The following is a 230,585-nucleotide window of genomic DNA, read 5'->3' as shown; positions in this document are numbered from 1 at the left end:
GCTAGACCGACCATACGCACGCGTATTGTCATGCGCATTAGTGTCATAGTCATACAATTATTGTTGATGCGTATCGTCAGGACCGACGGTACGCACTGACGGTCGGTCAAGCTCTGCAACCAGCCTCAGTGTTCAAATAAGTCCAAGAAAGGACATAAAGTGTATTACAGTTAATATAATAAATTTATATAACAGAACAACTGGCAAGTAGATAAATCAAGGATGTCTTATAAATTTAAATACACGTGCTAATCTCAATAACTGCGTCCGATTTGAAAATATTTTTCACTGTTAGATAGTCCATTTATCGAGGAAGAACACCATAATATGTATAGGATATAAATATTAAGTATGTCATCACGCTAAGAAGAATAGGAGCGGACTGCGGAGCAATGCAGGTAAAATTACGGAGCACAATTACTAGTGTCTTAATAAATCCATAAAATTACTTATTATTGGAGACCTACTTCGTTGAGGTATGTATGGAGTCAAAATACACGGTAGATATCCGATGATAATTTTCCGTTACTTTATATCTATGCTGACAAATTACGAATGGAAAACTTTATGAGCAGTTAAATCCATCGTCATAAAATAACAATGAAACAATGCAATGCAATTTTTTGTTTTGAAGACAATCGAAATAATATCTAACCCCCCTTTGTTTTCAACATGTTTAATCAAATTGAATATAAATTATAAACATTGAAGTGTACTTTAAGTTAAAATTTTGTTACTTTACGAAAAATATGGGGTAAATATCCGCCTCCTTGGTGCAGTGGTTGAGGCGTGAGCACAGCACCGAGGAGTCCTGGGTTAGATTCCCGGTAGAGACGACGAAAATAAAAATATCTCGGTCTGGCAGGACTTAGAAGCCTGATCACCTACTTGTGCCTGAAGAAAACCGATCAATGAAACAGATGTAGGTAGGTACATAATGAATCTGCCCCTTACCCCACTAAGGGACATGGGACTTCACACACAAGTAAATATATTAAAGATAAATACAAAAATATGCCTATATTATCTAGATTCTTTGAAATATGCAAATAAGGTATCACCTGAGTATCCATGACTAACTTAGTTCTCATTTACATTAAGTTACATTAAAATAAGTAGTTCGATACCGTCTGCATGTACTTGCATATAGATCGTCGTTCGTAATAATTAAATCAGATGGCCACATTGGGTCATGTATAATGATCAGAGACTCGGTCACGACCCCTTCGATTGACTGACCTTTGCTATAACATTCTCATTTTATTCAGCGAAGCACAAATTTTACGCAATACTCCGTTCCCTGACCCTGTGAGTGATAGGCACACTATTTCAATCCTTTTTTGTTTCAGATATTTGATAAGGTCGCCCAGTATACGCGTTGTCATAAGTAGATTATTATTAATTATGCAATAAATAAGTGCGAAAAAAATTCTTACAAAATTTTGTTTGATTAATGAATAAAATCGCAAAAGGTAGCGAAAACTTACGAGTTAAAACTGTTACCTTGTAGGAATTGTAGAGACTCACTCTGACTGACTCACTAAACTGCGAAAACGCGTTATCAAACCTGAAAACATTGTCATCAAGAACATTTAGACGATCTAAGAAACCGGTGCAGATGTTCAATGATAATTATGCTAAGGTTAGCTCAATTATTGTCATACTTGTCCTGTGACAATCGCTACGTGGGTTGACTATTAGTACCTACTGCGTACGTTGTTTTGTTATTTATATTTGCTAATTAAATATTTCTTTATATATAGGCACTAACAAGGTGGTTAATAGTTGTGGTACTAATGGTATAAAGTGATGAAGTTAGGAAGTTTATAAAGAAATTATCAACCGAATCATTGAATCGATTTTGAAAATTCTTTCACATGTTTTAAGCCACATTCATTATTTTTATAGTCGAGTCTCTGCTCTGCAACGTAGCAACAGTTAAAAAATCACACGAATTGTACCTTATATTTGAAATTATGTAATGTAAAACATGCAGATGACTAATCAATAATGTGATTCAATTAATGATTGATTAATTAAATTCTTATATTGATGCGACCGGAATGTTCGTTCATCTCGAATATAATATTCTGTAGATCGTATAATATTGAACAGACCATCATTATAAATAGGCTCTATTATTTCCCTCTTATCACTAGTAAATTATACTTGTAGGTATCAAACGGTTTAGGAATTATTCTTTATCTCCAAATATAATCGCAATGGTATGTATCACTCTGTGGCAGGTATGCGCTATGTATGTAGGTTGTAGCATGCTTACATACATGACACGCTGTTTGATCCCGTATTTCTACAAACAATTATTTTCTCACGACGCAGATTTGAATCACAAAACAATAGACGCTGCCGTTTGGCAATTGTCTTTTTTATTGAATAAGCTTAATCCACAAAGAGGCAATCAGTGTATTATGATATTAACTTTTTATAGAAATTATAAAAGAATTTCTATTATTCATTGAGGATATCCTTCTATCTATAGTAATTATTATTGACATTTTAGCTTTTATACGGTACTTACTAGAAGTTATCATTATACCATACTAGCTGCTACGCGCGGTTTCAGCCCCGTGGCTCCTCTCCTGTTGATCGTAGCGTCATGATATATAGCCTATCTATAGCCTTCCTCGATACCTAAATGAGCTAGTTAACTAACACTGAAAGAATTTTTCAAATCGGACCAGTAATTCCCGAGATTAGCGCGTTCAAACAAACAAACAAACTATTCAGCTTTATAATATTAGTATCTACTATCTAGATTATAACGAATGGAAAATTTTTACTTTATTTATTGGGTTGGTTATTATTTATTAGGTACACAGTGACTGTCCTTGAAATTTTTAATACTAGGTGTATGATTTTAATGAAATAAAATTTAAACTAATCTAACCTTTAATGAATTACTGTATGGTCATTGGTCACAGTATGGTTTTCCTTTCGATAACTCAATATTAGCTTTACCAAAACTCAACTAGGCATAGGTACTGTGTTTATTTTACGTGAAGTCTTTCATGCGAAATCTTAAATGATAATTTGGGTAAAGAGAAAATGAATATAGTAATTGCTTTTCTATAATATCTGTTTACCATGCCAATAAAATAAACAACTCCGCGTAGTAGGTACTGAGATGTTCATAAACATTATTTAATATACTTATATAGAGGATTAATTAAAGCCATACAGCTGGACTAGGTATATCTTTATTAAAATGTACGTATTAACTATTGCAAATTGTATCGTGTATAGGTAGTTGTTGTAGTTATTTATTTGACTTAATAAATATTTAATACAAACAGTCTATAAGTTTTTTATTAGTTAAGTCATTAATTACTTAGCCGATGATTATATTATGGGATTAAAAAAATATATGGATAGAATATTATCAGTACACATTTAATAGCAAATAGGTTAGAATCAGCGCTGACCTCATTTTTTTACATGTAATCATTTAATAATCTATATGATATCAATGCTTTTTTCATCCACGTAGAGCTTACTGTTGGTCATAGGTACATACCTACATTGTACCTATAAAGCACTATTGCGTAATGATTTTGGCGCGATACCCTTTGGCATAGATGATAGAATAAATAATGTGAACAGAAAAGTGTTTGTCTTTGGATTCAATTTTACTGGTACAGATACAAAAATACTGCATATACCATAACGTGGTACGACCATTAGCATACAATCCTCACTGCTTAACAATGTTTGTTTTATCGTCGGCTACTTAATATTCTTTTAATTAAGTACATTGATCATTTTAAACTAAACAGTGTACAAGTATTTAAAATCGTGTGGATCCTTTTTTTACAAATTCTTTTTATTAGTCGTAAACATAGAGCAATCCGTGTTTATTATTTAAAAATAAACGATGTATATTAGGAAGATATTAGGTAGAATCTTATATTAATTATTGTAGACATTCCCTTCAATATCTAAGAAGCTACTCAAAATATGCAACTCACGAAACCTACTATAAATAACTGTTAAGTCGACCTTGTGTCTGAAAATTTTTAGCAAAGTTCAAAAATAGTGGGCTCAAAGAAGCATAATACTTTATTATCCATTTAATCTTTATTTAATCTCACGTTTAACGATGTTATTATTTAACTACTTATTTATAAATTATATTTGCATTGAGTAAAATAACAGTTTGATTTTTTACTGAGAAGACATTACGAACCGGAGATCCGCGTCTTTCGCGTTAGATCCGTTTGCTTTATACGAACTTTTCGTTGAATATAATTATAAACATAACTACATACCTACATGAAACACGTTATATTTAATATAAAAGTGAAGTCCCATGTCCCCTAGTGGGTCAAGGGGCAGATGCATTAGGTATACATCTGTTTCACTGATCGATTTTCTTTAGAGACAAGTAGGTGATCAGCCTTCTGTGTCCTGCCAGACCGAGACTTTTTTTTTTTCTTCGTCTCCACCGGGAATCGAACCCAGGACCTCTCGATGTTACGCTCACGCGTCAACCACTATATCAAGGAGGTGGACATATTTAATATACCGATTAAGTACAAAATATTTAATATACTTTGTACTTAATCGGTATAAGGAGTATTGTTAACGTTTTTATATGATTTCGTATTATGCAATTTATTTGGTGTTACTCAAAGTTTATATTATACGCAAAAATCCAAATGTTATCTTATAATCTAAAATCTCATTGACTCACAATTAGTTATGGTTGGTGGTAAATGTTATGAAAGTTATTATGAGGGCACCCACGCTTTATCTAAAAATGGTCTATTAAATGTTATGGGTTTTAAGTTTTAACATAATATTAGGCAATTGTTATATTTTGTCCCACTAATTTATAAAAATATTTATAAAAAGCAAACAGCGACTCGCTTGATGATAAACCGCGTTCACCACCCCCTATGAAAATTACAGAAATAGTCTTTGATAATGCGTTGCCCGCTTTTAAAAGGCATAAGGGATAGGAAATCGATTTTGGATAGGAAAACAGAACAAACCCGAGTATCATTAATAATCGATGACGATCTAAAATATGTAGGTGTCTACTCAAGGATAATAAAAATTAATTGAAAAAAAATTAGGACATTCTTTCACTTTATAGGTACCTACCACTGTCTGGGAGAGATAGCTTTAAGCTTTTTTTAATTTTTCATTCCTTAATTGATTTAAATTTATGATGAATATACATTTAAAATGTGCCGTATTATTAAAATTGTTAATATGCTCATAGATATATAAGTCTGCTCTACTCATGGATGTGTAAGGACGACGCGTCCAAGTAAATTATGAATTGCATAAATGTATTCAGTTTAATTGCTGTGTATTGAGATCATCAGCTATTTGAGATCAGAAGCAATCGATATTATGATGTTATAAGCTGTTATCCCTGAAAGTAATACAATCTCTTCCTCAAATAATATCGAAAATGACAAATAAAAAACAGCTTTTTATGGAAGTGATTGTTTCCTTTTGAACGTAATTGCTCTAATAAGCTTTGTCATGAAACTTTTAAGTTTTGCGGAAGTTTTATTATAAAAGTATATAGTTTCGCAAAAAGTTTTGGGCTTTTATTCATTTTCTTTGAAAAATGAATAGTAAAGTATTGCCGTCTTTTACGAAAAATATTTCATGATAAGATCACGTTATAAGTGATATGTATTTCAATGTTAAAATTAATGCTGTAATTGTTTATGAACATCCCGATTGCGTTTTCGCTGGGATCTAGCGTATAATTTTCAAAAGAGTTCAGGGCCAATAGCTGCTACACAAACATCAAATTGTATCGAATTCGTGAGGCTAAACTCGTAATGACTCACTTAAATCCAAAGGCCGTGATGTTACGGAGAAACATTAAGAAGCTACATGAATATTTATACTTTTTAGTACCGTTAAAAAGCAAATGAGATCATTTCGATAAGGTTCAATATTTACCTTATCTAAGGGGCTGTCCATTAATCACGTGAGGCTCCAAAGGGGGGGGAGGGGTCCATCAAAACATCACGAAATATCACAAGGGGGAGGGGGGGTAAAGTAATATATCACGTGTGTGTGTATGTTTCGACAAAGCGGCGTTACATTTTTAGTCAAACGCGTACAACTTTTTCGCATATCTTTCATTATTTTTATGTCATTCAAAAACAAACTGCAATCTTTCTGTCTACCTCTAAACGTTTATTATAGTAGTCTTTAATTTACTATATTAAAATTAGATGATACTTATACCAGTATTTTTTTATAAATAAAAAATTGATTCTTTGTAGGTACGAAAAAATACACGTGATATAGGGGGGAGGGGGGAGGGGTAGTCTTAAACCTCACCACGTATCACCAAGGGGGAGGGGGGGTCAAAAAATACCAAAAAAAACATCACGTGATTAATGGATGGCCCCTAACTATTTTACCGTACTTTTAATATAAATAGTCGATATAAGTTTCCTATACGTATATTATGAGGTCTTTTAAATTTTCTTCTAATAATTGTCATTAAAGTTTAGTTCTTACAATATGTAAAGAGTACGGAGTAGTCTCGTTACAAATTTTCTCTATTACTAATATGCAATTACATTTGCTAAGAATTGAACATGAAAAAACATTAGTTCTTTCTTTTTTTTTTGCATCCCGAATAATATAATATTCTAGAAATATTTCACTGAATTTGTCGGCTTCGGGGTCGATCTTTTTTTATTGCTACAATCATAATTTACTCTACGTAGTTGATATTATTTTTAACTCTAACTATATATATGTTTATATTGTATATTATCTATAAGAAAAAGATACACTAACCTCAACCATTTAATTACCTTACCTGTGTATATAGACTATAGTTAACTTATGATACATTGTTTCTGTAAGATTATCTCAACCCTTACTTGCCTACGTCAACCTTTATGCGAAATGTTGAATTTCTAGAGCAATGAGCTAATCAGTGAGTCAGTTCCTTCTTTAACTATTAGTACCTACCTAAAGTATATAAGTAGGAACTAGGATACGAGATATGCATATGTTACCGGAAATGTATGAAATCAAGGAATTGTATACAATTCCTAGGAAATGTGTACAATTCCGATACCATTTAGGAAATGTATAAAATATTGTTTAAAAAACTATTTAATGTATGCATATCCTAGGAAATGTATAATCTTCCTAGGAATTGTATACAATTCCTATATCGTATTAAGAAATGTGTAAAGTAAATGCTTTCTGTTATAAAACACGTTGTTATTTTTTTTTTATAGCTCTTATTGATACAATCGGGTAACAGTCATACCGTAAAATTGTAATAATATTATGTTCATATTATTATCTTCGTTCGTTCGATCTTCGTCGACGGGCTCCTATTTCTGTGTAGTTTTTTTTTTAACAAACCTAACCTAACCTAACCTAACGGCTAACCTAACCTAAACCTAACCTAACTTTGAGGGCGAATATCTCGGCTATTTTTGATTTTAGAGAAAAGTTGTTATGCTTATATAAGCGTAATCTTTACGATAAAACAATAATAAATAGGTGTTATAATGACACCAACTCCATCAAAAATTTTTTAAGTCCTGCGCCCCCTTTGCTTAAGTCCAACCCTTGCCTGCGACATATCAATATCTTAAATGTTTTACATTTCCGATAGCTTTTTAGGAAATGTATAGATTTCCTAGGAAATGTGTATAAAATAATTTATTTCACACATTTCCGTACGATTTTAGGAATTGTATACATTTCCTAGGAATTGTATACAATGACGGATTACATACATTTCCTGTAACACATACACTAAAATATTTAAAATTTTTGTTATTGAGTACATATACATTTTTTGTTAGTATTTTTCCTAGTTTGGATGCAAACAAATAATACCGATAAGGATGCCTTTATTTTACAATTTATTATAAAATACCTAGAACTTATTGTTTATGATAAAAAATATCAATATATCTTCATTATGATAGCTTTGCGTGAATAAACATTCAGTATCAACGACTACAACTGTGTAATATATTAAGATGATCGATTCACTTGAAACCTATTAATCTTTCCTTGCATTAATTAAAAGGTAGAGTAACAGATATATTATGTTGTCACTTTTTCATATAAAAGCTGCCAAGTGCGTATTGGTGTACGTATTGTTGAGGGTTCCTCTTTTATTACAATAATACAAATAGCTGCGAAGCTACCTGTACGTTTTTTTTAATGCAATAAATATCTATTAAATACACTTGTTTTTTAATGTTCAATGTCAAGATTAAATCTCAACTCTCACATTCATTCATCTCTTGCATTTGAAATGCAATCTCTTCCGATTTCAAATCCATTCCGATTTATAACTTTTATTAAATAAATTAATGATAGTTACTAAAATATTTTACTTTAATTATTAAAGAAGAAATAGTTATTATAATGTTTTTTTTGGATTATTTTATTTTATCCGGTTTATCTGTAAGATAAAGACATGCTTGACGATCGACAGGCTTTTGATCCTGTACGGTGGATCACTAAAGTTTATCTTATTGTTGAGCTCTACATTTCACACACTCACGTTGCGTTGTATATAGGTTCTACTTGTACTTCGAGCTTCAATCATGAAGATTAAATAAATATAATATTATACGTACGAAGCTTTGTACATTTCAAATAAACTTCTTATAACAATATCTAAAATTACGAAGATGACCAAATACTTATCTCGCACTTTCATGTAATACGTGTAACTACCCGAAGTTTATTAAATCACAGTGTTACAAAATGCCCTACTGCAAATATTATTATACTAATAGTACATTGTTTGCGTGAGAATATCGCTCATCAACGCGATAATAATGAATTAGTATTTAAGTTTGACAAGCATTGTATAATTTCGATATAAGGTCACTGTCGTATATCATCGGCTCGTGCCATTTTAAACCTAAAATCTTTATTTACTCAAACGGTTAATCATCGTAGGTTATAATATTATGTTCATTTTCATACGTAAGTAGATATATAATAAAAGTAATCGAAGGAAGAATTTGGTATTAAAAATTGTAAATGAATATTGATCATGTAAAGTGATTTTAATAATCATTAATTTTCCATAATGTCTCTGTTTATATACATACCATACCATGCTTAAATATACGTAAACGTAAGGTTACTCTAACTGTATTCATATGTTTGAGATTCACTAATTTGAAAATTACAGTCTGAACTTTTAATAAAGTTTCCTAATGCAAGGGAAGTTTAAGAAAATAGAAGGCAATGAAAACAATTCTGTGGGTTTCACAGCATAAATAGTTTTAATATACAATTTTACTTTCATTAATGCCTATGCTGCTGTTATATACTTAATAGTTAGGTACCTATTATGTTATTTTTTTCTTTTTTAAACTTACCCACTGATAATTGGTAGTTGTCAGTCCGTTATTTACAAATTTTACGAAAATATGCAATTTCATTATTATTAACATCATAATTTATTTTTGTACTAGACAAAAAATAAGAAATTACAAGGCTCATTCTTCAAATTAGGTTCATTGCTATCAGTGGTAATTTAATAGTCAATATATTATTATAACATATCACTAACTTATCGGTAGTCGCGAAAATTCTTTTAAATTATAGTGAGTTTAATTTCGTCCCGATTAACTTCAGGTTTGAACCTAAATAAACCCACGATAGAACAACGCATTAAATTCAACACCAAACACTTGAACGAGCGTAACGAATTTATACACGCGATTGAGCATTCAGTTCCATTCAACTCCTACCACCAGGGACTGCCACTGTAATGCATGTTTGCTGAAGATTTAGATGCTGCTTAATTATATAGTGTTATCGTTGACCAGAGGTCAGATTTTGTTGGTGTGTGAGCGTCGCGCCGTCCCCACACCATCACGTGCGCATCCCCGCTACGTTCACTATAAAAGTCATCGTCAAAACCTGCTGCGTGCTATTACAAAAGTGCCTGTGTGTGTCCCGCCGTCATATTTACTTTATCAAATTACAAGGTAAGTTTACAATTAAGGATAGTGAGGGATGAATCGGGAAGCGAGGATGACTTGCATGCAAGGGGATAACGAAAGAAATAGAGCAGACATTATCATTCAGGAGCTTTTACGGTCAAAGATTCGATATAGCTTAACGTGATGAAAATAATTGCAATTAAGTATATAGTTTTAATTTAGAATTAACTGATTATATATTTTTTATATTCATAATATTAATATTTTAAAATACATTATGATGAATATTTTTAGGATTTTCATTTGCGCTTTTTAAATTTAAAAATACATAATATAGACTGCGAAAAGCACTTAGAAAATAAGTTCAAAGCGACAGTTTCGATTATAGTCCTAATATGTTGTGGTTGTTTGTGCAGATTAAAATGAAAATCGTACGTGTATGTATGTCAAGCCGAATTGCGCCACTGTATTGCTGAAATAATAAAGCCCTTTTCTTGGTGGTTTCCATAATATTCATACGATGCATGTCTTTATAGTCGTAGACGTTCGTAATTTGCTATTTGATCTCAACTTTATTTATATTTTATTCAATATATTTTCATAGGAGTAGAACATAAGTAATATTCGAACTTTGTAAATTTAATATAATGAATTGATTAATTAAATTAATAATGTTATTATCAATATTTAAATGTATAATTTATATTTAAATTAAATGTAGGTATAACATTATCTGTCTTTACATTTTTACGTCTTTGAAATTTGTTTCAGTAGTTAATATTAAATCAAAGTCAAATTTCATAATATTTCGAAGGTCCATTGATCTTATACCCGATGTATACTTTCAAATACCTATATGACATAAAATTAAGTAATGTAGCGTTTTTGAACTGAGAAACCGGTTGTAGATTGATAGAATAAAATAATTTTGATTGACCTTGGCTCTTAAAATTAATTCAGTTATTAAAAGACATATTTCTATGATAAAACATCATTTTTATAAGTTTATGATTTGCGTGAGAATAATGTAGGATTTCTTTATTTTATGTAGGTAATAAAAAATATAAATAATAAAAGTTACACGAATACTTATTTCCATGTGGTTAAAAATAGAAAAGCCGGTTGTGATATTAATGATTTTTCTCATTTTTGAAAGTCATTGAACTGGTTAATCTTCTTCTTTGCATTCATTTCATACAACTTGCAGTTTTTCCTTTTGTTTTTATTACCTACAACTTTTTAATATTAAACAATACTTAAATAATATTATGTATCTAATCGTACAAACTTTACCCATAATCTTCTTTCAAAATAAATTCATCAAATCATCAATGTTCATCATCATCAATGGCACTTGAATTTATGATTACCATAAAAAAATTAAATCTATTCTAAGTATGTCTATTTCTTTATGTCATAATATGATATGAAGAAATATTAAATTTTGTTGTTTTGTATTATTTTGAATAATTTATCGGTTCCTAGCAACCATTGACCTCACCTACGTTGACTTGGACCTCTTTCGTTCAATCCAGAACCACTTTCAAATGCTTTTTATATCAATATAAACAATTACAATTTATTTCAATCTACTCCTTTTCAAACATGTCCATTCACCATTGTAGTGAATATAAATAACTAAAATGCACTTTACAAACTATCAACAAGTATTAAATGTTATTTTTCATGGATTTTGCTAAATTTATTAAACATCAGATAAACAAAATATGAAAAAAAGTTATTGCTACTAACGATATCGTTAATTTTACGCAGATATCAATTTAGGGTCATCTGATTAGATTCTTTTGAATTCGCATGAAGTTCTCAAAGCTACAATTACGTTCTAATTTCTGATTAATTAAAAATTTGTTCTTGTTTTACGATTCAAACTAGAAACAGATTAATCTAGTTTGATTATACATTGCTACTTTATATTTCATTTTAACCCGGGAAAATGGCATGTTATTTCAATGTAACAAAAATCGTTCGTGACTGCCATGTAGGTATATCTACCACCGCAGAACTCTGGACTTTAATTTTTTATCTGAAAGCTCGGTATAATTTGTGCAACGCAATTTTAAGCTCTCATAGAAAAACATTTAAACACGTGAATGAACATTCCAAAAATGTGGACCGTTCGTTTTGAAATATGATAAACAAAAACAGAAGAAAAATATACAAGTTACAAGCGCTAGTTTTAACCTAAATGTTTTTCTCATTTGTATCTGATACATTAGGCATACACCAGGTCAAACGTTAAGCAATGGTTCAAGGGTACTACGAAACATTATAAATGAGCACATTATTTCTATTCTATTCTTATTGTATAATCTGTGGAATTTGTTTGGCGACCCGCTATTGTGCCAGAGCTTTATAATAGACGTAGAGATGCGTATGATTCTTCATTCAAAGCGACCTTGTAATTACAATGGTAATAATGCGACTTGATTGTATGTACTTAGGCTGGGAATTTAAAAGCACGAATTACATTATTTTTAACAGCTCTGTGAGATTTTCGAAATATTTGTAGCGCTAATTATTATGTTTATGACTGTTTACTTTATAAAATATACACATGAAGCGGTATCGTAGATGATTTAATATTTATTTATTTATTTATTAAACATTAAATTTATATTTTTTACTTAGTGCTGATAGTATAGATAATTATTTGCACTTCCTTAATTATACTCAAGGTACTTCATTGATGAGCCAGTATAATAAAAATAAAAAGGTAGCTTCATATAAGTATATCATTCCAGTTTTTTTTATATATTATTATTCAAATGAACTGCGATATATTTCAAGAAAAAACATCTAATTTTTATTTCATTAATCTAAAATATAACAGTTATTATCAATAGATACACGTAAAGTATTTTCTTATAACAAGACATGAACTACTTATATTATTTCTTATTTATTTTATATCGGATACATTATATAAAAGCTTATTTATTATAATGACATATTCCTTAACATTTTGTTAAGTTTATTCTTATTTATTTTAATTGAAAGGTTCACAATTATTGTAACAATTACTTTATAAATTTATCAAATCAAAACATGAGCGCGTTGATGTCGTTTATGCGCGTGAGACGTCTATCGGTATTTATTTCTGAAGCAATCACATGCTGATCAAAGATCTTTAGAAGTCGAGTCAATCATGTGGATAGAACATTACAGTCATTAGATATTAGTGTCATAATGACTTAGACCAAGGATTGGGATTATTTAGCAACCCAAAAGCTTTGTTTCGTAATACATGCCGATGAAATAATACGTTGCGATAATATTTGATAGATGTCATCATAAATTGTGTCACGAGGCTTTGTTTGTTTAAAAACATAACACACATATTAATAGTATTGGCAATCTAGCGTTATATTTGGTATAACAAGGGTGGCGTTGGAGCTGAATGCTTAATATATTAGAGACTGTATGAAATTTGTTTAAACTTGGCGTATTATTGTAATATGTATTAAGTATTATGCATTATGTTCAAGTATTAGTACTTATAAGGCTTTTTATGCTTAGTGTTCATTCTTGTTTGAAGCTATAAACCTATTTTTTCATAGTTTATGCGTTCGATAAGTTGTTCCGCTTTTTCTACGGAATATACGGACTTCCGCCTTTATTTTTATTATGCTATAACATTATCTATGTCTATATATACATTTGTATCAGCTTTATTCCTTACACGATAAAATTTACAATAAAAATATAAGAAAAAAAAAATCATTTTTAATCTAGCGTTTTCAGAATTTTTTTATGAGCTTAGGCATACTAATTTGACACCTACATAAGTACAATATTTCCGTCACTGTAGAGCTTTTTTTCTTAGAGCATTAAATGGTTTAATGCTCTAAGCTTTTATAAGTGAATAATAAAAGTCTCGTCCGTTAATAAAGCGGATCACTTCATTGCCCGCAAATAAATTTTCTACAGGCTATTAGCCTCATATAATATGTGGTTATAATAATGTGATGTATGTACATAATAGATATATAATATTATGACATGTGCTTATTCACGAGCACCGCAGCAGCCACTAATAACAGAATCATAGAAAATTGAATTCACGAGTTTTTAGCGTCAGGTAACAAGTTGCATGCTGCATGAGCCAAATGACAAGGTGTTTCACCAGTCGCCTATCACGAGTCCTCGTGTATCTGTACAACGATCACCATTAACAAGTTCCCATGTTTTTTGCTGTTTTGCAACAATTCAACACCATTTCATATATCATTTGATTGCAGTTGCTGACACGGTTTCTATTGTTTTTGTTGGTTTTGGTTGTTGGTGTAGTTTTTGTGGGATAACTTCAGTAATACGATAACTGTTAAATATTAATAGCATTTATTGTTGTTTAATTCATATATCTTCAAAATTAATTGAAATATATATAAATAAATTAGACAAATGAAACGGTCTCTCTTCGAATTAAAATAGCGATTATAGTAATTTAACTTTTTTGTCGACAAAGATAAAACGAACAATAAAACTATGATATTTAATTTTTGTAATAATATGATAGTGCTAAATGGGAATTTAAAGATAATTAGTACTTATTTGACGGATTTTCTTGCGTATATATGTTACGTTGGATGGTCATAAAAGTTTCTCTTGATGATGAGCACATAGTATCGTATACGCAAATGACGGGTCAACTATGACCAGAATATAAATTAGGGGTTTGCTAAATCATTGTCTTTTTTTCTATAAACTAACTGTATTCAAATATTTAAGGATAGTTAGTATAAGTTCCTTAAACACCATGCTTGCCACGTATCAAAGAGCGATGAATTGCTATTGCATTATACAATTGGATTAAATTGATTTGGATTAAATAATAAGACGCTTTATGCAAATGACTGATATATTTAGGTTTATGAGCCAGTTGCGATAACATTATTAAACATGACCTGCTACAACAGACATGATACAAAACAAGTGGCATCTGTTGAAATAGTCTTTTTGCTCTGTACAAGTTGTATTGAAAGTGGGACGTTCTTAAACAATACGTGTAATACATGTCGTACTTCTTGTATAATTGTATTCCCTTCTGATTCTGATTACATCGATACATAGTGTGATAATTTAAAAATTGTTATTTGGTGACTAAACCTACTATTTAATGAGATAGATAACACTTACTATAGGATTGCTTAAGACCTCCTTGATTAGAACCCGTACAGGGGATGTGAATGTTAAAAATGTAATTCATTAAGAAGATCCATTTGGCAAGGTTTATTGAGTGTACAGAGCAGCTCACGATGCCGCAGGATCGTGATCGAGTCTGACGGATGGCCGGCCTCGAGCCGCTTGCAAAATCCCGTGGAAATGCATTGTGCCTGAGCCTCGCTTGAATCCACGATTTGTGCAATAGACTCGTAAATACAATGATGTGCTCCGGTAATGGTCATCTTGACATTATCGTGTGGTATTTCGATATATTCTCGTATTTGTTTATAAGTATTGGAAGCATTCTGCGGCAAATGTGAATTATTATCGGCTCATAACCTCAGCAACTGTAGTAACATTGATGATATTGTTTCTCGAACAGACAATGTACCTATATGAATCCCTATGACGTACCTACTCATTATCAAAGCATATCAAGTATTTATCTAACAAGTTGCTCAGAATACCTGGCAACCGGTATCTCATGCATATTGTTTGCATACGATACAAACAACACATCAGATCGATTTTGAATCGTAAATGATGTCGTTTAGACGATACTTAGTGTATTAATACCATTTATAGCACAAGAAGAATATTGGAATTAATCAATAAGTTTACTCCAAACCGATCGACCCTTACCTGTCACGATGACGTGATCTTGCTTTATCTATGGTTAGATTGGTAATTAACTGCTTAGTACAATTACCTACATACATTAAGAGTCGTTTAGCGTGTCAAGGTTACCATATACCATCTGACTCCTTCGCAATCCGCCTGACAACACCTGTTTCCGGGTGTTTGATCACGCCATTTGTGCTCGTAAGATGATACCATGAAGTCTATATTAGCATACGTGGATTGCATCGTTCCACGTTAGTCAATGGATTATACTCGTACTCGTTGACGTTTACGGAGCAAGGCTTCATGCCTAACGAACATCGTTCGTTAAAATACAATAAGCAAAGTGAAAAGAGAGAATCATTGATTGCTTACTTATGTCACGCGGCTTGTGACACGGTTAAACTTTACGCCTGTTTATAAATTAGGTCGAAGTGTTTCGTTATTATGTTTGTAGTCAAGCTGTGTCGCCTGAAGCGACTCCGGGGCGTGGACCGGCCGGCCACTTACGTAATGATAACAACGCGGCGCCACTTCATCAACGTCTTAACAAATAAAACGACGCTATCTTCATCTTAAGATACGAGTTGAGGGCTTTATAAATTATAGCGCAGGAATGTGAGAAGAATACAATTCTTTACCATGCAATTCACACATGGATGCTAAAATTAGCTGCCGATTATTTCATTACAGAATATTAATTTGCATGATAATAGTAGGTACAATTGTTTACTCTATGGGTTTTATTTTATTATCGATGAATTCTCCTAGTTAATCATTGAATTCAATGTGATAAGTAAATTCATATACATATTTAAAAAAAATATATAACCAATCAGATACAAATGTGTGTAATGTCCTAAAATTGATACGTGTTTACTCAGTAGAGTGAATTCTTTTTTTTTACTGCTCTAGAATGTTCCCTTGTAAAAACTGGTAGCCCTTCATCACGCTGCACAAATTTACAAGCCTATTAAGATTTGATTAGTTTACCAGAGTTTCGTCAGCAAATACTAGATCTAAAAGTCAACCGTGAGGCTAGCTCGATAGCTCATCACTACGATACTGACGGCCTATTAAATATCTATTAACCTCGTTGGCATTTAAACACCGTCTTCAGGTATCAGCATATTTATATAGATATAATTAAAAAAGATCTCATTACGCTTACGTAACAAATTCTTCGAAGACTGAACCAGTCTCGTATCTGTTTATAGTAATTATAGGAATGGATTATCGGGCGTGGTCTTGTAGTGGTGACGGAGATTCTTTCGTAGATGTAACGTCAACTATTATAAGTTGTGTTCGTTTTACTACGTTCTTGACCTTTAACATACGTTAATTTCTACGACAAATATTATTGTTATTCAAACGCATACCTGAAGTTTAGAGTATATTAGTGGTAATCTATTGAACCTTAAGAATTTTATATAATTAAATAACAGAGTTTATTTTAGAAATAATATTTTTTATTATAGGCATGTTATTTTCGTAGAGATAGAGCTTAGCAAGTCCGTTTATATAAGCACTTAAATTACTACACACTTAATTGTAATTTCGACTTTAGTGCCTGCATTTTTACAGTATATAATAATAAAAACATCGATTGTTCCAGATGCAGGCGTGGTTGGTTGTGGCATGTGCCGCAGCGTTGGCCGCTTTGGCAGCTGCCCAGAAGCCTGGCCGCTTCCTCTCCCTACCAGTGCCCGACAAATGCGCGAGCAGTGAGTAACTTCAATATTTTAAGGATTGTAGATGACAGCGATTACGACGATTATTATCTATAATCTATATGTATAGTAGTAATTGCTACAGACACCAGCCTCAAGCAATGTTGTAATTCTACGTTCTAATTGTATAGAGATTAGGTATCTACTTCATTTAAACAGGTCCATATTTGAAAGGACTGAAAATCGTGTTCAAACTATGTCAATTACTCTTTACTCTTAATTCTTTATTCTCTACTTACTCTTAATTACTTACTTAGTGACTCTTAATTTCTTTATTGGCTATTGTTCTAACCATTTCGTTTAGCGGAAGACTTGTTTGTACTTACTACCGAAAGAATGATATTGATATAAGCATGTATTTTAATTTTTACAATATTTATATTAAATTAAATTAATTAATATTTAACTTGTAACAATTCTCAATGACTTCAACATCTACTGCAACAAACATACAAGTTTTACGATCACTAAATGTTTGCTATCTTTAGGTCTTTTACGATTGAAATACACATACAAAGGGCCATTAGCCCATTATGAAGCGAAGTTGTTTACGCTTGCTTACTAGGTGAAAATCATTACACAATGGTTACGAGAGTGAAAATGAATGAATCATGTAATGAGAATAATATAACCGGTTTGTAAATGTTAAGGTTGCACATGGTATTCGTGAAGTGTGATCCGATTTGCAACGGCACTAAAGATGTCCATATTCTGACACCATGAAGATTCTTGATTGATTTTTATTTTTCTCACCGCAAAACATTTATGTAATGAACAAGATAAGATTAATATTATTAAGCTTTATCATAATCATAATCTTACTTATTTTAAAAATTTGCAAGTTTAAATAGACAGACGAGAAGATAAATGTAGAGATCTGAATGTTATTGTAGAGATTATATCTCAAACGAAAAAAATATCCGACTGATTTACCTGAATTGTGGTTAGCGGTTAGCCTAGAGAGATATATAAGTAAATTTAATAATTATTTTTTTCTAATATACCTACATTGAAGTAAAAAGTGAGCCGCAACATCAGGCACATAAAGTGAAATTAAATGTCTGGTTACAAAAAAGTATTAGAGCACCCTCGTCGCAGTAAAATAAGAAGCAGTGGGAAGTATTGATATATAATTATAATATTGATATATAATATCTATATAATTTAAAATCTTCATATATGTGTGTAGTCATCAAGATTGCGTGTAGGTACTCGACTATGAATAAGATAAACATTGTCGTCAGTCTTAGGTTTACGGAACTAGGTATCTAGATGCATGCGGATGATGCGTGCATAGACTTTCTAATTAACATTATAATGTGACAAAGGTATCTAATAAATGCAAGGGCAATAAATTAATTACGTTTAAGTCCTACCACAGAATAAATAGGATATATTTTCGCACCAAGTATGGTTAAGACCCATATTTCATTCATATTATGCGGTGCAAAAGTCAAGTAAATTATACACGGGAAATTGTGTTCACTGAACTTCACGGTGACTGATTGTCAAGGAAAGTGTTTTAGAAATTCATGTTATATCGTAAACCATAACAAATACGTATTGTTCAATCATGGAAGACAAATTTGCTTCCACGCTTCCTAGAGAAAATTGTTTTTTTTATTATGTAAATAGTTAATGAAGTACGTCATTGTAGAAATGTTGTTAAATTAGAAATAGCAAATATTTGTTCGTTCTTTTTACTATTTTGATGTTAAGATAGTTACTTAGCTGTTGATTAAGTCAATTATTACAATATTTAGTAGAGATATATCCCGTAGATTTCTGATAATAACTGAATATTCCCATCTAAATCTTATACGTATGTAGTTAAATTATAAACTTGCTGTATGCCATCTAAAGTTTAACATTTTCAACCTTCAATTTAATTGTAAGCGTGTTTTATCGATGGTTATTTCGTCAGTTCTCTAAAGGTAAGGTAAAGGTTGTAAATCATCAATAGTACAAAGGCTTTCAAAATAACTATCAGTTAGGCATCTATCATTATGCCAACTGCGCTTCGAAACCTTTAGAATTTATTTCGATAAAACATACATATAAATGAGCTGCTGAACTTGTTTAAAATAAATGCATTTCATGAGTCTTATTTTATTATTATTGCTCTATCTTTACAGCTTTACAAATGAATAAGATATTTTATTTAAATAATTAAAGGTAAACTATAAAACAATACCCGCCTCCCGGTACAGTGGTTGACGCGTGAACGTAGAACCGAGGGGTCCTGGGTTCGATTCCCGGTGGAAACGAAGAAAAAAATGTCTCGGTCTGGCAGGACACTAGCTGGTGCTAGCGGACATGGGACTTCACTTTTATAAAACAATTGGATTACTCATACAGACGATATCACATTTAGGAACAAACTCGGTGTATTTCATAAATCATCGGCATTTTTCGTTTCAAAATTCTTTATATTCGCAATAAATATGTACTTGACCAATGCTCATTTCGTATGTATCCAAATATTGTTTAAAGAAACAATGCTAGGTAGCTGTCAGGCTCCGTGAGAAAACTACAAAGTATTTGTATATTTCCATTGTGAATGTGCTTGTGAATGTGCTTGATCAGCATACAATCACAGTTCACACATCTGTCTGTCGGCGCGGCAAGGTCCCCTCATTCGCAATAATCGTCCAACACGCAGAACTCAGAAGTAACCGACTAATAACCCATTACAATCAAACAATATTGCAATATGTCTTCGTATGTACTTCCTTCGATGTTCAAATTGATTGTTATAATACTATCAATTTAAATGGTGCCATAAATTGCTTGAAATTCAATAAAATTTGCCTATTTATGGATAGTGATATTTACTCAATTCAAAAAACGCTATTCAAATGGCATCATCGGCAGTTAGAGAGATTTATACGTAGGTAGTATTTTTATAAATCTACACGCCCACTCATTGAATTTATTGTGTTTTTTATGAAACAATATGAACTAGATATTCTTGTGATAGAGCTATTTGCAGAGCACAATAAATTGAAAGTTACGTAAGTTGTCAGCAACTCACCGACAAGCTCTACCGTGGGATTTTCACGTCACTTTTTGCCAATATTCATTAGAATATGAATGAGCTTCTTATGATTGGTTTATGTATTAACTATGTGATAACATAGAGGATACCTTATCTCGTAATCTCGTGAATCTTCTCAAATAATAAAACCGCCCATCTTCATTTTCTAAATTTACCTAAATATCAAAACTTAATAAATATTCATAAATTATCATTCTATTTAAATACAAAAAAAATATTTATAAATTGTTATACGTATACGACACAATGAAATGTTATATGCTTATAAACTGCATCATTATCAATATAATAATGTTGTTTTCAACGTTTGACTTTTATGAGTCGTATATTTTAATAAAAATTAGCGCCATCTCGTTGGTGTTTAGATATAAAAAGTACATCCGGCTGAGAACCTTGGCCTGGTTGGGAGTTAGAAGCAAATAACGGACGATCCGTGCGCCCCGACCGGATCAGAGATGGCACGCGTCGCATCATCTCAATTCGAGATGGATTATACCTATTTAAGCAGTATGACATTATTTCTTCTTCTTTCCAATTAACTTTAAATATAGGCATCACCATGGTGATAGGCATGCTCTAAGGTAACTATGAAATGGTAAATTCAAAGGAAAACAGACAAAAAGTGGGTCAATCAGTAAAACGTACATTAAAAATCATCTCTTCATCTCAGAAGGCACGAATCATTATTTTTCATAAGAAGGTTTCACTTTCATAAAATTATAGGACCAAACAAAAAAGAACATTAATTTTATAGGTATTGTTAAAAAAACGTTCGGAACTCTCACTGCGGTAGTCACGCTGGACTAGGTATATTTTTTATTTTCCTTAGATTATTTCATATCACACAGTTTAATAGGTCTGTAAATAAATACCCACATATTAACTTACCTGTGGAAATATTTCTGAAATCGATTCTCAAAAAAACGGTCACTAGAAGTCATTGGATCAACAAAAAGTTTCTGATTACCACCTCAACGCACGTAGTACCGGGTATTTTGGTGCGATAATGCATGTCCAGACGCTATTACAAAATACGGAAAGGTCGGACGGACCGTTGATTATGTAAAGTCGAGTTCCTCCGAAGTATTTCAACACATTGGTCACAGTTTAGCATGATTATTGAATTCGGCCACAAAACTTCAATGTCATGACCGTGGTTGTGCTTCGGTCGCTCAGTGGGTACATGACCTGCTATCTGAGGGTCGACACTTAGCGCAATGCTATACGTTCATCTTTGCTTCTAGCTGTTAAATTGTTATTCAGTTATTTATTTATGCCATTGCTTCTCACTTGCGTGAGGTCACGTCGTTGTGTAACCTTGTCAATGCATTTCCAAGTCAGTTGCGATCGCATCGTATGATGATAGCTGTAAGTCTTGGCGTATGCAATAATCAACATCGTCCTGCGTCCACAATAAATATGCTACATTATTTTCCATTCAGGTGCATAGTTCACGAAATATTATAATCCTCCACAGTACCTACAAATAAAAACATTTTTTTTATTTTCGATCAGCAAGAAAATAAGGTCATTCTTTGCATTCGAAGCATTACATTTTCATAACAATAATATTTTTTTACAGGACCAAAGGAGTTCACTTACCGTGGACACAACTACTTCTACAGCGGCCATGTTCCAGCCCTCGCCAACAGGAAGGTAGATTGGTTGGACGCGCGTAACATCTGCCGCGAATACTGCATGGACCTCGTCTCCATGGAAACCCAGGAAGAAAACAATCTGATCTTCAAACTGATTCAGCAAAGTAAGAACTTATTAAGAAATATTAAATGACCTTATAGTTAAATTATTCAAAAAATATAACATCTTAATTGCAAGTTAAGATAGTTGCAAATTGCAATGTTTAACTGTGAGTTGCAAAAGCCGTTCAAGGAATTTTGTTTACAAATTATTACCAAAGTTTACAAATCTTATTCCAAATACAGCAAGTAAATAGAAGCGGTTGAAGTTGTTACGAATGCATGCATAATTAATGACTTCTTATTACAGATGATGTACCGTACATTTGGACATCGGGCCGTTTGTGCGACTTCAAAGGCTGCGAATCGCGTAGAGATCTTGAACCTAAGAACCTCTTAGGATGGTTCTGGTCTGCCAACAGAGAAAGGATATCACCCACAAACCAGGTTTGTTGTTTTGATATAACAAATAAATATTCATTTCTGTTAGATTTCTTATTTCGTATTTACAAATAAAATAACTCTAATCTAATACAGAGTGATCTATCTATCAACTTCAAAATAAGGAAAAATAAACAATTTTCTAGATTTACTAAAAGTTCTCTAGAATGTATCTCTATAAAAAGAGCACCAAAACCAGATTCCTGATCAATATATATTTTCAGATCCCTAACGGCTGGGGATACAACCCATGGTCCCAGACTGGACACAAGAAATCGCGTCAACCTGACAACGCCGAGTATGACATCAACGGCACCACCGAATCCTGCCTCAGCATCCTCAACAACGTGTACAACGATGGTATCGCCTGGCACGACGTTGCCTGCTATCACGAGAAACCCTTCGTTTGCGAGGACTCCGAGGAGCTCCTCAATTACGTAGGAAGCACCAACCCTGGCATTCGCCTGTGATTCTCTCTAAAAAGCACCACTTTACATTCTAGCAAAATCCGTTCGATTAAATCAACCTAGCTCTTTTTTCTAACACCTCTATTTAAACAGCTAACATCCATTTATCCATATATTCAGGAAAAGCACAGTATTTATTCAAGCACTCGCCATAATGTTGAAAAATTGCGATCTCTTCCGCACGCACTGCCCTTACCATCGTACAAAATTTGTACAGAATAGTATAAGGAAATAAGTTTAAAAATAGTGTAAGTTTTAAAACGTAAGGGAAAATTTATATTTGTATATAAAATAAAAAAAAATCGATTAAGTTATGTTTTATTTATCCCAATTCCTCATCCCATTATCCTGTGTGATGAACGCTTCCAAAATGAAGAAAAGCATTTTTATTCGTAGATGTTTTTGTCATATTTCCGACTGCTCAAATCCGTCAGCAAATTAACTGCGAAGCCCGTGTCCAAACTCCAATAATGGGAAATTAGATACATTATTCATACTTCACTGATCGAATTTCTTGAGGGACTACACTCACGCCTCACGCGTTAACCACTGTACCAAGGAAGCAGTTGGTAGTTGGTGGTTGGTTGGTAACCTTGATAATTGATATACTTATCTTCATATCCTATAAAGTTTCTACAAAATCTGTCAAGAAAGAAGAGCAATATATCAATACACTAAATGTATCTAGGTACATAAGTACTTATATAAATTTAAAGACTTATTATTTTTAATTGATCGCAAGACCCATAAAGATACGATTCACTCATTCTAAAATAATAAGAAAAATCAGCGGTCATTCGATACGATCGATCGATCATTATCCAAGGAAAGATATTATAGTGTGTATTCAATGTGCTTATTTATGAGAATACGTTATGAACAAGTGCCGCCATCTATGGCTGGATTCGTTACTTATTTTTTATTTTTACTAAAGTCCTGCTTACCGCGATTTTATCTGCGTAAATTAGTCTTCTCTTTAAATCCTCATGTTCCTGTGGGAATATCAGTATAAAAAGTAGCTCCTTGTTATATCCACTGTCACTGAAAATCCAGTTAAAACAGGTCCAGCTGTTCCTTAGATTGGCGAGAACACACAGACAGAAAAAAATTGTAAAAAATTGCTGTTGTAGTATCTGTATTACAAAGCAATTATTTTAATACTAGCTTTCCGCCCGCAGCTTCGCCCGCGCAGTCAAAGAAAAACCCGCATAGTTCCCGTGAGATATTCCGGGATAAATATATCCTATTTCCCGGGGTAAAAAGTAGCCTATGTCCTTTCTCGTGTATCAAAATATCTCTATACCAAATTTCATGCAAATTGGTTCAGTAGTTAAGGCGTGATTGAGTAACAGACAGACAGACAGACAGAGTTACTTTCGCATTTATAATATTAGTATGGATTACAAACATGATTAGTGGTATAAATTTCGTTACAATTCGTAAAAAAATTATCGAAAGCATAGCAATAAGTACCTACAATACTTTTATTCGTTGCAATGATTCGTTGATATTTTTTTAAATTGTCTCTCTGGTTGCGAAATCAAAGGTCTCACTCACGAACTTTTAAACCTAAAAAAATATATTTTACATGGATATTTTGTTACAGTTCCGATAGGTTCCCTTGTACATCCTTAGTTTTTAAAAATTCCTTATCAAATGGAAGCTACCACACTCCACAGACACTATCTTCATACACAAAGAATATACTTATAATACCTATGAAAAAAAATTAATTCATCGATGTGCTTAGAAGTTATTTAAAGAAACCACAACGATAATGCATCAAGTGCTGCCATCTATTGCGGGATTCCTTATTACTTTGACAAAATACACCAATAAATTAATTTTTTATTGGTCTGTGTTATAAAGAGTCAGAATTTGTTTGATATATCACAATCAACCATGTTTTATGAATTTATATTTTTTGGTTTTTATGGCATTCAAATGCTTTATAAATATAAATTTATAAAGAATAGAAAAAATTCGATCACGAGGCGGGACTCGAACCCGCATCCTTCGCGCCATTCCGGGGCGGATGCCTAACCAACTCAGCCACTCGTGACCCGCCCGAGTAATCGAATTTATTCTATCCTTTCAGTTTTATGTGTCTTAAGGGACACACCGCGCGCCATCTATTGAAATGATTTAACAACCATCTCAACCAATATGAAGCACTTTTCAGTGAATACAATATTGTAACGATGGAACACGACCTTTTCATGAATTTATATTTTTTGGTTTTTATGGCATTCAAATGCTTTATAAATATAAATTTATAAAGAATAGAAAAAATTCGATCACGAGGCGGGACTCGAACCCGCATCCTTCGCGCCATTCCGGGGCGGATGCCTAACCAACTCAGCCACTCGTGACCCGCCCGAGTAATCGAATTTATTCTATCCTTTCAGTTTTATGTGTCTTAAGGGACACACCGCGCGCCATCTATTGAAATGATTTAACAACCATCTCAACCAATATGAAGCACTTTTCAGTGAATACAATATTGTAACGATAGAACACGACCTTTTCATGAATTTATATTTTTTGGTTTTTATGGCATTCAAATGCTTTATAAATATAAATTTATAAAGAATAGAAAAAATTATTCTTTATAAATTTATATTTATAAAGCATTTGAATGCCATAAAAACCAAAAAATATAAATTCATGAAAAGGTCGTGTTCCATCGTTACAATATTGTATTCACTGAAAAGTGCTTCATATTGGTTGAGATGGTTGTTAAATCATTTCAATAGATGGCGCGCGGTGTGTCCCTTAAGACACATAAAACTGAAAGGATAGAATAAATTCGATTACTCGGGCGGGTCACGAGTGGCTGAGTTGGTTAGGCATCCGCCCCGCAATGGCGCGAAGGATGCGGGTTCGAGTCCCGCCTCGTGATCGAATTTTTTCTATTCTTTATAAATTTATATTTATAAAGCATTTGAATGCCATAAAAACCAAAAAATATAAATTCATGAAAAGGTCGTGTTCCATCGTTACAATATTGTATTCACTGAAAAGTGCTTCATATTGGTTGAGATGGTTGTTAAATCATTTCAATAGATGGCGCGCGGTGTGTCCCTTAAGACACATAAAACTGAAAGGATAGAATAAATTCGATTACTCGGGCGGGTCACGAGTGGCTGAGTTGGTTAGGCATCCGCCCCGGAATGGCGCGAAGGATGCGGGTTCGAGTCCCGCCTCGTGATCGAATTTTTTCTATTCTTTATAAATTTATATTTATAAAGCATTTGAATGCCATAAAAACCAAAAAATATAAATTCATGAAAAGGTCGTGTTCCATCGTTACAATATTGTATTCACTGAAAAGTGCTTCATATTGGTTGAGATGGTTGTTAAATCATTTCAATAGATGGCGCGCGGTGTGTCCCTTAAGACACATAAAACTGAAAGGATAGAATAAATTCGATTACTCGGGCGGGTCACGAGTGGCTGAGTTGGTTAGGCATCCGCCCCGGAATGGCGCGAAGGATGCGGGTTCGAGTCCCGCCTCGTGATCGAATTTTTTCTATTCTTTATAAATTTATATTTATAAAGCATTTGAATGCCATAAAAACCAAAAAATATAAATTCATGAAAAGGTCGTGTTCCATCGTTACAATATTGTATTCACTGAAAAGTGCTTCATATTGGTTGAGATGGTTGTTAAATCATTTCAATAGATGGCGCGCGGTGTGTCCCTTAAGACACATAAAACTGAAAGGATAGAATAAATTCGATTACTCGGGCGGGTCACGAGTGGCTGAGTTGGTTAGGCATCCGCCCCGGAATGGCGCGAAGGATGCGGGTTCGAGTCCCGCCTCGTGATCGAATTTTTTCTATTCTTTATAAATTTATAACCATGTTTTATTTTATTTAAAACCCATTATATCATACCCAACACAGGAAATGATGATGATAATAATACATAATAAATAATATAACTAGTACCACAGACTAATAATAATATATACTACGTATACAAATAGTGCCCTCTTTCTAGTTTAAGGTTTAAAAAAATGAGAGAGAATGAACTCTTAGTTTTATCAGTTTTATTGACGACATTTTATTTACATAATTTACTATATTATTTTGTATATATATTTTGATAATTTTATAACATAAGAAAAATAATGAGTCTCCGAGTGCATTTCGTTAAAATTAAGTTAATGTTTTCAAGAGCTTTGAAAAGAGCATTCATACTTGAAAAGATGTTTACACCCAGTATGTACCGACCACGAAATGAAAAAACTTGAGACTGTGAGGAACTAAGGTATTCACTCTTCAAAAAATAATGCTCACATGAGTCACAGCAAGAAATACCACAGAGCAAGTAATATAAAATACGTTTTAAACTTTCACGCCTGAGAATCATGATGGGCAATGAAGATGGAACTAAAACTATCTACTCAATTTAATGTCTCATATTTTATTATGGTTTCATTAGTTTTTTAATCAACTTATATGTAACTAGCTGTGCCTCGCGGTTTTACCCGCATTGCTCCACTCCTGTTGGTCATAGCGTGATGATATATAGCCAATCTTGATAAATGGGCTATCTAACACCGACAGAATTTTTCAAATTGGATCAGTAGTTCCTGAGATTAGCGCGTTCAAACAAACAAACGAGCTCTATAGCTATAATATGCATTAATAGTAAAAATTAATGCAGGTAATAGATAAGGTGCTAAGTAAATAAAGAGAAATCATTTTTTTATATTCTAAGCACTGTTCCGGATACGCGGTACTTACTGCGTAACTATTCAGTGTTTCATGAAAACAAAATTTGCTCTTTGATCACAAATATCGTGATTGATATCATTAGATGAAATTTGTGGAAAATTATTACAATGATGCTACCTATTCATTGATTAATTCGTAACTGATTTCTTTACACCCTATTGTTTCAGACCGATTCTTAATAATTTAGGTAGAAACTAATAGATGGCGCTTATATAAAATCTTAAGTCATTATAATTTATAGGAATGTGATAGGAATATATTTAACAGTACGGGTATTTTCTTTCAAGAATAAAAGGAAATAAGATTACATAATTAATATCTTACCAACTTTGAATGTAATATATATATATTTTGCTAATCTATGAAAGTTCACATAAATGTGATCATACCGTGCGAAGAAGGTTGCATGAAGCACTGAAAAAATAGTAATAGTTGGTACGTGACGGTCTTTTTTAACCGACTTAAAAAAAAGGAGGAGGTTATCAATTCGGACGGTATATTTTTTTTTTCACGATGTAGCCCTGATACACGATCAAGCATAACTTTAACACTAAAAAACTTAATACATACCTTTGATTGACTGATCTACCTATCAATATCAACGCGCAACCCAAACTGACCGTTCGGGCTGAATTTTGGTATGCCACTAAGATAGGCATCCGCTTAAAAAGGATTTTGGAAAATATTACCCACAAAGGCATAAGGGATGAAAGTGATCCATGAAAATTTATTTAGAACACGCGGTCACAACCCACAGTAGGTATTACGTGACACGCAAAGAGATTCATACAAACACTACGTAGTGACACGGTCGAAGCGTATGGTCGAAGCTGCGGACTATAGGTAATAAAATATAGGTATTATGGCAATACTGATTACATATTATTATAAAAAATTGCATTTTGTATTTGATTAATTATTAACAGATTTAGGAGGAGGAATGAATTTGTTAGCTGAGAAATTTTCTACGACGCGGACTGTCGTATTTTTTATTTATTAAGAACATTAAATTACTGTCTTTTTTCTTGACTATAGATACTTGAAAAACGCGCGCGTTAACTATAGACTCTTAGATTCTATTCATTTGTCTTAATTGATCAATTTCCAGCATGTATAAAAAAAACAAGTTAAAGCTGACATCGTTATTTTAAATGAAAAATGTGGGTAGATAGACGTTTTATGTAATTTTAAAAGAGTAAGTTCAGAGTTTGTTGCTGGCTCTTCTGTGGAGAAACAGCTTTCGCAACCGGTGGTAAATATTAAGTTATGTATTATGACGATTCAAAGCGCTTCTAAAGGATCTAGTCGAATTAATAAATGTTATATTCTAGGAGGTAGCAACGTTGACAAGTGAGCATTTTAGTATAGTTGGTTCTTTGATATGCTGTTCCTCTTGCTATTTCGGTTACAGTCCGGGCTGTCTGGCTGGCCGCAGTGGTTGCGTTTAATAGTGCGCATCTTATCTGCACAGGAAAAAATCCTTAATTTAAAGTCATTTTTTAACGCGTAATTTTTAATATTTTGCCTTTAGATAGATCCATTAGACATACATTTTTTATTGAAAGACGTTTTTTTCGTTGTTAAATAGGTGCCAGACGCAATTTTTATTTCAAAATAATTAAAATATCATCGAAATAAGTGAAATTCCATCAACATGAGTCCCAGTGAAGGATAAGTAATCCCTGTGTTACTTATACTATATAATTAAGTTAAATGAATATCATTTAACTATTTACAGTTTTTTTGCAACAATCTACCATATCGCCTCCTTTTTCCCAACGAACCTCAAATAGGACGTTAATGTAAACTTGATAAAAACCAAATTTCATCAAGAAATTAAAGACTTTTTAACGGATTTTAAACGCGATTTATTCATTGTATTATTTTCCCAAGTCTTTAATTTCAAAATATATAATACTCGCGTAAAATCAAACACTAGAAAATACAAATATCATCAAATTCATATTTATACCCAAAAGTGTAATAAATATGAAACCATCTAATAAAAATATTAGTTTACTAATTATTCAATATAAGTATTAAAAAAGGATAATATAATATAAATAATAAAGTTATTACTTACCTTTTAAGCGGACTCATGTTGATGTAATTTCACTTATTTCGATGACATTTTAGTTATTTTGAAATAAAAATTGCGTATGGCACCTATTTTACAACGAAAAAAACGTCTTGCAATAAAAAAATTATGTCTGATGGATCTATCTAAAGGCAAAAGATTAAAAATTACGCGTTAAAAAATGACTTTAAATTAAGGATATTTTCCTGTGCAGATAAGATGCGCACTAATAAACGCAACCACTGCGGCCAGCCAGACAGCCCGGACTCTAACCGAAATAGCAAGAGAAACAGTATATCAAAAACCCAACTATACTAAAATGACTTTTTTTTAAACGTTGCTAGCTCCCGTACTATTAGTGTGGGTTTGAGTTGAGAAAACTTGAGTCGTAAGATTATTAAATCATAATACCTACTGTGCAAAGCTTTTACGATACCATCATTGTATGTAGAGATGTTTACACAATCCTTACATCTTCTCTGTTTAACATGTTATCCTTGGAAATTCAACATAGAAACATATACCAGCTCTCCGCCCGCGGCTTCGCCCGCTTTGTCTAAATCCTTATACTAAAATCTTCCTCTTATCTATTAAAACCGAATCAAATCCGTTGCGTTGTTTGAAGACGACATAGGGAAAGAGAAAGCGATTTAGTTTTATTCTGAGTATGTAGTGGTATTAAAAATTCTTTTTTACTGTATTTAGAAAGACCTGCATAAAAATACAGTATATATGTAAAAAATCTTGAAACTTTTCGTGTAGTATTTGCGACACCAGTCTTTCACGGATAGTTTTAAAAACAGTTTTTTCAGGATAGAATCAGGAACTTCTCCTATCGTTGGGCTGTTTACATCTATCTAGACGATAGGCTGATACATAGATAGTATATCTAACTTTCAAATCTAACAAGTATTCAGATACGTATTGCTGTAGAGTCGTAACTCGTAACCCCCTCAGAACACGGAGTTTTCGGTCCTAATTATGAGAATACTTTTGAAGATTATTTACCACTTAGATGAATTAAAGATAACATAATGGATAATAAATATGTATCAATATTTATAAGTCATACTTTCGTAACTAAGCACATCAATAACACACTGTATTGTATGTAATTTAATGTGCTAGAGTTTCATTATATTATGTACTAGCTTCCGCCCGCGACTCCGTCCGCGCGGATGTCGGTCTTCGCGTGGATGGTTATTTCTCCATTTTGAGTACCTCTGTCAATAACATCTTATAAATATCTATTGGACCCAATTCCCAAATACGGCTAGGCCTATACGCAACGTGTGTTCGCGGTTCTACGGAACAACGTCTATGGATAAAACTGAAAAATTAAGATTAATTTTTTTCTACGTATTTTTCCAGGATAAAAAGTATCCTATTTTACGCCCAGGATAATAAGGTATAATTATACCAAGTTTCATCGAAATCGAACCGCTAGTTTTCACGTGATGCCTTCACATACAGACAGACAGACAGACAGACAGACAGACAGACAGACAAAAATTTTTTTAATCACATATTTGGGTTTGGTATCGATCCAGTATACTCCCCCTGCTATTTATTTTTTCAATATTTTCAATGTACAGAATTGACCCTTCTACAGATTTATTATATGTATAGATAATATCATGTATTGATTCTTTCAGTACAGTTCAACATATTATAATATTTTCAAAAAAACAAAAACAAAGTTTCTGAATACGTGTTTCGATTTTTTGCCTTACTCCCCGTGGTTGCCTGGCAGAGATCACTGCTTAGTGATAAGGCCGCCAATTATTGTGCTTCATGTTTCTGTTACCATAATTATTAAATGTATAAATAAAAATGATTGAGAAAAATCTTTTAAGTGAGAAAATTCAAAATATAGCCTGAAAAGTAACAATTTCCAATTTTAATTTAAAATGCATCGTCTTTCAAAAGCACTAAGTATATATTAGGAAGACTCAAGACTATAGACCTAATGTGTGTTGTTTTCAATATTACTTCAAGATAATAGGCCATATTACATACCGGTTAATATCCATACCTACCAGACACCCGCTCCTTACAAATTATCACAAGTGTAATGAGTTTACAATACAGTGTATACAGTAATTATTATGTTGTTTGTTAAGGAGAAAACAATTGTTATTAGAGCGTCTAGTTTTTCGTCTTTCCTACAAGGCGTTGTTAATGAGACAGGCTCTGGTTCCGAGTTTATGTAGTTTATAATTAACTAATTCGAGTTGACATATTATAAGCAATGTTAATGACTAAAGCATAATGGGAATTGCCGCTTGTTGTATGACACATATTGCTTGCTTACATTAATTAATAATAGAAATGGATACTTAGTCTATCTATGTATTTTGCATGTAAGAATATCATAAAATTATGGTATTTAAACGCCTTCTTATGCGGAATCAATCTCACAGTCGCCTTTCGATTAGGTCGGTAATTAACAATAACCAGCACATACATTATTTGTTTTGTTCGCAATCCGCGAGTGATAATTAGCCAATTAGTATAATCTGGGATGTTTTGAAGGCGTTCTATTATGTGGTCGTCGATGAAACATGAGTTGAAACAGTAGCTGTGTGAATATGTAGGAATAGTTGGCGGGTAGCGAGGCCATCGTGTAGGTTTGAGTCGTGACGGTCACGCAAAGGTTAAAGACTGGTGGCGTGTGTAGTGCGTGCAAGTCCGGGGTGCGACGTCGGGTTAGGCATGCAGCAATCATGATTTGCTTGTTATTTGAAGTGACAAGTGGCGACTCTCCCGACGGCTCCGGGGACCGGGCACGCGTACGGAATGCAGCGGCGCGCCGCGGGGTGCGGGAAGGGGCCGTTGCTGCCGCGGCGATGTTCGCTGCTGCCCGCCAGTCAGCCGCGCGCCACCCGACACGAGTGTTGTACGAGCAGCGCGCGACACCATCTCCGCCCGCACGCAGGTAAGTTTTGCACGCGACCTTCACGTTATTTACCTCCATCATTACACTCTTTGTTTAGCTAGAAAGCGCTGCGCTCCGCCGTTTCGAATATAACACTTGGGTACCATGAGACGGCCGTTGATATGCACCGACATGATCTTCTCCGATATCGTCCATCCAGCAAAGACCTCGCCGCCTATCTGATCTAGCCGCTCGGTGTATGGCGAATGAGAATCCCTAAATACTTGCCGGTCAACGCTTCTGCGGCTTTATCAGTGTTACATATTTATTATTTGTCGGCGTACGGTGAGGTCAGCAAGCGCGCGCGGCGAAGTGCGCCTTATCGCGAGAGCCATAGGGTCGCGGACTCACTTCGATGACAGCGCAAATGCGACCGACCTCGGGATCTGCTCCGTCTTTGCTTTGCTCTTGCGTCGATGTTATTTAGTAGGTACGGGTATATAAAGATACGGACATGCTTGCGCATCTCGTTTATTTACTAGATTTATCTTCGTAGGCCGCGTCCAACGTAATACCGGCAATTCCATAGCGCGCATTTAATCAGAATTACTTGTTTTGCTCTTGCGTATCTTTTTTCGCACTTTAGAACTCTTATTTTTTATATCAGAAATATAACAATGATGGTACAATTAGCCAGTAATGTGGTAGTCGTGATTTACCTATATAAGCTGTTAATTCTTAGGCATGTCCAAGCTGGTTGTTACAATGACGTCGACGTCAACACCGCGTGACTTCAACAACCGACGTTCTTATTCTGAAACATTATTCAACAAAGATCGCAAAATATAGTTTGAAAATTACGCTTACGAAACGAACGAACCACGGTGTAGAGTTGCCGAGGGATCCGGCACTCGTCCGGTGTTGTCTTCGCCAGCAAAGTGTTTTGCGTGTTATGAAATTGGCACACGCGATCCTCGCCCTTATGGAACATATGGCACGCCCTAAAATTGTTCGCCACGGTAATGGTACTTAGTATACCCTAGACGCATCGTTGAAACTGCTCACGGCCTCGTTATATTCAATTTACGCTAAAATAGCACCTAAACGTGGTGACGGTAGGCATAATACCGCGTGCTCGGGGGACCGCACTAACAGTGTTTCAATGCCGTAGCAGGGTCGAGATCCCCGACGCACAAGAGAGTGAAAGTCGGGGGTGGGTGACGGTAGGGTGGTGGCACTCCCCGCAGGAGTGGTCGACCCGGGACTTCCAAGGATTTGCTAAATCTGCTGCTTTCACGTTGAGGCCGTCGCAAAGTAAATTAACCATCCGAGTCGCTATGTATTAACGTAATATAAAACGAACAACTTTTTAACGTGTCCTTTCATCGAATTTGAAATAAAATAACGAAAGAATTTTCATTCAAAATTCTGCTATCGAACATAGCATTATCGTGCATTTGAGAGCTGAAACGGCTAATTAGTACATCTCATAGGCGCTAGGTATGAGACGGTCAGAGCCATGTTTCATGTCAGCGCACAGTCAAGTTCTCGTGATCATGCCAATGCCAGTTTCAGGTCCGCCCCTGACACACCTATTAAATTATCTTATTAATTCTTTGCTTGCACGAATTCAACAGATCAATAAATGTTAACGGTTATTAGATCTTGGGATCTATATTACAATGATATACCTAGGTAGTAAGTACTAAATCAGTTTTGTTCTCATAAAGCCATCTTCCATTTTTGTAGAGTAACGAATTCCGCGTTCAAGACTATGAAAACTATACATAAGTTATACCTAAGTACTATGGAAATAAAAAGAATTCAAACACAAATCCGGCAAGAATTTGCTTAAATTATTAATTAACAAGCTCTATATAATTAGCTCTATAAAATATAAAAAGTTTAAAGCTTAGGCAATAATGCCTAGAGAAAAAGTAATTACATGTACCTACCTATAAAACTTATACATCTGTGATCTGCAAATACAATAATTTATATTCCAATGTAGTGTTTATTGATGAAATCTTATACGTATTGATTATGGGGACTATGAATCAAGTACCTATGTATAATGTAGGTATATCTAACAATGAAAAATAATTCAGAAATCACTATTCGCTAAATGTAGATAAAAAAATTCGAATACGGCAGCGCAACCAACTTGCTCATTATTTATATTTGTGAGGCAAGTTATTAAACGTAAAATCGACAGGAATTTTTGCCGCTATTACCATCTCGTGGGATTTTTTCCAGGCGGAAGATACGAAACCGAACAAGGACGTAACCGTCATTACGTAAATCGTCTCGCCAGGCGATAACTGAGAAAAACTGAAGCGGCGACAGAAAAGATTTTTCTAACTTTTAAAATATTATGTTTTCTATGATAAAACATTACTGCTATTTAGCGTGGGTAATAAGCTATGTCGATGGTTTAAAAAGCAATAGATGATTATTAATGTAAATTTCGTTTAATTACTAGTCTAATCAAAGAGAAAAATTCGCTAAAAATCTAATCAAAATCGCAGTTAGGTACCTATGTTTCTTCATTCTTGTTTAGCCTAAATGTTGCCTTGGTTCTGTGAAATTGTGAATAGATGCTGTAGTCAGTTGGTTACTTTCATGAATGTGTATATAATTAATTATTACAATATTATCCTTATACATATTTATTTGATTATAGCGATTAATAGTGATTAATGTTCATTACATTTCATTACAATGTTTCGATAAAAACAATTGAATAAAATTGTTATATTTATGCTTCTTTCTAAGTAAACCTAACACCTATTAATGTGGACAAAACGTTTAATGTTAATGGTTATTGTCATTTATGTATCGTAATTAAATATCATACAATGTAGATGTAATAAATGATAAATTAAATCACGTATTCCATTAAAAATATTACAATATGTTAGTACAATAAAGTCATACAAGATGAATCTTGATATTGTTTGAATTCACAGTAGATACAGTCCATATCTAATCGGTCGATGGATAGCACTTAAAATGGCAAATATAGCGGCAACAGGGCCTACGTATGTTGATAATTGTCGCCAATAGTCACTGCTTCGTGGAAGCGATTCCTTGAATGTTGGCGTGATGCGAGAATGGCTGGCTGAAAAGTTTTGCACGAAGTCTGAAATTACGTATTAAATTGTGGTGGAAATAATAAATACGTAGAAAAGCTTGAATAAATACAGTTCAGAAAATCGATGATGCGAGTTTTTTCCAATTTTCTAAACATAATATGATTTTAATTTTAGCTCCTTAATCTAAATTTTTATCATATTCAAATGTAAAAACATGGTTTCAAGCTTAATTACATTTATAAAGTAAAGCGTTTTTTACATTACTGATATATTAATTAAGCACAAAACACACTTACACATTCATATCTATTACATATCAATTAGGCGGTCGTTACATCTTTTTTCGTCCTTTAAACAACAAACGAGAAAAAAAGGGAATGCGTAATCTTTAAATACATATATGATTACTATACTCTGTACATAGTCACCTGTGTAATGTGTTAGACGGTGGTTGAATAATTCGCATATGCCCTGGTAACATCGCCATCAGACGCCGGCAGCTGCAATGCAGCTGTCGCCAGCTCTTGTTCGTTTTACTGCAAGCCACTGAATCCTACACTAGCTATATTATCTGCGGCACGTTCAATGTCCTCGATATATCCTACTACATGTGGCATTGTCTTAATTTGCTACGATTAGGCCGCGCGTTGTTTGTTAAAACCCAACACGACGTACGTTTTTGTATTCTCATTTCTCAACGCAGTACAGTAGTGGTCTAGTACGAAATTGGATATGCATTGAAGATTGAAACGTAAACGATTCGTAATACTTGTTGCTTGTTGCCGAGGTGTTGTGCACTTTGATATATTTACATAATGAACCGTGTGAGCTAAATAACATTGCAGATGAAAATTTAGAGATCTGATGCAACTATTTAAGAGTATAGACAAATTATTATTATTTTCATGCTCTATATTAATTAATATACACATATTTTGTTATAATAAGGGTCATTATTTTTTTAGAATTAGAAGTTTTTTTTCAAGATTAAACAAAAGGCATTTTACAGAAAAACACCTCTAAAAATCGAATTAGCGTGACGTATTATATAATTTGCAACGGCAACAACTGTGTGGGTTCCCTCCCTTGTCAGGTTCGTTCATTGCGTTTGCAATTTTTTACGGTACCTAACCCAAAGAATACTCAATATAAAATGATCATCCTTTCGTAAACTAAAATATTAAACCAATTTTAGCCTATTTATATTTAAGAGGTAGTATTGAGCATTTCAGCGTCTCTTTGATACAATTACGTTACGAACGGAGGCGTTTATGATGAGGCCGAGGAAACAAAGTCCAATGTTTTATAATACTTTAAGTACAAACGTATCTCTAAATTTTATCTATTTGCTATGAATTTATCTTGTATGAATGAATGTTATAACACGCGTTATTAGAATTTCTAATGTCGATTAAAGCTATGTTAATGCGCGTCAAGAAATAAGCTTCCTTGACTCATTAAAATTTTAAATGTGACATCTGCTGTATCATTGTTAGCATGGATCTGTAGCTATGTGTCAGGCTACTGCGATTCATATATGGCAACCTTAGCAGGTGGTATTGCATCTATGCAGTACCAAAGCAAATAGCAATCTTGCCAGATGCTATGAATGCAAGTTACCTATATACTTTGTCCTTATAACAAGGAATGTACAATATTATCATCATGAGAGCGGTGGTATATTTTTTTTGTATTCTTATGCAAACTTCTACGCATTATACTAATGTCCAAATTTGATTCGTATGTGGAATAGAAGCTTCATAAGCCTCAAACTTTTGGCGCGAGTATTCGAGCTAAACTACCTCGTCTCGACAAAACTACACCCAGCTTTTTCACGTATTTCTTTTATAGAAAATTTATTAATTTGTATACTTACCAAGCTACAATGATATATTACGAAATAGTTATCTGAGAAGCGAAATTATTTTACTTTGTCTAGCCCAAATACTGTTACATAAAAAATAAAAAAAACATTTGAATTTGGAATCTGTCACTTAGATCAATAATTTTCAGTGTGTTTAAAGTTAGAAAAGTTAGAACTTTCGCGCCAATCGGTGTTAAAGATTTTTGCGTACTGGAAGAGGGTGATAAAGAGAATTAAATGGCTGTAATAGTATAATTAACATAATGTAGCCATGGAGCCTATTTTAACTTTTGTCGAATTTAGTCGAATAAAATGGTGTCCGAAAGCAAAAGATGTTATCTCGACGGCTATGGTATTTTAAAGGATGACTTAGAAGTTACAGACTGTATCAGACGCACTCTTTATTTAAAAATGAATAGGGTGTTAAAATCAAAACAAGCTTTCATGCGGTACGCAGAAGAAATTTTTTAAGAAGCAGAATGACCGAGTTTATGCTCTAAGTTCTACAGAAGCTTCCTAATTAGACAATAGCGTACAATGTGGATTGTGGACATTGCCGTCTTCAGTTATGGTCTTGTGGAGGTATAACAATAATTATGAAATAGTATTTTTTTATTTCAATTGCGAACTGTAAAGCGAAATTTTACTCGATGAACCTACCTGTCACATTATACCTATTATTGGTTTTTAAAATTAAAACTTATTAATTATTACATAAAATGTAGACGCATTAAAATACAACAACTGACCTCTACCTACATAACGTTCAAATAGTAATTAGTATTTGGTACAATGTTTTAAATCAATTTATGTACGATTTATAGCTAGGTATACAAAAAATATAGGTAACTCCGTGTGTTATTTTTTCGTTATATAAAAGCATAAACCGATAAGTTGTAATGGTCAGTTGGTATTTTCCACCTCAAAGGCTCATTCCAATTTCCACTAACAGTGTACGTGGCCCGATATAATAGTAAATAGTTTTCATATAAGAGTCTTTACAGTGGAGAATGTTTTAAGGTCTTCTCTTTTAGAAACGTGCATCATTTCAGCGAAGTAGATTGTAGTACATTTTTAAGTCCTTTAAGAGCTTTTGAATTTACAACTGTTATTTTAAGCCGGGTTTTAATTATTCGAAATATTTTGTCCTCTATAATGGATCCGACTTTGAAGTCTTTATCCTTTAAACACTCGACTTTATATGTCGTATGAATGTGTGTTTTTTAAATGCACCTGTGAAACTGCTGGGCGCTGGCATTTAATTCAAAAATTTACTATTGAGTATTAACTAACAACAATAAGCAATAGAATGCATTCCTTATCATATTTGTAATGGTGACTGGTGAGTAAGATTTAAGAACGTTCTTGTCGTGGTTATATCGTAACAATATCACAATTATCTTGTACTTTATCGTCGCCACACATGTAAGATTAATCACGTCTTAATCTGTAAGAACTTACAGCGACGTCATACACCACACATCGTAATAATCTTTAGGAATATTATCTGGTATATACTGAGTGTCCATAACACCAGATGCCACGTGAATCTTCGTATTGATTGAACTGTTATCTATCACACATATATGTTCACATATAAAGAGTCTATTTACATAATGTATGACAGCATAATAAGGGTTGAAATGCACTTATGCAAACAAAAGGGTATTATGACGTAGTATTAATAAATGATAAGCAAGAACACTTGAAGCTTTCAAATTAACTCTAGAAGTCTATAAAAAAGTGATAGAATTATTTTGCGAGGCTGGCATCAAATAAGTTTATCGCGTTTGCAATATCCTCCAATTCAAGGGGAAAAGTCTAGAAATGTCTTCTCTAATGCTGGGATAAAATGTGAAATGTAGATAAAGGTCGAATTCTTCGCGTGTAGGCTGGATCGACCTCCCGTGTCATCCTCGGGGGCGGAGGGCGACGGGCGCTACCTTCCTGCTATCCTTCTACATATAGAAGAAAATGTTGTGTTGGAAATGCGATTACTTTTTAATGCCTCTAAACAAAAATAACATGATTACTTTAAAAGATTAAATGTAGAGTTTGTGGTAAAGAAGTAGAGTCTTTTTATAATAGCTGTTATTTCGTTATTAAACAGTGTTGGGCCGCATAACTAAGGAAGACTATTTACACAGGACTGATAAAAATCTTCTAGATATTTTGATAATTACGAGTGCTATGATAAAATTCAAGATTTAAATCGTCTCTCCCTTTCGTTGCTAACGTAATACAGTTAACAGTCTGCTCGTTCATATACTAGGACGTAAGTTCGTCTTAAAACAATAGATATGGCATTCACGCATTCTCTTCGTGTTTCGGACAAATACTGTTGACTACAAGATGCCTAACGCTGTATTGCCACCGCCGCAAGTCAACCGAGATAACGTTATCAACGGATAGCCTTGCTCAGGGGATTCTGAAGCCACATAGGATAACCTATTACCGCTCACACGTACGCCTCTTTATTACAGCTTGTTTACTTACATCCCTTGTATACTGGGACGCACGACTCGTATGTTACTGGCAACATCCCAATTTGAATTTCATGTCAAAAAACTCGAGCCAATGTACGTTAAAACTGCTTAAAGATACTTCTATAAACTGTTATTAATAAACACTAAGATAAGTTGATATCATTGAGCATTCGAGTCTGAAGCAACTGTACGTTCACTTTTTAATAAAAGCAGGATACTTTTATGTCGAATATAATAGCGTCGGTCGTCCCTATCTGCGTCACTGAAACGAAAAGAGGTCGGCCGTGTTCGCGCCAGCCATCGCCCGGCCAACAAAGAGCGGCATGCGGTGCCAGTGCTATATTCAACAACATAATCCATGTGCAGATACCTACAGATAGACGCTCGTGTGCTTTGTAGGCGGCACGTAATGTATGCGTGGTCGCTTTCGGTCGACACCAAATCCATATGTCGTTTGTAGCGTGGACGGGCGACGCACTGTATAATATAGATACAGTGACCTCGCTGATCAAGCGCTGCAACACCTAATGTGACCTACGTGTGACTATACATTTTTGTATATAGAGAATCTAGATGTCATTCTAAATGAATAGAATCAATATTCTTGAATACTACGTACCTAATGGTTTATATCGTTTCTACGTTTACGGGTGCAGTAAATATAGCATGTATTTATCGATATTATTAAAATTGCAATGTATAAAAGAAGCACGTGAAGCATAATAATATGTAAGTAGGTATGTTGGATTTTTAATTGTTTTTTTTTAGTACAGTATATTGTATATTTGGTAAGATTGTAAAGTATTGAAGAACTATTTGCTTTGTACTTTCATGTTCAGATGTACCAAAGGCCATTTTAATATCACTGTGAAGAAACAAGAGTTAGCCAACAGCCTTATGTTGGTAGTTCGTGTTGCTGCGTTAACAGCATGTACTATAGATATTTGCTTGCAACTGTTATTTAGAGCAAACGCGTTAGAGGTGGCAAAGTGCTTGTGTGAGGTGACCGCGAGGCCACACACCACCTGACACGATAGCAGCTGGCGGCCGGCTGCTTGCGCTTGCACACATTGAAACTTGTTTTGAAACAGTCCACTTTAATATGGCAGGCCACCGGCGTTATAAAAATCTCACCAAGCTACAAGATCCTACGATATCATATACCATCAAAATCGACAATAAAGTATACAGAATTTTACGCTGTACAGTGACTTCGGTAAGCACCTTCGATCTCTTGAAATGTTATGCCGGAGAACATTGTAAAGTGGCTGTCCTTTGCTACGTCCGCGATCGTATTTTTCCGATGTTACGAGTAAGCAACGCTCGGCAGTTGAGTAGCTGTCGGTATATAGCTATCAGTAGTATATAGATAGAGTATGTATATACGGACGCGTAGGTAGCGGCAGCGGTCGCACTCGCCGCATGCTTGTAACAACCGACATCGTCGCACGAGGCACGACCCTGATAATTTGCTGCGCTTATGTTACTTCAACGGCTTCTTACGACACGATACAGTCCCTTTACCTAGCTACGCTACCTTTCAGCTGTCTTTTGTACACGCAGGTATACTGCATAGATTTTTAGCCAATAATGCTCATATGAGGACCTTTCGTGTTATGCAATCTATTTAACATTACAAGAACATAAGATAATATATTTCGTGAAAATGTATTCTGTACCTTACTTAGAATAGAGTAGCTATATTTGAATAAAATATTTGTTAAAAATATGTAGTTATTAATAAATATTATGTAAATTGTTTATAGTATACCTATATAGCAAATAATATACAACTATATAAAAGTAAGTGCTCTACTAATTACATATTTCACTAAGACTAAGGAAAGAAGTGATTATCTTAATTATATATGTATGTAGGCGGAAAACAATAACAACTGAAGGATACTGCTGCATTGATTTCGTCGAATCATAAGTCACCGATCAAGCAAGCCGCGTGACTGCGGTCATATAAAGTGTTGATCAGAATGCGTCCATGACATCCGAATGGGCGAACAGCACCTCTGATATCTGGTGCTTTGATAAGAGCCATTATCTCCGGGCGTGTTGCGCTCGGCTGTTGTGTTGGCTAGCTGGCGGCGGTGTCGGAGTCTCGCAGTTGCCGTCAGCCGCACATGTTGCGGAACGTGCGGGTGCGGGGTGCGCGGGACGGGAGACCCAGGGACGGCCGCGGCGTCAGCACACCGGCTCAGCCCGGCACGCACACACGCGCGCTGCCGACACGACGCCCGCGCCCGAGAAGCGTCATTGCGCCTTATCGTAGCCATCTTTAAATGAGCACGCTGCACGCCACCCGATCGACGGTTGGTATGAATTCCATTTGAACGCTGTTGCTATGATGGCCGTCGAACTGGACTCCTTTCATTGTTCGATCTCGATACGACGCGCGCGACTCACTGATTAGTGGCCACCGTCTTCAAGGTTACAATAATTACCAGTCGGACCGGTGACATCGTAAACGAGACTCCGTCTCAACACTATACTAACCTCACCCATATTTATGATAATTCGTCGTTATAAAGACCTTGGCAGACATCAGTTCTATACATGCAACCCAATAGACTCAATAGCAAGTATTGGGAAAGCCTATGCTACGAAATTGTCTTAATAATGCGTCATAAAATCATAATATTATGTACTGATATATTATGATTATAACATTGTCTTGTTTTATGTGTTTACTATGATAGGTACATAATATATTCAAGTGGCCAGTAAACTATCATGTACTGACTCTTGGATGTTCTCGAACTACCATTTGCAGAGAGTATTGATCTCAATAGGGAGGCGTGGGTTGGCATCCCATCGCTAGTCTCCACAATGAGGACGGCTCAAACGGCGGTACCGTAAATACCAGGCTAGAGGCTGTCGGGCGGGCGATAAAGGGAAACTGCCTACGTAGCCGGCCCCTAGCGGGTGTTCGGCTCGGTTGGAAGCGGAGTGTTGTCGCGGCTATATATAGCTTGTGTTGGCGAAGCTGAGAACTGCGACCGCACCCGCCGCCGCCGTCGCCGCCGCACCGCGCCGACGACACCGCCCGACGAAAGGTCAATTGGCGCGCAAATTATTTGCGTCGCAAAATCCGCAACGTCCGCGTCGTCGCTGCAACACCGCCTCTACTGATAGCTAACATGTTATTACCAGATACCTCTGAATAATAATGTTCAAGCTATTTCCTGTTGTTCGCCTATACCGAGCGGATCGTTCGTGTTTTATACAAAGTACGGTTATAAAAGGTGTAATCATTCGTATTGATAGGTAGTGGCCCAGTGGGTAAACCATCACACCTACCGACCTAATATTGAAAGTTGAAACGTAGTTAAGACTTTTAATTTAGATATAGGTAATCTTATAATAAGAATAATAATGGTTTTAATTTCAACAATGCACATTGCACAAGATATTTTCTGAATCATGCATACACAATAGCAACTGTGTATATGTTAGGCATGATATGTGCAGTTATATGCAGACGGATGGACTTATATTAAAGTATGAAGTACCCAAAGTGGTGACTGGTATGACAGGCCATGCCAGTTCTACTTATACGCGACTGTGGTTAGTCACGCTCGGAATGCCAGCGCCGACTCAACCTCCTACAAGAACAGTGAGCATGACGCCATCTCTTAAGCCACACATCTATAACACGAATACGTACATAGCAGTTGTTTATTTCGTGTTTCATCCAGACCCAACACCCTGCTTTTGCAGGAAAATACGCGATAGAATAGCTATTGCTACATTAGGTACATTCTATATGTTGTAAGATGTGATCAACGTGTATACAATATCTGCTGAGCATCTACTTACGCAGTTAGTATTTAGTAATCTGTGATTCTATCGCTTATACATCATAAGTAATAAGGAAAAAAGCTTTTTCTCAGAGGGAAAACCTACGACGTTAATCGCAATACGTCACACGTACTCACAGTAAAACAAAGTTCAACCTTTATTATGAAAAATCTTTACCAATATGATTTATATGAGATGTACAACGTAATACTAGTAGATACGCTATAATAATACTCATAGGTAATAAATACGCAAAAATTTAAAAACCTAATCTGCCCACAGAACTTGCATATTTTAATGTTAAGTCCTATTAATTACAGTTAATATTCTTGTATTTAATATGTATTGCTTGTAAAGTTAACAAATCCGTCATGTACGAAGATTTCCATATTAATACAATTAAGTGCTCATAAGGTACTATTTGCGTGCCCTTTAAACCGTGCGAGCAATAATGCATAATATAATAATTAATTGCGGACATATCGTCAGCTCAGCTCATAAATACATTGCTCCTTTACTTCATCCACATAACATACTTTGTCCATATATTAGACGTAGTGGATAATTTTAGTAGGTACCTAGGTAGTGTGTTTATGAATGTTTTGTCATTTAGGTAACTTTTTTTACTAATGAAAAATGATTTATAATACCTAGGTACTACTACACAAAATAGAGCTTTTAAAGAAATCTTTCACAATACATAATTAATTAGTGTTGCTTACATTTACATTACATTAATTATGTACTTAATGCAAATTGTGTTGAGTGTCAAGACGTTTTTATATATTGAATATTCTATATAAAAATAAAATGTGTTTATATAAAGTTTTCACGATTTCGGTGGGTCAAACACATCATAGCAGTAACTCAAGCACAGACCGGCCCCGGCCCTGGTGCGGCTGTACGAGCGCCAAACAAATGAAAGCAAAAGTTTACTCGCGTCCTCTATAACTCCAAATGACTTGATATGCCCGATGTTCCGCGCAATGGGGGAGTCGAACTTGAAAGAGACGAGAGTGAAAGGAATGTTGGCTGTTATTTTATATAGCCGATATGATAACCGATAACGCTTTGGTGCAATATACAACTTAATGACGTTGCGTGTTGTTTTTTGATTCAGTTTATGCCGATTTTAAGGTTTAACTTTTATAGACAAGTACCTTTATAAAGTATACGTGGATTTGCAATGTTGAAGAAGAGCTATGAAATAAAATCAAGAAGGAATTTAATCACTCATACATGGAAATTTGAAATCCTAACTTTTATTTCAATACATTCTGCGTGTGGTCGTAAAGTCTACATAGCAGACACCCATTGCAAACATTCACTTGCTGCTAAATGAGCCAACTATTTTTACATTCATTGTGACAAATAAACACGCGGTCATCACCCGCAACGGGCGCGCTGGGATGCCGCGTATGGTATAGGTAGGTAGAAGTCCGTGGTTACCGACATCCCTGCATCCCCAGCGCCGGCTGTGCCGCTATAAATACACAGCAGGTGTGGTGGACGAGCGCGGGCGCGGGGCGCGCGGGGCATCCGCCTCAGCAGCGCTCCAAACTGCTCGCAGCGGCCAACGGACCTTAGCGACGCCATATCGATTGCGAGGGCTCCCCCTGCGACGCGCCGCCGCTCCATTGTGCTCCGGTTGAGATGCCTTCTCCGGCCGTTTCCTGTCGAGTTGTCTGCATGGTCGTTCCTCCCGCGGCCCGCGCGCCGCACCCCGCGCCCCGACCTCTTCGTCGTCCCATCAGGACGTCCGCCAGCTGCTTCAACTGAGTGCTTCACACGACTCGTTCTCGATATATAAGTACCTCACCCTGCCACTTGCATGCGTTGCAATCATAATACCTACCTTGTGTATTATGATTGCTGTTGTTTTAAAAGCGAGGGCTAACTTTTAGCCGATTACTATAATCCTCTAGAAGTTAGGGTCAATTCCAGGAAATCGACACTATAAATTTTCGTTTTATTTACTTATACAACACTTAGTTATCTACCTACTATTCTGTAAATTTTCAATCAAAAAATCTTACTGAGGTTAATACCTATACCGTTTTCGTAATTAAATTATGTCAGGTACCTACGTCAGGTATAAGGAATAGAATAAGTATTACGTGATTTTACGTTTTTGTATTTATTGAACCTAAGCTTGGACCTGTGGACCTAAGTATCGGACAGTAGACTAAAAATAAGCTCTACAAAAAAAAGTTTTTATTTTACTTCGTAACAAATAACAATAATCCTATGGCCTACAGAGAAGGTTGTTTTTTCAAATTAGTTTAAACTAATCTTAGGTTCTAGTTCAATGCACCTAAACTGGAATAGCAACATATATATTTCATGGTCTCTAAAATAAAGCTCGACCGTATGTTATGTACCAGCTTATGTGATGAAGTAGGGTTTTATGTCTCTAGCCACGGCGGCCCACGAACATCTTTAGAATCGCTCGTTGTGACGTAACAGATAGAGAAGTTAATAAACAAAAACATTTTCATATTCATAAAGTAAGTAGGTAGGTACTTGAGGATTTACACAAGAGCTTATAACGCCAACGTCCAACATTCTTAGGTAGAAAATGCTTTTCGTAGAAACCATAACATGTCAGAGCTCAAGATATAGGAATTCATTAAAAAATAGCAGCTAACTACATCGAATTTGAAACAAAATTATTTACCAACATCAAAAGAATATAACCATTTACTAATTAGGTACTATAGCAATTTTTTGTAGGTGTTGCTTATCAGAGTCCTATCACACGTTTCGTAAAGAATGTATGGAATACTTGCTTTCCTTTTTTCCTTTCTTTTGTAGATAGATAATATAAATATAGGTAACTAATTGTTTAAAAAGAATCATGTTGCGTGCTTATATTATTTTTTTTTAACACTTTCTTTTGATAAATAGACATACCACACTCCATACAATACTTTTATCAAATAAATATATCTGTAATATTTATCTATTTATTGGTAGCTGCATGTGTTTGATTTTGGTTCATATAATAATATAATTTGTTCCTCCAGTCATTTTTAATCAATACTGTATCTATATGGAATAAACTTTCAACTTCAATTTCATTTCTTGAACTGTTCAATCGTGGGTGGTTCAATTATTTTATGTATATAGGTATAGTAGAGCCATTTTAATAGGCAACATTTGACAGTTCAACAAAATTCAACAACGTAACCTAGTAACGACGACATAGAATAACATGATAATTCGTTTTGTTAGAACTGCACATTTGCTTAACTTTTTTCAATAACGATTACATATTTTTAATAATAATGACCGATACAAGTAATTTTAAGATTTCATTTTACTGATAAACCATCCTAAACATAATAAACAATTTCTGAATTGAAGAACTGACGTCGCTACAATTTTGTGTCAATAAACCTTTTTTCTTTTTAAATACTAGAGACGTTACTCTAAAAATCGAAATCTGACATCTAGAATCGAATGCATTGATTACTTGTGAATAAAAATCATAGTACGAGATCCGGCTGCAGGATTAGTGCGTTCATCGGTTTTTTGCTGAAAACCGAATTGTTATGTATATTTATAATTAGGAGAATATATATCGACTAGGTTGCCAGTCAAAATTTGGCCGCAAGCATGTTTAATTCAAATTTTTCTAATCGATTTTTGGGAAAAAAATTCGTTCACATTTTTTTTTGAATAAAATGTAGTCTACATCACGGCAAATGATATAAAGATTCAAAAAAATCACGGTTGCCGCTTTTCACCTGGCCGCAACATCTTGGCAGCCTGGTGCAAACAGGTATGATTTCGATTCATTTTTACGTTCATAACGTACATTTATGAATCATATATCAAATTAAAGCTAATTTTTTTCTATTTATTATCATATATGGTTGCCTAATTAAATCCAGCCGCAAATAAGGGTTGCCGGCTGTTAAAAAATTATAAATATTTACGCCTATTAGTACACCGACGCATTCGCGTGCGGCAGCGAAACAACTAGAAAAAGAGAGGATCGGCTGTTAATTATATTAAATCAATATTACTTTTTAAATTTGTCATTTTGAAAAGGACGACATATTTTCTTTCACTCAACCTTAAATATTCAACATCTTTAACAGCCGGCAACCCTTATTTGCGGCCGGATTTAATTAGGCAACCATATATGATAATAAATAGAAAAAAATAAGCTTTAATTTGATATATGATTCATAAATGTACGTTATGAACGTAAAAATGAATCGAAATCATACCTGTTTGCACCAGGCTGCCAAGATGTTGCGGCCAGGTGAAAAGCGGCAACCGTGATTTTTTTGAATCTTTATATCATTTGCCGTGATGTAGACTACATTTTATTCAAAAAAAAAATGTGAACGAATTTTTTTCCCAAAAATCGATTAGAAAAATTTTAATTAAACATGCTTGCGGCCAAATTTTGACTGGCAACCTAGTCGATATATATTCTCCTAATTATAAATATACATAAAAAGAATGCGTCGGTGTACTAATAGGCGTAAATATTTATAATTTTTAACAGCCGGCAACCCTTATTTGCGGCCGGATTTAATTAGGCAACCATATATGATAATAAATAGAAAAAAAATTAGCTTTAATTTGATATATGATTCATAAATGTACGTTATGAACGTAAAAATGAATCGAAATCATACCTGTTTGCACCAGGCTGCCAAGATGTTGCGGCCAGGTGAAAAGCGGCAACCGTGATTTTTTTGAATCTTTATATCATTTGCCGTGATGTAGACTACATTTTATTCAAAAAAAAATGTGAACGAATTTTTTTCCCAAAAATCGATTAGAAAAATTTGAATTAAACATGCTTGCGGCCAAATTTTGACTGGCAACCTAGTCGATATATATTCTCCTAATTATAAATATACATAACAATTCGGTTTTCAGCAAAAAACCGATGAACGCACTAATCCTGCAGCCGGATCTTAGACTATCATCATAAATTAATAAATTCGATTGACAAATGTTTCAAATCCGTATCGATTAATACACTTTAATCGATGTTTTTAAGCAGGTTACCTCTCTTCGAAGATAAAATTGATAGACGTCAAATGTTGCCTATTAAATTGGCTCGACTATAGTTACTTATATTTATTATTTTAATTAATTTATGGTATGGATTATTAACTTTTTGTCTAAAAATGTCATATCGCTAAAACATCATACAGCGACATATTGTTTGATAGGTAATGTTTGCAATTTTTTTCAAATTACTTTGAAGGTAAATTAATTATTATCATTATAATTTTCATAAATATATTATATCATTATAATCTTTAGTAGTATGGAATCGTTTTCACATAATAGTATTCTTTATTGAGAGCTAAATTGTTTTACGCAATGATTGTTTTTATAATTTACGTGTTAATGACCCGGGCTTATGTCATAACATTGGCAATGTCACGGTAACATATTTTGCAATGTATCATAAATTCATAACCTCGATATCATAGGCGCGATTTTAATTGCTTGCCGGATCGTGGTATTAATACGCTAATCAGACCGAGTGGATGTCGCTCGTCGCACTGGTTTCCCCAACCTCGCCCAGTATTGCGGAGGATGAAAAACGTTGAAGCATCATGTCGAGTGACGGACCCTCCGCACCCGTCCCGCACCCACGCGCCCTCGGGGCCGACCGCCAGCCGCCACCGGCGCTTGCCGGTCGCCTGCCTGCCGGTCGCCTCATTCTGCCGGCGACGGTCTCGCGCTCCGTACACTGTCGTGCAGCGTAGCGCTCCTCCCGCGCTGCACCGCCCCGCGACCCCTCGCCTCTCCCGCGCGCCCCGGTCTCACGTCTCGGAACGTTTAACCGACTTCGACCATTGTTTTGTTGCAGCGGAGTATGCTACAACAGATGTCCTTGCCGCCGAGCGCGCAAGCTGGCGAGGTCGCGACTCTCGTGCGCTCCCTAGAAGGCCGAATGTTAGGTGATGCCTCATCGGAGGCCTCTTCGGACGCCGCTGAAGACATTGAACTGCCGGATTGTAAAATAAAGAGGAATTATAGCTGCACTAAATGCAAATTTTATACGCAAAACCCACGCGCGTATCTCTTGCATTCGCGGGACGTTCACTTTGAAAGAATTAAGATTTACGAATGTCCGTATTGTATTTATGCTTCTCGTCATAATCAAAAATTGATAAGACACGTAAAAATGGTTCACGAGATGACTTCTCATATGAAATCGGAATCTGATATAAACAACTCTGTATCCCCTGAGAAACCGGAGCTAAAAGTCGAAAACATGGAAGATTTACTCGAAGAGATAGAGGAAATAGATGACATACAAATAGATGTCGAGGACTGCAACGATGAATCAGTCGATCGCAACCATTACGTTGAAGAACATAACATGGCTAGTAATACCAAGAAGGAATCAAAAACAAACAACAAATTCTATACGTGCCAAAAATGTAGTTACGTTACACATATAAAGACAAGATATACTAAACATGTTAAATATCATTCTTTGCCAATGATAAAGTGTACTGTGTGTGATTTCCGAACTCCTTATAAGTGGAACTTAGACCGTCACATGAAGAACCACGGTGGCGGCGGGAGCTTCCACTGCACGGTGTGCAACTTCACAACCGATATCAGACAAAGTATGACTGTTCACGAGATAAATCATCACTCGCCACATGCGGGAATAGCGAGGTCAAACTGCCGCCGCAATCGGGTGGGCGGTAGTGACCTGACGATCGGAGCGGATGATATAGACGAGGATTCGTTGATTATGAAGGAGGAAGAGAGTTGCGACTCGCAGTCGTCGCCGTGTGCGTCGGTAAGTGTCGGATTTAATGCAGAAGCCCGTTCCGTGAGGCCGCAGCGGCGGTGACGTCACACACTGTTATCAACGCAGTACTGTGGTGTGATTACGCTGCTGGACTCCGCTCGGCTCTCGCGCACTCTTGCATCATGCTTTCGTGTGTGCATGTTGTCTCCGCTTGTGTGACATGCATGAATAGATTTTTTTTTATCATAGACGAACTCCTCCTAATCAGATAATTTCTGTTATGGCTTCTTTTTACATTTTACTTTAAGCGAAAGTTTTCAATGATAGTTAATCATTATTGCGCTAGTATTGATTGTAAAATAAAGGAGTATAATGAACAATTTTATTAAATTTGTTGTACCTACTCGTATTATTACTACCGCATTAATTATGATAAAAAATCATCTGATTGACGTTTATTTCTTTAAGAAATTAGTAATGAGGAATTATTATGAATGCTACATTCACAATTGAAATATTGTAATTTATTAATAATTTAAATAATATTTTACGGTAATATAATTACCGTATCCATTATTATAAGTTTATAATTAGATAAACATTTGTTTAGAAAAAAGTTGTAGCAAGTATAAAAAATTGTTTATTTATTTTTTAATATAGTAGATAGGTAACCAAAGATAAAACCCTTTAAGACATATTTTTCTAAAAACTTAACCCGTAGTTTAGTTGCGTAATTTCAACTTTTGTTTGTCTCGGCTTATTTTGTACAGTAAATAAACACATTCATTTTTCTACGTTATATACTTATAATTATTAATTTTTTTATCATAATGAATAATGATCTTATTTCATACTTTTTTATTATGTGCATAGATTTTATCCATATCAAATAAAAAAACAGTTTATTTACTCTAATTCAGTAAATTTATATTTTATAACCATTACGATTTGAAATAAAACCGTATTATATCTAAGTATTTTATATTACATCTATTATTATAGTGATGAACTGAAATAAATATTTTTTTTAGAATTGATTTAATATTTAACTATTATATTGAAATGATTATTAAGCACGGTAAGCACGCTTATCTAAATTTATATTTTCTCTCTTTACAGGACATGGGTATACAATATATAGGGAAAGAAATGATCAATTGCAATAGTGATTCAAATGAAGGCACGACATCAGACATTTTAAAAGAAAACATGCAGCTGCCACAACATTCCCCAACCCAAACAACTTCTGACGATACCAAGAAACAATGCAAGAAGATCCCCAGGCCTATACCGCAGCTTATACCTCTGAGTGCTTCCACTCCTAACAAGTCTCAAACAGGTGAACCACCTGCAAAGAAGTTTAAAGAATCAGTTAGTCCGGAGGCCATAGAAAATAACAGTAAAGATAATACAGGAATTGATATAACCTTAACTCCTGTTAATAGCTTGCCGGGCAAAGAAGCTACCAGCCGTAAAAAGAATGAGTCATTTTTTGACAAATTAAAAGAAAGACTTTTAACGGAAACAGGAGAAAAAGGCTCACTAATATGTAAAAATTGCGGATTTGAAAGCAAATGCCTATCTGAACATTCTGTCCATGAAAAAACTTGCACAGTACAGTCAAATAGGTCTTCAAGTAATACTTTACTTCAAAGCCTGAGTTCTACACGTTGCCAGAATTGTAGACATAGGTGTAAGTCTAGCGCAGATTTAATCAATCATTTAAAAACGTGTGGAAGTGTAAAAGGGGGCGACGAGAAAAATTTAGAAGCGCATAATCAGGATAGTAATGAAGCCGCTTCATCCTCTCTTGAGAAAGAAGTTGAACCCCATCCAATGGAAAATGTCGTATTTGTTTGGAATAATATTGATACTGATACAAATAAATTCGATACGCCTCTTGGCATTAATATCAATGATGATTGTACACTTCCAGAAAATAAACATCTTGACCCTGATCTTATCGATGATAATGAAACTATGAATTTATCACCTAGCCAAGCAGTTGGTAAGAAAGTTTTTAAGTGTCCACACTGTATGTTTTGGGCAGCCACTGCCTCAAGATTCCATGTTCATATAGTTGCACATCTAAATAGAAAACCTTTCGAATGTTCCTTATGCAAATATAAATCAAACTGGCGATGGGATATAACCAAACATATAAAATTAAAATCAGCTAGGGATCCAGACCATGCTGAAGCTAAAGTACTCATGACAGATGAAACAGGAAGACGTAATTATAGCAAATATAATAAATTTTTAGCAATGCCCGTTCTTAATGATAAAGGAGAAAACGAATTTCATTACGTCGATCCGCATACGCCTATGGATACTACCATAGACGAAGATACACTACAAGACATCAGTGATAACATGAATTCTCCATATGAAATGCAACCACTTAATTTACAAACACAGCAAAATCAATATAGATATGATGCTGAGAACTTAAATGCAAGTCTAAAGAAACCTAAAAAAACTATTTGGAAGTGTAAAAAATGCAATTACAAGTGAGTAAAAATTATTTTATTCTTTTACTGTATAGCAAGCAGATCATTTACTAATATTATAATTTAAGACTAATATTATAACGAAAAACCTTAAGTTTTTGTTGTTTGCGATTTGACACATTACTATTAGTAAGCTACGTATTTAGATAGTATTTACTATTTACCAAGTACTTAAGTAGTCTTAGAAAACTCATAAAATATATTTAAATTTCAGAGATTCGTCGAAAGAAGCCTTACTGGAACATGTACGCGAACATTCTAGACCCGAAGATAGTGCTGGAGATTTAAAGTCCCAGCAAAAGAAAGCGGAAATTGCCATAGACCCAGCTGACTTGGCTTACAGATGTGGGCATTGCAATCAACTATCTAATTGGAAACACGTCATACAAGTGAGTGGTTCATTCTTCAAATTTTTTATTTTTATTTTTTATTTTGAAGTTTTCATTGTATATTCATCGGGAACTAATATACAAATATTAACTATTGTACATTCCATTAAAAGTTCTCATAGAGCCCGTAATAATAGGTAAAACCGCTGAAAAACATTACGAATCCAATGCAAACACTCCATTTGTTCAGAAAATAATGCATTTTTCATCACGTTAGCGCTTGGAAGCTTTTGTTCTCCTTTATTTCACTCGTATGCTTTACAAAATTTGAATCGTGATCGAGTAAACATAATATTAAAATGTACAAATTGTGATATTTGATAATGTATTAGTAATTTATTCATTATCATTTTCAGAGACACTGTCGATTGAAACACGACGGGATTATCAACGTCATAACTACATTGAAACCGAAACCAGACCCTAACGCAGCGGCTAACGAAATCAGCAGTGACAAATGTTCAAAATGTCCCTTTACAACTACCGACAAAAACTTGCTTGCGGCACATTTACAGCATCATCAACCATCGCCTCAATCGATATTTAAATGCTATTTTTGTCCTTATTTCGTGAAAGATGAGCAAGAACTCATACAACATTTGGTATTGCACGGTGTGAATGACCCTGAAGAATATATTTCAAAGGCTTTAGGAAGTAAATCTCCACTACCTGATCCATTGAACTCTCAGTTAAATTTTAATATTTCATCGACTGCTAAAAGGCACAAATGTTCCGAATGTCCATATGAAACAAATAGTAAATCTCAATTTATGTATCACGAACAATTCCACCGCTACCCAACAGATACTGCATACAAATGTACTGAATGTAATTACAGTGTTTCCAAGAGACATTTACTCCATCAACATTTACGAGTTCATGGAATAGTCTCTAAAAAAGGTGAATCGGATATAGAGCTTGAGACAACGTCATCTAGTTCAATACATAACGAAGCAGAACAATCTAATGATACTGACGACATCCCTTATGTCTGGGTATCAGCCAAAGATGAATTTCACAAAATGTACAAGTGTCGTTACTGTTCGTACGTCAATGCTCAAAGGTGTAAAATACCAAATCACGAACAAATTCATTTTATTGTTTTCGAAAACAGCGATATTACCGTATATAAGTGTTTGGAATGTAAATTTACCTGTGATAATAAAACTAGATTAGCTGATCATTCTAAATCTCATGGAGAAATATATGGTCGTATTTATTGTCCAGTTGATATCGATATACCAGATGAAGAGCAAATGGCTAAATTACGTAAGGTGCTTGAAAAGGAAAAAAGCAATAATCCAGATGATGTTCCACGTGACGATGCAGTTACAGGGGAAAATAAGGAAATTAAAACGATGTACTTCTGTCAAAAATGTCCCGCTAGATATTTTTCAGATAATGAACTCCGAATTCACGATAAGTTCCATGATTCAACGTTTCCGTATAAATGCAAGACCTGTGAATTTTCTGTACCTCAAGAAAGTGAACTCGAAGTTCATAACTCTGTGCACACGGATGAATATAATACCAAATCCAAAATGCTCAAATTTATGCACAAGTTGCACCCAGCCCATAAGGAACCTCGTATTCAATTTCTACATTGTCAAGTTTCATCAGAAGGCACATGGGTAGTCTCAAATCCTAGTAAAAACTTTGAGTACCCAGAAAGTACAAAAAAATCTGGAGAAAACAAACACACTCCTAAACAATACTTCTGTAAGGAATGCCCAGCAAAATTCTTTAAAACTTCTGCATTAAACTACCACGTGAGTTTACACGGAGGAGAAGGGGACCATAAATGTAAAAAGTGTAGTTATACAGTAAAAAATATTGGGAACCTCGCAAAACATGAACTCTTGCACGAAAATGAAGGTAAAACTGCATGTGACTATGAATCTGGCGATGATATGGATTACAAAAATATACCATTGTCCGGAACAGACTTATTCCAACGAAAAACTGAGGCCCAGAAACGAGTGCTTACGGATAAAGATAAATTAGTTAAACCAAATGATCACTTTCCACCTGTATTACAAGCCGACCCACAATTTGGATATTTAATGCATGGTAATCCAGAATTTATCTATCCAACATATCTGAAAAATGGGAGACAAAAAGAAAAAAGGTACAAGTGCCACAAATGTCCTTCAGCATTCGAAAAGCGTGAACAATACAAAATTCACTTATCACTGCATGGTTCAAAACAACGATACAAATGTGAGCTATGTGATTATTCGGTAAAATACTATGCAAATTATGTACAACACATGCGAAAACATCAAATGAACGATGAAGCACAGGCGGAAAGAAAAAAGGGTACAAGTGGATCAACGGAAACCGAAAGCGACGTGCTGGAGGGAAAACAAGATAACAAAGAAGAAAACATCAAATTAGCCATAAAAACTATGCCAAAAAGGCCTAAAAGTGATTTTCAACAATTTTCAATTAGTGATCAACAAACACTTCGTTTACTGCAGCGAAAACGTTCTATTAACAGTAGTGAGATAATTGCTAATGATCCATCACCCACGAAAGATCGAAAAATACATATGTGTTTATTGTGTCCTTACACTAATCAACGGCAAGATGCTCTCCATAATCATTACAAAAGACACGACGAAACAGAAGTTTATGTAGGCGGGGGGAATAATAAATGTTCGTTTTGTGATTTGGTTGTAATACAATCACATTTCCTCAGAGAACATTTGAAAACTCATTTTCATTATATGAAGAATTTGGTACCAGAAAGCTATATTGCTAACGAAGATGTAAGCTTCACTATAAACAAATTAGATGAAGAAGATGAAGATCAGACCGAAATAAAAATTGATTTACACCATAAAAGAATGCCATGTAATGGGGAAAAAACTTTAGTCAGAATTCAAACTGGTGAACTGATGGGAGAATCATAATGTGTAATAAATTATTATAAATTTTATATGATAGGGTAGAATTATATTAAACGTTAATTTGTTTTTAGTATGTATAATACTAGTAATATCACTTATCCTTTATCTATTAATCTCAAAAAGTGATATATATGTCGATTTATACTATTCGCCAAAGTGTAGCTTGCCATCTTAGGAAATAGAATAGACAAAACATGAGACAGATTATAATATTTTAAAGTTTCATAAACTTAATTAAAAAAAGTACTAGGGCCAGTAAATATTTTCCGTAGTTTTAATAAAACTTTTACTATGGATAAATTATGCAAAGTATTAAAATTATATAGTAAATATTTGTAGGAATTTTCTAATGTCGACGATTTCATAAATCTTTATCATTCAAGTTATTTTATCATTTTTAAATAACTACAAGATTTGTAAATTGACGAAGGAACAAGGTCAGCTTAGTTCCCAAAACAATGCCATTTCAATCTGATAATAAGATTTAAGTAATTGTTATGACTGGTACATAAGTATGTAAATATTTTATTTAACTTAAATTAAGTGTACAAAGATTTTATTTTACCGGTAATTTGTTAGTCAAAATAAATTGAAAAAAATCTAGAATACACATAAATCTATAACGGTGCACCGTGCATTTACATCAAATGAACATAGAGCTAGAGCATGAGCATTCTTTTGTGATCTTTTAGTGTTAAAGAAGACTCGTATTCAGTGTTGTTCAGTAGTAGAACATTGCATAGAATCTTTATGAACACGGAAAGAATGCTCTATGCCTGTTTACACTAAAAGAATATGACATAGTGGGGTTACAATGAGCATTCGCTCGTTTGATGTAATTGCAACATAAGAATAAGAAAATATTATGTTGAAAATCAGACTAAAGCCAATTTTTAAAGTTCAGCATTTATTTTTATTTTCATATTTCATTCTTATGACAGTATAATATATTAATATTAATGTTTACTTTAAAATTTAAATGCAGACAATAAGAAATAACCAAATTGTTATTAGTCTCTATATTGAGTATATCACTACTTAAAACTATTTTACTTAATATTATGTATAAATCATAGTTTAAGATGTTATAAGAAAAACTAAAATAATGTTAATTTTAACTAGAATTATAATTTAGTCCTAAAGGACACATTCCCGTTGTCATAAACGAAAATTGACAAAATAAATATGTGATTACGGACAATCTAGTTTCAATCATCCTAAAATGTAAAATTGTGCCCAATGAATAAGAAATCAAAAAAATAAAAAGGAAAATTGACTTAAAGCATTTAATTTATTATACTAAGGATTCCTTATCTACTAAACACGATTTCATTGTCAATGACAGTAGAAAGGTCACACAATCATGGGAATTAATAAAATAGGTAGTAGAATGAATATCCTGATACATGTGTACCATTTGAAGGGATACAGCAAGTATACCATTAAAAGCAGTCTTAACAGAACTTCCAGCGATTACCACACTCATTGCATAGCACAAAGGTGGTCATAGGTTCATCAGAACTCCTGGTTTGTAGCTGATTATATGTGCAGTTCTTCTTTTTGCATTTTCCACATTTTAACATTTCGGTCTTAGTACCCTGTACAGTAGCGAGTTGAGCATCATCAATTGCCTCTTTAATGAATTTCTCCCTTAGTTTCTTCATCTCATCACTGGCCATTTCTTCAGGGGTCATTTTGGCCAAACGAGCAGCAGAAATCACCCCATTCAAGTAGTTAGTTCTTAGCGTAGGATTTTTAGGATCTTTCAAGTTGGCCACCCGGGATCGTACTCTGTTTTTATATCTCATATCTGTGTTCTTAAATTCAGCATAAATACATTCTTCCAGCTCTTCAGCAAGTTCCTCTGGAGTGGCACACGAGTTAGAAGTATTTCCATCAACTTTCAAAGCCTGTGTAAGAAGTTCTCGGCATTTTAACCTCACCGCATCAGTTGTATTTGATTGTGGTGGGAATGAAGCCGGCAGTTTTTTCTCCTTTTCTTTATCATCCTTTTTATCCTTGTCTTTGCTTGAATCTTTTTTTGATTTGGAGTTTGATGAACTTCCGGACTCTTTGGACGGTGTGCTGGGAGACAAAAACTTTTTCCAATTTTTAATAAGAGTTTTGCATAGAGATATTACTTCTTCATCCTTGCTGGACTTACGCAAAGCATTAACTGTCATACCTATTCGCGTTTTGGTCAAAACATCCAAATTTATAGCCATTGTTTGCAATGATTTCAGTAGCTCTAATGCTTCTTCCTGACCCTAGAACAAAAGACGATATATCTAAGTGAAATTGACTTAAATTTAGACGATGTTCGGAATGAAAGCCATTAGAAATTGGACGTAGTTAAGCAGAAAGGACTCAATCCACAATAAATGACTTTGGAGATAATTGCGTTTGAAGTTTCTGATGTAATTTCTCTAACATTAAGTTACATTTTACAGTTTTTTTCTCGTTATTATCAAGAAGATATTGTGTGTTATTTAATTGTTCATCAATATAGTAATATATTTTGATTATATGTTAAGATATTAAGTAAAGTGTGGGTTGAGTCCTTACAATTAAACTTAAGTTTACAAAGACAGGTATTTTTTCTAACTTTCTCAGAAAGGACTCAAAACTAACCATCGACTAAAAAATAAGTTATAAAACAAAAAAAAAACAAGTGTTTTTGTCAAGAAGTTACATATTTATTGACCTCAATCATAAAACTAACGGAATCAGGTATAAACGCCATAAATAAGAATAAAATATAGAAAGAACAGCGAAATAATCAGCGTGTATCAATTTCTGTCATCATCTAAGTTAAAATCAAGAGTTGGCCCGTATCCATCAACATCTTCGTTGATAGAGCTACTTCCCTTAAGGGTACCTATTATACATATAACTCGTGACAGTCTTGAGGTATTAAATTAAATAATAAAGAGAACTATTTTGATATTCCTATTTTGTCCTCCGCAACAATCGCTACATAAAACTAAATTCTCCACGCCATCCCTCAGATCATTCTTAATAAAATTAATAAGGCACGAGCCAACTTCTTGTAACGTACACAACAACAACAGTAACGGGATAAGCAGCTTCAGCTTCGGGGTGAAAAGCTTGAGGATCAGAACTTTGACACGTTTTAATTATTTCACCAACCGTTATGTCGTTATGAACAGCATTTGTAACAATGGGTGGGTTTTCATTGTGTATTATTTGTGTGGTTCTGTCAGATCTAGTTGGATTATCGTGTACTATAGCAACATGATTTTCAAAGAAACCCTCTGTTATAGTTTCATTCTCCGACCTGTCACTCTCGGGGATTGCGATACCCTTTTTTTGCTTTACATATGAGTGCGATGCATCAGTTTCTGCTCCACTGTCAGGTACATAATCAGAGTCTGTATAGTCGTCATAGTCTCAGTCTTCTTTAAGGTTACTACATTTACTAATTCCATTACTTTGGCGTCTTTTTGCGAACTCATCATACTCATGCCTAACTGTAAAGAAATCTTCGTTTAGGGTTTCCAACAGCTCTAATGTACTCGGTGACATTGGCGGAATTGGTGAATTATTGTTTTCAGCTTTTTCCGTGTAGTAAGAGGAGTAAGCGGAGAATATACTGGGGCAGCTGGAGATTCAACACCTGGCAAGAACAATCAAAATAGATCATTAGAGTCATAGCAGTCATTGGTATCTTAGTCAGCTTATTTTCTTGCGTGTTTGAATAAAGAAGAATACAAAATAGAAGTCACTATTTCTGACTTACATGTCGTAATTATGGCTTTTTGCGTAGTCAGAAGCGGAGTCAGTGGAGAGTATGCAGACGCAGCTGGAGATTCCACATCTAGTTGCTTAAGAATTTAATTAATATTCTCCATAAATTACTTCAATTTACAATAACATTCTATGCAGGGAAGTGATATAGCTAATGCTAATGAAATTGTGGGATCAGGTGAGTACCTGATCCCACAATTTCATTAGGTTTAATTACCGCCAGACTCATTGAAGGGCACAAAGGATTACTTTCATCTTGAAATTCGTCATCTGAAGATATTAAAATAGAAAAGACCATTGATATCTGTATTAATTTAGGCCTCTAATTGGGCGAAAAATTTAGGCGTCATCTGAAGATATTAAAATAGAAAAGACCATTGATATCTGTATTAATTTAGGCCTCTAATTCATTTCTTGGACAATTTATTTCAATTACCTACCTTGGCAATTTATGTCTTTGGACGAATCAGCTTCAAGTTCTGACGGAGCCCCAGATATATATTTTCCATCTACAAATTGAGAATGATCATAGTAGAAGTATTAAATTAGTAAATAGGATTATTAGTACTCCAAGGGTTATTAGTGCGCATAAGCTTAGTAGGTGCAATTTTATTATATATTATCAGAATAAAAATAATGTAATAAAACCAAAACGAAAGCAAAAACAAAATAAGAGTGTTTAGTACAGCAAAATTCCACAAGCATTGAATCCTGCCCTGCCCGCCTTGCTCAATCATGCTTTATTGATTGCAAAATAATAGTAATAACAAAAGTTTAATATTATCACGAACATCGCAAACCAAAAAGTTGTAGGTACACATCAAGCTCTTTGCAGGCGGCTGCACCGTCGTTTTCGCAGCAGAGATCTCTTCCATATCTTCTTCTCTGTTCATCGTAATAAGTTAGTTACATCAGATTGTTAGAACCAGTTTAAGTAACGAATATAATAAAAAAGTGACAAGGAATCTTATGTAGCCTTATACGACAAAGCAAAATTAATTATTTGAGGTTAGAAATAAACCTGGTGAAAAAGAAATAGGTACTTACCATCTGTTAAGTCAGATTTATCGGTAACCTTATGTTCCAAGGCATTCAACAAAATTCGATCAATTCGTCGCATCTTAATTTTCATTTTTTGTTCACATACATAAACGAAATAAAAATAACACACGCGTCACGTCACACAGGCAGATTTCGAGAAACTGGCAGAGTTGCCAAAATTTTGCAATATTTAGTAGACAATATTTGTTTTCAAACTTGTTACAATATTTAAGCCTGTTGCCTTATTTAAAAAAAAAGTAATTTGAAACCTTCCAACTAAAATAGAAATTGATGAAATATTACTTAAACCAAAACAATAAAATAACACAAGTATTTTAAGTTGTTTCAATTAATTTAAATGTAAATTTTTGTTACCTACATTTATTTCTTACAAACGACTCATTCTGCTTGAGCCGTCGATGGTAAGTGCGCAGTTGATCAAAAACTGTTTTTCTAAAATATCTTAAGTGTTTTGAGTCGTTTCTGGCAAACAAAAAAATATATATTATATCAGTAAACTTATATCACAGAAACGACCCAACCTGTTTGAATCGTTTTAGGTATTTGATAAAATGTTATTTCCAATCAAAATTAATTCTTAATAAGGATCCAAACTGTTTGAGATTATTCTGGTTTATCGACTTTAAGAACATACTCACAGAAAGGTCATTACTCAGAAACAATTCAAGTGGTCTGAGTTAGTTCAGCAAATACGTTTTGTATGCTCTTCATACTGTGGGTTGAGTTGGCATAGTCAGAAAAACTAGTTTACATTAACATTAAAAAAATAGGGATTTTACTAAATGATAGATTCATCTCTCAGGAGTATGATGGCATACATAACTCAATTTTGGCCAAAGTGTGGATTGAGTCCTTTCTGCTTAACTACGTCCAATTATGCGGGATATATTATCATCACATGTAATGAATTCTTCAACTGTCTCTTTAAAGGTTTATCTTTATTTGGAGTAAATAAATGGTATTGTCGGCACAATTATTACACCGCGTTATTGCTATGTGTAGCTGTGAACCTACCGTTCCGTCATCCGAAGTCATTTTAGTTAATTTCTTTTGTATTTTCATTACATCTTCTTGGACACTCATTTTGCTTATATTTTGCCGAAATCAACTTCCCGCCTAATTCAGCAAACAATTTACGAAAAATATTGATAAATCGTCCACCATACCCGTCGAGCATAGACTAAAGAGATTGACATTTAATATATTTTAACAGTTTGGAAATCTAGCATTTTAGAAATGAAACTTCTATGAAGTCTATGGTGCAGCCATAAAATCAATGTTATTTTTTTATTCTTTTAATTTATTTAATTAACTTACTTTGGTTCATATTAACTTCTATTATATTTAGCCTTTATTTAGCGTTTCATCATTTCAATAAAGACAACTAGTGACATCTATCGTACAGTGGATGATATTTGACGGTTACAAAAAGAAATATTATAAGTATTTCGGTTGAGATAATTTCAATCCCCTAGGGCCCTATACTTCATCCATGGCTATGCCCATGACTCTTATTATAACAGTTTGTATGTTCTGTTTATATGGAAATTTCTTATTTGAATATTCTTTTGCAATCAAGGTACAAGTCCGAGACGGGCCGCAGACCGCAAACTGCAACAGCAAACTGCAAGCGACACCACTTGTTTCTATGAACATCTATGAAATTGATTCCAAGCGCGGCGACACTGCTGCCTGCAGACGCAATCATAGATGTTCATAGAAACAAGTGTTGTCGCTTGCAGTTTGCTGTTGCAGTTTGCAGTCTGCGGCCCGTCTCGGAATAGTCCGAGATGGGCCGCAGACCGCAAACTGCATCAGCAAACTGCAAGCGACACCACTAATCGCTCATTTGCGACAAGAAGGTGTTAACGAGCATAATATGTATCGTTATGGAATAATGACACAGTAGGATCCGGCGCATCGCGCTCTACTTGCTGGTAAAACGCGATATTTCTAGCTCCAAAAATGACCGAGGAATGAGGGAAAAGGTCGGCGACTATCGGTTTAGCGACATCTCTTTAGGCTCTTGAATTTAATGCAAGAACGGTTCATGTCAGTTGTTGCTACTCCCTTGAGAAGGAAACTGATGCCCGATTGCGGTAAAAACGTAACAGCTTATTGTGTCACGGTTTTGCTGAAAGGTAAGTACAGCTTTTTGTTTTTTTAGTGATTTATATTTGCAACTATAACGGGACATTTGCATGTGGGTCATTATTGTAGTAAAAATAGTATTCGCATGCTACGGTTTTCATAGGATTGTCCCGTTGTTCCTGAAATGAACAATGTTTTTTGTTGGTTAATTTAATATGTTCCGTTACAGTTGATAATAAAAGTGCAAAATGTTTGGTTTTTATCTTGGTTATCTCAAGTTAACACATTTTTTATAAAAATTAATACATTTTTACAAGGAATACACTACAATGTTGCATTATAAATGATAAAAATGTCTGATTACTTAATTTATTTTTTCAGATGAAAGGTCTAGGAAGATTGTAAAATCTTGTCCGAGGAAATAATGAACATTTAATTAAGTTAGAGAAATGAAAAGATCATACCGATTCTCGAAATACAAATGAATTAAACAATCAATTTATTTTCTAGCTTAATGAGGAAAAAAGACCACTGAATAAAGAAAAATGAAAAAAAATTACCAATCATTTAAAGAATGCAGGACAGTCCTACGAATCGAAACCATCACAAAAAAACTGCGCCGTCTCGTCAACTAAAAGAGAATCCTGCAAGGAAACCTGCATTTTCAAGTGTCAATTTTTGAAGTTATACTTCTTTTGGCGCGATGGAGAAAAAAAATGAGAGTGAATTTTTACAATGCGCGCACACCGACATCTAAATTTAACAGCATGAAGTTAGTTCTAGGTGGTATGAAAATTGATAACTATGTTCAAGTTGTAAATTCTAGTATTTTTTCCATACGCCAATGAAGTATAACTTCTAACGCGTGTACATAAGTACACACACTCTTTTTTTCCGAAGAACAACACTGTGAAGCGCGTGATCGACGGGCGAGTAAGACCGTGGTTTTAAATACCGACGAACCTGGCTCGCGGCTCGTTGGTGCTGATCGATTAGCAAGCAAAACAGTCGCAAACATGTCTTGTTCCGAGTCTGAAGCCTTGTGTTATCTCGCCATAGAATATTATGCAGTTATGAAAAAAAAAAAGAAAACGCCCTAAAGTTAGTTTATTATTAGACCAGGGTAGATAATTTTTGAAACAAAAAAAAATCGCAGTAGGATGAAACCCATTAGAAAAGGAGGGGAATATGATAAAAATAAAAGGAAAAATAAATTACAGACAATCCGAGTTCGGGAAGTGGGGGGGGGGGGGTTTCTAAGGCTAAACAATGGTTTCTCTTGATTTCCGACAAAACTACAAGTCCTATGGAAAAAAGTTCAATGGCAAAGTTGTAGGTAATAAAAAGTTCTACAACTTTTGTATTCGCAATTTTTTCACATAACCTCAAAATTTAGGTGAAAAATTCAAAAAACCAAGTTTTTCGTTTACTAAATACCAAAAAAACAACCTAATTTTCAATCGAAAATTCTGACGTCAAAATATCAGCTTTTTTCAAAAAGTTTGGGGGCTTTTTGTTCGTTGAAATATCTACTTTCTGATGGTGTAAAATATATTATATATTACCATAGTAAATTTACTCAGAAAATGCATACAAACAGTGTGATAATGATGTTACGAAGTTTGTAGTAGGTAACTAGGTAGGTACACATCTCAGGTGGCGCACATCCGTCCTTTAGCGCTGTCGTCGAAAAGTGACGGCTCGGCTCGCCGGTCGTGATCGACACGCGGTTTTGCATGGCGAGCCGAGTAAAAAATATAGCACGACGACGAGCCGCGAGCCAGGCTCGGCGGTATTTAAAACCGTGGTTTTGCAATGATACACCGGCGAGCTTTACCGGCGAGCCATAAAACCGCGGTCTTACTCGTCCGTCGATCACGCGCATGAAATACTGAAAGGTTGCTGGAATTTAGCCAGCTGATGGTCCGAGCTGTCAGACTGACGCGTGAGACGTCTGTCTGACGCTATCGCTCAATATGTGCTCAAAAAACATCGCGTGACCCGTCCCTACAAAAACGTTTGTTGAAAGAAAAGTATAGCTCAGATTACGAAAAAAAAATACTGTTAGATAGGTAATGAAATGAGGCATCATTAGAGTAGAAAATATATACTTCGAACTTACAATTTCATATTAAAAAAAAATGATAATACTTAATTGTACTTTTTTTTTGTTAGATTTTCTCGCAATTTAATTTTACTACGACAAATTTATGCGCTCGGCTTCATTTTTACTTATTTACTTTAAAACTAGACTATATTTCCTTTAAAATGAATGCATAATATATACAAATTATTCAGGATATGTCTATTATTTTTACTAATAAAAATGACTCGGCACGCTATCCGGATCGTTACGTCCTTGGCCATTGTTACGTTTCAAATATTTTAAAATGTTGAATCTGCGTAAATATAAGAATGTAATAGGTTTATATTAGTAATTACTTAATCTAGATAGTTTCTTGTACGTAAATAACGTATCAAAATATAAAAATATAGTTTCAACAATTCGTAAACAACACCGAAACCCGCCATGTTTGGAACGCGCATTTTGACCTACATTATTTGTTAAAAATAAGAACTTTGGCTATTATTCAATTTTTTTTCAAGAAAAATGGTACATATCTGTTTGTAATGCAATACTGCACACTTTTTACAAGAAAAACGCAACAAGAAGGGCCCTTTCTGGAATAAATAATCATAATAAATTTAATAACTGACTTATTGTTCTGAATACAATTTGATTCAAAAAAACGAGAATGATTTAATATGTTGTATTGAGCTTAACCATAATAATTAAAAAATTACAGGAATTTTAAACTTTCAAATACGTTGTCCCAACAATTGAGATTTTGACAACATCTATGAAATTGATTCTAAGCGCGGCGACACTGCTGCCTGCAGACGCGACGCGCAACGATTCATAGATGTTCATAGTAGTGTTGTCGCTTGCAGTAAGCAGTTTGCTGTTGCAGTTTGCGGTCTGCGGCCCGTCTTGGAATTGTACCTTCATAGTAGGTACCTAGGTTTTATATGCAACCTACTGTTCGTTATACAACCCAACCCATACTTACGTTTTATCATTAATTATGTAATTACATAGTTACAACTTATAGAGCGCTACGTTTTATCCTAATCTCATTATTTTAGCGAGAGAAATATATTTCACAATGAAAAAATATCTTTACAGTACACATAATTATTTTACAAATGAGTAACCGTGCGTTCGTATTTTAATGGCGAATCATTATTAGAGAGTAGAGACACTTTCCAAGGAAAAAAGGGGAAATCCGTGTTATGAAAATGTAGTCATTATTGCATAAACTTCATGTACGCCCTTAGGTACATATATTATGCCGTACTACCATCGATACAGTATTATTAACGTTTCATATTGGTTGAGATGGTTGTTTATCATCTCAATACATGGGCGTGTAGTCCATTGAAATGGGACCGAATATTACATTTCATAGAGGACGCAATTTTATAAAATGCAAAGGTCTATTAAATCTCATGTAATGCATTGCATGTAACATTTCATATACATAACTACTGGTAGTGTGGTGTCAAGAATATGTTTTTTTTGTGTTGGAATTATTCAAACACATGTTTCTTTTACTTTTTAAATATCAATAGCGTTAGATTTAATCTATACCATACGAACGATTAGGTACACTTCGATAGATTATAATTTAAAATAGGTACCTATCCATGTTATAATTACAATTATTCGACACTGCAATCTCACGAGTTTTTAAAATCTAACGACGACAATGTGTACATATGTGTACCTATGCTAGAGAACTAATTTTTTAGTTATCAGTGATGTAGAGTATCCAAAATACACACACAAGCTATGGAAAATACTTGCTTTGGTTAATATATTATTATATAATTGTATATTATTGTAAAGGTTCATACTCGGGTGAAGACGCGCGGCAGTCGTTAACTACTAGATAATAATATATTACTTGCTCTGTGTCGTTATCAGTGAACGTCACAGCCTCACAAGTCACAGCTCACACCACAGAGCAAGTAATATGGCTCACACAATATAGGCAGTGGTGGGGGCCGAAGCCGGGTTGCTTTTGATGCACATCTCATAAATAGGTACTTACTTATTTATTTTATTTATTTGTTATTATACTTTTATAAAATGGAAAAGAATTACAATTACAATTCTCATACAGCTTTATATTATGCACAGAACATATTATATAGAGGTATTATGTATAACGTCACCATGCGACCCCTTTAGGCAAAGGTTAAGTGTAGCTGTATAAGGGAGGCATCAAAATCTCATTTGTATATAATATATGTATTTATATTTTATACTGATTTAATTTTCATGTAAAGAGAACATAACATATTACAATTATTACATAATAATGACTTAAGCTTAAGGATACTGGAAAAGTATCCTCTTTTTTTTGCCGACAAATTAAACAGATCTAGAGTTTATCAAGTACTGTGTATTTAACAGGAAAATTATTTTCCTCGTGCATTATGCAGCGTAAAAATATTGTATACCTTAAAAAAAATGCAAACTTTGCTTGCAGTAGGTAATTTCAATTACAGCTTTTCTAATCTATCCTTATCAAAATTGCAAGTTAATGAAAGGAAGCTGTAGATGATAATAATAATTATTAAATAGGGCGTAGGGATGTGACGACCCCATCGCCCACGGTTGGAATATCTATTGTCGACGTGACAATAGATATTCCACCCGTGCAGTCAGTCAACCCGCAGGACACCTTGTGGCGGGGTGTCGGGGAGTAGCGACCCCGCGGGAACCGAGTGCTCCCGGGGGAGGCCCCTGTCTTCATCTCCGGCTTGCCTTCACCGGCCGGTCGGAGTGAAGCCTGACGAGGACAGGACCCCCACCTCTGGCTTGCCTTAACCGGCCGGCCAGAGTGGAGTCGCGAGAGCTTTTAGCTCGAAGGGTGGATGCGAATCGTAAGTGGCGAGTGGGCACGTGATGCTGGACCCTCAGGGAGCGCGTGATCGTAGTTTAAAGTCCAGGGACGCCTCTCCACCCTTAGCTGCTCACAATATGTTGCCCCCTTGTAGCACTATTGCAGCGACTTATTTCGGGGGCCCATACGGTGAGAGGGCGAGTCACCACCTGCCAACATTTTTTTGCTATATCTTAGTAGAAAGGCAGGTGCCATAGTCTTCCATAGTCCTTAATTCCGGTCCATTAACATCCCATTCCATAGCCCAGTTTATTTTGTTTCTTTATCTTGCAATAGTCCTACATCGGCCGCGGACTGCCCAGGGCTGTATCTCTATAGTGCAGTCATGGGCAGGCTGCGGCTGGTGTCCCACAACACAGTAAAGTTCTCAAAAGGGCCTCTGCGTGTTGGATCCGTGTCCCCACGTAAGCCTTCCAAAGGACCGGGTACCTTGCTTATGATGGTACCCGTGTATTATGGAACTGAGATACATTATTAAATAAAAAATGTGTGCACGTAAGAAGTAAAGTTTCACTTCAATAATACAGACGATATCGAAATTTTATTTAACTGTTTCCATTATTATCATTTTTTAAATATAGTACTTTAATTAATAGTACTGGATACTACTTTAATTAATACCTATTACCTATGTCCTATGCAGGTTGAAGGAGGAGATGATGTGCAGGTGACCAGTGTCCTACCAAATTTGACAGTCGAAATATTAAAGGCAAACGAGTTAACGGCCTACAACGAATCTATAAGTATTGGTAAATAATATAAAAACTAAAAGCATTGGCCAAGGACAAGGTTAGAATAAAATTTAACATTATCGCCTAACGAAAACATTATTTATATTATGTTTATTGTATTGCGTAAAATTGGAGAATAAAGTTCTGAATGAAATTCGACTGAAAAAAGAAAACAGTATTGTCCCCTTGTTTCCATATATACTTACCTAGGTATATTTTGTACTTTCTGTGATACCTACTATTTAGACCACATGGCTCATAAACATTTTAAATAGTAGGTATCAGAAAGTTTTAAAATCTAATGAATGCAATAAAAAGATACTGAATGTTGTTTTTAATAAAGAGGTGATAACTATATTTTTTTTAAATATACCTATTGTTTGTCGTAGGCGTGCAAAGCAATGGCGAAAATGTTAATAGGTTCAAAAATAAGATAAAATTGACAAACAAGTAAACTGCTTTTAAATTGTCATTACTAGACGAAATTTAAATGGGACCAACCAGCCAGAGAAGGCATCAGTATTCAAATAAAAAGAAAGAATCATCAAAATCGGTTCACCCAGTCGAAAGTTCTGGATACCAAACCAAAAAAAAACAGTCGAATTTAGAACCTGCTCCTTTTTTGAAGTTGCTTGATTATTGGAATCAAAGCATAGCACTTTACTAGTATTCCAGTCAGATACCAAAAGCAACCGATGTACCATATTACTTCGTAGATCTAGCTTAAAAAGGCTTAATATATATAAAATCATAACTAGGGATAAAAAACAGCACTACTTAAGCTCTCGGGCATCTTTACAGATTACTGAGGAAAAACTGGATTTTTTATGAATAGTGTCAGCATGAGTATTGTTTGTGGTTTTGCCCTTCCAAGTCCAATTGCGAGTAAGAACCGATATATAGCTTAAAAGTTGCGAGGTCGCTACGTTCTTACCATTCACGCACTGACGCGCGCACGAATAAGTTTAAAGGTAAAAAATAACGTTTTTAAAATCGCCATTAAAACCTCATTTGTTCAATAACAAATATGTGTTGTTAATATACACAATGCTTTATTATTTAATATGCATTACATTACGATCATAATTTTTTTTATTGATGCCTTGACTTTTGTACTAGTATTGTCCAGTTTATTTGAAATAAATTTAAATATATATTTTTTTTAATTTGTTTGACCAATGCACCGAAATGCATTACCAATAGAGATAATTTGTTATTTTTTTATACTTATATCCAATAAGTTTCCAATTTTTGTTTATATTATCGCGAATATTAATTTGTATCGATAAAATGAACCGCTGCAGTTAAATAATTATTAAAAAAAATTAATATACTTAACACCTGTCACAGATAATAATTTTAAATTAATTTAAATATTAAGCAATCCGATGTGTTTCATAACACAACCTGTATAGCATTGCAAGAACTTTAGGATTGAAGAAGTAAGGACCGTGACCCCCTTTCGTGCACAATTTCGAGACGAACTTTAGCTTTACTAATAAATCACATACCTATAAGATATATTATTGTGTGCTTATAGAACATCTGTCAAGATGATGGTCACGTACATTTGTTTGGCTTTTGCGCTTGTGATGGGCGCGAACGCGTACTCCGCCGGTGCACCGGAAAGTGCCTGCCAGGACATGATCCCCAGGCATCCTGTGGACCCACAGAAGAGACCTGCGCCCTACACTATCACTACAAGCACTAAGGTAAGCAATGGTTTTATAATATTTAGTGGAATTAATTGAATTATTTTTCTATTGTGTTCATTGTAGTTTTCGATAATATTTAGTTCTTACTATTAAAAATATAAACCATTACAACTAATTTAAGTTTTATTATTTGGTAAACGTGGCTGGAACTATAAATTGTTTCGAAATTTACCTATATAATGCTTTATTTAGCGAAAGTAAAATAAGTACTTACGCCTAAAAAGATATATTATTTTACTTTTTTATAAATAACTATAAACATTTTTATTTAAAATAAATTTTGTAGAAATTATACGCTAATTAGTTATCTTTAATTTCTTCCTTACAACCCGATCATAAAACCAATTAATTACCATCCATTAACTCCTTATATCACACAGGTTGTCAAAGCCGGTACACCCATGCAAATAACGATCTCCGGCAAGTCTGCCTCCGATACCATCCGTGGTATCATGCTGCAGGCAAGAACCAGCAATGACAAGCCCGTTGGCACCTTCACTGTTGACGCCAACGACTCCCTCGCTAGAGTCATGAAATGTGATAATGACGGGGTAAGTAAAGAGATATAATAAATAATAATACTTAACATACATTAAGTACTTAGTTATTACTCAGAAATGAGAAGAAAACGTAGAATTATTACAAAAGGCAGATTTTAGAATTTGTACAACCACAAAACAAAGTAAAAGTTGCAAAATATACGAGTTAGGTCCTACCAAACCGAAAAAAATTGTAGTTACACAAAACTTAAGCATGTGCCACACTGTTTTATTAAACGGTGGTTTGAAACTTAGGTTTGAAACAGTGTAGATAGTAGTAAAGAAGAGATCTGTCTATACTTTTGTCCTATTGTTCCTAATGTTTTTTTATGTGCATTTTGACATTGGATCATGTAAGTTGTAACGAAAATGCAAATCGCAAGCCATCTTTATTCGTTATTTCAAATCTTTAAGATTTTTAAGTTTAGATAACGTCCTTATCACAAAATATATCGCATCAAACAAGACTACCTAACATACGTCCTACGTAGGTACTTTATAATTTATATTTACGTACATAATTCGTGGCTGTAATTAGCTAGAATCTAGATGGTATTCAAGTGTGTTAAATCTTGATTTAGCATTTTAACATAGACATGAACGACTAACGTTTGGCGGTTGATAATAATCCTATTAAAATTTCTATTTGACAGTTATTTTGCTTTGTTTTCTCAATTGGTAACGTTAATAAATCAAATAATTATTCAAAGGTTATGTACTGAACTATTATCTAATCAAAATACTCTCCTTTCTTACGCTACATCTAGCTAGGGACTTCTTTTTTGCAATTGGTGTTAGCAATAGGGTAGGTAGGTACATAATATAATATAAAATTTTCTTATAAAATCTGTTTTAGCTATTTGTATTCTTATAAACAGAAACTCGCTGTTTCACTTTTGGGTAGGTTTTAAAGTCTATGACTGACAAAAATAGTGAACAAAAGGTGGAAAATAAGTAATTAACACGACTTAACAACTAGGTAGTATATTATTTAAATCGTTTATTATTGTATTGTATAAATATATTAAACCCAAGTAACATATTTGAACTCAGGAAAGGAACTAAGTAGAGGCTTATAAAGCAAGGTCAAGATCGCGGGACTTATGTGACAGGGTTATGCAGTATAAATTATTTACTTCCTTTAAAATATGCAATGGTTAAATATTTTTGTCAATGGCTTTGCTAAGAATTATAAAAAATATATAGATGCGAGTATAGGAGTTAAGTATTGCGGCAAGAAATAGCCGTATAGGTAGTATAATATAATAATAAAATATTTAAAAAGGCCGTCGCGCAAGCAGATTTGTCTGGTCAAAAGGATTTAATATTTTCGTGATGTTATTGTTTTCTTCATTTATTGACTTTCCAGTTTTCAATTCGAAAAAATAGATAGTTATACTGAAATAAGCTCGATTAACTAAAACAAACAATGACGCCAATGACGCTCTTCTGTTTTATAATACCGGAATACAAAAGATTGCGCTATAATTGCCCAAATAATTTGTACCTACCTACATTATTTTAAATTTAATTAACTGACTTCTTTTAATTTAGATTTCAATGGTAAAAATGAGTAATAGTCAACAAATTTTTATACAAGTTGAGTGTTTGCCATTTTATTAGGTACATAGAATTAATCGCTATTGTTGCGACTTGCGAGGCCTTGGACCTCCACATTCACCCAAACGTTTCAGTGCTGCAGCAAAATGGCTCCAACGTTATAATTTACCTATAAGTAGGTTACCTATAAGAATGTTTAGGAATTTACTTTACTTGAATTTACTTTTTAGGAAGTTATGTATAGGAATCGAAAATATTATACTTATCATCAATTATGTTCCTACCGTTTCTTAAACTAGCATAAAAAGCTGCGATGAACTATCCTGGAAAGAAAACGTTTGACTAAGTGCTTATTATTTAATATTCTATTGAGGTCTACAAGATATAAACAAATAAAGTGACAAAGTTATACCTATTTATGTATAGGTAGGTACAAATTATTTATTTATTTATAAATACTTATTTTTTTATGCACATCCACAGCATAGAGCAATAATTGCGAAGCGACTGCGACTAACGTGACTTATTTGATATTTTCCCTATAACATTTTGAATAGCTATCAATAATGAAGTGTCGGATGATTTATTTTACAGGTAATTAACATAGTACATTAAATTATTATAATCGAATCGCACGTATACTACATAAAACAAAGCGATGCGCATAATTTGCATATCTAAACAAAGTTTGTAAAGTTACAATCACACGCAATGTAATTAGTACCAAGATACATTCGGGTCAATGCAATGCAATAAAACATCCAAGTAAACACTGGATCAGCAGACTATTAATTTGCCTTGATGCTACCCTACAATCATCAATCATAGCTACCATATCATTTCAGTAATGACTAAAATACCTATCTATAAATGTAAATGTTTTGCAGGACACAATCACCCACAAAAAACACGACGCTAAGGACGACAAGCAGACTGTCACCTTCACCTGGACTCCACCAAAAACTTTAAATGATGTTGTCAAGTTCAGGTAATTAAGAGTTTACCTATTAACAAATATTAGATGAATTTCTTTTTAAGTTTGATGCTCCGAGATCTGACATGAAATTTATGAGCACTAGCTTTCTACCCGCGGCTTCGCCCGCACAGTCAAAGAAAAAACGCGCATAGTTCCTGTTCTCGTGGGATTTCCGGGATAAAACCTATCCTATGTCCTTTCTCGGGTATCAAAATATCTCTATATACCAAATTTCATGCATGCATTTCATTGGTTCAGACTTCAGTAGTTAAGGCGTGATCGAGTAATAGACAGACAGACAGAGTTACTTTCGCATTTATAATATTGGTATAGATGTAAAATGTAGAATCTATTATTGCTGTCTGATATTTAAATAGATCTAAGTAACTTACGTTACTATCAGAGAATGTCGTATCATATATTTTATGTGGTGTGGCTACTTCCATAAATAGAACGTGCCTAAATATTACACAAAGATACTCAACAGATTAACCTTTGTTGCTCATTTATGTATAGTAAAATCTATCTTTATCTTCCCTATTGATAAATTTTGATTGATTTTCAAATATTTATCTACCCGTAATTTTAATTCAATCAAAATATCTGAATTTTTCGACACAATGTTTGAGTTTTTATAAGTTCTTATTTCTACAATGTGTAATAAGGTACGTATGTGCATGAATTCAATATTTTGAAATTATTTTCTTTTCCTACAGGGCTACCATCGCTCTCAACGGCGCTGTCTTCTGGGTTGGCCTAGAATCTGCACCAGTTAAAGTTGCCGCCTAATTATACATACACCGTAGATTAATTTTACCTCAAAACTGTATTATTAATGTATTTGTGTAATATTATTAATGTAACTAGATTATTTTATGCATAAAATAAACATTAAAAGGTCATAGGATGTTTCAATGAAACTACATCAATTATGAACAAATATTTTATTCCTATCATAGCACCTAGAAAATTTGCCTTAAAAATCCGTAATTTCAATTCTCGATATAACTGTAGGAACATCCCGCCAGCTTAGTTGAGTACTTAATGAAAGGGCAAGATTCAAATAATTCGAGGTTTAATAATAAATTTGAGCAAGTAAGTCTCAACTAAAACTGTGGGCGTATTATGAGAACCATCGAGATTTACAATAGGACAATATCACTTACGACACTTAATATTTATCCTAATTCGATTTATAGACACATCAAATATATCTAAATTTTAGTCCCAAATGTGGCAGTATGCATAATGCAGAAAGTTTTTGGGACTCAATCCCATACATTCAACAGGATAGAAATTGTAGCATTCATTATTGCTAGTGTGAATTAACTTCAATTAATATGCATACAAAAAAGTCAGTAGGCCATACACACACAAACAATTTCTACCCTGTGTTCCAGCTAACATAAATTCTACAAGACAGACTTCTACATAATTACAAGCTAATCCAGTAAAAATACTACAAAAACTGTTTATCAAAATCTCTCATACAATTATAACCAATCCGCTTTGAACATTACCATTTGACACACACTAAATGATATCAAAATTGTAGACATCTCGCACATATTATATCAAAGGGTACTGTTTTACATTGGAAGATTGTGGATTAATAGAAGACCTGAAACTTACTATTTAGTTCTCAGCTTATAACTGAATAGCGTTCATACAAAAATTCCAATAAGTGGGCTTAAAAATTTCAAATCACTTTAACCTATTAAGTAGTAAGGAAGAACGATAGTGCAATAAAATACATGAGTATATCCAGCAACTACAAGAAATGTACTCTTTAAGTATTATTTGTAAAAGGATCTAAAACACTAATTGACTACTAAATGACAATTCCTAAGGATGGCTATAATGTGATTGAAGAGTAGTTTTATTGATTAAGAATGTATGAAAGATAAATTTGTATTGTGATTAAAAGCACAGAATATATAATAGTACTATGTACAGAAGGTTCACTCCCTAACAAACGTCAACTTTAGGCATAAATAATAGCTAGCTGTATAGCTCAGGGTTGGTACTCGCCGCCGATTTATCATAGGTACGCGTCACACGACTAACGAAATGAGCGCGGGGACGGCGAGTGGCAGACAACCCGCGCTCGACTGCCAACTCAGTTGGCAACGGCGCGATACATACCTAAACTTCGGAGTGAAACCCCCCCGTTAACAGGCAATATGAATGTATTCATACAGTTATTAAATGAATGACAGTGATATATCTTGTAAGAACATGAAGAATGTTATTTTAATACAAATAAAAATTGCTTATATCATCATTCGGATGGAATGATAGAAATATTTGAAATTAAATACAAAAAACAATTCACCGACATAAATTACAAACACAGCCTAATTTAGACCTCTACATAACATCTTCCAACCTACAATAAATATTTATTACAATTATAATTATTAATAATTACTAATTAATAAAAATATAATGCACATTGAAAATAACATTTTAAATATAATAATATAGTAATAAATTACATTAAGCTTTCCTTTTGGTAAATTAAATGCACAGTATTTCACGGCCCTTAAATCTAATATCAATCACAGGTAATACTGAAAATCATAATGAATACATAAAAAACTCATAAAGCTATCATTGGTTCTGTATGAAGTAGCTTTGTCTCTTGAGCTGACGGTATAGAGATATGTATTTACCAGCGGCAGATGTTCTCGGCACCACATACTGTTTACAGAATAGCTTTGGGTCTTGGGCTTTTTCTGAGAGCTCACCACAATCTAATGCTCTCAAAAAAGCTAACACAAAAGTGAAGCAATTGTGACGTTCTTCATTATACCTCTCCGGTTCCCAGAGAGGGCTTGAGCTCACCTGTGTAGAGATTTGAAATTGGATTATTTAAGTTACTAGATAATAAATAATCTCAACTTTATTTTTTGGATCACTAGCATGTATTAACATTTAAATGTTTATCTGATAAATGAAAAAATCATCTATAGATGGAAAATAAGTAACCAAAAATAATATTGTAAAAAGCAATACCTTGATAAGAATACCATCCCAAATTTCATTCCACATCTCATCAAATTGCTCTAATAGCAAACATTGGTCCCAATCTGAACTTGTGTTGCATTGACTCCATTTTTTGGTCAAGGGATCAACACCTCTTATCCCTTCTTCACTGAACTCAATTACACACCCTTGGGAGTTAGTCACCCCGATATGTAAATCCTTAGAATTATAGTAGTCACTGAAACAATGTCGTTTGTTACGCATCGTAAGGGATGTGACTCATTCTCTTGGTAATGAGAATTATAACAATTGTTTTCACTATAAGGATAACTTACTTGAGGAAGTCCCCGTGTGTTGGCTTCATAATTATCGCTCGTGGATGTTGAGAAGCTTTTACAAAAGGATAGGGCACTCTGAAAAATATAGTATGATTAGTAACAAAACACTTCCAGTATGCTATCAGTACATATTTTTTTCGAATAATTCTATCATACATACCTAAAGGGTAACAGATTGTAGTCATATCTGTCGAGTGTTTGATGACAAACAGGGCATTTCTCAGGAATAATGGTGCAAAAAACTTTATGATCACAATGGTGGAAACAAAGGATTCCCGGATCCATTTTTGCAACTGAATTAATTTAGTTTTTTCACATAAAGAAAAGTGATTAGATAAAGAAAATGAATTCTACTATAATGAACAATATAAATGTTAAAGTGATCTAAGTAAAAAGGCCTAACTACACTGACAAAGCAAAATTCTAATGGGAACGAAAGCAAAACTATTGTTCAATGGCAATGCTCAATTGCTCAACCTTCAAGTTTCATACCTAGGCAAGCTCTTGACGTTTCGGGTTTACGTTCGGAAATAATGAACAAAACTAACAGAAATTATCTTTATATAAAAAAAAAATTTAAAGTTTAATGTAGAAAATAATTTAGTAAACGTGTTTTATTACTATATTACATTTTCTTAGGAAATAATTGTTTTTAATTTCGTCACAACGTAATGTGCTGATTATTTAAAACGACGCCATCTAATGTGTACTATTAATACTAAAAACCTTAACCACTATACCGTACAAATTATTATACTATTTTAGTTTTTGTCATACCTAGAAAAAACAATGCATAGGTAAGTGTGTGGGTTTGTGGTTTTATCTCTTTTTTATCTTTTACATATTATGAATTTCCGCACTGGCTGCTCAGTTATACATCCTTCCTCTATGACTGGCTGGTTCACGGCACGTTCGAACTTCAAATTTTAATGGAAGCCCCTGGTTTTTTCGTAACAAAATAATAACTTTAACTTCTAAGAACTTTAAATTAAATAATGTTATAACAATATTTATAATAATCATTTTTTTTAATTTAAAGTATTCATGCAAGGAAGAAAGAAGGTAGAAAAAATAACGTGTTGTAAAATTTTTTAATTTAAATCGTTTTCTTTGAAAACTATATCTACCTAATTACCTATCTGTATGTATGTACATAATATATTAAAAAGGTGTATTGTATCTCTATTAATTAATTCATTTCCTAGCTTATAGCATAATTAATATTTAATGCCCTAGGTTTCCTAGTATCTAGTAACACTAGTGGTAGCCTGGTAGGTAGCAAGCAAGTAAAAAATCAAAGCCTGGTAGGTACATATTATTAATAAAACTTACCTAAATTATTTTAAAGTTCATGGACGTGGAAATTAGCACGTATGTTTTATACAAAAAAACTCTGTACTTTTGATACTTTATTTTTCCAACGAAGAAGCTGATTTCTCTATCGTCGGTATTTCTACCGACAGTATCATTATGCGTATGTACCGTATCCGCATTTTCAGAGTCTTCACAAACACGGTAGCGCCCGGCAAACTTCTTGGCCAAAAAGTTTGCGCATCAAGTTTTAAGTACATTATAATTTATATGCGCAAGCTTCCCCCACCACGCTAATTACTGTACAAAAAAAAAATTGGTTGTCTGTAAAGTCGGTTTACTGACGATAGTTGAACGTGACAACGACAACGACAACGATTGTGCTTCTTTGTCGCTCGTTCCGCGCTCTCGCTCGCACTTCAAGCCTTACATGGAACGCCTCAGATGAGTCAGAGCGAGGTAACGCCGCATGAGTTATGTTTTTTCGTGCGTGCAGCCGGCTTTATCGAATTATAAGACGTTGTCACGTCAAAAAATCTCCATCGTTTTCGTCTAACTGCAAACTGGAATGATGCATTGTGACTATTCTGACCTAGTAATAACCTAGTAATCTCAAGAACCACTGGACCGATTTCAAAAATTATTTGACCGTTGGATATAATATATATACTTTATCCTGCTATATAGGTATAATATTATGGGAACTATATTTTCTATCACCAAAATTTATATTTGTCATCAAGTTGTATCACCTAATAAATAGATCTATCACCACGAAATATTTTCGTTCTCAGATAAACAAAAATTGTTCCCAGGTATGAATTATCAAATTAATGTTAATATATGTGTAAAATAAGAGATCGATAACCAATAAAATTATATTGCATTACATGAATATAAACTTCGTTGTTATAATAACAGTTTTGTTACTTAAATAATAGCTCTGTGCTCAGAATGGTAGATCTGTCACCAAATAAATCGATTATCGATCCCTGACTGCGACTCCTTTTTATTTGATATTTTGTCACCAATACAGTAGTAACATTTTATTTCGTTCAGATATTAAATTAATAGTATTCGTTACCAATTTAATACATCAATTTATAATTTTAATGAAAAAATGATCAAAGGGGCGGAGACAAATTGGCGCGCTATGAAAATTGACATGTGCAAACATAAGTATTATCGGATTAGCCATACGCTTAAAGGTCTCAGCACACATATGGGATCGGAAAGGGATCGTAACCGTAACGCCTTTCGCCTCGCTGTCAACCAGGCGTCAACCTACCGTATGCACGTGACGAAAGCGTATCAGCAGCGCCTGTACGTCAACTCGGCTACGGCTAGGCGACACCGGCGTTACGCAAATGACAAATACGGCAAGTCGTAGCAGGCAGAGACGTAAGCGCGGACGGGGAGACGTAAGCACGGGGACGGAGAGACGTAAGCGCGGGGACGATGAGCCGTTAGCGCTGCAATTGCAAGTTCGGAGCCTGTTCCGAGGGGAGGCGATTACGTTACTATTCCGATTAGTGTGCGTTGCAGTAGGGAGTTTAATACAAACCATTCTGAACGGCTCGAGGCGATACGGTTACGATCCCTTTCCGATCCCATATGTGTGCTGAGACCCTAAAGCTGGCCAACCCCCCACCAGAAGCAAAAAATGTGCTTATCGGCCAGAAAAGAAAAAGGGGGCGCCCTTCGAAATCCAAACCAGCGCTGATTATTCAGTGATTATTGTTTTTTTAACAATTTTTGATTATTTTAACTTTAATTAAGTGTTTTATCTACAATTATGCTAGCCATAAGCCAGCTATTAAACCAGAGCTGATTGTTCAGTGGTTATTATTTTTAAGAATAAATATGTTTTCTAGTAACATAATATTATGATTTATTGGTGATCTCTTTAAATTAGTTTGCTTAAATACTTATTAGGACACACCTATTATAATACATACAAAAATATTTATTTGGTACTAGACCTTATATCGTAGGATCTTAGGTGATTTATTGTGGAACTGATTTTGCATTGTTTGGTGACTACATTTTGGCGACAGATCTACTATTTTGAGGACAAACCCTATTATTTAAGAAACACAAAACTAATTAAATTGGTGTTAGCTTAAATGATACCCTAATATTATTATGTACCACAGGTGAACCCGGGGAGCTTGGTCGAGTTTCTTTGCAAGCGTATTAAAAGTATAAATAACTAAGTGTATCCTAGTGTACCGAGTTTTCTACATAAACTGCGTGTGTTTTTACAATTAATTTATAATAATGTACTAAATTAATATTTCTCCTACTAAAATGCCCTATTATTCGATGGCCGGGGGCCACACACCTATGGGAATTATATCAATAATTTGAGAGCAGTTAACCCAAAGTGAACTATTGTGTTTACCAGTCACCATGACAACCTAGACCACGCCTGTTGTAAGCCTGGTTACGTGCCATTAACCCGTTTTTATAAGCTACAACTTGTTTATCATTAATGTATCAATAGATTAGTCGTAGGTCGAATTTACTAAACATCGATCTAAGTTCAACATTCGTTTTTGAAGCCGTGAGAGAAGTTGTTGGAACAGAAAACCTTAATCCTAGTGAACACAGAGGTAATGTTCAAGTGCTAAGGACTTTTTGATTAATTTCGAAATTGTAAGTACCTAACTATCTGAGCAAGTGAAACGTCGACATTGTTATTTTTAAACAAGAATTTTATATATTTTTTACAATGTATGGATTTTACACCATTTAGTTCAAGACCATCATCAAGTTAAGTGGTTTGTACCTTACTATTATGCCATCTAACCAGCTATCTGCATTGTAAGAAGACTTTTTTAATTCATTGCAGACCTACAATTTACCATGATTGGACTTAGAAAGTAATTGTAAAAGATTCCATAATGCTCTTGGAAGTGCGGAAGCAAGGTATACGAAACAGTTGGTGTTTATTGATATTAATACCAGTGGTAACCGCGGGATTAGCTTGTCTTAACAACCCTTGCATCCACGGTATATGTATTGATGATATTAATAGGTAAGATACTTCATTTATTGTCATATTATGACCTTTTTGTACTTAATAGATGATCCGATGAACTTTATCACCTTCAAATGGATGTGAAAGTTCTAATATCTACTTAATAATCAATGATTGGTGCAAAAACTTTTATAATTTTTCTTACTGAATTTTTTGTACCTATACGGTCTTCGATACTGGACCTATGAGCATACACGCAGACTGAAGCTGATAAACGGCGATCGACTTATATTATATTTTTATTTTACAAATAATCTAAAAGAGCATGGAAATTTTATGATTTTTTGCCTTAGTTTTTTGCGAGCGTGATTTATTTTTTATAATATGTTAAAAATCGGTGACAACGTCTGATAAAGCCGCCCGTGAAGAAAAAAATGGTAAAAAAAAAAACAAGTAAACTCCAGACGGAAATGAGAATATACTTAGTGTCATAATAATTTTTTATCGAACTAACGTCCTACGCAAATAGGTTCTATAAAAAATATTATGAAGTTCTCAGTATTTATACTTCCCTTGATAGTTGATACTTCCTTATAAGAATGAGCTTCACAATTGACAAACAAGACAAAATATATACCTAATTAAAAAATATCTATCAATTTAAGCGTTTCTTTTTAGTATTTTTTAAACGATCAATAACTACTACACACTTTCAGTACGTATGCTTGTTACTGTACCGACGGTTACACAGGAGTTCAATGTCAGACGAATTGGGATGAATGTTGGTCGAATCCTTGCCAAAATGGGGGTACCTGCATAGATGGCGTAGCGACCTACAACTGCACGTGCGCTGAAGGATTCATTGGTAAGCCAGATTTCAGAGGCTTATTGATTTTTTAGCTTGATGTTAATTCTCAATTCTGTAATGACCGCTGTTAAAAACACAGAGAACCGTAGATTCGAATCCCGTAAAAACAAAAAAAAAACAGTCAAGATCTTTTAGGGTACCTAACTACAATAATTGTTAGACTGATAACAAACTTGCAGTAGTAAATTTGACCAGTATTTAAAGTTTGAAGAAAGGGCAGACAGTTTTGATTTTGACTGTATCACAGAAAAAGGATACTTCAATTCTAAAATAAAAATGCATTGGCTTTAATAAACGCCCCCTACATAATATTACGTGGAGTATATGTATAAATGTACATCCTTGTGAATAGAAAGTTACATATTGACTAATAAACAAACACTTGCTAAAATGTGACCTATTGCGAGATCGTTAAATAACTAAACACACGACAATGAAAAAATAAATAATAGTCCGAGGGTCCAGTGCAGTGTTCAAATTTGACCTTTTAATTAGTAACATTTCCACCTGCCATAAATGGCCATTACGAAGAAACATACCTATATTTTATTGTATCGTGCAATATACAAATATTATGTATCGTGCGATTCAGGCTAGAAAAATCTTGAAAATACATGAAAATATCTACAACTAAGTAATACCTTAAAGTAAATATTCCTAATATGTAACTAAATCTAGCTACTTACAAAGCCTCTACTAAATTTCCAGGAGACAACTGTGAAACCAACTACAACGAATGTGATTCTAATCCGTGTTTCAACAATGGCACTTGTATAGACATGACCAACGACTACGTTTGTCATTGCTTGCCCGGTTTCTCTGGAGAGCATTGTCAGTATGATGTGGCTGTGTGTAATGCTACTGAAGAGATTCGATGCTATAATGGTGGGGAGTGTGTGGAAGGACCAGGGTATAGGTTCTTTTGTAGGTGCTTACCAGGTAAGACTTGAAACCAGACCAAAGTGGTTCAAGAGAAGTTTCTAATTCTAAGAAATATAGAAAAAATATACCCAGCAAAACGATCGGTGTATGCAAAACTACTTGCAACATTGATCGAAAAATTAAAATTCACGTACTTACTTATACCTAGATACTATTGATTAAAATCTCATTTCATGTACTTAATTAGAAATATTTGATTGAATAGGCTGGACAGGTCCGAAATGCGAAGATCAAATAGATGAGTGTGAATCGAATCCTTGTCAAAACGGGGGTATCTGTATCGATGCTCATGCTGACTACATGTGCGCTTGCACTTATGGTAAATTTTTCATTATTGGTTTTTCTTCACGTAGATAACACAGCTCAACAAATAAACAATTTTTTTTTGTTGCCCTGGATATTTCTACAGATTTATATATTTCAATACCCAGTTTGTGAATGTAATCATTAAAATTATTTAATTGGCTCTAGTTTTTTTTTAATTTGGATTTTCATATATAAAAATTTCTTACGGCCCTTCAGAGTACGGGTTACTAACAAGTGTTTATTTTTAGGTGAATTACGTTTTCTGCACATTTATTCGCTCAGACATAACCCTATTCTATAAAACTGACTGTAGAATATCAGAATAATAAATGGTTTCTGAAAAAAAACATTTTTATGAACAACAATGTACGGTTTGTATTGAGTTAAAGAAACCCAGTAGCACTTGGTCAGCAAAGTGGATAGGTATACGAAATTCCCTTGATGTTTTTATTAATAGAATTAGACAAAGCAAATTCATTAGGAATAATTAATAAATATGAAAATTTAGGCCTTTGAGGGAATCTAGAAGTATAAGAAGAATACACGATGGCCCTACAGGACGGGCGTGTCGACAATTGATAAAAAATGAAAATTTAACAAAATTTAATAACTGATGCTGAATGTAAATAATGGAGAGATATAGTATTAATTAATTTAAGATTAATTTAAAACACCAAATTATAAAGAAATGGCACAACAGTTGTTTAAAAAACTTCATTATTTTATGAGCAAATACGAGCATAAAGCTACACTTTGCCCACAGTCTCCTGGATAGATATCCAGTAAATCTGCGGAATTTCTGTGAGAAACAGGAAGAAAACATCGAAAAAGAAGTAAAAATTATGGAATAATGGTATCAGGGTATATGGGATCGTCACATGATGGCAGATTACTGATGGTCCATAAGAAAACTATTGTCCCAAAATTAACTAAGAAGAGAAGCTTATAAAATCTATTTCCTTGTACTATTTCATAAGTTTTAATAATTTTTCTCTATTTTTATATCCATTTGAATTAATTAAATACTAAAACAAAACAATAAGTAAAACTTTGTAATAAATAAATGATGTAAAACAAATATACCTTCTATTTCATGCTGCGTTTTAGAGTCTAGTAAGAAAATTAGGATAAAAAAAAACTAGAGCCAATCTACCAAAACCATAGTTCTATATATAATATGCATTAAATTATTCGAAACCACTTTCACATCCAGGGCAACAAAATCATTGTTGACCAGTGTAATATTTCCCAGCTATATTTTTTTTTTCGTTCTTATGAGAAAATGCCTCAGCTGCAGCTCAGTCAGCTCTAGCTGGCTAGGTTCTATCTCTATCTGTTTTTCGTTACGCAATATTTTATTAATATTTTGATAGTAACGCGTAACATTATTGAACAGGTTTTACAGGCAAGAGTTGTGAAACTCAAATAGAGTTTTGCGACGAAAACTCCTGTAGCAACGGTGCTCTGTGCGTCGTGGAAGATGGGGAGCAGATATGCTATTGTGTCCCAGATTTCCACGGGGAACATTGTGAACTGCAATATGACGAATGTTTGTTAGGACCGAGGTAAGAAAAAAAATTAATTAAATGTCTGTGGTTTTTTGTCCTTTTCTTAACAGCTAAATGTAAGTAAATATAATATTATGAACTATGGTGTAACTTCTGCTGTTTTTCCTTAGATGCATGAATGGAGGGACTTGTATAGACGGCGTGGACAACTTTACATGTTCATGTCCACCGAGGCTTACTGGAAGCTTGTGTGAATGCCTTATACTAGATGATAATAGTTACGACTGTGATTACGTCAATCCAACACGGTTTCCTATCACTACAGAAATTGCTTTAACAACATTGTTTACTGATAGTCCAAATATATCTTACATTACTGAAACTTCATACAAAACGACAACTACCTCAGTTTTTACATCTATTCCTGTTCTGGATTTCACTACTTTAAGAGTTACAACGGATTCTGAAACAAAAGGAACTTCCAGCACATTACCAGACGTTATATCGACGACGGAAAAAGAAGGTTTTAGTGAATCTTTTTCAACTACCTCAACTGCGGTACAAGAAGATACAACAGTATCAAAATTGGATACTACGACTGAAATTTTAGTACTAACCAAACAGACCCAAAGCATTGATTCCGATAACTCCAAAACAGAGACTACTACAGATTGTAATGGTATATGCGGTAACACCACAATAAAAATAAGCACTATAGCAGACTTCGAAACAACACAAGACAAATTTAAAACCACTGAACCTACAGTTTATACAGAAAAATCAATAACAGACCAACAGACAACTTTAACTGTTACTACAGAATCTACTGAAGCTATAATTACAACACAAAAGACCAGTTCCACAAATGGTGCAGAAGGTCGTGACTTGGATTCTACAACTAAACAAGATATAACTACTGAAAAATTATTTACAAATATTCCTTATGACCACATCACTACTGAATCTACATTAATAGATGAAAAAGGAACTACAGAAGAATACGAAATAAGTACTGTGTCTGATAGTACGCAATTGTATCCAACTGAATATCCGGAGTGTACCCTTAATGTGTGTAAGAATCGTGGAACGTGTTTTAATGGACCGCAGGGTATAAGAGTAAGTGGTGCAAGACGTAATTTAATATAATCAATCGTTTCCAAAATATTTGGAACTTTAAGACTTTCTAACTTTTTAGGTCATTTATTTTTCAGTGTCACTGTACATTCAAATATAGTGGGAGATATTGTGAGGAGCCAATTCCTATCACATCAGCAGCTTTTAGTGGAAATTCCTATATAGTACATCACATTAAAAACTCCACATCCTTAAATATAGAATTCAATGCAAAAACTTTAATAACTGATGGTGAATTAATGCACGTAGACATAGCGAAGGGGGTGTATATGGAGCTATTTATGAATATGGGTTTACTCAAATTTAAGTTCTCCTGTGGCTATCAAACAATGCTTTTGAGTGAATTGAAAACTTTCGTCAATAAAGGTTTTCCGATGAAAATAGAAACCAGGTAAAAACAAAAAAGAGAGTATTGGATACATACGTTTTGGATAGAGATAAATATTTGTCTTCTTTTCAGATTAGATCTATATTCAAAAGAGCAGCATTGCAACGCAACCCTCCGTCTCAATGATACAGTAGCCATGAGTGGCGGCCAAATTGCCAACATCACTATTCTAAATGACAATAGCACATTAGTTTTTGGTAATGCACATGCAAATGCTAGCGAACATAATATGCCTTTTGTTGGATGTATTAAGGATTTGATTGTAAGTTTTTCTAACCATACCTAATACATATATCCATAGAATTTAACGTTATATCCATAAATTCGGGTAAATAATTTAAATATTTTATATAGGTAAATGGTGAAAAAAGGTCGGTATTTGGGGATGCCTTTGATGCAGGTGAAATTACTGAATGCTCTTCATTAGGATGCCTATCTGGACCTTGTCTAAATGGCGGGATTTGTAAGGAACATGGAGAAGGGTATCGCTGCTTGTGTGCTAACGGGTAAGATAAATTTCCGGAAATACTAATAAATACTTTTTTGGTCACTGACAAAGATATATACCTATATTCTATTAAGATCTAGGGTTATAGGGTTCAACTTTTTGGAGGAAAGTTTACATTCTAATTAAATTTTTCTGGAAATTGCAGATGGATGGGTGTAAATTGTAACCATTCAGTGTGTGACAACAATCCTTGCCAATATGGCGGCAGCTGTGTCCGACATCCTGGCAGCGGTTTCCTGTGCATGTGTCCTTATGGAAAACATGGAATTTTCTGCGAATATAGTACGTATCACTGTCGAAAAAAGGCTTTTGAAATACTAAGGCCAATCTTACTGAGCAATTTATTTTCCAAGTACTTATTCCTACTTTAATACTTCAGATGTAGAGATAGCCCGTGCAGCACTAGCTCCTATAACGATTGGAAAATCGGCATACATAATATATCCATTGTCATCTCAAGCGATGAATTCTGATCGTTTCGATCTGCGTCTAAAATTCCAAACGGAGGACATGGACCAAATAGCGCTCTTGGCATTTATTGGGCAAAATGGTCGTCACGATTCCAAAAGTCAACATTTGGCGCTGACTTTTGTGAAACGATACATTATGCTCACTTGGAATATGGGAGGTGGTGAGTGAAACATTCTGCATGTTACTTTCCTCTAAGTCTTCTGTATAACCACAATGCTGACTGCATCACGCTCGCGCTGGCTAATAAGGACTTTTTTATTTGATTTTCTTTATTGTTCTAAATGTAGTTTTAATACATTATAAGGATCTTATGGTTCGGTTCTCGGTAAAAAATTGAAAAAGTTAGTGCGATAGTGATTAGTGATGGAGAATAAATAAAACAATACCTATATAATATTTTAACATACTTTATTCAAAAATGTCCTCAATAGACTACTAAAAAGACACCCGGTCGATGGTTATATTTCTATACTTCTTATTTTACGAAATCATTAGGTTCCCGGCGCATATTCACCTCCAGAGCACTATCCCCCCGTCGCGGCGGCCACACAGTGCGCGTGTGGAGGCGCGGCCGCACCGCCGGGCTCAGTGTGGATGGACGGTACAACGTGTCAGGCAATGCGCCCGCGCATGATACCAAGATGAATGTACTGCCGTATATCTTTATAGGTGAGTATTTTCATTTTGAGTCATGTTATGGAATACTCAATAGTATGTGTAAAGGTAATTGATTCAATTTGCAACATGATAGATTTATGTTGATGATAGTCTGTGCTCAGTTGTTGTGTTTGTAAGATTTTGAAAAATCGCTTTTTCGTTTCATCTTTTTTCTATGTCATGTTTTGATATTTAAAAATTTTCCTGTATTCCTTCGTTATCCATTTTAGTCGATCAGAAAGAGAGCCTATAAAGTCTTCTTGTATTTCGACATCAAATGTGTTAAATTATATTTGCCAATGCCATAGCTTCCGAAGCCTTCCTTGAATTTCCCTCATACTGTTTTCTAAGTTTGACTATAAAATGTACAGGCGGGCACCCGTCCGAGCATTTCCGCGACCTCCCACACGACCTACCGCTGCACAGCGGGTGGCGCGGCTGCGTGTGGGAGGTGGCGGGGCCGGCGGTGCGCGCGGGGGCGGGGGGGCGCGGCGCGGGGCAGTGCGGGGTCGCGCACTGCACACCCTCCTCGTGCCACGCGCCACACGGCGTGTGTATACACTCGCCGGCCACGTATGGGTGAGTTGGTGTATCTTGTGGAGGTGTTCTGAACACTTCCACGACCTGCCGCTGCCCAGCAGGTGCCACGGCTTGTGGGAGATGGCAGGGCCGGTGAGGTCGCGCACTGCACGCTTACCGAGCCACGCTTTAGATGATCTATACACTCGCCAACTACTTACGGGTAAGAAAGGCGATTGACACTAATGTGCGCCTGGTAATCCAGGCAACACGCAGTGCAGTACATGAATGCATGCTTTAAGGCGCAATGTCTCACAGTTCCGTGAGTGATTCTAAATGAGCATGGCTTTGAATGAAATGAGTCAAAGATAAATAAATCCAAAATACCGCAACTACGCGCGTACGTGACTCGCAACAGGCAGCTTCATGCGTGGCAGACAGCAGTGTGTTAATTTATCATGAAGGCAATGTAAAATGTTTATAGCTTTGAAAATTTAACTAAAAAGAATACTGAAATATTGTTTTAAAACATACAAAACAATCCGTCCAAAAAACAAAAGAAGATTGTTAACTACCAAAAATTAAGCCATGCAAACGGTTCAAGTAATAGATTTTTCACTAATCAGGTGCATCTGTAACGAAGGTTGGTTCGGTTCAACATGTGCGAGTCGGCAAAGTCAGTGCGACTTCTCTGGGCAAACATGTCATGGCCGTTGCGTCGTCACAGCTCATGAGCCTGAGTGCGATTGCCCATATGGAACTAATGGGACATATTGTGAAAATGGTGAGTTTTGGAATTAACTTGTTATGTGTTACTCAAACTAACAACATAAAAATTATAATTATATTTTCTATTTTCAGAATTATTCCCAGTTGATATTCTATTTACGGGCAAGCGTTCGTACCTCAAACTGCATCCACGGGCTATATCAAGCGTGACTCTAGCACTTGAGGCAGAAATAAAGCCAACAAAGGAGCGAGGTTTGATTGCGTATGTGGAGACTCCTCATTTCTACACAGCTCTGTCGTTACAGGGGGGATTATTGGAATATCGATGGACTGGTAAGCATGGATTTCTTTAGGTATTAAGTGATTTTATTTTCCGATTAGATTTTAGTATTCCGATTTCATTAAAGATAACGTTACAGCGATTTTTTTCTAGAATGTGATTTTAAGAAAAGAAGAGCAAATATATTTGTATGGCCCATAGTTAGTATTTGTGTTGACGTATAAGTGTAAAGTAAAGGTGGAAAAAAAAGTTTCTAGAAGGTACCTAATAATTAAATAATTAATAATTATATTATAATTTAATAATATAATTGAGGTAAAAATGGTTAATACAGACTTTAAGCGAAAAGTAAATTTTTGAATATCAGTAATAAAACTTTCTCGTCTTCCAGATCGTTTATCAGGACTAACATCGCTAGTCCGCTCAAGCATAGTTCTGTCCATGACTCAATGGCACGCGGTAAGAGCGGGCCGGTACGGATCCCGACTCTACGTGTGGGTTGACGGGGCTCTTACCACTGAGCCTATGGTGGCACACGCCTACCCGCATACTGCTAGCGAGGCTTCTATTGTGCTGGGTGAGTCGCATAATGTGGGCAATCTACACTAAGTAGATACTCTATTGTAGTCATTATAGTGTATGTAGGTACGATACATGAGGACAGATGTCGCCTAGAATACTTGTCGACACAAGTATTATAGTGTAGTCTCTCTATGTCGCAATGGCACGCGGTGCAGGTAGTACGGGGTAATAATGAAAACAAAATTAAAAATTTACATTATTTATTGCATATTATAAAATATAAGTATGAAATTTGTAGGTGGTGCTGAAGACTTAGCGACACTGCCTTTCGATGTCATGCTCGGGCCACCTGAATCTTATAAGGGTTGTCTTAGAAATTTCCACGTCAATAACATTTTACTGGCATTGGAACCGCAGAATATTGCAGGTATGTATTTATGTATGTATGTATGTAGGTGAATCTGTGAATGGTGATTTCCCAATATTACCTATAACAATTTGCATTTTATCAATTAGCGAATGCGGTTTTCCTTTTAACCTTGTGCTAGGATTTTTCGATGCAATATTTTGTGCGTCAAAGGAGGAAAATGAAAAAATTTTATGCCTTTTATGAATTATGTAATTTACGCGATACATGAATAATAACGTCAGTTGATTAAACAAGCACATGGGAGAATAAATTATGAGTAACTAGCTTTCCACCCGCGGCATCGCCTGCGCAGTCAAAGTAAAACCCGCATAGTTCCCGTTCCCGTGGGATTTCCGGGATAAAACCTATCCTATGTCCTTTCTCGGGTATCAAAATATCTCTATACCAAATTTCATGCAAATTGGTTCAGTAGTTTAGGCGTGATTGAGTAACAGACAGACAGACAGACAGAGTTACTTTCACATTTATAATATTAGTATGGATTATTAAATATCTTATGGAATGAAAAGACTTTGAAGTTTATGAATAGGTCACTGGCAATAGGAATTCCATGCCATTAAAATATGCGTAAACTTCAATTATCTAAGGTTTATAGAACTACGTCAATGAATGTGGATGCGGTTCTTCCGAGGAAAGTGACGTGTGTTGTTATATTCTTCTTTTATTTCTTCTGCTCGCTCTATAAAAACTCGCCTATTCAATTGCTGCGCGAGGAAACTTGAACTCTGTGGACGTCACTTGGCCAAGTCCACATCAACCGAGCAGCCTATTAACTTCCATCCTTAGGGTGCTTTTACACCCTAAATGTGGGGATGTGTTTGTAAAGAACCAATCACATCTTAATTTAGCGTTTGAAGCGATACTATAAGAACTACGTATCCTCGCACATCTTTGGTGGACAAACAGCATATCACAAAACTTTTAGCGGGCCAGAACATAGATTCCTGCGGTACATGCGTTGGGTGCCGCGGTCGGCGCGCCGCGTGCAGCCCCGCTGCGTGCGCGTCGGGCCGCTGCCGCGCGCGCCGCTGCGTGTGCCCCGCGGGACGTGCGGGCGAACGCTGCGAACGCGGTGCGTTACTGCGTTTGTATCAACGTGTGCATGCAGTCATACAGTACACGTCACGTACGGAGAGTGCGCTCATGGGTACAATTTCGCACGAAAGTTATGGGCCTATTATTTTGTTTTTAAATTAGGCTCGCAAGTCGTGGCTTCGCACTAACACCCACACATGTACAAATGCACAACTGACACTGAAATTCACGCCCACGTAGGAGCATAGTTTGTATTCTTAATTTCCTTGCACACACGCAAAAGGTAGTAGAGTTTTATACTTAAGTGTTTTTTTATGGAAAAAAACACTATACAATTAAACATCCGTACTCATTGCACGCACTCACTCACATAAGTATGTAACGTATATGGATTCACATTTTATGAAACTGCAAGAAAAAGCTGAGATTCTCAATCAGTGCCTGTTTTTGTAACTACTTCAAATAAAATATATATAATCTGTTTAATGTTTGTCAGGGTAAACAAAAGGAAAATAAATAAAACACATTATTTTTATACGCACTTTATTAACAAATCACATTCTACAAAGAAGCTAAACACACAAACAATTTCAGAAATAACAGTGACAATCCCACAATTCGACGGGGACGCAATGCTATCCCTAACCCGACCACCTTCCGGTCGTACGGAACAACTCACGTTACCGGCCGCGCCCGGGTATATAGCGTTAAATTTCACCACCGCGGAGCCAAGCGGCTTGTTGCTGTGGATGAATATGGTAATTAATACTTGTTCTTGCTGTTCTTATCACACGACGAACAAAACTTAAAAAAAACAGCGTATGTGCAGAGAACACGAGTCAGAAGTGAAACTTCTTCGGCAAAATTCAAATTCAGACGGTATTGCCATGACACGACCTTGAAACTTTACTCGTTAAATAAACTACGTAGGTACTACCAACAATTTTCATTTCTAATTTTTATCTAAATTAGTAAAGTGGTTTAACGCTGAAAGTGCATATAGACTTTCCCAATGGCATGAGTAGTTAGGTAACTATTTTGATACTTTAATTTTTATTTCTGTTTATTTGTATGTAGTTCCTCTCAATCAATTTAAAAGAAAAAGTACCAAAGTTCCTTATCGTTAGGTAGTTATATTTTACTTTTGTATTGCAAGAAAACCACAACTTACAAAAATACTATATTAACTTTTTATTTCAGGGAATCAACTACGTAGGTTTAGGCCTCGAGAACGGCTATCTCAAATTGGCCCTATCATTACACTGTAACGATGAAGAGGCAAATTACTCCAATACGCCAAAAGCTCTCTCCCAGATAATCCAATCTGGCTTTATGGCGGACGGAGACTGGCATAGCGTAGTGTTTAAATTGGGACCTAAGATTTATTTGAACGTCGATGGTGAAGTTTATGTGGATGAAACGTGTAGTAATGATCACGAATTTGTGGAAGTTGACACGTTTATTGGTAAGTATTTTAGGTATGGAAGTAGAGAAATGTCTGGTATGTCAATAGACGTACTTAGTTTAAACTATACTCACAATCGTGTAGGAAAAAAAAAAGCATTAAAAAAAGTCCATGCAGCGTTACAAAGACATTCATTGAAATTAGCGCCTTATTTCCAGACTGTAATGTTCAAACTCTATTGTATCGCTAATTAGAAAACTCTACTTAATAAAAGAAGTAAGAAAAGTTGCTACAGATCTGACGGTGATAGAGAGTCTACTGTCTAGTGTTATACAGGGTGGCCCGTTTTCAGTGGTCCAAAAATTTTTTTCAGCTTGAGAGCATCATGAGTAATCATTTAAAACAAACTTTAGTTAAGCGAAAACTTATGGTTTAGAAATTATGATTTTTTTTTAAATAATCCGAAGTTTCAATGTTTTTGACACAAAACTACTCTGTTATGAAAACTACTGCACCGAATTGAACGAAATTTGGTATAGGTATAGCGCAATAACCTACCTATCGCGCTATAGGCTCATCTTGTGTAAATAATTACACTGCATTTTTTTATTTTAACTTTTTCTGTAGTTTTTTGAATTTCTCGGCAAAATGTCGATTTTTCGAAAAAATCCTGTGAAAAAAAAATGTACCACCAAGGTTTTGCTGGTACTGCTAAAAACTTCCTTAACATAAGGTTATTCTTTACACAAAAAATCATAGTTGTCCTTCGATTGTAACATCTTCAAAAACAATATCATGTGCATTAACACATGAAAATCGAAAAATTACGAAATTTACCATAATTCAATTTTAATCATTTGGAACGGCCAATTTTTGGTTAAAGAACCATTTATTGCCATAAAAGTCGTTACAAATCAGTATTCACATGGCTATAAAAGTTAAAATGAATGAAATAAAATTTTAACCTGCTAGCCAAGATAACTTTACTTTATTCTAATGTCAATTTATAGAGTTTTTTTTTGTTATTTAGTTTTTAGGTTTAAATCTTAATAAAAGGTTTGGAGAATCAATAAAACAACATAAATATTAATTAACATATTGTTTATTTTTTACAAAAGGTTTTCGAAATGCCGTCCGCCTTTCGCTAAACATAATCTGCATCTGCGTAAGAAATTTCTTCGCAGCCTATTAAATAGCTGCCGGCTTTCTTTAATGGCTGTTATAGCCATTTGAATTTATGCCTATAAATAACCATAAATTCATTATACATTATACATTCATTCATATTTGTATACCAGTTTATGGTATTATACCATTTAATACCATAGGTTCATACCTATCCGGAGAGGAGGATCGGTCGCGGTGGCACCATCCACTGGCCAGCCTGTTCACCCGACTTGAACCCCGTTGATTTTTTCATTTGGGGATACATTAAGGAGATTGTGTACGCACGGGAGAGCACATCGGAGCAAGAATTGGAGGAAAATTCAAGTGGCTATAACAGCCATTAAAGAAAGCCGGCAGCCATTTAATAGGCTGCGAATAAATTTTCTTACGCAGATGCAGATTATGTTTAGCGAAAGGCGGACGGCATTTCGAAAACCTTTTGTTAAAAATAAACAATATGTTAATTAATATTTATGTTGTTTTATTGATTCTCCAAACCTTTCATTAAGATTTAAACCTAAAAACTAAATAACAAAAAAAAAAACTCAATAAATTGACATTAGAATAAAGTAAAGTTATCTTGGCTAGCAGGTAAAAATTTTATTTCATTCATTTTAACTTTTATAGCCATGTGAATACTGATTTGTAACGACTTTTATGGCAATAAATGGTTCTTTAACCAAAAATTGGCCGTGCCAAATGATTAAAATTGAATTATGGTAAATTTCGTAATTTTTCGATTTTCATGTGTTGAATGCACATGATATTGTTTTTGAAGATGTAACAATCGAAGGACAACTATGATTTTTTGTGTAAAGAATAACCTTATGTTAAGGAAGTTTTTAGCAGTACCAGCAAAACCTTGGTGGTACATTTTTTTTTCACAGGATTTTTTCGAAAAATCGACATTTTGCCGAGAAATTCAAAAAACTACAGAAAAAGTTAAAATAAAAAAATGCAGTGTAATTATTTACACAAGATGAGCCTATAGCGCGATAGGTAGGTTATTGCGCTATACCTATACCAAATTTCATTTAATTCGGTCCAGTAGTTTTCATATCAGAGTAGTTTTGTGACAAAAACATTGAAACTTCGGATTATTTAAAAAAAAATTCATAATTTCTAAACCATAAGTTTTCGCTTAACTAAAGTTTGTTTTAAATGATTACTCATGATGCTCTCAAGCTGAAAAAAATTTTTGGACCACTGTAAACGGGCCACCCTGTATTATACGGCAATGGTTCCTATTCCTTTTAAATAAATTAAAAATAATGCATGTCTTACTCTTAGACATAATTTGGATCTTCTAAAAGTCTTTTCACTGACTAGATCATTTTTTTTTTGGAAAGTTGGAAAAATTAAAAAAGAGCATTATAATTTTAAGGAACCTAATTTAACAATATATCCAATAATCATGCTTACTGTATAAAAACTAGAAGTACCTAACCAAAATAATAGGTGCTTTAATGGGTATGCATAATATGTCTTATTATTTCATAGAATGTAATAGAAAAAAATGTACAGGTGGGGTAACTGAAGATATCTACGAAGTTAGGAAAATATTCCCCGAGAACTTCCGAGGTTGTATCGACCACATATCAACGAAGCAGGAAACTTACACGAACTTCACACACGTTTACAGCGAGAACATACTTATGTGTCAACCCTTTCCGTCCACATAATATATTTTTTAGATTTTTACACTTTTAACTGCCTTTGTTATTTATGTTGAGATAGTTGTAAGTCCAATACTCATAGTACAAAATCTTCTAGTCGTTTAGATCGTGTTCTTGGTATTTTTAAGTCTAGTACCATCATAGTGTTTACATATTTTAAGTTTAAATGTTTCTAATTAGTAATTAGTAAGTAAGTAACTTAAATGTCGACAAAAATCTTATGTTTTCATATTGTCTAATGTCACTTTATATTGTTTTGTTGAGTTTATTAAATTTATGTACAATATTTGAAAATTGTCTTTGTTTATTTATACCGATGTTTACAACAAAATTAAGTGATACTAACAAAAGGATAAGGATGTAGTAGTGTTTACTTGAAATAAAATAAAAGATTGTCGTACACAAAATATAGTTTTATTGATATATTCACGTTTAATAAATTGTATACATAACATCATCAAATATTATATTATAAACATATACATTTCGTTATACGTTACTAATTCAAACACAAATACAATATGAGATGTTATCCCCATTAATCATACGTGTCATTAATTTAAAAAAAAAAACATGATTTTAACATAGTGTAATAATAGTTTCAGTTGACATACATCGTGTCGAAACACGCGTTGCATAAAATCATAAACATCAGAAATATATTTACATTCCCACGAAAGAAACATGTACATTAATAGTCATTTAATTAGGCCTATTTACAAGTGGAATAAAGTTGGAATGCTTCTCTGTAGTAGACAATAATTTTGATTGCAATCGGTGTCTTGTACAATATATAAAATTTATATAGGAACAACGATTCCTCCATTTTATTCACAAAGCTATAAATTCACTGATATAATATTTTCTAAAAAAAATAATAAATATTATAATATATTAAGCCATATAATAACTAAAGTGTCAATTGCACATAATGATTATAAAATTTCCGAAAATAAAAACAGATATTTAACGCGGTCGCCAGCTGTGCTGCCGATAAACTACGAACTACACGTGGATTGGCACGAAGTTATCCCTGCCATAAAACAACGACGTCACTATATTTTGAAATGAAGAAAACGCCTAGGAATGTGTACGATAACATTTATAAACATATAGAAAGAATAGAATAAGCTGATCACAGAAGTAATATACACGTACAGCAAGTATAATATAAGCCTTACAATATAGACAAATGGTAAGCTCTTGTCCAAGACAAATGAAACGTTACACTGACGGCTCGAGCTAGTAGACATTTAATGCATTAAGGCCTATGTGATTACAATATTATTTATTACTATTACCATAATACCACATTATTTCACATAATCAAACAACATTTATTATTCGTGAATAATGACACTAAGAACATCAATGTGAATTGCAAATGCATTTCCTATAACTTCCATTTATAAATGAATACAATAAAAACTTACTTCGCTTATCTACATAGAAACTATTTCATTGGAAATTATATTTAGAAGAATATCTGTTAATATTTTTTCTAATATATCAATTAAAGTAACAAACATCAATACATGGATTTTGACCTATTTTTTTTTACTTTTTTGTGAAATATATTTCCTTACAAGATTACGTCGCTTTCGGCAATTCCTTATTAATACCGGGTGGTAACAATCTCAATAAATTTTATAATCTCTAAATTTATAAACAATAATTACTCTATATTACAATAATGTCATCAATAAACGTCATGTTCTATTAATAAAACAAATTAATTAATATTTAGCATAAAATGTTAAAAGGTACATAGAAGTTAACAAATAATATTAAGATATAGGATTATAATTTGACATATAACATCCACGGCGCGGCGTGCCGCCCTAATAGACAATAGTTGGCCGAATCCACATCTTCAAACGTCTCAGTCGGAAGTTTGAATACTTAAAATTTTACTTAAAAACTCGGTTACGAAAGCCTTTAAAACAATCCTATAGACAGAAAGCATTTTATTTTAAAAAATCAGTCTCAATCGCATAAGGAGATGATCACAGCACACACACTGGAAACTCGTTGCAAGGCGAGGGGCCAAGTCCCTCTTAACTGAACTTTATTATTAGAGCACCTTCTTTACTAATTTGCTATGCTTAATTATGATAAAATATACGCAACAGACCAATTAAAAACTTTTATAAAAATATCAAGTGTTTGAAAAACATACAGAGCTATCTATGAAGACGAATAAAATCCATCGGAAGTGCAATTTCATAAAGCTATAAATAAAAATTCATTTTCATAAAATATACCAAGCGCACGATGCTAATATAACGGAATCGAGAACAGACTAGATACAAAAGTTAGAGAAAGTACGAAGATGCAAAGATTGCAACACTTTCTAAGATACAATTTACATTTTTGAAATGGCAACATCACATACATACGTATAAAACACCTATAAGTAGGGGGTGACAGCGCGTTGGGACAACACTCTTTTGAACGTCACGTAAAAATGCTAGGCCGTGGAGACGCGATACGCCGCGTCACAATCGATCCGATACAAAACGAACGTGAACAACGATTTGAGCTCGCTTAAAATATTTTAGAGAACATTTATATAGTTACGAAAATATTAGAAATTAAGATACACGTTTACACTAAGCGAGACATCGCACATCGATCCAGAGACGGCTATAAATATATGTAGTTACGCTAATTATGTACATTCAAAGGATTCACATGCAACGGTACGGAAGCGAGGGGACACTCTAAGCGGAACTGGCGTGCGAATCTCGACGACTTTAAATATAATTCATGCGTCGAGTCACAGAGACATATAAAAAGATGGCGACGCGTACCCTCGTCCGTACGGTCGAGACGATCGATTCGGACACCATCGCTACCGGCTAGCCCCTACCTAAATACAATAATTGCACTCCAAAAGCGACGTTCGTCGCGCGACCAAAATAGTGTCAATATGGTTTATAAAAATTGCACCGTACCTTGTTCCCGGATCGAAACCCTCCTCGTCGCACCGGCGATCGACTACGGACGAGCGGAGACGTTCCCCGCGTTCGACGAACGACAATAATCTTCGAACAATTCACAATACAACACCGAACAGGACCCGCGGTTCGAACGCAACGCACAGGTACAGGAGCGCGGCGACGAGGCGGAGGCACGGGCGGGCGGGCGGCTAGAGGCGGGCGAGCGCCCGCGGGCGCGCCGCCGCCAGCGCGCGTCACGGGCTCGGCTCCACCAGGCGCTGCACCAGCGCGGCCACGAAGATGGCCAGCAGCAGGAAGGCGGCGGCCAGCAGCAGCGCGGCGTGGCGCGGCGACAGCGCGCGCGCGGGGCGGGCGCGGCGCGGGCGCGCGGCGGGGGCGGGCGGCACCACCACGCGCGCGCCGCCCGACCACGCGCCCGCCAGCCCGCCGCGCACAGCGCACACGCGCACCAGGTACTCGCCGCTGTGCTCCAGCTCCTCCAGCTGGAACTGCGTCGCCGCGCCGGAGTACACCTGCGGGACGGACGTGTGCGTTATTCAAATTATTACATCGTCAACTTTAATTTTAGTTTTAGATCGCGTACATGTTAAGGTAGGTATATTGAAACTAAAATTTTAGTAGAAGAAACTATGAAAATACTTCAAAGAGCTCTTTACTATACAGGGTGTCCCACTTTTGGTATACTAAGCTCAAAGGAGGTTATAGTTTTGCATACGCAGAGTACGTTAATAATATGTACTTATAAAATTCCAGACGCATTTTTTTCAAATAGACGAATTCTTAAAATTCTACATGTACACCCCTAACAAGCAACCCGCCCAACTTTGCCACCTGCACGTGAGCTATAATTTAAGATTATGTTTCTATAGACAAAATGCTCACATTAGAGAAGGGGTATATGCCAGCTGCACCAAGCTAGAGAAGAAAACATGAATTTTCAGGAAAAATTTAGCAAAAATTTTTTGACGTAATTTTGTTGTCTAAGTATTTTTTTACGTGATCAGGGTATACAAAACGACAAGTCCCTTCGCGCTTAGTATACCGATAGTGGGACACCCTGTTTAAGAAATATATGAAGAGCTTTGAAGCTTTTTCTTTTACTAAACTTTCATAAGATATAATATTTTTTTGAGTTTTTTTTTAAATCAGTGTTAATTTGTTATTCTCTACAAAAAAGCTCTACAGCTCTTTTTTTGAGCTTTTTTACAATCAGTGTTAATTTGTTATTCTCTACAAAAAAAGCTCTACAGCCCTTTTTTTGAGCTTTTTATAATCAGTGTTAATTTGTTATTCTCTACAAAAAAAGCTCTACAAATCTTTCACTAGTCCACTCACATAAATTTGTGAGTTTTTGTTTATAAGAAAACACGTAGCAATGTTGTAAAACAAAATCGCTGGGCACTCACTTGTTTATAGACGGCATCCTTGGCGCGGGCGCACTGCAGCACGTACTCGGCGTCGTCGAGCGGCTCCCACTGCACGAGCGCGGCGCGCGCGGCGACCAGCGCCACGCTGGGCGGCGCCGGCGCGGGGGGCGGCGCCGCCCCCGTGCCGCACTCCGCCGCCGCCGACCACGCGCCGCGCCCGCCGCGCTCGTCGCTCGCGCGGATGCGGAACCAGTACGTCGTCGCCTCGCGCAGCTTCTTGACCTTGCACGAGCGCGCCGAGCCGCGGTACACGGGCCGGAAGTCGCGCGCGTCGGGCGCCCGCATCTCCACGCAGTACTGCGCGCCCTCCGCGGCGCAGCTCCACTCGAGGCGCAGGTAGTTGTGCGCGGCCTGCGCGCACCGCAGGCGGGGCGGCGCCGGCGGCCGCGGGCGGGTCGCCGCGCGCGCCTCCTCCGACCACTCGCCGAGCCCGAGCTCGTTGAGCGCCGCGACGCGCACGCCGTACACGGTGTCCGGCTCGAGCCCCTCCACGAGCTGCTCGGGCGTCGGCCCCTCCGTGTCGAACGCCTCCTCGCCGACCTTGACGCGGTAGGAGAGCACCTCGGCGCCGTGCGCGGGCGGTGTGCGCCAGTGCAGATGCAGCGAGTCGGCGGTCGCCTCGTGGCGCAGGCCGGTCGGCGGGCCGGGCGGGGCGCGCGGCATGAGCACGTCGCGGATGGCGGACCACGGGCCGCGCCCGGCGGCGTTGGTGGCGCACACTCTGAAGAAATATGGCGTGAACGGGGTTAATTTTTCGACTACGCAGCTCGTCTCGGCGCCGTGGTAGACGTGGGCGTACGAATCGTCGACGTTGATTCCGCTCATTTCGACGTGGTAGTCCATGATCGGCGCGCCGTTGGAGGCGGGGGGAGTCCACTCGAGGCGGGCGCTCCTTGCGCTCTCTATCGTGGCGATGGGCGGTTCGGGCGCATCTGGGGGCGCGGCCCTAGTCGCGAAACGGAGCGCCGCAGATGGTGGTCCGGCACCGACCGAATTGCACGCCGTCACCCACAGTCGATACTGGCAGCCCGGCACCAGCTCCCGCACCGTGCAGTCGCACTGCGGCCCCGTGTGGGCGAGCCGCACCAATCCGTCGTCGCCCGCGAGTTCGACGCGGTACTCTGTGATGGGAGCGCCGCCCGTGCACTCCGGGGGTCGCCAGCTTATCGAAGCAAGTGTGGCCCGCGGTTCGGCGACCAATTCTGGAGCGTTACTCGCCCCGGGCGTAGTCGCTTCCGTTGAAACCGTTTCGGTGACCGACCAGTTGCTCTCTCCCGCCACGTTAACGCAACGCACTCTGGCGCGATACGATGTTCCCGGTGACAGTCTATCACAGTGCGCTTCTCGCTCGGGGCCTTGGTAGGCGCACCTGTACCCCTCTCCGCTGTCCAATTCAAGCGTGTACGATTCTATGCTAGATCCTCCATCGTCACTGGGCGGTTCCCATTTAAGCCTAAAAGCACGGCAGTGCACCTTTCCTTTGATGGTGGGTCGGCCGGGAGCGCCTGGTTTCTCTGGCAGCGTTCGATAGGTGACCTCTATCGACCACGGGCCTTGACCGTCGGTCGTCTCGCAGCGCAGACGAAATCTGTAGTCGGTGGCTTTGCGGAGACCCTCACAGAGGTAAGTGCAATCTGCGCCGCTGTACACGGGCAGGAAGCCGTGGCCGCGCGCCGCGTCGTCCATCTGAAGGGTGAACTCTTCGTCGGAGCGGCGTTCCCAGTTGAGTTTGAGCGAGGTGGAGGTGGCGTCGGAGAGCGCGGGCGGGGCGGGCGCGGGCGGGGGCGAGCCGGCCGTCCACACCACGGTGTCCTCGCTCCACTCGCCGCGCCCGCACTCGTTGACTGCGGCGATGCGGAAGCGGTACCGCGTCTGGGGCCGCAGGTTGTTGACGGTGTGCTGTCGCGTGCGCGGCCGGGTCAGCTCGGCGAAGCCCTCGCCGGAGTCCATTTCGAGTATGTAGTGTGTGATGCGTGCGCCGTTGTCCGCGATGGAGGGCCAGCGCAGCAGGAGCGAAGTTCGTTGTCGTTGCGTGACGCGCGCGGGCGGCAGGCGGTCGGGGGGCGCGGGGGGAGCGCGGAACGTGGCCGCTTCGCTCGCTGCTCCTATCAGCTCCCCCGCTCGAATTTGCAGGCATACTGAGTATTCGCAGCCTGGCCTTAGATCCCTTACCCTGGAAAAAATCAAATACATATTGGGTAAGCATAATTGTTAAATGTACATTTTTAGAATAAGCCTGTATAAAACTTATTTTTTATTGAATAAAGTAATACTGCATAAAAACGTGTTTTATTTACACCTGTTACATAAATTTAAAAATGAGTTTTAAACATTGTGAACTACATAAATACAAAATAAATTTAACTTTTTTATATTGCAAGAAAATTCATCCAAAATAAATTTGTAAATGTTGTAAAATATTTAAAAGTAATAATTATTACCACTTTCCTTGAATCTATCAACTCTTGTAAATATTATGAAATAGTTACCTGCATGACAATGAGGGTCCACTGTATATAGCTTTGTAGCGTCCCCGATCGCCCAGCAGCAAGTCATATGTCAGTTCCACATTTGGTAATGTGACTCCTTCGGGTATCGGCGAGTTCCATTGCACAAGAGCACTTGTAGGTGTCATGTCACTGACCTGGAACGTAAATATACAATTGAGTATAGGATTTAAAAACTAGGTTTTAAAAAATAAATTTTCTATTAGAAATAATGTTTACATAAAAATCCTATTTCAAGTAAGATTTTAAGTAAAGTATTCAAGATCTTTTATATTTTACATAATATGAATATTAAAATGGTTCATTGGCAAAAAGCAGCTATCAATATTAGATTTAAATGATGTAAAATCATTTCAATTATGTTATGACTTATAAGAAGATAATATATAAACAATAAAAAGTCACAACACTAACCTGTGGGGTTCTTGTGGCCGACAACAGATCAAGTAATGCTTGGGTGTCGTTTTCATCGTCTCCTTGCACCGAAGCGCCCGCCGAGGAGCCCTCCCCTTCAGACCATGTTCCCGATGATGCACCACCACTCCCGCCCCCACGACCATTCAGTTCCTTGCGAGGAGACAGTGACGGTGTGCTCGCCCCAGAGCTTATTTCTAAAAATGTACAATGATTTTGTTTAAATTCATGAGAAAACTTACATTGCTCGCTTTGTTGTTAGACTAAATATTATAATGAAATTGAGAAATAAAATGAAATTTTATTAAAATAAAAACATGATTATAAAATAATGACAGCAGAATTAAGTTTGCTTGTAATATCATTAACAAATAAAAAATACTGATTACATGCTTTTTTAAATTAGCATAAAAACCTGAATAAAGACTGAACAGTCAACATTACTGTTTATGAACACAAACACACCTGTCCCATTATTCCTACTATTCTGTTTCCTCTCTAATTTTTGTTTTAACTTTGTGTACTGGCGTTGAGTCCTTTCATCCTTTGGATAAATAGGGGGAGGTGGTGAATGCTGCATGTGGTGTGGTGGCACATGGTGGAAATGAGCCGTGTAGCCTGGCCCGTAGAAGTGTTGAGGAGCGCCTGCACCATTTGCTGGACCCTGGAATTTTAAATAAGAAACGCAATATAGCACACAACATAAAACATTTATTCACTTTGCTACAACACTGTTATAAAAGAAACCTGTCGTAGTTATAACTAACTGGATTATTATTCACAGATTAGAAAAGTGTTACGAAAGATTAGTTTTATGTTTGTAAACAGTGCCACGGCATAAACAAACGTACGGCTATTAAAATTTTAGATTTTATTCCCATATTTGTGAATGAAAAGTTATATTTTTTTGTATTTATTAACCACCTACCTTAGTTTTCTCTTTATCAGCGTTTGTTTCATTCGAATCGCACATTTTTAATAAAAACTACAGTAATTGCTTGTTGATATCAGTCAAGCTTGTCAAGAATGCGGAGTGAAGTATGGACGTCAGTGCCACGTAGTGCCAACTTGTACAATATTTACCGATAAGGTTACCAGCCGTAAAACGAAGCCAAAATCAGATAATACAATAATAGTAGCAAATGCAAATACTTAGCCGTTCATTTTATATGGTTGTATTATTTCTATGTATTGACGTTTTGTTCACGATATAATCGATAAACGAAGTGAATGTTTACATAGGTGAAACTTGGGTGAAACACATCATATTATTATGATATTATATTATTTCATAGGTCAAATATCTATGAAATTATATAATTACGATGTGATTTAAAACACTAGAATAAACTGATACCGTGAAAAAGATAAATTAAATAAATCCTTTTCGAAGTTCTAATTTATATTGAGCTGTTTATATCATTCATTCCTTAGATTTAAAAGAAACCTTCACATAAATGTGGTACTAAAGTACCCAATTATTACCAAAACTAGGGAAAACATTTCTGGAAGTTTGTAATGGCAATTTAGGGGCGTTCTATTACAATAATACCAACATTAAAATATAGCTTACGCAAGGGCAAGGGCTGTCATAAAAGGGTTAAGAGATTATTATTTAATACCTTCTTGTTTAATACGAATTCAAACATTTAGAATTAATAATTAATCAGGAATATTTTCTTTATAGCATTTTCAAAAATACCATTAATGCAAATTACTAGAGTTAGGTTAGTACATCAGATACTTATTAAAATTTCTGAATTACATAAAAAATGGTGCACAAGCTTCGCGTTGCTCAACGAGCTATGGAACGGGCTATGCTCGGGGTTTCTTTGCGTGATCGAATCAGAAATGAGGAGATCCGCAAAAGAACTAAAGTCACCGACATAGCCCACCGTATTAGTAAGTTGAAGTGGCGCTGGGCTGGGCATATAGCCCGCAGAACCGATGGCCGTTGGGGCAAAAAGGTTTTAGAGTGGCGACCACGTACAGGACGTCGCAGTGTGGGACGGCCATCAACGAGGTGGACAGACGACCTGATCAAAGTGGCGGGGAGCCGCTGGATTCAGGCCGCTGGTGATCGGTCGTTTTGGAAATCTTTGGGGGAGGCCTATGTCCTGCAGTGGACGTCTTAAAAGGCTGGAATGATGATGATGATGATGACATAAAAAAATTATTGTGCATATAGGTAATTATGTATTTCATAAAACTGAGCATAGAACATTACCTACATCACGTCACTATACAGGTCTAATCAAAATTAATAAAGTAAAAATCTGAACATTGATTTTTATACTCGAGTTTTAATGCCTATGTAAGATGCGAAAGTAACTCTGTCTGTCTGTCTGTTACTCAATCACGCCTTAACTACTGAACCAATTTGCATGAAATTTGGTATAGAGATATTTTGATACCCGAGAAAGGACATAGGCTACTTTTTACCCCGGGACATAGTGGTTTTACCCCGGAAATCCCACGGGAACGGGAACTATGCGTGTTTTTCTTTGACTGCGCGGGCGAAGCCGCGGGCGGAAATCTAGTAAAAACATAAAATCGTGATAACCATAAAATATTGTGATTTTTAATGAAGGTAAAGAATTTTTGGAAATTGTTTTTCGTATAAATCTGTTCTAGCTTTCATATTCTAAATTTTAGATGTAACCACTGACAATAGCGAAGCCACCGGCACCGAAGCAATGCCGTAACTAAGTTAGAGTACCTACCTACCTACCTATTGTGTAGAATTTTAAAATAGTTAATAATATAAAGACTATAAAATACAATTTGCCAAGATAAATATTTATGAATTTATGGTTTTTTCACGATAAGTAATTACTGTAAGTAGATAGGACACTTATTTAAGTTTTAATTAAATCTGTCCCTTTCGGGTGGATCAATATAGAGTCTACAGGAGTCGGTTACCTACTAACATACAGGTGAAATAAAGCATGTTAAAATACAACAGCGGGAGATAGCAAAATATGATCTCGATGGATAGATGAATAACTTAATAGAACACAGCCTTTGCCAATAACATCAGTAGGGTCATCCGACCATTCATCAGCCAATTGAAGTTTTCAATTGCTGAATTTTAAGCGAAACCATCGTTTGTTCCATTCTAATCCCTGCACGGGTGAGCTGTTCCTTTGACTTAGAACTTACATATGGGTGTGGTGGCTGATGGTGAGGCGGCGGTTGATGGTGGGCTGGCGGGTGGTGAGGCTGGTGATGGCCGTGGTGAGGGTGCTGCGCGTGGGGGTGGGCCACCAGGTAGTGGCGCATCCCTTCGTCCAGGACTGGCGGCATTAGTTGCGGCATCATGGCTGCTGAGGTCACCACCGGCATGCCACCTGGTAAGTATAGGTTTTTATAATAACAGACAAAAGATAAAAATAGGATAATTTTCATCATTAATCATACTTTATACTATAACAGAAGTACAGCTGTAGCTTTGCAATGAAATTAAAACTCTGTGTAGAGAGTAACAATATTTAAAAATTTTTCGGAACTGAAAAATACCTATATTAAATAACATACTTATAGATAGATTATCGTTTAATCACTTTAACGATTTATTGATTTATTAATGGATTGTAAGAATTACGTATCTAATCTCAGTTTTGTTTTCGTTTTTTGCATTTACGTAAGCATAACGAGATATCTTATCTTATTCAATTTGTTTTTGTTTACAAAAATTAAAAATACTTCAATTATGTCATATCAAGCGATTTGATTTCCAGGCAGTTTTAAAGCCGAATAATAATATAACATGTAATGTAACAATATAACAAGAGCTTATTGTGTGACAACGGAAGACATGGGACACCAAGCGTAGCATGTCTCAATTTGCCATCGACGCCGTCTGTTCCGCTTCGTAAATTCGCATATTCGAATGATTCGACAATTCGCAGTAAGCGCACTTTATATGTATAATTAATTGTAATTTGCTAATTAATATTTTGTGATAAATTTTATTTCAATTAGTTTCTCAGATATAAAGATGTGCAATGTAAGCTCAATGTAAGTTCTGTGCTAGGTTTTCCAGATTAAAAATAACAATTTGCAGAAAATCAAGGAAACATGCCAGGAGGATAGCTATCGTTTCCAGAATAATTTATTGTTATTCCAACAAATTTTACCACATGGTGCTGATCGATTTTCATGCTATGTTACTCGTTCTCTGCTCTTAACTTGTTTAGATTAAAATAGACTCTTTATATTATTCTATCGCTCACTTTTCATTGTCTTATTGAAATGTTGCACTCTACTACAAAGTACAAAGCTCTGAAGAAAAATAAATCAACTGAAAAAGTTGCCTTTGCCTTTTGCTCTTGCCATGTATGTAGGGGACGTGGCTATGCGTCAGGTGGTTCATTCAGCAACTTACTGTAATCAGCGTGCATGGTGCACATGTGCGTATGCTGCGGATGCTGCTGCGGGTGCGGACACATCTCTGGCGGCACATAGTACGGTTCAGGCGGGTAGTACTCGCCGTAATAGCCGTCGGGAGCGCCGCCCGCACCCCCGCCCCCCTCCGCCACGCCCACGCCCACCATCGCTTCCTCTAGCAGCTCATTGCACGCCGCCGCCCGCGACGCATCCGTGGCGCCGGCACACGTGCCACACGTCCGTCAATCTGCAAAGATACAATCGGGGATTATGCATGGGCATTTCATAACCAACTAATGATCTAACAAGGCTTAATGCTCTTAATATGTTTATCCACACATAAAACAATGGTACTTGTGTGAGTATAGTAGGTTAAGCAGCGGAGCTTGTGGTTGAACGTATTGCCATTTGCCTGTGTTATAACATCTGCTATAGCATGAGTGATGACCTACTGAGGCTCAAGCTCAACAAGTGACCTATGTCTCTGGCTTATCATGCAGAAAAAAGATGATTGCCGCAAATAAGAAGCACAGAAAAACTTGTGATGCCCTTTATACGTCTTGAAGTCGGTTCCGTAAACATAGATAAAGGCATAAAGAAGGATTAAGAACATTAATCGGGGTCTAATTACATTAACCGCATAACAAAAATCGACATCCGCGTAAGCGCATCGTGACGGTATTTGCCTTTTAAATGGTTTGCTGTCATGGAGTTTCACGACTTGTACGTCGATGAGCCCACAATCTATGTCAGTGATTATGGCATCAGTATCTTGACGTCTTTGTTTATGCTCGATGGAACGGCTTACGTATATCATGTATTTAAAACGTAAAGGAACCTTTTAAATGCACTTACTAGAATATAAAATTTACGTTTCTTCATATTCTTATTATTGGATAATAAACGCATTAGGTATAAATCTAAATCAGTGACATCTTCAAATTCAAAGGCTGACCTTTGCTAAAATGAGTAAAGCTGGTGTAGAAAAATATGAATTATGTAGTTGACCATCTGCCTGTCCTACTTATTTCAGACAGATAGTAAATTCCCTTGAATTTACGATATTCGAGCCGATAATGCAATCGGGGTTTCCCCCAGTAACAAGAAACTAAGTTCTGATAAAGCGTTTCCTTACTCGGTAAACAAACTATTCACGTTTTTTAAGCGCAAACTATGTATACCTAGTATGTAAACACATTTTTATATTAAAACTACAACAAGGAACGTTATGGTTTTCGAGTAAATTATGGTACATATTAACATAGGCATGTCGTTTTAAATTTGCCTAGATTTAGAATGTCTTAATCAAAATTAATAGGAAGAAAGATTTGAACTCCGACTTTGAAGCCATACTACCTACGTCTTCAAAGGCTTTAGAGTTGCGTACTTATTGAAAGAAGTAATTTTCAAAGGTTTGTTTTACAATTTTATGTAAAACTTATTAAACGCAATCGGGTTTCTTGTTTTTACAAACTTGCCATATTTCTTTCGCAATGTTTATACCAACCCCTTGCTTCTAAACGAGCTTTAGGAAAATGATGAACATAATTAATTTTTTATTGTAATATAATATATTTACATAACGTATTGAATTAGTAGGTGTGGCGTGGCGAGGAAAAACCATCAGTCTTCTGTAAAATAGTTATTGATATGCAATTTCTAAGAATAGCTCGATAATTTGTTTACAACGTTGAAGAGACGCTCCCAAGTGGATATCGATCTCAGAAATTGTGTATAATGTCTAGCATTAGGTATTTACCTTTACCTTACTGACGTTGATGTAGATTAAAAGTGTTAAGAACAACGAACAAGATTGAATGTAGGTACATAATATTATATCGATAATCCCAAATGGATCAAAAGGCGTTTTGAAAGAGCCCAAAAATCACGTACCTAACTACATTGTTCGATGCTCTATTCAAAGAACGTAGAAGAGGCGTATTTGAGACGATCATTCATCGGTTGATTATGTTTAATTGAATAAACGGCGAGGTGGCGATGGTGCGTTCGCGCCGGATTCCGTCCTCTTGTTATGTAAATATCTCTCTGTCCACTCCGTCCGGCAGGGTCATGGACGGCGGCAGACGCAAATATAGTCAAAATATTTGTTGGTAGTTAACACGTATAGAATTTACATTTCAAGGTTATTTAAATGTGCAAGTAAATTTGTCTGTCTGCCGGTCTGTTTGTTCTTTTCGAAATGTATGGAATGCCTATAAGAAGACTTTCACTTCAACCTAATAAGTAAAAAAATGTTTGTAACGGCAAAAGAGGAAGGTTTAAAAAACATACGCGGGCAAAGTCGCGGTCATTTAGCAAGGGTGAAATAATATAAAGAAGAATGCAGCTTCGTATTGTTTCTGGCGTATGGAGACGTTAAGAAAACAAAACAAAAACTTTCTATACTTGGTATCCGTATTGATTTCATGCTAGCATAGCCAATTTAGCGGATACGTTTTTATGATACTCCTATCGGGGTTCGGATAATTGAAACGTGAGTATTGAATACCTAATCTCGCTGCTGACGCACATATCGCCATTTACACAGTTATGACGATTCTCTATTAAGATCTTAACTATGTATTTGTAATTGTAAAATAACATTTTTCTTGTTAATATGATACACTTTGAAACCATGAAGACTCAAACAGTAGGTACCTACATCTGTTATGAAAACTAATTCAGCGTTATGTTATCTCCCCATTATGGATGAAATGTAAAGCTGTTTATACATTTTTAAGATAATATTATACATTGTAAGTACTAACATAACAATATTTAACGTTTTATACAGAATTTTAGTAAGTATTTAAAAATCGGTTACCACTGCGGGCACTGTTAAGGGGCCTTAGTACCTACTAAGGCACGGCAAAGACGGCAAAATGGACTGTTTTCTATGAGCTATAATTGAAAATATTGAAGTTTTTTCGCACTGGAATTTCTAATATGTATTACAGAACATATGTGTGATGGGATGACTGTTTCCAAAACACGATTGGAAACATTTTGCTCGATAAAAAAAAATCCTGAAGTTACCTCTAAAATATCATATAAATGCTCATTACAACCGTATTTTACGATAATAATTCGTATAAAATCACAAATACATAGGTATTTACCTGGTCGATTTCGTGACTGTTTTAGATTTAGAAAATACTAAATATTTTCATTCACTTTTTGATAAAAATGTGAATGGCGCTTACGATTTTTAGTTTGGAGCACGTTGATTCCATACTAAACGCGGACCCCCTCACCGCTTACCTCAGGCCCGAATAGCTGAATTTTCGCTGACCGCCTAACCCCTCTTAACAAGTACAGCTCTCTTTTGTTTCACTATGTATCAAACACTTTATTCACAGATCCATAAATTATTCATTAAATATTTATGATATTTTAAAGTCTTACTAGTTAATTCAAAATTAATGTTTTATCATAATTATGTGGTTATTTGTATTCAATTCAGAAGACAAGTTACCTATTTTATTAGTTACATACCTATATGATAAAACGAAATTACGTATGGGTCTACCTACTATCTAATGCTATCCTCAGTAGATGGCTCGTGATTTTATCGGAATCGCTAAGTGTATTCCATTGGAATTTCCAAATGTCAAGAAGTGCAAAAGGAAGTTATCTAAACGCTTCGCTTGAATCGAGAGTCGAGACGTTTACTTCTGCGAACTCATTAACATAGCGAATGTGAGGACGCGGCACGAACCGGCCTACTATATACCTATTTATACATTTATATACACACTTCGTTGACTGGCAGCTTAATTACGAGATTAAATAATTATTTAAGCAAATACCAGCAATTTACCATTAACGATTGGTTAATTTTATTACCTGACAATTTGACTGAAATAGGTATTAAAATATGTCTTAGCAATATTTCAAATGTTAGAATAGTTTGGTAAATTAAATTGAAATAATATTAACGTTATATCATAAACCTCCATCGTAAAACTTGAGCCGGTTGAGAATAAAGTGTATGATTCAGATTCTGTGAACTATTTTATGTGTTAACTATTGCTTTAAATTGAATCTAGGTTTATACCAAAAGAATGATCTGTGATCGTCTTTTTATGGTGCAGGTATACGTAGAATTACTGCCACAGATTAGGTACCTACTTACTACCGATGAAATGAAGTACCTATTCGGTCATTTTTACAAAGAATACTTTAATACTTTAATATCTCCATGTACACCAATGTAGATAAACGAGAACATTCAACGATGTAATACAACATAAACGTGTTAAACTTTTTTGAATAAGTATTCATTATAATATTATATAAATGGCCTATAACCTATATTTAGAATACATACACATAAAAATTATTGCGTGGGATTCTCTTTCTCATTTGTAATAATACAAATATATATATATACATTTAATTGGAACATTAGCATTTAGAATAACCAATGCCACAATATTGTTCCGTTTTGGTAACCAATAAGAGTACCTACATTTATATTTCTGATCAATATTTCATCGTTCAATATTTCACATTATTAGCACAACTAGTCCACAAAGTCAACGTTTGATATCGATAGCGCTGTCATGAGTAACGACTCATATCCATTTTCTCAACGAAATATAGAACTTTGCTTGCTTGATCCCCAATTTCAAACCAAATAAGAGGAGCCTCAACTGTAATCCCTGTTTGACGAACACGATGTAGATTTGTTTTTATTGAGCGTCAGACGTCAGTATTATATGCATTTGAGTATGTTTTTGAAATCAGTATAGAGTTATATTTGCGTCATTATATTTATTTATTGTAATATATTTAATTTACCGGAGCATAAAAACTTTCCTGTAATTATGATAAGTCATATCATGATACGAATTGAAAAAAATATAAAAATATAGTATTGATTAAATTTTCCTGCAATTTTATAAAAGACTAGCTGTGCCCGCGACTTCGTCCGCGTGGAATAGCGACTGCATAGTAGTTACTACTTTACATACAATTATGTAGTAAACACGTACTACCATAAACAATTCATAGAATTGTTAATAGAATTTATTACTAATCTAAGCTAAAAAACTTACGTACTTTCCGGAAATCTGGGGCATTTTCCGGGGATATCCGGAAAATGCGTGAAAATGTTCGGGAAAAGCGTGGAAAATGCCTGAAAAACCTCCGGAAAATGCCAGGGAAATGTCTGGAAAATATCCGGAAAAGCGTGGAAAATGCCTGGAAAATCCCCGGAAAATGCCTGAGAGATGCCCAGAAAATGCCCGGAAAATATTCAAAAAATGCGTGGGTCCGCCTAAAGCAAAGGGGGCGCAGGACTTAGAAAATTTTTGATGGAGTTGGTGTCATTATAACACCTATTTATTATTGTTTTATCGTAAAGATTACGCAAATTTATGCATGTTTTATAGAAAAAACTTTTTCTCTAAAATCAAAAATGGCTGAGATATTCGCCCTCAAAGATTGATTTTGCGCGTCGACGGAGCCCCGCTTCGCGGGGCTCCTATTACTGTGTAGTTTTTTTTTAAGAAACCTAACCTAACCTAACCTAACGGCTAACCTAACCTAAACCTAACCTAACGTAACTGTTGATTAGTTGCCTACGTGCAGCTCCCTTGAAAACCATCAATCTTTGAGGGCGAATATCTCGGCCATTTTTGATTTTAGAGAAAAGTTGTTCCTATAAAACATGCTTATATTAGCGTAATCTTTACGATAAAACAATAATAAATAGATGTTATAATGACACCAACTCCATCAAAAATTTTCTAAGTCCTGCGCCCCCTTTGCTTTAGTCCAACCAAATGCGTGAAAATGTCCGCAAAAGGCGTGGAAAATGCCTGGAAAATTCCCGGAAAATGTCAGGGAAATGTCTGGAAAATGACTGGGAAATGCCTGAGAAATATATGGAAAATATCCGGAAAATGCGTAAAAATGTCCGGGAAAAGCGTGGAAAGTGCCTGGAAAATCTCCGGCAAATGTCTGGGAAATGTCTGGAAAATATCCGGAAAAAGCGTGGAAAATGCCTGGAAAATGCCTGGAAAATCTTCGGAAAATGCGTGAAAATATCCGGAAAATGCGTGAAATGGTCCGGAAAAGGCGTGGAAAATGCCTGGAAAATCCCCGGAAAATGCGTGAGGAATTGCCCGGAAAATGCCCGGAAAATATCCGAAAAATGCGTGAAAATGTCCGGAAAAAGCGTGGAAAATGCCACTTCAAATTTGCGAAGTAATTAAAGCAGACAACCAAAAAAAGAAAAAGAAAGCTAAAATCTTTCATATTAAATGTTTAAGGGATATTCATATTTCATATGTACTTAATGTAAGGGTTTGAAGATATTTTTTTTGATATTTCTCGATTTATTTAAAAAAAATGATTACGGCCATTATTAGGTTAAGTACTTTCGATATCAGTTTAAAGTTTTTTGTTATCTGTAATACTTACAAAAAAAAATCGCCTGTGCACACTGAACGATTACACCTAGTACATGAATGCCTTAGCAAATGTTCGCCGTGATTATTTAAATGATCATAATTTTTTTATTAATGAACCAATTGACATGAATTAAACACTAAATGACAAAAAAAATTAACTACAGTTTTGGGTTCGGGATCAATTTAATAATTACACCTGCTAATATTTTTTTTACATATTTTCATTGTATAAAATCGTAACATAACTTCCTTTATGTATTGTTCTATTAACACATGGATAATAATATCTTCCCAAGGTACTAAATTTTAATAAAAAAGTTGTTTTTGTTATTTATATCTAAAAAAGAGTAGTTATATTAGACAGAAATAAACATAAAATTTTTATAAGTTATGGAAGCTGAATGTAATGCAAATGGGCAAATATAAAAGTAAAATTAGGTATTTAAAATAAATAAATGAAACAACTACCAATTACAGAAAAACTTCTTTTTCGGTTGAAAATTGCTGGATCATGAGTATAATTCTTTATCTCTTACCTTGGGCAGTCTGGAAGAGATCGCTAGTAAGCGATAAGACCGCCTTATGTACATACCGTGTTAATCCATTTGGTATGATTGTAAATATTTTACGTATATTACCTAAATTGATAAATAATATGTACTCTGATCCCAGTACTATCTGTACCGCGAAAGCCATAACGATAATAAAACAACAGTAAAGCACGAATAAAAATCATACTTGTACAGTAGTTGTGAGTGCAATATTTACGTTTCAAAATAACATTTTTTTTGGTACTAAAACGTAGGTAGATTCTCACGCACGCACGCTGATACGTGGTTGGCTGCCCCTTTTCTCATTCCCGAAAAATATCCTCTAAAATTACCCAAGATTCTTCCAATGATTGTACCATACGTTGGAAATTAACTTTAGTCAACAATTGACCACGCGCCAGGATACTTATTTCTACTACATCCTCATGCAAATCGTTAATTTTTTATGAACATTGAATCTGTAAATAAAAAAAAATGAAAAGATTACTTTACCTTATTTTATTAAAAAGCTACTAACAAATAAAATTCTATCAAGAACTTAAGTGACCTTCTTTGGGCGTATAATATAGTCTTGTAAAAGTTATACATAAAAATAAAATTTCATCATTTTCTTATTTTGTCGTAACTTCAATTCTAATTAAAAACATGAGTCTAACTATATAATTAATTATGTATAAAGAATAAATATAAAAGCCACAACTTACCTTTTGTGGGAACGCAAGAAGGATTTTATAAAATGTCACAATTAACTGTTAATGGTGTCTTGTTTGACATCAAATAATAAACATCTACCCTCACTTGTAAAATTTTAAATATAATATATTCACATAAAATATAAGCACATGAAGTGGACTCTGGGAAGACATGGGTTAAAAAGTTAAATAAATAAGTACAATTAAAAACCCCACCAACATCATATTATTTAATTCTTAATTATAAATTTGCAAGAAGCGTTAAATATGTAAATTGATTTGATTTTAATGAAGTCTCATAGATGGCGCTGTTTCATATTTGTCTTTATACTACTAAGATTCATTAAACTGTTTCTCTGCCAAAATTACGTAAATGACGTAGTTTTTATAGTGTAAAGCTAGATAATAGCGTGGCTTACCCAAAAACAACATTTAAACATGAGTCTTTAGATTGTACGCTGTGTAATACACGGAATACGTTAGAAAAATAAAGGTTCACAGCTCCTCCCCCGGAGGTGATAGCATGATAATGTGTATATAAAAGCCTCACCCGACCTGTTAGTAATATTCATGCAAAATTTGAAGTCAATCTATGCGGTACTTTTCGAGATTAGCTCGGACAAACATACAGACAAACAGACAAACAGACAAACCGACAAACAGACAAACAGACAAAAATTCTAAAAACTATGTTTTTGGCTTCTATATCGATTTTAGATCATGGATTATGTATTCTTTTAAAAAAATATTCAATGTACAGTTTTGACTTTCCTACGATTTTATTATATGTATAGATATTACTTAATACTTAATAAGTTGTGTTGTCAATGTTTACATAATTTATCAGATTAACAGCGGTACTGTTGCATGATAAAATTTTACTTATCTAATCTGCTGGATCATCCACTAAAATAACAGACAATGTTTCACCATCTTTGGTCGAGTACTTCAGACTTCTGAGTGAATATAGTATGAATTGCAGAGTCGCTGTTATCTGTTTCTTTATAAACAAAAGAGCGTTGTAATGATTAACGATAGGATCATTCTTGTTCATAATGCTTGGTACATGAAAATTCATTTTTGTAAGAAAACTGTTTGTTAAAAATGTAAAATGTGACGCCTTTTCGAAATACTACCTTTTCATTTCATTAATGGATTGCCATTGTTCTCAAGTCTGATGTTTATGCCTTTATCATTTTATAATAATATCCATGTAATAAAATTATATTATATAAAAATGTCTTATTGTGAATAATGATTTCATAACTAGATAAATTAATTACCAATTAAAAGCTACAAAAAATGTCTTATAAAGCTTTTCCGTTATTTCACACATTCCCTTTGTCATTAAATTAAACGTATTTTATGGTATAGATGTAGAGAAGGTACCTACTAATAGCCACCCACTTCAGAGTTCAGGGTAGGTAGAATTGATTCAGGGCCCAGGCTCCCCGGGCCGCCCACGGGACGCCCCGGGTCGACGCGGCGCCCACGCATTGACGTTATTATATCCTACGGTTCTGCTGAATAACAGGTATTTTCCTTTATACGCCTACTGGATTTCTGTCATTCAGATATCATGTATCAAATTAATACATTGCCGTGTCTCGTTCTACCATTTAAATATAATTTTTGCATAAATAAGATAAGATGTTAATGATATCATGATTTATAGGTTCATTTATGTAATTTTATTTTCACATTAGAACAAAAATGCCTACAATATGTAAAAGAGCTTTAAATTACTTCGATAAACTATCAAATGTTGCAAATATAAATAAATTATCGCATAAATATGCGAAGGAAAAATACATAAGAGTAAAAAGCTCGTTCGAAGGTGACGCCCTTGTTACTGGAACATGATTGATATAGGGTCGAATTGCGTTATGCGCGTTACAAATCTATGTCTTGATGTGTACAAATAGAGCAGACTTACAAAATTACATTTATACAATTATCCTGGCGCCAACCAGGCATACTACGGCACATTTAAACCGGAAATGGCGTGCACTTGAACCGTAGATGGCCTATTCCTGGATCGAGGCCAATGACGCGACTGGGAGCTATCTATAATAGAACTATAAACCCGCACGGCCTCCTACTTATAAAAATCATCATAGAGATCAATAGCAGCCTCAAGTAATATGCCATGGAAGTAAGAATAAACTTTATATAGAAATGACATCGAGAAACAAACCCACGCTGGCTGGTCCACTGCGGCCATCGAAACCTGTGATCGAAACCAAAAACAATTGAACGAGCCTCCGAGACGAGCCGTTGCATTATATTTAATAATTCGCGAGCTTTACAAAACAGGACATTACAATTTTAACATTTAACATAGCTTCCTGAGAAGGCCAACCAGGTAATTATAAGAATCTGAAAGGCAAATGGCAAGGTCGTAATGAAAATTTAATTGTTATTTGGACACGGCTTAATGCCCTGAAGTTTTTTTTCCTATAAAATATTAAAATTGTTTTTAATGCGAAGATATTTTATTTATTTATTACCGGATGCTATAGCATATCTAGATAGCTTCTAAAGTATTTGTTCCATATGGCAGACTATACAAGTAACTTAATTTTCTCCATCTTTTCTATCAACTTGTCGCGTATATTCAAATAAGAGAGAAAAATAAAAAAATAATTAATATTCTTATTGAGTGATAGAAATATTATTTCGTTTCGAAGAACGTAAAGAGGCGGTGAAAGGAGACTTGATCTTCAAAGTTACCTTCTACCTACGTAGAATTATTTATTATATGTGTATATTATTATTTACTTCGTAACAGCTCGACAGGTCAATAGCCTCAAATTAAATTAGCAAGCTTATAAAAAATACATAGAAATCTGTACACGAGTGTGTAAAAAATATCAATATTATTCATATTATTACAGATAATATTCCCGCCTAATTATCTATTCCACTTAAAATTGTTATCATTAATTACAACACGACAAATTAAACATTTCACATAACTTTCTAACAATTAAGTGCAGTGATAGCGGCATGATAGCATTTGTTCAAATATGTATGACTGAGTCACTAAGGTAAATACACGTTGTTTATAAAAGATAATGTTTATGAAGCACTACGGTTTTACATAAACCCATTGCATACGTAGGTACCTAGTTGGAACTTCATAGCCTAGTCTTGTCACAATACAAATAGCAACCGTTATCATTTGGCAAGTCGCCGAATGAATCATTTATCTGGTTGCAAAGTCAACTTCTCTAATAATTACGTGTCACAGTTTAGTTTATAATATTACTAGCTTACCGCCCGCGGCTTCGCCCGCTTTGTCTCAAACCTAATAAATTATACACTAAAACCCACCTATTAAATCACTCTATCTATTTAAAAAAAACGCATCAAAATCCGTTGCGTTGTTTTTAAAGATTTAACGCGAGGTATTTCAACGCGAGGCAAGATTTTAGGAGGTGAAGTGTGGGGGGCCGTTCGCGTGACTCGCGCTCCTCGCGCTCGCGCGCTCCTCGCGTCGTTTGTTTTTCGTAACGTTAGCGCTATGCCACAGTGTAAAATATATCAAAAGTAAATTTTGATCAATTTTTATTATGTAAGCAATGTAAAAGTGTTTGTGTCAGATTGTAAATATAAAAGTAAATAAAGTAAGCATTTACAACTTTATAAACTGAGATAAGTAGGTACTAGGAATTTATTAATTAGCACAACATAATTATGGAAGTACTTGGTGTAACTAATAAATATTACTTGCTGCTACCAGTAGAAGCTTAGAGTATTATATTAGAATAGTATAGAGCGCGTGTATTGCACAAATTGCTTAGTGCGCATCGAAGGCAGATGAGCTATAGATACTATATAGATGTGTGTGTGACAAATAGGGATGGGTAGGTATCAATTGCGTGTTGAGCTATCGATAAGTTATGTAAATAAATATGTAACATAAGAAAATATATTGTTCAATATGTTATTAAAGGAGAAATGTATGAAGAAAGTATAAATATATGTAATTTTAAATAATAATGTAAAGTCTTCTATTAATTATAAGTAGTTTAAAAAAAATGTATAATTGAAATATCTGAAAAAACGTGTGGACTTCTTAAATATTAAAATTAAGAAAATAAAAGATCGGGTTTAGTACTATTTTTTAATAATAAATCAAATAATAATAGTATTTAATGTTAAATAAAAATAAGAATTAATTAATAATTTAAAATGGAATAATAAACAATATAAATATATATCAATTCTATACCTACCAAAACCTTCAAAAATCAATTTAGCGGTTAAAATATAATATCGTAACATTACATACTTTACATTTACACTATAATACATTCGCATTCATAATATTAGAAAGTGTATGATACAAAACACAACACAAAATTATTTTTAATATATTTTTAAAAGAGTTTTAATATTAAAGTCAAATATTAATATGTTAAAATATAGTTTTTCTTGTAAACTATCGAGTACAGCGTTGGTCAAGACACATAACTACGATCACGTGGCGGCAGTAAGGTGTGCGAAGGGTGCGCGAGCGAGCCTGCGCGTGTCCGCCTCCCATTTCCCCTTGTATTTATTATCTATTATCTATTTATTTAATCAGGCATAGTATGGTGCTGAAACGAGACAAACTTTTCAATGAACTATAATAACAATGATTATGAACTAACTATTATCATCTATTATACAGTAAAAGTTCCTTATTCGCGCTTCCTTTATTCGCGTTTTCACTATTCGGGAATTAAAAAAATGCGACCCAATTTCTATATTCGCGACTAAAAATTTTTTTATTCGCGGATTTAATAAGTACATACATAATAATAAAATTATTCCAATAGGTATCTAACCCAATATCCTTGTCAAATGGACTAATAAGAAAGTAAAATAGATCTTATTACAAGTTTGCCTAAAGTACATAATAATATTATGTTGTTAAATGATATCGCCGAGGCCTTTGACCCAAGCCGCCTTTGTCGCAAGGCGCCTTTGCCGCGATTGATGTTTTTGAGAATGTAAATAAACAGAATGGAAGCAACCTTATAACTCAATAAATAAAGTATATTTTTAAATGTAGTTCCGTTTATAGTAAAAGCCGCTTTGCGTGTTTTAAGGTGCGTATAAATTAAGCGCGGCAGCCGCGCGAGCCAATGTTCGACCAGAGTTGACGATCATTTGCTGCGCGAGCCAATATGTAGATATATTTTAAGTTGAACGTAGTTGCCGCGCGCGGCAGGCGATCCATCACGAACATCTCTTCTGTAGGACGCCAAAAGTATAGTCATTTTCTTTTTCAAGTCAGGAATAGGTATATCTATTTTTTTACTGATTTCTACCCACGCATCATACCTTACCGATTTATTGTGGTATTGGGAGGAAATCTGTTCCACAAAAATTCATCAGCGCCATACAATTGTATTAGTAAACGGCATTTTTCGTTGTCTATTTTTACGTATACGCCGCGCGAGCCGAATCACCAAAATTACAAAACGTCCACACGGCGCGCGAGCGAACGACTGAAGCTCCTTTGATGCGGTCTCAAAAACCGACAGAGAGCGGATTGCCCCGCGGCACGTTCGAGCGCGGCAATGTTCGGGTCGCCGCGCGCGGCGATCCCGTCTACATAGTGCGCGGCCGCCGCGCGCGCCTATGTTCGATGGTTTGCCGCGCTTAATCTATACGCGGCTTTATTGTTTCGTCTTTCACATTCGTTACAAAAATTGTGATCGAGTAACGTCTACTGCACTCTTCCTAGTTTATAATGTCAACTAAAAAAATGAGACACGAAAAAATCTCAATCGTCACATAGGAACGTATAACGTAGAACCTATAATCCCATATAATAATTACCATTCCGTATTCACGGTTTCTGTATTCGAGGCATATATTTTATGGAACATATACCCCGCCAATAAGGAACTTTTACTGTAGTGACTAATAATTATTATTAGTCAATAATCATTATTATTTGACTATTATCAATTATTTTTTAACTAATAATCATTATTGTTTTTTTCCTTAAAATAAACAACTGTAATTAATAATTATACCCCAAAATTATGCAAATAATACACCAATTACGTAATAATAATCCATACTAATATTATAAATGCGAACGTAACTCTGTCTGTCTGTCTGTTACTCAATCACGCCTAAACTACTGAACCAATTTGCATGAAATTTGGTATAGAGATATTTTGATACCCGAGAAAGGGCATAGGCTACCTTTTATTGCGAAATATGTACCACGGGCGAAGCCGGGGCGGACCACTAGTATTATATATATAAAACAAATTATTATAAACTAAACTCTTATTTCACAGTAACGCAGCTTTTATCGTTTTGAAATAAAAGCATACGAGGTGAAACTTTATGACCAACTGATATTTTTATTCTGTGTCATCAAGTAACTACGTTTTTATCATATTACTCAATTTACATTCCGTTTCTTATAGTTCTCTTTTCCTGTTCTTTTTTTTGATACTGACACTGCTTTCTTCCGAATTTTGTTTGTTTTGTTACCCATTTTCAATAATTTACCAAGGATAAATACCAAGGATCAATTTCGACACCAAAAAGGAAGCACAAGCGGATTGACTATTACGTATATGAGATACACGCTTATCGTTTTGCTACTTATTATTATGTGCAAATAATTGTTTAGTGCGCGTCTGTTAAGAACGCGAATAAAGTCAAATCACCAATCAACATTTAGTTGATACGTGTAATATTCAAGACCAAATATAAAAAATAAAATATATGTAAAACTTGATGATATTTTCGATTATATTGTCAGATCAAAAACATAAAATATTGAAATTGACTCGATAGAAAAAATTCACGAAGTTACCTCTAAATTTCACACTTTTACGTTTTTTACTTGACATGGTAATGCCTATTATGTTCTTTTTTTCATAAACAATTATATTGAAACATTTGTGAGAACTTTGTCCGACCACTTTTTTAACCGACTTCAAAAAAAGGAGGAGGTTATCAATTCGGCCGGTATATATATTTTTTTTTATGTATGTACACCGATTACTCCGAGGTTTCTGAACCGATTTACGTGATTCTTTTTTTGTTCGATGCGGGATGGTGTCGAATTGGTCCCATAAAAATTTTATTCGGATAGGCCTAGTAGTTTTTATTTTATGAGCATTTTTGTCTGTAGGTATTTGTAAATTTTGCAAGTGCAAGTTTGAAGTCGGTTGTTTTTAACGCAGTTATCACTTGTTGTAATTACTTTTAGTTTTGGTTTAATCACGATAAATCACTTTTGGCGCTTACTATATTTTTAATTACGCAAGAAATCATCTTGCATCGCACGTTCCGGGAGCTAAAAACATAATTCTATTTCATACATCAGACGCTATCAATCCGTTGAGACGAGTAGACCATGCTCAAATTGCTGTGCCGCGCGCCGATTTTTTAATAATATTGTTTCAATATTGTTTTTTTGAAAATGGTACACAACAAAAGAACATTGAAACTTCAGAAACGAGAACTAAAAGAGATTCATATTTAAATGATATCTAACTAATTTTCGAAGATAAGTTAATATAGTATTGTAATCATATTATTAATAAATAATTATTAGTTATTTATAATAAATAATAAATTATTATTTATTATTAATATGTATTAATAAAAAATACGACTTTCGATTCATTTCAGAAACTTTATGCAGGTGAGTTTAGATATTACATAAATATATGTAATATCTAATCACACTCACACGAATTTATGCATAAATTCGTTTCCGTGGGCTGAATATTGACGCGACGATCTTAGGTATACAAACATATATATATTATATGGATACAAATATTTCATTCATAGTGTTACATCAATAAAATCAAGAAAGATTTATGGTATATTTTTTATGAATTATTATATTATTACTTATTACCATTACTACTATGATTACCTACTACCTATTTGTAGATTCCTATGGTTGTTCCAGTAAATAACGTAAATAGGTTGTGAATAGTAGGTATATATAATATAATATATTCACAATCTGTATTACTAATCACTGGTGCAGTGATGAGTGAACTCCCATAAATAATTATTATAATCCATACTTATATTATAAATGCGAAAGTAACTCTGTCTGTCTGTCTGTTACTCAATCATGCCTAAACTACTGAACCAATTTGCATGAAATTTGGTATGGAGATATTTTGATACCCGAGAAAGGACATAGGCTACCTTTTATTGCGAAATATGTACCACGGGCGAAGCCGGGGCGGACCTCTAGTAAATTATAAAGTTATACCTGCTCATTATTTTAAATCTATCGTAAAATTAGTGTCAATAAAATTTCGTGTTTCGCGTTGTCACGTTATCACGTGTTTTTTCAATTCTTTTTTTATTGTATCCCTTGAAGTACAAGGATGGTTCTCATGTAGAGAAAACGTAAATATGTACGGGCGAAGCCGGGGCGGACCGCTAGTTACAAATAAAATACATATCATTCACTAGCTTTCCGCCTGCGGCTTCGCCCGCGTTTTCAAAGAAAAACCCGCATAGTTCCCGTTCCCGTGGGATTTCCGGGATAAAACCTAGCCTATGTTACTCGTGGATAATGTAGCTTTCGAATGGTGAAAGAATTTTTAAAATCGGTCTAGTAGTTTATGAGCCTATTCATTACAATCAAACAAACAAACAAACAAAGTTTTCCTCTTTATAATATTATTAGTGTAGATTAGTGTAGTTTAGTGTAGACAAACACTATGAATAGGGTTGCCAACTTTTTTTACAAGAAATAAAGTACGTATATTCATAATTCATTATTCAGGTCTATGAAGATTATTAAACAGTATTTATTGTAGTGTGTGCCCTCTGACTAAATAAAAAAAATTGTGAGCGTCTAAATGTAACACATAATAATGTGTCTGCACTTTGATGCTGAAAACAGTCTTTTGTATAAGTACTTTTTTTTTGTTAAACAGTAAAAAGTATAATTTATTGAAAAACAGTAGAATACTGTTTGGCAACCCTAAGTATGAATACACTCGCGAATGCAAATTCTGGTTTTGTGCGTGTTTCCACTTTCAACTATCAAGTGACGATTTATTTATTTGTTTTGTTTCGTAATTATTATGGTCAAATATTAATAACGAAACAAATTATTATGGACTCGATATTTTATTGTTTCACGGTAGTCGTCTTGTCGTTTGCTCAAGAACGTGAAATTGAATGATAATTTTTTTTTTTATAAAGTCAAAACCATTTTCTTTCAAATAAAAACTTGTTTTTATTGAAAACAAAAATCAGAGTGTTGCTAGGAATAAGTATAACATTAAATAGTAATGTTAGGATATCGAAACATTTTTGTATAGGCCTGAACGTTATAGTGGAAACGCGCTCTAAGATCTGAGCAATATACATGTCGTGGCCATATCGTAGATTTGCTCATTTCATGAAATGGCCAATTTAGTTTGGCCAGATCGTTAAATCGCCAACGTTTCACGATTTGGTCATCCACATTTGGCCAGATCGTCGATCTGGCCAAACGTGGATGGCCATTTCACGAAATTCGACCATTTTTGTTAAAGCGATTCGCTTCTGGCACTCGCCGGCCGCTGCCGCGGCACGCTCGCTTTGCTCGCTCGGCTCGTGCGTTGTTTATTAAAGTCTAACCTAACCTATATTTTATACGATCTGGCCAAATGTCGATGATCAAATCGTGAAACGTTGACGATTTAACGATCTGACCAAACTATGTTGGCCATTTCATGAAATGAGCAAATCTACAATATGACCACGACATACACACCACTAGATATGCAAATATTTCTCCAAGCTAATTTACCTTGTACTAATATTATACTAATGTTGTACTAATATTGTAAATGTGAAAGTAACTCTGTCTGTCTGTCTGTTACTCAATCACTCCTACTGAACCAATTTGCATGTAATTTGGTATAGAGATATTTTGATACCCGAGAAAGGACATAGGATAGGTTTTATCCCGGAAATCCCACGGGAACGGGAATTATGCGGGTTTTTCTTTGACTGCGCGGGCGATGCCGCGGGCGGAAAGCTAGTATATAATAAATATAATATAAACACAACAATATAACATTCATTCAAATCATACAAACCAACAGACATAAACACACAGGCAGAATTTTTTTACGGATTCGTGCTCTATACTGTTTCCCTAATATTGTTTTTTTTGAAAATATTACATACATACTTACACTTTTTTACTGTTTTATTATATACGTATAGATTATCATCAATAATTATAAATAAAAAATAATAATAAATTATCATATTACATAATTTGCCATGATTTCAACTTCACTGTTTTATATAATTATTTCATTAATATACTAACTACCGAAAATACGCGTAGAACGAGCGAAGAATATTGTGTTTAATTTAGCGTCCGATGAACTTTACGTAAGTACGATGAGCCGGGTGCGGAGTGCAGGGCTCGGAACCGGTTTGAAAAGAGCGGTTAATTTAGATTATATACCGGTAAATATATCGTTCCTTCATTTACCGGTTAAACAAGTGAACTGTTTATAAGTAACCCAAATGATTAAGGTTACCGGTTACTTCTGCACAAACGGTTTTGACACCCAAATTAACCGGTTAATTCCTTTATTATTTTTGCCTCATTTTTTAACGCTTGCCACAAGATATAGTGAATCTAATATCTATACATATAATAAATCTGTAGAAGGGTCAATTCTGTACATTGAAAATATTGAAAAAATAAATACCAGGGGGTGTTACTGGATCGATACCAAACCCAAATATGTGATTAAAAAAATTTTTGTCTGTCTGTATGTTGAGTATGTTCAGGCATCACGTGAAAACTAACGGTTCGATTTCGATGAAACTTGGTATAATTATACTTTATTATCCTGGGCATAAAATAGGATACTTTTTATCCCGGAAAAATACGTAGAAAAAAATAAATCTTAATTTTTCCGCGCGGACGGAGTCGCGGGCGGAAGCTAGTATCTAATATATCTAATATGTATATTCTATTCTAAAATATAGTTTGTAAGTATAGATGTATGGATGTATGGATGTTTAGCACACATATAGAGGGTAACTTGGATTAACACATAGGATAGTTTTTATCCCGGAAATCCCACGGGAACGGGAACTATGCGGGTTTTCCTTTGCAAACGCGGGCGAAGCCGCGGGCGGAAATCTAGTTATCAAATTCAAATTTCAAATATAAACTAAAATTGCGAACTTGAGTGCGATTAAGAATTTTGTAACTACCTAAATGACTTCGCAACGTCCAGGCCCGTCGAGCGAGGGTAGCGGGGGCCGAGGATCCTTATGTAACTTGGTTTTAACCGGTTAATTTTCACCACCAAAACCAATATTAATGAAAAACCGGTATTTCGCATAAACCGGTAAAAACCGGTAAAGTGCAACCTTTAACCTAAATCAATTTCGGTTTGGGGTCAATGACCGAAACCGGTTAAGAATTTAAACCGGTTTCCGAGCCCTGGCGGAGTGTATGATGGAAGAAAGATTGCGCGCGGCATGGCGCGCTAGGGCGGGGCCCATAACTTTAGAAATTCTCTGCCTTTATGCCCACTCTTAAGTGAGTCGCGTAACAACTAACAGGGGTCGTCCAACGACCTCCGAAACGCGACTCGAGTCAGACGCCGCAGCTAATGTCGCCCGCCATCATGTTCCCTGGCACCTGCTCTGAATACAAATCACTTGTGCGTATTACATACATTATAAAAAACGTATAATCATCACACACATTAGTAGTTATATGACTTCGGCCTTACGTCACGAACGGTTCGTAACGGTCGCTCCTTTTAATTCAAACGTCGCTACCTATTTTTGTGACTGATACAGTAGAGTCAAATATTTAGAGCAGAGATAACAATTTAATGACGGCTAACAGCGCGATAACGAACACGCGTGGCCGAGAATGACAGAATGTGCATTAATTTTATAACGACGCATACACATGATATTACAAATAACCTGTCGTTTTATCCGTTGCAATCTTGTCGTGTCGTAAATATCGGACATAGCAAATTTTTACCACCATGATAACGTAAATGGAGCACGAACCGGGCCACATGTATTATTTACTATGTGCAGAATAGAATGCGCACACGCAATCACAACAACCCAGCGCGAAAAAATGTCATTAGCATTATGCCTAGTTAGTAAAGTATTACACTCACGTCATCGATAGCGAAGTTTTGAAATCAAACCAATTCAGATCGCGTATTGGTAATATGTTATTCACCTATGCAAATACAGAGTTGCAATATATTTATAACGCAACGGAGGAGGCAAGGTAAAGTGATTTTTAATAGTAAGGGGATAGAGTATCGATTGGATCGTTGTCGCAGATGAGGCTCAGAGCTTATCTTCCGCAGGATACGGCGCCTCTTCCGTCGAGTCACCGAGATAGCGCCACCTACGCCACGTTTCGTATTCGCAAACAATGACATACTTTAATGAAAATTTTAAATTTCCGATACCACCAAAAAGATCTTTAATAGGCGGTAAACATAATAGAACGTTGTTTATAGTGCTCACCTACTGTAATTTAAGTAGGTTGGGGTATGTGTGTTTTACAACTACAATGGCATGGCGTGTCCACCTCATTGTACAGGTGTCGGTCAATTAGTAGCCCTTAATGGAACTCATTCACGCTATTGTTGTGAATGAATACGGTCTTCGTGTAGAAATATGAATGTATATTTCTCTGAAAGAACATAAATCCGCCATGTCCATTCCAACACGACGCAAACATGGCGCGTGGGTGGCGGATAGCGTCGCTTATCCCTTTTCAAGTTAAATATTTGTAATCGGAGGTAATTAGTTCCGCTGCGAGATGATAACGATACATTTTATTACATAATTATATGTCACTGCGAATTTTATGAATGAATGTATAGTGTATTATCTATCTACTTTGGAAAAGTTTTGCTTGGAATTTTTATTAATGTAAGCTTTATGGGATTGTATGATATTGATTTTCTAAATATAGTCTCAACCGTGTCTCTTTTCTCTAGTTTGTTTTTTAGTGAGTACAATAAACTAATAATTTTTATTCTTTATAAACTAATTTATTATGTAATTTCTTTCACGTTTAATAAATTAAATTAAAGAATCGACATAGATCATACATAATTGATTAAAAATGATGGTCCAATGAAACATCACAAAGCTAAAGTTATGTAATAAAAAGGGAAGTAGTCATTACCTAGATAATAGAGGCAATGCTTATCTGTAACGTAACACCAACATTATGAGAGCACCGCAATATGGTTTATTTCCGAGGAAGTACCTGAAAGTCATGCGCACGCGTCGCGGTTTTCTTTTTATTATTGGATGTAGTGTAAATATTCCACTCCATTCATTTTCGACAACAGAATGAGTTAGCTTACAAGAATTATTAGTCACAATTTACAAATGCAGCTTGATCCATGGATCAACGATTTTGAGGAAAATTGTAAAGTTTTTCGGACAATGAATTATTGTAATTTGTACCTATAAATGCATTCGTTTATATTACCAAATAGGTATATTTGTTGAATTGTTGATCCGTGTTATCTGTATAACTCAATCTTATAAACTTTAATTACTCACTTTATACCAAAACCAGATATTTCGTAATATTAATTAGACTGTGTCCTGCGAGTTATTAACCTGTTTAGAATTCATATTTCACGCAGACTCAGTTATGTTCATTGAACATAATTACGATAGATAACTGTACCGAGTGTGTGCTACATTTTTTGTTGCAGTCAAGTTGTTATTAAAATTTCATAAACGATTCTCGTATCTTTTGAACATAATCTTGCATCTTAATTTGTATACCTACCTGCTAAAACACGAATACTTTCTAATATTTACGTTTTAAACTTTCTCAGTGTTTTTCTCATGTGTTGATGTAATTCAAGCAATTATTTATGCACGCAAGCGTATAGAATTGTTGTACCTTGGTCTTAATAGTAAAAGAGCAGGTGTAGCTCCCACGCACAAGCAATGATCAATTACATTACATTGCTCTGCGTCAGCGCAGCTCCCCTCTCCTTATAATTCTTTTAGAACCTAGATATTCGAGATAAATACAAAATATTGTATGTTATTCGCAAAGGCTATTTATAAGTTTTTATCTCTGTTTACTGGCTTCAACAGTTTTTATTTGTAATTGTGTATAGAGAATTTTGCCACATTTTGCTTATTACTTTGAAAGGTGTCTTCATATATTATAGTATAGCAAAAGATTAAGTAGTATAAGTTTTTATATTCACAGTGTTCCTTTTATAAGATTTCTTCTTCTTCTTCTTTTTTGTTTATGTGTAAAATGTTTGTTTTTCACAATCTAAAACTGTCATTATATTTTAAAAAAATTCTTTAGCGTTTATTTAAAAATATACCAACTTCAAGTTCAATGCGACGAAAAATCGTCTGCGGCATCAAAAAATAATTTCCTCGTAATATTTAACGAACAAGTTCAAGGTAGGCAGTCGACGGTTATCCGTTTATTGCACGCAATGGTCTTACGGTAAACGTTCGCTGGCACGAGCATTTCACTACGTTTTTCATTTCCATTGAGTGATATGCGAAGGAGGTTGGTAATTACAGCGAGTAACGCCTAAAATGAGGGTCGCGGCGGGCCACGAGGGAGCGACGTGCAAACGGCAATGACCTTACGCACTAACCTCTGACTAGATACGATACGATGGAAGTACAATAAACAATCTTCGCACGAACGTTTGTGAAATATTTTTGCGCGATAATGTCGATGACATTAGATTACGGTTGGAACGCTTGTAGGAACGTGATTCAATGTTATCGTATATAAACGAATTTTTTGTTATTTGTTTATATTTGTTTATTGACTCTGGAATGTTAGATATCGATTATTTTACATTTTTAGATGAGATGCGTAAAACTTCTGCTATTACGTCGACGAAGTTTTCAAAATACAAGAACCATATAACCAGTGACGGATTAACCCTTAATCAAATTAAGCAATTGCTTAGGGCATCACGTCTGAGGGGGCACCAGAAGAAGCACAAAAAAAAATCCGTCCTTAGGGCATCACGTCTCACTCTCACGTCACCAAAAACCACACCAAAAAAAGTTTCTAGGACTAATTTGAAAATTCGCGCGTTTTAAGTTGACATAGAGTCCGACCTAGAGTCATAACCCCACTCCCGCTTGCCCACTCGCTGCCCGCTAGTGCATTCGACAATTCGAATGCCCCGGAATTGCGATCAGCCAATCACAAACCACTCCTTCCCCGCGGGCCCCAAGCCTGGCGCCTCCGCAAATCAAATGTTTTGTTTTTTGAGTAATTGTGAAACGATTCAAAAAGTTATAAAAGTTGTTAAAAAAACATCGTTAAAAAAACGCGCTAAGTACACTACCTCATAGGTGGCGTGGAAACGTGTGCATATTATGACGATAACAATTTTTATAACTTTTTGAATCGTTATATCTCAGAAACGGTGGCTCGTAAGAAAAAAAGTATTGATACATTTTTTATAGATAATTTTATGATCTACAATTTTTGTCTGAAGTACTTTTATGATAAAACTTACCGTTTTGCTGAAAATAGCGAAAAACTCATTTTTTTGACCTTTGACCTTGAATAATTTTTTTTCTTTACAGGGGAATGATGGGGAACTTTAAGACATTGTTTATAATTATGTTTTGAACAACTTCACAGAAATTCAGCTTGTTGGGACTTTATGTAACTTCACCCTCATTTTTTGGTTTAAATTGACCGGGCTATGCGTATATTTTTTATCGCTTATGATTACAAATTGCTCAGCGGAACGTTCTTTTTCAAAATTAAAAAAATTAAAAAAGGACAAAGATGATACAAGAAAGGCTCGATAATCTAATATATAAAAATCAATGCCACTTTTCGTTGTAATTCCATAACTCGAGAACGGCTGAACCGATTTCGATAATTCTTTTTTTATTATATTCCTTGAAGTACGAGGATGGTTCTTATGTAGAGAAAACGTTAATATGTACCACGGGCGAAGCCGGGGCGGACCGCTAGTTATTTATATCGATATTGTACATAGAGTCCGATATGTTAAAAACGTTAGACGTTAATACTATCTTGCGTGAATTCAATGCTCGGAAAAGCCGCAAGGCGCATTTTAATAAATAAATCAATTATGCTTTGGTTTTTATTATTGTCGCACCTACTCCACTTCTAAAGTACGTTACATCTCATCATCTTATTTTACAAAAAACTAATGTTTTTAGGTGGTAAAGGTTTAAAGACCGATTCTAGTTGAAATTCGGATAGGGGGGCCCACAGGCATGGATTGCTTAGGGCATCTAGTAGTCTTAATCCGTCACTGCATATAACGAAACTAGCTAAAAATCATATTACCTATATAACATGGGCAACAAAATTTATATATTGAATGAAAAATCAAAAATCCTTAAGTATTTAGCCAAATTTAAGATAGAATAACATCTTCGTAGGTTAATTTACTGAAGGTGAAAACTATAACGTAAATATTCGAAACCATACATACCTATATCAAAGAAACTAGCAAAGTTTGAACGAACAGCTTTTAAGGGCCCTTAGTAGGTGAACACGGTAAAATGGACTGTTTTCTATGAGCTATAATTGAAAATATTGAAGAATTTTCCCTCTGAAATTTCTAATATGTATTACAGAACGTATGTGTGATGGGATGACTGTTTCCAAAACACGATAGGAAAAATTTTGCTCGATAAAAAAAAATCCTGAAGTTACCTCTAAAATATCATATAAATGCTCATTACAACCGTATTTTACGATAATAATTCGTATAAAATCACAAGTACATAGGCATTTACCTTCTCGATTTCGTGACTGTTTTAGATTTAGAAAATACTAAATATTTTCATTCACTTTTTGATAAAAATGTGAATGGCGCTTACGTTTTTTAGTTTCGAGCACGTTGATTCCATACTAAACGCGGAACCCCTCACCGCTTACCTCAGACCCGAAAAGCTGAATTTTTGCTCACCGCCTAACCCCCCTTAACCACTCTTAAGTCTTAACACAATAAGCGGCCCAGTAAATAGTTAAGAATATTATGATTCTATTCAGACACGAGCCGACTGAATGTCAATAAAACGGACGAGGGGCTGGCAGTACCTAATGTCCGGCTTGATTTAGAGCGATATAAAGACAATTAACGATGTCTGCCCAAAATGGTTTTCTAATAGAATAAGCAGGCTTAGAGACAAAGAACTTACAACATATAATGATTAAAAATTTAAATATTTATGCATGTACCTAAATATTTTTTATCCTTCTGAATATAACTCTGAGCTACATTATAATATCAGAAGGAATAGAGGCATCAACATTACCTCACGGGTGATTATATCGTATGTAATGACACGCGATTTTCTCTTTGTTTATAACAATGGCGTTATCAATGTGTCTATCAAGTCACGCGTTGTAAAAGTAGCCCACGTAAGTACATATTTTCTCAAGTAGAATAGAAACTAAAATTATACCAGTAATGAAAATAGTTGCCGAAACAAAATCGTTATAAATATCTACGGCTGCTTTTTAAGTAGGAATATCTTAGTGGATAGGAGTTATTCAGAATAACATATTATATGAGTGTGTTTCGGATGTGGTTAAGAATTTAGACCCTACATGAGTCACCCACGCAACAAGGCGTAAACTTGAGGTTCACACGACGCGGCGCTGGACGTCTGACGCATGCTAAAAGCATACTAATTGTTGTCACACCATATATTAAACCTAGATCTTTAACCTAAAATAAATCCTACCAACCTACCAAACATACATAATCAATATAGCAAACATGCCAGCCGCGCAAAAATCAATTGATAAAGAAGATGGAACATAATATAATTCTGTTTACTTATGTATTTTTGTTAACAATTTAACAAAATTACCTACACAACATCACCTACACAACAGAACATCACATAATAAATACATAAACACAGATAAAACATCACCGACACAACAGAACGAAGACATACCCTACAGAAAGGTCCCTACTCGGTGAAGAATTGAAGATGCTCAAACAAAAATGTACCAATTTTTTTTTTTTTTAGTTCTTTTTGCCCCTCGGTATCGATCAACTAGGTTAAACTTATTAATAACAAAAATATTAAATAGCACACACAGATCTTTGCCCTAAAAATATTTTTCAACGTTTGAGTAACCTTTGTTTATTTAGAAATACAACAGATAGAAAAAGATTTTTAATATACCGTTGTTACTTGTGTTTTGTCTTTGCAAAGTTGGCGGCATTCCATGTCGATGAGTGGTTCACTCCAGTGTAGTGAGGTTTTTGACATTCACATAAAAGATGTTTCGTCTGCCTTGAGTCTTCATTAATCGTTCGCATGTCTCCATTTTCATTCTTTTTACACCGGAACCACGGTCCAGAGAGTACAAAGAAACTATGCAATTCCATTTACTATTATAAAACAAATTACACTATACCGCCACTCGCCAGTACAACGCTTAAAAGAATAAGGGCTAAGGAAATAGTTACGTCATCAGAACTTTCTAATAATCACTGTCGACATGCAATGGGATTTATACAGCAATGGGCTGTAATTAGCTGGCCGCGTAACAAGAGTCGATTCCTCTCGATTCTTGTTACACGATGTAGACGAGTCGAAGACAATCGAGTTGTGCAACTCTATTCACTTTCAATTTTCTTAATATCAAAGCATTTACACATTACATCGTGAATCGTGACCTCCAAAAATATTGAATACGACGTTCATTAAATGTCATACAAAGAATGTAGACGACGCTATCGGTATTATCATCATACCGGCACCGTATTGAAGCGCAATCAAATGACGTACCGCAATCGGAATGTTAATGCAAAATGCAAGCAACCGCGCTCAATAAATAAATGTAATCGGTTGCGAGTCGGAGTCGCAACCAGAAGTGTTAAGACATCCGCGACGAATTCTCATTCGGTTGCATTGAAACATAATATAATTCACCTGGAAAAGCATGAAGGTGAGACAGTGCTTTGAAGCGATGCAGACCGTGCAAATATAGATGTAGAAAGCACTTTAGAAAGGAATCGAAGGTGCGCGTGACCCGTAGACTGTAGACAGCGGCGAGGTGAGCGGCCCGCGCCTTCGCTTGCGACACCGCGCCACCAGGCCACCACGCCATCATGCTACCACGCCGCACACGGAACTGGCGGCCTTCGATATACACTTTTTTGGAACATATAACTAAACATCCACCTATCTATTGGACAATCGGACCGAATAACTAGATAAATATTGAATCTCGAATTCAATATCCGTGCAAGTAATAAAATTCTTTTGACGTATCTATCTCGCATATTTTGTATGCGGTTTGATTAATCCAATTTATGTGGAAATATATTTGTACTGAGCGCAATATCTCATACATTCCAGAAGCAATCTCCAATCGCACCGTGGTGGCCTCTCAATTGTGTACGCACGGCTGCGCCGGCGGGCGGGCCGGAGCCTCGGATTCAATAGGTGACTCTATCAACAGTGTAGCTTGCATATACGTACTATGAATAGCTTGAGCGATGAACTCACCCGACCGTCGACAATCGGACAATTTGAACGACGTGAACAGAAACACTTCTACGTCAGCTGATGATCAGCTGTTATTCTCATCTAAAACATGTTTGACATATTTATGGTGTGCTCTGGCTACTCTATCATGAATAGACAAGTGAGACATAAATATTCAGATCCACTGCTAATGAGTAACGTGTAACATTATGAAAAATATGCATATAGCACAGCGTATAGCGCACAGCACTCACGCACAAATCTCGTATTCTCAATCTGGCGAGAGCTGTCACAGTATCTGAGTGATGTTGCAGGATCCGTTCCAAATGGCCCGCTGTCGCGGCGACTGTGCGAACACCAGATGCAAATGTTTTACTAAGCCCTTTGATGTCTCCGTGAATATGAATGAGGCTTATCGCATTCTTGTTTATTGTGTCTATAACCTTTATAAATCAATTTATAACTTATGGTGCACATTAAACGCGAGATTAATGTATGATAATATATTCATCGTAGTGTATATTTACTACTCAAAATTTAATTCAATCGACGACGCGGACGCCTCACACACTTGTTATAGTTTAGACTTTAGGTGCATTGTCCCACTTTCGTTTGATTCAATCAAGTGAACACGCAATGATGTTCGATTTCATGATCATAAGTGGCGTATACAATCTTAATATTCTAAATATTTTTCTAGAAATTTTAATGCTACTCTATAATAGCAGTCTTAATTGCTTGCAACTTGGTTTGACGCAAACGCGAATTTATTCAAACATTTGTCGTGTTTCATTCGATATCATTACATTTTATTGCATTTTGTTACTTACTAACATTGCTATGTTCGAAATAAATATTTCGTCATTGGAAATAGATACTTAGGTACTTGAAATAGTTATACATATAGACACTTCTTTCATATTTTTATAGAAACTAAACTGCTAAAAAAATCCTACTAATATTATTTGTAAATGCGAAAGTTTGTATGGATGTATGGATGTTTGTTACTCTTTCACGTAAAAACTACTGAACCGATTACAATGAAATTTAGCACACATATAGAGGGTAACTTGGATTAACACATAGGATAGTTTTTATCCCGGAAATTCCACGGGAACGGGAACTATGCGGGTTTTCCTTTGCAACCGCGGGCGAAGCCGCGGGCGGAAATCTAGTATTAAATAATTCCAATATTTTGATTACCGATCACTTGTTTTGCAATATCACTATCACTACATAATATAAAACAAAGTTGCTTACTCTGTCCCTATGTCCCTTTGTATGCTTAATTCTTGAAAACTACGCAACCGATTTTGTTGCGGTTTTTTATTAGATAGAGTGATTCAAGAGGTTTTAGTATATTATTTATTAGGTTTTAGACAAAGCGGGCGAAGCCGCTCGCGGAATGCTAGAGACTATTTTAATAGGAAATATGTATAGTATATAGACTTTATTAGAGTTTCTGAATATCTTTTTGATATTAAGGACACACTTGGTGCAGTTATAAAATTATCTTCAACTAGCTGCCCCGCGCGGTTTCACCCCGTGGCTCCACTCGTGTTGCCCGTAGCGTGGTGAAATGTAGCCTATAACCTTCCTCGATAAATGGGCTATCTAACACCGAAAGAATTTTTCAAATCGGACCAGTAGTTCCCGAGATTAGTGCGTTCAAACAAACAAACAAACAAACTCTTCAGCTTTATAATATTAGTATAGATTTGTTGATGTATTTTCGAACAATAAGCATTTAAAAATTGCAATTATCTCGCTAGACTTTCGTTTAAGGATTAGCATGGATTTAAATTCATTAAAAACGGATGTAATTACTCATCCTCTCTGCAATATCCTTAAGTCTCAAATATTTAAAAGAGACTGTAAGAGAGAATTACTTCGTTACATTAAAAAGTTTCTTATTAACAATTTTCACGATAAAATTTTGGTTTCACCTCTTATATGCTTTTATAAAGTTTAAACACGCCATTAGGTTTTTATAATGTTGTATATAATGAGGCAATTAAATGCGGTGTTTATTGTGGAGATAATAGCATACATGACACGTGGTATACACATGTCATTTGCAACACAGATGTTTTTCTATGTAATGTTCGGCTTTGCCAGTGATTCACTTAGCATTTTGCAATGAGCGTCAAAGGGCAAAAAGATAACACAACATCCATTGATAAATTTAATAATATACACAGTAAACGAGCACTGGACCAATTACATTTACATAAATAGATAAATAATTGGCACAATTAAACCTACAAATGACTTTTATTTGAGCCAGCTTATGATTACATTCATATTCCTGTCACATATTGACCTTCTCATCATACTACTGGTCACTTCGCGTAAGTTATTATTTTTATATTGACGATCATTCTCTTATGTACGTGCGACCCTATGCAAACTACTCTGGGTAATATATGCTAATAAAGTATTATGTAAATATCGTATCTTGTGTTATTTGAGTATAATATTTCTGTATGCCTAATCCAGCGCGGCGTCAGAAATACCTCGGCCTTTAACAAAGTTATTGAGACGTAATTTCTTACCGTCCAAGGGTTTATAATCCTATTAAACGTTATAAGTATTCAACAGAGATGGGATGTAAAATTTGTATTGTGTGATAGCAGGAACACACGTGAAGTGCATGATGCGCCGCCGGGACGGAACAATAAGAAGTTTTTAAAACAAAGCCTACATTACCATACAACAAGATGGCTTCCAATACGCGCCCCTTTAACTGCATACGTACCTACCTGCAGACAAACATAAGATTGTGAGTCAAATCCTTCGTTACATACCTACTATACCTATAGCATATACCATGTTTTACTTGATGCAGAAGACTAAGTAGGAATATTTAACATATGAGTAACTATATATGTAAGAAAATCAACGCTACCGCGGCCGCGCGCCGTTCCTCAACACTTGAACTGAATGTTAGGACATGGTAAAACCCCGGATGCTATTTTTGAATATGCCCTAATTGTTTCAAGGATGCAAAGATAGGATGATTTATAATTAGGGTTTTTTATATAACCGTTATCTTAATAGATATGTACATTACTTACGGAGTACACACTAGGTATCTGCATATATTTATACTATTCACTTTTGCGGCTTCGAAACCAACAGCTTAACATGCGTATTGACATTAAACTTTGCAATATTAAGTTAATTGCATATCTCTGCTATTGAATCCTTTGTGCGACTATAGAAATAAATATTAAAACTGGGTCGGACATCAACACAGGTCATTTTCATTATTCCATCACAACAAATTAGTTTACTCAGATGCTTCTCCCTATTTATGTATACTATATTTTATAGGTAGGTTTTTACATTACCTAGTTACTACGATTTAACTACGTCTTCTAGGTTTTTTTTTTTATTTTTATTTTTCGATTTCAATTTACGGATTGCAAAACTATTAAAAAAATCACTGACACTCTATTGCAGTTAAGTAAGTTATGCCTTTTTTTTTTTTTTTTTTTTTTTTTTTTTTTTTTTTTTTTTTTTTTCAAGTGGGGAAATCTTGCCTAAGATACCCACGGCTCCCGGGGAAGGAGCCGTGGGTTATGTCGGATTCCTACCGACCAAAACCCCACCGTGTACCAACGCGCTGCTTTAGACGGGATGCGGGTACACATTCGCAATCTTCCGCATGTCCCGCCCAGCAGTTGCCCGTTTCCAGGCTCTCCGCCACTTGCCCGTTTCCAGGCCCTCCACCAAATGCCCACCCCGGGGTGGCGCAAGCCGTACACGAGCTCACGCCACCCACTCGCCGATGATGGATTGTTCCCCGTTCCATCATCGGCGTTCCCCAAACCCTCGACCCCAGCACTGACCGGCCGAAGGACGCGCGCCGAAAGGCCCTCCGAAACGTGAGTCACGCGTCAAACGACCCTCCGGCGCACTTTTATAGAGGTTTCCCTCGCAGCCCCCACCTCACACCAGAGGTGGCGGCCCTCGGTCCGGCCCCACGGACCGGATTACGAGTTGGCAGACGGCTGTCCCAGAACAGCCGCCGCCCTACACCCACCTACAGGAGTCACCGCGTGTCACAAAAGTGACGCGTCGGGATCCCGCCCCCAGTTTTGTTGGTAGTTAGACTACCAACAAAAAACAACGCGCGCGGCCTCTGGCCGCCATCCATCGCCGCAAAGCGCAGCCCCCTGCCAGTCGGTCGGAACGAGACCCAATACGAGCCCCGATCGACCTTCCAACTCCGTTTTGCCCAGCCAAATTACCAGGCCGCGACCACTAGCCGCCATCCCTCGCCGTACCACAACGGCACCTGAGCCAATCCTGGCCCCCCAGAGGATCCTAGCCAGCTAGCCAGCCATCCAGCCAGCCAGCCAGCCAGCCGGACAACCAGCCGGTGACAGCATGCCAGCCAGCCGCCGTCCAAAGCAGCCAGCCAGCCAACCGGTGGAGCAGCCGGTTTCAGCCAGCCTGCCAGCCGGCCCCCTAGCCAGCCAGCGAGGCAGCCGGTGTGACCAGCCGGTTCCAGCCAGCCCGGCCAGCCGGCCTTCAAGCCAGCCAGCCAGCTATATGGATCCCTGGCCGTCGAACCAATCGTGTCGTCAGACGACAGACCGGCCTTTCAGCCCCTCCGCGTCCAATTAGCTTCACTCAGAGTACACGAGGGCACTCCAAGCTACTGAGCCCCCCCGGCCACGACAAGGCTTGGAACTGATGGGGGGGAAGTAAGTTATGCCTGTGGTAATGCTCACTAATTGTTAACGAATCCCACTTATCTTGATTATCCTTATTCGCATAATAGCTGTTATAGCATCTAGTAATAATATATTCAACTACATTTCAGGTTAAAGACTCGGTGAAAGTCGACGTGATTTATCTGAGTTCCTTCCTCCAATAATGATGTAAGTGGCATCATTTCGAACAACTTCAAACTATGAATTCAACTCGCGAATAACTTACGATCATATTAATAAACGCCTCACTTTTCTATTGTCTCACTCATTCTCAGAATTGTTATGGCTCCGAAGATTAAGAGCAACGATGGCATCAAATAAATGGCGAACCATTTTAATTTCAAAGACCGTGCATTTGATTAAATAGTCTGAATCAAAGCGTACAAAAGTGAAACGCTTTGCAAAGCGGTGTCAAAGAGAAGAATGAAAAGACCTCCTTGGTTGGAAATGAGATAATTCCGTCTTCATATTCTATATCTATTGCATAACTCGAAGATGTGGTTAGAGCTTGCACAAGCGTTGCCCGGATTTATAATAAATGCACGAGATATAAAATATGTGAATTGAGAATTCGTATTGTATGATTATATAATGATAATATGCACTTTAAGCTCAGGTAAACAGGGGGATAGTAGTAACCTTATTAGGGGGTAGGGTGGGGAGGTCAGCTATTTGTAGAGCGAGCTACAGGGCCGTGGGCGGGCGCGCGCGCCTCCCGCCGCCGTATCGATCGCACAGCATCCACGATGCACCACTTGTTACATCTCTGTTCAGTTATGAATAGTGAATACACGACAAATCTTTTAAACACCTACATTTGCATTTGGTTATTATTTTCTATTATTATAATCGTGTAGATATTTATTGAATTGATTAAAATAATTAGCGTTTATCACCAAATTTTTTTTTCTTGTGATCTTTAAATGAATCGCATTATAAGTTGGAATTGGTTCATGAAAAATCTTAAAAATTTACATAATTTGTATTAATCTATGAATTATCGAATTTATATTATTATGTGCTAAATTTCACTACGACTAGGTAGGTACATACTACAAAATATGTAAGTACATGTCCTACCATACCATAAAATTATTTATTTTAGTAGAGCAATTTACGCAATACATTTAAGTATAACCAATAACCATGGATATTTCTTTCAATACTATAGAAATAAAGATAATTTAAATTGATATTCTTGAATCATAGGTACCTACCTATATGTAGGTAGGTATAACTACCTACTTATCTGCCATAGACTTCTAGACATCATTAATAGGTCATTGAGCTCAATCATAAATATTATGTAATCAAAAATATGTTTACATCATTAAGGCGTACTTCGTAATTTGTTTTCTCGATTGAACCTTCCAAAGCATAAACAAAATTATTAACATACATCTACGTAAATATAATAATGCCCGTACTTTGGTTTAATAAAGATTGAAATAATATTCGATATCTCATACAAAACACGGCATGGTAAATTGAATTAGATCTGCAAAGAAGTTTGACCTGTAGGTAGACATTGAAAACATGAATCACAGTGCAAAAAGGCTGTTTGTTACAACGAGGATTTTAGTTTTTTATAGAAAGGATATTAACATTATAAATTTTTTATTACTTACACGTTTATCAGTAAATATTTTGATGTTTCAACTAATAACTGAATGTGTATCATAAATCACTCTTAGTTATTGATAAAGTAAAAAAATACCTGCGGCACTGAACTTCCTTCTGTTTTCACCTTTAGATACCTAGTGTGGTTCGCAAAGAATGTAATAATTTAGACGCATCATAATATATTTTAAACTCTAACTAATTTAATAAAAAAACCGTGCAAAATTATATTTGAAATGACATGTTTAAGCTTCCATTAGATGTGCACTTTGAAGAAGCTTCAATAAACGCTACTGGTGTCGCTGCACTCAGCACTCACATAATTCTGAAATATTCCACTTACAGTACTTAGTTACTCGTGGTTGACGGCAGTTCTCAAATTAACTTCTAATGCACCGTGACTTGAGCTCATAAATGAAGTGCAGTCGGAGAAAGTGTTTACTCGTCGGAGAGATCGCAAACATCTGTCGTTAGTTTGTTACCTGCGCGATACAAGTCATTAACAGTGGTTACAATCGTTGAAATGAAGCCACAGCTCGCAAGTGCACTCGCATTTCTATTTCTCACTTTATCACTTCATATTCGTTTCATCGAGCGAACAAATTACCACTAATGCTATAATTTATAAACGCTCTCATTTCGTTTCTATTGCGCATGACAACACATTGGGCAGTTTAAACGATCATGTTTTGTAATTGCGTAAGATTTATTGGTCTTGTGTGCGAAGATTGAAATGAAGGCCAGTTTCTTTGCTGATGCGAATGTAAATGATTCGTGATGATCTTTAATTTCAGAGAGTGAGCTTTAAATAAGCATGTAACCTGTTTTAGGGCATATAATAACTGAGATGCAGACGCAAATAGTAAATAATACGTGTTTCACCGTCGATGCGCCGAGTCACCGTCTCAATGAGGAAAATCCAACTGACATCCTGTTCGCTGCCACGAATGCATATGCCTGAGAAACCTTAAGGTTTTAAATAGCCTGACTTGTTGACGATATATCACTAGTTTTCATTTGTTGTCAGCTCAATAGCAGTAAACAAACGGCACGTCAAGGTTTCACCTATTATCCACACAGAATTCTAAACAAGCTTTTGTTTAATATAGGTAACTTCACATTAAATTTTAGGCAGTCAATTATATCTGCATTACCTACATACATTCACTCTTAACACTATAAACATCGTAGTGGAACCACTAACAGCCACCACTACTAGATCACAAGGGGATGATTAGTTTTGGAGAAAAGTTATCGTAAAACTGTTATCGAACAATAATTCTGATAATACTCCAACTACATCTTGCAGGTCATAGGTGTATTGTTTTAGCTAGAATTTAATTTTGCGAAATAACTTTTTCGGTATTTGTAAAAGCTTAGCAAAAGGATCGGTCATCGTTCGACGTCTGGACTCTGGACCCGCCCATCAGACTCAAGACTAAAAAATAAAAACAAACTCATCTTTAAGCGCTTATTTTATGTATTAGGTATCAATATTATTTATTATAAATACAGACTCACTATTTAAGACTTAATTCACCACTATGAAATATTACTTCATACTATGTTACCTTAGTATGTTACATTGCATTTTAAATAAAAAATTAAAATAAAAAAATTAATAAATTAATATATAAATAATTTATAAATAATTGTTAATTAATAAATTTTAAATATCATTAAAGATATTTTTATCGCTAGTAGTTAAATCCTACTAATATTATAAATGCGAAAGTTTGTATGGATGTATGGATGTATGGATGAATGGATGTATGGATGTTTGTTACTCTTTCACGTAAAAACTACTGAACCGATTACAATGAAATTTAGCACACATATAGAGGGTAACTTGGATTAACACATAGGATAGTTTTTATCCCGGAAATCCCTCGGGAACGGGAACTATGCGGGTTTTCCTTTGCAAACGCGGGCGAAGCCGCGGGCGGAAATCTAGTGATTTAATAAATTCATAAATATCAGGTATTGGATTAAATATGTTTATTCCATACCTATCACCCCATACAACCGATAACTTAATTTGTCCATATGTTCAATGGTTAAAGAATAAATAAATTAAAATTACGACACGTTTTTGTTTAATGCATATTAATTGATATTGGTGACATGTTCAGACGAATAAGCAAATATAATTATTGTGCGACTAGGTACCTATAAATTCTATAGGAAGTGAAGTCACCTTTTAAATTTTGCCGTTTGTGCTGAATATAATTTAGTTTCGTTCAATAGAAAATGTGTTTATTTGGTGTTTGTATAATAAATCAGCAATATAGGATTGTGTATAAAATTTAATTTATTATAGTAACTTGTAAGTATGAAGAAATCCTTCAAATCCAAAACTGACAAAAGATAGCGGGCGCACGATGCGATAGAGTAAAATGGAGGCTCTTATTGTCGGAGGCCAAGACTCACTTTGGGCATAGAATATACACTCTAATGCGACCTTTGGGGTGCTTTGGGTCCCGGCCGCGGCGCCACTCCAGTAAGTAAGTACCTAGGTAAGTAATTAGTATGAACGGTATTGTTCAAAGATCAATATAATATTAAGAAATACTTAAAGTAAATCGAATATTGTTTGTTTATTTGGACCCGCTGAACTTTAAAGAGCAAAAATATCACACACAAACTACTTTACTACTGCACATTGCACGAAGCGACATTTTTAGTACTACTTAGGTATGTAAATCGTAAACTCTACACTTGTAGAGTGAAGTGATTACAGCAACAAAATTCAGTTTTTGTATCTTTAAATCAATAAAAATGTCATAATTGTTATAAAACTAAATGTATATCTATACATTATGAAGAAATTAAGAAGAGGAGGGAATTTGCTTACATTAAAAGATTAAAAAGGTAATGCCTACTCAGTATAGTCTGGCTAATTAAGCTAAGTTTGGTTAGGCACCTACTTTCATTAATCGAACCGCGGACGTGGAAATTAAAAATATGATTCAACGACAATGACTACTCAGTTGTCTATTATTAGTAAGAAATCCATTCTAAATTTAATTTAGGAAAATTACGCATAATCGCAGCAAAACGGGTTGCGATGGCGCGGGGTGCGGGGCGTGAAGTTCAACGAACGTCCGCGAGCCGGCACGGGCCCAAGGTCGTGGCGTTCACTCGCCCGCCACCAGCCGCCTCCGACCACCAGACATCAAACCGATCAGCACTCAGCACAGACTCCCTATCACTCAGATAATGTAGAATACTGATTCCCAACCCGCATAACACAGGCTAAAAACTAACATGCCAAAACAATCAACTTACATAGATAGTAAGATACACTAAATTGGAAAGTAAATTCTACCATTCATTAATTGATTTTAACATTACATTCAATTTATTCAAATTAAAACATTTATCGTCAGTCCTCGTTAATAAAAATAAAAAGTACTAATTAGTGAAAGTAAAGTGTTTAACCGACGTAGTAACTAGCAATTAAAACTTAAGTGGTACTTTTGGCAACTTGTTGCTGGAAAAATATATGATTAAAAATTAAAATAAATTTAGGGTTATGTAAAATGTTTTATTGATATGTTTTTATTAGCATGTATCATCATTCTCCAAAATCGTCCCGTCCGATTAGGGCCCTTCTGGCCTCCTCCACTCAAGCGACAGCTCAAGCCGAGGTTCGTGGTCCCCGTCAAGGGGGGACGCCCTTGTGCATGTCGCTACCAGGGTGAACCTTCAGTTCACCCCCGCGTCCGCGTTAAAATGTAGAAGCCCTTCTGGCTAACATTGAGAAACACCTTACAAAAAAAAAATCCAAAATCTGACGCTGTTGTAATTTGAGGATTTTCCTTAGTGAAATTTTGTTCGTAATTTGGATTTGCGAATTAGTTCTCAAAACAAAAGTGCTGATTGTCATCTAAGCGGATGTTTGTGCAACGTGGGCAATGTGCAACTCACGCGCTGGTTAATGTCGAAACTATGAAAGAGAATGCTCACTTATGCAACTTATCTATTGATACATAAAGCTAGTGTTGCACTAGCTTTTACCGCGGTCCGCGATGTCGTGATCTCATTGGTATGTACGAAGATCTCTTGTCAATGCATATTCCAGTCATAGAAGTTAACATTTTTAGAACTTTGGTGATAAATCTACAATTATACCTTAATAAAACTAAACGATTCTCGTTTACTTAAGTAGCAAATTAATAGTCAGTAGCACAGTAATGTCACTTTGTAATAAATACGTGCTGCTTGTTTAAAATTCTATTACCTACAATAATTATGCTACATTGTTAATTGTAACCGATAGATATCGCAATTTACAATGTACAAGAATGTGTACAATAGCCGGGTTATTTTTAATTATTTAATGCACGTTTAATTTGTGTAGGTGTCATATTTTGATAAACACGATGTTAGAACACTTCATAAGGCGACTGAATATAGATATCACAATGGCTAGTTACCTAACAAATATCCCATTGTGTTACAAAGAGGGCTGTCTTCAGAGATTTATTACAACATTAATTATGATTAAGCATTAATGTCATGAATATTTTTTAATTAATCAGCTTACATTAATTACATTGTACAACATGAATTAGAAGCCTATCCTACGGAGTAGTGTTTTCTATGCTTTGCTTTTTATAAAAAGATAATTATTCATTACTTATCCATGCAAAGTTATTGAAAGTTTGAAAAAATATATATTTTCATAATATACGATATAAATATATATCTCTCCCCTATCGTAGTAATTTTCTTCTACTATAGCGACGGCCGCGGCGACTGTGACTGCGGTGTGGAGAAATTCCTCGAGTATTCGGTTCAACGGCCCTGCTACGGAGTGAGCGTTTTGCGTCTGTGTGCGAGCGTGTGAGCGCGCACGCACACGGGCACGGGCTTGCCTCTGCAAACACGATGGAAGTTGGAACCGTTATTCGCTCCTATGCCTTCCAACTTCTAAGTACAAACCTAGTGTAAACTAAAGTAATTGCCGAATTCTACCTATACTTAATCCTGAAATTGTGACAACGTCCAAAACTTTCGACGAAATCGAATTATATTGAAAATTGATTTCGTAATTGAATTTAACGCCGGCCCGACAATAAATGGATTGTTGGAAAATTAATTTAGTACACTATGGACATTGACAAGGACATGTTTCATAGTAAATTGCTAAGAGGACTGACGACGTCGGACGTCCTCGCGATGCAATTTACAGCACATTGTGCCAGCGCTGAGCGCACCGTACCGGTGACGGTGAGAGGGGTCTCACCGCGGAATGCAATTATTGCTCGAAGGTTTCCTAACCAAAACAGAAGACAATATGTCTATCCGAGTACTTATTCTTTAAGGTGTCATCTTAATTTTGTTTAATTAACATAAATCAGTTGATCTCAAAAAAAGTTAATTAAAACGACATGCTTGATTATTTAATCAATTATTTATTCAATCGTATATCATTAATTCATTAAATAACGCCCATCATATTATAATACGATTTGCTATAACAAATAAAAAAAACATAAATCACATAATGATGTTTAATAAGTATCTTGTTACTGTGTTATTTAAATATTATCTGTCGTGGTGTCCGGGTGTCGGGTCAAATTTACACAATCTGGGTGACCTTTAATCTCGTTTAAGATAGCTAAAACACGCTCCTTTGTTAATTCTCGGAACTGGCCGCGTTATCACCACATCTCTTTGTTTGTTTTGCGGTCGCGACACTATTTTTTATATTTTTATGAATTAGTTTATGATATGGTAATTAAGAGCTTTAATGTAATTAATCTCGTGTAGCGTCTTTCATTGCTGTTATATAATATGTAAATGAACTTGCAATACTTATGTAGAATCTTGTTAATCTTTAGTACAGATAAATTAAATTTCAAACTATAATAACTACAGAGTTTTTAACGTTGATTAAAAACTCTGTAGTTATTATTATTTTTTATATGTATATACCCAAATAATACCTAAATTATTGTTTAAAAATTCTGATTGAATAATAAGGCACGTTCTCAAAACTCAAATAACTACGGAAGTAAATATGGCAGGTGTATAAAATGACAAAATATATCCTTGACATTTTATGTAAATTGATTGTTTTATGATTTACATAAAAACGATTGCTATTTATTTTAAGAATATGAGCGTTGCGTTTTTATTCATAAAAATTTGCATTTCTTAACATCTTGCTTATAATATTGCCCTGAGATATTGGCCAATATACCTAATGTCGCCTCTACACATAGGCCAGCGCATTCGCCAGCGCGCTGGCGGTGCGCTTGCAAACGCGCTTGTGAGTAATCCACACATTGGAAGGTCGTTCAGTATGGTTTGGTTCGAGCCAATGTGCGGACGGATTCAAAATGGATGTAACAAACAAAGAAATAAACACACTTTCACATTTATAATATCAAAATAATATTAAAGTAGGATGCTCTTTGTGAAGTAAAACATTGTGAGGAAAACGGCATGTCCAAGAACCTTATTTATTTGGCACTTTTAATACATACAACATTTTTATTTTTATGGTACTTATTTTTTGGGTTCCACAGGCAGTTTTAACTCTGATAGAGCTCAATAAATTTAAATGTTTCCTCGTTACTCATATTGTTCGCCATTTTGTCAAGTTAGGTGTTAATTCGCCGCAAGAAAAAAACGTGCACTCCTGGTCGCTGCTACAGTCAAACTGATCGCGCGGCCAATGTGTGGATGGTGCGCCAAGCTTGCGACAAGTGTCCTTTGATGTTTCCGACACCGCGCGGCAAGCTCGCAAGCGCGCTGGCCAACGTTCAAATACCTACCACCAGCGCGCGAACGCCCGTTCTACACATTGGACAAGTGCATGTGCCAACGCGCTTGCCAACGCGTTGGCCTATGTGTAGTGCCGGCATAATAAGTAATTATCCTAACAAAATATTGTTTACCCTTCCTTACAGCTTTTTTATAGTTAGTATTTCCAAAATACCTCACCGTTGTTCTTGTCTTCTATTGTAGTTTAAATGCATATAGGTAATATTAGTTTGGGATGTTGGCAATTTTTGACCAAACAATTTATGAACCCTGCGGTCTCTATCAATTAACGGAGAAATGGTTGATGTTGCGAACCCATGATTAATTATTATGAAATGGGGCGCAATTTTAATGTTAAATTACATTTTCCATTATCATTCAATATATGCACTTATTGCACTATAGTTCAATTAAATTATATTATAGCTAAAACATACCTATTATGCTTCACAAATTGCAAGCAATTCATTTGGATTGAAGGTCCATAGGTTAGGTATATTACATTCGCATATTGAACATATTATCGTGTGAATATGGTTTCTAGATTGTGGTTATATTGTCATTATTCTATTTAAACTAAAATAGGTACTTCTTTGGTAGTTATAAGTATTCCTTACACTGCGTTGTGCCGTGACAAACAACAAGTGTTGCATCTATCTACCTATGCTAATAATAAATTAGATAAAATTAGTTGCTTTTTGAAAACCTTGTACCTTGCACAAGAGTGTAAACCACGTGTAAACACTAAACAGGCCTCATTTACCATCGATCAACACGAGCCTCGCACGACGGCCGCGGCACGAGGGACGAGGCAAGCCAAGAGGCGAAGGACGAAGCGCGAGTGTAAAGCCCGTACCATGCCCGTACGTACCTATGAAAGTTGTAATATAAATAGACCATGGTACACCTATTAATTGAATTATTTAAAAATGTTTAAATGTTCAGAGTTTTTGGTTTTTATTGTCAGTTGTTCGATCATGTTTTGGTCGTAAATACGAGACGAGCCCCTGGAGTATACCTAATTTACAATGTATTTAGGGGTTTTACAAGGGATTATTCAACTTTAGTAATTGTACTCGAATTGTTGTAATAATGTTGACTCTAACCACATAGGAATTAAAAATACCCAGCAAGATATTATGCCTATGATTGCCTACGTGACGTATCTCACTAGGTAGTTACTATGGCCCACTAGGGAATACGGGCGAAATATCGATTTTTGATAACAACCATTTTAAAGTTGCTTTAGTATATTCTAATTTTCAACTACCTTGGTACCTATTTGTTGTATACAACGAAGTATTTTTCATATAAACAAATAAATACATGGTTTGCGAACTGCATCACATGTTCTGCAACAATCGCTATTGCAGCGATGATCGTGTTTTTTCTTACTTACGTTTTTGACTACTTACCTACATAAATAAATATGTTTTTTGTAGGTAGTCATTTTTTCATCCATCATGCTGTTTCCTACAATACTTACTCTTTGACAAAAACATAACATAAATCCGGTTTCAAATACCAACCTGGCTACCTAGGTAGATTAAAATTATTAAATTAGGCTAGGCTTAGACATCCATATCGCAAAAGCTTTAATTTTAATTTTCAATATAGGTAGGTACTTAGGTACCTAAGCTTTCCACAAATACAAAAAAGTGATAGTCTCGTAGTAGGTACCTATCTATTTGTACCTGTTTATCCCATTGAGATAATATTACTACGTATGGTGGAAACACCACTAACAAAATCTGTGCGCCAAGCGCGGCCGCGGCGGCGCGGGTCGCATTTTTTTGCTCTAACTAAGTTTTAAAACTTAGTTAAAGTTATTCCTTTGCACTTTTCCGTATTATTTGTATTATTTGTGCAATATCGTAACACACACGAAGGCATATTTGATGCGTTTCACTTTAAAACAATTAAAAAATGAGCGTGCAGTTAAGCCATATGGCTTATGGTGAGCGGAACATAAGTGATGTAGGCGCCAGGAGTGATATGGTGTCGTCTCCATATGTATATCTCAATGGTTTATCCTGGAATTTTCGACATCAACTGTCAACATGATCACAATTCGACACAATACCTAGCCAGCTGCTGGACACATCTCATTTAAGTTGGAACATATCGATAGCGACAACTTTCTAAATCGACTTGTGATTACTGTGAATTATTTTGATTAGTTACCTACCTACCTACCTACCTACTTCACATTAATTATTATTACTACGAATTGTAGACAAGATGAGGATTCATCAACCATTTCAAACAAAAATATGTGAATCGAAAGAGAAAAATAAATAAATATTAAATACCTAGTTATAGTAAAAATACTGAATCATGTTATTTTTCAAAAGGATTTCAATTAGGTACCGTTGAACCTAGGTAATTAATTTGTAATTACATAGGTATTTGCTTCCGAAAAAAAAACATTCAAATTGTATGTTTAAACCACGAAGGTTCCAACTTCCAGTCCACATGGAAACCCTAAGTGGTTTGTTTACAATAAGCCACATAGGTACCTAATAAACAAGCTAGGTATCAAACCTTAGCTTTAAACCATTTAAAATCATTCCTCATAGAAAATTCCATAATTTAGGATAGGTCCTAAAAGCTGATAATAAATGAATGCAGTTTAATTAATGATGTCTAAATATATTGTAGGTAACGTGGGTGGCATCAGCACGAGACTTGCGCCGTTATGTCAATCAACGCCCACAATTATTAACATAGGAATAGTACAATTATTCCAAAACGCACACGAACATTCCATCGGATACAGTGTTGCAAATGTGCATTGGTCAGTGCAGGAGCGGCAAACTCCGAGTCACACTGACATTGCGTACAGTCCTGCATCCCACATGGAATGCGGTCGCTTGACCGGCCGCGCACCGCCCCGCGCCGACGCCCGCTCTCCTCCATGTTTTCTTACCTATTCGTTTCCGTCCACCATATGGAATAGTGGGATAACACCGATTCTAACAAGAATCTAACCGGTGCCTCCGGCTTTTAGCGATACGGTACCGATTGATCTCGAATTCCAAGAATTACGTCCTGGCCAATGAATGACGTCACGTCAACAATCTATTCGAAGTGTCTACGTGTAAAAAGATTCAGTCTGCTAGATCAAATTGTAAGTTGATAAAATGAATATTTTAAGCACTATTTACAGGAACTAGGTCTCATCAAGCTCGCTACATGGTTTATGTAGTCTATTGGTGGCCGCCACGTCGTAGCACTACGACGTCCCTTGTAGGTACGACGACAACATACGTACGAGAAAATTTCACTCACCTTCGCGGAAAAGCCGCAGATCGTTTATAATATCCACAAACTCGAGCGCACAGATAATCCGGTTATCGTCCGTACAGCACAAATATTCACCACACCACAACGACAACATAAATAAAGGCGGGAGGAGTCGCCGAATCGGTCGCCGATCGTGCACAGTAAATGCACTCTTCGCACTAATCGAAATGCCACTCGGGAAAAAGCACGGGGCGGGGTTGTCGAATGTCACAAACGGTCGGATCCAGAGGTCGGATACTTGCAACGAGAGGGCGAGAGGCGCTACACACCGTCAATGAAACGGACGCCGCGAAGCGGACTGACTGAGACACGGGAATATACCGAGCGCGGCAGAGGCGGGCGGGGGGACGGCGGGCGGGGGCCGGCGACCGCGACGTGGCGCCCGCGCGCCGCGCCCCGCGCCGCCGACACCGCGCCTGGCAACCCGCCCCGCGCGACCTGTTACCGGCCGCTGGCCGCCGCCGCCCGCCGCCGCCCGCCGCCGCCCGCCGCCACCCGCCGCCGAGCCTCTGCCATCCGACCGCCGACACCACCTACCTAGAACCTACCCTATCAACCTACAGCTTAGGACCCTATATTTGCATTGAGGTCTATGAATGACGTTCTTTGGCTAGCGGTACAACCGGTACGACCAAACAAACAATAACATAAAAATGATTATATTTTTGTCTTAGATTACAAAATAAAGTACAGATGGAGCATGACAACCGCCCGTCGCCCTTGTCAAAGAAAATACGAAATCAAAAACAAATACGTCGCTGCACCAGTGCTATAGCGCATATAGTGTCATGCAATACGTCAAAAAGGGTTTGCAATTTTAGTAAAAAAATGCCGTCTTGTGATAATAAAACGCTGTAAAATTTGTTCCCGAAAACAAAAAAAAAGATAAAACATCGTTTCACAGGTTTTCTGTAGATTATTTGGCTGATTTATTTCTTTAAACGAATAATAATTTTACAGATATGAAGGAATACAAAACTTCAACGTATGTTGCCAGTATTTTGAAAATGAATTTGCCATTTTTATTGGTAAAACGGTAAAATGGTTAAAAGATCTTCAGGGTAATGCTGTTGGATTTTTCGATCGTGAATGTGATTATTTGTATAGTGCACTAAAGGTTCATGATAATTATTAGATTATTTTAATAAGCATAATAAATTATTTTGTTACTTTTATAAAGCTTAAAAACGTCATAGTCGTTTTCGCTAGCGATTTAATTTATGTGAACTCCATGATGGATATGATGAAAATAAAATGTCCCGTATTCTCGACTAAAAACTACCGCTATTTTATTGTCCATATATAACTTTAGTAGGCAGGTACTTTATGTAATAAAAGAATTTAAATAAAAATTAAAACTTGACTTCTCATTTATGTATATAGCCTACGTCACTACCGCCACTAACATAATAATTCAGATCATTGCAATGAAACCTCACAACTCAAAATCGGTCCAACGGTTTATACTGCAGGGCGTGTCAAAGAAATATTATACATACATACATAAACTCGAAAAACATAACCCTCTTTTTTCCGTAGTCGGGGAAAAATTTGGGAAATTTTTCAATATCTGGCAACATTACACGCACACAGAAGCACCGTGTACGTACAGTGCAGCGGCGAAATGACAGCACACATAGCTTTATTGAAAATGACGATAAATTATTCGGTTTAGTTCGGCAACGCTCCATCTGTCTTTTATTTTGTAATCTAAGATTTTTGTTATTGTTTTTTTAGTATAGGTAATTAAATTTTATGTGAGTTTATTATGTATATTTTAAAGAGGTATTATTTGTGTAATGATATTATAATATCAATGACATTAATTTGCAAAACATACTATTGAGGTATATCATTTTTATTTGGAGCTTTATCACCCACTTACCGTGTTCATTATTATCTAGTTATAACAATATTATTGTCTGTAAAATCTCCATTGCATATAGAACCTAACATTTCCTTTAAAAATCTTCCTTTAGGCTTTATCAATAACAAATATTAATTATTGCCTCATACACTGTACTGTTATGACTAGCTCAATGGCTTCAATATTCCCCAGATACCCCTTTATTACAAAGCTTTCTTTCCCATTGTTTATGTGATAGAATCGGTTTTACTATCTAACAAACCCGTGAGATCGACGTACGTTCTCCGACCGTCGCTTGTTGCGCTTCAAATGAATGAAAGTGAACGAATGTTGTTTGATTTCTTTGCAAAGACGTACCAACGTAGAGATGTACTCATGATGAAACGTTGTTCACCTAGTAATACTTTCTCCAGTATAAATGTACATTGGTTTAAATACTGTCATTTGAGGTAGTAAAAATGTTAGCGTTCAATAATAATATGTATACTACAAACAATTTCGCGCTTACATGCTATAATTTATAAATGACACAAAAACAGGGATGTTAAATAAAACAACAGTTATTGTGATAGTATTTAATTTCGAGTTACACGAGATCACAGTCCAAGTCCAATTCCACGATTGTCCTTCACTAAATTAGCAGTCATACCCTTTTTTAATCTTTTCACAACATAGTTTAATCTTACATATAAAATACTTACCGTTTGTATAAACTAACAGATCCTTAACATGTATAACTTTTTATACTAACTTATCAATATAGGGTTCTTTATTAAAAACAAATATATAACAAGGATATCTAAGTTTAGAGCCAGGGGTGCCACGCTGGGTCCATTCGGCAGAGGTTGTCATGGCTGTTGGCAGCAGTGACCAGGGTTGCCACTTTGCTGTCAGGTCCATCGAACAAGGCGAGAGAGTTCAGTCTATTCATAATAACTGTCACTGCCTTGTTCACCATATTCACTATCGTCTCGTTGTCTATATCCGTGGATTTGTTCTCTGTAGAGGTGCCGGGTGTAGGCACTCCGGACTTGTCTTCCAAACGCTTGCGATAGCCGGTCACCATTTCATCACGAAGTATCGTCCTTAGGATGGATTGTATCTGCGAAAATACTTATGGTTAACTTTGAAATCCAAAATAATACCATTGAGAGTAGAAAATGATACAACTGACTGAAATATTTACATTAGTTTTTATTAGATGTAATCTATACATATATAATAAATCTGTAGAAGGGTCAATTCTGTACATTGAAAATATTGAAAAAATAACTAGCAGGGGGTGTTACTGGATCGATACCAAACCCAAATATGTGATTAAAAAAATTTTTGTCTGTCTGTCTGTCTGTCTGTATGTGAAGACATCACGTGAAAACTACCGGTTCGATTTCGATGAAACTTGGTATAATTATACCTTATTATCCTGGGCGTAAAATAGGATACTTTTTATCCTGGAAAAATACGTAGAAAAAAAAATAATCTCAATTTTTCAGTTATCCATAGACGTTGTTCTGTAGTAGGTACCGCGAACACACGTTGCGTATTATTATAGACCTAGCCGTATTTGGGTCCAATAGATATTTATAAGATGTCATTGTCCGAGTTACTCAAAATGGAGAAATAAACCATCCACGCAAAGACCGACATCCGCGCGGACGGAGTCGCGGGCAAATGCTAGTGTATAATATAAATGAAGTAATATTATGATAGGAAGCGAAATAGATTCGATTACAAACACTTAAAATATCTGCGATATTGAACATTTAACCGACAACCTACAAAGTTAGACAGGTTAAGTGATGTGAATAATAATTATAAACAGGATAACCTTTAATAAATCAATGAACATTCAATTTGCATTTTGCATTATGCCTTCCTTTAAAATACTCCAACACGAGTAAATGTCAAAACTCAAAAATATTCATTGCCAATATAACCTTTATCAAAGTCACACAATATTTATAGACGACTAAATTTTCCAGCATTTAAAAATCTTTATGAGAAAATTAATAAGGGAAATGAATAATAAATCCCTACTAATATTATAAATGCGAAAGTAACTCTGTCTGTCTGTCTGTTACTCAATTACGCCTTAACTACTGAACCAATTTGCATGAAATTTGGTATAGAGATATTTTGATACCCGAGAAAGGACATAGGATAGGTTTTATCCCGGAAATCCCACGGAAACGGCAACTATGCGGGTTTTTCTTTCGCAGGCGATGCCGCGGGTGGAAAGCTAGTAGCCAATAAACAAAAGTACACTGTATTTTATTTACAAAAATATTACGCATATTTTTTGCCTCATATTTACTTAATAAGAATCGCCTGAGTAATTCTATAACTGAATCAATTTGTGTTAGTAATCACTCAATTAAATATTTTGAGTGAAAAAACTCTACTTAAACATTTCGTAATAGGAAGTTTTAAAAATTTCAATTGGAACATTATATTACAAAAATTAATTTCTCACGGATAAAACCGATTTAATTTTGAAATAAAATTTATAAATGAGAAACCGGAATTGTCAGATAAAGTGTCCTTTGTGAACCCAGGCGTCTATGTTAATTTCGCAATCTTAAAAAAATACTTATATCTATTTGTATTTTTTTATTTAAATGAGACTAAACAAATTTATAGTCAAGACGGATGACTCATGCGTGTATTTCATTGACACAACAACATATTTCACGAGCGTCACTGTAATCTGTACAAATAAATAGGAATGAAGTGCCTCTTTGTATTGTCAGAATAATTGCCATATTATACATACGATAAGATGTAAACTAACGATATCTATAATAGAATTAAAAAAATATATATTCTGTTATTCAAAACAGTGTGTAGAATGGAGAGTTTGACAAATAAACTTGTGTCTATTGTTATAGTAGAAAGATAGTTGATCTTGCCCATTCTAATTTTATGTACACTTCTCTTTTGATGCTTAAGGGGCTTAGAAGAGCTAAACGAGGCAAAACTCGAGTTTTATAATGCTTTAAAGTATATGATTAACTGTAGTAAAAAATCTCAGACAAATATATGATATTCTTCAGGATATATACTAGCTAGATATCGAGCTGAAAACACAATACAACTTACTTTACTCGATAGAAAAAAATCACAAAGATACCTCTAAAAGAATCTTTTGATGCTTAAAAACCATACTTAACTACATGCAATCATTCTGTTTTTACGGCAAATAATTCTACAAGCAACATACTAAAATAATGTCGATTTATTTTTTTAGTCCAATCAATAGATTTCGAGTAAATCGAAAATTCTTATTCCCAAACCAAAAACGTACGCATGTGTGCGTGTACGCCTGTGTACCGACACTACCGGCCGAGGCCTGTTACTAGACGGACGTGTCGCTTGTTTCCCTGATTTTTTCCCGCCAGAATTGTTTGTTTTTGTTGTTAAATTATTTTTAGAATCCATGTTCCTTACTATTAAACAGACTACTGATAAATTATTTGTAATTTTGTAATCTTTTGTTAATATTAAGTATGGGAAATAAAACAAAACCCGTCAAGAGCAATGACCTAGCTTTTTTATATTATATCATAGGTCAAGAGGACTAAAAACGTTCTTATAAATCAAACGTAAATCTGAACGATATGGTAGTAAAAGGTAAGAGCATTTTAGTGATATTATGTTTAGTGATATTTAGTATATATTTCAGAGGCGGCTCGTGACAAAATTGTATGGGTGTTCACTTGAAATAAAACAACGAAAATACAATAGCGTTAGCAGGATAATTTTATTACAAAAAAAATGAGCACCACATTATAAATGTCTATTTAAATTAAACACTAAAAATTAAAAAGTATTATAAAACTAATTCATTGTGTGTATATTACTCAGATCTTAGAGCGCGTTTCCACTATATCGTTCGGCCTATACAAAAATGTTTCGATATCCTAACATTACTATTTAATTTTATACTTATTCCTAGCAACACTCTGATTGTTGTTTTCAATAAAAACAAGTTTTTATTTGAAAGAAAATGGTTTTGACTTAATAAAAAAAAATATATATCATTCAATTCCTTGAGCAAACGACAAGGCGACTACCGTGAAACAATAAAATATCGTGTACATAATAATTTATTTTGTTATTAATATTTGACCATAATAATTACGAAACAAAACAAATAAATAAATCGTCACTTGATAGTGGAAAGTGGAAACACGCACAAAACCAAAATAAACCAGTTAGCAGTCTTTCGTCAGTCGCTTGGTAGTTTGGTACCGTTAGAACATAAAGCACACATTTTATTCAAAAGTTATAATTATTACGTAGTTTAATTGTTAAATTTTGTATTTGTTGATTGTTGTTATTATTTGTTATTATTGTTATAATATTTGTTGAAGTTTTTAATTTGTGTGTAAGTAAGTGTTGTAACTTTATATTGTTAATTGTTAATGTAAAAGTTATACGTATGTTAAATGTGCAAATATTAAAATAAAGTCTCATCTTTTTCAGAGGAGAAACACATATAGTTTAATTTAAAATCCCATATTTATATATATAACTAGATTTCCGCCCGCGGCTTCGCCCGCGTTTGCAAAGGAAAACCCGCATAGTTCCCGTTCCCGTGGGATTTCCGGGATAAAAATCCTATGTGTTAATCCAAGTAACCCTCTATATGTGTGCTAAATTTCATTGTAATCGGTTCAGTAGTTTTTACGTGAAAGAGTAACAAACATCCATACATCCATACAAAGTTTCGCATTTATAATATTAGTAGGATAAAAACTAAAAATAAAATGTTGTTTTTTTATTTGCTGACCATACACTACTACAAACGCAAAAATTTCTCCAAACTAATTTACTTGTACCATACCATATAAACTAATTTAACTGATCATGAATGTGAAGTTATTGATTCAAGTCCAAATTCATCTAAGCAAGTACTAGAAGAAGCATATAATAGTACACAGGTAATTTTCAAAGTATATAATACGATTAAAATATGTTTTTTTTTTCGACCGCATATTTCAAATAATAAAAAAAATATAAGTATCATTGATTTAGTTTTACTTAATCACCCATATCCTTATATTATCCAAGTAATACAACAAATCAAAAATAAACAAATTGTCTCCTCTAGTTGTTTCTTAGTCACGTCAGTTTTTCACGTCGCTGTGGCGCCATCTAGTACAATACTCCGGCGTGATCTCCATCAGCCGTCGTAGATTGTGTTAATGTGTGCGCGAGTCACTCAATTTCAGCTAGCTCTTGTAATCCTCTTAATTTGCCATAGTAAAAACCTCCATTCCCGAATTCAATTAAAAATGATAAGTATTTTCAACTACACTCATAATATTAAGAGAAAGTTTAGCTTTGTATATTTGTACGTAAAATATTAGATATTTTGATACCCGAGAAAGGACATAGGATAGATTTTATCCCGGAAATCCCACGGGAACGGGAATTATGCGGGTTTTTCCTTGACTGCGCGGGCGATGCCGCGGGAGGAAAGCTAGTAAAAAATAAATTATTGCTAATTTTGAAGTTATTTTATCAACAGCTGAAAGCTTCATCATTCCCGAATTACTTCCACGAATTATAATAACCTTTGACGCTAAAATGACAAGGTGTTATTAGTGTGTAAGTATATGTGTGCGTACATGCGTGCATCTGTATTTATGAGTGCATGTGTGTCTTTTTTTGTATAATTTTTCTTTTATCTCAATTATAAGTTATAACCCACTAATAATTACCTTAAAGTTAGGCGTAACCAGGCACCTAGCGACCGCTATAATGGATGCAGTAAGCGGGCCCGTGATGCCGACCGTAGTCAACAGCTCCGATATATTCGGCGTGAGTCGGAATGGTACAGGCCGGTTGCCGTCTAGTTCACCTGTGGGGAATATTTTGTTAATAATAATTTTGTTATTGTTGTAAAAGTTTTATCAAAGGAAATAGAGCTTTGGTTGTCAAGTATTGCAGGTTGTAGATTTGGGATTGATAACTCGCTCTCTGATCACTAAGGATTCCGATAACATTGAAATCGTTTAAATGTAGTTTTAGTTTAATTTATGAAAAAGTAGACTGAAGGTTTCCAAGAAAAAGTAATTGAGACCTTAATTTTTTTTATTTAACTTCAATAATATCCATAAAAAGTATGTATTGAAAAGTCAAATTTACTTATATCTACTAATTATAAAACATTATCCCAATTCATTATTATCGCACAAAATAAATAAAACTAACTGTTCTTATAATCACAAGTAATCCATGATTAACCTTATTAATGTTTTATGTGTTTCAATATATCGCTCTATTTCAAGAGCAACAAGAACACGACAAAGCAGTTCTGCAAATAACATAAAAGAAATAAAAAAGCACCGATTATAGGTTTTATAAGTAAGGAAGATTATAATTATTAATATGCATTCGTTTGTTTGTTTATATTTTACCTTGAAGCTGATCGCACATTGACATGGTGGATTAAAATAAAAATAAGCCAAAACATTTACATATGGTAATATAGCTTCTAATTATTATTTAAATTGCTCAATTATGCAAGTTATTGCGAATACATCCGGCAGCCACTGAAACATATACCTACCTACGGATCATGTATAATTGTATAGTGTAAAAATAAAATATCATACACCCATGTGATTGCACAACACGGCTAGTGACGACCTTGTTATATAAAATTGGAGCTTTGATTATTTTAACTTCCTTTGATACGTAGTAAAGTTTAGTGGACATCGATATTGCAATATAAATATAAGACAGAACGTCTTGTCGTTATTAAAGCTAAATTTAATGGCGCAAAAAGTACATTCAAAAGAATAACATTAAATGAAGCTGAGTGAGTCTATGTAAAAGAATAAAAATGCAAAACTTGTTTAAGGAATGCAAGGCTGTCGGGCTTCCATTAATCTTATATTCTTTTAGAACTTAAATATAATGAAAACAATTTTTACGGTTTTATTGCGGATCTGGTATAAATCGTTAGAATAAGTTGTGAAAATTTTTACGTTGAGTATAAATTATTATGTGTCAGAAATAATGTCTGTTTGATTTGTATTTCTCTGAATATTAATCCTGGGGAAGAAATAATTTTAAAAATTTTAGTATTAACCCATAAAACAATAACCGAGCGCTTCTACAATTATTAGTTCCACTAAATCTATTTCCAACTAGCGGTCCGCCCCGGCTTCGCCCGTGGTACATATTCACGTTTTCTGTACATAACAACCATCCTCGTACTTCAAGGAATATAATAAAAAAATAATTAAAGAAATCGGTTCTAAAGTTCCACCAGATTGCGCTTGCCATAAAAAAATAAATTGATTTAAGAATTATCAATCGTCCTTAGTACCATGTATTTATCTCCATAACATAAAAACCGCTCCTCATTCTCCATAATTAACTAGCTACTGGTTTTAAGTTGGCAATGGTAAAAAAGCTTCCAAGAAAAATTATATTACTTTTCTATATGCAAGGACTATTTATTAATAACTAGATAAAGTACTTAGAAGCCTTATTATGCTTTCGTTTGATTGGTATTTTGTCATTGATATACTTATATAAATACAGTTTCAGTAAATAATTATTGACATTTATATATATTTTACTCTGTTACGTTTACATTATTTTTTTAATTAAAATAATGGATGGAAATTTTTGTGTAGTGACAAAATATTTTCTGTTGGGAAAATAATGAAAGGCGTTGAAATAGCGACTGGGAATTTAAAATGCTCGCGTGAGAAGTCGCGGGAGGCACATTGGTTCACAATGATTGTAATTAAGTACCATAAAATGCAAAAGTAATAAATATCCAATCAAACGCTACAAGTTTTTATTCGTGTTTTTTAGTTCTATTTATTGATAACAAATTACTAAAGGTTTTACTTGACTTAGATCAATAGGTAAGGTTTTTCATCTCCAGTTTACATTATACTATTTTATTTTAAATAAAGTTTCATTAGTTTTTTTATGTCAGTATAATTTTAAGGCACTACAAACGTTTGAAATAGCTCGCTTTTAAAATACAATTCAGTTTCTAAGAAAAGAAAGTATTTAAGAATATGTGTAAGTACCTATATTGTTATTCATCAACAATTATTATACGTTTTGTTTTATGGTGGATCGAGCTTAAACCGTAATTACTTCATATTATTAAAATAAAAGTTTGCTTAGTTGCCTACTCGCCTCATTTAACTAAATCGCTAATCAGTTCATATACATTTACGATATAACAAGTTTCCTAAAGATACCGCATGCCCTAAATCACACGACTTCCATCAAAACCTTAATTTAAGTAAAGTGACACTATGAAGCAATCAAAGTGAACATTACGTGTTCCCAATATGTCATTTCACGTGTCTATTTGTACTGGACTAATAGCTAAGAATTAATAATTATGCTTAATTGGAATTGGAAGTTCGATTGTGTTATTTAAATTTTAAATTATACAAACGTGCGCATAGATTCCATAATATAAAGTGGGCGTAGCTCATTATGATCACGAATTATTTTAATTACTTTCAAGCACGTGTAAATTTCTCGTCAATTAACAAAGTTTGTATTTAATTTTGAATGATGTAATTTTTATGATTTCAGTTCATAGTATTGTTGTTTTGTGCGTACCAAAGATTTACTTGATAGAATATGGAATAAAACCGTGCAGTAAACAATAAAACACTTTAAAAAAGAGTGTGTGTACTTAGATACACGCGTTAGAAGGAAAAAATACTAGAATATGCAACTTGAACATAGTTATCAATTTTCATACCACCTAGAACTAACTTCATGCTGTTAAATTTAGGTGTCGGTGTGCGCGCGCATCGTAAAAATTCACTCTCATCATTTTTCTCCATCGCGCCAAAAGAAGTATAACTTCAATAGAAGCTCTAGCTAGAGCATGTTAGCTAGGATAGAACGGTTTATTTTTTATGTCAGAGCGGACAACCGAGCTCGTTATATTTCACATAGACCACATATACGCACCGGTAACATCGTCCACATCGAACTTGAAGTAAGCCACGTTGAGCAGGCCCGAGTCCTGGTGCACGTAGAGCTGGTCGGGGCTGAGGCGTGTGAGGTGTAGTGCATACTCCGCGGCGGCCGCGAGAGCTAACTGCAGTGTGAGCATCTTGCGGAACGTCCAGTAGTCCGTGGGCGCGGGGAACGTGCCCGCCGCCCACGAGCGGACGAGCCCGCGGGGCACCATTGTAGCTTGCACCTGTCGAATATGTAGCTTGTGTGTATGATGGTAAACGATATACATGATATTGTTTGTTAAAAAATAATTTCAATCAAAAATTTTAAAATTTACACAAGATAAAAAAAAACTATGCAAATGATTTCACACCTACCCACAAAAAAATGTTATTATTGATAACAAAAAACCATTAAAGGCAATAACGATAAAAAGAGAAATAAAAAAGATACGAATCGAGTCAAATTGAGCATGTCACAGATTATTTTTTATAGGATTTAGTTTTTTCTTCATTGAAACTATGTACGTACCTCTCTCAGTATATCCCGTAGTACTTGATGCGAGGCCTGCGAACCGCGCGCTTGCACGGCGGCCAACCGCTCGTAGTAACGAGCCACAGGCGCGTCGTATTCCACACCCCTGTATTAAACAATACTTTAATTTTTTATCTGTACAAAATATATGACTTGCATAACTTGAAAAATAACAAAACATACCTGTTCGCGCATTCAGTTCTGTAAATATCCAACAGAGACAACGAACTCGGGTTGTCCTCCACTAAACGCATCTGCGGCGACACCGACACGACCCTCGGCACCGTGAAGTGCAGGAACCTTCTCGAAGTTTCCTTCTGTTTGCCCAAGTAGTGGTTCAGCATACGCAGCAGTTGCAATACCCTCTCTTCCCGCCTTGCGTCTCCGAGCCCAGAGTCGTTCACAACTAGGTACGGGTAAATCTTTCCATTGTGACCGCGAATGTACAGTCGACGTGCGGACGTGTTGTGTTTCTGAACGATCTCCACGCGCGGCATGAACCGAGCTATCCTCACGTGGTAGTGAGTGTGTTTGGGCAACAGAAATTCGCCTGGCAGTTCCACTTCCGCAGTCTTCAGACTGAAGTTCGATAGGAATCTACATTTCTCTTCAATGAGAAACGATCTAAAGCGGGGAAAACATAAAATATTATTAAAAAATTGATCAATCAAATATAGGAAATGAATGAGCGTTAAATTATACGTGTTAGGTGTTAGTGAGTGTTAAAGTGACAAGCCACTACTTTATACTAAATAATCTTAGATTTAAGGGACGGCACAAAAAATAGTCAGCGTATTTACCTCGTCGTCGCTCTCGAGCCCGACTCTACTTACTTTGGCAGCACCTTCGTCTTGGCCTCTAGGATCTTGACCCACTTGCGCAGCTTCTGTATGAGGTTCTGCAGTTTCATGGCGTTGGGCTGGGTGAAGTCAAAGTCCGCGGTGAACTGAGTCTTCATCTTGTGGAACACGGGGTCCTGGACCGTGGCCTGCGCGCGCCGCGCGAGGCTCTCCGATGCAGCTGAAGAGAATGCACCACTTACAGAACTTGTAACACTTTCTGTAGACATACAAAATGGAGTATGTGTATAACGACGCTCGCATATGCAACAATGAATTGACACACATCAAAGTATTCCATAAAAAGCTCATTCCACTAATGCAAAAGGGGTGTGTAGCCGCAAAATAACATAAAATCGCATAGCGTGAATACATAAAAAAAAATCTACTGGATTGTGACAAAGTGATATTTAACTATATGTGCAATACATATCGTGAGTAAACTTTTAAATAATCACTTTTTAACTCAACATGGGATAGGAACACTTTCGGTTACATACATAACGTATAAAGGATAAATCAATAACATTTGCAAATAATTAATGCAGACACATATTTAATTTGATATACCCACTAAGATAGTCTGCTATAGCAGCATGAAAGAGAATTTAAAAGAGGAATTTCAGTATGTATGTAGATGAATATTAATAAAATAAAATACTTGGTATAATATCACTTTCAAATATATGGTGTAAATAGAAATGCAATGATTTCTGTCTACACAGTTTCTTTTAAAAAAAGCTGCTAAAAAATAATGATTTCGATGAAATCCCGAGTGCCTCGCATAATATTTCATTGATCTCGATAAATACGTGAGCCTAGTGCAACGTTATTTAATTCTAATCAAATTAAACCAACTTAAAATAATAATTAATGAAGAAGAAAGCAACATTACACAAAAAAATAAACAAAAATATTTGTTGCCTGCAAGCATTGAGGTAAGATGAGCTTTTACTTGTTGAATCTAATGCTTTATCTTCCATTGATAATGCCTGAATGAAATATTTCAAAGAAAATGTTAGTAATGTCAATTAATTGTTAGTATATCTACTACAGAATAATCCAAAATTATTAAATTAATATATATATATATTTTTTTTTGGTTTGGAATTAAATATCTCTTTCGCAAAATTTCTCACAATGTTAATGAGGAAATTGAAATTTGGATTATCCTGGCTATTCATCAATATTAGAAATCAAAACTTAATAGGAATAAACAAAAACTAATCGACCTTCACCTTCCCAGAATGCTCTGAAATTAAACTTCAAATTAATTTCTGATAAAAATAATGTTAACTAATAAAACTTCGTTTTGTATAAAACGTTTTAATTACCCTTCGATAGATATTCATCGGAAAATAAACGTTGATAATAAACGTTCAGGAAATAAAATTTGTTTCTACAAAAAACACAAAATAAATTTCATAATTACGAATTGAAGATTTATCTTTTAGGTCAATAGCGAAACTTTTCATTTTATAATATTCTGTTTTTATTTATTTTTTATAGCATTTATTTATTTTCAAGAAATTAGTTTATAGGTGGCTCGTTAAAATCATGTGCTAGAGCCGAACAAATTTACCATTACCAAACTTATAACGATAAAGTATCACATGTATGGTCACATTATAATTTCATTTAATACAGGATGTCCCGCATCTGGACTACTGTGGTCAATTGAACTTTGGTTTACATACATACGAGACACCTTGTATATTATTTAAGTCTTATTAAGGATACACTTCATGCGCATCACTAGGTATAATCAGCATCTCCATAAAATGTCTTAAAAAAATTTCTTCGACAAATATAACTCTAGAGATAAAAATAATAAACAATCTATTCAATAACTCAAAACTACCTATTATTTCCTGCTGCTGATCATCAACAAACGCATCCCCATTATCAAAATCCACCCCACGCATGCACTATACAAGTATACTCACTCATTCCAACGCCAATGCCAAACGTGGACACGACCTTCTTGATGAAGTTGAGCGTGTGCGGTGTGACGGTGGCCACGCCCACAGCGGCGCGGTGGTGGAACGCGACCACGTAGCACTTGGCGAGCCCCGCGCGCAGCTGCCGCAGGACCTCCTCGTACCAGTTCTCGCGGAACCATACCATCTGCGGATATCACGGGATAATAAAAGGTAACATGCAAAATTTCCTACAGAATATATTTTATAAAAAAAAACTTGAGCGATGTCAAGGGACATCCGGATGGAACGAAGTGTTAAGTTAGAGAGAGACAGACAGAGAACCACGCGCACGCCGCACGGCTTACAACTCTAGCAAAAAGTGTTGTGACAACTTTTCGTAAGATTTTTTTCCGTCTAGACCCCTTTCACAACGCGCGATAAGAAAATTCGTTCCAAAAATATGTTTGTGCGTGAATAAAGTTTATGATGATAGATCATCATAACAACGTTTGCGTAAAAAACTTAACCTTCACGAAAGCGGGTCAGGATTGTTTATAAAATCTTTCTTTTTTACATTTGTTACCTCAGAAATGTTTTGACTTCGAATTCCGTCATAATCTATAATATAAAAATGAATCCCAAAATGTGTTGGTAAGCGCATAACTTTAGAACAGCTGAACCGATTTCTTTAATTCTTTTTTTATTATATTCTTTGAATTACGAGGATGGTTCTTATGTAGAGAAAACGTGAATATGTACCACGGGCGAAGCCGGGGCGGGCCGCTAGTTTATAATAAATTTAAGGTCAACTCAATTTGTACTCAACAAATGAATTTTTCATTAAATTGAGTAAATTGATTGTTTCCTTTTTGATGTTGATACCATGAACTTATCATTCCTTCTCATTAATACACACCTGGTCCACGATCCCCTCGAGCGAGGACAGCACAGTGGGGTGTATCTCACGCTGCAGCTGCATGATCTTGGAGCAGCGCCACATGGGCAGCGTGGCTTTGATGGGCCCAGCTTCTGCCGCGCCCGCGCTGCCGCCGCTACTCGTGCTGCTTGGTGTGGACCCGCCCTCGTTGGTCTTTGCCGCCTGTGTTGACGGTTGATTGTAGCATTAAGGAAAATTATGTTGTTCAAAACAAAAATCATAGATAAGAAAAGGGATTTCATTGTTTATAGTAGATAAAGATAAAAACTTATAAATTATGTCATCAGTACATTCTTTTAACATTTCTTAGTTTTTGTTTCAAATCGAGCAATCACAGAACCAGAACCATAAGTCAGTCAGACAGTTATAAGTAACAGTTTATTTTATAGGTCTATTTATTTTCATTTTAGATGATCTAATAAATAATGCTAAAAAATCTATACCAAATAAACACACAAAATTGAGGAAAATCTCAAAAAGAATTTACCATAATATTGAATTTATACAAACCGTGGATGTAGATGGAAGATGAGCAGACAATTCGGCGGTCTTGTGCCGCTCTCGTTGTTCTATCTTTAGTGTCAGGTACAATGTGCGTATGGGGAAGTATACAGCTTGAGGATACAATCTTCCAACCTTTAAATTACGATAAGATTTGCTTTTAAGTCAAATGAAAATATTAAAAAAAAAAATTAAGGTACTTGTTGAACAAATTCAATCACATCTAAATATAATTTTTTGGAAACTAGAATATAGGATAAAAAATAAGAAACTCACATGACTCAATAGATTGAGTATCACATTACTATCGTACTGCACAAGGCAAGCCAACAGTTGTGGTATCCATGGCAACCACTGTACCGGAGGCACGCCCACGCTGTACTTATCTAAAGCATCCGCCAAACTGTTCTTGTCGTCGTCGAAACTTAACATCCATAATACCTGATAATATAAGAAATAAATAAAATTAAAATTAAAAGACGTGTGGCACTCGGGGACTGCCGCGGTAAAGCTATTGCATGCTATGCCTTCAAGCCACACCTACGTGCCCATCGGATTGGGGAGCGTGAGGTTGTTCGTTACGCAATTTCTGGATTCGGTCCCGGCGCTCAAGGCCCGCGATAGAAGCTATGCAATAGCTTAAAACAACTTTCATTTCAAAATGTTCCATTCTAATCATTTACGTTTTTGATAAAAAAAAGCGGAAAAAGAACTATTTGGAATCAATTTTAAAAAACTTTTCATAGTATCTTGAACTGATATAAGTATAAAATATTCCGTAAACATTTGATTTAAATTTAACATACCTTAGCGCAATATTTCCTCGACTTTGATTCATTCTGGTGCCGACATGCGTGCAAGAAGCACGTCATGGCCGACACACCAGCTGATATCTGTCTCGGGTCTCTTATGAATATTTGTTCCAAATAATCTCCCCAAAGTGCCCAAGCCTTCACCAATGTGTCATGTAGCTGAACAGCCGCTGCGAATGCTTTGTTCGCATCTTCAGACCTGCCCAATTGAGCCAAAAGCAATCCTTTGAACGCGTAAAACTCAGCCGTCATTTCTTTCGTAAAGTATTTGAAGTTGGTTGATTCTATCATATCCAGCCCTTCCTGTAATTCGTCTTTGCCTTCCGTCCAAGACATTTGTATGTGACATTTGACTTGCTGTCGAATTTTCTGGAAGCAGTCCACGATGGGAACACTTGGTATTGTGTAAATACGATGCAAGGAATCAAGACACACGCCGGATAAGTTATGTTTCCGCGCTATTTTCGCGAAGTGTATAATAGCCTGAAAAAAAAGCAAAACAAAAACGTTATTAACATTATTAATTTTTTTAGCAATGTAACAGTAGAGTGACCTATTTCTTATGTATTTACCTGTGCACTAGCATGTACGCCTAGCATGCTATGATTGGATGCATGATCCGCTTGCGAGTCATAATGCGAAGCGATGAACTGATAGTGATGCTGTCGCCACGTGAAAATAGCGCCCCAGTGAGACAGTGGATCTGCTACCACTGGCAGGCGGTTGCGCCAAGTTTTCACTATTGCTTTCATATCGTGTAGTGATGTAGGCCGGCTATGAACTAATCCCTGCAAATAGAAAACATTTATATTATAAGTTTTATATTATTTTTCTTATGTTTTATACAGATAACACATTATTTTGGAAGCTAAAGACCACAGTGCAGACGTGAACATACAATTGACCCTTTTTCATCCTGTAAAAAAGTTCCCACACGGGCATTAGGGGTCAGACAGACTCGTTACACTCCACGTCACTACTCGCAGGGCGTATATCCGCGCCGCAGTACTGCACCCAGCCGCCACACGGCTACTCACGTTACATGAGCTCCGCCTCACTTCATCCAGCCCCGTGTAATCGCACGGGTGTATACCCACCGTGTGTATCTGCGCCGCCTCGCTGAGCTCCATGAGCTGCTGCGCGGCGCGGAGCAGCGGCAGGTGCGCGTGCGACACGAGGCGCGGCAGGCGGCGCCACTCGCGCAGGCACTGCGCCGCGGCCGCCTCCGCGTGCCGCTCCACGCCGCCCAGCTGCTGCTCGCCGCCCGCGCAGATGCACAGGTACCCGCGGTACAGGTTCACCACCCACGCTGCGAACACGTGAAATGTTACGTAACGTTCTTACGTTATCGAGTTTACGAATTATGCATTATTAAACCCGATATAAGAAAAACATACTTTAAACCAGTACCATAAGAAAAACGTTATAATAAAAAAATATAGATTGTGGCAAAAAATAATCTGAAAATCAATAAGAAGAGAAATTCTGATATATATTTGATATCACGACATGATAAATTGATTATCGAGAAAATGTTACTCACCTAATTCCTTTGGACAATTATATTCCACTTCTGCCAATGCTTCCTTCATTGTAGGCCAATTTGGATTTCTCCAAGAACTTTCCAGTATCAAAAACGGATCACGAACATTTCTCGTTAATCCCAATTCTAATAAAGAATCCCATTGGTTCAATTCTTTTGCACATTTAATCCAATGTTGAGTCCAAAGCGTGCATTCTTTGTGCATGTTATATGACGATGGATTAGTCGCGTATTCCTGTTTTAATTTTGCCATTGCAACGTCGTATGCAGCCTGTTGAAGCAAAAATAGAGAATTTATCATATGGAGCAATAAGGAATAGATATTATAACATAAATAATTTTTTTTAATAAAAAACACTAGTTATGTGAATCCTACCTGGGCTTGTTCAAAGAATCCCTGTTGTTCATAGGCAATAGCTACATTGGTCTCCCGATATCGGGCATGTTTCTGCCACAATCCTGACCACATGTCTTCCTCTTGTAATAATTCGTACATGTCACTCAATGAATCCATAATTTCCTGAGAAATGAAAAGAATTTTCAGAATCAACATTTCGAGATTCAATTTACATACTTTTAGACAAGTCTAAATCTAAATTGTAATGAATATGTACGTACAGACGGTGTAGTTGTTTCTACATCATAATCATAAATTTCAAGCGCATCGCGTATGGGCTTGCCCGCTGCTTGGTCGATTGCCATCTGCTCTAAATTGAGAGTCATACGATGCCAGAGGTTATGTGTTTTTCCGAGGTATTTCATCATTGGTCTACAAAAGAAAAATACATATATTGTACATAATTTATTTAAAAAATTTATAGGAGTATTGGTTAGTAGAATAAATACTTACGGTTTGATAGAAACTGGAGGATTGCAACGCGCTAAAGCCTCGATGAATGTGTTGAGAGCACTTAATGGCTGGTCGCGTTGGATCACATGGACCCCAGATATAATAAATGGTACGATCTCATTCATTATTGTCTGTGAATAAAATTATGGATTAATAGATTGCGTTAACGTTAAATGTGCACTAAGCATTAAAAATTTATATTTTTGTCTTATTTTCCATACACCAGTCGGTAAGAATCCGTCATAATCCTGGGAAGCCTGGGGGTATCTATGCAAGATTTTCCCACTATAAAATAATGCCACGTACCGGCAGCTGTCGCTCGTCGAATGTGGTCCACAGCTTGGGGAACAGCCGCAGCCAGGTGTGGTGCGCTAGCGCGTCGTCCATGTGGCAGAGCTGCGCGGCCGCCGCCACTAGTTGTTCCGTGCGCACGCGCCGGGCGAGCTCTACGAACTCGGATTGTTTGGCCACTATCTGGTTGAGCGCACGTTGTCTGCAAGTGTGAGTGTTATGAGTATTGTGTGCTGCTTATCGTATTGCATAGAATATTAACGATTCTAGGTACAAATTAAAAAATTATCAAATAATATAATACCATAATAATATAAGGTCAAAATAATTGTGTTATGTCAGAGTTTTGGTGCTAAATAAATGATTTTTTTATGTATCACATAAATATCGAGTCAACGTGAACAAGTACTTTGTGTTCGCGTTATATTGTTTTTTTAGTTATAACAAATACTTAGAAATAGATTACATTTAGAATTAGTCGGACATCATTATCCTTGTCTTCAACAAACATATTAATTATAAAATGTATATAATATTTATAATAAAAAATAATTATAATATTATAATTATAAAATAAAATGTATACAATACTATATGAAGATGTTTTACATTAGATACAATTCACTTGACATATACTTTATTTATTCACTCACCTATTAGGCACATTCTTAGTCAAGTCATCCTTTTGATTGGAACTAGAGTCTAAATCCATATCCAATACATCTTCCTTATCAGGATCAAGTGAATCACTGAAGCCATCAGATGACTCTTCTTTCACATTACTAAATATAGCGAATGATTTCCGTTCTTCGCTGTCAGCCCAGTTTATAACAGCCGTTATATTTGGCAATAGATATTTTGTATTGGATAGTCTAATTTGGGTACCTGTTGAAATAAAAACAAACACATTTGTTAACGATAATATAAAAGTTGGATATCAAATATTGAACAATGCGATTAAGTAATTGATTGCAAAAAGACTTAATTCTTTTCGTCAAATAATGTGAATAAGTTTTTGTTTTAATTTTATAGCGCATTTCTATACTCACTTGACACACAGGTCACTAGCAGTAACTCCAAACACTGTTTAATCCAGAAATGTTGTCCAATATGTTCCCAATTCTGCGAGCACACGATATACAACAGCCGATCGAAAAGTCGACGTCTGACACTCGCGTCATACACTTCAAAGAATTTAGCTCTAATGTGAGGTTGGGAACAACGCAAGCCCGCTAGGAAAGCAGGTTCCAGCTTCATTGATAGTTCAGTCATTTTTAATTGATCATCCCTGTCGAAAGATAAATAAAATTGATTATTATAATATGGGGTGTGTATTTAGCAATTAGATTTCTATATATATCTTTAGATATTTACTTTATGAGGTATAAAAATCACACATTCTTAATAGCTAGTTTACACAATTAATTTATAAAATATGTTGACTGACAAGTTATTGTTTGTTTATTAAAAAAAACCTTACCTGTACACATAATTAACCAGATCCAAAAAGTGTGCATTCAACTCCAAGTCATCGGGGAATCTCTTCTCCACATATTGCATAAGTTTGACCAAGAGTATCGACTTCTCTCTGAGCGAAGGAGCGGCTCCTGCAGAACTAGAGCCACCCGCTGTGCGGTGTTTCACCCACTCTTCTACCATGCGGGTTATTGCTTTCATTACCTGGAAGAGGGTATTTTGAAATTAAGTGTTTAAATAATACACACTAACACTTACATAATATGGTAGTGTAAATTTAGTGCCAACAATTTTCATTAAACAAATTTAAATTCAAAACATTTTCTGTGTCTAGTTAAATCAACTATATTAGTGGTTTAAACCAATTTTGAGTTTCTTATGTAGTTCATACTAATATAATGTGATATTAGTACTACATTAGATAATATTATCTAGAATAGACTAACTAAGATTTTACATCAATATTTGTAATGATAATTTCAGACTATCGAAAATTCAACTAATATATTTTCTCACCTTGGCATCATTAGTTTTTTCAATTAGGCCAACCAGTATTGTTCCAATGAATGTCTTCCTGGTTTCTACTGGCATCACTGATACTCTTGCCTTCAGTAGATCTAGTGCTAAAATCTAAAGTAAAAGAATAAACGATCAATATAAAAAAAATCGTAAAACAATATTAAATCTATACGGTTATATTATATTGTATAATCGACACCAAATTTATATTATCTAAATGATAGTCTTACGAGTAGGTCTGAAGTAGCGGTATCCGGGTTAGGCGCCACATGGTCCCTGGCCATTCGTTGCAACACACGCATAAGTGGTAGCAAGAGTCGGTCTACGTATCCGGCGCTCGATGTACAACACGCCTGATAAAATAATATTAGATTATAGATAAATCAGTACTTAATAATATTATGTTGCGTAGAAAAAAGTAAGGATCTTACTTTATGTATCCCGACTACATAAAGATCGCCAAGTCTTTAAATATATTCAGCAATGGTGTCACGAGTATTAGAAGCAATGAAATAACAAGTCTTCCTTACCTTTAACATCATTAACGGTCCCAACAGTGAGTTAGCGCCTGCTCCTGGTGCCGATTTCTCATAATTTGCTAATCCTTCGAAAGCATACTTGCTTACACACGCATACAGTGTTTCCAATTCTTCATACTAAAAATTTAAAAACATAGATATTAAAATAGCTTGTTAAATGTTTTCAAAAATATTAATAGTGCTAAATTCAAAAGATTGCAATAAAGATGATTACAAATTTTATTTCATTCCTAGAATGATAAATAGTAATTGAAATCTGTCTTTGATGTGATTTCTTAATTATTGAATTACCTTAGAAGCTTGCGCAGCACCAGACGGCTCAGTGGGGAAGAGCGCAGTGAGCTTAGCCAGCAAGTTGTGCGTCAATCGCACTATCTTCGGGTTAGTGGATGCCACACACGCAGCCAACCCGCGCTGCAGCGGCTTCAGCGCTGCGAGCACTTGTTCCCGACGCAACACTCCCAGTAGGAACACGAGGAGTTCAAGCGCTGTGCACGCGTTAGCGCACGCGCCTGCGTTGCTTTCAGCGCTCGAAAACACCTTTAGGATTTTAAAGATAATTTGAATGTTACTTTTGAAATCAGAAGTGTATTTGTGCAAGAGAAAATACGTATAGCTCAAAATAATGGTTTTTTTATGTTTGTGAGTAATGTAAAAATTAAGTCAGGTTATGCGATTAAGTTCTAAAGATAAATTATTCCTATAGAACGTAAACAAGAACAAACATTGCCTTATAAATTACCTTACAGAAAATTGCTTCAAAATTTATCATAACATCTACTTATGTAATAACAATTAATCTTAATTTTTTCCATTATTTGTAAATTTATAAAGCATTTGAATGCCATAAAACTAAAAAATTATATCAAATTCAGTATACGAATAATTACAAATAGCATCAATCAATTTGAACTGTACCTTATCCAACCACGCGAGCTTCGGTTCGCACAGATGCGGCCACACGTCCGGCTTGAGCGCTGCTTTGAGCAGCAGCACGCAGCGGCGCGACAGCTGCTCGGCGGGCGAGCCCCCGCTGCCCGGAGCAGTGCCCCCCGCCGCACTGGCCCCCGCACCGGTGGCCCCTGCGCCCGCACCCACCGCCGTCTCGTTCACCTGCGACGGGGACGTCAACTGTGCAAACTGCAAGCTTTATATTATATTCGTGTATGCGTACACCATGGTGTGGAGGGAGACAGTGGAAAATGAATTTTGAGTAGAGTGAATGAGATGGATTGTTTAGTGTTGACATGAAATTAAGGAGAAGTTAAACAAAGTTTAAAGGTTTTTGAATAAAACAGTGAAATAACTAAATAAGAAATGGGTAGATTTACAAAAGAAAGAATTGAAAAGAATCTAGTAAAACAGAAGTTAATGAGTAATTAAAACTTATATGAGTAATTAAAATAAAATTGTATGAAACTAACATAAACATGAGAAAAAGACAGAAAAGGTAAAAACTAAAAACTCAAAAGCGACAAATGAAGTATAAAAGAAGCAGCTCACTAAAAAAGCGATATAACCAAAGCCAGCAGTGTCTCCTCGCCATATCCCACCATCATTGTGACTAGCGTGCAACAGCTAACGTCTCGAAGGACAATTGAAACAATGTGTACAGTACCTGACAGGCGAGTCTAAGCAACAGATTGACGACGACGTCAACGTGTTGTCTATCAAGCGGTTTGGCTGCGTCCGGTTCTACGCGAGAGCTCGATGCTTGCGGACTCGCCCAACCCGTGTTCAGGGCTTTGCGCACTTCGTTGCCGCTGTCTTCGGACGATATGCGCTTCATTGCGCCGCTTGGTGATGTTGCCACCTGGTTTTATAAAATAATTAGTAATGTAAGCAGATTATTGGATTCACGCATCCAACAATACGAAATACTAAGAAAAAATAATAATCCACTCAAAGTTAATTAACTAAAGCTAATTGAATTCGAGATAGAATTGTAGATGAACGGGACATTAAATAATAATAAGTTTTAGTCAAAATATATCTTTTACATTCAGAATTTTCTGTATTTCAAAATATGTTTTTTGAATATAATACACATGCACTTGCAATGTGTTCAATTAAGTAAATTATGTTTGCACATACCACATGATCTTCAGGTGTATGATCTCGAATCCTCTGCAGCTCCCACTTAAGCGCCACCTCAGCGAGGTCGACAGCAAGACGACGATGCTCCAGAGACGCAGTGGCGGAGAAGCCAAGTCGTTGCATGGCCGCCACCATGTGTCCTACTAGTGCGTGCCGCACCGGGTAGTAAACCTATCACGGATAAAAAAGAAATTCTCCTGCATAATTTTTAAAATATGAACAAGAAAATGTTTAAGCACTCTTGATAGTTACTGTTAACCCGCTATGCTACCCAAATCACGAGAGGTAATTAATGGCTTACAAATCTTGGCTTATTAGAGTTATTTTTTGCTTTCTTCTTTTTTCCATTTCTTTATTTTTTAAATACTGAATATGAAGTGAATTAAGGTGATATTACAGGTACAGTATAGCAAAAACTATAACTTCTCATAAAGTGGGCATTGACAGAAACAATAAACTTCCCCTTAAAACCCACCTTATAGTGCCTAACAACGAGCTGCAGTATGTGGAAGAGCTGCTGCACCGAGTGTCCGTCCTCCACGATGATCTTCTTGGTCCAATGCGTGAGCATAGTGTTGCCGTCCTCCATGCGCTGCGGCATCGCGGGCGTGAGGATCTCGAGCGCGGCCCGCACTACTGCGCGCGCTTCTACCGCGTGAGCTTTTAGCAGGCTGTGGAATACTGAAACGAGAATATCGGTATCTGTATAATGGCATATAATATTGTCTTATAGGACACCACAGACAAATTTCTTATATTTTTAGTTATGACAAATTAGTAACAGACAATTTTTTTTTTCATCCGTTACGAAAAAGGTACCGTTTTCATCAAAAGAAAGAATAAATCATTTAGTGATTATTACCAGATATTAATATTATTAGCTAGCATAGATAAAATATAATACCTTGCAACACAATCCTCTTGTGGATTGCGAATTTAGCGATAATGTGACTCAGTAATAAATGTCCATGATACCTGCAAATAAAAATTATAAATTAATGTTTTTTTTAAATACAATACTATTGACTACTCTAAAAGTTAAAACTATTTCGAAATAAGAAATAAGCATAATAAATAGAACCTTACCTAGTTGCAGGATCGACATAATTCTTGCCCAAAAGACATGGCCAAGCGAACGTCATTAATCGTCGCAATTTATTTCCTTGCTTCTTATTGTTTGCATCATGAATATGAGCTGAAGCTTGTTCAAGCAACAGGCACGCAAACTGTAGCAACGATATGCGCACTGCATCTGAACAGGCGAATGGATTTTCTGGATCAATTACCTAAAAAAAAGATAACATTTGCATTTAATCATGAGGTTAAAGTTAATTTTAAATACTGTTACATTTGGAAAAATAATGATTTTTTTTTTTATTTGCTTAACAATTTTAGTGACATGATGTGTAGTGATAATCATTTTATCACTACACATTTCCAAACACAAAGGCATGTACGTAAGCACTTACATTATTAATGAACACCGAGACAACATTATCCGGATTATCCTGGTACGGCGCTGGCGGACCGCCAACAATTTTCTGTCCCTTCTCAAAGCTGACAGCAAAGCATGGAATTAAAATCATCTGCAACACTTTTGCTTTTAGCTCTTGGGACATAGCGTCACCAGAGAAATGCTCTACGAAGCGGAAGAATGCTGATCGCTTCCATTCCACTGTGTAGTTCTGTGCCACGGTGTTCTCCAGGAAATCACGTAGAAACTGCAATATTCAATATAATTCAGGTAAGATTGTCTAAATTTCGCGAAAAATAGACTATATTATGTTCAATAGGAAAAGAGCAGATCATACTTGGAAATCGGGTATGAATCTATCACACAAGGCTCGCAACAACTGGAACAAAAGATCAATGTTGGACGGGTGATGGCAGAAGTAGTGCAACAAAATCTTCACTATCAGCTTAGGTTCTTTCCAATGACTACACTCGACATGTTCCACTCTCTTGTGAATATCCTGAAAATAAGAATGGTGTTATAATTTACATTTAATAAAAGAACCGAAAATAATTGGGAATAAAATAAAATTTCTTACATGATATTGATTGCTTGACCAAATACGTTTCAAAAGTTCGATAAGATCGTGTTGAGTGGATAGCCACTGATCGTCAAACTTTATTAACAGGGAGATGACTCGAATCGCCTGGAACTGCATTTCCGATTTATCTGGTGGTGATATATTAGCCCCGGCTCCCCCACTAGCCGCAGCCAAGAGTTGCAATAGTCTAGCTTTCTTTGTAGTCTGTAAAGCTTCCCTAAATGCTGGCCCAGCTTCTTCATGTTTGACTAAAAATATTAAAAAGCGACTCCATTGCTGGTCTTTGATGTTGTTGTCGCTCATAATGAGATCTAGTGTTTCTTTTGGGTACCTATGGAGAAGATAATTTTATTAACAAAAATAACAAAATAATTAGCGATATCAATTATTATTCATACTTCAGAATAATTATGATTCCTACCTCAGTAAAAATTTAACAAGTGGGTCTCTGAATGGTGAACCAGCTTCAATCATTAGTGATTTTTCCGTGTGGAATATTAGCCGACAGAGAACATCGATAAAACGTGGTGACGCGGCAGGAATTTGATGGAATATTCCGATTAGTATTATTATCTTCTGTTCATTTTCCATATTCTTTGAAACACTTTGAAGGAAGTTACCACCTAGAAATAAAATATAAGTAAAATTCACACATAAAAGATTAAAAAGACACCTGTACTCTTGCTTGCTACACTGAGTTATAACTAAATTTTAACTCTTTGTGTATGATAAAGATAACATAGTTTACGACTTACCTCTATTGGTCTGTATAGAATAATCAAGCAATTTCTTAAGCAATTGTAACAATTGTTCGCACAGTTTCTCGCTAAACGTTGAAGGGAACAGCTGGGTCAGGTAAGAAAGTCTCTTAGCGCCGTTAACACTGAGATTCCTATGGTCACCAAGTGTCAGTAACAAAGGCCGCATCACTGGGTGTACCATCTCCATATCTATTTGGAATCCAGATAAGAACTTCTGCATGCATTCAAATCCAGCCTAAAGAAAAAAATATAATTTTAAAATTAGTATTCAAGATAAAACTTGTTTTAATGAGTATTCTCTACAAGATCATTTCATATAGGAGCACGAAATAATGGTTTAAAATACTGCTATTGTTCGTAACAATTTTTAGCACAGATCATAAAAAACATTAAACTTGCCTGTTGCAGTTCAGTATCATTCTTTTCCAGCGATTTGTAAAGCACTTGGAATATCTTCTCACGACATAGTTTCTCCTGTATATAGTGGCATGCGGCGAGTGCTCGTAACGCCGAAATACGTAAAGGTATTAGGTTCACGCCCTTGTAGCAAGGAAGTTTGCCAAGCATTGAGTCTTCAGCTTCACATAATGATACCAACTCACGGAAGAACACTTTGTGCTCATTTATATTTAAATCTGTAAAATTACATACACTTATTTAAATACACATCATTATAATGAAATTGGAATATAATGTTGAGATGCATTTTTTTTCTTTTTATTTTTACTAAAACATAATTACAAAAGATACAATATATTTTTACCAATTGTGAAGAGTCTGGGCTTTAAAGTTGTGCAGAATGTTGTTCCGTCCATCAAACCCATTTGCGCATTTGCAGGCTGATGTCTGAGCAAATGTTTCTTTGGCGGAATTATGTCAGCTAGCACCTCTCTGTGAGGGTCCATGACATCAGTAACGGATTTATTCTGTAGTTGTGCTATGAGCTCCAAAGATTTCATTGCCTATAAAAATCCCATAATAAGAAAATTTGTTCACAAAACTAACTACATAAACAAACATTACAAAATAATCGTAAATATTACAGATTATGTGTAAATTACCTGTTGTCGGACTAATAAATGTGGACTCGTAACTTGCAATACGAGTTCCTGTAATACATCGTGCAGAGCGCGTGTTCTCGCAGCTGCTACTTCTGCTTCTTGTTCGATACCATGTCCTCCGGGTCCCGTCACACAAACACGAACCAAACGTTCTAGGTTCACTGTGGCCATATCTAAAGCTCCAGATGATACTTCACCAGTCAAATCCATCATCACGAAAAGAACTGCCTTCAAAAATGTAAACACGTGCTTGTAAACCCATTCGGGCGCCATCTTCTCGAACATAAACTTCACAGCGATACATCCTCCTAATTTAGCGTACCACGCACGCTCATAGCAAAGTGCTGACATTCTTTCAGCCAAATATTCCATAAGGGGCAGTTTACATGCACGCTCTTTACTTCCAAGTACAGTTGCTGCTGTCTCTATCATCAGTACAAGCGCCAAGTGACCAGGTTTGCAGAGTTCTTTTTCTTCATGTCCCATTACCACAGCTATAGCATCTACTAATACCAGTGCATCTAAGCCTTCTTTTGGCCCTCCTGATCCTGCAAATGGACCGGCCTCTTGCGCTATTGCTACTAAAGTGTAATGGCGTACGAGTGAAACCATTGTAGGTAAAACGTGATGACGAAGTTCTTTAATTGCTGCAGCAACAAACATTCCTGTGAGAGCTGTTTTGTGCGTATTTCTCACAATAGAATTAGAACACTTATAGTAAGGTCCATTTTGAGGTGGAATCTTCCCATCAAGGAAATTGGGATGATTAAATAGTTTTTGTAAAGTAGCGCGATCATCATCTAAATTGAGAGATGCCGCCAAATAGCAACGAAGTACTTCCCAACATTGTCTGCGATAGAATGGATCTGTTGTGCTAGATTTTAATGCAGAAAATGCAGTTTCTATAACCTTATCAACTTCAAAATCGATTGGTTTTGCTTGATCTTGGAAGTATGCTAATACAGCCGGCGGGGGTGCATCTGTTTCTCGGTACTCTAACCTTTGCGGTTCAATCATCATCTTTCTATTTCCCCCGCCAAACTTTCCAAGAACTCTAAACGCTATCCGCGCAACTTCGTTATTTTGTAGAGTCCTCCATAGAGCCTGCATTAAATCTGCTCGAACTGGTTGAATATGTTCGTACAGAAAATCAGGTTGCAAATTATCTACACATAATTCTAAAGTTCTAAGACCCTGTGATATTAATGTATGTGATCCGTTTAAAGCTGATACAAGTGGATCCATCAGCATTGGTAAATAAGGCAAAAGACTGCTCAATCTAACTGGAACAGTTAGGCAAAGTTCAACAAACAAATCTTTCATGTGCTGTTTGTGAAGTCCACTTTGTAGCCTATTCAAGCCTTCCAGCAAATTTGGTAATAGTGGCAAAAATTCTTGATAAAGTAAGTCATGGCTTCCACCTCCAATAGAACGGAATAAAGCTCTCAGAAGTAAGAAATAGTTATAGGGCTCTTTGGCTGTCATAGCATAATCCATAGCTTTATTGACTATGCTGTGTAAATGAGGTCGCAACATCTGCTCATTTTCAGTAGGGAATAGACTGACGGAACCAAAGACTAATTTAAACAAACGCAAGTATAAATTAGATCGTTCTATATTCGAGCCCATTTCTTCCATTCTCTTTAGAAGATATTCTACTAGTACAGTAGCAAATATCGGCGATGTAGCTGGATTAGATAAAAACGTGTTAGCTATGATTTGTAATGTCGTATTCTTATTTATCCTCTCTACCATGTGAGATATAGTTGCAGTGAAAATTTCTTGGAATGTTTGCGGATTCATCATAGAGAACTGAAAAGAACAGAGAACAATACTTTTTTTTTCTAAAGAAGCACTTTTTAATAAAAGAGAAAACAATCACAAAATATTGTGTCTGTATCTCCTGAATTCATAATATATCAGGATGGGGAAAATATGCATTTCAATGATCAGAACATTAGTTTTTCATTTCAATTTATTTCATTTCAAACACTCACCACGCCACTAAAATGTTCGAGCACCTCCTTCTCCTCCTTGGACCGTACATGTGGCTGTGCGGGCGGGTGTGCGGGCGGGCGCGGAGCCGCCAGCGTGTATATATCGAGAGACTGTAGCCCCCACACCACTAGACGGATGTAGACCAGTGTTTCTCGAGCACTTAGCTGCTTCTGGCCAGTTATGGTGCTGGTTGTTGTGCCCTCGCCAGTTGTGGTCGTTTGCTGTGTGAATTGGATAAAAAGTTTTTTAGAATGGTCAAGCTAAAGTTGTTTAAGTTGGGAGTATGGTATTACATGAACCAGATTGCGGTATGTTTGGTAATAAAAAGACATTGAATTGATTACAAAATAAATATATAAATAAATAATGAGTTATTTAATTTAATCATGCAGTCACTGTAATTTTCATTTTCATAAAATATTATATTATACAAGGGAGTATTACTTGTCATAACTGTAACAAACCTTGCATGAAGCACATCCCCAAGTGATAGTCTTCACACCACATACTAATGTCTTTACCAAAGTTCTGTAATCTCCAACGTTCAAGTTGCTCATTTGCGATATTGGGAAGCCTATTTTAGACTTTTCCTCTGCTTTATTGATGCCATCTAAGAAGTCTGGTGATGGTTTCTCATCTTCCACTTTAACTTCAACTGTGGATGTACTGGGTGTAGTAGCTGTAGGAGTAGTTGGTGTAGCGCCATTTGTTGCAGGAACTGCTACTGTGGTTGCTTGTTTACTAAAAAAATATAATAAAGAAATAGTATATCTTGAAAAATGTGTATAAAATAAAAATGATGTTGATTATTTTGAAGATGATTTTTGAAATCTCTTTTCTTTTTTTCAAAAGTATCTTGAATCTTCTATAATTTCTAGTTTTATGAAAACAGTGACCAGACATACACATTTATTATTTGTCTAAAATATATTATGTGTATCTCATATTATTTTCTAGAAAAACTTACCACTTAGCCATAAGAGCCGGAAGTTGTAATTTAGAAATAGTTTTGAATTTCAGAACAAAAACTTCCAAAATGCGCATCAGTAATTGCCTTCCTTGCGGCTGAGTTCCTGCTGCATTTTCACTTTCCGACCTTTGTCGGATACAATCCACCAAGTTGAGAAGTAACTTGCAGGACATTGTTTGAATACTGAAACAATCATTTGTTTATTTTATCAGACAATACAAAGTCGGCAATATAAATATAATATTTACAGCTGGGTTCTGAATTGAGTATTCGATCTTTAAAAAAATCTTAAACCATACTTAGAATGGTGCTTACATATTTTCTTCTATGTGACATAATCTTTCACAAACCTTAATCAAATCAATTCTCAGTTCAAAAACTGGCCTTTATTTATTTCTTACCTTGTTGGCAAGGACTCATCATGTACATTTTTGGAGAACAAGTGAGCGGCAATTGCCAAGTCAGAAAGTGGCAAGTGCTGTCTCACATGGTGCACTAAATCTGCTAGTGTTGAATATGCTAATGGACGCAATGATTCATGCACCGTCCATCCTCCACCAAGTAAAACCTCTTCATCAAATAAACGCTCCATGTATGGGACAAATTCTAAAATATAAAACCAGTTTTTAGACTTATAAACTAATGTTACAAAAAAGACAATGTTTCCATTTTGTATTGAAAGCTTCTTTTGCAATTATGTATATAAGTAAAATATTAAATTATTATTGAGACAAACAAAAATTACTTACTCAGTCTTAAATCTGTTGCCAAAATGTGTCTTGTTGCAATAACTAACTCTTTCCTAAGATGGGCCACTTCTGGTGGACATAATGTCAATAGTCCAATGATACCTTTGACCATCATAGTAGCATGATTGGCTATGGTATCTTGATATATCCGAATAATATAAGCCAAGAAGGCTAAAGTTTTTATTTGAGCACCCATGAAGTCAACAAAAACCTCTTTATTAAATGTAGCTGACTGTCTGTAAAGAGCAGAAGAAAAATCCATTTTAGTATTATTTATAACTTGACAAAAAACTATTTATGTGTATTGTTTCTTACCTAAGTGTTGAAGTTGGTTGTAGAGTAATAGTTTCCATAATGAGAGGTATGAAGTTACTAACTTCTTGATGAACATTTTGTTTGTATAGCTGATACATTAGAACCACTATAATTGGAAGTTCTTGTATAACTTTCAATGATAAAACTGACCTTGGTATCAAATTATACTGCAAAACAAATATATTTTTTAGAACATGACTCCTTATTTGATATTTTTTTTTTATATTCATTAAATATTAATATGCTTTACCGTTACAACACTGCCATCCAACAACTTTTTTTCTGTATGAATTGGTGCTGTAGTATAAGTCTCTTGTAGTAATTGATCAATATTTACTTCTGATAAATCTTTAACCCTTATAGATGCTCTGGGTTCAAATATTTTTGGCAAATGATTTGGTAAGTCAGAATATATAGCCTTAACCCATTGTAAGAACTTGTGAATCTGAAATTTACAAAATATTATAATTATGACATAAATATATATTATTATCAGTTCATATTTTCTTCAATTTCACATTTATATTACTCACATCTACTTCAGCGCAGTAAGCAGGCCTATATTGTTTGTGCAATTCCATAAAGATTTTGAGACAAACCAAAACATTTTCTTCATTTTCAATCTCCATCAATTTTAACATTAAAATTAAAATACTCTTAACGTAAGGTCTAAGTGTCTCACTTATGGGCAAGCGATGTATCATTTCCAGAATGAGTTTTCTCACTTGCTGGATATTATATTCCGCAATAAAGTGGGGTTCACCTTCTTGTAAAATTTTGAGGAATATTTTCAATGAATGATCTAGGAATTGAGGGTATTGTGGAGAACTTAAAATAACCTGAAATAGTAATAAATAAGCTTAAATTATTAACTTTGGTGTTACAGAGATAATTAAACAAGAAAGTAGGATATATTACATTTTTATTACTAAAAGTAATAGAAGGTGTTATGACTTGGAAGTGAATATGCAAAATAACAAAATGAAGGAAATATTAAAATTTTTAGAAGGAAAAAATACCTCAAAATTCTCGCTTAGCTCTTGTGCGGCTTTTAATTTTATTTCATCCTTAGCTCCCGGGTCTGCAAGCATGGTAACATAGCTACGGTATGTATTCATTTGAGTATGCGGGTCCCCCGGCCCTCCGGCTGCCATTGTGGTCATCATTTTTCAGTTGGTATGATACCAAATGTTTAACAATGTGGACTACATTCAAAATAATCACATTGTTAATTTAAGTATTTTTGAAAACGTTAGGTTCAATATTTATTAAATAATTTGTATTTTGTACAAAAGTTAAGGCATTCGACACTGATATTTTTATAAGTCTTCTATCGATAGCCAATGCCCTTCCAATGCCCAATACTATTGATAACGATTAGTTATTACATTATGATCACAGATTATGATCACAGAGATTATGATGCAAAAACAAGAACTAAATATCAAAAGTTACTTTGTAAATTTTATAATTTATTATTTCTTCTATTTTGGCATGGCGAAATGCCGATTGCCGATCTAGGATTTTGAAGCTTTGTAAGAGAAATAGGGATGTTCTCGACTCTCGTTCATAAACATAGACTATAGAACAAACTAAAAATCGATAATAATTCTTAATAAATTCGATAATTGCATCCTTTATATTTTAATATCTGTTAAAAAAATAATTAATCCTGTGATTATTTTATCAAAAATTATAATACCTATTTGAACGAGTAACTTAACTCATCACTATTGTCTCCTTTTGATTTAGGATTTAGGTGTGAGTAAATAGTAAAAAAGATAAAATTATTTTACTTGGTTTGAGTAATTATGTGAACATTTGCTTTCGTTATTAATAAAATAAATATTTCATCTCCAAGATATGTTAAAAAAAGAACCTCTCTAGCAATTACGGCTGCGAATGTCATAGGTAGTCCAAATTAATATACCATACTAAAAAAAGTATTCTATTGTTTATACCATGTCATCGGCGACGGCATCGATGAATGCTTTTCTATTATTTTTTTAAACATAAAATGGGTTGAAAACGAAAAATAAACAGTAGTGGTTGTGAAAAAGTTTAAATACATTTATGTGAGAAGAACTTAAAATGTGATCATGGCTGCTTTTATGACATTATTAGTCATAACATTTTGGCTCCGCTGCACAATGGTGTATGGATTTGATTTCATATCTCAATATCCCATGCACTCAAATGAGACATTCCAATTTAATCATCTTGCTGTTGATAGAGTAAGTGGTCAAGTGTATGCTGGGTCTATAAACTGGCTACATCAACTAAGTCCAGACTTGAAACCTCTACACGTAATTCGAACAGGGCCAAAACTTGATAACCCGATGTGCCATGCAAGTGGGTGCCCGTCGACTGATATACAAACTACGTTGAGTGATAATGTAAATAAGATATTAGTAATAGATCACGAGTCAAGGATAGTAATAGCTTGCGGATCATTGGCGCAAGGGTCGTGCTTCAAATATAAACTGGGTGACTTATCAGCGAAAGCTGATTTTGTTCCTGAAAGTGTTGCAGCCAACGATGCAGAAGCCTCCACTTACGCATTTATTGGGCCTGAAAGATATACGTCCTTGGACCGTTTTAATGTATTGTATGTAGGAACTACCTTCACAAATAATGGAGAATACAGGCATGACGTTCCTGCAATATCCAGCCGCGACCTGATGTCGTTAGAGTTGGCAAAATCCACTTTTTCCAAACAGAGTTCTATTCAAATTGATGTGAAATACAGAGATAATTTTTTAGTGCAGTATGTATATGGGTTCAATGCAAGTGACTATGCCTATTTCCTAATTATTCAAAAGCATTCCCACCTAGCTGGAAATGAAGAACTTGGATATGTGTCAAGATTAGCGAGGACTTGCGTTAATGACGACAACTACAATAGCTATACAGAAGTAACATTAGCGTGCCATGTTAAAGAAGAATCTAGTGATGGTAAGAGTGAAATTGTCAATTATAATCTTGTACAAGATGCTAAAATTTCTAAGGCTGGAATTAATCTTGCAACACAATTAGGTATAGAACCTGGTGATTCAATTCTAGTAGCATCATTTAGTCCATCTAAAGGTATTAGTAATGAGCCTATGTCAAAGTCTGCTATTTGTGTATTTTCCTTGCAAGAGATAGAAATTAAGTTCAATGAAAATGTTCATATGTGTTTTAATGGTAGCACTAAGGCACGTAATATGGGATACATATCAGGGATGATATCAGATGGTAAATGTCCCAGTGTAGGATCAGTTGGGAATATACTTAACTTTTGTGAAGTAGGTTTAAAAATAAGTGGTCTATATCCTATCAAAACTATGGCAATAATTAAATGGAATGATACTCTAATAACATCAGTTACTATGTCTGTTACTGGTCTGCATACTGTAGCATTCTTAGGCACAAATAGTGGAAATCTAAAAAAGGTATTGATAGATGCAGAAAAGGCAATACAATATTCTGCAGATATTCTTTTACCAGGCCAAAAAATACTGCCTGATACAACATTGTCCCCATTTCAGAAAACCCTCTATATTCTTGCTAAAAATACAATTATTCAAATACCTACAGAGAAGTGTGCAGAATATAGCAACTGTTCCTCATGCTTAGAATCAAATGACCCCCATTGTGGCTGGTGTTCCTTAGAAAAACGATGCACCGTACAAAATATGTGTCAAAAGGGAACACAAAGTGCCCCTAGATGGCTTTCTCAATATACAGGACAACAGTGTATTGATTTTGAGCAAATTCTACCTGACCGAATATCTGTCAATGAAGTTACTACTGTTCAATTAGTTATTCGCACATTACCTGAATTACCATTTGGTGCTAAATATAAATGTGTTTTTGGAAATGCACCACCAATTGATGCAGCTGTCACATCCAGTGGTCTTGCTTGTCCAACTCCAGATATTAAACACAGGCCAAAAATTGCCCAAAATCAAGATCATGTATATGTACCATTGTCTGTTCATTCATCCGAAACAAATAAGGATTTTGTTTCTCGTAATTTTGCTTTTTATGACTGTTCTAAGCACACAACTTGTCATGCATGCATAATGAGTGAATGGGCATGTAATTGGTGTATTTATGATAATAAATGTACACATGATATTTCAGTATGTCAGAGAACCATTATTTCTGGAGAAAATAATCCAACAAAGTTGCTGAACCATGGCATTGGACATTGTCCTAGAATTAGGCAATATAAGAAACCTATATTATTACCAAATAATGTACCAAAAGAACTAGAACTTGAAGTTGAAAATTTGCCTCATTTGCAACCTGGTCACACAGGTTTCCAGTGTATTGTTAGCATTGAATTGGCAAATATGATTTTACCAGCGAGAGTAGAGTCAAATCATTTTATAGTGTGTGATAAAACTATGTACTCATATGAAGAAGATGTTGGTGAATATAATGTGAGTGTGAAAGTTTTTTGGAACCATAAGCATTATATTGATACTATAACAATAACACTGTACAAATGTGAAATATTAGGCTCTCACAGAGACCATGCTGACTGCTCACTTTGTATAACAAGGAACACTGTTTATCAATGTACATGGTGTGGTAATTCTTGTTCTTACAGTGAATCTTGTCTTGAGAGTCCTGTGACTGAATGTCCTAAGCCTCGAATTGATATGATAAAACCCCTCAGTGGTCCAGTGGAAGGTGGAACTATTTTAACCATAGAAGGTAGCAATCTTGGTTTACGAGTTGAAGAAGTTACGGGAAAAGTTCGCATTGGGGATGTGCTTTGTGAAATTGTTGACTTTGAGGTGTCTGTTAGTATAACTTGTAGGACTGGACCATCTAACGGATCTGCTATCTTACCAGTTATTGTGGAAAATGATGCTGGATATACAGAGTCATCTGTATTGTTTAGCTACAAAAACATTAAACTTCAAGGCATCTATCCTAATTTGGGTCCAGTTTCAGGAGGTACTCAATTAGCAATAGGCGGACAACATCTCAATATAGGATCATCAGTATTTGCATTTTTAGATGAACTGGCATGTGCAGTTAATAAAACACAAACTTCTAACAGCAGACTGATTTGTATTACACCAAAAGCAAACACACCCCGTGTAATACATACTTTAACAGTTTCTATAGACAATGCAAATCACACTTTGTATGGTGATTTATTCAATTATATAGCTGATCCAACAATAATGGAAATAAAACCATTAAAGAGCTTTGTATCTGGTGGAAGAATGATAACAGTTCATGGCACTAATTTGCATACTATTCAAAAACCTCTTATGTTATTATATTATGGAAATGAAGAACTTCCTGTAAACTCCACACCTTGTGTTGTTCTCAATTCCAACCAAATGGAATGTCCCAGTCCTGCAATTAACAAGAAATATTTAGATATATTACAAGCCACAAAGTCACAAACAAATACTCCCCAAATTGCTATGAAAGTAGGATTTGTAATGGATAATGTTGAAACCATGCATGATTTAGAGAAATATTTTAATCCACCAAGAACACATATGGTTTTTGTAGAGGATCCACATGTTTATCATTTTCCTAATAGAATCAAATCGTACAAAGGTGATCCTTTAGTCATTGAAGGAGAGAATTTAATAAGAGCCAGTGATGAGTCGGATGTAGTAGTAACAATTGGTACTCAGCCTTGCAATGTTACAAGTCTTACAACACAACAACTACTCTGTACACCTCCAGAAATTCAGCCGGCAAATACAGATGAAAATGGATTCCAAATAAATGATATTAATTTGCCATTAGTGGTTGTTAAAATTGGGAGGAATTTAAGATTTCCTATAGGATATTTGCATTACGAATTATTACGAAATTATAACTTCCCTCCAGAAGCAATTGCTGGAATTGCGGCTGGCACATTCTTCTTGGTTTTAATTTTTATGATAGTTCTAGTTATGTATAGAAGACGCAGTACAAAGGCAGAACGCGAATACAAAAGGATTCAAATACAAATGGATACTCTCGAAAGCAATGTGAGATTAGAATGTAAACTAGCTTTTGCAGAATTACAAACAGATATGTCTGATTTGGCTGCTGATCTTGAACATTCTGGTATTCCAACACTTGATCACGTTAATTACGTCATGAAAGTATTTTTCCCCGGTGTATCAGATCACCCTATACTTAATGTCCAGCGTCAATTTATTAACACCCCAAGAACCAATTACGACGCTGCTATGATTCAATTTGAACAGTTATTGAACAATAAATGTTTTTTGTTGTCTTTTATAGATACATTAGAATCACAAAAATCGTTCAATATTAGGGATAAGGTAAATGTAGCATCGTTATTAATGATTATACTTATGGGCAAAATGGAATATGCAACTGATATTCTTAAATCTCTTTTAATGCGTCTTATTGATAAATCAGTATGTACAAAACATCCACAATTAATGTTGCGTAGAACAGAAAGTGTTGTAGAAAAAATGCTCACTAACTGGATGGCACTCTGTATGTATTACTACCTTAAAGATTACGCAGGATCATCCCTTTTCCTATTATTTAAAGCAATAAAGCATCAAATAGAAAAAGGTGTCGTTGATGCTATAACTCACGAAGCTAGATATTCGTTATCAGAAGAGAAACTGCTTAAAGAACAAATTGATTATTCAATTGTAACTTTACACATAATACAAGATGATTTTGATGACAAAGTACAATGCAAAGTGTTAGATTGTGATAGTATATCCCAAGTTAAAGCGAAGATATTAGATGCTTTATTTAAGAATACACCATTCAGTATGCGTCCGTCCGTCCATGAAGTTGATTTAGAGTGGCGACATGGTAGAGGTGGTCATGTTACACTCCAAGATGAAGATGTCACTACTAAAACTCTAAATGGTTGGCGAAAATTAAATACGCTAGCCCATTATGGAGTAAAAGAATCGGCCATCATGTCCCTTATCCCCAGGCAAAATGATAGCTTTAACACGCCATATAAAATACCCTGTAAAAATTGTACTGGAATTTATTGTACAAATTCACACATACGTGTTTACAAAAATGATATTACTGATCAAAACGTTCATTACTTTCACTTAGTAAAACCCATCGAATATCAACATATCGTCAATAAATCTTCAGAACATAGTCATAAAGCCATCCCAGAAATTTTCCTGACCAGATTATTGTCAACAAAAGGTACGGTGCACAAGTTTGTCGATGATTTCTTCGGTACCATATTAACTGTTAATGAAGTACTACCCCCAGCAGTTAAATGGTTATTTGATTTATTCGATGACGCTGCACGAACGCACGGCATTGTAAATCCAGAAGTTGTTCATGCATGGAAATCTAACAGTTTACCCCTAAGGTTTTGGGTCAACCTAATTAAAAATCCTGATTTCATATTTGATATAAACAAAACGGCAACTGTTGATTCATCACTATCCGTGATTGCTCAAACATTTATGGACGCCTGCTCTCTATCCGAACATCGGCTCTGTAAAGATTCTCCGTCTAATAAATTGTTATTTGCAAAAGATTTGCCATCATACAGGGATATGGTTATCCACTTTTATCAGGCCGTATCGCAGTTACCTCAAGTAACAGACCAAGAGTTAAGTACGTCAATGCAACAGCTTTCAGTTGAACAGTTGAATGAATTTGATACGTTATCTGCTTTAAAAGAATTGTACATCTACGTTAGTAAATATAGAGAACAAATTGTTTTAGGTCTAGAAAATAAAATGCACTTAGCTCATAAATTAGATAACATAGCATGCACTATGGAAGGGGATCCAACATCCATATGCTGACTATATGATAGTAATGTAAGTCACGATTTGATTGCATTTACATAATTTATTTTATACACTACATATTCTGTAAAATAAAAGCTTTAATTTATTATTAAATACTCAGATTTAACCCATTTGTAAAGAAAGACTGTAAAATACCAGTTCCGTATTTCTAGTTAGAATGTTATAACTTTAATAATAGATTTTTTTTTTCAGTGGATAATATGAATTACGTCTTAGTAAAAATAATATTCTGTGAATTAATTTTTACATAAAATTGCGTCTTTTTTCGAATGATCTATTATTGGCTATTACAAAAATTATGGTTAAGCCTTTTAATCTCCTAGTGGCCATATTTTATTATCTTGTGACATTTTTATTAGTATGTGAATGTAAAATTTATAATATTGTATTATTGATCTCCTTTATATTTTGAATGATTTCCTAAAATATATGGTCTGGCACTGATTTTAGTATTATAATTAATAAAACGAGTACATATTATATTATGCTGCTAAAATACTTAAAATTGATGTGTATTTGCTAAGATTATATGTGTAAAGAGAATGTAATTTTTAAGAAAAATGTTGTGATATTTGTATTTGGAATAAATATAACGTTTTGAAATGATAATTCTATTGTTTATTAACGTTATATTTTAAGCTGTATTTGTTTATAATATGACTAATTTTTAACACAGAATCTCAATTATGCTCACTATTTTATTTTTCCTCAATTATTTTAATTTATACCATGATTTTTTTATTTTTCTTATACGTCATTATTATTCCAATTACAAAGTAATATAAGTATAGATGTAATTTGTTAATATATAAGGCAGCGTAAATTCACCCGTCTCTTAAAATTTTATATTATTGACTTAGAAATATACTTATTTATCGAACAACATGGTATTTTTATTTAAAAAAATCCTGTTTAGGGTAAGTTATATAGGGTAGGCTATAAGAGAAACTTTTCGGTAGGTCTTAGGAACCAATGTCCATGCAGAATGTTATGGAAGATTGGCCACTGTAACCGAAATATTTGAGACAGCAAAACCCGCACCACTAGGATTGATATTTGATTTGTCTTTCGTAATTAACATAGATATATTCTGGTAGGTACTTTGAACTTATATTATCCAGTTTTAAATAGGCATTATCATTTGGAATTAAGTAAATCAGACTAAGCGTAAAGCATTATAACGCCAAAATTTTACTAAAACTGTAAAATTTTACCCCTCTCCAAAGTTAACCTTGACGATATTGGGATAAAAAGAATCACACACAACAGCTAAGTATAGAATTAAATAAAAGAAAAGCAAAAAAACTCAACTGATTGCTATGAAAAGGAAATAACTACTTACGAGAATAACTTTACAAGAAAAAAAGTTTTGTACTTAAATCGCAACCATTTCTATTTCTAGTGTAGGCACTAGAAAAAAAAAGTGTAAAGTAAAAAGTATCAGTGAGTTGTAGAACGTGTAACACAACAAAAGTGAAATTGGATAAGTTAGTGGGGTAACTATAATTGGGGTACTATTCTCATTTTTCTTACAGTTCATGTTCATGTAGCCTCAGCTATTTTCTTTTTTCGTGTGTAATTCGTTGTTAGAATTATTCTTATTCAAAACACCTTATTGTTCACCTACCACACCACGAAATAGATCCAAAAATCTTCAGCCGTTTGGTCACTGGGCGTATGACACTTGTTAGTTGTTAGTCAGTCAATTTAGAGGTAAATAATACTAATAAAATTATAAAGGTCCCATTTTCTGTCGCCTGTAGACTTTCGAGAATCGAGTGTGAATTTTCTTACGGATATTAAGCTTAGTAGTTAGTAGGTACTTCAATTTTTAGATTTGGTTAGGTATCTACCTACCTTCCAGGTCAAAGCTAGAGTGGGGCAAGCGCCCCACCGTGGCTACGCCCATGAATCTACACGATTAGTTTCACACCGTTCGCGTTGCGTGCGCTTTGTATAGAATGGATAGACGCATCTGCTCAATTACCTATTATTACACATTTGTCTTTGCTTATTCATTAATTTTGTACTTCTTTACTAAGCTTTAAGTATCTTAGCTCAGGAGGTAAGTAATAAATAATAAATGAAAAACGTTCATCAAGTTATTCGTTTATTTTTTTGAACATCAATTGAATCCGCAATCAACGAGATGACCGCGGTACATTACTGTAAATAACATAATACAGGCCAAATCTTAAGGCTCTCAAAACATTAGTCGCTCTACGACCATCTGGACATTTTAATACATTTCCATTTCATTTAATATCTACACGTAGGCCTTCGGCTACGCTTAGGCTTGTTTCACGACAATCGTGAGATCACAACAATTTTGGTTTTCTAAGTACATAACTACATAAAAAACTAGAGTAGATTGGTACTTACAGATAACGGACACAATCTAAAACATACTGAGATATTTGAATACAGTTATAAAAGAGATTCCATATTGTATCTGAAGTGAATTAAAATTTTGTTATTGAATTATTAAAAAGCTTAAACTGACTAAAGTGCTTGTAGACACAACACAGCTGCCTGCGTGTACTGTACTGTGTATCGATACATTAAAAATATTATGAACTATGTCTGAAACAAGTTTTTTATGTAGGTACTTCATATACACATCAAGATAGTGGTAAATTAATTTAAACCAAAGCAAAAAGCGTTATCACGAAGTTTTACATCGAGTCAAAAGCTGAACTTAACGAATTATAATAATTGATGATGGTAGAACAATCACGTCATATGATTAAGCTTCCCTTTTCATACATAGACTTTGGACAAAATCCTTCTTACGCATCTACTTTGTTAATATTAAGTATTAACTATTCAATCATACTATACAACCATGCCATACCGATGTTCAACCATCATCAATTGTAACTTGTACATATAAATTATTATACAACAACACTTCTATAAGTACGCAATATTCTGACGATGTCGTATAACTCTATGATCTTAACTGTTCACAATCAAAGCTACATCTATCCTATATAACAATGTTTTCTCGTACGTGAACAAATTTGTACTCACAACACATATTCATTCTTGATATTCATCATCACATTCTAGAACATTCTAGGCCCCATGATATACTGGACGCATGTTTTAGACAGGCCATTCGAGTGAACCAAGGCATATTATTACATCACTACATAGGATAAAACAAAGTCGCTTTCTCTGACCCTATTTCCCTATGTCCCTTTGTATGCTTAAAGCTTTATAACTACGAAACGGATTTTGATGCGGTTTTTTTAATAGATACAGTGATTCAAGAGGAAGGTTTTAGTATATAATTTATTAGGTTTTAGACAAAGCGGGTGAAGCCGCGGGCGGTAAACTAGTACTTTTATATTGTAATTCAGAAACAGGGCTCTTATGATAAGTATAGTATTCATATATCAGCAATAATATGCAATAGTTTTACTTCAAATCATTCAACAAAGCAGCATTTATGTTTCCAATTTGTAACTAGCGGTGGGAATGTATAACTTATACTAGTAAACATTTTGGAAAACACGACTCGCATTTTAACATACAATTCCTTCAATTTTATCACCGTCATCATATATTTCGTCAATATGTAATCACCAGCTTGAATTTACTTCTCAATACACAAATATCGCTATAAAACATTACAACTGAAAATGCGGTTTTATACATTTTAAAATTATTGGATAATTTCAAAAGGAAATTTTAACGAAATTCAATGCATTTATACAATCAAACAACGCATTGCCTTGTCTCATAACAATTATTTTGTAGAAAAATACGAAGATCCTCACCGATTAGGTTTTTCAAAAACATAGCTTGTTAAAGCTGGTAAAAAAGATAGAATCATATAAATGCACAATCTCATATATCTATATTCGCCTGTAACTACACATCTGAGTCAACAGTATGACGTATTCCTAATAATGCCATGACTCATATCAAACACCGTATCTCGGTAACTAAATATTGGTTTCCATACAACACTCCTTGTATATTAGTTTATTAGGTATTGCTATTAAACATACATAACCGCGACTTAGTAAATTTATCCATTTTATAGCCAGTTATACAACTTATGGGCTATGTTTTATTCAAGTAATCTATCGGTTAAAAGACAACTTAATTTATGAACATTAGAATCAAAAAGTATCAACTGCAAAAGTTAACAGTGAATTTATCAGCAAGTGGTGAAACTGACCTATTTTAAATTATATAGGAAAGAAAGTGATATTAGCCTTAATTTAAATATTTATTTTGCTAGTACTTCACCCGTCCTTTGTTTACTTTGTATCAAGTACTTTGGTTGTATAACAATAATTAAAAACTGTGTCATATATATGGTTCCGTATATAAACGACAATATTTTTACATTAAACATTTCAATCAGTTATATCACAATAAATATTAATGTATTTACTGTTAATTATAAGCTATTTAAATAAATAATAAATCAAAACATTAATATTATTATGTAGAATTATGTAAGTAGATAAATGCAATATAATACATTTTTTTTTTATTCACAGATATTACAACAAGCTGATTTAAAATTTAATCAAACAAATATATCACAATATAAGGAAAAACTACGTTATCAACTAATCATCGTTTTCATAAAATCATAAATATATCAGTTGTACTGGAATTATTATGTGTAAGCGATTATTGTGCAACTTTAAAATCTAGTGCACATTAAATACAATTTTACAGATAACATTTAAATAATAACTAAAAACATTCGTATCGTTACTTGTCTAACAACAAAAAAAATCTCATTCTGAACAATTTCTAGGCACACTAAAGTATACCATTAGGCACATTTTCAAACTCTCAAGCCGATCGTTAATAAATATCGTGCAACAGTCAATCACGCCTTTACATATCTCGAACGTTCCACGCGAAATCGCCGTTGGAACGGAAATGCATTCGAATTTTAAATTTGATTTGGAATGTCAATTATATTTGTTGTGCGTGTTTCTCGAAGGGGTCGCGGTAGAGGATTGTGGCGGATTTAATGAGATCTGGTTCGTCGTCGGACACGTTGTATTCTGTGGTGGCCATTAGCGAGTCTTTTGGTGAACATTTGTTGTGCGCCATTAGCAAGCCGCCGACTAGACCTACTAACGCTCGGTCGAGCCACGTCACAGGGTTGGCGTATAGTAACCCGCCTTCGTAGAAGCCCAAGTGACCGCCGTGCGCTAGTTCTAGGAACATCTTCTTATCTTGCGAACCTGGAACATTTATAATTTTTAATTGACCTGAAAATTTCATACATGTTTTCATAGCTATAATAGATTTTTAATTAACAATAATTAACCCTCTTTTCAAGGTAGGCGATTATGTAATATGCCTAATGCATACATACTAATACAAACATATTGCATAATGCATAAATTATAATTGTTTGATAATTAAAGTAAATTTAAAGCAGCTCCTACAGTTTAAAGATAAGTGTATAATGTAAAAACTTATTGTCTTTACGAATTTTAAAAAGTGTTAGGCTGGTTGCAGAGCTTGACCGACCATCAGTGCGTACGTCAGTCGCGCTTGTCATATGTATGGAAATTCATAAAACCGTTCATAGCTAGACCGACCATACGCACGCGTATTGTCATGCGCATTAGTGTTAGTCATACAATTGTTGATGCGTATCGTCAGGACCGACGGTACGCACTGACGGTCGGTCAAGCTCTGAAACCAGCCTTGTAAAATTAAATCGGAAAATAGGTACTTACTGACAAACTCCCTGACGATCGGCAAGAGCGGCTCAGGAACGATGGGATCGTCGCGTGCGTTGATAAATATCATCGGCGTTTTCACTTTCTCGAGGTAGAATGCTGAGGAACTCCACTTGTATAACTCCGCCACTGAGTTGAACCCGTATACTTTCCTGTAACACAAATAAAATAAATAAAGTATACTTTGAAGTAAATCCATACTAATATTATAAATGCGAAAGTAACTCTGTCTGTCTGTCTGTTACTCAATCACGCCTAAACTACTGAACCAATTTGCATGAAATTTGGTATGGAGATATTTTGATACCCGAGAAAGGACATAGGCTACCTTTTATTGCGAAATATGTACCACGGGCGAAGCCGGGGCGGACCTCTAGTAATAATTATATTATTAAACATTATTTAAAATGAGTCAAATAAGATTTTATCTTTCTTAGGTCAAATAAAGTGCACGTGAAAGAGATAGAACATATACATCAATCAAATTATTCATCTGTCCTCATAATGTAAATAAAAATAAAACAACTTTGTCCGAGTAGCAAAACAAAAGAGGATATTATATGAGTATGTGTAGCAAATGCATGATAGTGTGTACGTAATGTTTTCATACACACACATATTTTTATCTTAATTTCGCAAGATGGGTAACAAAGTTTTTGCTCCACTATTAATATATGAATTACTATAGCTTACCGACCGCGGATTCGCCCGCTTTCTCTAAAACGATTTGAGATTTAAACTATCCTATCTCTCAAGTTGGATCGAACTGCACATGGTGTGCGAATTTTATAATAATCGGTTAAGTGGTTTAGGAGTCCATTGTGGATAAACATTGTGACACGAAATTTATATAATATACTAGTGGTCCGCCCCGGCTTCGCCCGTGGTACCTACATGTTTAAACTATCCTATCTCTCAAGTTGGATCGAACTGCACATGGTGTGCGAATTTTATTATAATCGGTTAAGTGGTTTAGGAGTCCATTGAGGACAAACATTGTGACACGAGATTAATATATATTAAGATTACTATCTTATAAAACACTAACTCATTAAAACTAACATAAGAATAATAATAGTTAGTATTTAAACCTCACCTAGAATAAGCCTCATCCAAATCTGGCAAGGTACCCGCAGACACAATCATCTTCTCATCCAGACTGTACTTATTCTTCATCTCTGGACTGAGCAGCATGCGCTTGTGCCGCGTGATGATGTTGCGATAGTTGTCCGTCATTATGTATAAGTAGAACCGACGGAAGTTCTGCCATTGGAGCAGGTATACCATTGTGCTGGAATGTGAAATTGGTTTATTGTTTGTGTACCCAGTAAAACAAACAAAAAAAATTAACTAGGACTGATATGCTGCAATACATAGGACATCTTTGTGGGCAAACGTACTATGTATTAATCACTACACATAGTATAAAACAAAGTCGCTTTCTCAATGTCCCTTTGTATGCTTAAATCTTTTAAACCACGCAACGGATTTTGGTGCGGTTTTTTTAATAGATAATAGATTCAAGAGGAGGGTTTTAGAATATACTTTAGTAGGTTTTAGACAAAGCGGGCAAAGCCGCGGTCGGTAAGCTAGTTAATAAATAAATATAAAAAATAAGATAAGACAGACGATCTATACTATATCTACCTATGGTAAATAACGCATATTAATTTTAATATTATTGTTATGGTATTGAAAAAAAACAAGATCTAACCACATTTTAAATATAATTTATACAAAAACAAATAAATACATAAATTAATGAGCCAATTGAAATTCTTTCGACCTACAGACTAAAATATATGTCACTTCCTACATTTCCTATTAAAATTCGTTGGCCATTGTGTTTAAATAAATATAATTTCATAATTCACTTTGATCATTTGCAATTAAAAATAGTTTGGAAAATCCAAAAGTGCACGCCTCATAATCTCATCCTTTACAATAAAATTGATTATTTATAAAGAGTACGTGACTATAAATATAAAAATGAAATAAAATAAAACATTTGGAAAAGTAAAGAAAGCGGTACCGTAATAATTGAGCTATTTTTCTTGTGGCCCCACCTAGATGTGAAACTGCGCAGGTTTAAGGGACTGACTACCAACTTATTTTTTTAAACCTTGGCTTATAGTATAAAGAATCGAGTTTATAATGGTGAATTTTGAGTACACTATAAAAAAAAAAAAAAAAGTCGATATTTTTTTTGTTTATTTAATAACAATTAAACCACATCGAATCAGACCCTGAAAAATGAAAGGGTTCTATTCCTGAGCATACACAAGCGTAAGAGAAAAAAAAAGACTCGATTAGTAAAGTATTTCGGTCGCTATCGTGTTAACAAGAAAAAGGATCCGCACATACAGACACACGGACGTCCAAGACAGAACTTTTTTAAACTGTTTTTTAACTAGTTTAAATAACAAAAATGACATCAAAAATATCATGAACGTTAAAAATAGTGTTTTTTCTTAATAGTACGAGATCCGGCTGCAGGATTAGTGCGTTCATCGGTTTTTTGCTGAAAACCGAATTTTTATGTATATTTATAATTAGGAGAATATATATCGACTAGGTTGCCAGTCAAAATTTGGCCGCAAGCATGTTTAATTAAAATTTTTCTAATCGATTTTTGGGAAAAAAATTCGTTCACTTGTTTTTTGAATAAAATGTAGTCTACATCACGGCAAATGATATAAAGATTCAAAAAAATCACGGTTGCCGCTTTTCATCTGGCCGCAACATCTTGGCAGCCTGGTGCAAACAGGTATGATTTCGATTCATTTTTACGTTCATAACGTACATTTTTGAATCATATATCAAATTAAAGCTAATTTTTTTCTATTTATTATCATATATGGTTGCCTAATTAAATCCGGCCGCAAATAAGGGTTGCCGGCTGTTAAAAATTATAAATATTTACGCCTATTAGTATACCGACGCATTCGCGTGCGGCAGCGAAACAACGAGAAAAAGAGAGGATCGGCTGTTAATTATATTAAATAAAAACTAAAAAGGACGATATATTTTCTTTCACTCAACCTTAAATATTCAACATCTTTAACAGCCGGCAACCCTTATTTGCGGCCGGATTTAATTAGGCAACCATATATGATAATAAATAGAAAAAAATTAGCTTTAATTTGATATATGATTCATAAATGTACGTTATGAACGTAAAAATGAATCGAAATTATACCTGTTTGCACCAGGCTGCCAAGATGTTGCGGCCAGGTGAAAAGCGGCAACCGTGATTTTTTAGAATCTTTATATCATTTGCCGTGATGTAGACTACATTTTATTCAAAAAACAAGTGAACGAATTTTTTTCCCAAAAATCGATTAGAAAAATTTTAATTAAACATGCTTGCGGCCAAATTTTGACTGGCAACTTAGTCGATATATATTCTCCTAATTATAAATATACATAAAAAGAATGCGTCGGTGTACTAATAGGCGTAAATATATATAATTTTTAACAGCCGGCAACCCTTATTTGCGGCCGGATTTAATTAGGCAACCATATATGATAATAAATAGAAAAAAATTAGCTTTAATTTGATATATGATTCATAAATGTACGTTATGAACGTAAAAATGAATCGAAATCATACCTGTCTGCACCAGGCTGCCAAGATGTTGCGGCCAGGTGAAAAGCGGCAACCGTGATTTTTTTTAATCTTTATATCATTTGCCGTGATGTAGACTACATTTTATTCAAAAAAACAAGTGAACGAATTTTTTTCCCAAAAATCGATTAGAAAAATTTTAATTAAACATGCTTGCGGCCAAATTTTGACTGGCAACCTAGTCGATATATATTCTCCTAATTATAAATATACATAAAAATTCGGTTTTCAGCAAAAAACCGATGAGCGCACTAATCCTGCAGCCGGATCTTAGACTATAATATGTGTGTGTATGTATTATCTTACAAGTGCAATGTATGATACATAAAGACATTTTAAGTTTGAAAAATCAGATGTTTTGCGCGAAGTGACAGTAGAGGTCCGCGCCGCAGTCCAAAAGCCCAGCGGCGGCGCGCCGGGTGCGGCACCCGGCGCGGCGCGGCGTCGCCGGCGTGGGCTAGTTATTTTTAAAGTTATTAGGGGGTGGGCGGGCAGTAGAAAAATCTCTCTTTAAGTTTAATAAAAAAATTATTTTTATTAAAATCAAGTAGCTTAACTATTTAGTGATGAACATGATAATTATAAACATTGCCAATAATTTTATTGACAATTTTTTTTTTATGTCAGAGCAAGCAAAGGAGCAGGTCACCTGATGTTAAGTGGTCACCACCGTCCATAAACACTTGTAACACTAGGAGTGTTACAGGTGTTTTGCCGGCCTTTTATGGACAAATAAGCTCTTTTCTTGAAAGCCCCAATGTCGTAGTTGTTCGGGAACACCGCAGGTGGCAAATCGTTCCATAGTTTCACCGTACGCGGAAGGAAGTTGCGGGTGAAGCGGACAGTGGTGGAGCGCCAACCATCCAGATGGTGCGGATGGAACTGGTTTTTACGGCGTGTGGTCCGGTGGTGGAACTGTGCGGCTGGTAAAAGGTGGAACAATTCCTCAGAACACTCCCCATAGTAGATTCTGTACAGTATACAGAGAGACGCAACGTCTCTCCGCACTGACAGTGTGTCGAGCCTATCGGAAAGCCTACGGTCATCGACAATTCGAGCTGCTCGACGTTGGATGCGGTCAAGAGGAAGGAGTTGATACTGTGGGGCTCCGGCCCAGAGATGAGAACAGTACCCCATATGCGGTCGCACCTGAGCCTTGTACAGCTGAAGTCGGTGGGCCGGCTTGAAGTACTATCTCGATCTACTGAGCACACCAAGTTTTTTCGAGGCTTATTTAGCCTTCGCTTTCAAATGACTGCGGAATTGAACGTCACTCGAGATTTCAACTCCGAGGATTCCGATTTTCGGCGATATACTAAGGGGAGTACTCTTAAACCGAGGTTCTACGACAAATGGGGTCTTTTTAGCGGTGAACGCGCAAACCTGTGTCTTTAGGGGATTGAACTCGATTAAGTTCGCCCCAATCCGAGACTTCTTGGAGAGAAGACTCGACTTCAGGCACAAGTTTGTTTCGACTCTCATTGAGGCTTTCCTTTGAGGTGTTTGCACGGCCGGGATAAAGAGCATTCCCCCTACTGTCGTCTGCATAGCAATGAATGTTACTGATTTGTAACAAATCATGTTTATAATTATCATGGATAAAAATAATTTAAACTTTTGCAGGATTTAGACGCGATCTCTTCGCAGTTAAGGCTACAGAAAAAACCCTTTTACTTGGCGTGCTTGAAGCTGGGATAGATAGCGATCGCGCTAATTCGGCAAGCCCAGGAAAAACAACTTTTTTTTTGTTCCCAGAACTTAAGAATGTTGCCCTTTACATCTCCTAAATCTGAAGGGTTAGCCGTAGCCAAATATCTCCAACACTCTTGAGCGACGTCGTCATCCCCATCAATAAATCTATTGGAGTGTTTTTTGGCTAGCTTTTGGAGTAAAACATCTGGCATCGATATAGTAGACATTGTCTATTATTGTTGCCGTATTGTAGACAACAACGCGTGCTGTGTTCGCGCGCAAAATTTGAACTCGGCGCCAATTTTTCTGTGACCCGGCGGCGGCGGCGGCGCGCCGGGGTCTCTCGGCGGCGGCACGCCGGCGTGGCGCGGACCTCTAAGTGACAGTAGTACCCACCTCAACGCTTCGCTTATGAGGCGTGCAATAAGCTTCAATTATGAGGCCTATATTCAAATATGGGGAAGGAAGGAGGAAGACCTACAAATTTTTTTATACTTTTATTATATTTATTATTTAGTATGTACTGAAGTATGTAAATCGATCGAACACGATATTTAATCAATGTTATCATAATATCTAGAAGCTTCAAATAGGCCACGTCATAGTCGCTTCAGCTTTTACGTTTAATATATTATGTATCGAACATAGATCGGTTGTTATAATAATACGATTACGTAAGGGGAAAATATTATACAAGTATGAGTTAATATTATCGATAAGATTTCCTTAGAAGAAAAGAGCGTGTGCCGAGCACACGTGTAAGAAGTTAAACTTCTTTGGCGAGATTCAAATATACCAAAATCGTCGCCTCACTCAATGACGTGACGGTATTGCCATGACGCGACCTTGAAATTTTACTCTCTACACGGCTAAAGAAGTTTCACTTCAAAATTTATTGAAAACTTCATATATTTAAATTTTAAATAGTACATCAATAAAGGGTTTGACGCACTTGGTGCACTTCTCATCATCATAATATACTCATTTCATATTACATATCCCAACGATAAAATGAATTTTATTCAATTCTATGTCAATATAAAGCCGATAGAACAAACTTCTTCTAAAATTAACATTGAAACACAGCAGCCAATTGGAAGTGGTAATTACCTAACAATGTTAATTTACATATAAATGACATGTTTTAATCATTGCTTACTTTTACATAGTCTGGCAATTATTTTTGACTGTATCATAATTTATTCAATTTATTAAATTGAACCACAATAATAAACTAAGGTTACAATTTAAAACCAACATGTGGTTCAATTAAATAATATCTAATTACTCATAGTTATTATACTAGTGTGTAAATCGCTGTTATCCGTTCAAATTATAATACACAATCGATAAGATGTTTTCATCGTAAGCAAGATATTTGATAGCCCTTGATATATACAATGTGTTACATTTTATTCTAGTGCAGGCGCTAGACATGTGATCAAATACGCAAATACCTACAAAGTCGCGAAGTGTGGCACTGACATTTGCCTATTTGTTCAAAGTTTGAACACATATTTGAAGTTTGCCGAGTCGAGTCGGTTTTTCTGCGAACATCAAAGTAATCAAACTTCAAAGTTGCTTCAAAGTTTGTGCGCCCTGCCACACTTGTTGCAATGCTTAGTAACGCGCCCGCCGCTGACCGGAGCAGTTGTGTGTGTATATTTTGAGTGTCATAATGGAGTGGAGTAATGATGTAGTTATCGAATTTCTTCAGCTACGTCCTCTTACGATACATTGTAGACATCCATTCACGTCTTCTTCTTGGAGATTTAACATTTTGATGTAAAGAATGAAACCAAAAATTGAACGCACTCAAATAAAACAGATTGACGGCGTCCACAAAATCGTCTTCCGATCTATCAGCCATCTTTGCAATAACTGTGCCGTAAAACATTTGAAAACAAGTCTAGCAGGCATATTTGTATCGTGTTTCCGTCAAAGTTTTCACTTCAAAGTTTGTACAAATGTTTGCTCAAACTTTGAAGCCAATGTGTAGCGCCAGCATAGTACGTGGAGCGTAAAATGAATCATACAGGGGACTATTGATTTCTGTGAGAAACGCTCTATTAGTATACATGTGCCAATTTTGTGGTCACTTATTCACTTTGCCATTATTAATTGAATGTGGTAACATAATATATTATACAGTATAAAATATTATTCATTTAATTATATTTTTCTTCTTTTAAGTTACTAACATGAAGACAGAATTTAATTAACTAAATTGTTTTTAAATTTTGTATATCACACCCCGGACACTCCATACAAAATTATCGTTTTGACAGTCACACTGTAGAGACTGCAAATGTGTGTTAACGCTTTATGGTTGGCACATTTTTGACTAGCGTAAAAAAAAATTCGCGTTTTTCTGATGAAATACATCCGTAAACAGCACAATATCTAACCATTTTCTACGAAAAACGATGATCACAAATCCAAAATAATAAAATTACTTTAAGTCAATTTGATTAATGTTGTCAATCTTCGTTGCGTATCGTCCCTGTAGAAAAATATGGATCATTTTATGTCTGATCGTGCGGGGTAAGGTAAGTGTTTAATTTTGGCGGGAGGCGGAGAGTGTCCGTTCTGTAGCGTTTAGCTACTATTATGTATTCTGTGATAATATGATAATATTTGCTAAGTATATAATACTAATATTATAAAGAGGAAAACATTGTTTGTTTGTTTGATTGTAATGAATAGGCTCATAAACTACTGGACCGATTTTAAAAATTTTTTCACCATTCGAAAGCTACATTATCCACGAGTAATATAGGCTATATATTATCACGCTAAGACCAACAGAAGCGGAGCCACTCGGGTGAAACCGCGCGGGACAGCTAGTATAATATATAAGCAAACGACAAATTTTTAGTAGCTTCAAGGTAAACCAGTGAGCGACATTGCCCTAAATATTAAATCTTTTTAATTTTTAAACAACAAATTTTAATCGCTTTCGCTTGTTTATAATGTTAAAATCTAACCATATAATGAAAGGATCGTAACAAAAACATACATAATCAATAGAAGACGAAAAAATCAAAATTGTATGAAGGTACTTTAAATACTTAGTTTTTATTTATTTACTGACTTGATGCTCTTATAAGCTCTACATATAATTATCTGTCATGAATACCTATTTATCCAATTACGAAAGGCAGTTTTAATAAAAACAAAACGCAGATTTAATTTAATAATAACAACTGATAAATAAAATATGTTTATAGAGAAGTCATGTTTGACCTCAATATAAAATGTTACCGTATTATAAAAAAATCTGCATAGGTCGTAAGTTTATAAAATTATATAAATACACTGATAAAGGTCGCACAAATAATGTATGTAAGTAAATTAGAAAAGATTATAAGAATCTTCCCCTAATGGTAAATTTACGTAATTTAAGAAGCATAGTTATTAAGTAAGTTAAAAGGCAATACGATACAAATATTTGCGGTTCGGAGGGAAATCAATATTCAGTACCTATTAATACCTATGTACATTTTTTTCCCGGCGAGCCAATCCTAATTCACACCGAAACATTACTAAACAATCACTTTATTGTGTCATAATTTGGGTTTATGATCTCACTAATTGCTAGATACACACTATTAAGGCATTCACAAATTTGAGTAGCGGCCTTGAACTTAGCTCAAGTGGAAATGCTAATGTATTCCTACCTACTACGATATATTTACAAACTATAGGTTATAAACATGGTGATAGTATGGGGAAATTCGCTATTTCGAATATATAAAATCGAAAGTAAGGATACAGCCTCATTTATAATGGGATTATTCCTTATATGTTGAATATTTCTTATAATACGGAGGCGTTCAATGAAATAAACTTTACGATTTTATGTAAGAGCTAACATAAATTTACCAAATTTCCCTATTTCGGGGAAACAAAATGTTGTACACCAACAAGCTAGATACGGATATCAAATGACTGTTACTATACAATCATTCTTTACAATTTATTTTACTCTACAGTCGTGACATTGAATATTTTTACCGGAATCAGGATATTTATTTCCCGCCGGTAATCGGTATGCAATATTGTAATTGTCTGGAAGAACAGTTGTGTATAATATTGCACAACAAATAGCTACAGCTTACGAAATGGCGACTAAAATTCTTATTGTAATTTATGCGCGTGCATAATTTGTACCGTTAAATCAATCTTCCTAATAAAAAGAGATATTTCAGTGCACAATCAAAGCGACACACAATTGTTGCTGATATTATTATGACTTTATTTAATTTCCTTTAAAAACCCGAAATAAATTATTTTAACCATCTCAAAGTGTTCAGAGATCAATAATAATAGTAGAACGTCAAACATGGCATTGCATATAATATTTATTGCCAAATTATTAAAACATTTAATTCGTGTGTTTCCTCACTTATATCAGTTTTGCGATAAGCCCAATAGTCAATACGAAACTCGAGCAACGGGTTATCATTGTTATATCAACGGTAAAGCCAGCAATGTTTTGAATTTAAATGTTATAGGTATATTCTTCTTTGAAATAAACTAATTATTATAACATTATTGTTTATTTAAAATATCATCTTAAAAGCAATCATGCTAAAATGCCTTATTTTCAGTAATATTATTTAACAGTAACGGTATAATTATTATAAGTCAGTTTGTGTATGAAGATGAGTCACTTGTTTTCCTAGAAAAATCTTATCAATCGAATTCTTTGAAATTAAATAAACTACACAGAAATAAAAATATTAAATCTATCTAGTAGGCGAAATACCAGCTAAAAGTAGTATTCATCTATTTGTTCTTAGAGATTACCCCAAGAGCTACGTCTATAATAATATTATATCGAAATAGTTTTCAACAGAAATACATTCGTAATACGTTCTCGTACGTATCTCGAATTTTCCGATACTTACTCGATAGCATTATATCCCTGACAAATTGAGATCCCGCCGATGATATTCGTTGGCCTTTTCCTGTCCTCGCCCAAGTACTTTGTAATCAAGTTTCCGCCGAGACTGAAGCCGACTAGAATCAATTTCGTGCCGGGATATCGCTCCATGAGATTCTCTATCATGTAATTGAAGTCATCTGTGTGACCTGAAACAATAATGAGTTTTTGAGATAAATCGAATCGTTTCGAACATTACGAGCCGCCGCGATGGACAATGCAAAGATCATTAGCCTTGTAGATAACTATGACATGTTTAACTTACGTGATAGTCGAGTTATTTGGAAATTATATTGCGAATATGCGATGTTTGTTAACGGTGTTAAATAGAGCTATAGTGTGGTGGAAATATGTATAATAATTAGCACATATTATGTAACGTAGATACAATATATTTGCTTCAGTTGCTTTGTTACTTATTAAACATTTCACTTATTTCCAGCGCCAAGTGAAAGTATGTTTACCGTTGGAATACTAACATTTAACACTACTCGGTTTTTAATTAGAAAAAATGTATAAGACTAATTTTTTTTTTTATTTAATACGAGAGTTTGATCATACTTGATCGAATGTCACTCTCAAAAATAAAATCAAAACAAAACAAAACACATTATTCTAACAGTAAAGCAAAATAATATTATCTACCGTCTACTTAAACCTAAGGATACAATTATAAGACTACATTTAAATGAATCATTTTATATCATGAATAAAAAAAAATACCGGCCGAATTGATAACCTCCTCCTTTTTTTAAAGTCGGTTAAATAGTTATATCTTATCCAAATTATTCTTCTATGATCGATACAAACTTATTATCATATACAAAATGCATTTTGTTTGTTTTAATATGTTATCTTTCACTGAATAACATAATAAATAAAATAAAATAAACATTAATGTAAAGTTATGTATTATAAAACACGTACCTACGTGTAAATATGCATTGACCAGTAATATAAACATGAAATTGTTTTTTAAAACAAAGGCAACTGAATCGATTGCAAGAGTATTGATCGGTCACGGTCATTAAAAATTGATAGAAGCAAATTCAAACAGGACAGTCATACTAAGATATGCCCGAAGCCTCAACATTGAACTATAAATAAACATTACATAATGCAACACCTAAATTATTATATAGCCTTTTGGTTAGCATGAGTCAAGCCTGCGCGTGTTCGTTTATTCAAGCTACAAAGTACAAGAGATGACATCACATCTTAATTCTTAATCGACACTTAACTACCGTTATAAATTTTTAATTAATTATAGATCATCGGACTACACAACAAGGTTACATGTTTAACCTTTTCCGGGATTATGGTATAAAGACAGTCTTACGTAAATAGTATGTGATCTTGAAAAATAATCAACACAAGCTTCCGGTGAGAAAGGTGTTTATTATTCTAAAGATAAACATTTTTTCTTAGTGTCATTTTGCGGCTACAAAATATTTCATTACTCATACATTGCCATAATTATAGACTATTCGGTCATAGGTGCATATAAATGATTCATCATTCGATCATATAGACCGGACTCTCAGTGGAGTTTCGTTTGCAAAAATAGCGGACCTAAATCTGACTTCTGATATATATTGTATAGATCCCAGACATCCTATAGACAGATGTTGCCAACCAGTTTTGTGGTCCCCCTGCCCGCACCCCAGTAATTAAATATGGCATACAAAGAAAAAAATAAAAATTTCCAAAACATGCCGTGTGGGGTATCGAATGAAAGAGCTTATTGAGTAGATCACGAATATATAGCATACTATATACATTTCTTACACTTTCTCTAAGATTTTTTAGAAAATTTACGAAAATGGTCCATTTTTGAGTCAACTTTAAACCACTATAGATTGAAAACTCATGAATATATTTTTTAAATTATTATTTTAAATAATTAACAATAGTCCATTGTTTACGATTCAATAGTTCGTACAGTGAAATAGTTGCATGGGGGAGTGGGGGGAGCATTCAAAGATGGCGAGTTTCGATATTTCAATATATTATGTATTTCTTGCATGTGTAAGCATTTTTCTCCGTAAATTTCGTAAAAATGGATCAAAATAAAATAATTCTATTAGTTTACTACAAAATTACCAATAATTCCATAATTCAAACCAAAAACTTTGTAATTTATCAATAATATTTGTGATGGAGGGGAGGGGGGAGGGGGATCACAAAACTGGTTGGCAACATCTGTTTATAGGATGTCTGGGATCTATATAATATATATCAGAAGTCAGATTGAGGTCCGCAATTTTTGCAAACGTCTCCACTGAGTCCGAAATTTTAAGAAATACATAATATATTGAAATATCGAAACTCGCCATCTTTGAATGCTCCCCCCACTCCCCCATGCAACTATTTCACTGTACGAACTATTGAATCGTAAACAATGGACTATTGTTAATTATTTAAAATAATAATTTAAAAAATATATTCATGAGTTTTCAATCTATAGTGGTTTAAAGTTAACTCAAAAATGGACCATTTTCGTAAATTTTCTAAAAAATCTTAGAGAAAGTGTAAGAAATGTTATAGTATGCTATATATTCGTGATCTACTCAATTAGTTCTTTCATTTGATACCCCACACGGCATGTTTTGGAAATTTTTATTTTTTTCTTTGTATGCCATATTTAATTACCGGGGTGCGGGCAGGGGGACCACAAAACTGGTTCACAACATCTGTCTATAGGATGTCTGGGACCTATACAATATATATCAGAAGTCAGATTTAGGTCCGCTATTTTTGCAAACGAACATCTCCTTGGAGCCTGCTCTAATAGGTGTACAACTCAAATAGAAAAACGTATGTATGTACCTATATTCTATAAGAACAATCAAAAAGCATTGGGTGTATTGTCATTGAAATCCCACTTGGTCTTTCAACTGTAAACAAAACGCAAGCAGTGGCAAAATTACACTAATGTATGACTGAATGTGTACGTTATTTTTTCTCATTATACATCAAACAATAGACTGAGTCATTGAATAAAAATATCTTAAGAGTTTAATAATATGGAATAAAACGTGAAATCAGTTTAATTATATTTCTGAGTAACGCCTGAATACCTGTGTTGAATAACTTTATTTCAAAATTTTAAATTTCTACGGATTCAGAAGTTTTTATTTGTATGAACACATATGTTAGAAATGCAAATGTGCACAGAGTGTATCTTATCAATACCTCAACACTTATCAGGAAAGTTTTTGGTAGAACCCGAAACAAGCCTGAAATTTCTTTAGTTACAGCATGTCTATCATCTATGTACACACATCCATGAGCAAATATCTGCATGGTTGTTTGTTCTGAAGATTATTTCTGTAGAGATATAGAGTCACAGTATAGAGGACATTACCAACATTAGAAAGCTATCATAATATGTCCTCTTTGGGCTCTTTTGCTTAATCTACCATACATTTTATATTAGTTTTTCAGATTGACGTATTTTACGGGCAATTATATTGCAAATCACAAATGTAATATACTTGCCAAATTCAGTATGTTTGAGTATCACTCAAACTTTATACAACAAATAGTCTACACACTTACCATACGAAAATATCCGAGTTCCTGTAACAGGCACGCTATTTAGGGCTCCGATGTGGTTGAGCACAGCGCACCTGTAGCCGTGGCGTTGCGAGTAATGCACATACGTACGTATGTACACACTCTCCGATGTGTTGCCGATGCCGGGACAGATTGCCACCGTGACGTCATCTGCACCCAAATGTGTTTGTTTAGGGAAAAATCGAATATTTTTATTGCGTTTACGTCTATGACCTATTATACTAGTAGACGTAATACATACCTACTTACTAACGCATTATCACCAATACAATTCTCTCTTTCACTCTCACGCACGAGACATAATACATGTCTCACTCATGTACTTCGTAATAACAACTGCCGATTAAAATATAAAAAGAACGTCCAGCCACGACGCTGAATGGTGCGTGACTAAGTGAAACTCGGGCACTTAGCTGAGTTTTTTCTTGCCAAAATAGAGAGCGGGTAACGTATCTAGCTTTTTTATATATCATAGGTTTACGTTATAGCTATAAATATTGTTAAGGTGATTGAAAATCTAATAAAAAATGATTGTTTTGATACTATTTTTTTATTTCACCATGTTCTATTATATTTCATGGATGATGGAGCCAAAATTGTATGAGATTCTAATGAGAAAAACACGAAAAAAAAGAGGAAGGTCATTCTTAATTATTTTAACTGTCTTTTACTCTTTGATGTCGTAGTGGAATGGCCCGTTGATGGTAATTTTATTTTTATTTTGAGACAGATTGAGTTTAGTCAATTTAAATCATAATTTCAATACACGACATATCTCAATAATTATAATATTATGATCTCTATGTTCGACAAAAACGTATAAAAATTACGTAATAAACGGAATTAAACTTCGTCCATAGCTGATGCTGAATTAAATAGGTATGCGAAGGGCAAGGGACCTTCGCATTGTAACATTAATAGTTTGTATTAGGAAATTTACAAGTAGGTACCCCAGATACAGGTAAAGGTAGGCGGGTCGAGGGCCGCGATCTCGTCGTAAGTAGCTTGACAAAGACAAAGGTTAATTAATTTAACTCGTTGGCTTTGCTCGATTTAGATTTTTAACTAAATTAGTTGCCAGCGTAAAATATGCATTGTATTAATATACACCTACATTTATCGTTGTTTAGAAATCTGTTGTATACTTTGTAGGCGAAGGTTTATAATTAAACAATACAGGGAACGTTTAAATAAATTTATATCTACTTAAATTTAAAACATATATATGAGTATGTTTTAAAACATATATATGAGTATGTTTTAAATGCACAAAATTATAGATTTACTTAATTTTATAGCAGTATTAATTGGACCTTCAAAATCACACGATTGGCTTATGAAACGCTGCACCTTGGTTTTTGATAATCAAGTCTTTCAACTTTCTATGCCGTCCAAATTGGATATACCTAATAATGGAATAGTGTGTGTTTATATTTTTGAAATGTTTAATTAATTCAAAAAAGTTTTTAAGTAGGTATAACTGGGCTACTGGCTAAACCCAACCAACCTCAACCATTAATTCAGTTTTCATTTAAATAGATTGATCGCATATGTTTTTTTTTTCATTTGTATTTTCTCCTGACTCGGAAATACATACCTATTTTAATTTTTATATAAAAATCCGGAAACAAACAATTACATTTATATTAAGCACTACGTAAACACGTAATTAAATGTTGGTAACTATTACTTCCTCACTAATCAGCTCACTTCCAAGCATAAATAAATCAGAAAAAAACCTATATCATGAACTTATATCAACTGAAACTTTCGTAGGTATTCGATGTATTTATAAATACAATTTTATCTTCTCCATTTTTCCATCATTAGTCAAATTATTTCATAACAGACAACTAGATTAATTTATTTAATCTATTTGCATAAGCAATACTGCAATTTTAATTAGTTGTAAAGAAAAATGCAAACGTCATATTTTTCTCAGTAAAGTCGGAGTAAAGTTAACGTCACCTTACAGTAGATAAGCAGTAGATAGCATGTATTTTCGATCTCATTATACCTAATTAAATTTTAATAAAATACCCTCCCGATTCTTACCTTCATGTTCCGCACCGACTGGTTCATACAAATCGTAAGTGAGAGTAGAGCGATCGGGCAAGATTAGGGATATTCTAGCTCCAATCGGCCAAGGACAACGGACACGACCAATCAGACTGTGTAGTATAGTCTGCACGTGGCCGCTGAATCCCCATAGCCGTGTCGGTATGTAACTGCAATAAAACGAACGACATTAATATGAGATGACTATTGAAATTGATATCAATTTGTAGGCTTGCTGAACCACAACCATTATGATTGAAATATCTTTCAAATATCAATCGCTAACTAAGCCGTTTGCGTGGGTGTAGTCAAATTAATATCGCCGTATTTTTTAGCGTAGGTATTTAAGACATCTGTTTGCGCGTAAACAAATCCGGCTAAACTAAGTGCGAAGAAATACATACACTTGGGTTCGAGAAATAAATATTATAACAATTAAAATAGAATATTTCCATTGCACAAGGTCATTCGGCTTCCATTACATTTTTAATGAAAGAAGAGCTAAAGCAATGGAAGACATATAAATGTGTGTGTTGAAATAACTTCAAAGTATTTTATTTTTTAATAAATAGAAATAATTGTATGAATGACATGAATGTTCAATGTTTATGAAACAATTCCTTTCTATACATAATACTAGCTTTTCACCCCGGCTTCGCCCGTGGTACCCTACATGTTTACGTTTTTTTTGCATAAAAACTATCCTATCTTTCAAGTTGGATCGAAGTGCACATGGTGTGCGAATTTTATTATAATCGGTTAAGTGGTTTAGGGGTCCATTGAGGACAAACATTGTGACACGAGATTTATATATATTAAGAATAGCTTTTCGCCCCGGCTTTGCCCGTGGTACCCTACATGTTTACGTTTTTTTTTGCATAAAAACTATCCTATCTCTCAAGTTGGATCGAAGTGCACATGGTGTGCGAATTTTATTATAATCGGTTAAGTGGTTTAGGGGTCCATTGAGGACAAACATTGTGACACGAGATTTATATATATTAAGAATTATGTATGTATATTTTTATCTGTATGACATTTAATAATTAAAAACCTTTTGTACATTAGACCGGGAGATACTGACACAAAATTTCGAGTCATTTTTAACAGGATGGCGGTTCTACAGGGGTCTTAGTACGCAATGACAAAAAGAAAAACGATGGTGTGAATGCTGGTACCGGCGGCTTAGTCGCGTGGGCGTTAGTCGAACTCGTCGGAAAAATAGCGAAAGTCAAACGATTTGTAACACAAAAATTTTAGAATTTACCGATAGCCCATAAAAAAGAAGTAGGCGGTAGTGTCATGCCATACTTTTCCGGTGTGACTACAGCCCGCCATACCGACGCGAATGTGTTGATTTAAATAAAACAATTATTCAACCATTTGTATCAGGCTAACTTTTGCACAGGTAACCATCGTCGTGCAGCCATTTACGAAAATCGCCATGCCATACTTTTCGGACGATTCCAAATGGTCGCCATACCGCCGAAAATCTGCAAAAATTTTTATTTCGCCAAACTTTTTGTACCAGTATTGCATTTAGATTTTTGGAGAGTATTTGATAAAATGTGACCATTATTATATTTGCCATACTTCTAGTAGGGGGGAAAAGTGCTGTCATACTTGAAAAATTAATTTAGTATTAATTTATATAAGTGAAGATTTCCAACACCTAGATCTTTGAAATTTTGTATTTATATTCGTTGATCCTCAAACTTACAGGAAAAATAAGTGCCAAACTGTTACAAATCGTTTGACTTTCGCTATTTTCCGACGAGTTCGACTAACGCCCACGCGACTAAGCCGCCGGTACCAGCGTTCACACAATCGTTTTTCTTTTTGTCATTGCGTACTAAGACCCCTGTAGAACCGCCATCCTGTTACAAATGACTCGAAATTTTGTGTCAGTATCTCCCGGTCTACATCATCTATTTTTATAATCCTAATATGGTAAGTGAGTTTTCGTTGAAATATTTATAGGATCTGTAATCAGTATATTATAACCCGATGAGGTGATCAAAAGATGAGAATTAGGTGATGTATCACCATGTGTCACAGTGTCTCCTCTACCAATTAGAAACACAAATTCTTTTTTAGTTACACGAAGAACTTATCCATAGACAAAGAACAACAAGAAAAGGCAAGGTAATTTGGATGACTCTATGATGGTCCTTAGTCATTAATATTAGTTGGAGTGTTGAGGGTATCAGTAAATATATAACAAACAATTTTGATAACCATTGGATCTTGTTTGTGAGAGTAACAAAATAATAGATTATGCATGAGATAAATTGTTATACAGTAACTACAACTTAACTAATTTACTTGCGGAATTGAAATAAAGAAATTCCGCAAGGAAATTAGTTAAGTTTAAGTAAGTTGTTAGGACCAATATTGTTTAAATATATATTATACAAGACATTAACTCATGATAAAAATATATACTTATCATCAATTACAATTATTTTGCTATTGACTTTATCACATACTGGTTTCATATAAATGATTAGAGAATTAATTTAAATAAATCTAAATAAACTATTTAATAATTAATGTACCCACTACCCAGCACATTGAAAGAAAAGATGAGACATTTAATTGAACATTTATTGGATTGCTTATAGACTCAAATATTCTTACACTTATTACTTATAGAATAAAAGTAAAGATAAATGGATGCAAGGCATAGTTTTGTAACACTAGATTATTCGTAATTTTAATTAAAGCCGGTAGCTATAAAATTCCAAATATGTACTCAATTGAACTTGGAATAGTATACTACATCTGAAATTCTAAAGTTGCACATTTTCCCTTTACCACACCCCGGACACTCCATACAAAATTATAGTTTTGACAGTCACACTGTAGAGACTGCAAATGTGTGTGTAAACTCTTTATGGTTGGCACATTTGTGACTAGCGTAAAAAAAAATTCGCGTTTTTCTGATGAAATACATCCGTAAACAGCACAATATCTAACCATTTTCTACGAAAAACGATAATCACAAATCCAAAATAATAAAATTGCTTTAAGTCAATTTGATTAATGTTGTCAATCTTCGTTGCGTTTCGTCTAAAGACGTCGTTGGCATCGTCCTTGCGGGGAAATGGGTACCATAACATGTCTGATCGTGCGGGGTGAGGTAAGTGTTTAATTTTGGCGGGAGGCGGAGAGTGTCCGTTCTGTAGCGTTTAGCTACTATTATGTATTCTGTGCCTTTACAATGCAAAAGTGTAATTGACATCAATTGGCAGAAAATCAAGATTGACAGGCTTGTCACATGTTTCGAACATACGCCTTGTCAATTAAATGGCATCATAACAATTGATGATTATTTCAATAGAATTGTGGAAGATACTTATGTATAATATCTCCATGGAAATAACTGTACCAAGAACATGCAATCATAAACATTTGCGATATGATTATAGGCATGGAATAATTATTAGAAGACTAACTATAGAACTATAAAATTTGTTCTAGAGATAGTCAGACGAAGAACTTTAATATCATGCTTCCCATGCATAAATATTAGATAATGCATTATTACTGATATATTTTACAATACACTTGATCTATCTACACAGTTTTGATTGTTATCAACCTACTTGATAATGAAAATATACTGCAAGTTAAAAGTATATCTCACACCAGTAATAATAACTTGTTATTAGTATTACATCATTTAATTTGTATAGATTGAAAATTGAAATGATGTCACATACAATGTACATTTTATTGGTTCTATTTTTGACTAAAATATTTATTTGCTTTTCATTTAAATGTAGAAAAACATAAACTTCCATAAGTAACTTTTAGGTAAATAAGTCCTATTATTTACTTTAAAATATATACAATGAATCGCAACAGATTTAAAATATGCCTTTAACATTCTGATTTTAAATCACTTTGCAATGTATTGGAGATAAAAACAAATGTGTTATTTGGTGAATCACATATAAAATACAATAAAACTAAATCAAATCTTTATTTTGTTTTGTTTTTAAGAAATATGGTACCTGTTATAATAAATATGGTAACTTATAAAATATAACCTTTCTTAAATTCATAGATCATTATAGGTCTATGAATACATAACTTAGGTATATGTTTTTGAATCTATGAATACACAATAACACAACACACAACAACTTACCTATATGTTTTTGAGTGATAGGATAAGTGAATAATGTATTAAAAGTGAATATATTTTTCTCATATTATAAAGAAATTATTTTATAAAAATATAATGCAAAATGTTACTTACGGTTCATTCAAAAACGGAGCAATGAATAGAATATTTTCAATGAAATTTTTATCTCGGCCATAAATAAGAGGCTTATGAGGTTGACTATTCACATTCAGAATTCGGAAAAGTACACACAAGATCACTGCAACAACGGCCAAAAGCACTGTCGACATTTTTGGAGCATAAATATATTATAGACGGGATCTCTACATAATAAAATTATAATTTCACTTTATATATGAAAGTAATTATGAATCTCAGCGGAGTAGAGCGTAGGTATGCAAGTACACGCTACTTTCCATAACAATCTTTCGCTAAACTGTGTGGCTAAACTGCCATAGAAATCTGAAAAACACTATTTGACTACATGTCAAACCGCAAAATTGACATTTGTTAAGTCAATGTTGAAATCATAAAGGTTCTAGAAGCTTGCATACTTCTTGCATATATCCGGGGTGCTGATTGGATAACCTCATCAAAACTACAGTAAGGTTCTGTTCTGATTGGTTCATTTTCAAGCTTCAACGTGTATTGTTTATATATCTCACATATCTCTAGTTTTGTTTATGAACACCTTTGACAGAAAAATGTGAGAATTGCTATTACGAAATACCTAAGCGAAATACGAAAATAGTATGAACACAGGTTTTTACTGTTCTGTGAGTATGAAAATGTGATGAAAATCGTCATTCATGAAAGGATGACGGGATGAAAGGTCATGAAGGAATGGATGCGGGATTGGTGCGGGGAATGGGGATTTTTTGGTACTTGCCACTTGGACCATTTGGATGTTTGTTTTTACTGTTCTGTGGTGTGAAACATGTGAAATAAGGTTGGCAGGTGCAAAAAATCTCCTTGGTTTTAGGAAATATTAGGTAAATACCTGATCTTCAATTTTTTATGAAACTTTAATTAATTTTCCTCAGCAAATGTAGTGCTTAGATCATGGCTTAGATAAAATGCATGAGCCTTAGAGCGTTTTCACATTGTCCGGTCCGATATCGGATATCGGAAGCCGATAGCCGATATCCGATATCGGACACAATTTGCCCTTTCACATTATCCGATAATATCGTCCCGATATCATGAGTGTTGCCAGAAACTGGAAAAGTAGATATATGGAGAATTAAAAAAAAACAGTGGATGCATTTATGTTACAAAAAATAAACTTTATTTTAAATAAAATAAATAGTAATAAATAAACTATGTTTTTCAAACCGGTTTAATCTGCTGACTGCGGAGTTTGGATTTGTACCCTCTGCAGAGTCAGAATCTAGTTTCAATATTCAATTTCATTGTGAGGCTTGTTTTTTTTATATGCTGTTTTTCTTTTTTTAATAATAGAACATGTTGTGTGGTCGTAGTGAATTTTAGAACTTTTTTATATTAAATCATGTACGACTGTTATTTTCATATACAAATAAAATAAAATAAAATTCAACTCAGTATTAAAGCGACGAAACTGGCAAATATAAATTCAAATTACATTTACAAATGTAGGTGCTGTTATCTACCACAGAACAGTAAATTATCTACGTAGTACCACAGACTAATAATAATATAACCATATATAATCTAAGCATACGAGCCATGACAACCAAAATAGTAAACAAGCCAAACAAGCTCAAAAGTCGCCGCGCGTTCTTGACAAAATGTAAGGTCGCCGCATTCTAATTCTGAAATTTTAGAGAAAACTAAACAAAATTGCCATATTGTAAATTTTCTTTTCAATAAAAAGAGTTTGATTTAAAAAAATTCAACTGATAGATCGTAGTTGTACATACAGTAAAAATAACTACAAAAAAGAAACCGACTTCAAAAACAGCTGGAAAAGTAAAATATAAAAAAGATTTGATATTATTAATTACTTAATATTATTTAGATGTGCTATTTATTATACAGGTTTGATATCGGCGCTAAAACAAAGCACTAAATCTGTGACTCAATGACAACAATACAATAAACAGCTTACAGCACAACAGTAGTCCAAGTAGGAGGAGGAGCGAGGCAGAATGAGTAAATAAAGATAAAAGACACTAATATTTCGAAGATACGGTTGAATTTAAGAACGCAATATATTTTTGTTTACTTCAGTTCAGCCAATTGCCGTATATTATAGGACGGTATTAAAATAGCTCCCGTAAAAATAGTATTTTTAATGCCTTTAAATACTTAAATGAATGTTTTCTTAATAAAAAGGTTTAAAGTAAATGAAAGGATTTTTTTTTACATTTAGCGCCTAGAAATGACTGAAAATACACAAACTAGTGCTTTTTTTGCTGTTGGTATACTACCTTTTCGAAAATTGAGTTGGTAACACTGAACATTATCGTCCGATAGTTCACGGGAATATCGGTGTTGGCTCCGATATCCGATATCGGACCGGACAATGTGAAAGACAGGTACCTAAATCATACATTTTACTTAGCCTCCGATATCGGATATCGGCTATCGGCGCCCGATATCCGATATCGGACCGGACAATGTGAAAACGCTCTTAGATTACAAAATAAAATCTTAAGGCATGAGCCATGAAGTTATGGTTGCGTAGATTTTTTGAATTTACCGCTTTTTCCAGTCTCCAGAATATTAAGATGTGTTCAATTTCCAAAGAAAGCAATATCACAGAATAGTGTTAAAAGTAGCCAATTAGTAGCTAACGCTAACAATATGCTTATAAATAATGGATATTTGTGAAAAAGGACGAGGTCGTAACACACATAAAAAATCACTATTCATCCGAAAAGAAATACTAGCTTTCCCGTTTTCATAGTTCCCACTCCTGTGGGATATCCGGGATAAAACCTTTCCATGTGTTAATCCAAGTTACCCTCTATATTAACTATATTTATGCTAAATTTCATTGTTATCGGTTCAGTAGTATTTGCATGAAAGAGTAACAAACACCTACTCATTCATCCATGATCCATCCGCACAAATTTTCGCATTTAGGTAGGTATATTATTAAGTAGTATCCTATTACTATCTTAATATGTAGGTATATAATATATATATAAATCTCGTGTCACAATGTTTGTCCTCAATGGACTCCTAAACAACTTAACCGATAATAATAAAATTCACACACATGTGCAGTTCGATCCAAATTGAGAGATAGGATAGTTTAAATCTCAAATCGTTTAGAGAAAGCTGGCGAAGCCGCGGGCGGTAAGCTAGTATCCATACTAATATTATAAATGCGAAAGTAACTCTGTCTGTCTGTCTGTTACTCAATCACGCCTAAACTACTGAACCAATTTTCATGAAATTTGGTATGGAGAAATTTTGGTACCCGAGAAAGGACATAGGCTACTTTTTATCCCGGGAAAATGACGATAAAACATATACTATACGTGTTAATTCAAGTTGTCCTCTATATGTGTGCTAAATTTCATTGCAATCGGTTCAGTAGAATTTGCGTGAAAGAGTAACAAACACACACACACACATCCTCACAAACTTTCGCATTTATAATATTAGTAGGAACAGAAAGTAGGATACTAATAAGTACTATTTTCTAAAAAAATGAACCTATCCAAAAATACATAGGGTAGTAATGGACATAAAACATTTTATATTTCTTTCTTTCATATTCATTCAGTGATATTTTTAATATATATGAGATTCTGTTTTTAGATCTAGACCTAGTGCAATGTCCATAATAAGTGCTTCTTTTGGAAAGAGAACTTTATACTTACAACAAAAAATAAACGCAAAATTTCTAAAGAACATAATTTTAATTAGAGAAAGTGTTCATGTGCTTAAATTAACTTATACCAATAAATAACAATTGCGAATTTTGTACATAATAAATGTATGATGTGAAAACTTAAAATATAGAACTAGTTATTACTGTTATACGTATTCCGATAAACCTTAGTATCTGTTTTTAAATAATTTCCTTCGAGCGTAACAAGCCCACCAACATTTTCATGTGAAATATTTGGGTGATCAATGAGTGTAATTTTGATGATAATATATAAATTCACTGGCTCATAATTATGTAATTTTGTTTTCTAAAAATAAACAGTCCAAGGTAGTTATTTAATGCCCCAAAATTTACGTTTATAGAATTATTCTCGATTACATATTTATTCATTGATAAAATTAAGATAATTTATGAAACACTATTTCGGATATTTACCGAGCAATCATAATAGTATAATAATGTATTTTATAAAAGACTAAATATTTTAGATAAGTACCTAACATAAAAATTGTCGGCAATGACGTTATATCTGAAAATGAAAGATTTTAAAGAATATACCTGTAGGCTGCATTCATGAAATATCAAATTAGCCATGTTTACATATTAATATTTTCAAAAAGAAAATTTGGTATAAAAAAAACTAATATTGAAAGTGATTAAATTGTACCTATAGCTTGACTGCAACCGCTGTACGGTGTACCGCGCCGGTTGCAGTCAAGCTATAGGTACAATTTAATCACTTTTAATATAGGTTGCGGTCAAGCTATTGTACATAAGTATAGTGCCCGGCAAACTTCTTGGCCAAAAAGAAGCGTGGTGGGGGAAGTTTGCGCATCAAGTTTAGTACATTTTTATATGCGCAAGCTTCCCCCACCACGTTACTTTTTGGCCAAGAAGTTTGCCGGGCGCTATACCTACGTGTGATGAAGATATTTTCAGAAGATTCAAAAAACAGTAGCAGCAAATGCACCTTGGTATGTATGTATAATTTGTAAATAATATAAACGTTGTGTCAACAAGACAAGGAAATGTCAACCCATGGTTCCTTGGAATATTTACAATAGAAAACGTTTCTTTTTGAACAAAGATTAATCTGATAAAAAGCAGGACAAAAAAGAAAATACGCAGATTGTCACAGAGTGCAAAACATTACAAAACTACTTACGAAACTGAAGAGGTATAAAAATTACCAATACCCTACAACTAAATACAGAAAAACTTTTATATTCACGATCATTTGCAAGTTTCTCCATGTCAAAAATAGATTTCAATTAAATCAACATTAAGACCGCTTGTTACAGAAGCTAGAAAACGTGCAAACAAAAAAATATGCAAATAGGTAGGCCTACCTACGAAAAAAGATAAGAAATAAAGTATCGGTTTGAAAATTTGATTGGGACAATTTTAATACTATGAAAATGCTAATGTTCACATAGCTTAGCCTAGGGTATAAATATTTGTATAATTGCAGAAAGCCGCAAGTTCTCGAAGACTTAATATTTGTATAAAATGGCACTTTAGGTATAGGTGAGCCGTAAATAATTTAAAAAATATGCGTTATCCGATGTGGTATTTTACTCGGCCGGTAAGGCCACAGGCACAACAGTTAAACTGTTAATAAATTTGTGAAGCAAGGAAGGTGGAATTCCTCCATCGAAAGAGGACCCTCGACCAGTCTACTAGACTGGCTGGACTATTGTCCGGCCAGTCGAGGCCCCGATTAGTGATGTCGGAAAGTTGTATTTATGCTCAACATTTCGCTTGCGCGAATCAGAGTGAGGTGTCGCAACCAATTTTTATTTATAAACGTATTTATTGCTCACCTACACGATATGAAAAAAATATGCATATTTCAGCTGAGCCATATCTAGGTATATATGGGACAAAATGTGTTAGCGCACATCTATTGACTTGTACCTACATGTTTTGTTGAACTAAGGTCAGGTAAAACAAGTTCAGTATGAATGCATGAATGTGTGCAGCAATACTTTTCAAAAAAGTATTCTTAGGTAAGTATAAAAATTTGCAAGTATGAAATCCACACCAATTTCAGTCTATTATTATCCAAAGATAAGAGTTACAAAACCTATTTTCAATAATACAATATTTTGCGAGTTTAATAATATGCTAATGTTATCATTACTTTTATCATAAAATAATTTGTAGATTATTATTTAAATACAAGAAACAGGTGGTTTTAAAACCACAATGAGCAATTTTCTGTACTATAAATAAGGACAAATACAAATATATATATGTGAAACTATCAAATGTTCATTGTACACTAAACTTTGCATTAAAAACTGAGTGTCATATATTTTAGCATTTTTAATTTAACAAAATCTTACTTATAATTATTGAAAATTTGCACAGAAGTGTAAATATTTCAAGATAGCTTCAATTATATATTTAAGGGCTCCTGTACACGATGCCGCCGCCGCGCCGACACCGCGCCGCCACCGCGCCTCTACGCTGTGTATACGTTCGCGACCGCACCGCCCCCGCGCCGACGCCGCACCGCCACCGCGCCGCCATTCGCCACTGTTTGACTTTGCCTATTCCATTACCGGCCGCCAACGTAAAAATTTAAAAGCTTGGTTTGAGATCTGTCATATAATGAACGAGAACTTTGGGGATCTACCCGATACAGAGAAAAATAAATACGGTAACTAAGTGTAATTTTCATAAAATTTTATTAACGCGTGTTCCACAGAACAGATTAAAGGAAGTTAGAACGGCAAGTTCACAGCTAGCAATGTATTACTAACAACTGTATAGTGGTATGGTACGCGGACGCGGTGGCGGTGCGGCGTCGGCGCGGGGGCGGTGCGGTCGCGAACGTATACACAGCATAGAGACGCGGTGGCGGTGCGGTGTCGGCGCGGCGGAGGCATCGTGTACAGGAGCCCTAAATCTACACAATCGCTTAAAACTATATCCGATGTTACACTCATCAGCCTTCTCGGGACAATAAATATCTGTACATACACTTACAAAAAAAAAAAAAACAGTACAAATAAGATAATTTTAAACACTTAAGTATGATTAATTTAAAATCAGCATAATAAATGTCATATCCCCTTATTCAATATCAAGAAAGATGCAGAGGATATCAATGATGTTAAGTAAAAAGGTGTAGATAGGTTGTTGGAATGAAAATCACTTTACTTCAGTTGTTTCTTAATGACGTCGATCTTTAGGATACTTGAATCATGCCATGCCATGTAAAGCGGGCTACTCACACACTTGCCGCAGGGGCAATACCGCGACCTGTTGCACGGCAGTTGGAGCAATTAAAAAGCCAAAGAGGCCAATTTAAAAACTGCCCCTGCTTGTCTATACACAACACAATTAAGGGTACAATTCCAATATTGCCCCTGCGGCAGGTACGTGAGTAGCGTACGTGGCTTTAGTGTGCCGTTTTTGAAGATCGAATTTGTATTGGTAATCTATCTACACCCTTTTACTTTTGTTGTACAGTAGAACGCCGATTATCTGTCCGAATTTTGCGGTAATGAAAAACAAAGTTACACATAAAATAAACTTTAAAAAGCGCAATACAAAGCGAAGTGTCTACCGTTGTTTTGCGTGGTTTTGCTTCATGCGTTCTACTGTAATTGGTGAATATCTTTATATGAGAATATTTTCAAAAAACATTATGTACTTAGTTAAAAATACTTTCAATATAGCATTTTTAAATGTACTCACATTTTCAGTACTCATTTAAGTTTAATAATCTTACTTTATTGATTCATTTTTCGAAAACGCCAAGCATCTCATAGACTATAGATTTGAATACCATTATATTGATATGAGAAGGAGCGAAAACTTAAAAATTGTGATGCTTTAAAAAATTATAAGAATGGCAAAAATATATTGTCTTATTCTAATAACTAGATATCCAAACATAAACCTTAAAATTTAACTTTATTATTTATGATTCGGTGCATAACCATTCATTGTTAGAATAATAATTATATATAGCATCCCCATGTGAAATTTACATACATAACCTATTTTTTTTAAATATCACTACAAACATTTGTGCACATGTATAAATATTTCCCGTACAATTTTGTCAATTAATGATCATACTCTATAATAAGAAACAATTTGTAATACATAATATGTATCCATCCACAAGCTAGGTATTGCTAACAAAGGTACAATTTATTTGAAATATACACTGTATAAATATATCTTTTACATATTTTAGTACTGCACCTAAACATCCCACAGTACTATCGCTGTGGGATCATTTGCTCATTCATAGAATTACCGCACTCGCAGTGATTATTATCAAAATGATACAATTTATTTACACTATTTTACTGAATTATAAATAAAAAGTGTCTCAGAGACAGTCCTGATCTACATGCCACTCTCCGTTCTAAAATGTTCTCGAAAATAAGTGAAGACTTGACATGTTTAAATCATTTAGCACCACCGTTCATACAACCGCATTACATTCCATTTGGCTTCATTATTCACTCTACCATCCAATGTATCACTGCACTCTTAACACAAAAGTAAAATAATTATCAGTCTATTGCTTGGATATGGCAAGGTATTCGGACGAGCTCGTGTGGTCAGCGTATAAGGCAGGTGAGACAGAGTTCTGCGGACCCGATGCAGTCGTCGTGGCAGAAGGCTCCGCACTTTTTGCACAGAATCATTGCACGCAAGTTGCACACGCACGAATCGTCCGCGCCCACACTTCTGCATCGCGTTACGTTCTGTAAATAATGTTTATAAATTAGACTGAGCTGTGTGTTTGTATAAGTGAAACCTCCATTGCGACCTTTTAGGGATCGATCTTTCATCGAAATCGGTGCAGTGGTTTAGCCGTGGTAGCATAATAGACAAAAAGACAGACAGGTTTTCACATTAATAATATAACAATTGAAGTAATGATATGAATAGCTGTATTTCCTGAAATCCTGATAAGTTTCCATTTACATCAAATTCTTTAATTTTTTAAGTTATGTTTCAATCAAATAAGTAAATTGAAACTATTAAATTAATCAAAAAAACATTATTTATAGTATGTACTTTATAATAATTTTAAGTATAAAAAAGTGTAACTTACAATATTTATATTCTGATTGGTGGGTGGCGCACTAGATGCTCGAGGCGCAACATTCGGAGTTCTTTGAACTAGAATATATTGACCCATATTGTTTGGCCGATTCTCATTTATCTGGAACAAACAATACAATAATGATATTCATTACACTGTTATTAAATTAAACATTCATTTTAGGTTTAGGTTCTAATTCTAAATGAAGAAAAGGAAGAAGAAATATTTTATAGAAACAACACTTGTCGTCTACCATATTATGTTCAAAAAACTTCATCGATATTACGCTCTTATCAAGTAGATGAAAACAATGAATGGACTTCATGCATATAACTATATACGCGCAACTGCGCGTGTATGCGAATTACATATAATATTGTGTAGTCTCTCTGTAAAACACGAAATTAGCTATATGTATGGTATTTGAAAGTGTGAATTACCTCATTGTGTTGTATCACAGCTCCAGACACTTGTCTAACTAAAACGGGAGGCGGTGGGCGAGGTTGCCGCGTGGGTCTCGTCAGAAGGGCCGGAGGAGGCCTCAACTGACTCCGCAGGGCATCTCGGTTTGGACTGTTCTGGATTACAGCTTGACATATCTGATAGCTCCTTTCAAGGTTCACTGCTCCTGGAGGCACTTTGTTTGTGCTGCGACTCCTAAAAAAACCAATTCAATTTTATTCTTACAACATATTAAATGGTATTTTATTACAGAGATAATGTGGAGACAACAGATTTTTACCTGCTAGACTCTTTTCCCGATTTTGATTTCTTGCCAGAAGATCTAACTGTGTGTGTCACTGAAGAATTCACTTGAGGATTTGCTACAGTTGTACTAGACACTAAACTAGGTGCTGCATCTGTTTCTTGCTTTAATGTGTCTTTCATTGATTGACAGCTCTCTGATGAATTTGACGACTCCATATTAAAATTAGCATCTCTCTCCTCTTTAAACATGCAGTTCTCATCATTCATATTTACATCTTCTATACTCGTTTTTGAGTCTTCACTCACATACTTTGCACTGTCTGTGTTCATGTTGGAAAAATTATGTAATGTTATTATGTTTTCATTGTTTACCCATTCATTTTCTGATTTCCATAATATTGAAGAGTTCTTATGTTTGGCTGGGTCTTGCATGTCTTCAGGGTATGATACCATCTATAAAAAGTTAATAAATCTTATTACTGTTGAATTTTTTCAATTAAAGAAAAGATAAAATAAAAAGCCCCACTTACTGATGTATTTGTCACCTCCATCATTGGCAAGGAAGTAGTCTGTGTCATTGGCATTGTGACTATTGCAGTAACATCTAAAACAAGGATTCACTGTCATAAAAAATATAATATTTTCAGTAAAGTACCATAGCAATTTTCAAATGACAACTAACTGACAAATTAGTATACAAATTAACAACTACCTACATATGTTTTTATTCTGCAATTGTCATCTGAATAAAACTTACTTGTTTCACTCATATAAGATGTCAGTTCCATGAAATTTGGCTGTGGTGTATACTTTACATCTTCACTCTCTGAAATATCAAAGAATGTTTATCAATGGAACTGAATAATATTAAGTTACAAAAGTAGTTTCAAAATTTATTAATACTGAATAAAATTAAAATGTACCTATTTACTTGATATACATAAATTATATAATATGTATAAGTATATTTTATTTAAATATATTGTTTCACTTACGAGATGTAATAATAGGTAAGCCACCAGTCTCTAAGATAAATGACTCAGCATCCTTAAAATGTTCATCATAATAATTGGGAGCATCTTGTACACCTTTACATTTTTCAGGAGACTTATGAACACTTGCATTTTCATCATTTTTCAAATCCACATTCTGATGAACCGGTGTCTTATCATCAGTGTCCTTTACCATTTCAATATTTTCATGAGATTCCTCATCCACGTCATCTTTAGTTATTTTTGGAGATGCTTCAGGTTGTGTGGGAATGTTATTCATGTAAACATTTTCACTGTTTTCAGACAGTTCAGGTACAAATTTATTTCTAGACTCTTCACTTCTTGTTTCTCTCTCAGAGCTTAAATTAGTGCTTTCTTGGTCATGTTTGATTTCATAGTCTCTTTCATGTTCATTAGACTCATTTACAATAGAAACATTGTTAAGATGGGCCTCTATTTTTAAGCTGGACATAGAAGAAACACTTCGTTCATCATATTCATAAGCAGAGGTAGTAGCCTTACTGTCTTCACTGTTAGTGTCACCAATATCATGCTCTGGGTAATCATTATCATTGTTTTGGTATAATTGTTCTGGATTTTCATTTGTCTCTATGTCAGAACCATTACAACTTGTTTGTTCTGCAAGCTTTGGAATGAAAGCTGTGTCATTAGTAGGATTGGCTTCAAATCTTATTTTCTTAGAAAATGAATATTTATCACAATCATTGTTTATTCTCTTTATGCCTTCCAGTGAGTCATTATCAGAAGTTGAACACTTTACTTCTTCAAAGTGTTTAGGTGTTGTGGGTTCTTCATCATACCTTAATCTTTTTGAAAATCTGTACTCTTCATCATCACTGCTTAATCTTTTACTACATTCAGTATAATTATTATCAGAATCATTGCACTTATCTTCTTCGAAATCTTTTGATGTACTGCATTCCTCTATTTTAACTACAGTCATATCTAGATCTTGTTTAATTTCATTTTCATTGTCTGGAAGTAGAAGAGGATCAACAGGTGTAGTTGATACAGTATCTTCATTTCTAACTACAGAGGAATCTGAAAAACTAAAATCTATTGGATATTCAACAAAGCCATGACTGTGCCCCCTAGTATTTTTAATAGGCAACAAATCTGGTATTGGAGCAGCAGTTTTGTTAGTTGCTATACTACATTCTTCAACATTTTCTTCAACTTTTGAGGATGAGCGTGTCACAGCTCCTACAGAACGCATTCTCTTGCTGTTACTTGATGATTTACTTTTCTTAACTTTAGGTACAGTACTGCTACTAGTTATTGATGCCGTTGGTCTTAGTTTAATTGTGGTTTTTAATGATGGTCGTTCTGAATTTACATTTGTTGAAGCTTTTTCCTTTCTTGATTTTTCACCCCAAAATGGCTCGAAATGCTTAACTTTCCAAGGATCTATTTTACTTTTTTCTTTTTCTGCTTCAGTCTTCATTTTCTGCTGATTTTCTGGTGTAAATTCACCTCCAGAGAGACTTTCTTGCCATTCCAAGCAAGCACGCGCAAAAAATTCATTATTTAGACTAGATGAACTTAACCTTCCTGAAGAACTAATTCTATCAACATTGGGAAGTAATTGTCCAAGTTTACACTGATACAAAGGAGGCAATAGTGAAAATGTATGTTTATTTAATAATTGCCTAATATTGGTGTTAACAAGTATAGAGTCTGGTGTCTCTAAGTCAATACAACCTTCTCTAGTTTGTTGTAACTGAGCAGCTGTGGACAATTTTTTTCCACTTCTTTTTCTTGGTTTTAAACAGAAACCTGGGATACTAGCCAACACTTCCCGCATTGTTGATGGTTTATTTGATGAAGATGGTTCAGTACATGTTGACGCGGCCGTCCATTCTCTGTTTTCGGCTGGTGGAGGTGGAGGTAAAGGTTTAACTATGATTCTTGGTAAAGGCCTGGAGTGGTTAGAACTTTTTTTCCTTCGTTTCGACTGTTTTTTGGAGGAATGTTTACTAGGCTTTTCATTATCTTGTGGAATGCGAATGACAGTATATTGCTCATTCGTACTGCATGTCAAGTATTTATTATCAGAGGAGTTGTCTGAATATTCCATGTCCATACTTTCGACGGGTGATACATCTAACTCCATTTTCAATAAATTGATATTAGATGATTGTAAAATAGACCTGTATAAAATAACGTGTATAAAAAGTGAGAATAAATGCCGCACACAGTTGCTTTTCAACCCATTGTGTATATTCTGAAAGCGTAAATCACATTTCTTTCATAAGTCATTGGTGTAACTATTCATCACTGATTTATGTTTCAATATATTTATTTATAGATGGATATTAAATTATTTATTCCATTGCAAATTCTTTTCACGGAGTCCCACTGCCCTGCAAGAAGTTTAGTTTTAGGTACATAAGTACTGAAACTGTGTACTGAAACCCGAATGTACAGTAAAATCCAAAATGTCACAACAACAGAAAATGGATCCCGACTGAATACGTTCCTTTTCAAGTGAGTTTTTGATGATCCTAATCATTAAAAAAAATTGTACGTGTATATTATTAAGATATTTATGTAAAATCATAAGTTGTTGATTATTAAATAAAGCGGTCTACGAATAACGAATATTGTATTAAATGTGGTATTAAAATTTTGAACGTGCAGAAAATATTGAAAAATGAAGATAAATAATTCCACATTCATTTGAATGTCATGTCGTTTTATATCAACTTACATATTAATTTAGTAACCTTATGAGGTTTTAATTAATATATTATTATGTAGGTACCAACGTATATTGTTGTGTTTGAACTTTAAAATCTAACGCAGTTGTTTATTTACAACCGAAAATTAGTGATTTAAATAATGGAAAGGTGACCAGTGCAAACTTAGCACCCCATCTATGGAATTTTGGGTCGAAAATGACCTTGATCGTTAGGTCCCCGTTAGGTCCTTTAAGGTCCCACAATTTTTTCGTTAGGTCCCCTTTAGTTTTTTTTTTAATAAATTTTTAAATTTTAGGTATAAAAAAATGCAACTTTAGCACCCCATCCATAGAATTTTGGGTCAAAAATGACCTTAATCGATAGGTCTCCGTTAGGTCCTATAAGGTCCCACAATTTTTTCGTTAGGTCCCCTTTAGTTTTTTTTTTAATTTTAGGTATAAAAAAGTTACACTTTAGCACCCCATCCATAGCAAAATTGGCAAATTTTATCAAAATCGTATTCTTTACCGTTAGGTCCGTATAGGCTC

General features: G+C 35.0%; 12 protein-coding genes across 12 annotated transcripts; 6 read left to right on the top strand and 6 right to left on the bottom strand.

The window, feature by feature from the left end:
- Nucleotides 1–9,836: 9,836 nt before the first annotated feature.
- Nucleotides 9,837–23,455, top strand: LOC123706169. Its single transcript, XM_045655335.1, has 5 exons — nt 9,837–9,992; nt 17,368–17,476; nt 22,123–22,302; nt 22,548–22,684; nt 22,903–23,455. Exons 2-5 carry the CDS (start codon nt 17,368–17,370, stop codon nt 23,146–23,148), a joined length of 672 nt encoding a protein of 223 aa, XP_045511291.1. The 5' UTR covers nt 9,837–9,992; the 3' UTR covers nt 23,149–23,455.
- Nucleotides 23,456–32,834: 9,379 nt separating this feature from the next.
- LOC123706300 (zinc finger protein Xfin-like) lies at nt 32,835–57,861 on the top strand. The gene is made up of 5 exons (XM_045655495.1): nt 32,835–32,906; nt 49,953–50,900; nt 51,972–53,362; nt 53,577–53,751; nt 54,108–57,861. The coding sequence occupies exons 2-5, from the start codon at nt 49,959–49,961 to the stop codon at nt 56,664–56,666; spliced, it is 5,067 nt and encodes a 1,688-aa protein (XP_045511451.1). The 5' UTR covers nt 32,835–32,906; nt 49,953–49,958; the 3' UTR covers nt 56,667–57,861.
- Nucleotides 57,862–57,935: 74 nt separating this feature from the next.
- Nucleotides 57,936–62,672, bottom strand: LOC123706301 (transcription elongation factor S-II). The gene is made up of 2 exons (XM_045655496.1): nt 62,508–62,672; nt 57,936–58,930 (listed from the first exon to the last, which is right to left on the bottom strand). Exons 1-2 carry the CDS (start codon nt 62,574–62,576, stop codon nt 58,118–58,120), a joined length of 882 nt encoding a protein of 293 aa, XP_045511452.1. The 5' UTR covers nt 62,577–62,672; the 3' UTR covers nt 57,936–58,117.
- Nucleotides 62,673–70,146: 7,474 nt separating this feature from the next.
- Nucleotides 70,147–74,980, top strand: LOC123706299 (putative defense protein Hdd11). Its single transcript, XM_045655494.1, has 5 exons — nt 70,147–70,259; nt 70,829–71,000; nt 71,384–71,554; nt 73,990–74,090; nt 74,795–74,980. The coding sequence occupies exons 2-5, from the start codon at nt 70,842–70,844 to the stop codon at nt 74,865–74,867; spliced, it is 504 nt and encodes a 167-aa protein (XP_045511450.1). The 5' UTR covers nt 70,147–70,259; nt 70,829–70,841; the 3' UTR covers nt 74,868–74,980.
- Nucleotides 74,981–75,746: 766 nt separating this feature from the next.
- On the bottom strand, nt 75,747–77,882 carry LOC123706297 (MKRN2 opposite strand protein). The gene is made up of 4 exons (XM_045655493.1): nt 77,565–77,882; nt 77,402–77,479; nt 77,097–77,304; nt 75,747–76,925 (listed from the first exon to the last, which is right to left on the bottom strand). The coding sequence occupies exons 1-4, from the start codon at nt 77,687–77,689 to the stop codon at nt 76,692–76,694; spliced, it is 645 nt and encodes a 214-aa protein (XP_045511449.1). The 5' UTR covers nt 77,690–77,882; the 3' UTR covers nt 75,747–76,691.
- A 489-nt stretch (nt 77,883–78,371) lies between these two features.
- On the top strand, nt 78,372–92,157 carry LOC123705972 (protein eyes shut-like). The gene is made up of 19 exons (XM_045655095.1): nt 78,372–78,466; nt 81,570–81,755; nt 82,415–82,563; nt 83,275–83,505; nt 83,714–83,827; nt 85,211–85,379; nt 85,493–86,438; nt 86,534–86,847; nt 86,917–87,106; nt 87,199–87,350; nt 87,498–87,634; nt 87,732–87,983; nt 88,319–88,492; nt 88,852–89,059; nt 89,626–89,783; nt 89,861–90,061; nt 90,400–90,585; nt 90,829–90,957; nt 91,886–92,157. The coding sequence occupies exons 2-19, from the start codon at nt 81,622–81,624 to the stop codon at nt 92,155–92,157; spliced, it is 4,116 nt and encodes a 1,371-aa protein (XP_045511051.1). The 5' UTR covers nt 78,372–78,466; nt 81,570–81,621.
- A 275-nt stretch (nt 92,158–92,432) lies between these two features.
- LOC123706423 (basement membrane proteoglycan-like) lies at nt 92,433–96,650 on the top strand. Its single transcript, XM_045655694.1, has 3 exons — nt 92,433–92,753; nt 93,196–93,460; nt 96,092–96,650. Exons 1-3 carry the CDS (start codon nt 92,481–92,483, stop codon nt 96,247–96,249), a joined length of 696 nt encoding a protein of 231 aa, XP_045511650.1. The 5' UTR covers nt 92,433–92,480; the 3' UTR covers nt 96,250–96,650.
- On the bottom strand, nt 96,642–151,869 carry LOC123706408 (fibronectin type-III domain-containing protein 3a-like). Its single transcript, XM_045655676.1, has 8 exons — nt 151,557–151,869; nt 107,942–108,190; nt 106,717–106,904; nt 104,020–104,218; nt 103,555–103,751; nt 103,123–103,277; nt 100,613–102,806; nt 96,642–99,718 (listed from the first exon to the last, which is right to left on the bottom strand). Exons 2-8 carry the CDS (start codon nt 108,108–108,110, stop codon nt 99,440–99,442), a joined length of 3,381 nt encoding a protein of 1,126 aa, XP_045511632.1. The 5' UTR covers nt 108,111–108,190; nt 151,557–151,869; the 3' UTR covers nt 96,642–99,439.
- A 2,133-nt stretch (nt 151,870–154,002) lies between these two features.
- LOC123706427 (transcription-associated protein 1) lies at nt 154,003–184,500 on the bottom strand. Its single transcript, XM_045655699.1, has 48 exons — nt 184,190–184,500; nt 183,704–184,009; nt 183,421–183,615; nt 183,171–183,337; nt 182,856–183,091; nt 182,508–182,712; nt 182,104–182,289; nt 181,601–181,877; nt 181,136–181,357; nt 179,139–180,950; nt 178,841–179,039; nt 178,477–178,712; nt 178,072–178,312; nt 177,738–177,939; nt 177,314–177,647; nt 177,074–177,235; nt 176,732–176,983; nt 176,349–176,548; nt 176,167–176,237; nt 175,738–175,943; nt 175,260–175,433; nt 174,784–174,978; nt 174,084–174,296; nt 173,457–173,705; nt 173,157–173,282; nt 172,857–172,979; nt 172,624–172,737; nt 172,112–172,311; nt 171,681–171,919; nt 171,285–171,516; nt 170,647–170,833; nt 170,341–170,471; nt 170,109–170,259; nt 169,867–170,010; nt 169,491–169,761; nt 169,045–169,256; nt 168,520–168,735; nt 167,942–168,430; nt 167,412–167,576; nt 167,145–167,270; nt 166,614–166,796; nt 165,722–165,902; nt 163,770–163,995; nt 163,120–163,560; nt 162,934–163,042; nt 162,412–162,646; nt 159,165–159,304; nt 154,003–154,540 (listed from the first exon to the last, which is right to left on the bottom strand). Exons 1-48 carry the CDS (start codon nt 184,334–184,336, stop codon nt 154,244–154,246), a joined length of 11,625 nt encoding a protein of 3,874 aa, XP_045511655.1. The 5' UTR covers nt 184,337–184,500; the 3' UTR covers nt 154,003–154,243.
- Nucleotides 184,501–185,143: 643 nt separating this feature from the next.
- LOC123706406 (plexin-B) lies at nt 185,144–191,835 on the top strand. The gene has a single exon (XM_045655674.1). It carries the CDS (start codon nt 185,270–185,272, stop codon nt 190,952–190,954), a length of 5,685 nt encoding a protein of 1,894 aa, XP_045511630.1. The 5' UTR covers nt 185,144–185,269; the 3' UTR covers nt 190,955–191,835.
- A 1,222-nt stretch (nt 191,836–193,057) lies between these two features.
- LOC123706418 (abhydrolase domain-containing protein 2) lies at nt 193,058–217,184 on the bottom strand. The gene is made up of 7 exons (XM_045655690.1): nt 216,865–217,184; nt 212,595–212,767; nt 210,522–210,689; nt 206,926–207,109; nt 197,789–197,983; nt 196,690–196,844; nt 193,058–196,185 (listed from the first exon to the last, which is right to left on the bottom strand). Exons 1-7 carry the CDS (start codon nt 217,017–217,019, stop codon nt 195,911–195,913), a joined length of 1,305 nt encoding a protein of 434 aa, XP_045511646.1. The 5' UTR covers nt 217,020–217,184; the 3' UTR covers nt 193,058–195,910.
- A 7,501-nt stretch (nt 217,185–224,685) lies between these two features.
- On the bottom strand, nt 224,686–229,752 carry LOC123706410 (putative Polycomb group protein ASXL3). The gene is made up of 7 exons (XM_045655678.1): nt 227,339–229,752; nt 227,101–227,169; nt 226,874–226,947; nt 226,378–226,796; nt 226,076–226,292; nt 225,645–225,755; nt 224,686–225,291 (listed from the first exon to the last, which is right to left on the bottom strand). The coding sequence occupies exons 1-7, from the start codon at nt 229,467–229,469 to the stop codon at nt 225,145–225,147; spliced, it is 3,168 nt and encodes a 1,055-aa protein (XP_045511634.1). The 5' UTR covers nt 229,470–229,752; the 3' UTR covers nt 224,686–225,144.
- Between the last annotated feature and the right edge of the window lie 833 nt (nt 229,753–230,585).

This window comes from Colias croceus, chromosome 3, assembly GCF_905220415.1.
Source record: "Colias croceus chromosome 3, ilColCroc2.1".
In the NCBI taxonomy this organism is placed as follows: domain Eukaryota; kingdom Metazoa; phylum Arthropoda; class Insecta; order Lepidoptera; family Pieridae; genus Colias; species Colias croceus.
This window is presented reverse-complemented; position numbering and strand designations above follow the sequence as displayed.

What these genes read in the sequence shown, in the direction of transcription:
- LOC123706169 (XM_045655335.1), top strand. Translation starts at nt 17,368, where the DNA reads ATGCAGGCGTGGTTGGTTGTGGCATGTGCCGCAGCGTTGGCCGCTTTG. An exon ending in CTTCAAACTGATTCAGCAAA is followed by an intron (nt 22,303 to 22,547) that starts GTAAGAACTTAT and finishes TTCTTATTACAG; the next exon opens with ATGATGTACCGTACATTTGG. An exon ending in GGATATCACCCACAAACCAG is followed by an intron (nt 22,685 to 22,902) that starts GTTTGTTGTTTT and finishes ATATATTTTCAG; the next exon opens with ATCCCTAACGGCTGGGGATA.
- LOC123706300 (XM_045655495.1), top strand. Translation starts at nt 49,959, where the DNA reads ATGCTACAACAGATGTCCTTGCCGCCGAGCGCGCAAGCTGGCGAGGTC. An exon ending in AGTCGTCGCCGTGTGCGTCG is followed by an intron (nt 50,901 to 51,971) that starts GTAAGTGTCGGA and finishes CTCTCTTTACAG; the next exon opens with GACATGGGTATACAATATAT. An exon ending in TGTAAAAAATGCAATTACAA is followed by an intron (nt 53,363 to 53,576) that starts GTGAGTAAAAAT and finishes TTTAAATTTCAG; the next exon opens with AGATTCGTCGAAAGAAGCCT.
- LOC123706301 (XM_045655496.1), bottom strand. Translation starts at nt 62,576, where the DNA reads ATGAGTGTCCAAGAAGATGTAATGAAAATACAAAAGAAATTAACTAAA. An exon ending in TGACTTCGGATGACGGAACG is followed by an intron (nt 58,931 to 62,507) that starts GTAGGTTCACAG and finishes CTTTTGTTCTAG; the next exon opens with GGTCAGGAAGAAGCATTAGA.
- LOC123706299 (XM_045655494.1), top strand. Translation starts at nt 70,842, where the DNA reads ATGATGGTCACGTACATTTGTTTGGCTTTTGCGCTTGTGATGGGCGCG. An exon ending in CTATCACTACAAGCACTAAG is followed by an intron (nt 71,001 to 71,383) that starts GTAAGCAATGGT and finishes TATATCACACAG; the next exon opens with GTTGTCAAAGCCGGTACACC. An exon ending in AATGATGTTGTCAAGTTCAG is followed by an intron (nt 74,091 to 74,794) that starts GTAATTAAGAGT and finishes CTTTTCCTACAG; the next exon opens with GGCTACCATCGCTCTCAACG.
- LOC123706297 (XM_045655493.1), bottom strand. Translation starts at nt 77,689, where the DNA reads ATGGATCCGGGAATCCTTTGTTTCCACCATTGTGATCATAAAGTTTTT. An exon ending in TACAATCTGTTACCCTTTAG is followed by an intron (nt 77,480 to 77,564) that starts GTATGTATGATA and finishes TATATTTTTCAG; the next exon opens with AGTGCCCTATCCTTTTGTAA. An exon ending in GGGATGGTATTCTTATCAAG is followed by an intron (nt 76,926 to 77,096) that starts GTATTGCTTTTT and finishes ATCTCTACACAG; the next exon opens with GTGAGCTCAAGCCCTCTCTG.
- LOC123705972 (XM_045655095.1), top strand. Translation starts at nt 81,622, where the DNA reads ATGCTCTTGGAAGTGCGGAAGCAAGGTATACGAAACAGTTGGTGTTTA. An exon ending in TGTATTGATGATATTAATAG is followed by an intron (nt 81,756 to 82,414) that starts GTAAGATACTTC and finishes ACACACTTTCAG; the next exon opens with TACGTATGCTTGTTACTGTA. An exon ending in CGCTGCTTGTGTGCTAACGG is followed by an intron (nt 87,351 to 87,497) that starts GTAAGATAAATT and finishes TGGAAATTGCAG; the next exon opens with ATGGATGGGTGTAAATTGTA.
- LOC123706423 (XM_045655694.1), top strand. Translation starts at nt 92,481, where the DNA reads ATGTTTGTCAGGGTAAACAAAAGGAAAATAAATAAAACACATTATTTT. An exon ending in TGTTGCTGTGGATGAATATG is followed by an intron (nt 92,754 to 93,195) that starts GTAATTAATACT and finishes TTTTTATTTCAG; the next exon opens with GGAATCAACTACGTAGGTTT. An exon ending in GGAAGTTGACACGTTTATTG is followed by an intron (nt 93,461 to 96,091) that starts GTAAGTATTTTA and finishes AAAAATGTACAG; the next exon opens with GTGGGGTAACTGAAGATATC.
- LOC123706408 (XM_045655676.1), bottom strand. Translation starts at nt 108,110, where the DNA reads ATGGTGGGCGTGGGCGTGGCGGAGGGGGGCGGGGGTGCGGGCGGCGCT. An exon ending in CACCATGCACGCTGATTACA is followed by an intron (nt 106,905 to 107,941) that starts GTAAGTTGCTGA and finishes TATACTTACCAG; the next exon opens with GTGGCATGCCGGTGGTGACC. An exon ending in AGGATGCCGTCTATAAACAA is followed by an intron (nt 99,719 to 100,612) that starts GTGAGTGCCCAG and finishes TCCGTCCCGCAG; the next exon opens with GTGTACTCCGGCGCGGCGAC.
- LOC123706427 (XM_045655699.1), bottom strand. Translation starts at nt 184,336, where the DNA reads ATGATGACCACAATGGCAGCCGGAGGGCCGGGGGACCCGCATACTCAA. An exon ending in GATGAGTCCTTGCCAACAAG is followed by an intron (nt 182,290 to 182,507) that starts GTAAGAAATAAA and finishes TGATTGTTTCAG; the next exon opens with TATTCAAACAATGTCCTGCA. An exon ending in TCTCGGTGTTCATTAATAAT is followed by an intron (nt 176,549 to 176,731) that starts GTAAGTGCTTAC and finishes TCTTTTTTTTAG; the next exon opens with GTAATTGATCCAGAAAATCC.
- LOC123706406 (XM_045655674.1), top strand. Translation starts at nt 185,270, where the DNA reads ATGGCTGCTTTTATGACATTATTAGTCATAACATTTTGGCTCCGCTGC.
- LOC123706418 (XM_045655690.1), bottom strand. Translation starts at nt 217,019, where the DNA reads ATGTCGACAGTGCTTTTGGCCGTTGTTGCAGTGATCTTGTGTGTACTT. An exon ending in AGTCGGTGCGGAACATGAAG is followed by an intron (nt 210,690 to 212,594) that starts GTAAGAATCGGG and finishes ATTTGGGTGCAG; the next exon opens with ATGACGTCACGGTGGCAATC. An exon ending in AACTCGGATATTTTCGTATG is followed by an intron (nt 207,110 to 210,521) that starts GTAAGTGTGTAG and finishes TTATTGTTTCAG; the next exon opens with GTCACACAGATGACTTCAAT.
- LOC123706410 (XM_045655678.1), bottom strand. Translation starts at nt 229,469, where the DNA reads ATGGAGTTAGATGTATCACCCGTCGAAAGTATGGACATGGAATATTCA. An exon ending in CTTACCTATTATTACATCTC is followed by an intron (nt 227,170 to 227,338) that starts GTAAGTGAAACA and finishes TTGATATTTCAG; the next exon opens with AGAGTGAAGATGTAAAGTAT. An exon ending in ATCTTATATGAGTGAAACAA is followed by an intron (nt 226,948 to 227,100) that starts GTAAGTTTTATT and finishes TCCTTGTTTTAG; the next exon opens with ATGTTACTGCAATAGTCACA.